Source organism: Aythya marila, assembly GCF_965140915.1.
Source record: "Aythya marila genome assembly, chromosome: 5".
Taxonomy (NCBI): domain Eukaryota; kingdom Metazoa; phylum Chordata; class Aves; order Anseriformes; family Anatidae; genus Aythya; species Aythya marila.
In genome coordinates this window covers 5,969,315-6,257,672 of record NC_139046.1, presented here as the reverse complement: position 1 = coordinate 6,257,672, position 288,358 = coordinate 5,969,315, and the positions used below count along the sequence as shown (strand labels likewise).

The 288,358-nt window shown below is 44.6% G+C and overlaps 5 protein-coding genes across 9 annotated transcripts; 3 read left to right on the top strand and 2 right to left on the bottom strand.

The window, feature by feature from the left end:
• Positions 1 to 62,235: 62,235 nt before the first annotated feature.
• SLC38A6 (solute carrier family 38 member 6) lies at positions 62,236 to 107,057 on the bottom strand. 3 transcript variants are annotated; one of them, XM_082761402.1, is made up of 16 exons: positions 106,936 to 107,057; positions 106,700 to 106,815; positions 105,967 to 106,040; positions 101,782 to 101,834; positions 98,690 to 98,729; positions 87,654 to 87,732; positions 82,657 to 82,739; positions 82,128 to 82,186; positions 77,315 to 77,380; positions 77,036 to 77,089; positions 75,233 to 75,312; positions 74,429 to 74,529; positions 69,997 to 70,121; positions 68,988 to 69,132; positions 68,782 to 68,876; positions 62,236 to 67,601 (listed from the first exon to the last, which is right to left on the bottom strand). In XM_082761402.1, the coding sequence occupies exons 2-16, from the start codon at positions 106,771 to 106,773 to the stop codon at positions 67,521 to 67,523; spliced, it is 1,209 nt and encodes a 402-aa protein (XP_082617528.1). In that variant the 5' UTR covers positions 106,774 to 106,815; positions 106,936 to 107,057; the 3' UTR covers positions 62,236 to 67,520. The 3 variants fall into 3 exon arrangements, with proteins under 3 accessions (XP_082617528.1, XP_082617526.1, XP_082617527.1); XM_082761400.1 differs by having other exon boundaries at positions 106,940 to 107,056; XM_082761401.1 differs by lacking the exons at positions 105,967 to 106,040; positions 106,700 to 106,815; positions 106,936 to 107,057 and adding an exon at positions 105,024 to 105,115.
• Positions 107,058 to 107,289: 232 nt separating this feature from the next.
• Positions 107,290 to 111,840, top strand: TRMT5 (tRNA methyltransferase 5). 3 transcript variants are annotated; one of them, XM_082760434.1, is made up of 5 exons: positions 107,290 to 107,361; positions 107,924 to 108,573; positions 108,965 to 109,089; positions 110,582 to 111,236; positions 111,536 to 111,840. In XM_082760434.1, exons 1-5 carry the CDS (start codon positions 107,357 to 107,359, stop codon positions 111,598 to 111,600), a joined length of 1,500 nt encoding a protein of 499 aa, XP_082616560.1. In that variant the 5' UTR covers positions 107,290 to 107,356; the 3' UTR covers positions 111,601 to 111,840. The 3 variants fall into 3 exon arrangements, with proteins under 3 accessions (XP_082616560.1, XP_082616562.1, XP_082616561.1); XM_082760436.1 differs by having other exon boundaries at positions 107,304 to 107,354; XM_082760435.1 differs by lacking the exon at positions 107,290 to 107,361 and adding an exon at positions 107,460 to 107,591.
• A 1,060-nt stretch (positions 111,841 to 112,900) lies between these two features.
• On the bottom strand, positions 112,901 to 233,190 carry MNAT1 (MNAT1 component of CDK activating kinase). Its single transcript, XM_082760437.1, has 8 exons — positions 233,064 to 233,190; positions 198,905 to 199,057; positions 197,156 to 197,229; positions 188,039 to 188,142; positions 183,738 to 183,878; positions 178,400 to 178,525; positions 149,185 to 149,306; positions 112,901 to 114,128 (listed from the first exon to the last, which is right to left on the bottom strand). Exons 1-8 carry the CDS (start codon positions 233,150 to 233,152, stop codon positions 114,008 to 114,010), a joined length of 930 nt encoding a protein of 309 aa, XP_082616563.1. The 5' UTR covers positions 233,153 to 233,190; the 3' UTR covers positions 112,901 to 114,007.
• A 424-nt stretch (positions 233,191 to 233,614) lies between these two features.
• LOC309878198 (homeobox protein SIX4-like) lies at positions 233,615 to 242,610 on the top strand. The gene is made up of 3 exons (XM_082760433.1): positions 233,615 to 235,081; positions 236,599 to 237,290; positions 239,814 to 242,610. Exons 1-3 carry the CDS (start codon positions 234,183 to 234,185, stop codon positions 240,608 to 240,610), a joined length of 2,388 nt encoding a protein of 795 aa, XP_082616559.1. The 5' UTR covers positions 233,615 to 234,182; the 3' UTR covers positions 240,611 to 242,610.
• Positions 242,611 to 262,848: 20,238 nt separating this feature from the next.
• SIX1 (SIX homeobox 1) lies at positions 262,849 to 266,209 on the top strand. Its single transcript, XM_082762243.1, has 2 exons — positions 262,849 to 263,619; positions 264,627 to 266,209. Exons 1-2 carry the CDS (start codon positions 263,060 to 263,062, stop codon positions 264,913 to 264,915), a joined length of 849 nt encoding a protein of 282 aa, XP_082618369.1. The 5' UTR covers positions 262,849 to 263,059; the 3' UTR covers positions 264,916 to 266,209.
• Positions 266,210 to 288,358: the final 22,149 nt, after the last annotated feature.

Sequence of the window (288,358 nt, the reverse complement as noted above, 5' to 3'; positions counted from 1 at the left end):
ATGGCTTTGCATTATCCCAGCAAAATGGGAACAGCTGGTTTGGTGGCTTTGAGCATAAAATATTTCCTTAAGAATTTTCAAGCCATATTGTAAGGTGTCCAGGCATTTTCAGCTCTCAGCTAGGAAAAAAATTGTCAATATACATGGATTTGAGTACTAGGTATTTCCCCTCAGCATTTAATCTCACAAATAGGACAAACCAAACCACATAGGCTATGTAGCTTCGGTATTCTGAGGGAGCAACCCATGTCTCACAACCAGAAAGGATTATTATGAGCTGGACATTTTGACAGACATTGTTATTACTACTTAGTTTCACAACCTGGATGTTCTACAGAGGCACGACCACAGCCAAAACGCGAAGCTGTGCAATGGCTCGTCTTGTCAGCAGGTAGGGCCTTCTGTGGCAGCAACCTGACGCAGCTCTCCTAGACAGGAGAGAAGCAGAAATGGGCATTCTGTTGTCCAGTCATGAAACCAGCTTGACTGACTGCTCAGCAAAATGGTCATTGATTAAACAAATGTCTTCAGCTGAAGAGGTTACCAGCATAAAGTCATCTGAAAAAAAGAAGATCTCTGATGAGCGGCACTGCAGATGGAGAAACTTTCCATTGGTATAGAACTAAATAAATACTCCTCTCTCAATGTCAGCAAAATGCCTCCGCCAGCACAGCCAAGAAAAAGAAGGAAAACAGCGTGGGAGCCAGCACACAACCTTGTTTGGGGCTGCTTGAGACAGGAATGGAGTCTGATATGTTGCCATTTTCCATACACTGGCCATCACGGAAAAATAAAGTGACAGAAATAAACTTCAGAGACTTCAGAAAGATGAACAAAATTTTCCAGACCCCCTCATGATTTTATGCTGTTAAAAGCTCCTGCTAGACCAACCAGCAAATCTGCTCCCAAGCCCTTTTCCTGAAGTTGACAGAGATCCCATCAACAGAGCATGGCCAGACCTAAATCCACCAAAACTCAGGAAAATATTGAGAACATTCAGGAAGACTATGGGAGGATCTTTCCAGTAACAGAGGCTAGGAACATGCCTGGAGAATTGTGATAGTTCGCTTTGTCACCTTTGTGTTTAGAGAAGATTATACGAATTGCAAGCCTGTGTCGTTGACTTTTGCTTTCAGATAATCCTAAATATTCAAGCAAGCTTCCTTCTAGACAGGTAATCGCATGCCTCTGAAGGTGACTTGTCCGTATGTTTATTTATTAGCTGCCTATGTTTGTCATGTCCAGTACCACATAGCTATCTGTGACCTGTTTTTCAGGCCAGAAATGTCATGCAAATCCACCACATCTTATTAGTGCTGCTGCTAGTCTGCCCGTGAATGCCAGCTTTGAGATATTTCCCTGTTTATCTGAAGGCTGATCTGAAGTCTGTTCCAGTACCCGCAGGTCACAGGCACTCTCCATAGCAAGTAACACCAAGCCTGTAATACTCTCTAAACCAAATTGTCTAATTTATCCCAAATTACAAAGGTAAGTGACATAAGAACCGTAATAAAGAGGCATCAAACCTCAATGATCTTCTTTACATATGAAAGTCTCCTTTGGTAAACAGTCTGCTACTATCCAGGTCAAACTTATTATAGTTTGAATTTCAGGGTAAGAAGGAATGCTGCATGTTGCTCCATGGGGGACCCTGGCCATTTGACAGACCTGTCCAAGGGCTACCCAGCATGGGAGGCTGGAAGTTGTAAGAATCTCTTACCAGCCTTTTTAGGGAGGGACAGACATGGAATTTGTTTTCTAGAGAAGACAAGACAAGAGGGTTTATCCCAGAATTAGAAGGTTCTGAGTGAAGAGCACATGAGATGGGTGAAGAAACTTAAAAAAGCAAATATGCAACTTGTTTTTTTTTTCTTCAAAACTTGTGTATGTCTTTCAGAAGCTGAAGTAGCTCAACACTGTTTCTAATTAATAAAATTTGAAAACTTTATTTATCAGGTATCTGTGTTTCAACTACTGCATGCCTTTGAAGAGATGACCTCTAAGACTAGGGAATGTGAAAGCCTGGAGCTCTGCAGAGGATATTCATACCAGCTGGAGTGTCTCTGAGGCTCTGTGGAGGTCTCAAGTAAGATTGCAAATGGTAACAGCAAAAAGACATCTTAGGAGCATGCCAGATAGAGGAGAACGGAGGCCATGTGAGACACAATCCATACCCAGGGAAAATTAAGGATGGGCAGGCCTTGTGCGGTGAGACCCACACACAGGAGCCAGTTCTGTGTCCAGCTGGAGGAACTCTACTGGGGCCATGTGACATGCAATGCTCAGTTTTTGTTAACATCTGTGTGGTCTAATTTTCTATTACTGTCAGCAAGTTATTTCTAGGAGTGCCAGGTTATTTTGTCCATAAACATTGTCCCCATCACACATTTCTAATTTTAACCCTATTTGTCTCCGGTTGATTTACATTTGGCCAGAAGCAAATTACCTATTGGAAGCATTTATTGAAAATTAATTAGGTGGCTAAAATACCTCCAGCAGATTCTGTTGACGGTGTCTGTTCCTTGTGGCTCTCCAGAATTCAGTATTTTCCAGTTAAAACACCTAGCAATTAAAAAAAATCCATAAAGTAAATGATATAATTAGTTCCAGAATGGAACTAGTCTCTTTGAAATCAGATGCTTTCTTGTAAGGTTACAGTACCATACAATAGCAAGAGGTTTATAGTGCCAGGGGATTTTCAATAGACGAAAGAGTAAGGACTTATAATAGCTAGGTCACTGAGTGAGGCAGGATAAAGGTGTCCTTACCAGCTTAAAGTTGGTCAGGCATACAGGACAACTGTGCGGATACCAAAGCAAGGAACGGGAAAGAAGACAAGATGTATGAAGGGAGATTTAGAGGAAAAATAGAGGATTGCATCTGAGGCAATCACAGCACCCAAGAACAGGGAAAATACACACTGCATCTCTCTAAAGAAAAGCCAGGATGTTAACATGATTTACTGCAAATAGTTCCACAACATTAAAATGAGTTTTTATTTTCTGTGTGTGCTGCTTCAAAGAACAACTCTGTGGGCTCATAAAAATGCAGAGAACAAATAGGGGCCTCTAAGACCAATTTATATGCCATGCCCACTGTGCACTGAGACACATATAATCTGTAAAATGTCAGCTTCAAAGTTCCACAGAGATTGGTGTTAACCCTGACCCCCGACCTTGCCGACTCTAGCTGGGCCCTCATGCTCTCTTAACCAGCTGTTTTAGATAAATGTGCTCCATTTTTAAAGAGATTGTCTCAGAGTTTTACGTGAATAGTAGTAATATTATTAACTCTCGCTGAAAAAACCACCTTAACCGAGAGTCTTTACAGATGGGCCAATCAAAGTCTTACCCCATGCAGAGAGTGGTGGGTTAATAAATATGTCATTGGACTGAAAATATTTAAACAACACTGGGAGAAAAGAGCAAGGCATACGACAAAAGGAAAGCATATTAGTACTGTTTCCTGTCAAAATACACAGAGGAAGCACTTTACTTTGACCATTTTCCTCATAAAGAGACACGGTAGGCCAAAACAAACAAAGCTAAGGAATCTGGTTTATCCCACTGTTGGATACTGAGGACTATCAACTTAAATGAAGTAAGGCTGAGAGACCCAAACCAGGTTCTGCTCGACAAGACTGTTAATTGAACATATCAGCAGAGGCGAGACACACCGACTGTGGCCCTGTCGATCAATACCTCCATTTTATAAGGCCTTGTGCGTGTTTTTCATATTTTACTTCATGTATCTCGCCAAAATTAGGTGGGGGATTAGCCACTCATGGTCTGTCGGAAGTCCAAAAGTATGATGTAGCCTGCTGGTTTGGCAAACCGTGGACGAAGTCTAAATCATCCTTTTGAAAGGAAAATGTTGAAGTTCAAGGGCAGACAGTATATTTTAGACAACAAAGCAGCAGCTGGTGTCCACTCATAATAAATAAAAATAAGTTGGGGTCAGCAATACAAGTCAACTGGCTCCCCATTCACTGGAGGTGAGCCAAAGACAACTCGAGTCAAAGGGAAGGCTCGGTATGATTTCATGAGGTTTTGACTCAAACCCACTGCAAATGGGGTGAGAATATATCCACCGATTTCCATGGGATGTGGGTCTGGCTCTTCGGAGTTGCATTCTGAAACCACCTACCTTTCATTTTTTGCTACTGATAGGTTCAAAAACTTTCTGAGTAGATAAAAGAATAAAACGTAGCTCCTTAAAAGCCACAACAAACACAATGACACTGGATATAGGTTACAAAGATGAAAGTGAGATTTAGAAATACTGCTGTTCCTTAATAAATAAAAAAGCCTTTTGGTTTAAACCACTGTTTAAAATATTGCAGCCAAATTGTTTTCACACTATTTACTTCCAGGGACAGTGCAACCCCATCTTCCCACTGAGTTTCCAAACCTCGTTCCAGCCTTTCTGGGTTAGCAGATAACCATAATGCTAAGAAAGCAAACACACGACGGTCAGAACATGCCAAGTTACAGCTGAAAGCTCAACTTTTGCTCTTCCCGTCAGTACCTCATGACTCAGAAGATCTCCATATTGTGATCAGTCACTTGGCTGTTACTGCAATACCAACAGGAACTTTATTCACTTACAAGCACAGCACCCAGTCTGCAAAAGTGACTCAGGTCTAAGTGTCAAAATGCCATTGACAGGAAAGGTAAATTTGAAGAAGAATAACTCGTGATCATCTAAGCTTTAGCATATCTAAACATTTGCTTTCTGAGCTGTACTTCCCTTGAAGTTTGAAACTGTCCAAGTTTTTTGACAATGCCAATAAATTAGGTTTGAAAGTTACTTCCCACATTATTGGATTCATGTTTTCTAAACAGAATATAACCTCCCACTAGAAAATGCAAAACACCCACAAGAGAAGTTGGCAGAGACACAGTAAATGAAAAGGCACAGAAACAAACAGAGGCTGCAATAAATATAATAAATACAAACAAAAACATATGAACAAAAATATACAAATAAATACAAACAATAAATACAAAATAAATACTACAAAAAAAAAAAAAAAAACATAATAAATAAAACAGAGGAAATGCTGGGAAATCTGATGAAAGGACATACACAGATCTTTGCAGAGGACTGAGCTGTGGCTGCTTTGCTTTTGTCAGTCATCTTTAATACATAAATTGGCTCCCTAGAAAATCTCTTTGTTTTTGAAATGTAATCTCCTTAAACAGCATGGGAGAGAAAAGACATTTAAGTTACAGACAAAACAAGTTTGTGAAGGTAAACATTTTGTTTTTCAAATCCCCAGAATAGGTTAATAGTTTTGAGCTCTGTGAACTTTCGGAGGTTTGCCCTTCCCCACTTGAAATATTTACTTCCTGTTCCCACTTGTGTCAACAGAAATTCTGTTGACTAACAAGGAAGCAAAAAAGGACATGAACACATGAAGCAACCTAAATAAGAAACATGTTTCTCAACACTTGTTTATGGTAAAAATCCAATTACAGTTCCTCAGGATGTCTGAACAGTATGACAAAGCCCTTGGGAAGTAGTAGATTGTCTTGATTTCAATTACAGCTCTTTCTAGGAATAAGAAGCTGTTCATCCTCAAAGTTGATCCCATTTTTTTAACCAAATATTTTTTCTACTAGAACCATGAGGCTATCGTTGTCTGGCTCTCATTAGGATGCTATGAACTCTACATGGAAACCCAATAGGAAGCACAATATGGGGCAGCAGAAAAACCCTTTTACTTTGTAAAACCCCCATGGATCTACAAGCCTAACCCCACACTTCTTTCTGCACCATCTGTCCTTTGCACATCCAACCCAGAGCTTGGTCCTTCTCTCCTTCTTCCCATTTGGCACAGCTTGCTTGTTGAGAGTACTCCTGTGTTACTGGTTCCCTTTTAAAACTGTCTGTGGGGAAAAAAAATATCTCTTGGTTACCCTTAATCTGCTCACTGCCTCTCTTGTAAAAAAAAATAAAAATGAAAATAAAGTGTGTCTTACAAATAAAGACACACAGCCCTGTAATTAAGATACTGGCCTCATGTTTGGCAAGCTCAGCCTTACATTCTTGCTCTACCAAAGACCTCCTGCATGGCCTTGGGAAAATCATGAAGGGCTTAATCACAGAGCATCTCATGGTACCTCACTCACAGATACAGATCCTCAGCACACGGGCTGCAGTGCTTCTTGAGCCTGTATATCCAGATTACCACACTCAAAGCCATGAATGCATACAACTGCTCCACCACTGAGCACGTGCACGACAAGATATGTTTACCAGATCTCACACAGCACTAAACATCAATTAGAGAGAGGGGTGGAAAAGTGTTGCTTTGATATCCAGTATTGGGAACACAGGGACATTGCCCACGATGTGCTGAACTTCAAGATTTTTCCTGCCCAGTTTGAGCCTCTCACCTTCCTAAAGGTTTTCCTAATTACTGCACTATCAGATATTCTGAGGTTGGTCTTGTTCAGACTCTCATTTATACAAAATAATTAAATGCTTACTGGGGCAACTGCTGTTCCCTAAGTGACTGTGCTAACCACCAAGCCTGAATAATTCACTCTCTGACCCTTCATGCATGTGAGCATTTAGAAAAATTACTCCGTGACATTATAGAGCTGCAGTTTTCATCAGTTTTCAATTTACAAGCCCCCTAAAATTTTTACAGAAAAAGTATGGATCTTTGAATAGAGAATTTAAACCAACTGACAATAGGCTTGCTTCTGTTAGTTGTTTTTCATGGACCTCTTGGAAGTATTCTACAGACTCCCAGAGGTACAGAGACCACAGGTTGAAAAACACTGTTGCAAAAAGAAAAAAGCACAGGTTTAATAACATAGGCTCATTCTCCCAAGGCCTTAAGACTGCTGCCTTCATAATGTGTGTTCTGCAAGCTTTGGCTCTGAGAAGATGGAATATGAGACACGATCTAGACGTTCACCTGCCAAGTGAGGAAAATCCTTTCCCTTCCCAATGAGACACAAGTACTGGCACAGGGGGTCACTAAAACCAAGTGTTTGCTGTTGTGGTGATGTGGGTTCGAAAAAGACAGATGTGTGTGAAACAAGATCCCCTGTTCCTTAAGATCCCAGCGTACTATAAGGAACTCATACGGGAACTCTGGCAGTCTTGAATTGCAGAAGATATGGTTTGCTCCCCTGCCCCCTCCCTGCAAACAGAAAGGAAAAGAAAGAGACATGTCCTTACCTGATATTGATGGGGAGCACATTTCAAGTAGTCTGGAGGAATTTCTGAGCTGCAGCTTATGGTAACAATGTCACAGCTGCGATACCTGATTGTTGGAATCACCCTAAGATACTCACGTCTAGTAGGTGCTTGCCTAAACATGTCGAAAAAAAATGCATTACCCGAATCAACAAATTTGCAGACATTCTCACATCTTATTTCTCTAAGGAGCTGGAGTGAATTTTCCAGTTAGAGGTCTGTTTTGTAATCACTTACGCTCCATTTAGCCACTGGAGGGAATGAAGCAATTCCAGGCCTGGTTCATCTGAAGTTTTTTTGGAGGTCTGTAATAAGATAAATCACACACGGTGTGCCTCTCTCTCAGCGGACTAAAAAGAAATGTGCAATATTAACACTGCATAAAGGACTACGCTGTAGGCATTTCCACTTGAACGAATGAAACCCACTCCTCATGTTTAACTAGGGCTGGTTCACATTTTCTGGTGGAATAGCAATAACGAAACGTCCTCAAGAAAGAAAACATCAATTTCTGTAATCAACTTTGCAGACACTTATTTATTTCCCTATTGGGAGCCTGGGATATTTATCTTCGGTCAATATTCACATCTGTATACACGTGAGTCGCCAAAATAGGGGCTGCAGGCCAAGCACCGCAGGGCCCTGTAGGCTGTGATGCATAGCTGAACTATGTTTCCTCTGATGGACTGTGGCAGCTTGGCAAACAGGACAGAAAAATCCAGCTCCTACTCATCTGGAGCTGGAACAAACTCCTGTAATCTGTGCTTGTGTGTGAAGAGGATTGGGATGAAAATGCTGGTAGCCAAATAGTTGAGGAGCAGAAATTGAGTTTATTCAAAAAGAAAGCTTCATGGAGGCAAGAAGCGAGTTTTTTACTTCCAGATTATTCAATATGTAAATAGGAACCATTACAGGAAGAGATTTTCAGGGGAAGAAAGCAGAATAAAACTGTTTTCCCATTCCAGTACGAGTAACACTCACTTGTGTGAGTTGTGGAGCCAGGAGCTGGACTCAGTGATGCTTGTGGGTCCCTTCCAACTCAGCATATTCCATCATTCTGTGATTCTAAGAAGGGAACTGATGCAGCTCACGAGCCCAGTGACTGTGGTATAGTCTAAACAAAACCCTGCTTCAAATCAATTACTTCAGTACTCTGCCTTGGGCAAAAAAAATATAGGCATTTTAATCAGCTCCAGTGTATTGCTGCAGCACATAGACTACAGAAGAGTAATTAAGGCCATAATTAAATTTTCAGTAAAAGGCTGAAGTGGGAATATGGGAAATAACGTAGGTATTGCTGGACGTAGCATTGCTGTTTTTCCACTGCATTGGTTATGGTAGGTGTTTGCCAGCTGGCAGCAAGCAGAAAAGGGGTCAGTTGTCGGATGATTATCAACCGTGACACTGTTGGTTGGGTTTCCTGATGTGCAATTCCAAAACAGCTAGCCCAACAGTCATCAGTTATACTCACCGTGGAAGGGGAAACCCGTGTGCTCAGAGCTTGTCACTTCTTGCCACCTGAAGTAATGTTTCTTCCCAAAATAGTATTTTGAGAATAAGTTCCTCCTTAGCTGCTTCCTTCTGAATAGTACAGGGCTAGGTGAATGAAAGCAGTACACTGGTGGCCGTAACAAGAATGCAATGTGTAGTGAAAACAGTCGGTTCTTTGGGGGTGGGAGCTCATTCTGCTCTTCTGGGTTTGTTTCCACACTGTGGAAATAAGGACAGACAGCAACAGTGAACAATAAATAATTGCAGGGACTTAGAATATTCCTAGACATGCATGATGCAAATCCCGAAACTCTGTCAAGGTCCAAAAATGTGACATGCAAACCAGAATCAGAGTGTCTTTGTTGCCAGCTGTGGCTCTGGAAAACTATTAGTGGTAACAGAATTCAACAGCACATCTCAAAAGGAACAGGAACCAAGGCTCGGCTTCTCAGTGCCAAAGTGCAAGAACTTCATACAAAGCACATCAGAAAACCAAGAACATTCCAGCACTTTGAAACCAGGTCTCAAATCTATATTTCTGTAATAACCTGTTGTGTTTTTTTTCAGTAGCCAAAGCCTAAGCGCTGATATCAAAAAAGATTTTTAGGCCATAAGAAATCATTGTGATAACCAAACGTGATCTCCAGCATAACACAACCCCGACATTCCTGTACCCAGAACAATGACTTGCACTTGTCATCGTTGTCCATCACGGTGTCTGTGCCTCCTTACCCCCTCCTGGCCACCCACTTCTGCCTCTGCAGGAGGTGTTCGTGCAGCCTTGCAGCAAATCACATGAGGTGCTAGCTGAAAAAAAAAAAAAAAAAAAAAAAAAGAAAAGAAAAAAAAAAGATAAGCCAAGCAGCCTTATTAACACAAACCTAACATCCCGACCCAATTATTCACACATTTCTAAGTGTGATCAGTTCACCACCCAGCTATGTACGTGCCTGTGCCAAGCACACTCAGAAAAGCACCGGGCAGCCTGCAGTGAGCGTGGAGGGAGCGAGGCGCTGCGTTTCGCAGTGGCCAGCTGAAAGGGTCACCAAACTGCCTGTGTGTGGGCGTGCACACGTGTTCATTGGTCTTTGCTGTTCATTCCCTCTCCCTCTATAACTCTTAAAACTGTCTGGTAACTTCAACCAAATGCGACAGCAGGGCTGAGGACTCAGATACACTGAGTTCCTACCTCTTACGTAGACGTTGGACGAGGGGAGAGATCCAAGTTAGAAAGTCCTCAGGGGAAAAAAGCCACAGTGTGAGCTCACCTCTTATCAGCCACCCGAGAATACACATGTGCAACCACTTCAGAGACACTGATGTTATTAGACACCGGAGAATCCACGCTGAAGAGGCACAGGAAGCCTGACTTCACAAGTTCCACTGCTCACCGAGCAACTTGTGAGATTTACTAGGTTTTACTCAACTGATTTGGGGTCTCTGAAGAATCTGCAGTGCTGACTGTACAAGAACAACTCACTCTGGCACTGGCAAGTAATTAAAGGGAAAAGAACCAGAACAGCCATTAAAAGAGTTGAGGCAACTTTTTGATCCAGGACTCTTTAAAAAAGTTAAACTAAAAATCAGCATGTAGGAGGAGAAACACTTCCAATCTGCCACACATGCTCTGTCCCCATCTCAGGTTTGGTTCTAGGGGGCTTGCAAAAGTGTTAATACCCTTTGCAGTGTCAGCCTGAGTTTCACCATCATGTGAACGTCCAAATTCATAGGAAAGCATACCCTGACTTAGGGCCTGAGAACCACTCTGGAAGCAGTTTATCACCCTGAACAAATCTAGTGGCTGGGGTTTAATACCCTTCACAACCTTTCCATGTATCAGCTGGAGCAAAGGAAGCCCTCTCTCAGGAGGGCTGGAGCTCAAACGAAACTTTCACCTACCCCATTCTGTAAACTTTGAGTTTGGCTCAAGAAAATAAGGAAGGACTTCCTCCAAAAGATGGGTGAACACTTGATTTGTATTGGTGCTACAGTTTCATGCTCTAATTTTCCTTATACTTGTTCACTTTGTCCTGCAGAGGTCGGTCTTGCCTGCAACACTTTGCAAAATAGCAAGCCCTCTTGCTCCGCAAACGGTCGGTGTATTCCACTTTCCTAAAACTCTTCTGGGATTAGGAAGGTTTCTTTCCCAAAATGAACTTTACCTATACAACAGAGATGCAATGTTTTTATAATAATTTTTTTTTTTTTTTTTTGAACATAAAAAGTGATCATGACACTCCTAAATTATATAATTTATCCTAAGAAAAAAGCAAATAATAAATCTTATTTCCCAAAAAACTCTAGTAATTGAGAATAAACTGGTCACATGAGTGAGTTTTGATATAAATATGCTAAATCAAGTCTTTTTATTGCCTTTTTATGTCCAACATTTGCACTTGCACTAACCAAGGTTTCTGGCCACAAGATGGGCAACAGAGCAAACTAAACAATAATTACACTGCTGTAAATGAACACGCATTTGGATGCAGCCTTGCTCCTGAAGCTGTACCAGAACACAATCTCGGAGACTACAGCCGGCCTGAAATCCCTCTCTACCTCCACAGTTCTCAAATATATGAACGTAGAGATCTTTTCCTGACACTGCAACCCTTGGTTGTACTGCAAAAAAAATCGACTGTCATCTTCCGAGAAGAAAATCTATCTCCAGAGCAATGAAGCACTGCAGCTTTGCTTATTTACCCTAAACACGATTTGACTTATCAAGTGCTAAAAGCTCCTTGCCTCTGAGCTGTGAGGGGGGTTTCTTATCTGCTCTAAGCCACTGAAACATGAGCTGAGTGGCAGCTCTTTGCTAAGCTGGTTTCGACAGCAATTTCACTAACATTTTCCAAACCAGTTCAACTTTCCCACCATCTCAGGACCGATCCCCAACTAGAAGTATTTAGCGTGGCAGCTGCTTCCTGAGACACTTGGCCTTCCGAATGCATTCCTCTGGGGCTAGGAGGAGGTTTCGAAGGAAGCCGGAGGTAGCTCACTTCTCAGCATTTTGTGGTCAGCCTCTTTTCCTCGCTGCAGCCCGGTCAGTGCGGATAGCCAGATAAGAAGGAAAGACAAAACCCTGTCAGCTTAAGTAACCTGGAGAGAAGCAGGGGATCAGAACAGAGACAGATTTTCAGCTTGCACTTGTGTGAGGGTCAATTAAGCCAGGACTCTTGTTAAGACCAAGAGCAAACACAGCTAAAACAGTGGAAATAAGACCCAATTGCTGGCAGAGAGGATAACGTCTGTGCTTTTTAGTAGGAAGATTAAGAATTCATGAGTAGGAACGAAGGCAAAAGTTCACCTGAGGAAACAAGGAGTTTGTCTGGAAGGCGACAGGGTCCTTTATTTAGACTTTATCCTGCCTTGTGCATTCCTGACTGTTGCTTCATATTGTCATGTGCTGGTTTGGATGAGCAGCTAATAGCAGCTGGCCCGCTTTAACTGACAGCTTGAAATTACCTTCAAAGCAAGCAGCATAAACTTGTGCTACTGTAGATGTGGAGGAGCTGACTCCTACCTATGCCTTCTATTAACAGGCAGGATTTCCTTACAACCTCTCAATACTTTCCAGGTGAAATCACCGAATCCCTACTGGGCTTTACGTACAGGATGGCTCACAGAAAAGTGGATTTTTGTCCATAGCGATTACGTCTCGTTATTCTTGTCTGGCAAATGTATACTCTCACCTTTATTTGTCACCTTTCCTGCTCTTACACTTGTAAATGCTCCCCATGAGTTGAAAATATTTCTGAAGTGACTAGTCAGATATATAAAACAGATGCATGATTGCATCTTGGGATGAATTAATTCTGTCTGTGTGCGAGCAAAAGAATAAATGTGTAGGCAGATCAGGGAATACATTGGACTAAGCACAGCAGCTGATTTTTAAATCTCTAGATCTTGATCATTGTTTCTTTGTGTCTGTTCCCTCCACTTCTCATTTAGAGGGGGAATCAAACCAGGAGGTTTTAAGAAGTAGTCCCACGTCAAGTATCACATATTAATTTAAATCAAACTATTTTAAGGCCAAAATGTATCCAACACTCTTAATTTCTGGTTTTCTGTCATCTGAAGTGTGACCTAAAAGCAGTCAAGCCAGCAAGAATCTTCCTCTAAACTAATAAGGCAAGGAGCCAATTCTGTAGGCCTTCTCTCAGATCCGTTTGTGTAATGTTTACTACCAGCAAACAGAACAAATACTCCCTGGGATTTGTAGGCGTAAATTAGGCTACCACATACACTGTGGCAGATATTCACATGTGCGGGTTCCCTCAGTGTATTTGGAACAACTGTTCTTTGTCTGAGAGCTTGACAACCTGGCCCTATATCTCAAGTGTCAGGGCTACAGTGAATTTTATGGCTAGGCTCAGATCTTCTGAATTACATATATCATCCTGTACCGAGAGAGACCATGGGCATTGCTCTTTTGAGAGAGCAAGCAATACTTGTGTAATTAAATCCTCACCTCCGAAAATCTGCATTATATTTCCACATCCTCCACAGTCAGTATTTCATGATAGAAATATTAACGTTGCAACCAACAAAGCTGTAACAATGGCAAAGGTATGGCTAGGGAAGATCCTGAACAACCATACGACCAGCCAGGAACCTGGAAGAGGCATTTGAATCACCGAACCTAAGATGGGACACCATAAACAAACCTATTACCAGCATTTCCACAAATGTAAAGCTTTGTGCCCGTGACAACAGCCTCTTGCCACTTCCATTAACTATGGACCATGGCTTGCTTTCACATCATCTGCTTTGTTACCTTCAGCAGGACAAGTGTTAAAACAAATGATGGTTTGAGTACACGGTATTGGTTGGGCTCTCAGGAGAAACTGAGTCATTACCTGATGCCTTCTTACATGGCCCTGGGCATGGGAAGCCCAGATCCATCAAATACAGTTCGTTATTGCATCTGTGTCAACAGAAATCATGCACTGAACTATTTTGAGATGTCTGGTCTTGGTGATTCAGTTTTCTGCCTATAAAATCCCTGTTCATTAACTGTGATCTGTTTGAAGGGAATATTGTGAGGATGTATATATGTTTTGACATCTTTTATGAGTGTATTTTTGTCCTTATAACACTGATGAGGCCAGAACACACCTAGAAAAGTAACAACGGTCACAGAATGACTTGGGTTGGAAGGGACATTAAAAATCATCTAATTCCAGCCTCTCTGCCATAGTCACACTGAACAGGAAAGATTTGGTCCTCTTTGTTTACACTGTCTCCACTCTCATTTAGAAAGGATATGTGAAGTGGCCAAATCCAGCTTATTTTCTTATCAGCTTATTATATATTTGTGTGTAAAAATCCAGACTCGTGTAATTTAAAATAATGCATTAATGCCCTTGTAAAAATTCAGCCCTTTTACTTTTCTAAGAAGCCTGCTAACAGAAACAGCTACAGGGTCAATCTCAGGTATAATAGATTTTTCTTTTAGCCTTCAACAATAAAATAGTTGGTGGTCTCTAGTGCTACTGCCTTTAAAACATTCCTGGGTTTTATTAGGATAACCCATAAGTCTGGAAAGTCCCACCCTAAGAGCAGCAGCAGCTTTTGTTCAACAAACACAAGTTTCTTCTTGTACATTGTTGGACTCAAGGGTATCTGAACTATGAATGGGTGGCTAAGGGCATAATAGGCAACAGGTTTCAGACTTTTATGAGGGGAGGGAGAAAGGCAGCCCTGCATTTGGTGCTAATGTATAACACCACCTGAAACATGAAAGGATTTCACCCAGCTCCTGTTATACACGGTCAGATCCTCAACTGGTATAACACGGTGAAGCTCCACTCAGTGCTGATTTACAATCCCTTCCCTGGCCATATATCTAAACGCCACATATTGTCCTTGAGAAACCAGAGAATGTGAAGATCTCTTCAGCAAACTTTTCTAGGAAACCACATGCAAATGAGAGTGGTTTCTGAAGTGCATGAAACATACTTGTGCAGAGCTAAAAGACCCACTGCAAATGACAATCTTGATCCTTTTCTTTCTAAAATGCCCGGAAAATAATGCCATGGCTCACCATCTTTATAAAATTACGTTTCTTCTTGGTTTATTATTGCTGCCTGACCTCATGAGCTAACTTTTCAGAGGAGCACATGTGAATTTACTTACATACGTGCCAATTATATTAATAGAAGCTGCAATGACTCATCACTGCACATTGCTAAAAATCCTCCCTCATCTCATCTTCACAGTAAGGCTTCTGCTCTATGTGAATTTACCTTGCTAGAAGTTCAGGCATCCTCAGGGAAGAGAAGTCCCCTTTTTTCCTTCCATCACAGTGGACAGGCCTGCAGCACCTTGACTTTGTTAACGGGCAATCCTATTTGGGATTCAAATCCCATCTATCTTCCTGGCAGGGAACTGCTGCTTGCTCTGCCACCTCTCAGCCCCTGCTCAGTGAAGCTCTGAGATCACACACATACACAAGCAGTAAGAACAAATCATAAAAATTTAAAACTCTTTCACAGTATCATAACATTTGTGTAAGATAAGGCACATCTCGTGAGGCTGGAGCTGACTGGACTGTTAAATACTTGATATAGATAATATTTGTTTTTTAATATCTTTTCTCTATTCCCTTCCTAGTCTTTCAAATAGCTCCCACATCTTTACTTTCTCCCATCTTTCTGCCTTTCTTTTTCTCAATTCCACTTTTTTTTTTTCTCGTTTTTCTTATTCTGATGGTTTCAATGTTACAAAATACAAATCCAGCCACACCTTTCCGTGTTAGCCAGACACACGAGATAGAGCAAAATGCTCAACAATACATAAAACCTGCATAAAAAAACCTACATAAAATACCTGCAGCTAAGTGGCAGCATAACTATGGCAGGTGTTTCAAAACTGCTCTGTGTTGGCCCAACACAGCTTCTAAAGAGAGCTTTTGAAAATCCCATGGCAGTATTTTAAACTCCTGAACTGAAGTTCAGAAATGATTCCTAAGGAATACCGTGTTTCCCTTGAAAAACCTAAGTGATGGTGGTTTATAGGCCAGAGTCCAGGTAGGGGGTTCTTCCTCGTGAGGACTATGAACGTGTTCACAATTTAGACTGTCAGTCTGTCCAAGTGAAAGGCAGAACTGCACCAGCTGAGGTGTTCTGCATAAAACTGTCATGGTACACATATTTTAGATACGCACCCACGTGGGCAGCTATTTTGCAGAATTTCAGTGCCTGCTTTTCAGTCACGTATCTGCAGGTAACCTTAGAGGGTAAAAGCAGTATTTCCCAAGCGAGTTTTGGCAAGGATTACTTGATTAGAGCTAATAAATGTTAAATGTATGGTACATCGATAATCAGATTTGCTGATGGTGCTGCTATTAACAGATCATTTCAGACAATTTTACTTGCTAGTAGAAAGGAGAAAAAAAAAGAAAAAAAAAAAAGCAGTCCTTGCCCTGAAGAACTGGCATCCAGGGCAGACCAAAATATCCATCATTTCCCCTTCTGCAGTGCTGCAAGGGGACAGGTGAGGGTACAAATTTTTAGCATAAAGCCAGAGGAAAGAAAGAGTTGCAATTCGGGCCCATTGTGGAGCACAGCCATGGAGCTTAGAAGAGTGGAAGCAACTTCCCCCAAGAGCTCATGGGTCACATCACAGAGCTGAGCTGAACTGAGCTGAACTCAAGGCTTTCAAGTCCCCAGCCAGTGCTTTAACCATCCCTCCACTTAGGCAGCTTTACCCAGGTAGCCTCAGAGGTCCAAACTCTGCCCTGGGGTATGTATTGGCCTCATTAACTTACTGTAAATAAAAGCTGTGAGCAGAAGTTGGCCCACAGCAAGCAAGATTTATGGACTGAAAATGCCACATACTTTGCTTTTTATTCAGTGAGAAAAAGAAGAAAAAAAAAAAGCCTGAAACAAGCCGAGCAAAGTAAATGAATCAAGACTGCATATCTTTCATTCTACAAACATGAAAATATATACATGTGAACATAAAAAACACAGGTGCCTAAATACTGCAGTGGCCTCCTAAATCTGCTATAAAGCACCAATGGCTAGTTACACTTTTCTCTAGACAGATACGTAAATTACTTTTTTTTTTTTTCCTTCTTTTAAGGGGGGAAAAATCATCTTAAATATTTTTTTTCCATCTTTTCCCCTGAAGCCCTGTGGCCCTTTCACTTAAATTAAGTCTATATAGGTGCCATTTTCTTTGAACATAAACTGCACAACAATTTATTCTCAACAGGAAAAGGCAAAGCTTTGGTTATGCTGCATTCCTAATATTTTTTGCAGTTTATGGAAAACTCCCATAAACAGAGTACAACACAGTAAGCCTCCTCTGCTAATATGCTGTCTAGACTGCTTAAAATACGAGTTCTCCTTGCCTACCGTGTACCATAGCTTAAACTTTTGACCTTGTTTCTTTTCCCTTTGACCACTTCATAAGCTTTGACCTTTTTCAAGTATTTAACATCCAAATGGCATGTCACCCAAGCTGCTGGGGATATAAGACCAAGCACTCTTAAAAAGTCTCCTTTATCATGAAGTTGAGAAAGCTGGCTGGAGTCTAATATTAAAAAAATGTTAAAAAATGTCTTCTGCCTTCATACAGCCTCCAACATACTGCACCCTCCCAGGCTGGGTGACATTGATGCATTATAGAAGTGACAGCAGACAATTCTGTAACACCATCACATACGTGCTGGAAGGGGCAGAGGGTTCCTCGTGGAACCATACAAACACTGGGGCATTGCTAATGCATGCCTTTGATTTCTGTTTATGGCCCCCAAGTCGAGTGATCTGTCTTGTTGGCACCAACCTAACTATTTTTAAATGATGTAGCAGCTGGCTCAACACATACTTTGAAGATTTATGTTCGTGTCGCGAAGCCCTCTTACTGAAAAGGAAACTGTGGAGTAGTTTCTGTAGCTTATTCCACATGCAGATATGGCCTACATACTTCATCCTGGGCCATCATAGCATACATTTTAACAACCAAAAGGAAGAAGCAGTGAGATATACAAGGGAAGGCAAACACAGAATAACAAGCACAGCAATGAAACCATTGAGGGGTTACAGACCTTGAAGTGTCTGAAGTACATACAAGGCATTACTCCAGAGTGTGCATGCTACAGTCAAACTCTTGTTATGAATAAAGTGCAAGAAATCATCCCTTCTTGTAAAAACCAATACAGACACAGAGTTAATTCCCACACTTGCAGAAGCACATGGATAGATACACACCCATGTGAACTGGGATGTGCTCACATTTCAGTAATAGAGCAGAACAGCAACAGCCGAGAGCACTGTGCTGATTGCCATCACTAGGCAGCAGTTTGTGGAGGATACCTAGTGACACTCATGCCTGATGCTGAACCACAGAACATTTTATCTAAGCTTTTCACATGCTAACACTAACAATTAGTAAAGACACTCTTTTGCACAGAGTCACCAAATATGATACTTGGCCTACAACGCCTCTCCATTACAAATAGTTTGGGTGAAGTTCTGTGGTTAACTGTTCCAGCAGCGCTGATCAGCCTCGTCTTAGCAGAGGTCTAGAAATCTGAGGGTCCATGAGGGAATATGTTTCACTACTGAGTAGAAATATACACGTAATTCCTGGCACTATTTTCCTAGCTAGCTCCATGTGGATACTCGTCCAAAGCAGAGATCTGCAGAAGTGCAACAGACACGGGAGGCTGCCATGTACAATCGGGACATTTTGGCCCATTATGACAGAACAGGCCTTCACCACACAAGCTTGAGATGTGAGCCCCATCACAAGACACCGAGGCAAAGCGTACACAAAGCAACAAGTTCTCTGTCCGGTTTACCACGAGGACGCTGCAGTCCTTCAGAGCCCAGCATTGCCTTGCCTCCTGCCTGAGGATCCTAAGGGATCCTCCACACCCCCACACCCCAGTCCCTACCAGCGTTGCCCACCCCACAGGCCCAGCTCGCTCTCCTCAGCTTTACCTCCCCTCAGTGCGGGTGAGCTCGCCTCATGGCAGCCCTAGCACAAAGCATGAAGTCTCCTCAGCCCCAGGAGCAAGCAGGACGGCAGTGATGGGTTGTGACTTTTCACTTTGTGTAAAACCCATGCCACAGCTGCACAACTGCCATTAGAAGAACTGGCTACACCTGCATGCACAGAGGAGAAGGGCCCCTACCCATGGCTAGGGACAGATCACCAGGAGTCTCCTCATGGGGGAGTCTCCTCCTTGCCCCCAAAGCCTGTCCGCCCCCAAATCCTGTCCTCCCCCAAAGCTGACAAGCTGTAGAAGGCCTTTTTCTCCCTTAACCTCTGCAGGTCCCAACACATGAGGATATTCAGAAACCCCTTCTTCACTGAGACCCCCATGAAGGTAGCACTATAACTGCATCTCATTTTGCTCCTCCAGCTGCTCTGTAGCTGTTTCCTATGCTGTCTGGTTTACCATCCTAAAATAAATCACCTTTAAAGACAGATTTCATAGAGGTGTCCAAAATCAACTGATTTTCAAGCACTTGGATTATGGAAAAATTTTAATGGCATAAAAATGTAAACCACAGGGACCATATACTAGGAGATTTTCCTCCCACTCTCTGTCTTATTTTAAGGTTGATACCAGACCCATCTAGACTGTCAGGGAGATTTCTCACCAAAGCCATCCCCAGAACTGCTCAGGCACCCGTGCTGTTGATCACAGACCAGAATCACCTGAAGTGTAACCACATCCAGCTGTAGTCTTACTTGCAGGCTCTTCCCCTGCTCCAACAGCATTCCTGTTTTCTCACAGGAGGTTTCTGTCAGCAGGGTTAATACTGAGAGGTTCCTACACACCTGAGCTGAGCCCTCAGCCTCCTGGTCAGCTGTAGCTTTCTTTCTTTAATGCCTATTATTTCTCCAATATCTAGTATCTCACTACTTAATGGCCATGTTTAGCTTCCAATCTTTGATGATATGAACAAATAAAAATTTAATTTTTGCTCTTCTCTGGCCCCACAGTCTGCAGCAGACTTTTTCTACGGTGTAAAGGGAAACCCAGCTCCTCCCAAGAGAGGATTTTTTTAATTTTTTTTCTTTTTTAATTCTTTCTTCTACAGATTAGGAGGTTCCACATCTGAGAAGCCAAAACAAGCTGGAGCTCCTCACTGTAGCACCAGCACATCAGGTAGCTTTCCTCCTCTGTGCCTACAAGGACATTTAGCTCCTTGTTGGTAGCCTGGGGACCAGAAGCACACCTAGCCCATCACTCTTTCTTAGGGCTGGCCTCTGATGGGGCTGGAACACGTTCCTCCCAGGCCTCATTTCTTCTGGTTTATATAAAATGAAAGTCTTTTGGTTATATAAAATTAGATCTGAAAAATCAGGCAATGGCAGTTTGTTGGAAGGGATGGTAAGGTGACTGACAGAAAATGAACTTCATCCAAACCGGAAAAGCCAGAGAGTAATTCCATAAAACCCACACTAAGCATATACACACATACATACTCACACCCGCATTTATCATCCATATGTTTGTCTCTCAGCCTCATTCAGGCTTAAGCCAAAGTCCTTGTAATCTTTATGAGGCGCTGTGGCTGCCATCCCTGCGCCTCACTACCTTTAATGTTTTTTAGGAAATACTAGCCCAAAGCCTTTGAGAACAATAGGAATCCTTCCATCAGCCCTGTTGGGTTTCAGATCAGGACCTGAATGCCTGCTCTATGCCAAGATCTGTGTGTTGTCCTCTCTTTTCACTCTGATTTTCATGTCTGCCACAATTCCCTGTCTTCCTTATAACATCTGGCTGAGTTTTTTATGCATCTATATCTGAGGGCTGAGTTAGACACATGACTTTTAAACTGCTTAAAATATTGTGACATCTTTCAACCTACTCCTAAATCCTACAGATGGGTCAAATTATCTGCTAAGATCTGCTCAGTGGGTCTCACCCTAGTGTTTTCTTGTCTCGAAATGTGCAAAACAATTATGTGAAAAAGAGTTCCTCCTACTTCAGCTGAAATTTATGGCGCTGAGCTGAGGAGATAAGTTCAGCTAAACATTTTGTCGGCATGTAGCAAACCAAATGTGAATAAGGAATTGATATTCTCTGCGTGTCTTCTTGGCAGTCTTGTATGCATTTATACTCATGCATCTCGAGAACGAACATTGTAACAATACAGATTTCAGACATGTATTGAATATTCACACACCATAATATTGATACATTTATAATGGTCTTCACATGGAAAATTCTAGCAATTTCAAATGATTCACTAAGATTTTGCTTAGGTATTCACGTCTGAACCAGAAACTCTCCAGAGGGTCATTTGCTTGTTTGATAAATCAGAGAAGAACACATTTTTATACAAGTATTTTAATACAGGAAATATGAGTCTAGTCAGTATCTTTCCAAATACATGTCTGAGTGGTTTTTGATGTGAAATGCTGCTTAATGTCTTTTAAAGTACTATTTAAACAACTTCACATGAGCAACTACCAATCAGTATGTCTCCCATTTTCTAATACTAAAAGACTGATGCTAAATAAATACTTTTTAGGCTCACATATAATGAATAAAACAGAAACAAAGGAGAAGAGGGGGGAAAAGACAACAGCAACAAGGTGTTATTTAGAATATGTATGACCCAAAAAATGTAAACGGTCACCCCCGGTTTGGCTCCCTAATGGAAAAGAAATGACACAAAATTGGGCAATTACAAACCTTTTGCTGAGGTATGACTCAGCCTGCTGCATTTTGTGAGGGCTGGCAGGAGTGGCACTGCTCCTGAGCAGTGTCCAGGCCAGAAACAACTGATTTATGACATGAAGAAGGGTGTAGCCAGAGAATAGCTTGTAATAAATGTATCTGAAAATGAGCTGTAAAGAAATGATGGATTGATAGCAAAGAGCAGGCCCCCAGGAAATGTTGGGGTTTGAAAGCTCCCATTTAACTCTGGGTTAGTTGTTTTGAATGGAACCAGCAGAGGGAAAGGAGGCTTTTTCCACAAGCCATATTTTTATATTGTAAAGTGTAGAGCAACTCAGAAGAGAGTCCCAAGCATCCCAGCAGAGGAAATGGAAGACAAAGCTGCTTGCCAAACAGACACTAGCCATGATTGCAGAGCTTTCCTTTCAGAGGAAAAAAAAAAAAAAAATCTAAGCATTTTGGTAATATGGCTCATCAAGAGGATTACTGAACAAGAGTCCAGTGCTGTCACATGTGGGGTGGGAAGGAAGGTCTAAAATACAGTAAGCCACATGAATGGGAGCGGTCACCGAATGTTTTGGATGTTGAGTTTTTATGCGCCAAAAATGCTGATCAAGGGCTGGAGAAAATGACAGATAGACACTTAAAAAGCCGTGTCTGTTTGGCTCACCAAAAACAAACAAGCCTGAGAAGTGACTTAATAACAGTATGCAAGTCTCTCCATAAAAATGCAAAGTACTAAAGGCCCAGCAAGGAACAGCATCACAAAATCAATAGATGGAAACAAGATTTTTAACTCTTGGAAGGAAGCATTGAACAGATAGAGTAGTGAACCACAGGGACTCATCCACAAGGAAAGTGAGCAGCTTTCTGTCTGTGCTCAAATCAGGACAAGATGCCTTCCTGGAGGTTTCAGCCAAACCCATTTTTTCTTGTGCCAAACACAAATTGTTGGTCTCAAAAGAGAGTTACCCTTGGTAAGTGAATTATTCTCTGCTAAACCAGACTAGATAATCTGATGGTCCACTCTGACTCTATATTTTCTCAGTCTACCTACCCACTTCAATGAGTATGGATATGAACGGTAATGTTTAATTAACGTGCCTATCAAAACTTGTATTAATGTATGATATCTGGGTTGGAAAAGCCTCAATCCAATTTAAGTGAACACTTAAGCATATATAAAAGTTTTTCTGAATCCACCAGGACCAATCTCATGTTCCTTAACATGCAATCATGAAACACACTGCAGACAATAAAGATATCAATGTAATCCATATCTGTTGGTATAGCATCTACATTTTCCACATTTCTTTTCCAGTATTCTTAGCATATTCTCATTATTTTAGAATGTCTCTCTTCCCAAGTACAGGTAGTTCCAAAATAAGAAGACTGCATAATTATAGCGATATTGATTGCATTACACGTATGACCAATTGTACTGACCAATTACAATTACTCAGTATTTTCCACTATAATATTATCCTGATTGCTTATAATTTATGAAAATGCAATTGCATGCACTGAGATTTTCTACATATTCTAGGAGCTTTAACTCGAATATATTAATATATGTAGTAAAGATGTATTTGTTCAAATCAGAAGTTGTCTCTAAAAAAAAAAATAAGATTGGGAGAAATTGTTTATGTATGTTAAAACAGTTCTAGTGCCTTTTCAGTGAATAGCTGTAGTGCTTCTTACCTTCTGAGAGAAGAACTCAAAAGCTGGCAAGTATTGGAAGGTGACTTTTGCTGTGCCTATAAAATCTTCCCTAACAACACATTTAAGAAGCTCCTCAAAACTCACAGTTCCCACAAGCTCAGAAAAGATATTTTAAGTCTTAAAAGAAAAAATGTCCACTTTTACTGAGCACATTCAGCTACCTCACTGCTCCTAGTGCTGCTCTGGCTGGGCTGGGACTTCCCCACAGGGCAATTATGGGTGCCTGTGGGGACTCAGGAGGACTTTCTCTGTAATTATTGCTCTGTCATTTGGGTATGAGGACATGGACACTGGGAAGTCCTTGTCTCTTCTGTAGCATCTCCCCTAGCACTCAACCAGCACAAAGTAGAGAGCAGACTTACCCAAATGTAGAGGGGATAAAAGCTGCTCAGGACAAGGACAGAGGAAATGAGGTGTATAGGTTGACTGTGACTAGGTTGTATTTGTGTAGTTAGACTATACTGTAAAGAACAATAGGGCCAATTTAAGATTGCACAGGCAGCCTTAGTTTGGGTACTTTCTGAGTTTTGTGGACCCCATTTTGCATCCATGATGTTCCTGCAATTTATTTTTACTGGAGATGTGTAATGCCTCACGCGACCAGTATGAAGGAATGAGCTGCCCCAAACGTCATTCTGCCATACCCAGCGTGCAGCTCCATCTCCTTGGCAGACTTACTTCCTCGAGTATTTCTCCTATTTCACTTTTTCTTCTCTCCAATCTCTTTAAGCTCCCCATTCTATTCCTCTCCTCTAAGTTATATTGAAAATGCTAAACTTCTTGCATCCAGAACATCTGCTGACAGGGATTTCCAGTTCTGTTACCACCGTATGGTAGTTACTGTGTGAGAAACACTAACTTTTGTTTTTAACCTGGCTCTTATTAGCTCCATGTCATGCCCACTAGTGCTTGTACCAAAAAAGACCACGGACAGTTGATCCCAGCTCAACCTCTCCTTCCATCTGTGGTGTTGCAGACCTCTGTCTTGCCCAATACGCCCCCCAAGCTGTTTCTTTTCCAGATTCAATCATTTCTCACAAAGAAGTTATTCAACCATCAGATAATTCTTTTTTGAACCTTTTCCAGTTTACTATATCCTTTTCTATAGATGAGGGGAGAGCAACACATATCGTTTTTAGGTATGGGTGAACCACGGCCACACAGAGTGGTGAAGTGACTTTTGTTTCGCTTTCTACTCCTTTCCTAATCATTCCTAATTTGCTTTTTTGATGGCTTGTGAACCCTGAGCTGATGTTTTCATTCAACATTCACTTCTTAGTGTTAATAGGCAGCACAGAGCCCATCATTTTATAGTGAAACTAGGATTGTTGTTCCCCCACATGCATTGCTTTATGTTTATATACACTGAATCTCATCTGTCATTTTATTGCCAAGTCACTCGGCCTCATGAGGACCTTCTGCAATGCTTCACCCTTCACAATCCTCACCATTAAAAGCCAACAGGAGACCTGTGGCTCTTTTTTTCTCAGGGAAGGCGAGCAGAGCCTGGGCACTGCAGAGAGACTCATCTTTGTGCAAAGCCGTCTGGCTGAGCTGCAGCCGTGCTCTTCTCAGGACAAGCTGGGCACTCTCAGAAAGGCTGGGAGAGAGCCCACAAGCAAACCAGAAGACTGTCTAGCACACCTCTCCAAATAAACTTCAGTCTTTGCCTAAATGGGGCCTGAAAGCACGGGTGTATGAGCATGGGGAGGAGCAAGGGAGGCTTTCCCTGTGCAGCTGCACATGTTGCTTGGGAGTTAGACTGGCTATGGTACAGCCACACGTCTGCTAATGTCAGCTCATAAAAGACAAAAAAAAAAAGAAATCGCCTTTGGTTTAAAGTTTGCCCCCTCTGTGCCCCCCCCTTTTTCCCCCCTTCTCTGCTTCAAAAGAAAGACAGGTTTGAGTCTGACTCTGAAGCACCCTCTGCTACAGTATGTGCCATTTACTTTAGTAAGGCTGATTAAGTCATGCATTTACAAGTAGACCTTCCATCAGAGCTAATTTAAAGCAGATGTTCTGGGTTCCACAGCCAGGGAGGCATCAATCTGAGAATTGCAAGGGTCTCTGTAAGAGCACTGTTTTTACTGCACTTTATAGCGCACTGGGAGGAGGTTAATTGGTGTAAAAGTTTAATTTCAAATAAGGATCCCCTTTTAAAGTTGCATATATGCATATACTTTTTATGGAGCGTTATATTACAAAGTCAAAGTGGGGGAGAAAAATCATCCAAAAACATTTCAGGATCAAAGACACCCAACCTGTCAAACGCTAAGATATTTTTATGAGGAAATAGGACTCACATTTTCTCCAGAAGACGCAGAGAGAAGCAAGGAGTGGAAAAATATTTAACTAGATTCCATGGTATATTAGGAGAAGGAGAAAAAAACCACCCATGCCAATATGTTGGTTTCAGAACCTTCTGGCTTGGCTTCCGCTGCTGAAAATATTGGCAAGAAAATGCTCTATGCTGGGATTATTTATTAGAAAAGCAATAGATTTGTACAGCTCAACAATAGAGGGAGGATTCAGAATCGTCCATTTGCTCTGTCTTCTAACTTTCAACTACTTTTGTTTTTTATTTGTGAGCCAGAATAATTATGCTTATCCCTTGAAATTATCATCAGCACTGGCTTAAGCATAATTTTATTATTTGAGTAATTGTATTGCCTATGGAGGGGTTACGGCCTGCCTGTTACAGTGAGAACTGCATGGGCTACTCCCAGATGGGAGACTGGTTTTCTTATGAATCTGATGTAATTTAGATATAAATTTAATATTTTTTAGAACTTATCATTGGTTTTGCCTTTAGTAAACATGACAAGAGAAGAAAATATATTTACCTTGAACTTCAATCTAGTTTTGCAGGCAATGCAGACTACAGTAGTTTTCAGCTCTAGAAAGGCTCTCCCTCCTGAGGGAGGGAGACTCTCATTAAATTTTTCTGCCCTTCCTGCCTTGCATTACAGCAGCACCTAAGGGTCTCAGCTGGATTTGCCTAACAGATTTGAAACTCTGGTCTTGACAAAGCACCTTCAAGTCTACCAAGGCAAGACAGAAGAGCACAGGCCTACAATCTCTTTCTGCAAATAAGAAATGAGTGATTTACTTGAGACTGTAGGAAAACTACGTCCCAAGTCTTCACAAATGCTTCTATATCCCAGCCTAGAGCCCCAAATATAGCAAGTTCAGTTTCTGTTCCTGGTCAAGACATCTCATCAAACAGCAGCAAGACATGACAGCTCAGCTCTTCTCTTACTACTTCTTTCCCAGCTGTGCAATGCACAGAGGCACTTGCATAGCTGAGGGAGATTGTTGTGTGAGATTGTTCAGTTGTGGGAGATTGTTCAGTGCAGAAGGTCATTTTAGTTTTCTTGTGCACCCCTGGCCCTACATCATGCTCCCTTTCTCCTCCTTTGACTGTATTTCATTTTTCTGTAGTGCTGTGCTACAGTAAGAGCTACATGGTGATGTGCAGATGTACATGTAAGAAGCTGCTACAAGGCATCCACATAACATTCACCAAAGTGCCCGCTGAGTTCCTCACCTCTGTCCGTCTGTCCATACGTGGCACAGTTTGCTGCTGTGGAAAGGGCACCATCTGAGCTCTGTGCAGCTCAGGAGCAAGGAATGTGGGGCACCTGGGAAGGGGAAGGGAGCAGTTTACTTTGGAGATTTCCCAACTGGAGCTGAAGGCTGGAGGTCTAGGCATGCAGGACATTTCCCAGACAGCAGAACAGCCCAGGTGCTACAACTGCAAAAGCTGAATAGGCGCTTTTGTTATAGGTGATGTTTTGAAGGGGTTGGCAGGATTTTATCCTTTTTGCTAAATTCTTTTTCAAAATTCAGGGTAGCTGTGCAGAGCAACTCAGACCCTTCACATCCGGGTAGGATGCACCAAGCCCAATGCTAAGTTATTTCAAAGTGTTTCCTAAAAAGGTATTGACATGATCGGTAAAGGTCCTAGGCAGTGTTCACACCTATCCCTTATAGCCTAATTTAGGGGTGCACAGAGACAAGAATGGGCTTTGTGCCCAAGGAGGAATATTATCCTTCGGGGGATATGGAACTAATATAATCTCATATAGCACTGGAGCCAAAAGAGGCAGAGCACCCTGGACCAAATGAATACGTACATATTGGAAATCCCATGATTTGAGAAGGACACAACAAGGATGAATTAACCCAATGTGCTTTGAATTTAAAATAGGTGCCAAATGGTAACCATTCTCACTTGAAAATAGCTAACATCTCTCTTGGAGACCAGCATGTTCCAATGAAGTGCATAAAGATTTTTTTTTTTTTCTTTCCAGCTGAATAATGTAAGAATAAATTAAAAGCAGGAAACCCTGGTAAGTGCTACAAGGATGTCCATGCTAAAAACCCATCAATCCCCAACTTCCCTGGCGCGCTTTCTCAACACCTTCTTCTTCATTAGTCTTGCTTTCAAAGTTCTGAAACAAGTTGCTGCCAAGTCTGCTATCTGGGGGAGCCAGGTGAAAATTTTAATACTATAGATGGTTGGAATATGCATTGCAACTTTGTTAAAATGCAGGGAGATTGCCCCAAAAAGCAGTTATTACCCATTTCATACAAGACAACATTGAGCTTCAGATTCTTTACTTCTGTTTTGTCTTTGAAGAATTCATTTCTGAAAAGATTGCTTCCAAATTCCATGCAGTTATTTTCAGCCCCCCAAACACAAACCGTGAGGCCTTCCAGTTAGCAAATGCTAAAATCTGGAGTCAGCTTCTGGAATTGGTTTTTCTGGAGCACATTACAGTCCTTCTGACTTTAATAGGGCCTTTTGTTTTAGCTCTTACTGATATCAGTAGGAGCTTTTCAATGTTTAAGCCCCTGAACCCAAAATACCATTATTTCCAGATAAAATATGAATCCTTACCGCAGCCTGTGAGAGATTTAGGAGTTGCATTTAAAACCAAATTTGATCCTCAAACTCCTAACTTTTATTCAGAAACTTGTTAACCTGCAAGCACCTAGGAACCCTAGTGCCCACCAGAAAAGCTTGTTGGACACCTAAATTCATGCCTCAGACCAGGTGGCAGCTTCTTCCAGATGGTTTTAGATATGACCACAATCACCAAACTGAGAATGGCAGAGGAAGGTGCTTCCCTGAAATCCAGCCCTAGGGGCCTATTTACCAAAGCTGAGAAGAGGTTACTGCTACAACCTCATCTCAGTTTCTCCTACTGACCTGTTTATGCAGCTTCCAGCTCAATAACCATGCCTCGTACATGCCATTTGCGTGTGCATATGTTTCCTCCTGAGCTGTCAAGGAAGCCTGAGTAACTAACTTAGCTTTGTGGCTTTTTCCATGTACTTAAAAGCATTGTAATGTCAACCTAAGCTTCATTGCCTTCCCAAGATTTAGGAGGAAAAGTGACATCTGTTGATCCATCTTTCAAACTTAATACCATGCTGATAGAGGAATTATTGGCTTTGGCCTTTATTAGATAGATGCCTTTGATAAGGGACTATCCTGCAGAGGATATAGATGAGGATAAGCTAGTTCTCTGATTTTCCTAAAAGCATGGAAAGCTGAAGATGAGCGTAGGCCAGATGTACTTTTCTCTTTACGCTGAAGTGAGGGCTCTGAATTGCTACGAGTTGGTAGAATCTGTCCAGCTGGAAGATTTCTCCAGCAGGGATGAAAGCTAGTGTCCCGAACCAGTGTTCAGGCATGACATTCACTGCTCATTTCGGACACTTTGTTTTATCCTAATTTTCAGCTGCTCTAATGTCCATGGGAGACTGAAAAAATCTGAACTAGTTATGTCCAAGCCAAAATGTTAAGATCTGAACACAGGAGTGGTGCTGACCCTGGAGGTATTAACATGATAATTTCCACCAGCTACATCTTTTTCTGCTTCTCACATACCTGTTACTTGCTTCTAACACCAGCAAGGAGCTGACTGCCTAGGAAGTGCTTACCAGCACAGGTAGGAAATGGATAGGACTTCACCGGCAATGAGATAATTCTTAAATCACTTGACTTTTATAGTGAAACATGCTACAGATGTATGTTTACATCAGTATTTCCTCTTCCTTCATTTCAAATGCACAGAGCAGTTTGATGTTCATAAAAACAGGAGACAAAATGCAAGGTCATATCCTTGGATGCATCTCCATGGATCCTAGTGTCTGGCTGCTAGTGCCAAACTGCCTCTGTGCACAGCACCCCATTCAGCTCTGCCAACACATTTCTTGCTCCCCACTAACTTATGATGTCACTTGGAGCAAAGCTTCTCAATATCTTACTTTTATTACAGTAACTGAGCTGCAAAGCTGGAAATAAAAGCAGCAGTACTCTGGCTTCTCAGCTGGTATAAAAAGGAGAGCTGCATCATTTTATGCCAGCTGAGGATGTGGTTCAAGCTGTTCAGGGAGCTTGGGTGTCATCCCCCCACGCCCCCCACAAGCTGTTTGCCATAATCTCAAAGACATTAGAAAAACGTTAATATCAGCCAGTTGGGGGCGGGAGTGAAAAAAAAAAAAACTGAAAATTTAATATAGTTGCAGAGCACTTTTTGTTTTTTCCATTAGCTGATATTCTCAGGTTACCAGAAAGGAATTTGGTGTACTTCTCCACATTCACTGCTAGTGAAACAAGAGATCGAAAGATCTTAGAATAAAATGACCAGGCCAAGAACTAGCAGTGCTTGTGCTGGGGTTTAGGTTAGGGCCTTTACAAATTCAAGGCTGATTAGGCATCTATTTCCTGGTCCTTGGCAAAAAGACTAGGAAGTGCAGGAAATTCATTGTCTTCAGCTTGCCACTGCTGGCTTGCTGCAATAGCTATACATCACGCAAAGGACTGACAGGCTCAAAATGTCCATGTCAATCTGCAGCTGCCTTTAATCATACACAGATTTATGAGACACTCCCCCACACCCCCTGTGGAGATCTAGAAATTGCGCTTTGTTTTGACTTGACATACATTTTTCCATTTAAGATTAAGAAGTATGAGCCCTATTAGACTGCAGCTATGAAGCAGAAGGGGTAAAGCTCTGTCTGAAATGGAGGAAATGATGATGTAATTTTGAACCGTTAAGGACTGAAGGGATTAAAAGATTTGGAGTAGGATTTGGAAAGTCTCTGGTGTTGCATACGGTAGGGCTATGTTGCCTGCCTCACCATCTGGACAGAGAAGGCCTTTTTCCTATTTACTGGTTTGAGGTTGTTGTTATAGCTGTGCCGCTCACGAGCGCCACTGTACTTAATACTCCATCATCATTTCCATCATAAACCCTTTTTTCCCCACCGAGGGACTACAACGTCACAGTAAATACTTGCTGCAGGGTAGAGCTTGCCACTAGAGCCTGGTCTCAGGCCGAAGAGCAGCAGGGACACATGGCAGGATCCGGCTTGGAAGCTTTCCACCTTATAGTAACTTTACACTTACCTCATTTGCTAAAATGAACGTTTCTAGCCATTATCAACAACCATAGACCGAAGGCTGATGCTCCTTTTCCATGGGTTTGGACAGCCCGCTGTCCAGTCTGCGTGAGGATTTATAACCCAACCAGTTTGGTGGTAGGACATGTGCCCATGGTGACCACGGCCAACCACCCCTCACACATGGGGGGTTTGTAAAACCTCAGCAGGCTCAGCAGCATGCTGGTGACTCCAGGCAGCTGGCTTCTCGGTTGTGTTTTGTGCTTTCTGATGCACCAAGCAGGATCTGCATGAGAAGGGAAGTGGCTGTACTTCTCAGCCTCCCCTAGGCCATTCTGCTCTTACAAAAGAGGTCCAAAAGAACAAGGATGAAGTCATCCTGTGCTATTGCACTATTGTTCTGTACTGCTCGAGCGCTATAGTTGGTCCTTGCCATGGTATCTTCCAGCAGCTCAGTAGCATGCAGGATCTCAAGATTTTTTTCATGTATTAAAAAATGAATTTCTTATTCATCTCACTAATTAAAACCTCTTTATGAATTCAAATCCTCCTTATCAACCATATTTAGTTTCTCTGAACAGAGGGGCAATCAAATAACAGGTGGGACATCACCTGGTCCTATTGCAGACACCTACTCACTATTATTCTTTCTCCCTTCTGTGTTCTTTTCTCAGTGTCAGTCTCTGACCATGTCTGGCTGCAGCTCAGGGCCCTTGTTGCCTTTTCTGTTTGCTCCCTTGCTCAGTCTGCTGTTTTAATATACAAACACAAAATTTCGATCAGAGCTGTGCACTGTCCTGCTTGTACAGTGCCTTTAAGATTTTCACAGAAAATTAAGTTTTCCAGTTACAGATACATTCATATCAAGTACATGATAGGGATTTCAAGCTCAGAATGTTAACAAATGGCAAGACAATGAATTATCTATGAGTCTCTAAGAGCAGAAGTGATAGTTTGACAAGCATTTCTTGCCAGACATTGAAGTATGAATAAACCCTATAAGCTTTCTAAAAACACGGAAATTAAGTATATATGCAAAGAAGCGGGCATATCTCCTACTAAAAAATAATAATTAAAAAAATGAGAAACTGCATTGCAAATATACTTTCAGAGTAATTACAAAGAAAGCTTTGCTATAAAAAAACAGAGCGTGAATTTGTGGTCTGTCCCCAGTAGTTTTAATCACAAAGCAAGCAAATAAAATCAGCTATTCAGACATGCTGAAATAAATTCAAGGGCCTGATAAGTTTGCAGGAATGATCACAGATGCAAATCAGTTTTGGTTTTTTAAAATATTTAGAAAAAAAAAAGCCAAAGTACATCAGTCTAATTCAAGAGGCTTGCAAAGATCTGCTTCATCTTCCTCTAAAGTCAGAAAAAAATGAGTGCAATATGTTCTGATAACAACTTCCATGAGCTTCTCATCTGAATAGAAATAGCACAGGGACTGTCTCACCAAGGCAATTGTAAATCAAAAATGAAACAGTTTTAGTGTAACCTCTGGGAGCTGAAGAGTGGGCCATACCATTATGGCACAAAAGCTAGCCATAAAAACAGAGCTAAATGAATCTTAAATGTCTTTAAAAAAAAAAAAAAAAAAAAAAAAAGATTAATTTTACTTTCAGATGTGGGCAGTGATTTACAGGATTCATATTCCGGTATTATTTTTATTATTACTTTATTACATGGCTGATCCAGAGTCAATTGAGACTCCAAAACGCTCTGAATCTGTGCTGCTTATTGCAGGGATTAATATAGCAACTAACACCAAGAAAGCAAAGCCATTTCTTTCATATTTCTAGACGTACATTTGTGCTGGGGAGTGGGGTACTGCTTTGTAGGGAAGAGGGTATAGCACTGTGCCATAGGCGGGCAGGTCTGGGTTTAATTTCTCCTGAGCACAACAGCCTTCATGGGTCCCAGCAGGATCATGGTGAGGTTGCCCAAACAACAGCACTGCAGCACAAAATACACTTAAATACATTCCTGAAGTACTTCTCTGATGGGTAAGAAGGTGGTAAGGGAACATAGTAAGCCCTAAGTAAGCCAGAGGAGAACTTGTGGATGCTGTCCCACATTTCTGCTTTGGTTCATATGAATCCAGTGATCATCTTAATTAAAAAAAGGACTGGGCGACAAGTACACACACATGGATATAGTATTCTTATTTAGAAAGGCCAGAAAACCATAATTCCCCAGATGAAAAATATTGGGCCAAATCCAGAAGTCCTTTTTGCTTAAAAATATTCCACAAAGAATAAGAGTGTCTATCGAGGGATTCCAAGCCTTATGCTTTAGCAAAGCTGAAACAGTATGGCAAAATAATTTTACAAGTCTGTCCTTATTAACGCAGTTAAGGAATAAAAGTATAGGACCAAAGCCACTATTGCTCACCAGTGCCTGAGAACCAAGTTTTATTATTATTATTTTTTTTAATTCTCCCTCTGTGCCATGCTCAGATATAGACAACCAGAAGCAAATTTCAATGCTCAGATAGTTCTGCAGATCTGCTGTGCTCATTAGGAAAAATAGCGGAAGAGTACCTCAAGATAAAACCTTGCCACAGGTTACGCTTTCAAGATTACAATTTGCAACTGACTTCTGGGCTGAAAACAACCCACCTCACCCATACTATATTTTCAACCCAGATCGATGTGCTGCACCATCACTTTGTCCTTATGCCTGGAAGGACTTTGGTCCCTCCTTCCCTGAGCCCTGATGAACAGGTGGAAACTTGCCATCAACCTGGGGGAAAGCTCCCCTTCAATTCCAGATGCATGAAATTATATCTGTAAATTCTGGTCAGTATTGCCATTGCTGGCTTTCACAGGGTTGTTTAAAAGGGTTTTTTCCCATTGTTTTTCCAAGGACCTGCCCAAAAATGTTTCCATCCAAACCACCATCACGCAAAACTCCAGCAGAGGAGCAAAGAACAATAGCACACAAGGTTCCAAGTTCAATAGCAATTTCAAGGATTTCAGCTGTCAAAGTTAATTAGTGGCAGTTTCTCTCAGGCCTCCTTTGCTTAACTCCTGAAGGACAACATTTGGAAAACTGCTGGTTGAGAGGGCAAGAGAAGTCAAAAAGATCAGTTTTAGAGCAGCCAGGAATTATTAAGAAAGCAAAACTAAAATATGGAATGTGTAGTGAAGTAAAAATTTTAGACAAAAGAAAAAAAAAAAGAAAATTAACTTTTATTTCCCTTTTTTTAAAGAAAGAGGCATGAGCCTAGAGGGTGGGGTTCAGAGTCTGGATTTTGGGCAGAGTTATTTTAGAAAGCTGAACACAGTCCAACTGTTGTTCTAGGGCAAGCACTTCCCAACTTCAGGGTATTTTAAAAAAGTCTGGATCCTGATCTGAAATCTGTGGCTTGGGCTTGTTTCTGAACATTTCTTTTTTTTACAGAGAAGAGGAGCCATCATATGGTAAGTCACTGCAGAAAACCCCTGGAGCTCTGCTTGCTTACAGGAATCTACCTTGGCATGCCCTCCCTTAAAAAGGTGTGGTTGCTAGATAAAGGACCAAAAGCCAGATGAATTGGGAAATCCAATGTTCCCAAACACTGATACACAAACCATTTTTGGATGATACACCAGAGCAGCTCCTGACCCTCCAGCACAAAGCCCCCTGACACCCTGAGCAAGGCCCTGCACACACACATCAGGAGCCACCATCTTGGTGCAGTCTCCTCCCTCGCAGCTCAGGGGAGCTTTTCTTCCCCAGCAGCTATCAGTCTGCATCACGGGGACTGTGGGTCTGCTGCCATCGCCACCTTGAGAATAATAAGGCCCAGGACACAACACCCTTGGCCTAGCCCACAGTAATCCTCGTGACAAGGGGCATCCCCACCACATGAGCTGATGCAGGACATGCATCCCTTGAGCCAAATGAGGCCTCACAAGAGGGCACACATCAGTCCCCTTAGAGGGGTCAAATGGAGGAAAACACATCACAGGAAAGGAAGTTGGATTTCAACCCCCAACACGAGAAAGGCTGTATTCTGCAAGAGGTTAGCAGCCCAGCCAGGCATTGCTCACTATGTGCAACCCTCAGAGTCAGTTTTTTTTACCCCTGCAACAGACAAAGTGAAATGGATTAAGCCTGTGGTACAGAAGGAACAGCTGAATGAGCGGGACACAGCAAGACCTCATGCTTCTGCCTCTCCCAGTGCTGAGCTCAGCATCTCTCAACATTTAGCACACACACGCTGCTGCCCCTGACCACAGGCTTGTCCTCAGGCCTGCCCCACAGGAGCACCCTCCACAGCTGCCCCTTTGCTCCCCACACTCACCCACACCGTGCAGCACGTAGCACAGCAGGACAGGAGGCCTGAGCACTAGTTTGCCACCAGTTCCCAAGGCTGACCTATACAACATAGTACTTCACTCTTTCTGCCTTCATTTTAGTGCATTCATGTCCTGTGAATGGCATCACAGATGGAAACAGACCAAAATGAGGGTCCATGCTGCAGAACACAGCAAAGGTAGCTTGGTGGAAATCAGGGGAATATTCAGAATATCAGCACTTTTGTGTTACCTGAGATAGAGCATTCTCTGTTGCTGGTAGTATTCCTAAGGCCTCTGTCCACCTTACAAACAACAACAGCTGAAACACAGCTAAATCCCCCAGTACCTCTAGCAGAGGAAACATGAGGCCCTTGTTTTCAAATAAAATACTCACCACAGCCTCTCTGTCAGAGCTCAGGGTCTTATATAAATGAGGAGGGTAAGCTGACAGCAGGTGGAGATCTTCAGGCTAATTACCTCTGATAATTTGCCTGCAGGTGCTGTGCAGGTGGTCTGAGCCCTGAGGCACTGACCTAGGAAAAGTGATGGCAATTCTGCATCCGCCACTGCTCCTGTCTGGGCTGTAGGCCTGGGATGCTGAAAAAAAAATGAAATATCTAGATTCCACATTTTAATCCCTGGATAACAGTTTGGGGTTGTTTTTCTGAATGTCTTGAAAGAGGAAAAAAAAGTTTGATCCCATGGAAAAGTTTAACTGTTCACTTTAGTAGCTTGCTACGTGTCAGCTTTGGAAGAGCCCCAAAGTGGAGCCCTTGCTCACAGATTAGAAGGGCATTCAGCAGCTAAACCCAGTGGCATTTAAAAAACAAAACCAAACACAACACACATTCTTTCCTGAGGCTGGCAAGGCAGCTAGTGGGAGTCGCACCCGCTTGAATAACTGCCATGTGATGTTTTAAGATGTTCTTGGGTTTTAGTTAGTGACAAACCCTCTGGTTCCTCCTGAAATGTGCTCCAATTCTGCTCCAGTCTGCTGACTTGGGGACTACTGTGGCTGCATTAAGGTTTACAGCTGTTTAACAGCTCTTTGTTCTAAGCCAAATTCTCAAGACATATGAACCTTAAGAGTCACAGTAATTTCTGAAGTGAAGTAGTAATTTATACGGGTGAGAACTAGATTTTGCATTATCAGCAAATCTCATTTCTGGAAACAAAAACGCTACACCACTATTCTATGCTTTGAAGTACAGGAATATGTTAGGAAATAAGGTTATTTATTTATACTACATGCTCTACTGGCTTCTAAAATCAGATACATGCCTGTGATCAAGTGAGAGGTTTATCATGCATTTTTTAATGCTTTATGCGCATGGGTTATATCCCAACAAGCAATAACAATCCCTTCCACAACCAGGGAACACACTGGTCAGGACTCAGTGTAGACTGATCCCAACTCTACTTAGAAACTAAAGGCTTTGCTCATCTGCTCAAGGCCCACTTCTGGAAGGGGGTAGAAGAATGACTGCAGGGGAGTTCTTATACACAGAGAACACACATTGTCTTAGCATAGACTGAGGACGTGAATGTCCTCCTATTAATGTTAGGATGAGGAAATGCAAAGCATTCAGAGTCCACTTCAAAATTCACTTTTTTTTTTTTTTTTTTTCCCACAAAAGGTGTCCCCTGATATCAAAAGCTGAGATGCAATAAGGAGGTACAGGCAGGGATCAAAAGAAATGACTGTTCAAAGAATGAGAGAGCAGGAGTATTGGAACCAAAGCAAATCCAGGCTGTTCTGCGTGTCTGAAATTCATGTTCCTCTTTTACAACTGGGAACCCGCCTTCCCATAAAAGAAACAGTTATTTTAGCACCTTCTTTGTGCACACAGCAGGCTAGATCAGACTCAAGAGGCGAGGGATTTTTATGTTCTTTGGAGGGGAGAGGAGCTGAAAGCAAATGGGTGTTGCTTTTGGTGCAGTTGTTGGGCAATTCTGTAGCATGTCACATTTTAAATAATCAATATACGGACCCTGTAACTGCTGGTATGTCAGTACAACACACGTGTACACACGTGGATGTCTGGTCACCTCCCTCGACCCGGATGGTTTCAGATATGCATTCAGAGAATACATACGCTGAGTTGTAGTCAGATGCCACTTCACTGCTGTACTCAATTTATTTTTAGGAAATGCAAACTGTTCCCCCTTTGCCAGGGCCTGGTGGGATCACATAGCAGGAGGCTGCTGCTTTGTCCACCCATCGGGCTTCATGCTGGAAGGGACCACACTGCCCCAGAGCCAGTGCTCTTTGTTCTGCTTCAGGGTGTGCTCTGTTTGCTTTCTCCCTTGCTGTTCTTGCCCATTCTGCTCAATTAAATAGCTTCAGCCCCTTTATTAAAGGAAATATAAATGTCTTGGGAATGTCTTGATATACTTCTGTCCTTGCAGCTCAGTTTCTAACTATTTGCCCTATGTTCTGCTCTATGGTTGTTATTATTATTATTTTACTGTTATTTTTTTTTCAGCTGCTGCTAAATAAAGGAGCCATTTTAGAGGAGACAGGAAGACAGCAGCTCTGCCACCACCACTGACATACACCAAACGCTTGGGAGCCTGCTTTCCCGGGAACAGCATGCACTGCCCATCTTCCCCTGCCTCTTGCTGCGTCCGCACCAAGCAGAGAAAAGGAGCATGGACAGATTACAAATGGTGCAAGCATAACCAGGCAGCCACTATTTTTTGTCATGACGTTTTCATACTGCGAGTCCAGTCTGAGGTCTCTCCTATACAAACCTCCTGGGGGATTTTTAATCTTCCTGCTTATTTTTGCTCCATCTGTCTTTTCAGAGAGTCCCCAAGGAATATTTATTCTTTCTTTGGAATCTGCTGTCTCTTCCATAAACTCTTTCTCACTTTTGCTATAAAAACATATCCAGGACAGAACTCCTTTCAGTTTCCAATTTAATTTTATTCTTGGGCAGTTTATACCTAGTTGTTTCCATGCTGTGGTTGTGTTTTAACTTGAGTTGCTCTTTTCCAGCTCTGGTGTGCTCCCCCACAATGTGTGAAAAGCAAATTATTTCTTTTCGGGGCACCTCACATTTCTTTATGATTCAGATGGGCTGCCTTGAGCTTATCACAGCCCACTTATAAAGAGTTTATGAGTTTCCCTTCAAAGACTTTGGTATGCATCAGGGCATCAGCTAGATACAACAGGCTGGACAAAAGACACGCACCCCACTGCAGCCTCTTTATTAGTGGATGGTGCATTTTCAGTCTGAAAGTCACCTCTTGAAATGAGTACAAGCCTTGTCCTGCAATAAGGGCAGGGCTTTTCTCTTCCTGTCTTTTGTATCCACCACTATTTTCCAACACCCATTTTCCAGAGCTCATAAGGAAACCCGAAATGAATCTGCTAGAGCACCCCAAGCACTTCACAAAAGCAATAGCCTCCTTTAAAGGGGTTGAATTTAGCTTTCCAACAGTCACTCAGGACCTGGTGTCACCATCTTGTTTCACAGGAAGAACTGGATGAGGGTCAGGGCTTGACTGCAGGTTAATCCATTTTCTCAGTGGTCTGTAAAGTCTCTTCTCCTTTTGTTACTAGTAAATGGCAGAGTGATTGCTTAATGAGCCTACTGCCAGTACCTATTTTCTTCTGGACCATTTCACCAACACCTATACCTTTTCAGAAAATGTCTCAGACTGTTGTTTTCCCCATTTAGAGGTACAGATGGCACCAGTCCATGGACAGTCCTGGGAATTTACTTACGCTCCATCTTCCTCTTCAACCCACTGCCCCTCCACACACACACAGGAGTTATGTTTTGCAGTCGTTCCTCATTTTATACAATTCTGCTCTTTATCAGATATGCTCTGTAGGCAAGCGGGAATCCATTCGTGCTCTGCAAAAGGCCAGATTCCCCGAACCTCTATGCAGGTCTCAACCATGCTGCTCTGTTCCTCTCTTGGAAACCCACCACAGGAGGAAGTTGTTATGATTGCTTCTGTCCCTGGGGGTGAAAGGAGTCACGCACTGCAAATGAGATACACGTACTGCCATCCCCCAGCCCCGCACCACATGCTAAAAAGGGAATTTCTACCAGATTGCTGTGAACACCTTTCCTCACTGTAACCTATTCAGAGAGGGCAGTAATTCCTCTGCTACTTTGGCTAATCAGTCTGTGGGCTCACCCCAGAGAGAGAGCTTCTAATCCCTGTTTAAACCCTTTTTTTTGGACGGATTCACCCATCACTGACACCGATCAGAGGCTCAGTTTTGGATCCCTTGTTCTCTGCCTGCTCTCACGTGCCCATGTCCACCACCTGTGCGTGCTCCCAGCAGTTGCCAGCTCACCCCCTCTGACTGCCGTGACCGCCAAACTGCCCATAGTTTGGCTCTCCAGCTTTCTGTCACCTCCTGCTCTAGCCCATGCATAGGGAAACAGCTATATTAGGCACTCCTGAAATTCCTTTTTGTATTGTTTCATGTGGCTAAGGGCTTTTTCCTGCAGCCAGGGATTTGTGTTTTGTTTGGTTTTGTTTTGTTTGATTTGGTTGTTTGTTTTTTCTTTAATTGCGGAGTGACAGATTGTAAAAGAACTGCTCCTCCTTTCTGTGGCAATGCACTTTTTCTTGTTTTACAAGGCTTGAACAGTGTTTCAAGTCACAAGCCACCAAGTATCCCCACTCAGCACTACATCAGGATGCTCTGCCTGCATGCTCCTCTGCAAAAGCTGCTGCTTGGAATGAACAGCTGCAAAGACCAAGCCACGTCCTGTAAACCATTTCCACAGTCTCTTGGAGTGCCTTTTTTTTTTTTTTTAAATCTCTCTTTTGCCCATACTGAATGTCAAAGCCCACTTGTGACTGTATAAATAGATCCATTGCCAATTCATCCTGGACAACCTCACGGTGCCAGGAACACACATTTCCTCTGCTTCTATACACTTTCAAGCAGGGCATCTCCTCTCTCTCCAGTTCAAGCTTTTGACTCTTCCCAGGCCAGCTCAGGTTAGTAGCTAGTGCCAGAATATGTACTAAAGACTTGTACAAAGTCTGTATTATTCAGCTTTAAAAAAAAAAAAAAAGGCATTTTTGCACCACTGTCAAAGCTGCTCTAATAAAATAGAGTTCATGCTTGCAAACCCATATGTGTTCTTCCTCCCTAGTTAGCCTTTTAGACTAATATTCAGCTAAACTGAAAAACCTTTGAAGATTTTTCCCTTTCCAGTACAATTTTGCATTATTTGAGAAAGTAAAACCCCCCTTATTTGCACTTCTGAGTTACTGATGGGTACAGAAAAATGCCACAAACATCCTGCTTTAGCCAAATTCTCTAGCTGGCTCAGTTCCCACATCAAGGAAGCTGACTTTCATCGTCCTTTGTGACCCCTCTCTCATCTCAGTTAGGCAATTTTTCAGCTCCTGGAGAGCAATTGCAGGATCAGGAATTAATTTGCTGCATCATCTTCTGCATTGTCAAGCACTATGTAGCTGAAGGAATATAAGAAAATACACTGGTGTTTTTTTTTTTAGACTACATTTTTAGATTTGTCAGGTTAAACCAATCTATTTTTAGACTAAATAACTATAACCTCTTCGCTCACCTTCTTCTGGTTAGTTCTGACAGCAGGAGGACTGATGAAAGACGTCTGCAGCCTGTATTGAGAAATGAGTGCACGGGGCAGCCTCTCATCCTCCCATCCACCTCCCAGTGCTCTTTGTGCTGAAGCAGTGCATGGGGAAAGGCATGATGAAGAAGGTGGATCTGGCCCCAGCATAGGGAAGAGAGGACCAGCTAACCAGATTTCCTTCAATGTCAAATAAAAGTCAGAAATGTAGAGGATAGGTGAGCCCAAGTGTGTGCTGCCACTTGTTTGCCAGGAAACTTCAGAGTTTTTCACATGAAATGGTAGTTTCATAATAATAGGTCATAATACATGAATGAGCTTTGGTTCAAAGTTTGAGTTTGTTTTTAACAGGAAAAAAAAAAAAAAGAAAGAAAGAAAAAAAAACAAACTCAGTGTCTCACTCTGGGTTTCTCTGATGCCATACACCTCTACAGCCCCTCTGCTCTTCTTTCTCTCTTAGAAGTCTTTAAAGTCTTTTATCCCTTTTGGGACATGACCCAAACACTGCTTGCCCAAACTTGTCCACCTTGCTCTTTCCTTGTTGAGAACCTAGTTGGAAATATGTGACACTAAAAACATTGCAGGGCTTCCCCCTGTTCATGCCACAGATAGCCTAGCAGGATATCACCTGCATTAAAAAAACTAATAATAATAAAAAAATAAATCTGTGCAAAGGGAGATGTGCTTTATATTTAAGACCCCTTCAATAGTTTTCCTGGCTCCATTTTACAAACTCTGAGTCACCCTGGCTCAAGTTGGGAGGAATCAGTGTTTGAACCTGCAGAGATATTATCTGCCTCTGAAATATTTAGGAAAACTCTGAGCCTTATTTGGAAAAGTGAAATCTGCTGTGATAACCAAGGCTTTGATTAGCTGGAAGGAGAGAGGGATCCTAAACACCTCCCCCCTCCTGATTAACTCCTGCTCTGTCCGTGTGGCACCCTGTGGGGCTGCTGGCATGTCAGACATCTCGTAATTGTTTCTAGGGCATCCCACAAGGTCCCAGGTGACCTCCCCAAGGGCTAAAACCTTCTTTCCCCCCTTAATGGAAGACCACGTAGCACAGAGTCCTACATCAGTAGCATAGTCATGGATGTAGAACCCTTCTCCCACACCTCCCCTCAGGGACCAGGGCCACAGTGTGGGGCTCAGGCTGTGGTTGTGAGAGAAGGAACACAGATATTCCCCTACCATGGGGTAGGACACACATCTCACCCCATATCCAGATTTCTATGATGCCTTGGTCTCCATCTCCCAGGATGGCACAATGGCAGGGTCTTCTAGCAGGACTGGAGTGGGGACACCTCTGTCCTGGGACAGCATTGCCTTGTCCAGGGACACCTTTGACCACAGGGGTTTTGTTGGTGGCAAGACCCCATCCTGCCAAGCAGCACAGTGCCACAAACCCTGCTCTTTGCTGGGGACCCCCAGCAGCTGGGCACAGCAGGAGGTGCCAGCAGGATTATGGCCATGGGGCAGGCCCTGTGTCACTGTGCTGTGACAGCAGAAAAGCCACCACTGGCTCTGGCTGCGCTCACCAGGACTGGTGGCTGTGCTCGGTTCTGCTTCCAGGAGGCCAGCAGCGTATCGCTTACATCTACACAGTCACCAGTAACACAAGACCTGGCAGCTTCTCAAAGATGAGCAGAGGTTTGGAAGTCAAAGATATTTTTCATTCCCAAGCATTTCCTTCATGCCACTGGGAGTATATGATTGTACTCTGCAAGCAGGATAAGGCAAGCAGGAGTGTGTAAAAGTGGTGGAAAAACACCCTCCCCAATTTGACACGGCTTTTTTACCATGTAATAGAGGATGGCCACACTCCCCCTTAAAATGTGCATTTCTCTCATAATAGAAATACTTCATTTCTTTCCTTTAAAAGCCAATGGAATGTGGACAATGAACAATTTCACATTTAGAAGCCAATTTTTCATCAGGGTTTATCCTTTTGATTTGGAAACTGGCTCATTTACACTGGAAAATTCTGTGAAATGTTGCAATAAAAGAGGCTCTATTTTTGCATTAGCTGAAATATGCACACAGAGAAACCCAAGCAATACAAAAGCAAGCAAACAAAGAAGTGCCCAGCCCGTAAGCTCCAAGCTGCCTAAAATTTCTTACTTCAAGTACAAATGCCACAAAGACCCTCGCCATCTCTAATAATAAAGCAAGCTGCCACCCAACAACAACAGAACATTTCCACTAGGCAGTGTGTTTTTCCCTGCGAAACATAACTTAGCAAATGTGGCTTCAGCTGCCTAAATGTCAGCTCAATCTGTTGCAATCTGTTGTAAACGTTCGAGATACTAATCGTATGTCATATACTCACAGCAGTTTCTGGATTTGCTTTGGGACTAAAATGTTCCTGAGCAAAACAATTCACTAAGGGAGAAATCCTACCCTCTCTTTTTTTTCCCCTCCTTCCCTAGAAGTAGCTTTTCACTGATTTTTCCCCTTCCCGGCCTACTTCTGTACATGCTGTTTTACTTTATAAATCAGATCCATCCCAGTTCCAGCAGTCAGAACCGAGGGTATCTTGCTTTTCTGTGTTGCATAGCAGAGCAGTAACTTCACATACTGTTTGAGAGAAAAGGAGAATCCAGATCCAGGATAGGCTTCTGGCCAAACCAGCTCAGATTTTCCATCCCTTCTGTAACTGAGACATGAAAAGTGCAGGTTAGGACTGGGCAGCAGCCACTGACATCAGAAGCCCTATGTCTGGCAGTCTTCTTTCCCAGATTTGTGTCTGATTCATGTTATGGCTTTCAGACCAAATGCAGGAAAACTAGGTACCAAGATACATTCAGACACTGAATCAAAGTTTGAGGGAAAACAAGGGTTTTCTACTTTCATATTAAGCCCACATATACTTGCTGGCAGATATTTATAGAGCATGACAGTATTAACTCTCATCTACAGTCAAGAAGTGGGATAAGTTACATGAATTCAGTGCTGCCAGTCCAACATAATTTCCTTTCAACACCACGACCAAATTGCTGCACGTCATTGCCTTGATTTTCACACCTGTAAAATGGGGATAATACTTATGCCTTTTACAGGGGATAACGCTATAAACATTAGCTAAACTATTTGTGAAAGCGCTTTGGAGAAGCATCGACCCCTTACTGTACAATAACTTTATCTGTACTGGCTGATGTTAGACAGGAGGAGCTGAAATCTAAACCAGGAAAGTGAGGGAGAAAGGAAGCATAATTTCCTGTTTGCATGATCTACTCTGCAAGTGCAACGGAGAGTATAAGGCTGAGGGATCTTGCGAGAAAAGGCCTTTTCAGCCAGCTCCCCCAGCTTTCTCCAGCCTGTGCTCATGCAATGCCACGGTCTTCATTGAAGACATTCCTAATTTGCCCAGCGTGAGAGGAGGATCCAGCCCTTTCACATCAAATCGATTTTCTTTAGATTCCAGAGCAGATATGGTGCTGCGTGCCAGTGACCCCTCCGATCTCGCACGCCCGTGCTGCATGCGGTGGTACCCTCTGGTTGAGGAATAAACCCAAGTAACCACCGCAGTGCAGCTGAGAAAGCAATGGAAAATCCAGCCAGGCAGGAAGCTTTTTCTTCTTGATTTCTGTGAAGTTCTCCAAGTTTGGCAAGCTTTGTAAACTCAGTAGCGGGAACAGAAAAGGAAAAACCATCACGTACAATTTTTCTGTGGCTTGCAGAAGTGAAATAAATCAAAAGATAAAACGGCAAGGCATCTGTGATACAAGATTTATTTTGTGAATGCTTAAAGTATTTAATCACTGTCCCTGTGGCTTACAATTCTGTTTGCGAGGGCTACATTATTTTGCCTATTTTTTAAGGTATAAGCACGTATATCTCAAGTGCTTTCTGGCTGCATTCCATATTCTCCACTTCCCCGTTGCTGTTAGTGCTTTCCCTTTTGCATGGCTTGGATAACTCTCCATAGTGCTCCCCATCTGTCCCTCTTTGCTGCCTTCTGATTTAGCATCTGAAAACTTTCCACGTGACACCAGTGAAGTCCTTGTTGCCATCGGTGGGACCAGCTGTGCCCCCTTGTTCCTTCCAGCTGCTGTGGTGCCTCATCACAGCTATGCCACAGGTCTCTGTCAGAGCCACTGTGCCTCTGTTGGGACAGATGGATGTCCCCAAGCCCACCCCCATCCATGGGTCAGGCATGAGGTGAGCTTACCATTGCCATCATGGTCCCATCCATCCATCTGCTGTGCCATGGTATATCCCCTTTTCCATCTCTTCACCCAAAGCAATGACAAGTAGAGGGGCTTAGATTAGCACAGGAGATCTGTGAGCCACCAAAACTCGAGCACGAAGTTGAGATGCCCGCAGTGGCCCCCGGCCCTGGGGTCTGCTAAGACAGAATGAGCAATGGGGCAAAGAGCCCAGCATGTGTTTGCAAATTGGAAAACCTGAAAACGGCCCCATCTGTCTCGCCTGGTTCAGTCCCACAGGGACCCCCTGTGTCCCACCGCATGTGCAGATCCAAGCGCTGTGGGGTGACAGCGGGCCCCCTGCCTCAGCAGGGCTCTGTGATGCCCGTTGTTAGCTCTGTGCCACGGCTGATGAATTCCTATTAAACAGCCAAGTCTCCTTTAAATTTCATCCAGAACAAGGAGCTTAAGCCTTACGGCAGCATTTCCTAGGAACTCTCAGCTCTCCTTTGGGGACATATTTCTTTCTGTTGAAGGGAAAATTTCACAATACCTCTCTTCTGCTTCCAGGCACCGTGGTGCTGCTCTCCTGCCATCTCCTAAGAGACTCATGCTCTCGACTTTCAGATCTCCTCTCTCATTCCAGCCCGTCTGCTAGGATTCATTCAAAGGTGTAGGAAAAAAAAACCTCCTGGGACAGCCTGTCCCGCGCCGCACCCACCCCTGTAAAACCCCAGCCGGAGCACCACTGGTTCTTATCAGCCATCACACCTTAAAGTATAAAAGGTGTGCCTAATATTAGCCAGGAAACGTCGTGGTGAAGACCTGGACTTTTTCAGCTAATCGGTATTAATAACTTCCTATGCTTGAAGACAGCCCATAGGAAATACAGCCTGACTCATCTACCCTGTAATTAGATGAACTCCTCGAAAAAGTGCAGGTGGCTGCACCGCAAAGGCACATTAGCCAAGGTGCAGAATATGCTTCTGACCAAAGGGCAGATAATAGCAGCAATAATTTCCTCCACTGATATAATACAAAAAAGCAGTATTTCTGACAGATTTGGCATCTGGCTGAGGCTGGAAAGTCGAGCAGTCATTTTCTTTCTTTCCCTCTCCCTTTTATCTCACTCAAGGGAAATCTGTAATATGCACAAAGCCTTGATTTATTTTTTACACTCTCAAAAATTACTGGAATAATTATGCAGAGAAATTTCACAAAAAAAACAGAAGATATTCAGGCGTATTTGCTACTTTGGTTATACGTAGACTGCGATCCTTACCAAAGATATTTGCTTCCTGTGTTCTCTTTTTCTGCCAAGTTCAGCCGTATATCACTTTTATGTATCTGAAGGCCGCAGCGTAATGCAATATGAAGCTATGAATGGGATAAGGTTACATATTCTCCATTGATTTTCCATTGTACCCATTATCTTTAATGCTGGAACGCGGGATAGTGCGAGGGCCGGAAGCCTCCGCACCTCCGCGCTGCATGGTGCCATATGAAAACCAACCCCTGGGGGCAGATAAAACCAGCTGCGAGCTGCAGAGAGGAGACAGGCATCCCCCGAAGCAGCCGGCGTGATGGGGGAAGTGGGTTGCTCGCCCGCCAGCAGGGGAGAGAAAGGGAGAAGCCAGGAGCAGGGAAGGGATTAGGGCATGCAAGAGGCCAGAAGGCAAGAGAAGGGCTGGCAGCGGGGAGAGGGAGCCAAAGGAAGGGCCCATGACAGATCTGCCTCAAGCCTTTTTGGCAGTGGACAAATACTTTTTGCTTCACAAAAGAGAAAGTGGGAAAAAAAATAAGAAAAATAAAAAAGTTTTGTGGTCCGTGATGCTGCCGCTGCCCAGGAGCACAGGGATGCTCAAAAGCCTTTGCCCCCCTGGTTTGGGGCCTTGTGGAAAGCAAGCTGAGGGCTCGCTGCTGTGGCTGCCCAGACCCATGGCTGTGGGTGTGTGGGGAGAACTCAAAGGCTGAGCATTGGTGCTGGGGGATGAGGAAGATGAGGGGGCTGGGAGGATGCAGCCGCATGGGGAGAGTGGGGCGCATGGGTGGCCTGCAGCCCAGGCGGGCCTAGTCCCCCTTCTGGGACTAGAAGTTAACACTGGCTCTCTAACAAGCTTCTCCAATCACTTTTTTTTTAAGGCCCTGTGTTAACAGAAAGCAACTGTGCAAATGCAGCGAGTTCCAGCACTGCTTCCACCCTCGTTATGACAGACACCACTGCAATGTGGTTGTTGTTCCTCTCACTAAGGGTCAGAGCAGGGAGCTGGGCAGGTGATCGCCACACGCAGTCCCACTCGGGTCACCCCAGTGGGACCTCTCCCTGCCCCTCCTGGGCAGCCAGGGCTGAGGGTCCCCATCCTAGCAGCAGAGCCCTCTGCCACCTCCACTCTGCGGTCACCACTGGTGCCCCTGTCATGTATTTTTCAGGTCAGAATACTTCTGAAGGACGAGCGACCCACTCATCTTCGCCTGACCTTTACTGCTCTGGATACTTGTGCTGACATCTGTGACTCATTTGTGATCTACGAAACCAAACTGTGACCAATACAAAAAATCTTTATGAGAGCCTTGCCATGTTCACCAGCAGCCTTCCTGACCTTGCTGCTCCAGAGCTGCTGCTCTGGGGAACTCCATGGGCAACATCTCCACCTCCAGCATCCCACCCCAACCACCCCTCCACCACGCCAGCTCTCAGCCATGGGCACGGAGCGTGGGGACCCTTGGGGTGAATTTTCCTGTGGTCACTGAAGAGCAAAGCCCCTGATGAGATCCCCCCAGTGCAAGAGAAATCCAGTGCCTCCTTTTGCTGCCCCAGTGGGGTGAGGCCACGAGCCAGGCTCCTTTGGGGCTGCCCCACTGCTGCATGCGTGTGCACGTGCATGTGCTGCGCAGCGGGGCCCCGCTTCTCGTTTAAACAGCCAATTAAAGCCTACTTTGGCACTTAGCACATGGCATCAGCTTGCAGTACTTAAGCTGCCTAGCACAGTGTGAATTTAATTTGATAAAGGGGCAACTAATAAAGATCTTGGAAGGCTGGTTAAAGTTCATTAAGCCCTTCCTTTCAAGGTACACTTCTCTCCCCTGCAAAAGCTTGCGTCTATTTTTTTTTAAAGCTGTGTTATATCCTGCCACCAGAAAAAGGTGCCTGTGTCACACTCTGACAGGGTATATTTAAAGTCTCGCTGTCAAAGTCATGTCAGATCTTGATTCCTTGCCCAGAAATGTGCAGAAAGAAAAACTAAAGCCCCCTTCCCCAAGTGCGGGGAGAGGAGTGCACGGCGGGTTCGTGCAGCTTCTGCGAGGGGAGCTCAGCTTCTGTCACACTGCGCTACATCCATCCTACTTCTTTTGAGTGATCCGGAATTCCAGATGGCTTTCATAAACAGATGAGGAGGCTCCTCCGAGTTCACTGGTTTAATGAAGCCCGTATGGCTGACTCATGTAATAAGTATTTAATCATGCTGATGAAAATCATTTTAAAAACTTCCACCACACACAGTGCTGTTCCCCGCACAGCCGCCGAGCTGATAACACAACATCACAGCCAAGGAGCCTCCGTTCTCCAGAGCCTCTCCAGGTGCCTGCCTCGACTTTCATTAAGGAGTTATAAATGTGTGCACGTCTGTGCGTTGCCACCCTCTAACGAGGACCGGTTCATCTTTGCTAATGCTCATCAAATCACCTACGTGAGTGCCACAGGAAGATTTTTGGTAAGCTCCACATTCCCCGTGCAGCTGTTTTCAGAGGTCACCCATGGGTTAACACTTGGGTGTTTATATCTTCTCATTAGTTTCAGTTTGTGCTCTCAAATGCCCATACTTGCTAGTGTAAGTGGTCTCCGTTTGTAAACAGAGGAATGCCAATACCTTGTAAGTACTGAGTCATCTTAGGTGGAAATCTGTCCTCTGGTCAGCAGAAGTCCTGGACAATGCCACAAAAAATGTGAACTTTCGTCATTTCCAGAGCATGGACCTAAAGGAATGCATGGAAGCGCATCATGTGGCCAGTGGTCGCCCACGCAATCTCAGTGCATTTCAAGCTAGCTCCAGTCTGCTCGTCTCCTCCAGAGCAAACCCAGAGCTGGAGGCCGCCCTGGAGCTGCTTGCACACCAAGGGTGGCAGTGGCCTCCCCAGGGCAGCTCTGGGGGGCTCGGACATATCCTGGTGTTCTGTGGTCACCCAGACAATGCCCTGTGAGGGCTAGAAGATTTGTTTTCAAGATCTGAATGTATTCCTTGAGGGGAAAGGGTCCAGAAATCACTGCCTTGCAGGGTCTGGGTGGGCTGGAAAAGCCCATGGAGTTCTGAGAACAAGCAGGGCTCCTTGCGTGGGTTGGAGCACTGAGGAAGTTGGAGACACTCTACCAGATGCTCCTTGCTTGTGTGAAAGGCTGAAACAAGGCACATTGACTCCTAGGTCTGGATTCTCATCATCATGTTTGTGCTTACCTTTACAGCAGGCTCATTGCTGCAGGCCCAAGCACTTCTGGGAGCTCTGGCAAAAGGAAGAAAACCGATAACATATTATTCTGCACATGCTCCCAGCCACACATAGAGAGGAGTCCCTGTTTTTTCTACAGGGAGTTTTGTGGATTGGTTCAAATTTTGATAGTCAGATATTTTTTATCATCAGATGAATTAGTTTTACATGTTGAGGACAAGGCCACTTAAAGTTTCCAAATACTATAAATGTTGAAAGCTCAAGGCACTTTTGCACTATTATCAGTTACAAAATTGCTTATATCCTGATGGGGAAAAGACTTGTTTTCTGACATGAGACCAAACACAATCTCCACTTTGTGTCATTACAGCTAGTTCCCTTTGGTAAGCAGTTCAATCTACTGACATGTAACACAGTGTTCATGGCTTTAGAAACTGGATTTATTTTAACTTCCCTCGTTTGATTTTACAGTAGACTTTTTTCACTTCTATACATGTGCATATGTTGAAAAGCTACTGCTACAGGCTGAACAGAAAGCTGAGTGTGATCCTGTCTCTTACACTTGTAAATGGTGTGCCCAGGAATTACCCCATGCTTTCTGAACGACTTAAATGCCCTTAGTGCAGCGTAGGTGCTGCTTTAAATAGTTGCTCCTTGGTGGCTAGCAGTTAAATCTTCAAGACTGGGAAGTCTTCTGGTTAACTTTGAATCATATTGCTGCAGCACCTAGACATATGCAGCTGCAAATAACTGGGGCATTATGGTCTTTACAGGCTCAATAATGAGATCCAGAGTTCACTTTACACAAGTGCTGCATCCTCCCGTGTGTGGGCTTAAGAAGTTTGGAGCAGCAGGATCAAACTCTGCAGGGATTCTGCATCCTTTCTGCATCTTTTCTTGTACCCCACTTCAGAGCGCCCAATTAAGATGTCACCATGACTTTTCAGAAGAGCACCTTAAATAGAAAAACACTGGGACAGAGGAGAGGTCTCAATTGCCGTGGTTACGACTTCAGACTCCGGAGCTAAAGGATACCAAGAGGAGAGCTTAATACCTATAAATCTTCCAGGGTGACCTGATTCATGACTCAGCCAAAGCGCCCAAATCCCTGAGAGCCAGGAGAACAACAGCTTTAAAATACAGTTCACTACTCTTGCTGGAATCTGTAACCCGCTGGTTTCACACTCAGAAGGTTTAAGCCGCAAAAGGCAGGAGAGGATTTATGTGTTCCTCTGAACAAAATACGTAAGGGTAGGAAAACTTGACCCGACAATTCTGAGACATGCCTGCCGTAAATAACCGATTGATTGGCTGACTAGCAAAGCCATTAGCGGGCGTGAGGTGCCTGCTGAGATTCAGACACCGCATAAAATGCTGGAGGTGCCTGCAAAATGGACACAGCAATTGGCCACGCAGTCATCTGCTCACAAGCCACTCACAAGAGCTCATGAAAAATGGGGTGGCTTTCATCTCACCCACTTGACACCAGGGCTCTGGGAGGGGACCATGCGTGGGATCCAGTCTGTCACGGGCAAAGCGGGAAGAACACAGAGGTAAAATGACTACCTTGTGCCTGAGCAGTAAATCATCCGGAGGAGTAAAAGTATTTCATATTAAGTTGGAGAACCTGCCTTGACAGTTGCAGACAATGAGTCTTTTCTGCTGTAAATCACTGCAGCTGCCAAATGGCACTGGTAGGGTGAGCTAATGGGGCTTTCCACCCCATGAAAAGTGGCTGCAGCAGGTATAGGAGGAGGGAATTCAATGTCTCTGCTGATCACAGTCTGCCGGGTGAAAGGACCAGAGGTTACATTTTACTATCTGAGAATGGGTCATTTTTAGCTTTTCCTTCCATCCCATTCCCTCCCAGTGAATTTATGTGGCACACCCATCTTCACTCTCACTGCTGTGACCAGTTCCTGGATTTGGGTTGTCTTTTTGTCCCATCCCACCCAATGGCAGAGGAACAAGCCAGAGCAGTGGAAGGCCCCTGAAGCTCTGCCAAAAAAATCTTTCACTGAGAAGGGCAGGCCCTAGGAAGCTGAGCAGACAGAATGCTGGGCAACTCCAGACACCCCTTTATACCAGCTTGAGACATATGCACCATGCAATTGGGTAGGGATCTGGGTCTGAACGGCTAAATAAACAGCAGTGTGATGACGAACCAGAGCCAGCTCCTCAGAGAGGCCGTCACTTCAGGCATGAGCCTTGAGCAAGCAAAGACGTGGCCTTGTTCCAGTATCAAATGTAAGATGAAAACTGACATCTGGGAGATAAAAGGCAGGTAGGAGAATGTAGATATGTGAAATTACATTCAGTTTGATTCCACTCACAGTTTCAGATCTTTCCAACCTTTCCTACCCAAGAAGATAGTGGTTGGCTCTCAAGGACCAGCCCCCTGAGCAGGTATCACTCCCTGTGCTAGATCGCCTCTTGCACTGTTTGTTATGGGAGTGAGAAAGTCCTTGGCCCTGCCCCTGCCTCCACTCAACCAAACCAAGCTGCCTGTTCACAAGCAGAGGATTCCTCCACTGCGTAGCACTCAGTTCCCCAGACAGTTTTTCATTTTATGGATTAGACTAAACAGTTGCGTCATTTTCTTTTTGCAGAGAGTGAAGGGCCGCAAGATAAGGGTTGGTTCCAAATAGCTGAATTTACACAGTATGCAAAAAGACACTGGCCAAGTATTGATATGCTTCTGCCCAGGTTGTTCCTGGTGTCTCCAAACCCATCAGATACGGTGAGTACCAGCAGAGGATTCATCTGCTTGCAGGAATCTGGCCCTATTCCTACAGACCACAAGATTGTACAAGCATGACTATGTCTAACGTCTCACCAGCTAACCTCAGGTTTTATTATAGCACCCTGCTGCTATCCCAGCAATGTCTTTTGAACAGGCAAAAATATCTCAATCTCCCCACCCAGCCCTAGTCCCCCCAATTTAATGCCACCCTGATAGTTATCTGTACACAGTGCCGTCAGAAGTAGCATCTGCTCCAACAAATTTTCCAGTGGAGCAACCTGCAGGACAATGAACATCATAGGAGTGAGGGCCTCATCCATGCTCAGAGCACACCCCCAGAACTCATGGCACTGCTTTAGTCAACACATTCAAAATGCTGAGGGTTGGTGTTGCTGGAGACCAGTCTCCAGCACCCCAGTATTCGGGACTCCTCTTCATGCTGGTTTAGCCTGCAGTCTCTAACACTGGACACAAAGTAAAAGACACAGGAAAAAAGAAATCAGCTAAACATTTCCCAGCCCTGCAATATTGAAAGATGGGGGGTTCTCTCCCTGTGACAGTTTTAGGCACCACAACATCCACCCACTAGGAGGTGTTCTGCAGTGCCTTGAAGCCTGTTGGAACGGGGTTTTCCTCTTGCTTGCTCTGAGCTTGCCGCTGGGCAGTTTCGTTAGGCAACATCTAGTTCTGCTTTTATGAGATGATAGTGAATAATGGCTCCGTGCTCACTTCTCAGCTACGGAGGGATCAATCCATATCCTCTCCATGGAAGCTTCTTTCCAAGAAGCGCATTAGTGGGCTGTCCATTTTTTTTTTTTTTTTGGAAACCTAACGCTGCATTCTGTACAAACATTTTGCTACAGGAGAGAAAGTTCTTGATTTTGGAAGTGTCATTTTAGTACACCCAGCGCAAATGTTTATAAATACATACCTGCACACAGACACAGTGCTTGTCCAAACACATTCAAAGGATACCTAGGTTCTTTCGTGTATTACATACTCAGAGTGAAAATAACCAGCTATATTTAACCCAGATCCAAGCCTAGACTAAATTATTTTAAAGGTCAATTAAAGAACAAAAAATCATGGTAGTGAAGAGATAAAAAGCTCCCATTCATTTGCCATTCCAAGAGCTTTAACAGAACCAAAGCACAGAATGAGAAATTGCAATTAAGTAGGGTTTTATATAAAAATTGGTGACAACTCCAAGTTCCTGTACCTGCCAAGACCTGAATGCAGATGACTGAATTTGGCCTACAGCAGTTGATGGAAACTCCATCACTCACTGCGCTGATGTAGTTGTTTGGAAACCAACGGCTCTTGGCAGAGAAAACACATTTCAGCTTCTGTTGAATGACTGCACATATGATGAGCAGAAGATGAGATAGGCCAATAGCCGGTGTTCAAATCTGGATTATGTTTTGGCTAGGACTTAAAGTTCAGGTCTGGGGCCAAATGAAGGCTAGAATTTAGCCTGAAATATAATCCTGAAATCACATGGACTCTTCTCCTCAGGTATTGGACTTGGCGGCAGGATCCTGGGGATATTTTCTCCCTTGCAATTGCTGGTCTGCCTGTTTGGCAGGCGCGGCTGCGCTTGCTGCATTCCTGTTCTTTGGCCCTGTGTGAGTCAGTTCTGGAAAACTCTTATTAGACCACAACTGGAAAAGAAAAACTAAAAGAAAAAAAATACATATACACACAAAAACCCCAAGCCCAAACCCACAGATCAAATTTGCAAGATGGGTCGGAACCACAAAGCCCAGATTTCCACGCCAGCAGCCTGCATGAGTTCAGCTGGGAGATCCCAGAGCAGATCCCATGAGGGCCACCAGCAGCTGGGGGGGCCATGCAAGGCCAGGACCCGTCCCGAGCCAGAGGGGCCACAGGCGTCCCACAGGGAGAGCAAGCAGGGCCAGCCAAATCCCCCGAGCAGCACCAGGGTTTGTTCTCTGGCTGCCTCCGAAAGCTATTTCCAGAGCTTAACTCAACACCTTCCCTCAACCTCAGAGCACCTCCCAGAGCAAACATAATCACCTCCCAGGTTTGGGCCTTACGCAGAAAGAGATCCATCTGCACAGGAATGATATTTAGCACGGGTCACAGTTTAAAATGCCATCAAAAATACCTGGAAGGGCAGTCATGGTTCGGCTCTGCCATCAGCAGTGAGGTGAGGACACCTCGGTGTGTCTGCTGAGGTAGGGGTGTGATGTGCACCAGAAGATTTGTGCAATAAGCAGGAACAACAGCCTGGCTGCACTCCTCGCCATTTCTTAACGTCTGCACTCCTTGCCATTTCCACACACTGGGAACCCGTTTGAAAAGCAGCGATGGAAATCTTGGAAAGCGAATCGAAGCGAAGAAAAGCCCTTGGTGTAATTTTACAGCGTGTGAAAGACTTAAAGCAAGAAACACAACCAGATGCCACAAGGAAACTACTTCCAATTAGTTCTGCTTTGTGTTATACCTACTGATGAAAAATAAAAACAAATTCATTCTGTCAACAGCTCTATCTATAGCATAATCCTTAAATGAACTCATCCGTCAAACTGGTCTCCTCTGGCAAAACACATTACAATCCCTGTTTCTCAGCTGTGTGAATCAATCATCTGTTTCCCAAACCCATTGGTCAACATCTTAGAAACCCAATATATTTTTATTGCGCTAAACAAGCCAGTTGCAGGGCACCAACCTCACCACACCACCGATGTACAAAGTGTCCGTCTACTAGCAAACTTGGCGATTTCGGGGGAGCTGTTTCCCTGTCAAGGTTATAGGGTGAACGCACTGACCCAAAACGAACAAACCTCGGCCGTCCTGCCCCAGCAGTGTGGTCAGGCTGTGCTGCTGCTCACGGCTGGATGAGGTGAGAGATCACCAAAGAACAGACTGGATTTTCTTCTGGGTGGAGAGATCAGATAGTGGTGTTTGAAAGGGCATGGTTAGACTCTTTAGAAGATAAAGATTTTAAGACAAAGCTAATGGTTCACATTGAAGTGTAAGAAGTTACAGCTACAGTCGTGTACCTCAAAGAAGTCCTGTTTCCCACCAAGACTCACTCGTGCTGCAAGCAGAGGTGTGCAGTTGATGCTTTGGGCTTCACTGCATCAGCTGATAGAAAATCTACCAAAAGTGTGATGCCAACCTGGGAGTTTCTTGCAGATGTGTTAGCTCAGACAGGCAAACTACAGCAGCAGTTTTACCTGAGGCCACTTCATAGAAGTTTATTACTTAGTTGTATTTTAACTGTTAAATTGACAACCATTATGAGTTTCATTAGGGAATCCCTCAAAATAATCTACAACACAGTTACCAGGACCTGGCTGATCTCAGTGCTAGGCCTGGGAGCCAGAGAAGGAGGGAGAGAGGAATTCATCTGAGCTGAAACCAAGGTCAGCTTCCCTGAGGACCTAAGCCATGGCTCCTGGACACTCATGTACTGGGGACATGGGGAATTCTGTCAGTTTAATGGCTCCAGCACCAACATCCTTGGGAGGAATGAAAAGTTGCCAGCAGAACTGGCTAAAAAAAACAAAGCAAATGAGACACCTTTCACTGAAGGGTCAAATAATCCCAGTGCAGTTCACAAACACACTGTGAAATCCACCCATGGAAAACCATCTGGTGTTCATCTTCCCTAAACCCAAACATGGCCACCCCAAATCCCCAGGCATCCCAAGGGGAAACAGCCTCAGCCAGAAGAACCACAGGGATGGACACACAGACATGGACACAGCCCTGTGCGCAGCAGGAGGGATGCATCTAGCTCTGCTCAGAGCTCACTCCCTTCTTCATCGAAGGACCTGCTGCAATCCCCTGCCCCGTACCATGGATTGAGGCCATCCTCCCCTCTTGCTTTCACCAGCTCATCATTCAAATGCTTGTCTTTAAATGAAGCTGAAAGAGGCACTACAGCATGGCCAAATCCAAGCACTCGAACCCATGAGTCAGCCCCACACCCTGTTCATGAGCTGGCGTTGAACACCACGGGGGTTTTCACGATGCACTGAACACGCCTTTGCTTTGCTTTTGTATGTCCAAGGTCTGCTCTACAGCAACAAAAAGTAGAAGAATTTTTCTTTTCAAAGGTGTCCACCAGCATGAGGTACTGCTCATTCATACTGTGCCACTAATTAATATTGAGCAGGTACTTGAATTTTGAATGGACAACAATCTGTTGCACTCAAAGAAAAGACAAGAGGACGTCTTCTGAGCACACAGCTGTGCTCCTGGCTAGGAGTAGAGCTCTGCAGTGCCTGCCCAAGCCAGGGCATGGCTTTGGGGAGCACCCACCGGGGCCTGGAGCTGTGCCCCACACATTTCCCCCTGCTCAGCTCCCTAAACACCAATGGAGGGCTCAGGGCTCACCCCAGCAGGACGTGGGCCACCCCGCTGCAGACCCCTGACCCCACCATTGGGATATTTGCACTCCTGCTTGTTACACACCACCACCTCGGGGAGCTGCCCCAAACACTCATGCCCTTCACCTCACCGGAGCCGCTGCTCACCCCCAGCACCACACCACGCTATAAATATCCCTCCCAACCCCTCCTCATCTACTGAGCCCCTGGCACCCCGGGGCAGGGAGCAGCCTTGGGGCCACCACCTGCTTCGCCCACCCCGTGGGACGGCGCGGCCGCCCTGATCCTCGGGAGCCGGGACATCCCGGCCGGCTCTCCCCGAGGCACCGGCAGATTAGCGGCTCTATTTTTCAAGCTGCCCCTCTCTCACCCCCTCCAGCTTTCATTCAACTCGCAGGAATTTAAGGCAACTTGGCAGGGCAGGCAGGGTCTATATATAAACCCTGGTGGCCATCTCATCAAGCAAAACCCGATGAGCAAATGGCCTCTGTACCTGGAATGTGGTTTTGTGCAAGTGACAGGTCAGCAAAGCAGCTGACATCTTTCCTTGCAGCACAATGGGGATAGCAGGGATGCCATCAGCACTATTTTTTTCCTACCCTGCTGTGCACTAAAAAATTTATTCTAAGAACATTAGGGAGCAGGGCAGTAAAAATAGATCTGCAGGTTCAGCAAATGGCTCTCTCCACTCCTTGCGCTTCAACCTTTTTTGCAGAGAACAGGAGCAAAAAGGGTTGCGCTGCTCTGTTGAACTCTGTGTTTGCTCGGCAGTTCCCGGTAATGACACCGCTGTTTTCTGGGCTCATTTAAAAATGCTTCCAGCAACCTGGGCATTCTTGTGGTTCCAATTAAAACACTGTTGGCATTAGCCACATGGTAAGGAAAGTTGGAAATAAGGGTGACCTCGATTCAAACCCTCTTGCCAGGCTGGGAGCAGCCTGCAGAGCCGTTCTGTGTGCACGCAACATGAATGTCTCAGGGGGCTGCCGTAGCCAAATTTGCCTGGCCCCCAGAGACATGGCAGTGGTCAGATCATCTCAGAGTTAAGGCTGGTGGAGACATTTCCACGGAGCAGCCTGGGAAGTGCCCCGACAGCACTGGGAGGCAGCTCCTGCTTGTCCCAGCTCTGCGGGTGAGTTGCCTGTGGAGAGGTGAGCGTGTTTACAGCCAAATCATAAGCTGCTGAGTGCAGGCTTTGACTTTGGGCTCTCCTCTGGTTTCCTTGTAGGCAGAGGATGAGGACACGAGATGGACCACCACAGCAGGACCATCTCTGGGGTGAGGGCAGAGCAGGCAACCATGCATGTGGGGAGGCGCAGGCTGCCAAGCCTCGGGGCAGCAGGGCTGATGTCCCCATCCTCACCCCACAGCCCCCCTGCACAGCAGGGCTGGTGCCTTGTGCTTTCAAACACATCCCCCAAAGCTAACGACGGCCTGGGGTTGGGCCATGGGATCTCTCTAAGGAGCTGTTTTGGGGGTAGATGATGCCAGTTTGACTAAGCTGAAACATCTGGCGTCAGCACACTCGGTGTCCCCTCCAGGCACCCAGCGGGGAGCGGCACGGAGCTGTGCACCATGCTCCCATCGAGCACAGCCTGAGCCCTCGAGCAGGGCGCTCCGGTCCCCGTCCCCACAGCAGGGACACCCAGCACAGCATGGGGGGGCACTGTCCCCAGCTTCCCACCACAGATGTCACTCCAGGACCAGCCCGGCTGTGCTAAAGACCAGCAAAGGGAGCCCCTGTGAACCTCTCTGGCTCCAGCTAAACCCAGCTTGGCTTCAGCTAGCTCTTGGGTCTTAATTAAGGTTTCCAAGCTACAGCAGCCACAAGGCTGGAAGACAAACATGCAGATGGCCTCCTACTTGCCCCCTCACCAGCTGGCGTTAAAGGCTTGAGGGATGATGCACTTCTTTGGTGGATTTACACTAGTGAGACCCCATGTGTTGGTGGCTCATGGCCAGGGGCAGTCCAGGGCAGAAATTCCTGCTAAAAGAACCACCCCACCACCCTACTCCCAACCCCTGAAATTTGCAGGCACATCCAAGTGATTAAAGGGATGGATCCTGAAGATTCAGCTTTCATTAAAGCCCTTGGTATTTAGGCTCCTGACCGTAACAGAACAGGGGACTGACCCATGGGTATACCTGTCACCCTCTGGTGCTGGGCAGCATGGGACAACCACGGGCTGTCAACTCCTCAGGGTCCCCAGCAAAACCTCACCTGTTTGTAGAGGCAGCGTCCATGGGGCTCTGCTTTTCAGATCTTCCCGGTTAAGCGAGATCCTTCTGCAACACAAGAAGTGACTTCAGCGCTCTGCTTCTCAAGAGCTCGTTTAACAGCATGCTGTGGGGATTAGGGGGACGACAAGGAATTTTAATAGAAGGGAAGCACTTTATAACTCACTTCCAAGTTGATTTGTACAGCCAAAGCTGCTTTGTTATTCTTTCACAGGGGAAAGATCCCAAGAGCAAACACCTTCAAAGGAGCAATCCAATTCTCCTTGAAGGCAGGAGAGGCAAACCCTGCAAGTCAAAGCAAGGGCTGAAACGTGCCCAGAATCCCCAAGCCCCTCGAGATCTCCATTTGGCAGATTGCTGCAGCATCCCCTGAGTCTCAGAAGCTGAAGCCTCATGGGTGACGCTGAGTTATCAAAACACCGATGTAGGTGAAATTTTTTAAGCCTAGAGCAACACTGTGCTTAGGATCACATCTTTAAAAGACTCTTTTCTTGGTGCTAAGGTTCATTTCAAAAGGGGAGATTTCTCTCCTGGGACTTCTAAAGCCCTTGTGTTTGCACTGCACCCTCACACAGGGACCAGGGGTGGTGGGGAAGCACCCAAACTAGGACTTGGCTTGGGTTTGGACAAATATAGACAAGAAATGGCAAATGTGAGGCCCCTGCCCCAGCAGGCTGGCCTGGGTGGCTGAAGGGAAGTCGAATATCAACCTTCAGAATACCAAAATTTGGCGGCAGAGGGATCCATTTGTGATTTCCATGTATTTCCAGCCTGAGGCTTTGCATCCCTCAGGCAAGCGTCATTCCTTGGCTTTCAACCCACCGAACTGAACCATCAGATTAAGGAATGACAAGACAGACGACATTTACTAACATTTGGCAGCCAGGCTGAGACAACGTCTCTCCACCATCATTCGAGTAATCTCCCCTTGGAAAAGGCCCAGATGAGTGTTCCCGCTGCTCAGATGGTTCCAGAAGAAACGACTTGTAAACAGCGGTAGAAACCGTGCCAGGAAATACCAAAAGAAAAAACCATGCCGATTCAACAACGATTTCGGAGCCGGCTCCAGCAGTGATGTTCTGACGAGCATTAAACACAGCCATCACTGCGCAGCTCCTGGGGACAGCCTCATGCAAGGGGCCTGCTCGCCTCAGCGGCCATTTGCAGTCGCCTCCACCCTTGGCCCCTTCCAGTACTGATGAAACCCACAGTGCCATGGCAATGCCTCGGTCCTCAGCACCCAACAAATGTGCCAGGGCCTGATTTTGAGAACCACAGCCCATGGGCGGGTATCTACCTCTGCCTTTCCTCATTGTCAGTGCCCTGCACATGGCGGTCTGTGAGCAGGGCCTGGCTGTGCTGCAGCACTCCTGGGGAAAGGCAGACGGATCAACATCCTGGGGATAAATACCACGTAAACTCATTGAGAGAAATCTGCCCTGTGGCCCTGTACCCCAACATATATGCAGCATCAAAAAGGCAGGAAAGGCCACAATTCCCCCCAGAGCCTGGGTGGAGGAAGGCACTTAGGGAAGTGTTGCAGCTCAGGTGCTTTCTAGCAGCCACAGCTCCCTCTCTTTGAGACAAGTGGCTTCCAGAAAGATCTCACATCGTCAACCATCACCTCCCACAGGGGACTTCTGCAGTCCTACAGCTCTCCATACATCTGAGCTCCAAGCCTGAAGGACTTGGCCAGCACCTGGCTAGGGAGCAATAGAGGAGATTCCCCTGCATCTCTACCTAAAACTTGGGGTTGAGGAGCCCCCCCAGACAGGCTCCTGTGACTGCACAACAACCGGCAATTAAAGAAGTTAGCCTCCACACCACCAAGATGGGGCTTAAGAGGGACACTTCGCACAGATGTTGTCCAGACTGCCTCTGTCTCCGTGCTCGGTGTTCACCGACACGAGGCCGGACTGCTGAGTCTGTCATATAGGCCAGGCCTTTCAAATGTTAGATCTGAAGGATCAAATAACAATTTATGCATTTGGAAAAAGAGAGGTGAACTGCAGACAATAAAAAGCATGGATTCAGTCATTTCTCTCTTTGAAAGCGGTGGAAGTTGTTCATCAAAATCCCCAAGCAAAAATCTCACTACACGTCCTGTGAGCTATCCCCACTGCCAGATCCATACAAAGCTGTAAAATACACAGGCTACTTGTGTATTTTCCTGCAGGGAGATCCACAGCCACAGGCTGCACAAACCCAGCTGGAGAAACACTGCGTTAAAGCCCCGCTTCTGGACCAAGGTTCAAAATGAAACAGCAGAGCAGAGCTTGAGGAGGTGAGAATAGGGCCCGAGGTTTTCCTGGTCATCTGCTCCAGGTTCTGTGCTGTGATCAGCACGTCCTAGGTCCCTTATAGGTCCCCACGTGTAAATCCTGTAACCAAGCAGAGCTGCCTGGGAGGATGGCTGGCAGCTCTCCCTGCACGCCTGGAAGGAGCAGCCTCCAGCAACCACCCAGCTTCCAGACCTCTCAGCTCTCCTCCAGCCAGACCCACGATTTGCTGCATGACAAAACGGAGCGATCATTTCCACCCTGGTCTCCAGAAAGGTAGTTCTGCAACCCAGGCTGATTAGCTACCACACCAACCTCCTGTTCTTCGTATAAATCTAGTGCCTTTGATTACATCATGGCAGAAAACTGAAATATAACTCAGATGGTTAAGGCATTAATGGCTGCACTGTAAAGACTCAACAATGCAAACCTTCCCAAAATGAACTGTCTTGACCTTCACCATGCTGACAATAAAAGTGTGACATCATGTGCAAACGAGCTTTAAATTTAAACCAGGTGCAGCGAGCTGCCTGGCGTCTTAGGGCTGCTGTGTAAACCACTAACATGCGAGCAGCTATGCTGGAGGCAAGTGAAATGCCAAGCCCGGACAGGACCCACTCAGCAACAGAAACAGGTATAAGCAGCTGTTGTGGTGCAGGACAAAATAAAGCATTGCACTTGAAAAACGCAGCTCTGGGGCTATTTGGTACCAATTCTAGTTGGGGCAAATGTTATTAAGTTAACACAAATTTGCTGATGCTCATTTCCATGTGACGAGCACAGTCACATTCATACAGCTCTGGAATTGAGCCAGTAGTACAGTGATGAGGTTTGTCCATTTTTCTCTCCTATTCAGTTCAGGACTCCCTTAGACTTTGCAGGGTGCTTGGGGTTGTGCTCGCAGCTTGTCAGCCTGGACAGCAATCAGAGAGCTCTGTGATTTACAGCCCCAAAGCAGGGCCCTGCCCCAGAGCCCTTCCAGCACAGCCACCACCCCTCTTGCTACCGCTCCTTAGAGAAATGTTCTGCCTTTGCCAACCACCCCTCACCTTGCCACACAAAAAGGCTTTTCCAGTGCAGGTTTCCACGAGCAGTTTTCCAGTTTTCCACCTGCTTTGCCCTGCCCAGCTCCCACCATCCACGCCTGGAGGCAGTGCTGGCACAGGGCACACTGTATGGCTGTGGCTGCTCACATCTTTTCTGCTGGTTCTCATTTCACAGGAGCAAAGCAGGGTCAGGGTTGCTATGGCTGAAACCAATACCTGTGAGGAAGCCTACTGCATTTCTCTCACCCTTTACATTTTGGAGAGCATAGCTCAAACTCTGCTGAGAGCTGACAGGTCCTGGAGGATCAATGAGCAGCAGCCTCCTGGAGCATGTCTCACATTCATTGCAAGCTGGGTGCTGCAAGATATCAGCACTCAGAGAGGGGATCACACAAGATTACACGGGAGAACACACCAAACGAGGCACTGCTGGAATGATTTTAAGGAAATCTCCCTGCCCTGGCTAGAGAAATGTTACAGCCTGAGCTGGGGCTAACAGCAACACTTCAGGAACCGAGGGCAGAGAACCCAGCACTGGGTTTGCTTTGCTAAGTGGGCAGGCTACACACATGGCACGGGGAAGGAAAGATGACAAACAAATGAGTTATGCAAATACTGTTCTTTATTTTCTGCTTTTTCGGAACATACCCCAGCTGTTCCACAGGGAATTCAGAATAGGAAACATGTTGCACAACACACAGGTCAGACATCAGCTAGGCATTTTTTACATACAGATGATTATTTTCTATTTTCAACAGAATTTCAGCTCCACATTAAGCACGGTTGAATGAGCACAACTGAAAAAACAAACACAAAAAACATCACCACAAACTGTGGAAGTTAGGCAGCTCTTTTTTAACACTGAAAACTTTCTGCCACTGGCAGTCATTAGGCAGTGATGTGCCGCAAGGTTTTTCAGTACGCAGAACAACTATAATGAATGCTTTCAACATTGAAGTCAACTGTAAAACAACAATTTTGGGCTAAGTGTTAAATCTAATTAGGAAAGGAGTTCTGCAGCAATCAATGTTACTTTAGCTCCTGGTCTGATTGAAAGTTGAATCTCTGAGAGCACATTAGGATGCCCACTACAGAGGTAACACTAATCTCCATCTCCGTAGGGACATTTGGAAACAACTTGATTATCTTCAAGCATTTGCAAGCGATGCAGTGGTAAAACATCCATCCCTTTCTATTGTTTATACAATTATCAATGTAAGCCAAATAAAGATCCCAGGCTGCTGAATTAGCAGGATTCAGAATTTTGAACCTCACTTTGGCTCAGTAAGAGCTGAGGAGCTGGCTTACGAGAAAGGTACACATCTGCATTGATGGCGAAGCAATTAATTGTACCCAAAACAGGCACGATTCTGTCCTCATGTATCCTATGTAATACTGAAAGAGCACCAGCAGATGCTAATGAAAATACTTCATGTTCTTTACAATTAATCCTAAAATTAATTTTAGGAATTTATTTTAAATGAGACTGGAACACGTTTGGAGTACTGACTTCCAGATCCACACCAAAGTGATAATTTGTGCAGCACCAGTAACACAGTAATGAAGTACAAGCCCATATCCTCTCTCGTGGAAACAATGTGTTTACAAGCTGGGTAGGATTTAGCACTTGCCCTAGCAGCTCACTTGGACCATCACGTTTTCGTCCTCATTAGGAGGATTGCAGGGCCAGGAAATACAGCACCTTGAGTACGCTCCGTATGACAAAAATGATTTAAGAACTCCAGATCAGCACAGGCTTCCCATTACAAAGTTAAGATGTCTCCATGTTCCAAAAAAAGAAATTCTTACAAGGACAGACATGACGGGCACACACCAAAAAGCCCTGCCTGCATCTAGTCCTGGCCTTTGGCAATGACCCCCTGTGGACACCTAGTGAAAACCAGAGCCACAAGGCATGACTAAAGGCAGACCTTTCACCCACACTGCACTCCCCGTAATAACCATGTGGAGTGCTCAACTAATGGCACGTTCCTGCCCAGTGCCACAGAACTGGCATTAATGCAAAACTGAAATGGAGGGGAAGGGGAAAGGAGCGACGGAGAGAGGGCAGGATGGCTTCAGTGTCTCAGTTTTCACTACACAGGGCCATGAGAGAATTTTAAACAAACTTGCTGCAATGAAAACGAGCATGAAGATGCAAACTGCTTAGAAACATGGGAGTAAAACACAAGTGTTTGTCACAATACAAAGACAGGTTAAGAACACTCTTGTTTAGCAGCGCTCATTTCTGTAATACTGTTGACACACCTTCCACATCCAGCTTATAACAGTCTATCTGAAGTGTGAGCAGCTTTTAAACTGGCAAGGTATCGAAATAGGAGAGCGAGTGAAAACAAATCAAAGGCTACCAAATAATTTTCATCTCTACATTGTTCTTCTTGTTCAGCTGGGGAAAGGCAACTTTGCCAAGTGAGTTCAGAAATGGTAGCTACAGATAATAAAGTAGAACCACTAAAATTTAGAAATGTGGAAATATAGCCAAAAAAAGTCCGTACACAAGAAGAAAAATATATTTAGCAGCACATAAGTTAGCAGAAAGCTCCAGAGTGGGTATACATTTAGCTCAAAAAACCTCATGCTTGTGTACAACTGTAGTGAAAGCCTTACACAGCCATAATGAACAGAAGACAGAGAGAGATTCAGAGGTTAAAAATAGTTACTCTGTTTTTTCATAGCGGAAAACGCTTGCACCTTTTTCGAAGTCCTTTCTCTTTCTGCCCCTCTCCCCACATTTTAAGTTACATATCATCCAAGCTTCTTAAAAGCAGCAGTATTTCCAGCTCTTTTCAAGTAGAAGATAACACGCATTCTGCACAGCAATGTGCTCCTATCCTTCCTGCACTGCAGTCAAAATGTAATAACAGAGCTCCAGCAGAGGTGCAAATTGCTTCCCTTCATCCTCACGGTGTATTAACTTCACACACTGGTATTCATCATTCCAGAGCCTACCTACCAGGACAGTTAGTTAATAGCCAGGCTTGCGTACCCATGGATTAAAAACAATCATGTAGTGATTTCCATAGCGTTACAGGGATCAACTGTAAAACTGACACCTTATTTCAGGTATTCTGTGAGTCCCCGTTTTTTAACAAGATGCACACAAACCCAGCTGTCTATGTATGAGCAGAGGATTGCAGTGCAGGGCAAGACTCAGCTTTTTCAGGGGCAGAAAGTAAGAGCAAAGGCTTAACAAAACTTTGTCAACTTTCAGCACCTTCACAGATGATATAAATCTTCTTTGTTAAGTCCTGCTGTTTAGTTTAAAATAAAGTGACTGCAATGATGTCTAACAACTTCCACTTGCTACATGAGCATATAATAAATGAGAAACAATTTCCATAAAACCTCCCAATTCTAAGAAATATTCCTCCTAATTCCTAGTGTCTGGAAAAAAAAAAAAGTAATCTATACTTCATTGACACGTCTCCTGTTTCCTAAAAAGTTTTGGTTCAGTCAGAAAATAATTTCTTGATCTACTGCTATCATTGATTTCTCAAGATACACTTTAATAAAGTAGATTTTTAGCTTCTTACACTGCTGCCAGGGATACCCAGCGTGGCTGAACCCCTATAGTTCACCCCTATAGTGAACCCCAAAGCCTGTCATCAGCAATTACAGGGTAGCCACAGCCAGTAAGGTGGCTATACCTGGTTATGCAGAGTTGAAAAAGAATTGCAAGAACAAAGGCGAGCTGTAGAGCCTCTGTCCCTAATACTCACACAACGTTGAGAAGCTGTCTGACTGACCCCTAGATCCCAGGAGGCCAGAGACCTCTCAAGTTGGAGGCATGCTCTGCATACACAGCTTGCTTCAGGAGGTCAAGTATGAGATTTCTGAGAAAAATATTCTCATCTAACAGCTGCTGCTGCTCAAAAAGGCAGTCCCACTCCCTCTACCCACTTGAGCCACCACCAGTGCTGATGCTGTAGAAGTAGCTGTGACCTTCTGGCCAAGAGTGAACACGCTGTTTCTGGTAGTGACAAACTCTTCGATGGCTCACCTTGCATCGTGAGACCTCTTCTAGAAGCTCTGTGATAAAAATGACTGCAATCTTTTCCAGAATATAGCGTACCAATTCCTACAGAATGGGGATTCTAACAAAACTTCTGAGTTAGTGCCTGTGCCTCACCACTCAAGTCTATTTCTGTATTAAACTCCTAAGTAGAAGAAAATTCCCCAGGCACAAAGGATTCCTGAAGCAGTACCAAGCTGCACAACCAACACCACCTGGGTGCCTTCAGGCCATCTATCAGAAGTGAAATCCTGAGAGCTGAGTGATCTGTTTGCACTGCGGCTCAATAGCACAGACCCGCTGCTAAGAAGTTAGGAATGCCATTTTACTGGGGCATCTTCCCTATTCCAAATGATAAAACATACATCAACATATAAACAGAATTGTTTCAGCAGGATTTTCTAGCTAGAGAAAGGTGCACTAGCTGTGCACTTTACGGACAGAAAAAAAAAATATATAAATAGCACTTACTAGCTGCTTCCAAATGACATAGATAAATTACTTTGCTATGTTTTGTTTGTGTCTTATACCAATTCTCAGATGTAGAAGTGCTAACCTAAATTAAAAGAAATACTGCATCTGGAAATAATGAAGAACTTTCCCACTCTCTAAATCAAGCCATTCGAGTCTGAGGTCTAATTTCTTAACTTTACACAAGCCATTCCTGTGGAGGCTTAACTTCTTTAGGGCACACAGTCTCTAAAGAGATTAGGGTATTTTAAAGCCATCCTATTCCATCTGATAGTAACAAATTTAAGAAGGTTTACCATGATGTTAGTAGAATGAAAGCAGTGGAAGATATGAGGAACTTTTGTGGTGGGCACCCAATACCACACATGACAGAGCCCAGTTGGTGTTGAAAATTGCAGTCACATTCCATTTAGGCCAAGAAAGAATTACAGAAGGCTACATTAAAGTTTAGAGATCTGGGGTAAAACTAAGGTTCCATAAACGTAAAATTTCCTTTGACTTTGACACAGGCAGAATTTCACATTTCAAGCCCAAACCTCCTCTGACACACAGCAGTAAATAACATTTAGATATGCTCTATTTCAAACATGAAACACTAGTAGAAATGGGAGTAAGAGAGAAAAAGAAACATTTTCCACCATCAGGAATACTGAGGTAAATTGAATAACATTCAAAAGCAGACATTAATTGAAAGATATCTATTTTTAACTTGAAAATTGAGACTTTTGAGACTTCCTAATGCTACTAAAACCTATTAAGCTAGACGGGAAAAAGCATCTAATTTAAAAATTACTTCAATAAGATTCAAGTACACAGAGGTATAAAACTGTATTCAAGAAAACAATTACCACGATGTGCCCATTAAACTGGGCTAAGGTTCTTGGGTTTCTGAATCCATATTTGGATAAATTAGGGTAAACATTTGGAATCAGGAAGTTCTTAATATGAACTGGCTGAAGTTTTGGAAATTATTCAAGCAACAGAAGTCTTTCACTGTTAGGATAATGTGTGGCATGTACATCATGATTGATATAAAATCTGTCCATATCATTCTCTCTAAAAGAAAAGTTATTTCAAGGTTCTGCTTTTGTTCACCATGTGCGCTAAACTGTTTTTGCATTGCAGAAATTCTCAAGAGATCTTTTTACCTGTCATGATTGCATCATTAAAAACTAATATTTTAGAATGGCAAAGACTTATTGTGCAATAACTGGAGAGTTCCTTCTCAAGATTAAAGAAGGAACATTACTAATGGACTAAAAAAAGAGGATTATTTCTTCGACAGTGATTTCTTTGGGATGTTCAACATTCATTTCAGTAGTTTTGACATATCTCTGGTTCTTGATGTCCTCCTGAAGCCCACTTCAGACAGTAACAATATGCTGTTACTGATTAATCCAATTGAAAATTATTAGAACTAAACTGAGAAGACCAACACAAATGCCAAAAATAACCAGTGCACATGCCTGTGAAGAAAGAAAGAGAAAAATTAATGTTTTACTGAAGAAAGCATTTTACATTTCTAAAGCATTTTACATTTCTAAAGCTTATGACTGATGATGAAAAAACCTGTAAGGACAGGTCTTTCCAAATAATTTTTTTATGCTGCAATCATTCAGTCTTCAAATACAAGGTTTCTGCTTAGGGTAAAATGGAACTAAGTCTGCTCTGAGACAGTTTCACTTGAAACTCCCAGAACAGTTTAGTTTGCTCACAGTATCAGTATGAAAACTGCATAGATGGACCTGTTTGCAAACAAAACAAAACAAACAAACAAACAAAACAAACAAACAAACATATTTAGCCCTTTAGAGCTCTGAATGAGTTAAGAAACTGAATTTGTATTTTACCAAAATTTAAATGACAATGGATTCTTTATTTCTGAACAGCCAGTTCACCATAAGAAAACCACAGTTCAAAACAGATTGTGAATTTCTAACAAGGCCCCAGTTTTTTTGTAACTAATCAAGACTTTAAATGGTCAGAAGAGCCTCATCACAAGATTTTCTTCCAGGTTCTCTATTTTATCAACAAAAGAGCAGCCCTGTGAATCATAGGAGTATCAGATAGTCTACATATAAGCAGTTTGTTGGCATTTTAGACACTGTCACAGAGTTGTTCTGCTGATCAGTGGTTAAAAAGAAGAGAAGCAGAGTAACAGCACAAAAAGCAGGCTGCTGCACAAATTCCAACTTGAGCTTAACATACTGTGCCAAAAGAGAAACCATAAAGAAAAAAAAAAATCACCATGTTTTCCAGAAGGCTTACACTGAAAACAAGCATAAACACTGTTTCACTTAAATGCAGTTTGGCTTTGTCTCAGCTGCCCAAATAACATCAGAGTAATGCGTAAAAAACAAGGAGAAACTGGATTAAAAGTTGACATCTGAAAACTACAGGGAAAAGCATGTATTTGGATCAGTGGTCCAGCCCACAGACATACTGCTACTCTAAGAGGTCTTGTAAAAAATGGAGTTTCAGAAACAGCAGAGCTAACATGAAAGATAAAAGAAAACGCTCACAGATTTTGCGAACTGCAATGAAAACAGGAACTTTGCCCCTTGGATTACATGCTCTACAGTGCATTAAGATGTATCTAGAATAAGCCTCTTTAAATATAATTAACACAAGTGGAATAAAGCATACCCCAAGTTTCTGTGGAGATAGAAAGTCCTCTCTGCTAAGCTTCAGATAAAATAGTCCAGGATATACAAAAAGCAAACATGTTGATGTGGTTGAACCTTTAAAAAACAGAAAGTAAGATTTTACTTGGAGCAAGATTCAAATATACTAGCTCATCATAATACTGAATTTCTTGAATAAAAATAATTAAAAAAAACAACACAACTTACCAACTACTCCAAACATATTTTTAATGTCTGGCACATACATTGCAAACAACACAACGATTGTATTCAGTGCTAAAGTGACAAAGATATGGCAAATCCATGACACAGGAAGATGAGAGAAAAATAGCATCAATACTGCTTTCCTTGCCTGCATAAAAGGAAGAGAAACATTGCATCTGTAAATAAATGCATATATTTTAATCTTATTTCAATTTCATAAACAAGAGTTTTATCATTTCAGATGTGAAAGAACATTTAAAATCAAAATGCAAAAATAATTTGCTAAGAGTTAAATGAAGTTTTGTCTTTCTGTAGCATGGAAATAACTGAAGTATTAAGGCAATATTTATCATGTGGGCCCTTAGTCTTAAGGAACAATTCCTTATTTGCATGGACAATAAAAGGTTTGGGGGATAATCTTTTGTCTCTCTTTGAGCATGCCTGTTAGAAAGTAACACAGCTGCCAACTTGTATGTAATCTACACATCAATTATATATACATAGTTTTAACTGTTGTTTTTTGGTTTTATTTTTTGTCATAACTGAATGAATTCTCTCAAACCTACCATGGTATTGATAAGCTAAAGTATTTTTTTCCAGTGGTGAAATAAGTCAATATGTGTTTTCAATTTACAATGAAATTGAGTTTTCAAGTGTAAGTATGTTTGTGTGCGTGCATGTAGAAAGGAAAATCCAAGTCAGCAAAACTCAATTTAAGAGGAAAAAAAAAAAAATCAAACTAAATAAACTTTAGAAGTTCTGAATTCTCTAAATTAAAAACAATGCTGTGGGCTAGTTTTAATCTGAAATCTGTCTCAAGAGCACAAATTAGCTTAGTGGTTAGTTGTTATTTTGGAGCTCTCATGGAACATATGCAAATATGTGGTCTTTGATCAATCACTTGACAAGTGAATAAGATACACAAGACTAGATGTGACTCAAATATTGCAGTCTGCAAAGCATTAGTGTTACCATTGCTTATGCCAGCTTAAAAATTTTTAGGAGTACTTACAGGGAAGTGGATTAGAGGGACTGTCAAAAGCACAGCAAACAGTATGGCTAATTTAACAGTCAGGATGACAGTATCATGTGGCAGGTACTTGTTGTAACTTTGCAGCAATTCAGAGTCCACTTTGTCTGAAAAACAGAAAAATGAATTATTTTCTTAATTGGCTGAGATCTAACAGTGAAATAATTAGCAACGCATATTAAGCTTACGTTCAAATTGATCATTTTGCATGAAAGTAATGCAGAGCGGGAGGGGGTACACAGAAGCTTCGCTGATATACCAGCTCTAATTGATACATAACCCAGAGAAAACTTAAAAATAATAATAATAAAACCTTCAAAACGCAAGACCCTACAAGACCCTATAGAACCTTTGCTGAAACCAAAGCCATCTAAGAGAAGATACAAATATGGAGGAGGAAGGATTAAAAAGATATTCCAACCTTGTAGATACATTTTCTGAAACTTGCAGTCCACTCACTATTCACACAATGTTTAAACTTACCTGAATTTTGCCACATTAGCTAGGCTTAAAATAAAAGACAAGTTTTAGTGAGCTAACAACACAGGTTAAGTCTAGAAAACTCCTGAAAATATCTCACATAGAACTGAAGAAAATGTACAGATACTGGTATCCACAAGTCTTAAATCTTTTCAATAGGAATATTTTGAACAGATAACAAAAAGCACCATTCATAAATTAAAATGTGGGTTTAGTCTAAGTCTGGACTACCAGATACACTGACACTCGACAAAGGGCCTGAAACTTAAGCAGGGGCTTCATTTCACTAATAAACAAAGAAAATGCAACTTGACTGATTAAGTCGTCACACAACTCTTCCAATCCTAACACGTCAGCAATACTGTAACATCTAGATTTACTTTTCTAGGCTGCAAATACCTGCATGGAGGCTGCTACAGTTCAATTTGCAGACTCGTTTCGGTTAGGATCTAGTTTGGTACAGATGCTGTACAAACCTGTTCACAAATACCTTTTGAAAAGTAAAAAATCTTCAGTAGTGTGAAATACAAATTGTATTAGTTTTGCTCAGTCTGCTGTCTTGCTGAGTAAAGAAAAGGGATATGTGAAATGAAGCCAAGCATACAGTACTGTAAAACTTGTTCTATCTGTATGAAACAGACAACACCAGATTCCTTTTCTTCTACTAGAAACCAGGAACAAATTCACTTTGCTAAACTGACTGAAATGCATTTTCCCTTTTTTATTTTTCCAGAAACATTAAGTGATATGTGAGGTAAAATTTCACGATTTGAAATAAAAGCTGCAATTTAATTTAAAGGAAGAAATGTTAAGAACTATACTAGGGTATGTGCTTTTCTTATCCGCTGCCTCTCTCTCTCTCTATACACACACACACACACACATATATATACACATACACCAGAACACTGGTGTACTGCTGCATGACATGGAGAAGAATATTTAGCGTCAGGTATACTTTTAAATGGAATTTCTAACAACAAAAATATATATATATATTGACACTTGAGACTGATTTTCCTTCACGCCAAACAGAGGCAAAGTGCAAAATAATGACACCTAAAGGCTGACAGTTTGGTTTCCTATAGCACTCAAAGAACAACAGAGGACTGTGTTGTTAACAACCGACACCAAAAGCTTTCATATCACAGCTCTACTTTCTTCAGAGTGTGAATCTTCTGTGATCTCCATCATGTGCATATTTAACTTTGCAACACCAGTCTACTGCAGAATTACTACAGTATCATGCACTACCTGCATCCTTCACCTTTTGTCATACATTTGCCCTTTTAACCTGAAAAGCTTCACTACTGCTAAACTGACAGCAAAAGTCAGAGTCCATAAAGCAGCCTGCTCCTTTGACCACGTATGCACTTTTGGAGTTCAGAATGGACCACGTTTTCACCAATGTCCAGTCAGTGTATGAAATTTCAAAGCTGCAGAAAACACTATAAAACTTCTGAACCACAAAAAAATGAAATATGTCTCATTTCAAAGACTTTTTTTTGTTGTTGTTGTTATTGTTTTCAATTTAAAATAAAATGGTTTGCATTTTCTTGGACTAGTGTTTTAGGAACAGAGAACAGATTCTCTCTATTTAAAGAAGTAAGTTAATTAAACAAGACAACCAGAAAGTTAAAAAAGGAGCAGAAGCTTGCAAGGGAAAAAAGTAATATCTTACAGACATTTACTATTGGTTCTGGTGTTTTAGGCTCTTGAGTCAGTTACTAAAACAAATCAGGCTTGCAGAAAACCAGAAATGGTCACAGTGAGACAGACTAGAAATCTGCAGTCAAAAGGCCTTGCCCCAGAGAAACCATGACACTGAAGGTGATGGGAATTGGGACCGTCTCTAGGACACTATTTTTTCTTTGATCTTCTTGTTGAGATCTCATCCGGAGACAGATGGTTATCCTGCACTGACTCCTGAATCACAGTGGCACTTAAAATTATATTTTCCTACAAATCATATGGAGACAGTTAATTAAATAAGGAAATGTTAACAGTGGCCTATACGCTTTTAGGGGTTTCAAGACTCCTCATGTAATTTTTCTGAGGATGTAAGGATTCTGAGTATCAGGGGAACATTTTTAGACAGTTAAGGTCAGACATACACTAATACTTGGAAAACAAGGTGCAAAACTTCCTAGAAATTTGGAATTGCTAGCTGCTGAAAGCCAACATTCTTGCTGCTTTGTCAAGCACTATCTCAAAGCCATGACCAAGAAATGTAAAACACTCTGAAAAGGAGAGGGGAATCCTCATCAGAATACTTCAGTGTAATTGTCTTACTGTCCTTATAAGAATTTTTATTCATTCCAATCCAGACAGGCTAGCATGTGATCATCCCATATAAAGGGTGAGTTTTCAGAACAGATTAGAAGAATCCATATAGGTGACTGTGATGCACTTACATGATGTCATTTGCATGATACAACTGCAGAAGACAGATCACTAAGCAGAGGCAACCCAATCTGAAAACGTGTACTACATTAAGCAAAACACAGCATAACAAATTTAAAGCAGGATGCTTGGGAGATAAATGACATTTCCTAGAAATGGCACCACTGTGACATTATATGACAATGAAAACACTCTCAAACTGCTAACCGTTCAGAAGATGACAAAACAGCTGCTAGCTCTGTTACATAAGACTGCTAAAATTGCTTTATGAAACAGACGCACACCTACTTCTGCCAAGATTCTGACGGACCTTAAAAAAAAAAAAGTCACCATGTAGATAGGAGTTTGGAAATCTGAGTATTTGCAAAACACAAGAATAGCAGTCACCTGTCTTTTAACTCAACTGAAAAACTATGCCCAGAAGTATACAAGAGTCCAAACACAGGGTTATTAAATTGGTACTCAAGTACATTGTCATGTAAGCTCTATATAGCAAATGGAACTGGAAGATATCCGTAGAATTTAGCAGGGACAGTTTCATTGCCACTTTTCTGTTTGATAATAAAAAGGTATATTTACTTTGTCAGGTATTATGTCGAAAACATCTCTAAGAAATGCGTGTTTCTTGGTTCAGAACACCTATCAAACAGATACCACCTCCAGCTCAGGACCCACATGGAACACAAATTATTGAAGATGGGAAGCATGTACGAGGAAGACCAACTCAAATCTTACGCTTAACATTTTTTTAATTCTTCCCTAGCCTTTCATCATTGCCCTCCACTGAAGTCAAGCCACAAAATTAGATGGACCTTTCGTCTGATTCAGCCCTTTTAATTTTCTCATCTTCCTTGCTTATTTTTTCTGGAGTCCTCTGGGTTATCTTTACCTTGTGCATGAAGAAAAGGTAACACAAAGAAGTCGCTTTGTGCAATCCTTTAAAATAAAACTTCCTGTTATTTTAGGAAAGGAACTAAACTTCCAGCAGATTCTGAGTGAAATAGCTAGTGCTAGTTCTGATAAATTTGTAAAAAGACAAAAACAAAACAAGGAAGCAATACATGCTTTGTACCCAAGCTGTATCAGACAAGGCAAACATGACTACAAACCTTGACGTCTCCCTGACATCAGGGCTAGCTTGCTGAAGGTCACAACCCTTACATAAAAGGCAGCAGCCTCAGCACTTCTTAGAGACCACAAAACAAGTGGGGATATCACAGGGTTAATAGACATTTTGAATTTTGCTTGAAGATACAGCCTTAGAAAAGAGGTTTCAAACTTGCTGGACCAGCAGACTCTGCCACCAGATCTCAAAATTTCTCTCACAGTCCATGACTTTCACTTACACTCTGAGAAGTCAGTAAGATTGTAGCACTTTGCAGTATTAGACATATCCTTAAGTCTTCACAGGACCAAGATTTCTGAGGATTTAAGTGTATCAATGCATAAACAAGTCTGAAGTTCTCCAGACAATGCATGCATCATTTATTATTAGCCTGCATTCTAGAGAATACTTGGAGAACATACTTACCATAAAATGTCAGATACCCAAACAAAGCAGACATAAAGTAAATTAGGAAACTCAGGCCAATTCCTGTGACAGTTACATTCTGCATTCTACTTTTGGATGGACTAAAATGAAAAAAAAAAAGAAAATGAGTGTTGTTTAATGTGAACCATTGACAACATGCAATCTACATTATTAAAAAAAACATAGTATTTAGCCTTTCATAAGAAACCATATTCTTAATTTATGGCCACGGTTATTTGCTGAGTCTATGTTCTTAGTAACACTTGTTTTTCTTAAAGTACTTTTAATCTCGCAATTAAAGTGCACTTTCCATGCAGACAACAAACACTGTCCCCCTGTGGTAGGGAATTTAGACATGCCAGAGTGATATATGTGAGTGTATATATACATATTTATATATAATTGATTCTATTTTTTTAAATCAAAGTTTTGATTTATAAAGGATGATATATATCCACAGACAGGAAGGGAATTTGGGCCAAAATCCACTGAATCTGGTGAAATGCAGATTCAGTTACAGCAATAAAAACTAACTAGTAAGTACTTTAGCAAATGACCTTTTTTCTCCAGATGTCCAGGACAATGTACTGACATTGCTGATGGAACCATATTTGCTACTTTTCTCTCCTGTAAGAGAGGAAAAGCCAGTACAGACTAGAGCTGTACACCTCCCAAAAACATGAAGGCTACTGAATTTGCATTGCTTGACAACACTGACTCTAAAACATTCAGGATTAATTTAGGGAAAACATAGCAGGAAAGCTACCATTATATTTTAATGTTGCCTGTGTTTTCATATATTACCTCTGGAGCTCACAGTAAATCGGCAAGACGGAGGTATGGCAGAGAAAAGAGAAGGCCATTGTTGGTATTGCATAAGCACTCTAAAATAGAAGAAGAACATACTTTAGGTTGTTTGTTATTACGGATGGTTGGAAAATTATCTGAATTAATTCAGAGTTCAGTGCAAGTCTTGGAAGACAAAATCTTTCCATATTAATGCTTCAAGATAAATCTTCACAATGCAGAATGGTGCCTCTGAATCATTCCACAGAACTGGACCTTTTCAACTGGTATTTCTTCAGGTACTGTTCCCAGCTTACTATTTCATGATCAGGAGAGGTCATCAGACAGCATGTCAACAAGCTAACAACTGAGAGGCCAAGACCTTACGTAAGAGTAGGATTTGCCCCCGAGTCAGTGTATCAACCATGAAATTTTCTAAGTTTTCTAAATTTCAATATCCATAGCTACCTATCAAATTATTGACTCCCTTAACCCTGACTTCACTATTTTCTTATCATTTCATTAAAAAATGGATACAGCATCCAGCAAACATAACGTGGTTTAGCATCTGAAGTTTTAAAAGAGTTACATAATTAAAGTTGTAACCACACAATTAGTGGTATGTTATTTCAAAAACTTGTACTTGCAGAGATGAATCATCTCCTGTAGCTTACTTTAATTGCCAAGTAGCAATTAAAGTATAAAATAACCTGAACTACAACAAGGTCCATACTGGTAAAAAATATGCCACTTTCAATTGATAAAATTAAAAAGGCAAAACCCAGTATAGATTCTACAAAGTACAAAAGGCCAGACCAAAAGCTGTAACATCATGGTAGATGCTTCTGGTCAAAACAGAATTTCTTCTTTGTTCTACATTTACATTTGTCTGATGTTTGCATTGCCCAAGCTTTCTTTTTTTTTTTTTTTTTTTTTTTTTTTGGGGTGGGGGGCAGATTTTGTTCTTTCAGACAAATGCAACCAACTGCAGCCCTCTTGAGTTCCAATACGCTACAGGCCTTTCCCAAACTTAGTCTTCTCTTTTCCCCTTCCTCTTCAACCAGCAGAGATCAGAGTGCCAAGGGAAAGGTTTAGGTTGGATATTATGAAAAAATTCTTCATTGAAAGCGTGGTGAATTGTTGGAACAGGCTGCCCAGGCTGAGTCACCGACCCTTGGAGGTATTTAGAAGACGTGCAGATGTGGTGCTTAGGGACGTGGTTTAATGGTAGGCTTGGCAGTGCCAGGTGAACGGTTGGACTTGATGATCTTAGAGGTATTTTCCAACCTAAATGATTCCATGATCCTATAATACTTCCTCTCCTGCAAGACATAGTGGGTGGTGACACAATTTAAATGCCAGATTAATTAACAAATACCCAAGCTGGCATCCAATGAAATGCACAAGATTGCATTAGGCCTGAAGAATTAGCTTCAGGAAGGCAAAAACAAAGATTAGGTCCAGGCAGTTTCAGTAAACCTGTTCTTCAAGGAACTAAAACTGCGCATACAGTCAAGCAGCGCTGACTTCCAGCACATGAAGTTGGCTTGATCTGACTGCATCATGAGGCTGACCACCGCTGAATCTGTTATACTTAATACTTCAGTCACATTTGCAAAATGTTTTCATTAAACACTAACTTGGACACCCAGCCTTCATATAAAAAAAGAAAGAGACTGGATAACGCTTGGCAGTAGGTATAGGAAATATTTCAGCAGCCTATAACTAGTTTTACAGAAGTTTAGCTTACCCTGGATAGAGATTAAAACCCAATTCTTTAACACCCTCCCCTTTAGTTAGCTTATTGTTAGTAGAGATTACCTCCTTTGAAAGATGAAAGAGCTTTGCTTTACAATCCGCAGTAGAATTTGAAACCTGTAAGACATACATGCAAAAAACATGACATAATGAAAGAACGAGCCCAAGCCACAGACGTGAAACTTTTTGGTTTCTCGACAGTAAAACTGCGATGGCTAAGAAAAGAAGGAATTTAAATCACAAGTAATTCTGAAAGTGTTAATGTAAAAAAAAAAAAAAATAAAAATAAGTATTCCAGTTATTAATAAAATTAGAAGAACTTCAAAACAGCATGTACCTTACCTGTAAAGGTTCTATTGCACTCTTCAGAGGTAGAGGACAAGGGATGGACCACTTTTTTATCATAACCTGCAAAACACCATATTTAACATACAAATGATATCCTAAAAATCAGGTTATGTTTAGATATACATAGAGATAATAATGGACAGTTGGTGTACAAAGCAGGCAGCTACACCCACAGTAAATCAACTAGTTTGACTAGTGGATAGTTGGGCTACAGAAAGGGGGGCTCGAAGGAAAAGCCTGTCCGTGCCATTCCATCCAGCTGCTCACTGAGCACAGCTGGCAGCCTTATGGCTTGCCTGTCTGGAGGTGCTGTACCGAAATGAGCTATGACATTAACAGAAATACAGCCAGTGCTCCGCATTCACTCTCTGTGCTCCACACTAACTGCCTCCCATACAGAATAGCTGCTGTGTTAGCTATCCCAGGCTCTTTCGCTAAGTAGACAAGCCCTTAACAGAGATAGAGCAGAGCCTAGGGCTAATCTTAAAAGGCAGAAACATATGGTTTGGACTAGAAAGCAAAGGAAAAACAATAAATGCAATTATTGTCCCAGAATGTCATTGGGGCTTTAGCTACACCCTGCTGGTTTAGGGACTGCCAAGTAACAGTGCTGAAAATCAAAGGGAAATTAAAGTAAGAAACGTTACCTCTTTTTTCAGGAGGCTAGTTTGAAATGATAGTTATATTGCTCTCGTCACCCTAATTAATTTCCTATTGTAGTTGCCTGGCTTTAGAGGTTATAATTCTTTTGAAGCCTAGAGCAAATAATTAAAAACTTAATTAAAGACTCAGATTCACAAGAAGAATAACATGGAAGGCAGTGTTTCTTCTGGCTCAATCTGCTTTTTGCTTGCAGCCAAGTGGTGCTTCCCAGAGAGCGAGGATTAGGTGCTCTCTCTTGCCACCAGTGCCAAGAGAAGCAAGGGAATGCTACCTCGGGAGAAACTGGGGGGGCAAGGAAATAGCAGGTACACAACATGCCGAGTGTTGTGGCAATAACACACAACTTAAATTGCATGGATTCAAACAAATTGCAACTCAAGGAACGGAACCAGGAAGCAGCTTGCACAACAGCACTCCGTAAACTTTGTGAAAAAGGATTAAAAGTAAAAATGAGATTCCTCCAAGCATGTTTCTGACACTAAACTGGCAGTGCTTCATATCAGGTCTGTTCTTCTTTGCTTCCTGACCGGCCAAACTGCCTCCCTGTGTGCAATGTCAACTGCAATGCCACCCGAGGAAAGGTGGAAGAAGGGAGATGATGCTGCTGGTACATCCAGAAGTTCAACCAAAGAGTGAGCACAGGAAAAAGAAAAGGACCTAACACCAAAACACGACTTGGGCCTTTACATACACGGATGCCTCTGTGATGTGGGCCACCCCTGCTCCATCTCTTCCTTTCAGGCAGTGAGCAGAAGCGATGAGCTCGGACACAGATGCAGACTGCTGCACCACAGCCCTGGATACTTCCCCAGGATGCCCAAGGCTCTTGGCTAGCTGAAGGCATTTATGAGACTGAATGAGACAGCAAAATAGTTTTTCAAGGAGATCTGTATATTTAAAAGGTACCCAGATAGGGAAAATAAGGGAGAGATTTTGAAGGCTCCAAAGTAAAAGGCTTTGTCAGAGCTCTGGCTAGGGGTTGAATAGGCTTCCTAAGCAATGAAAAGCTGCATGGAGCTGAGGGGGGAAATAAGCTGTGCTTGGCAGTGGTGGGTGTGGGTGCAGGGCTTCCAGCAAGCCAACGAGCAACCTTACATATAAATATTGCAGAGGTCAGAGGGTGACGAGAAAAGCCAACCATAAAAGCTGGAGCACATTCCTCTAAAATGAAATGGATACGGATTAAGAACAAACTGAAATGGAAACAAAAGACGACAATGCACTAGATGCATTTCAAATCTGTAACTTTATTTGCCTACCTGCTTAATTATTCAAATCTGTTTGGATTCCTGATTGCAGTATGCTCCTTATTTCTAATGAAGTTGCCAACAGGAAGAGGTTGTTAAGCTGGCAGCACAGCTCAGTGAGCTGAGCAGGCGTGCAGGCAGCACAGACAATCCTCCTCTGGAACTTTAAGCCTATTCCATATAAACATTGTCTTTTGAGTATAACAAACATTTGGTTTTAACTTAAAAAGAGGCAAAACCTAAAGACAGATTCTAATGGAAATAGGGTATTTTCAACCCACACCAAAACCACTGCTAAAAATAAAGTCAGAGGTCTCAAAATGTTCTAACGTTCTCAGGGGATGTTGCTTTTTTGTATCATATGGAGGGAGAACAGGAACCCCTTTATTTCAGCAGTGCTAACAGCATTCAGCAAAGAGGAGCTCTCTGTGTATAACATCATTCGTTACATATGGCAGGTTCCCAGTCTGCCTCACTTTTTGTTCTGGGAACGTAAACAACAGATTTAGGAAAATACCACCAGGAATCATTAACACCTTTGTTGAACAAGCTACCAATAGGGCTGTCTCCATAAAATAAATAAATAAATAAATCTGTCTTTACTCTTCACCAATATTCAATGCAGCAAGGGGGAAGGCATTAAAAAAAAGTGCAATGCTCACATTTCATTCCTCTTCAGTTAGGATTCACATCAGGAAGGTATTCAACAATCAGAAACAAGAGAAAGTGCTCAGGACCTCACAGAATCTGGCTTTCAATTAATAGTTACATACATACGTGTTTTTTCTTCCTCATCAGTTCATCTCAGTGTTTTCATTTTTTTCCAAATGACGACTATAAACAGTGTATTAACTTTACAGAAAAAGATGCTGAAGCCCAGACAGGAGATGTGTGACTTGCCAAAGTCCCATAGCAGAGCACAAGAACAGTCTCCAGCCCTTTGACTCAGTGCACTCACCAGACCATAGGAACCAAGACATGCTGTCTATAGCACCTACCTTTTCTGCATGCTGTATTAAAACTGTGGCTTGCTGGCAAAAAGCTTAACAGATGGTATGCACTTGAAAATGCATAGAATTATTGTATATGCAAAATATGATTGTATTACTTCCATATGACTAACCCGGCTTTCTTCTGGAATAAGTTAAAGCATATCTGCCGTACAGAAATTAACATTGTGCAAACTAAAACACCATTTCAACAGCACGTATCACCCACTTCAAAGCAATTAGATATGAAAACTAAACCACAGTTAATTCCTTTGAGTTTCAGTATCTGAAGAAGTCAGATAAAATATTCTGAAGAGCATTAGTTTTCGTTAAATATCTGTAATAGCTTTTAATTATTATTATTTTATTTTTTTTACCTCAGTTAGATTTTCGGTGGCTCTTTCTTTGTCATTTGACAACAAAGATCAACCATACAATTTTTACCATTTCATAAGAAATGTGCCCTCCTTTGTTAGAACTCCCTGCATGCTTTTCTGTTACGGAGAATCAAGTCTAAACCCTAGCTCGAATCATCACGGCTTGTCATGTCTACATGCAAGCCTTGTTTACAGACATGCTTTCTCTGAGCCCAAAATTACTTTCAAATGCATCCATGAACTAGAACAGCTTTCTTCAGACATCTGTGCAAATTCACAAAGAAATATAAGAATTGGACTCGTTTAAAAACTCTTGCAAATAGCTTCAGCCCAAGACTTATTTCAACATTACAGTTAGAACTCTGTTGTTGCTGTTGGTGATGTTTTTGTGTATTTTTTTTTAAGATAAATTTTAGGAAAGAGGTCAAAAGTTAAAGTAATTTATAAATATTACAAATGAATTTCCATTAGCTCTGGAGAGGTTGTGGCTGCTCCTCAATGCTAAACTTCGGAAGAATACTTCCCAAGGTCCTGCAAACACTGCAGCTCTCCAGGGATACCCTAGGGAGATGTTTTGACAGCTTTGAAGTTTGGTTTTATCACATGGTTTAGTTCCTAATGGATTGCCTTGGTCTCCTGGATGGCATGTTTGTTCAACTTGCCTTCAACTCTGTTTATCCCTTTGTAAAACAGGTATTAAATGCAAGTCAATGCAGGCCAGAATGACAGGCGAGAGGGGGAACATTTTTCCAGGCTCCCAAAAAGATTCTTGATTCTCTACCTTGATGACAGTGTGAGTTGCATGGTCGTACTACATATAACACACGTGCATTAACATACTCCTTCCCTGTAAAAAGCAGAAAGGGTGCAATATTTTTCCTCTTAGATCTGCCTAGTAGGTCTCACTTCAGATATTTGGAAACATCTACCTCACAGGGGCCTTGAGAAGGTGAACATCAGGGTCAAAAATCCCATATGGCTCAGAGAAAAGAACTTTTCCTTTCAGCAGGAAAGAAGAATAAGGTCATTGATGTATTAATGAATCTTGTAAACTGCCTTAATGAAGTTCTAGTTTTCCTTGCCTTTTTTTGAACTCTGTCACTCCATTGTACATGTAAATTTAATTTATTTGGAGTATATTAAATTTTCTTCTACGCTAGTTGAAGTAAGTAATAGTTAGAAGCTAAGAAAACAGAACTCTATTCCATTACTAGTAGGGAAACAAAAGTACGTGTGCCAGCTCCCTTCACTGCACTGTCAGCAAAACAAAAATATTGTTACATTTACCAGTCCAAAATATAATTATTTTAAATCTTTTCACATGCTTGAAAGTTCATACACATTTCCATGCCTCAGCAAAACAAATGTAATCTGTCCAAGCAGGCACATACTGAACTCAAAGAAAACTCTGAATTCTACATAAAATGTAACGGGGGGAAGGGAAGACAATTCATTTCAAAACAGACTTATGAAAACATTTAAACAATAAGAGAAAAAAAATAGATAAGCTGTGCACTGATTTTTAACTTACCACAAGAGCAAAGTACACCATAAAGAAAAATGATAAACTACTTGTGTAGCCAAGAAAGCCTGTAAAATAACAGTAAAAATAAAAGAGAATTTATAAGGAAAGTGATCCTAATGTACAGCTAAAGCTTTACATTTTAGGCATGTTTTCTATTACAGTGCTTGGTATCTGGGGCTTAGGACTCAGAATAACAACATTCCAACTGCCTGTCACAGATCATTTATGTAGTTTTGTAGGGCAGAATTAGAACTGGCTTACCACTAATGGCATGCTGTAAGTAAATGCAGCTCTTTAATGTTCTGCTGTAAAGATTTTATTTTAGTATTGCAGACAAAATACTACTGCAACCCAAGTAATAGGTTAACTAGGCAGGGCTGGAAGGCAGAACATACTACAACAACTTAAGTAGTCCCCGCCATCACCAGCCCCCTGCCAGTTAAAATAAATAAATAACCCATTAAGGTTTTAAAGTCTTCAATTGTAATTGCTACTAAAGTAGAATAATATTCGCTTCTCTCCTTTAATTACTCACCAATTTTAGGAAGAAGTGCAAGGGGAAAAACAATGCAGACCGAAGTAATGAGTAGCAGCAGTCTCCCATCAAGGTACCAGGACCTGTTGGAAAAGCTACTTAGGACTGATCAGAAGTTCATGAGTCCTAAAAAGCATGTTTTCTTTAAAACTGTGAACTTGGACAAAATATTTTCTAGGATAAAAATAAATAATTTCCAGTTTCAGGGTTTTTACCCCCAGTGTCTGTACTGTGATATAAAATAGAGCTCCCAGACAGTAAGGAAGCGGAGCACCATCCCATAACGAAGCGGCACGGCAGGCCATGTTCTGTGGGCAAGGGTCTGCATGGAGCAGGGCTCTGATGTGTGCAAATTATTTCTCAGCAGCACAGTATGTGAATCCCTGCCTTTATTCAAAGCAATGATCAGACTGCCATGAGTATTGCATGCTCTACGGATTTCCAAAAGAAGCGATTAAACAACATGCTACACGTATCTCAAGTTGGATTACATCAAGTTGTCTACTTCCACTCCTAGAAGAAGTGTCAACTTTAAATACCACTCACTGCAAAACCTCCCTTCAGTTTATCACTCCTGCATGACTTAGTTCCTCAACATTTCCAAGAGGTATGAAGTATAAAGCTAACAAACCAAAAGTCAACCCATTGGTTTAAAAATTCCATTACATTTTCTAAACACGGCAACTTTCCGTTCTGCCCAAGTTTCATTATTCCTATCCCTACAGGGTTCAAATAATAGAGGAAAACTACAAGAAAATCAGCTTTAAGTTAATTCAAAATGTTTCCTGTCCAGAGGTAAAATGAGAAAGAGCAGCAATAAAAAAAAAGACTTCCTTATTTTTAATTTTGCACAGTGATCCTTCATTTTTTGCAACAACTGGGAGACAAAAGAGATGGAAATTATTATAATGAGATTTGCTACAATGCTTATACATAAAGACATACATATAAAAAGCACCATAGAGGCATGTGAAGTCTTAATGCAGTGGAAATCTCATCTTCAGACAGAGGAAAGTACAGATGTGTAAGCTGTTAAGAAACAGAAACATCTTGAGGGTGGCTCCCCCAAACTTGGTAACCACCATATCCTGTACTGATAAACATCTTGCACATCAGCCTCCGACTTTACTACCTATAAACACCTTGGCCTTTGACCTTCAAGTTTATTTAGTCCAGGATATGGTTAGCACCTAATAAACAGGCAGCACCTCAAGTTATCATAAGGAGAGTAGTGTAACACCTGTGTTAAAGGAAAATTACCATTTACACATATGAACGACTGTCATACACGGTGGCCAACCACTTGTGTCACTTGTTTAAAAAAATACATGTAACGTAAATGAACAGAGGAATTTCAAGGCTGGAGAAATCTTGCCCCTCTCTATATCAAAGTAACTCTTAAGTGACAATATCTGTATTAAAAATAATTCAAAATACATCACTCTTCAAAAAATGTATTACTAGTCTACATGTGCTACTGCTACAGTTAAAAAGCAGCTTTGCCAAGATCAACTGCTTGCTGTAGTATTGTTAATATTGTTGAAAGTAATACTGTTGACACTTACAGGTCACAGTTTTAAACTTTTTCTTTCTTCCTAGTACGGTGGATGTGCACATTAGGAGCAACAGGAGAGCAGGCAAAGTATAAAGAATTATGCTTAAAGGTAACAAAAAATTATGCTTAATGGTAACTAAAATGCCTCAGATATGTACACATCGGGCTTCTATTTTAAGTCACCCAATTCAAGACATGCAGCAGATCCATACTTGCTCACAAGCTCAACAGGCCCATGGAAAAAAAATGATTTGGGTTACTTTATGGTAAATGAAAACAAAAGCACTTATGGTGGAAGGGAAAGAAGAAAGAGTAAAATTTCAGTGAGGTGATGTGAAGGAGAAAAAAAAATTTTGTGTTTACTTTTCAAATATCCAATTCTTTTATTTATAAGAGCTCAACCTACTCCTCTACCCCCCACCCCCCAAAAAAAACAATGACAAAAAATCCACACAGAACAGCGGGCCAGCTATTGGTTATCAAAAAATGTGTCTATTTTCTCCCAAAATACCATTGTAGAAATATATTTATTTTCCAAAGGCAGAATAAATGTGTTTATATTTCCTTTAAAATCAGTTTAATCTGCAGATATAATCCTACATGATAAACGCATTCCAAGTATGAAATTCAGAATATAAATCCTTGCCTCTACTGAAAATACTTTGGCATGCAGATGTTCCTTCTCCCTCCCCCATATTTTAACTAAAAGCAGACATTTATAAATTGCTTTAATTTCATTCCTGAATGCAACAGGACAAGAGATTCATATGTTCTAAATTAGAATCTTACTCTCAGTCCATATCAATTATATAACACACAAGCAAGACAACTTAATTGCATCAATCATATCCCCCTGACGGGGTCATTAAATGTTAACAGAGGGCTCACAAATTACAACTTTTTAACACAATCCTCATTTGAAACTATGTTCATGTCATTAAAACTACGCACAATTCTTGTTATGCAGACAGAGTGAAACATCTCAGCTTCAATTAACAAGTGTTTAAATTGTGTGTTTTTGTTTTTTAATTAAGACATAAAGGTATATTACACACTGGGTCTGATCCTTTCAAACACATGCACACCTGCTTACCTTTAGCTAGAGAAGTAATTCAATTTGCAAAATATTATTTAGGTGACTTTCCTCAAAGTATGCTTTGGGATGGCATATGAGTATGAAACATTTTTCACAGATAGTTTAACTGACGCATCTGATAAATTCTAACTATGGTTAAAGACAAATTCTGCACCCAAATGAATGCCTATCAGATGCCACACTGACTTAAAACCAGAGCAGTTGTGTAACCACATCTGGAAACAAGTAGGCCAGCTAAAACAGTTTAATCAAAGCAGGCAATTTTTAATGCCCTTTGCATACATAAGCTGCTGCTTTGGCTTGCTGATTACCTATTTGTGTTGGAAAATTTTGTACAATTTAAGATCTCTTAGCGAATAGATACTCTAATATCATGAAAGTGATATTAGAATTGATATTCCATATCTGATATTAGAATTGATATTCCATATTAAGAAACGCATGGAGACAAAAGATTATGATTCATCATGACAACAAATGTGGCAACATAATATATGAAATATGGACGTGGGCATACACAGACAGTCAGCTATGTCCTTGTGGCTGGAATACCAACTGACCACTGCATTTGAATTATTTGCTAGGGCAAAGAATAGAGGAGTCAAAATGTGTCCAAAGAACATCAATCAATGGAATAACTCCTAGTAACAGACGCAGAAACAGTACAAGACCTTGGCTGAAAATTAACTTACCATTTGAGCTGTGGTTAGTATTCCTATGGACAATCTCAGCTCTTTCTAAATGCAAAATTGAAGTTCATTCCCAAACTGTAATTTCAGCTAAGGAAGAAGTATGGGTGGTGGTAGTGCTGACAGCGCAGTGAGAATTACTGTGGCTCACATCATTTGTAGTAACTGGCTCAGTCACTGCAACCTGTCTGCGTGTTCACCAGTGCTCTCCTCTCAAAGATCTGCATCAGGACCCTCATAACATCAAACGCTGGTGGGAGCATTATCTAATAGGTAGTTTAATAAAAGAGTCTTTTACACTGCCTTTTTTAGACTGAACAGTATTTTGGCCAATATGTATGCATGTGGGACCTCCAAATTCTACCTGTTTAGAGTGCTCATAAGCTGTTTAAAGGTGTATTTTTGTTGGGAAAAGTCACTTTGCATTAACAAGGCTGACAGCAAATTCAAAGGAAGAGCAGTAAGTGATGTTTTATGCTAAAAGTACAGAAATGGTCAGATGGGAACACACAGCCAGCAGATACAGTAGCTGGCTCAACACCACTGTGTATGAACAAGGGAGCTGAAAGCGCAATTTTGAAGGAGTAGGTGATAAAACCCAAATGAAATGCTAATGACTATCACAGCTGGAAAAGATCCATTAACAGACGAAAAATGACATTTACACATGAAACATAATCGTTTATTAAAGCCCTCTACTAAATATATATTATTGTGAGGGTATAAGGAGGGCAGGAAGATTACCACCACATGATTTTTCAAAGCATACCTTATAAAATTGAAAAAATATAAATGAAACATATAATTTGAACTAAAGTAACTTTTAAAAACGAATTTCAACTTAAAAATTCAAACAAAACATTCAAGTACAGTACAAACATCACACAACCGTTACAGAACTTCAGCAAATTTCAATCCAGGGAAAGTTTTGAGTTCAAAACATCTGAAAATAGCAGCTTGGAAAAACTGCAGTGACACAGTGCAAGATACACTGTTATGAGTGACAGCAGCACTGGAACAACTTGAACAAGATATTTCAGTGCTGAAGCTGCAATGTTTGTTTTAGCGCAGGCACAGATTCCTTGCAACAGCTCTAATAGAAATCTGAGGGACGCACTCATTACATACAGCTTTATAGCTCAGTTGCGAAGAATAATTTCTTTACTGAGAGCCAAGTTAAGGAATTATAAACCGAGTCTGGAAACCTGGCATTTTTCCCAAGGCAAGTCCAATTACTGGAGCAAGACAACAAAATATTTAAATTTAAATGTCTGCTGGATTTTGTACTGTGGTTTTGAAATATTTTAAGTGATAACATGACAGCAGTTTAAATGTTTCTCCTCCTCTCCCTCCTGTCCCCCTCTGCTTCCCCTTTTAAATTTTTACAGAAGGGAGATTTCTTTAGATGGAGTTTTGCCACTGACTTTAAGGTCGTCTGATGGGAAATCACTACGAGGAAAGAAATAGGCTCTCTGTGTGCGCGCGGCAGAAGGTTTACACATGCCAAATACATTTCTTATTCCAAGAACTCCTGTAAACGACTAATTTTTTTGGCATGTGAGATCAGAGGGAAGTGTCAGTACCCATCTCCTTCAGCAGTCCTGAACCACTTTCTTCTTCAAGATAAATACATAAGGTTTGAAGCACTTTTCCTTACCCGCTCTCGTCTCCACTTAAGAAGCCCGCGACAGCACCAGGAAGTTCAGTCTTAACAATTAAAAGATAAGATGACATAGCTGCAAACAGAAGCAGAGCAGATTTAGTAGAGGAATACCAGTATCTCTGTTTGTAACAATTAGCATGGCTTAACCAGCATGGTCACGACTGGAACATCTCAGCCACATATTAGACACCATGGCACCAGGGTCAAAATTTATTTTCTCTTGTGCTTCCTTTAAAAATAGCTGCAAATCCCCGAGTATTGTACTGATGATAGCTAATGCCTCCAAAGAGGCTGTTACGATGTGAGTCTTGAAACAAGGAAAATAGAAGACAAGGGACTAACAAAACAACACAACACACGACAGGCCCTTTACCTAGGGGTACGGATCTACAAGCCAGAGACAGACTTGAAGGCTGCAGCACTTCTCCTTCCCTACTCTTTATTAGATGTTAACAATGATGAGAGTAAATCGTGAGATTTGTTTATCAATAAAATAGATTTTTCATGAAGACTCGGTTTTTATTGTTGTTCAGTTCATGCTGCACTGAAAAAATATATGACAAGGTTAAACACAAGAATGGGACTTGAAAGGTTTTTCTTATACTGCATGCATAGATTTGCAGGAACTGTGAACACGAATAGAAATTGTTAGCTACTCTTAAGGGAATGACGATTGCTGATATTTCTACTCATAAGAAAGCAATGATGCATATAAATAAATCCAAAAGCTAATTCACAGTATCAATTTTCTCTTTTACTCCATAAAATGATCTAAGGCCTAAGTAAGAGTTCTTATACTTTTATTACGACTGATACTAACCTGATACCTTCACATACTGCTCATGTCACTTTTTGCTTTTACATAAACATCAAGCATTTATATGACCCAGAAACCAGCAAAGAAACACTCAAAGCATCAAGTTTTACAAACAGATTCAACAAATATCAAAGCCTCCTTGAAACTTCCATCTGTCAAAAGCAAGCAATTTTAGTAACGTGCCTACAAATGCCTTCAGTTATGTTTAAAGCTTGACAAAAATTAATCTGTTGCACTCAAATTTTACTGTTTTGCATTCAGTAATTCTTAAGAATTTTACTGTGTTGCATTTACTAACGCATTAAAATAATAACATAAATTTTTAAGAGGTAAGACAGTAAACTTCCATAAACTAATTTTTTAAGAGTGCTTTTTTTTTTTTTTTAAACGAGTGTTTTGAACCCTGGAAAATATGTGGACTCTGACATTGCTGTACCACAGCAGTTAACATTAAATCTGAAGAAAGGGACTGCAGTCCCCATAAAGTAAGGGAACTGTATTAATACAGAGTGACATCTACCTACCGCAAGGTTAAATTAAAAACAGTTGCTAGGTCACTAAATAAGGAAATATTCACTTCTTTATAATTAAAAGCTCTGATTTTTCTCGTATTTGAGTATATCCCCCTGTTGACATGTAGCTGTTGCTTGGTGGTGGTGAGGTATTTATCTGCTGTCCCGATTTTACTCTGCTATTTGCATACTGGAGAATGAAGATTCAACCACACCGATCTTTGCAGCGTGTGCATTTCTACATCACCAGAATTTGTAAGAAAATCAGCACACTTTTTCACGCTACGATAGAGACAGAAGCATATTTCACCCTAAGCAAAGATGTATTTTCATAATACTGTGTGTGAAAAAGAGAAAAAATCCTCTACATTTTAATTCAACTTTAGCCTTCTTTCTTGCATTCTACAATGCTTTTACACAAGCAGTTCAGAACTTTGATATATTTATGTACTTCAGGAAGATTTTAAAATTAGTTCTTTTGCAGGCTCAGCTGCAGAAAGCTTCAATTTAATTTCCAGATCAGATTTCCTCCTAATATGCAATCTGTCACTCTTCCCTTGCATTCCTATTAGCCTCTGGCTAATCATTTGATCACTTATCCTTTGTTGTGCACTTACTCTTTGTTTTTAAAAGAGGAGTCCTATTTCACTGAATTCCACTCCGAAGTAGGGAACCAATCATGCACTAAGAAACTTGCACATGCTAAACATTTGTATGCATCTTTCTTCCTCTCTCTGTGCATATGGGAAACAATCTCACATAGTAGGATTTTTTTTTGTTGCCAGTTTATCTTCTCCTGTTTGTTCTATAAGACGAAGACAATAAATAAAAAAGTAATTTATAGCTTGATGCTCAGATAAGACACGAATCTCTTAAATAAACTGGGGCAGGATGCCCTCACTAAATACAGTTGAAAAAGTCAAATCCTGCTTTTTTTTTCTTTTTAATTTACAAATGCAGCTGTACCTCTCATGAGAAACAGATCCTTGAAATTTTGCTCAGCATGAAAGAAGTAAAAGACACTAACCACTTTATGACACTCTATAAACTATGAATAAATAATACATAATAAATTATACATTATAAATTATACATTTCACTACAAAGTGAGTGCAGAACATTGATTGTTTTTAAAGTTGAAACCAAAACAGAGAAGTATCTTGAAAAAGGACGCAGCAACTGAAATATTATCTCCAGTAGGAATAAAGTGCTTACAATATGCGAGATAAAAAAATCATTTCTTCCACTGCAAAAAATAAACTTTACGTAACTTCCCAGATGCCCACCATGACCAAAAGCATGTCAAGTTATATCGTAAAAATTAAATGTCAACTACCCTTGGCAGTCCTGATGTAAAACGGAAGGAAGAGATTACACAGTCACAAGGCTAAACTGTGGCACAAGTGAACACAACAAAAAACCTATCTTGGGCTTTGATTTATTCCACTTTTGAAATACTGATTTCCTGTCACTTGCAAAATAGCTGTAACATTTTAAAGGCTAACTTTTAAGGCACCTTTTATCACGTTTAAAAACAAACAAGCAAACAAAAACTATATTAGATGTATATTGTTCTTTAGAAGCGTTCAAAGAAATTAGCAAATATCAGGAGTAACATTCCCTTCAGTTTGCTCTCCTTTCACATACGTAACGTGAGAGCAAAACTTACTGCTTTTGCATTCCATTTCATCCCCTAAACTCAAAAACGATAGCTTTTCTTCATGTCACCTACTCTTTCCAAGATGAGACACCTATCTTTACCACTGAATGAGATAGGTTTCCTGCAAAATGAAAGGCGTACAGTGATGTAACTTGAGATTTTAGCAACATGCAGATGCAACGAGTGCAGACTCCAACTACGCGAGCAACTTTAATACGGTTGCTTTCTAATTTTTCCATCCTGACTTTACATATCAACAGCACGCACCAAGAGCTATTTGATGGAAAACTTTGCAGGTCTAAACTTCTGCATTTAGTAGAAGCCAATATTCAGATACTAAAACAGTATTCAGCAGAAATCCAAATATTACTACTACTTTATTACTAAATAGAGGTTTACCACTGTCTTGAAAGCAGTGAGAAATTACATTCTTAAAACAGTTATCACCTTACTATGTTCCAAAAACATAGTGTTAACTCTAATGAGAAAAAAAAAGTGAAATATAAAATAGGGTACTTGCATTAAACTTTTATAACTTGTTTTTGCCATCGGCAGATATGGCTCTCTATAAATATATGTACCTTGCATGCATTATTCAAAATGTCCTTTTTGTACTATAAAATTGTTTCACACTAACTATATGGGCCCCCACCTGGATAAATAAAAAACAAAACAAAACAAAACAAACACACCTTTAGCTGCTAGAGAAAAGAGAAGCCAGGGTTGTTTTTAAATTACTCCCCAAAACACCTCTTATAACATAGCCCCAATCTTAAATCAAACATGTGATTGTCTTTTTTGTTACCAGGAAAATAATTGCAGTTTTTCCTTACTATCCTGCCCCAAAAATAATCAGTTGCTGAAATCCACAGTAATGATATAAGAGAATGTCTATATCAAACTTATGCATAAAGATGTAAGCTATTCCTTTCTTAGAAAACAGCTGGTGATAAATCCCTTCATTTCATTAGAGGGACTGAATCTAACTCTTCTGGTTATTTTTTCCTAATCTACCTCTCTAGCTGATCTTGTTAAATCACTGCAGATACGTCTCCTGCTATTAAGCACTGTGCAAAAATGGAACCAGGCTGCCCTCCAAACGCAGGAGAAGAAGGCAAGGGGCTGGGTAAAAATAGGCTTTATCAATACAACTACACTGCCTCTCCAGCTTCTACTAAAAAAAAGGTGCGCTGATCTGGGAGTCGGGACAAGTAGACTGAGCAATCTTGGTTTTTACCTTGGGGGAGCACTGGGTAAGACAGAGATTCTTCACAAATGCCTACAGATCATTAAGATAAATTAAAATGCTCACCGTCTAACTCTCTGAAGAGTTCTGGCAATAACATCCGTGCTTTTCCCCCAAATACTGAAAAGACTAGAGGCCGAGAGACAGAAATAGCACTAGAATAAACATTATCGGTCACAGCACGCTCGAGCCAAGGAGAGCTGGATCCTTCATAGCAACCGCTTGTGACAAATCCATTTGGGCTTGTGCCTCCCTTTGTTGGTAACGGAGGCTGTTTAAACTTGAATATGCCCTGATCCAGACAGGGTGACAAAAAGGACAACAGGAAAGGATTTCAAGAAAGAAAGTGAAACTAGAGAGCAAAATACTGGATTCTGGGCAAGTTGTTGATTTTTTTTCCCTCCAGTCAAAGAATGAGAACAGAATAGCAAGGTCAGAGGCATTTGAATATTGCATCAAGCTCCTTGTAAGTAATTCAAACTACAACAACATCAGGAATGATGCATGGATGCCGTTTAAAACCATCAATTATTTTGGCCCCCACATCATATATCCTTAGGAGCATGCTCTTCTGTTTTTGTTTCGCAATGAATCCCCCACATATTCAATTTTAAGAAGTTTCCCAATTACTTTATGCATTGTTCTTAGGATTTCCTCTTAGCGGAAGCTTAACATTTGTCTTTTTTTTTTTTTTTTTTTTTTAATATAGAAGGGAAATGCAGATTTCAATGTGTGAAAAAAAGACGGAATGCTTGTTCATATAGCAAGTTCTGACAACAGAAAGAGGTCATCAACTTTGCTGATCTGTACTTTATGACACCCATCCTGCTGAATTTTTTCTCCCCTACTTCCCTCTTCCTTTTAAGTTTAGCTTTCATCTGAATTATACTGGAAATTATACTGGCTTAAAAAAAAAAAAAAAAAAAAAAAAAAAGAAAAAAAAGAAAAATGAAAGAAAAAGTTATTCTTATTCCCCAGGGAACTCATAGACAGCAGATTTATTTTAGTAAAATTTCACTAGTTTAATTGTATTTGCACAGTTATGCTAATTTAGCTGCCACTTAGCTCTTCATATTTCAAAGTGTAGCTTCAGGTTGGGATTTTTGTTATTATTTTGTTTGTTTTGTTTTTAAAGCAGGGTTAATATTCTCTACAATACCAAGCCTTTCCAACAACTATTCACTGCAATATGGAAATGTAACAGCACGGGTCATTAATTGTTAAATTAGTACGGGAGCAGACAAACCTGCCCTTAATTAAGGCAGCTCTGCACTGGAAATCCTCACTGTGAAACAGCAAGGATAATTAGGCTTTCAGGTTAAAAGCAAACTGCATTGTGAAAACAAACACTGAGTTTGTTTGAAAACAGAATTAGACTTTCCATACTTAATGGAAGCTCAGTAATTTCTTAAGGTATTAATGATACAGTTCTCAGCATGTAACAAGCTGTATTTTATTCTTTCATAATTTGCACTTTCCAATTATTTTCAAAGTCCATAGAGTACTGTACTCTGGTTAGAAAAAGAAGGGTTTTCCAACATAGCCCTCATTCCCTCAAAATATTTGCTCCGGTTACATTTGGGACAAATCTTGTAAATACATTTAAAATTGAATTGCAGAACTGAGGAACGCTGAGGGGAAAAAAAAAAAAAAAGCTGGCAAAACAAAAATGCCCAGTTAACTTGGTAAAACAAGGTCACTGGTTACATTTGATTTTGTTTGTTTTGGTGTTGTTTTTAAATATGTGCAGAGCATTTGCAAGTACTGACACAGGGAGCACACACACACACACCCGTGAAGCAAATTCAGGAGTCAAACACTTCAATGTCCACCTCCAAAACAGAAAAAGCAAGAAAAAACAGCAAAAAGCAGCCCGCAGGGTCGGAGGCACCGGGCAAGGCCAGCAGGTGGTGGTGCGGGAGCGCTGCAGGCACCCAGCGAGGCCCCATGCGATGGGTATGAGCTCGCCAGACTTAAGGATGCAATATAGATAGGATTGATTACGTTCGGAGCAGGGTTTCCATGTGCTGTCCGTCGTGTTGAGTGTATTAATGGGCCGTAAAATCCAGCTTAAGAACTGCGTCTCCCATCAGGGCTAATCCCAGAGCTTCTATTACTGCCTGCAGAGCTCAGGCAGAGCCACGGCACAGCAGTGCTTGAGGGGTACAGCACAAGCATTTCTCCTCACGACTGACTATTACGAAGAAGAAAATCGTGTACCTTCGAGTACATGCTAATAGCTGAATATTGAAAGGAAATCTGGAAGCACCAGTTAGAGAAATTACACTTAATTGAACCCTATTTATACTAGAAACCCTACAATTCTTTGTAAAATTAGGGCTGCTATCTGGAAAGTGTGGATCCAAAGAGAGGCTGTAAGGCTCATTTGGGTACAGGCCAAAGCAGGCTGGTTACGCGCACTGATCCTCAGCAGAAGAGCTCTGTGTACCTCAGCCTACTGCTAGAAATTGAAAAAAGAAAGCCCCGTGCAAAAAAAAATAATCCTACTACAGACCACCTATGCTACATGGCTGCACCACATGTTCTGCTGTTGCACTCAATCCCACTGCTAATAAATTTTAAATAATTAAACTCATGTTCTCAGCAGTTTCAATTTATGTTTCCGTGCATCACCAGTACCCAGCGCTCTGTGACGAGCCGCATCTCCCGACAGCAGCGACCTTCAGCTAATACCAGCCCGCAGCCCAGAGAACTATGCTGTAAAAACTCTCCACAGACTTCCTGCTAGACCTCGGTGCTGAAGATTTGTTAGTGTTGGCAATAGATTGTGAGCTGCTCTTGTGCAACGCTTTATTGTGTTTGTCTCCGTTTTCCACCAGCCTCGCTGAAATAATTCCTGCTCCAACTTCATTACATCGCGTTTTGAGATTCCTAATGATTTTCTCCAGGGTACGGCGGTGCAGACTGCCCTGCTTCTCAGTCAGATCAGCAGTGACAGCTCTAGGAGGAAAAACTCCCCTCCTTGCTCCTTAGGAGAGCATCCACCGAGCTCCCAGATCCTCCCTGACCAGGCCAGGGGAAGGCCTGCATGGTGCCAGGCCAGGGCTTTGGCCCGCTGAGCCTCATCCATCACTTCCTAGAAGCACAGCGCTGTTAGGACAATAGCAGGGACGTGGTCCAAATCCGGTTGCTCCTGGGAAGGATTACATAAAAGAGGCGCAGAGCCATGGACCGGAGTGTTTTCCATAGCAGCCTCCCTCGCTCCTTCTACGCTTCCAGGCGTGCAGCTGCACCAAGGGCCCTCTCTGAGCTCAGGAGCCGCATGACAAGATCCAAAATCCTGCAAGATCTTCTGCATGGCAGGCAACAAGTGGACATTTAGAAGATCACTCCACTTACAGAGCAGTTTGGCAGTAATCCTTTTAGTGTCCTATTTGTAATCCCACAGTCACACTAACCAGCTCATAGGAGAAAAAGACAGGTCACGGAACTCATCACTAGTTATTTAGACAAATGGGCTGCTGGCCTGGGCCAAAATACTGACAAATAGAACAATATAAAACGAGTAATTTTGGCCATCCCATTCAACCTTTCCCCTTATTAACAAATATCCATACTGCAAGAACAAGTACATATGGACATAAGGAGAGTTAGACAATTATTCTCAAAGTTTAATCTCTCTAAACTCTAAGCTAAGAATCTTTATGAATTCTGTGAAGTCTTTAAATCACAGTATTTTTGAAGATGACCTCAGTTCACATTTGGATATTGCAAAGTCAACACATTCTCTGGATACATCCTCAGTTAACCTTTGGTACTTAAATAGATTTTGGTATGTGTTATGTTTATCTAAGTAACACAAATTAAAAAGTGTTCCAGCACAGCTGAAAATCTGCATGAAAGTTGAGTGATCATATGAGACATACACGTTGAAATTTCCAGGCAATTAACTTGAATTATTTAAAAAACAAAACAAAAACCACAGAGGTATTTTACAATTTATTCTAAGTTTGGACAACTACTGCTTTCCTGTAGCTGTACAAAATCAATGTGTTTTTTTTCCCCCCTTTGGGTATCCTGCTAGTAGAAAAATCAGCTTCCCTATCTACACAAAGCTGTAAGTGTGGGCAATTAGGATGTCAAATGCAAAGCTGCAATTCAAGTTTTCTTTTTAAGAAAGCAAAGATGACAAATTAGAAAGCATAACCGTATTAAAGAGATTGTTAAAAAGCTCTCTCCGGCACAAATAAATGCAAATCACTTCCACACAAAAATTTTAGAAGTGATCAGACCAAACTTTAAAACTGCCAAGACTAGATGCTGCTAGTGACAATAACCCTAGTAAAGTCGTTTATTTTAATCATAAATCATCATTCATTATTTCATGTTCTCCAATCACTTTTGAAATAAGATACTATATGATGCAATGTACCCAGGTCTGATGATGGAGGAGGTAACAGAAAACAATTTTATTTTTAGCCTTACTCTGAAATTAAAGATGTTGACAGAGTCTGGAAGTCTGCCCAACAGACACGGTGCTGCTAGTTCCTTCAAACAGACATAAAACAACAACAAAAAAAGAGGTGAATGCCTAACTGTGCTACGGAAAAAGCAAAGAACATAAGTTTTATACTTAATTCCAGCACAGCTTCCATTCAGGACAAACTACACTCCATGATTTCACCATTCCCATTTAAAATCTGTAGAAGGAGCCAGAAGAACAAGAAAAATTTCCTTTCTTTCTATGCGTTTCTTCTACAGCCCAGGCTCACTGTGAGATGAGCTCTTCATCTCTCCTATCTTTAAGAGCCTGTGACGCTGAAAATGACTATTCTGCAATGATCATTCCTGCCATCGTGCTGCTCTGCTAACTTGGGACTCTGCTGAAGTGAAAATGGAAATTGTTAAGGAGAGAAACACCATAGCTGGGTGCTCTGACCCCAGACAGAAACCTAAATACCAAACAGAAGCTGTGACAGCTCCCTGCAATGATAGCACAATTGATCTCCTGTATGGAGAATGGTGCCAAGGAAGCTGAAGTTGCCTGTGAAAACCCATGTTTTCACTGAGTATGCTTCATGATAGATGTGGGCATGGTTTTGTTTTACCAACTCTAACCAGTTCAAAGAAGGAAAGTCACCTTTCTCATTTCAGCGCATTTGAAACCAAGTGATTCTGCAAATGAGCATAGAGGATGCATAAAGTGCTACCATTCCCTTACATGGAAGACACTGCCCTTAGAAACAAAAGAAGCAAAAGAGTTTTGAATGCTTCCATCAAAATGAGGTCACTTAAAAATATCTGAAAGAGAAGTTTCAACTTGCAGAAACCTCCTCCTTAACTAGTTAAACAGAAAACCACTGGTTGGCAAAACAGGCTCTACTTGTTGGCAGAGAAGCCTGCTGTAGAAGACAGAGTAAGTAGTTTGATAATATCCAGCAGACACTAGCTTGGGCCTCTGCATTTAGTGAATTTTATTAAAAATGACACCAAGAAGGTTATGAACTGCTATGAAGAAGAAATGAGAGTCATATTTCCTTTGACCACAGAGTCTTGTGCACGATCCCAGAGTCTCCAGAACCTGCACTGTGTATCCCTCCTTGTCTAGTACTGTTTATTTAGAGGTCCACTCAAACAGGAAAGGAAATGAAAAAATTTGTTCTTGCTACAGAACAACCTCTAAAACCCATATGAATAAATAATCCTTAACCTTGGAATTAGTCTGTTCACTCCTGCCTGAAGTTAACGCTAGGGTTTTTAACAGCCATTTAAAGTAAGCAGTTTTTATTGCTGTATAACAAAGGATTCCAATTTTATCCTACAAGCAGCAACTTGGTCTAGTTGTAGGTCGCTATGTAGTGACAACAAATAGTGATTGCTGAATTGTCTGGACTTGATAGGTAATGCTGAAGGAAAGAACAATTCTGGAAGGCTGTTTCCTTTTGGCATCGTAGGTGAATATGTGTATCTTGGGGGTGGTGGCGGGGAATGGAAAAGGGATTTTTCACACAGCTTCCTCATCTGAAGAAAGAATCCAAGAGATCAGAAGGAAATAGCCAAAGGAATTATAAATTGTCCTGTTAAACATCGTCTGCTTACAGACAATTAATTTCTAAGGACACTACTATGCAGTAACTCAAGCATTCTGTGCAAACATACCTGAGTAACAGTTCAAATGCTTGGATGATTGTTTTAATGAACACACAGCTGGTGTTATTTTATTGTTATGCACAAAGGAAGACAATATAAGAGTAGAGTTGGAGAACCTGACATATGATGTTGTAGATTATCAGCCCACATGACAAAAGTGAGCAAACCAAAGCACACACCTCCCTGCCTCAAAAGCCCAAGGTATTGAGCTAAACCAAAAAGGAAAGCCACTATAATAAAGCAGATTTGGAATTCCACAGCTAAGCACTCTGTTATTACTCAAATCACTAAAACAAATTAGTGCTTTACAAAAGAAACAAACAAAACAGATGACACGAAGAAATGCAGCTATGAGATTCAAATGTACAGAAGAGCGGGGAGGAGATTATGCCTCATCAACCCCCTCCGATTAGCAACACCAGCTCTGATGGATATGCTCCATGTCACGCGATGCAGTCAGCACCAGGCATACAAACCAGCCCCCACCAAGTTCCCCGTCTACCCCATGACTGCAGTGCTTGAGCTTAGCATGATCACATAAGCCTTTTCTGCAAGCCTTCCATCTTCTTAATCAAACTCTTAAAAACACTTGAATTTAATTAGCACCTTGGACGTTTGTGGAGTTTTGCAGACTGCGGAAATTATATTCCATTCAGTTAAAATTGAGAGTATGAAGTTTCTTACCTCCTATATTCTGGATAATTATTGTAACTGCAACAAGGACCTATAAAAAAAACAAGTTTTCTTTAGAAAAGGTAAGGATAACTGAAGTCATATGTCTACCGCAGTCATAAAACACATGTATCATCTTGAACAGCCCAGATGTAGAAGTGATAACTGGTATTGAAAGGAAAGGCATCTTCTGTTTAATGAAGAGTTTATAACACACATAAAGCAATGCAATCTAAAATGAATATAAAAGCAAAAAAAAACCTTCCTGAAATACCACATTTGCATTCCAACATGACAAAACAACAGTAGCCACAGGGTGAAGCTTGTTTTGCAAATGAGGTTTGAAATCACTGAAAACACACAAGTGCATTCTAATTGATGTTCACCTCTGAAATGGCAATCAGCAGAGATTTATACAAACTACTTCCTCACTGAGAAACTATGAATATTTAACTATCATGAATGTTATGAATTTTTCTTTTATTCTATCATGAATTATTCTTTTAAAGTTGTGAACTAGATAGACATTGCTTTTTCTTTGGTGTTTGCGATTATTCATATTGGACTGATAGGAAAGTAGAAGTGACCATAGGCCATTAAAGATATTTGTCTGAATCTCTGCAATTGTCAACTCCCAACTGAAAACCCTAGAAGTGGTGTCTAAAGTTTTCCCAGTGTTGTTTTCATTTCAGTTCTAAAATAGCAGCATCATCTAGAATAGCAGAGTTTTTCTTTCTGTACGCACTGTTCTTCATTATGTAACAGGACCTTCCTACAAGAGCGCTACCAGAAGGCAGCTTGGAAGAAATCAAGCCACAGCTATGAGAAGAAAAACAAAATTGTTACTTTTGAATAAAATCTGAAGGGAGAATTGCCATTTTTTCAATTGATCAGTTAGAAAAACATATCAGATTTGTAATGAATTGAAAGCTCACAAATCAGAAAAAAATATATATATAATCTTGTTATTTGCCATAGATGGAAAGAAATACTTCATGCCTTTGGAGAAGGAGAATCAGCAATATTCCAGTGACAGAAAATCTCTAGTCTCACAAATCACAGAGAAATATTTTTGACATTAAATCACCATAAGGTTGAATAACTGCTTTACTTCAAGAGCAGTTACCAGGAGTTTGCTGTCAATCTAGGATGCCAGCTCAAGCAAGGTCCTGTAGCGGTCTGGCTGTATTATTAGCAAATGACTTGGATGAGAGAATAAGAACAATTTTTATTTATTTATTTATTTATTTTAAATGCCATCTGTACCTAACTAAGCTGAAGAAAGTTCAGGGTCAGGACTGTAATTCAGAATTATTGTGATAAACTAGGAGAGTAAAAAAAAAAAAAAATTAAAAAAAAAAAATCAATAGAGCCAGTTAAAAGCAATGCATTCGGGAAGCAGAGATCACATATGTGACTTACAGTTATTAGATTGCAAGTAGAGAAAATAGGCTGAGATAAAACTATCAGCAGCAGCCACAGTAATGACAAATCTTGTTTTAGGATGCAGTAACGGGCATGCTTGATCTAAAATATAGGTAATTGCATTTGCTGTTGCTGTCAAGTTGTTAGCCAGCTAACTGCGTTCCCTTTTGCAGACATGTTTTAAGATAAATGTATAAAAATGAAAGATATTTCAAGAGAGAAAAAACATCAGTTCATCGGGAAAGCTTGGCGAGCTTTGTTTTATTATTTAATCGAAACAACTTCTCAACCTAGATATATTCCAGTGATGGACTGCTCTCCGTAGACACAGAAAATAGAAAACCAGCCGATATTTTTAGAAGAAACGACTTGGTAGTTCTTAAAACAGAACTACTAGCAGTAATATTGGTGAGAATAATCTTCAACTTCGTCTACACGGTAAAGCTGTGAAACCTCTTTCATTGAATAACATTGAATATTCACTGAGTAACAGATTCAACAAATGCCTGCCAAGAACAGCTTATATATGTTTAGCCCTACTTCAGAGAAGGGGCAGACTTGGTCACATTTTAATACTTCCTTAAGCTCTACATTTCTATGGCTTCTGCATCAAGTGGCTTGTGGTTGCCATGTACAGAACAGACCCTCAAAAAAAAAAAAAAAAAAAATTCAATACGTTGCTAATATCAAGATTTATCTTCTCTTGATGTTGATCACATCTTAACTCTGATCGATAAATATTGATCCACACAGAGTAAGCTCATTATCTGCTTATTAATGCTAATGGAAGTCTTACACCTAGTAGCTTAGATTTAATTCTCAGTTACATTAAAATAGAATAAACTGGTCTGTTAAGCAGAACTCATTTTTATTTTTTTATTTATTTTTTTTTTTAGAAAACCACTAAAATCGCATTTCTGCATGGTAAGCCTACTTTTAGGATCGTTCAGCTGAAACAGAGAGCATAGTAGTTTTATTATTATATGCATTGTATTCACTATCAGTATTTCCTGCGTACCCACTATTAGTGAATAACGTTGTCTATTAAGAATAACAGATCAAGTAAAACTATTAAAAAGGCTTGGCTTACATGCTCTTATACCAAAAATGGTTCATAATTTTTTTTAATCATAAGATAAAGTAACAAGAAATGTTCATCTGTTTGTTAACAAAAGAAAAAATAAACATGCATAAAATATATTCTTATTTATTTTGTAACAAGTACACGAAAGGCAAACACTAATCTTAGATCTCTATTAAACACTAAAACAACACCAGTAAATCACTTAAGTGTCTCTTAACAACTTATAACAACAGTACAACGGGACTACAACCAACTTGAAATGGATCGCTGAGCCAACTTGATGATAAAGCCAGTGGGCACGCATTTATGAATACAATTAAAAAGTGAACACACCAACAGGAAAGTAGCACAAAACCTTGCATTCAAGAAACGTCTATTTTACAGTTAACTAATCTTCAGGCTTCCATAGACCACAAACACTAACTGAATGGTAACAAAGAGTTGTTTTCAGGAACTAATGGATTTTTTTTAAATTATATTAGGACTAATTGTACTACATATTTCACCTGTATATCTTGACTGTGCAATGAACAGTTGTATATATTGGAAGTACGGGAATGATAAGAAAAATACACAGATAAAACCAGACACTTACCTTTCCAGTTGATCCAAATGCAAACAGGCCAAGGTCTTCATAAGACATGACAGCTGTTAACGAGAAAAAAAAACAAAACAAAACCAAAAATATTTCTAACTCCAAAATCACCTAAGAGCTCCAGTTTTGCCTTTTTTTCCTTTTTAAATTAACACAGTTCAGGATAAAATTTAGAGAGTATTTTATATTATTCACTGAATAGTTTTTATATACACCTGTATTCCAACTAAAAAAATACAACTAGATGTTAAATCATTCACAGATTTTCCAGAAATTCAATTTAATATTAGAAATAGTATTATTTTTTTACTACTACTATGCTGGCAGCAAATTACCTTCTCCCAACAACTTTTGCAAGTGATACTACAGATGAAGAATTTTGAAATTAGTCTCAACAATTAGTTGTAAGCTATCATTTGTTAAGTATGCACTTGCTTTTAAATGAAGACGATAACAGAAAATCCGTTTTCATCTCTCTGTGAATACAAACATCAATTATCACGTTGCCAGCTTTTAAAAACTCTACTCATTTCCAAGGCAGCTGAAGGTAAACACCTTCCTGCCTTGAAATCAGTTAGAGAAAACAAACAAAACACAGCACACCATAGCAAAGACAAAAACAGAAGAAAACAAAATGCCTGCCCTTACTTGCACCTCACTTAAATAATTACATGGAAATAAGCTGTGGTTTCCTGTACTCTTTTGTTGAGCTTTAGCTGAAGCTCACTTCTAATATTGTTGGTAACTCAAAACAATCCCTCCTCAGAAGGGAGGAAGTCCTGTTAAAGCCCTCCATTGTTGTGCTGCGTTTTGTTATGAGGAGCTCCAGCGATAGCAAGAAGATGAAAGCTCCCCGAGAAACACCCCTCCCTTTCTGTATATATAATAAAGCGGTCCAGAATTGTAAATGCCTCACAGGGTAAAATTAATCCCCAAACCACATAGTTGTATTGTCATAACGTTTGCTTTCCCTCCCTGGTTTCTACCTGGTACACGACCGTTCCTGCTCCCATCGCGTCCTAACTGAGGGCGCAGCCCTGCAACTCGAGCTGCTCGGGGCAGACCTTCACACCTGAGCGAAGCTGCTCTGAAATAAATGAAATGAGACCTGGGAGAGCTAGGCAAGGACCAGGATCAGATGGCAGGACTGGAGCCTTGCACTGCCAGCCGTTGCATTGTCCCTTCGTTAGGTACTGCACACATCGGCTCAATGCAGTACCGAAAAAATAAAACTTCATCTTCTCACACGGCTTTGTCAAGGACGACGTTCCACATTCTGCTCTACGACTGACATTAATACGCTATGAAACAGCAAATTAAGTGACAAAATTAAATAAGCCAGAGTCTGCTCACAGCAAAAACCTGGAAAATTCTCGTATGTCTGCTGTTACACTAAGTTAGTTATATACAGATACAATGAAACAACGGATGTGTTACCAGATTTTACCGTGTCTTTCTTTGTTTATATTTACAAAGCAGTTGATCACAAGAAAAAATAAAAATAGCATTTTAGAAGGCCATTCCCAATGGCATCAAGTATCAGCAAACTTTTAAATGTGTTTAGAAAAGAGCTGCTTTTACCGCATAGGAACAAATACAGACAAACAGGGAGTTACCAATAAAGAGAGAACAAAGTTTCCACGCGATTCCACAAGAGCAAAATGAAACCTTAGGAGAGAATTTTCTGTAGTTACTGTTTTTGTAATCAATTTAGTTCTGTGAACACTGAGGAAGCCTTAATCACATTACTTTTGTAACTTCAAAAACACATGGAACAAAATATTAGGCACTATGGACAGAAACACACTCTGCCTGATTGGCTTAATTCCTAATATGTTATTAACGCCATAAAGAAATTATCCATTTAATCCCAAAGTGAAATTGGAAAGGATAGCACTAACAATACTCATTACTAACTCCAAAATGGAAAAAACAAAGCCACAAAACTTCGAAGTATATCCACTTAAATTCCCAATTCCTCTACTTTACTGAATGGGTTTAGCTTTTGTCAGCCCAAACCCTAAAACAATTTATGTAGGACTGAATTAACACTGGGAGAAAACACTGACTAATCCAAACCCAACACTTTACACATGGCAATATCAGCTTTCTAATTCTTTTGGTCTACACAAATCATTTGACTTTGACAAAGTCACTCTAGATCAACATCACTTTCAAACTGAAGGCACTTCTTTGTTTTTAAACTACAGCTAAAATGCTTGAGCTTAATAAATTTCGGTCTCTGTTTAAAATGGAATTAAGGCTTCCGTTTTGGAAGGTATTTTATATGTCAACTCTTTCCTAGGATTACTTTTATGACTTGAATACCTGAATGAATAGCTTACAAACTCCCCAAACTGTTTTTATTTTTTTTACCTTCCACCCATCAAATTTTCCAAGCTCATTTTTGAAAGAAAACTACTAAAATCCCTAATTCCTTGCCATGAATTAGGCTCAATATTGTAATACTGTTCACAAACATCTGCATATTTTACATATTAAAAAAAATGCTCAGTTATCTACTTTGGAAGTAAGCATTTATACTGATTTTACTTTGCAAAGGCACAACCGGTCATAATTCTGGAATGGTATTTAACATGAAATTAGTTCAATAATTTACAATAAAATCTCTCCCCTCCAAAAAAAAAGAACAAAGGAAAAAAAAAAAAAAAAAAGCACAGAGAGAGCCATAAAGCCAGCAGATATCTAGAAATAATTCTAGTGCTAGTATGACCTGTCAACGTTAACTGATAACCAATTATTAACCATAAAATGCTAGTTTCAGACAAGAAAAATACTTTACCCTGTTGTTCACCATTATTCTTTGCTTTTGGATATATGCATTTCAAAAATTCTTCCTGGAGGCAGAATTTTGCCTTTAGACAATAAATGAAGAGTTAAACCATTCTTGTGTATTAGCTCTCAAAGTTCAGTTTTTCCCCCTCTCCTTCCTTTGCACCATCCCCCGCAGTTCTTTTGCAAGGATATCTTCTTATTTTACCAGATAACAACGCAATACCATCAAGGGCTTAAGTAATACAGAACCTCCGATCATTTTTTGTGATATTTGTTCACCTCTTATCTCAAACTCCCTTTTTTTAAACGTATCTTTCTAGCTATTTATTTCAGATCTTCAGTCCTTTCTAACAAGCAGAGCTCCAAGCAGGGAAAAAAAAGAATGCCAGAGACTTGGTCCCAAATCATCAAACAGCCAACAGTACCACACATAAAAGCAGCCCTACCTCTGAAGACTTTTTTAAAGAACGTATGAAGAAGATCACTCAACAGGTGAAGACAGGAGCAGCAGATCTAAGAAGAATCAGGAAGCAATCATCTCAGAGACCAAAGCTAGCTACAGAAAGCACAGCCAAGAAGGAAGAAATGGAAGCTTTCTCCCACCACCTTTGAAAAGAGGGGAAAACAGATGAGATGAAACAATAACCAGGTGACTGGAAGAGATGAAGACATCTTCCTGTAACATCTCTGTATACTAGAACTCAAGAAACCAGCCAGTTATTTCAGTAATAATTTTTAAAAAGCAAGAATTAAAACATTAGCAGCAGATTAGAAATCAGATGTTAGAATCTACTCTCTAGACATTCTCAAAGCAGTATAATTTCTAACTAAGAGCTGCAACGTGACTTCACGCTCAGTATCAAAAATGCTGTAATAACACACATCCGTAGAGTGCCATGGGAATTGTAACAACTCAGTTTGATTACAAAACCTGACAGGTATCCATTCTGAACAGTGAATAAGTCTATACAAGTAGGGTAGTGAAAGTTGGCTGTTTGTGGTTCTTAAGCCTTTACTGAAAGCAACAGTGAGACTACGTATGGAGGCAACCACACACTAAAGTGGTGTGGTCCAACTGGCACCAAAACAATTTTGCTACAGACACACAGGATCTCTCTTTTTGGAAAGATGAGAGATGCATTCTGAGAAACAGTAAAACTGAAAATCTAGAAACCAGATCGTTTTGCACTTCCTTTTTATAATGCATTTTGAATTGACAATTCTACGGCAATTAGCAATCATTAAAAGATCTAACATATTTCAACAGCAATGAAACATGGCAATACGTTAACATGTTGTTAATTAAAATAATTATATGGGTTCATGTCTTTTTACTACAGGCAAGGAAAAGTTTCAGAGATCAGTGTTAGATAAATCCTTTCCACTTACCAGTCTGAATGCACATACTGAGCAGAAGAAACACAGAGTAAGAGGCAAGGCTGGCAACAATCAGCAGCAAGATGCTAAAAATACAAGAGGTTGAAATTTAAGGCATTTTTACAGGTCAATGCAGTTTCTTTCTTAAACAACAAAAAAAAAGATTCCATTGCACACAGCGTATCACAGGACCCAATTTCCTCATTTTATGGCTTTTCTTTGCTGACTGTGGTTCACTTGGTCACTGACTGTCCCAACCCCTGCTAAAACCACAGCTTCTCGTATCACGCACCGCTGTGTGGGGTGAAGACATGAATCACAGCAAGGCCATAACACAGAAACACAAAGATTAATGTGAAATAAATCCGGGTTTGTGGCCAGAGAGCAGTACGAGCTGGCAGCCTTGGCCCAGTCCCAGCTCGGTGCACACACCCGGTGGGTTCATGCATTGGGGATGTGCAGGCACCCCGCTCCCAAAGGCCCATTTCTGCAGCAAAGCAGCACTCAGACATAAATATATGGGCGCAGGGGGGTGTAAATATATGGGTGCAATGGGAGAAATGCCCCAAAATCACCACCGAGCAGCAATATCAGTGCTCACATGTGAGCAACCACAGCAGAGGTGGCAGCGCTCACCAAGGATGCCCACAGCATGCAGCACTCACTGCTCCTTGGCTCCCCGTCCCCTGTAATTAATCACACCCCCAGTAATTAATTGTAATTAATTAATTCCCCTCTCGCTCACCTGAAGCCCAGGACGCCGGTGCTGGCCATGGCGAAGGACAAGCCCAGCGCCCCGCTGCCCATGATCGCGTTCATCAGGTTGAGCACCGCGCAGCCGAACGAGGAGCCGGGGGGCGGCTGTGGGGACGGAAGGGCGGGCAGGGCCAAGTGAGGCGAGACCCCAAACCCCAGACCCCAAACCCCGACCCCAAACCCCAAACCCCTGCCCCGAGCCCCCTCCCGGCGCCCCCCTCTCACGCACGCTGCTGGGCGGCGGCGGCGGCAGCAGCGGGGCGGACTCGTCCCAGTCCCGGTCCTGATCCTGATCCCGGTCCCATTCCCAATCCCGGTCCCGGTCCCGATCCCGGTTCCCGTCCCCGGGCCCCGCGCCCCCCTCCCAGCCCCGCGCCCCCCGCGGCTCCTCCATGGCCCCGCCCGCGCCGCGGCTCCGGGAGGGGCGGGGCCGAGCCGCACAGAGGGGGCGTGGCTATAGGAGGAGGGCGTGGCTATAGGAGGAGGGCGTGGCTATAATCGGAGGGGGCGTGGTTATAGACAGAGGGGGCGTGGTCTCCACGTAAACCACGCCCCCTCTCACCGCCAGGCGGAGCGGCTTCAACGTCACGGCGCGCGCGGCGGCGATGACGTCACGGGGGCGCCGGCGTGCGCGGCGCGGCTCGGTATGAGGTGAGGGCGGGGGTGGGGGGGGTGGCGCGCGCGCGGTTGCCATGGCTACCGCTTCCCCCCCCGGTTGCCATGGCAACCGCGCGGCCTACCCGCGGGGCTGCCCCGCGCCCGCCTGGGCCTAGGCCGCGGCCGGGCCCGGGCCCTGTCTGGGGGTCGCAGCCCCCCCGTGGGGCCTCGCCAGGCCCTCCCCGGGCACCCCCGGTGCTCCACGGGGAATGTGGAGTGTGGTGGTGAGCCGGCGGGCAGGGATTTTTATTATTATTTCTTTTATTTGGCTTGCTGGGATTAATATTGCGTTTATTGGAATAGAGAGAGGCCGCGGAGTTTTGGCAGGAGAGGCTTATCTCGCTGCTTCGAGTTAGTTAAAAGTTTAAAAACGCGTTTGCAGAGGGACAGAAATTCGTAGGGTATAATTCGTAATAAAGGGCTTTTACAAAACTATTGTGGGTTCTTCGGTACAAATGGAAATTCTGGTTTAAGAGACCAGCAAATCCATGTGATTTGCAGCCTTTTTAATGGAATGATTACATAATGTCTATAAAATGAATGATTTCTCTTCTAGGACGCTATGGAGATTTGGATGCTCTGCCAGACTACTGAAAACTAATCATTCCAGGACAGCTGCACCAAATACATCATTTCCAGCAGTTTGGATGCTGTTGGCGCAACATTCTGGCAGAATACCTGGCCTCTTTGTAGCGGCTCAGAAAGCCAATTTCTGTACAATGCGTGAAACCGTGGAGGAGAACGGCAGCCCAGAACTGTACTCGCCGCATCCCGAAGTGCGAGGGATGACCCTGCTCAACAGAGAAGCTTTCAAAAGGACGGTCGTTGTTCCGGTTCTTAAAGTAAAGAAAGAAATCGTCCACGCGTTGCTGAAGGCCCTGAAGCACACGGTACTGCAGCGTCCTGGGCTAAAGCGAGTGATTGAGGATCCAGAAGATGAGGGCAGTAAACTTGTTATACTGGATCCTCATCAAGTACCTGAATTCTCACTGGGACAGGCAGAGCAGGAGGTATTAAAGCAGCTTAACATTCCTCCTGAGGTGTACAGGTATAACTTGGAGCTGACTTACGAGAATTTCAAGTCAGAGGAGATCCTCCGAGCGGTCCTTCCCGAAGGCCAGGATGTCACCTCTGGTTTTAGCCGCGTCGGTCACATAGCTCACTTCAATCTTAGGGACCATCAGCTCCCTTACAAACATTTGATTGGTAGGTAAAAAACTCTGATCATAAAAGTAATTCTTCGCTTCCAAAGATATTTTTAGAATTATTCTACCTATAAGTTATTCCCTGTACAAAGAAAACTTCAAAGCACTCTTCATTGCTTTACGTTTTGGCTTTAAATAGCTTTGTGCAGACCCTTACCTGTACACAAAGGGCAGCTTTTTCCTCTTATGCAGTCACACTTCGCCAAGCACTGGATCAGGGTAAAGTATGTGCTTTAGTAAGATCCCATAACATCTGCAATCGTTGGAGGGAGGTTGTTCTATTATACACACTTACTTTTATTAATGTGACTGTAGGCTGTCGAGTTTGTATCTCTTAGAACATTAAGAGGCTGCAGTCCCTCAACCAGCATATCTTCTGCCCTTTCTTTCAGGACAGGTTATAATCGACAAGAATCCAGGCATCACCTGTGTGGTGAATAAAACCAGCATTATTGACAGCACGTACAGAAACTTTGAAATGGAAGTGCTCGCTGGAGAGAGCAACCTGGTCACTAAGGTACAGGATTTTTTCCCCTTTTATTTTAAATTTAATGTGCTAAAACCCAAAGGTGTACCAAAAAGCGGTGAGGAAGAGACACTGATAACACCATTCATTTGCACGGTGCCCCTCACACCTCTTTTGGAGTGTGAGAGTTGGCAGTTACTGCTGTCTCGTTTTGTCCTGCTCTGCCACAAGCAAACTCACAGCTATAGGGATCAGGCAGGTAAGGGTTCTCCCCAGCTCACAGCCTATTTCCAATAACATGTAAAAGAAGCTGAAGTAGGGGTTTCTTACCAAGATACTAGTTACAAACTTGGGGGTATTTCTCACTGTGAGGCCAAAACATTTAGTGGATTTGATCAAAAAAAAAAAAAGTTTCTTAATTTGACCAGTCCTTGTACTTAAATCTCTCTGTCTTTGCAGCTTAGGCAAGAGTTTGCCTGATCTTAATTCTTTTTCTGACAGCTAGAGGACAAGCCTCATCTCATTTATTTTGAGATCTTTCATGTGAAAAGCATTATTAAACTGCTAAGTATTCTTCCCTTGGGGTTCTTGTCTTTAGCTGGAACCTTGGCGGCTGGCTTGACCAAAAAATATCTTTCATAGCTGTTGGCAGTTTTATTCTTTTAGGAGAGAAAATACGAGGTTAGCAAAGTAAGAAGTTGAATAGCTCAGTGGCAAAGAACAGCCTGCACATGGACGCCGAAGGCATTTGAAACGTCAGGTCAGAAGGGACGATCAAATATTTTGCAGATGATATTGGCTCGTTACGCACACATCTGGCACACCGCTGGGCTGCCAGGTCCACCTCAGCGTGTTCCCTGCTGGCAGAGCAAACGCTGCGGTGATCTGGGTCACAAGTTACTGCAGTTACACCGTGCGGGTGTGGTAGAGCAAAGTGGGTGTTATCCTGCATCCCTCTCATCTGAACAGGCACCATTTCTCTGTAGGTCTGTTCATAGGGCAGCAGCCATCGCAAAGCCTGGGTTTGGCTCTGTTTCCAGACTCCATCACCCCGGGAGAAAGCGCAGCATTTTTTCAGGCTGCACAATTGGCTCCCAGCGGCTTTGAGTTTGGCTGAGTGCTGCCGTTCTCGTGCTGCAGCGCTCTCAGGCACTTACTGACTGTGTAGACGCTGTGCTAAGGTTTGAGGCATCTTCCCAAGATCTGCTTTCAATAAAGGAGTTTTCAGACAGCCACAAAGCATTTGAAAAGCCTCAGATTTTTATTTTATGGCCATTCGAAGTTGCTGCTTTATTTCCACCTGGTGATTAAGACGTGCGTAAGCCAGTCATGTGGATTGACAGTTGGAACGTTCCTGATGGCTATTTGTGAGGAGCAGGGCTGTTTATCCAAGATTTCTGTACACTGCTAATGGGACAAATGTCAATGTACACATCACTTTTTGATAAAGCTCCTTGGTTTTTAGCTGTCTTAATTACTGGGATTACTTTAACCTGTCTGGAATTTGAACGCAGAGACTTAACCGAATGTTTTGGACTTTCAGGTCAAAGAAAATAATATCTCATATGAGTTGGACTTTGCTAAGGTCTACTGGAACCCCCGCCTTTCCACAGAGCACGGCCGTATCGTTGAGCTTTTAAAGCCCGGTGATGTCCTTTTCGATGTCTTTGCTGGGATCGGACCTTTCGCTATCCCAGCAGCAAAGAAGAAGTGCGTCGTATTTGCAAACGATCTCAACCCTGAATCCTATAAATGGCTTCTGCACAACTGCAAGCTAAACAAAGTAGACAACAAAATCAAAGCATTCAACCTGGATGGCAGAGACTTCCTCCTGGGGCCAGTAAGAGAGGAACTTAGGAAAGCGCTCGCGCTTGAAAAAGAGGCGCAGAAACCCGCTGTCCATATAGTCATGAATTTGCCAGCATCAGCTCTCGAATTTCTGGATGTTTTCAGGCATCTCTTGGTCGGAGAGCCCTGCAGCACTGCTGTCCTTCCCATGGTGCACTGCTACGGCTTCTCCAAGCACGAAAATCCAGCCAAAGAGATTCAAGAACGGGCCGAGGCTTCGCTGGGAGCCTCCCTGGACGGGCGCTGTGCTACGTACCTGGTGAGGAATGTTGCCCCCAACAAGGAGATGCTGTGCATTAGCTTCCAGGTTCCAGCGGATGTGCTGTACAAGAGGCCCTGCCCTGCTGAAGGTGAGGAGCAGCCCTCCCGCTGCACCTTTTCCTCTTTCAGGCCGCTCCTGCTGTGTATCAATGCTGTTACTGTGTGGCACTGAGGTCAAAATGTCGCTTGGTGCAGGTCTTTTGCAAGTCCTCTTTGGCACTTGGTAAAGAAAAGACCTCCCTTACTGCTCTAACAGTTTTCTTTGTGGCCATTAATGCTGATCTTAAGGCTGATCACTTGTTAAATCCCTCAAGCGTTGCGTGGCTTGTGGTTCAGGTCCGTCTGTTTACCGTATGTAACTAACTGAATGTTTCTAACTTTCTTCCAGAAAAACCAGCCTCTAAGCGGCTGTGTACCGGCAAAGATTTCACTGAAGAAAACGTCGTGAGTTGAAGACCAGAGTTTGGGTAACAACCGTACTGGTTTGTGTAAGGTACACCTACGTTACGCCTGGTCTACCCCTTGAATTGTTTGACGACCCCCTGTGTTACCTGCCTGAGGTGCAGCGATGCACAGCGCGTGTCGCACCTCGCCTTGGTGAGCGTGGCTTCCTGCATTTACTGTTTGTAATCGTGGGACCAGTAACCAGATCGATATTGTTCAAAAAAATAAAACAGCGTTTCTTCAACAGTGTTTTGGTACTCCCCCGTTTCACACTCTGTGGCAATTCAGTGACACTGACTGGGATCGTTTTTAGCAGTGCTAGTTTGAAAAAGCGCAGTTTGTCGTGCAAACAGGTATTTATATTTCATAGGGCCTGGCAAGATGACTTACGTGGGCTCTGCATTTACAGTTGAGAAGAGGATTCTCTTTGACAAGCAGTTTTGGTGGTTAAGGGTATTGGGTTACCGTTGGCAGATGCACAAACAGCTCTTGTGTAAGCCAGGTAACCTCTCAAAAACTTGACCTCAGGTAGAAAGAGGCACAGATAACTGCATATGCTCAGCCCTGGGCTTTTGGAGCAATAACTGGTTCTTACCACGAAGGGATTGAGCTGGGGATTAGTTGGCTCCTAGCTTAGTGCTTGCCCACAGGTAGCGCAGGAAAGGCTCTGATGCCATTTGCACACTTGCAGGGTAGGCACACACCCGTTAAAGCACCAGACTGAAAACCAGCAGGTGGCTGATGGGGCCTCTCACCCTCAGACCTTTTCCTCCTTTGACTTTTGAGCCTCTCTCCGAGCTCTGCCCCACCTCTGGCTGCTCCTCTGATCGGTCCCCGCATGATCTCGCTGCCTGGCTGCTTGCGTTCCGCCGGGAGTTGAAAAGCCTCTGCCTTTGATTTGGTTTTCTTCCCCATCCAAGCTATTGTTGGGCAACGTCAACCACAAAGAATTGATGTGGCCGGAGAGCTCCCATCGCCCTCGCTTTCAGATATTTTCCTTCAGCCCCAGCTCAGCGCTCCCGCCTAGCAACATCACCACGTGCCCACCTCCCTCCCCGGCCCTGCTGCTGCATCCCAGCAGCTTTAACCTGCGTGGCCTTCCTGGTGTCTCCAGGTCAGGGTGTCTCCCCAGCAGGGAGCTGTGCTCCGCAGGCTACGCACGGCATTTTCAACACCTCTCAGCCTTGGGTGCAGCAATTCCTGTCAGCAGCTGCTCTGGGCACAACACAACAGGATTTCAGAGAAAGGAAAATGCAAAGTTTGGCACCTCTCTCCCCCTTCCTTAATAAAAGAAGCACCGAGTCTGGAATAGAGCTCATTCTTCTCTTTATTACAACAGAGCAAAAAATACATTCATTTAGTACACTCCTCAGCAGTATTCAACAACCATTAATGGATGACCTACAAAATGTGGCCCAGGCTTTACTCTAGCAGTGCTCGTTGTCCTGAGTGGTTTCCAGTCTCCTGCAATTTATACATATTCATGGAAAAAACATCCCGAGACAGGAACCCCGCTTCTGCTGCCATCAGGATTCGTTCCGCCACAAAGTGAGGCGAGGGGATGTACAAAAACAGCAGCTCAAGTGGGAAGGATTATCCCAAACACCAGACAAAGGGATGCTCCTGCCAAAGGAAGATCCCAAACACTTGACAGCAAAGTAGCCAACGGGGCTAAGCAGGGAAAAAATAAACCAATTCTGACTACTTTAATGAACTAGCCTTATTTAAGGCCTCTTAGATTGCTTTGGAGGAACACAGCTGAAAGGCTTGCAGCTAAAGGTTTTGCTCGTTTTCCAGTCAAAGGTAACAACCAAGTGACATCAGGAGGGATCCTACATAACACTTGTGTCAGCACAGTTCCAGGGTTTCTCGTCTCATCCAGCTGGCAGGAGGAAAAACCCACTTGCCTGAACTGGGGAAACGAGTTTTATGGGAAGAAAATGCAGGCTTGAATATTGACACTAAATGTTATAATCAAAATGGCATTTAAATGCTTGTGCAAATAAAACCCTGCAATAAGAATAAAACCACGAACTTTAATAAAAAAGTCTGGCTTTATTTAAAAAAAATTTACAAGTGTGTTTTTTCAAACCTCAAACATACACAGCTGAGTTATTCACATCTTCCATTAGATGTGGCTTATTGCCTCAGCCTCCCTCAGCAAAGTGCCACATGACTAACGAGCTTCCCCCTCCGCAAAAATGTATCTACCATTTTACAAAGCTCTCGCGTGGACTTTTTTTTTTTTTTTTTTTTTTTTTTTGCCTTTAACACTTAAAACACAGCCGGTTTTACACAGAAAAGTGACTGCAGCTTAGCCATTGTGCAGATGGCAGCAATTTTACCCAACTTTTGCTGGCTTGACTTGCTTCCCACTCCGTTCAGTGTCCCTTCCTCGCAGGCTGGCGGACGCTGGCTAACTGGGGTGCCAGAAGAGGCCACTGAAAGCATCCTGTAGGGCTCGGTGACACGCCAGAGAAGAAGTGTAGCCCCCGGCAAGATCCTGCGGAGAGGCGGCTCGTACGTGGTTGAGGTATCTAAAAAAAATAAAGAGAAGCTTTACTTTAGCACAGCAATAAATACACCAGACACCTGCATGGTTCCAGTGCGGCGAGGCTGAGGCTGTTTTTTGGGAGAAAGCACGGAGACAGAAGCTGCGAGGCACCTCTGGACGTGTCAGTACTGAGCTTTCCTTAGTCCCACAGAAGTGCTGGGGCTGACAGCTGACTTTTGGGCGAGCTGCACGGCCATGGCACTGAAAAAAATGGGGCCAAACTTTCTGCTCCCAGACCCATCGGTATCTGCAGTAAGTCCGCCAACACCAGGCAATTACATCAGTACGAGTTTGTCGTCAACATTTTGGCTATAAAACCCCTCCAAACCCCATCATTAACTCATTTAGCATCAGGACCAGCTCTCAGAGCTGTCTGAATTCCCCCAACCCAGCCAGAACAACGATGTGAGCTGGAACACGGCACCCACACTGCTGCTCCCCCAGGCCCTGGGCTCCCTGGGCCCAAATGCAGTCGCTTCACGCTGAGAGCTCCCTTTAAAGGTGTCTGCTCAGTGGGGCTTCAGTGTTGTCATCCTACAGTTCTTGCATCCCACATAAGACAAGTGTCAAAACGGATTCTCAGCTAGTTTTGCACCAAAACTCCAGCAAAAATGGTTAAACCCCAAAAAGCACAGGCTGTGCTTAGCACTACCAACGCGATGCCTCGAGCTTCGAGCACCAGAGAAAATGCCACAAACACGAACTGCCTGTCACAGTTGCAGTGCAAGGCACCGAGCTTCAGCTGGCTGTTTTGATTCATCACTTGGTACATGTTGCTCCTGGGAAGGTTGAGTCATTCCACCTCTGGCTTGGCAATTCAAGCATAAACTTGCAAAATGCATACAGCCTTTTATAATGTTATCCCAAGAAACCTAAACCAGCTGCACTTCTGGCAGGAAAATACAGGACCACCAGTAAAATATCCAAAACAGTTGCATCTTTTAATTTATGACTATACATTGTTTCCATAAAGAGTATATAAACCAGGTCAGATTTTATAGGTAAGACATAATAAACAGTCATACCTATTGATGCCATAAATGTGTAGAGAAAGAGGTTACTTAAAAATGATTAATTACACTTTCAAAACTATTTCATGAACCTAATAACCGCAATGTGCAGACATGAGCAGCGTTTCTGAGTTCCTGTGAGGAGGATGCTGAAGCTCAGACACAATTTGCCTCCTGTGGCTGAGCGTATGTGAGCCCCGCTGCCCGGCCCCACCTGGGGATGGAGCAGGGTCCTTACCAGAGCACTGCTTCTCCTCCATGTGGACACAGACACCAGGGGAAGAAACCCTCTTCTGACAGCGTTGAGAGCAAAGGGAGCTACAAACCTAACAGCAAAGCTGTCGGCATCTCAGTCTGTAAGGACAGACAGCCTGCAGGGAGCTCCCATTCTGTGGGAGAATGCATTTAATAGATTTTTTTTAAAAAAGAACATTCCGCATTCCTGTTACTTGTCCTCTAGTATTTTAGGAGGAAAATCTCACCCTTCCCAACAGCCTTTTACAACTGCTGTGGGAAATGGGAGCTTTTTCCCCCAGCCAGGAACGATGCAGGGATACTGACTATAACAAATAATTTCCTTCCAAACACTGGTGTGAAATTACCTCCACCCTCCAAGCCATAGAGCCTTATAAAATCAATTCCCATCACAGCCCGATCTTACTGCTATCATGTTTATTTCATCGTACAAGCTTCGTTTTCCACTCACGCGTGGAATAGCCCAGAGAAAACAGGGGATTAGTTTGTGTTCCTATATTAACTAAGGCTGGTTGTGTGGTTTTTGCTGTTTTTCTTATATATCACTAAAAGGAGAAGAACGGCAGAGCCTATTATTTACCCTTTTGAGGTCATCTGAAAGGATGGAGGCATTAGGTTTGTAGCAAGGCCTGATGTGCAGATATTACAGCACCTCTGGTTACTTCACATGTGATCTCTGAAGCAGCACAAAGTCCTTATGGCCAAAAAGGCTCCGACCAACTTCTACTACGACGACGCGCGTTAATTCTCCTTGCTCCTGCCCAACAAGCACGATGCGCCGCTGGCTGTCAAGTGAGCTCTTCTTGTTAAATATCCTTAATTAATGCTCCCAGCTCATTTAATGACCGTGGCACACCAGGCAATGGCAAGAATCCACGAGGCTGAAGCCACACAACGAGAAGGGAATGGATTTTTCGGCGGCTTCTCCACGCAGCTCCCCGCCTGCGCTGCCCGGCGCCTGCCGTGCCAGGGCTGCAGCATCTCGGAGCTGGATTCCTGGGGTTTCTGGCAGAGGTCAGCACGGCTTTTCATGCTCACCTTCAGAGCAGCCCCAGGAAGAAGCTCGTGCCAAGGCCTCCTTCCAAAAGGCAGGCTCGGTTAGGTCTCGGGACCTGGAGGTAATTGCTCTGACTAGTTAGCAAATTCCAGCACACTGGGTCTGTTTTTCATAGGTTTATTTTAAGTACCTGTAAATCTTATAAGCAGAAACCAGGAAAAAGAGGTTTGCTTTTCTGGTGCACGCTTTTTTTTTTCTTTTTTTTTTTAACGTGACTTGTTTTTACTGAGGGCAGACTAAACTGCAGCTCAGAAAAGCCTGCACTATTATTTTTGAACCAGGCTGAAGAGCTGTGTGTTCCCTGCCCCACGGCTTCACGCTCCCCGACCGGCGCGGAGCCTGCCCCTCTCCCTCGCTGCAGCCACTCCGTGTTGATCTTCCCCATTAACCTTTCACGTGGCTGAAAACACGTCGTATTTTTGTTCTTCATGAGCCTTCAGGGGGTTCACTCCGGACCTTTGGCTTCTCATCGCCGTGCAAAAGAAAGCCTCCTGTTTTCAAGGGAAGAGAGGTGTAATTTACCCTGGGTGCAGAGCCTCAGAACCGAGCCGGCCGTTCCTGGGGGTGGGTTTCCTTCACCTTTTCCCTTTTCCAAGGGCCGTGTCACCGGCACTTCATCAGGAATGACTGGAACTGCTGGAGAGCTCCGTGGAGCTGCAATCCCTACGACTCCACCGCCGCACAGGCGGCCTCGGCACCGCTCAGCGCGGCCGTGTCGGGAAGCCGGGGCCCCAAAGCCACACAGCAACACCTGAGATCACCGGTGTCCTCCCTGCTCCTTTGGGGGTCTCTCCTCTTCCTCGCCATCTCCTCCGGCCTCGCTGTGCTCCCAGATGCTTTAAGCCATGCAGGGATGCCCGGGGTTCACCTGGAACATGCCATGTGCCGAGGGAAGGAAAGGGATGGCTGCGCTCTGCCGGCACCGCTCTCTGTGGGGCTGCACTTTTCTGCTCTCCTTCCTCCACCCTGGTGGCACCTTCCCCAGAGGGAGTCCTCGGGCACATCTCCAGGGCTCTTCCATTTGCCAGTCTTACTGAAACTCAGGAAAGGCTCCCAAAATCACCAAAGGAGGACGGAGACAGCGCAATCAAGTAAGAAAACCGAGCTAAAAAACATCCAAAGGACAAGCCCAAACCCCCAGCGTACTTCCCTCCACCCACACACCCAAACCCCTTTAGTGGATCAGTATTTGGGACCATTTCACACAATCATCCCCAATCTTTCCAAGACAAATGCACTCCCAGTGGTGTATCTGCTGATGCGTTGCTGAAGGTACACACAGAGCACTGTGTTTGGCACCCAGATTTCACTTTTTTTTGATCTGTTAGGCACTTCAAGGAGGTGAAGAAAAGAAAAATCGCCGACAAGTTGTTTGAGGAAGAAACAATAATGTAATTCTGTTCCACGGAGCAGATTTACTGTTCATCTGATTATCTGCAGCATCCAAGAGAGAAAGCGCTGGGGCAGACATGAGATCTGGGCTGTTTTCCAGACGGAGCATTTGCATAATGCACACTGGGTGCATGAAAGCAAGCAGAATACCTCCAGCCTGGAAAAGTGTGGAGCATTAACACGGCAGCAGCACATGCTGCACTCCTGCCTCTTTCTGAAGGCAGAGTTTTCGTTCCCTTTACCTGGTCTCTGCGATGAGCTGCTGATGCATTACTCACAGAATCCTTGCAGACGCTGGTTTTATCGGGTGGGGGATGCACACCAGAAGCCGGATTTTCTCTGTGGGATGTTTGTTGGTGAGGAATGCACGGCCTGGGTTACTCAGCAGCCCCTGAGCAGGTAAGAACCAGGCTCTCCGCTCACCTCCGCTTTGGTTTGAACCAGTCCTGTGGCACGGTCAGTCCACGCAGCCCAAACAAAGCGTGTTGATAAAACAAACAGAGTTCATTGTTGTTCTTCATTTAATAACCCTGGGAAATCCACTCTGGAACGGGCCCTTTGCTAGGTGCTATTCAAATGCACCTCTGCCTCAGAGGCTGAAGTGCCTGAGCACAAAACCATGACGCACAAAGCTGCTGCTCCAAGCAGCAGCCCACAATAGCAACTCATCCCTCCACAGACTCACTGCAGACCTGATCCCAAACCCTCCCAAGTCAAAAAGCAGTCCTGGAGGCACCCCCATCGGCTGCTCCTCTCCTGGGTCTCCTGGGACAACAAGGACCGAAGGGCAGCAGTGTGGGGTACAGCCGAACTGGGAGATCGTGCTCTGGAGAGTAGGTCCGGGGCTGTCTCAAGGAACCCAGATGCCATTTGGTTGATGAATGCGGCATAACAGTTTTCATTGCTTCGGTTTGAATGTGGCTAGGAAGTCAACAAAATGGACAACAAATTTCCATGGCGTGGGGTTTGCTGCAAGCAGCAGCAAACAGGCAGAGCTGACGGCTTTTTCTTCCTTTTTAATGCCCCTGGATAGCTCTGCGCACACAACTGCAGCCAGCAGAGTGAACGTCAAAAAACTGCTGAGCACGAGGAGGTCCCAGTATGACAGATCTCAGATCATTAAAAATATGTGTTTTTAACCAGGTTATGTCACCTGCTAGTCTTGCAACAGGACAGGACCAAATAGAGCCCATAAGACAGGGCTGCAAGGAAAAGTCCATGTAAATATCCCAGCACGGTTTGGGCTACAGAAAAAATCTGCTGAAGACAATAACACAGGGCTACCATAAACACCCCCCTCGCAGCCTGGAAACCCCAGCAAGATTTCAATCCCATTTGCAGGCAGCAGCTCCACCAGCTCAGATTCAGCTCGGTAAGCCAGCCTGGGTTTTGATTATTAATAATATTGTTTACCTAAGCTAGTTTTCTGCAGGCTCGGGGAGCTGAAATTGCTTACCTAGGTGTCAGCTGAGTGGCAGACCCAGCACAAAGGGTGCTGAATTCACTGCTGAATGCCCTGCTCAAATTGCGGGCAAGACAGCCGGCTCCAGCAGAGGTTACCTTTGATGACATTTCAAGGGGCTCCTCTGAATTGCTTTGAAATAAACAGATCCATAGCTAGGCGATGATTTTTTTTTATCCCCTTTACTTAGAGGGAAACTTCAAACAACTGGAACAAGGAGAAGTTGGAGACCTCACCTTGCAACAAACCCTTCAGAGTCAGATGCCTGCTGACCCGAGTGTCTCCCCATTTGTTGTAAGGAAGGTTTAAGAAAAAATCCTCTCAGTTGGGAGTTTGAGTTCTTGGCTCCTCGAACTTTTATTCCTCAGTTTTTGGTCTTCAAAGAGAAGAACTCCCTCCTACCTGAAATAATTCTTCCCAGTAGAGATGCCAAAAAACCACCTACCAAATCAATAAAAGAAATCTGGGTCCTCAAGTTGTGTGTTTATTTTTTTCCCCTCTTCCATCTGCTTTTTCTGAATATCAAATTGCTACAAATGCTGTCGGTGTTTCTGGACAGGAGCTGCACCTCAGCAGCGTGTGGTGAAACACAGTTCTTTAAAATTAAAATCACACAGCCCTGCCACAGCTAATGTGGAGCAGCGCAGGGGTCTGCTACCGGACACAAGCAGGGAAGGCAAAGCCTAGAGAAAAGTAATATTAGCCGTGGAACAGCTGCCTATGATAAAGGCGGTTCTGATCCCAAAGGTAGAAATCTTCCCTCTCTTCCTCCACTCCCTTACATCAAAGGGCAGACGTTTCGGGTGCTGGCAGCCCCGTGCAGGCTCTCGGAGCTCCCGGCTCTACTGTCCTTCCCGGTCAGCTGCTGCAGCGGCCCATAAAGGGATCTCTGGAGTGTTTAACATCAGAAGTGAGGCACTTTTATTTGATGTTTCGCATAAACTGTTTCCTCTTTTAATGGCAAAGCACGTATATAAGCTGTAAGAGATAGCTAATTACCTCTATCTGAGGTTTTATTACAAATTACCTATGACATTGGTGAGTGTAACTGTGAACTTGGCAGTAGAAGTATCTTTAAATTCAAAGACAAAGTCAAAGAAGCCATCCTCTTTTAGACATTGAGACACGAAAGCCTGGGGGGGGGGAGGGAGAAGAGAACAGAATCAAATTTTCCTGTATTGCTTTCCCTGAAAACTTCCTCTTTTTGTGATGAAATCCAGGCTCCCGAGACCAAACATTTCCACTGAAAAGCTAATGTATGGGGGGATGGGATGGAGGAAACATCTTCCTGGGACAGCTATCTCAGAAGAAATCTGCAGTACTCATAACAGAGTGCATCCTGATAAGAAAAAAAAAAAAATAAATCACTTCTACTAGGAGAGGTTTAAAAAGAACAATTTCAGAGAGCACCTGGGTCTCCTGCATTTTCAGAGCACTGCAATTGTAGCGGTGCTCTGGGTTTTAAACAGATACAGGACCATAATCAGGTACTCCCATTTATTTAACACGCAGATAAACATTTGCCTTTGGAGTAACTGAGAAGCCAATGCTCTTGCCTGGAGGTACGATGAAAAACCAGGGAGAAACGAAGATCAAAGAAACGGGGAGAAATGCCTCCTGACCCACAGAAACTATCTGATGTAATTTTAAAAGAAGTGGATGCTTTCAAGTAGAAAGACAGGAAACTAACGATGAAAACGGGTTTATTGAATAAAGCAAGCTCTGCATTACTCTGCCCTAATATGCATTTTCTACGCTGCCAGCTGAACGGCAGCCCTGGGATAGCTGCGCACGGAGGTTTGTGCAGGTGCTGCCCTTGCTGCTGGTTTTAGGCACCTCCAGTCCCACTGCAGGGTCCTACCAAGAAGGCAGCAGCCTCGGTGCCATTATTTCATGCAGACACTGTGGACATGAAGCACTATGGACCATAGGCTGAAAGACTATGAACTCTATTTCCTAACGTAAGGAAACTGGGAAGCACTTTCAGAAGTTAAAGGTATGACTGAAGCCATACTGCGCTTGTGGTTTTTTAAAGCAAACAATGAGAGAACTGGAAGCAGCCAGAGTACACCGCAATCACCGATTATCAGATTTTAGAGAAAGGAGCCATATCAGCAGCTCACCTGGAGCCATTTCACCAGCTCACCTGGTGAAAGTTGGCATTGTGTACAGATACCTGTGCTGTTACGGGGCAAATTCAAGGCAATTATTGAAGTTCTCCCATTTTAGCATGCAGCTACATGCTTTAAAATAAAAATGGGAAATGGAAAGCAGAACCTGCAAACCATTACAGCCTTTGCAAAGAGAAAAACCAAAGCTCTCCCAGTTTCTGTTTGTCCACATGCTTTGACTCCGTAAAGGATATTTTATAGATGTTGTATGCTAACCTTTTCTTCTGTAATTGTTGGGGGGCTTCCTCACATCCCACATTCTTCTCTATAATGTATTTAGTTGTTTTTAAAGGCTCTAGATGTGCTGGTCAAGAGCCTGCACTGATTACACCGTGTAAGCAGTTTGCTCCTTGTTGCTCACCACCCATCCCTTGCCAGCACCCAACGCCGCCTCCAAATAACGCACAACCACGGCCATTTGGATGATCATTTTTCCCCTTCAAACTGAAGGGACTCGTGCTAAAATTCCCTCCCGAACAGCCACCTGAGTTAATTATCCCCGCAGACTTCGCCGGCAACAAAAGGTTGGCGTTTCTTTCTAGAAAGGGCGGCTCTGCTCGCCGGGAGCCTTCCCCTCGCATGAATTACTTCCGTAACTTCTGCCTGGGCGAGGAGCGCCCCGGGATGAGCGGGGCACCTGGTGCCCCATTTGTCATCCCCCCGAGGTCACCCGCCAGCTGTCTGTCCTCTCAACACCCAGCCTCGCCACCGCCGCCGAGGCATTCTCCCTCGCTCGGGTTTCCAGGGCTGAACTTCCAGATCCAGTAAATCACTCGGCCGGCGCAGAAACTCCTCAGACAACTGCAAGCAAGCGTTTGGACACCCTTGAGCAGCCCCGCTGCGTAACAAGGACACTGCAGCCCTCGCTGGAATCCAGCGAAGCGCTCGCTCTGCATGGCTGGTGTGGATTACACGCGGGGACTGCAGGGCTGCAGCTACATTTAGGCTATGACTAAATCAGGCTCCGCTCATGCTTGACCCTGAGAAGAATGTCATTGAACGCAGGGGACTCTGCTCAGCTAGCATTTCAGATTTTCCTCTTCGAAGGCTAAAAACACCGATGCGCCGTCGTTTCTGTGATTGCAAAGCCACTCGTTTTAATGCCTTGTGGAAATGTTTCGGCACGGCTCGGGCTGCAGATTTTTCATTCCCCTCCCCTGCCCATCAACTCCGCTTTTTCTCCTGCAGACTACGTGTAGGACAAAGGGCACCAGAAGAACATGGATATATTTAAATAATAATTATTGCTCTGAGGAAGCTAACCATTGTTTTCAAACTTGCTGCCCGAGTCAGCATCGTTTCCACAGACTTATCTTGTTTTTAAGGACAGGGTATGTTCAGCCCAAAATCCATCACCGTGTCTTCCCCAGGACCACCTCCGTGGGTTCACCTCCTGGCAGCTCCTCTGCAGGCAAGGACAGAGATGGCAGCTTTTATTCTGAAAGAAAGTTCTTTCTGGACACACGAGTTCTCCTTCCAGGATCAAAACTCCCCGCTGTTCCTCCCTCTCTGCCTTTTTCTCTGACTTCCTCACACCCCACCGCGTGCCATAAATCCCCCCGTGCCCGACGAGCAATCCATATTGATGAACCGGGGCTTTGAGTAAGTGACATGAAAGAGATTCCTCCCGAACCAGCCCCGTGCAAATTATGCAGCTATGAAGCAGACGGAGCCCTTTCCAAACAGAGCGCTCAGTCAGGAACACCTCCAGAAAGAGGATGGGGATGTATGGAAACCTTTTTTCCTCTGCTTTTGGTGCCTTTTGCTTGCTGCATGGTTCTGTAAGGATGCAAGGATGGTCGTGGCTCTGCCACACTGCAAAGGACAGCCTGCCACAAGCAGAAGGGACAAGATTTTGCCAAGGATTGGAAAACGGACTGGCTGGCACACTTCTAGAGCCCCTTTTCATGTTGAAGGACTCAGTTGAGTCCTTTCATGTTGAGTCCCAGCAGGGTGGGACAGAGCCCCTGGGTGACACGTGCCAGCTTTGCAAGAGGAGGGAAGGAAGCGAGCTGGAGAGTAACAGGGGCCAGCAGCCTCCTCGCCCTGAGCCCTCCTCCTGTTTGCCTCCTCCACCAACTTGTCCTGAGATGGTGCTGCAGGACACTGATCCAGTATAAGAAAGAGGAGGCTGGGCTTCAGCAGATAAGAACCATCACCTTCTTCCCCTCATCAACATAAAGGATGGAGTGAACGAAAATGACACAGGAAATGCATTTACCCCAGCAACAAGATTTGCCCCCAGATCACTTCTGATGGAAAATAAAATCATCTGAACAAAGACAAAAATGTGTATGAGCTCAACTTTGAAAATATTGCCTCCCTGGGTCAGCTGGTTTATTCTGTCTTCGCTGCGATGCGGCATCCTCTGCCCTAGCAGAGCAGCAGTGAATTCATGTAGCATGGTATTTCCAGCTCAATATGACTCAGAAACAAAACAGCACAAGATGCGCAAGAATTTCTAGACGTTTTTCTAACCTCTGATACTGATCAGATAAGTAAGCAGCCAAACCTAATAATTATCTGGAATGAGTAACTACAAGCATAGAACAAGCTAAAGGAGAACCCAATGTTATTTTCTTTAGGCAGTATTTAAAAAGCATAGATGTCAAAAGCAAACAGACTGTACTTTGAATGACACTATTTAAAGAAGTTCAGACCGTTCAGGTCAAAACAAGGTGAGAAAGAAGAGCCTGCCTGGTATTGCAGCTGACTGGAGCTCTACTGCATCAGACCCTCTGCTTCTTGTTCTCTTTGCTGTGATCACGTCACAGTTTCAAACTGATGGTGAGGATCGAGTTTACAGCTCCCTGCCATGCCAGCATTTGCTCCTCAGGAAGGCCTGGAAGATGAGGGAGAGAGAAAAGAGGAGAGCAGGAGCTAGGAGTGAGGGCTTATCCTCCAAGCTATGCCTGGAGCAAGGATTAGAAGCATCTGCGTAAGCCACGTGCACCCTTTTGACTGAGCTCCCTGAAACGACAACCTGCAAAAGGAGCTCCCAGCCCCAGCCTGCATCACACAGCACTCAAACACAGCTCGCAGAGGTGCAGGGGAGAAGGGGAAGGAGCTGCTCTGTTCTCTTGGGAAGATTTTTACAGGGGAATGAAGGAGAAAAAAACCCACACCCCTTCAATCCTAAGCAGTTTCTTTCTATCTGTCAACATAGGGTAGGAGCCATTAGTCTTTGGCTTAAATATAAAACTTCATTAAGCCTATTTTTCTATTTTAAGTTTGACATTTCAATTGTGAAATCTGGGTGCAATTCTCTGGATTTTATTGTCCTTCTTTATTGTGCCCTGGTGGAATTTCTAGAGGGGAAAGAGCTGTGATGATGGGAGATTTTCATTTTACTCTTCTAAAAGACAATGAGTTAAGTGTCTAAACGAAACCGTTCTTTATTTTATATAATTTCTGTTGAATTATTTTTTTATTCTCCGCTGCTATTTTCAGTCTAATACAATTTCCTGAACCAGCAGGAGCACGGACATCAAAGCAGGAGTGTGCTGAGTTAGGCAGAACCCATCAGCTTCACCTGGGGGAGAAAAGTGCTAGCGCAGTTGTTACACAGGAGTGACATTCAGAGTTACTGAAATACTCTGTGGATTATTTGTGTAACAGTTTGACCTACCTTGCCAACTGCATCCCCCATAAACATATCAAAAGAAGCTGTGCACGGTGATCGGATTGATTCCGAAACCCTCTGGTGAAGAAACTGCACTGCTAAATGTTTGCAGGGAGCGCTTAGTAATTGTGGGGGGGATTATCATTAATAAATAATGGTAGTTAATAAATTAGCTAGTGATACCCTACTGAGGAAAGAACTCACATTAACACTAGGTGGCAGAAGGCTCTGTCACATTGTAGACACCTGCAAGCACATACACTCATGGACCTAGACTTAAACTTGATAGCAGATTTTAGAAAAGCCACGTGAAAAACAGTTGAAAACAAAACACCTAAATAAGACACTGTTTTCCATCCACTCTTTTAGTTCTAATTATGGCTCTGACATCTTTACTGCATATCATTTCACTGTTTAAAAGATTACTGGTTATCCCTGAATCTGAAAACCCTTTCTGAACTTGAAGCTTGGATCACATCTTATTCAATTCAGGTGAAATTCTGTACATGACAGACAAGCTTCAATTTAAGTAAAAGAAGAATTCAAGTTTAAAGACAAATGGCCTCAAGAAGAACTGGACAATAAAACTATATGGCTAGTTACCTTGAAAGACAACTTGAAGCCAAGCTTGATGTATAGCAAAATACACTTCTGCAGCTGAAAGAAAACCAACAACCTACAAAATCCTTTCAAACTGCTCAAGACTCACTGCAAAGGGGCTCTCCTAAAAATACAGTTGCTCATTCACGGAGAAACATTTTCAGGAGATACTTCTGTAATTACATATAATCTTCCATGGTGTAACTGGTTTATTCTATTTTTATGTATTTGTCCCTTTGAAAAATGCTTATGCTTGATTTTCTTCTGCTCTGGCCACTTTCTTTTCATCTACTCTAAGTTTCTCTCTCTTCTAGCCTAAATCAATTTAAAGTATGGAAACAAAAAGTTAAATTTCTAGTACTAAAAAAAAAAAAGGTCAAGAAGCATCAGCAATCACAACTCAAAGGCAGTACATAAAGAAGAAATTACTTTGGCAACCTGGATAGAAAAGAAAGCAAACATCAATATGAGATATGAGGAGGAAGCTGTGAACACAGCAAGGCAAAGTAGAAGACTGGCAACGTCTAGATGTTCAAAACCAAAAAGAGATGGGGAAAAAACGTTAGAAAAGTTAGAGTTGATAGCAAAGATTTGTTCCAGATCACCGTGGCTCCACTGCTTTTACATTTGCCAACCAGTAACTTCCCAGATTTACAGTGCTTTTGAGGAGCGGGTTCGGCAAACGCAGCTGGTGCCAGTGAAGAGCTCGGTAGCGTTGCAGTGGGTTCTTCTGCACCTCTAGGCATGGAGGCTCTTTGTGCTTAAATATAGTGCAAATATAGTTAAACATCATTTGCAGTTGTCAGCAGTGGAAACTGTCATCTAAGCAGTAAAAGATGCTGTTGAAGAAACAGGAGGGGTTGGTTAGAAAGTAAAAATGGTTTTGGCTGTGACGACTCATCTGACTGCCCATTGCGAGGGTAAAGGATCAAGCCACCCATGGCAAATTGCTGTCTGATAGTCAGAAAAATCAATAGTAGGTAGGAAAGCCTACTTGCCAAGGCTACAGCCACTGCCAGCAGATTATTAATGCATCTGTCTGCATTCTTTAATGTTTCCTAAGAAGCAACTATGTTAACTGAAAAGGTGCGATGTGTCACCAGCCCTTCTCTTCTCTCCTCTTCATTTTCTTTCTATATTAAAACCTTGGCTACCAAAGAAAACAATCATGTTTCACCTCATCTTTTCCCAGCTTTTCTGAAGTTCAGTTCCTGCTCTATAGCAATATATACAGTCTAAGTACTATCCCTGACAAGCTGTTTGACAACCCTAAGTTGCACATCTATTTTACTCCCGGTGCTTTGGAGTTGGTAGGGCTTAGATGGGAAATGGAGGCCAATTAAAATAAACACAGACAATATCAATGAATTCTTCAGAAACACACAAGACAAGCAAAATGAAACACTACTAGCTTTTGCCCACAATTAGAGTTCAGCACATCTTGCCTGCCGAATGCTCTGGCTGAGATCCAGGAAGACACTTAAGCACATGTCTTATTTTAAGCATGTGAGCAGTCTCATTGATTTTTCACTCATGCCAGTAAGAATATTCAATGCGCTTAAAGTTAAGCACATTGTTAAGTGCCTTCCTGGATCAAGGCCAGGCTATTTAGCCCTTGCACGAGTTAGTCTACAGAATATTTACCATTATTTTAACTTCTCGAGTCTTTCTTTCAGATAAAGTTTTATGGTGTATGGAAATACTTCATTCATCGAGGATCATACAAGCAATGACTGTTTTAGAGCAACCTTCAGGGAACAAGTGTTGTTCTCCTTCCCACATCTTCTTAAGTAGTAACTGGAAGGGTAATCAAGACACGTGGGCAAATACACCAATAAAGAGAATTAGTTTTGAAAAGGAAGCCAGTGGTCTATATTACTGATCTGGAAAGCAAAACTTGCCCCATACTGAAAAGCTGACAGACATCAACTTTCAGTGAAAACTAATGAAGTAATTCATCGATATCTCATTGCAATACCGAGTCCTGTTAAGGATCTTTGAAGAACAAGCTAATTGTTGACTGAAATTCACTATCACAATAATCAAATATTCAATTTTGGTTTTCCTTCCTTTTACATCAAGTTGAACACAAAGTTCAAGGGAAGACCAGCCAGTGCTTCATCAGCGTGATCTCATCACATCAGACCACTTTGTATAGATCAAAGGCACAACAAACTCTTGCTTTTTGCTACAAAGACCGTTTACTTTGCTACAGACAGCACAACTGGATTAATTGCCTGGTATGCATTATCCAAGTTCAGTACTGTACCCGGAACATGAACTAGAGAAAGGTGCTTCAGACACAAAGAGCTGTACTGGCTGACACCAGGGCTCCCTCCACCCCAGCAGTCCCTGTCCAGGAGCAGAGACAGGGGACGGGGACACTAGCAGGACAATTTGAATCCTGAGCCATTTATAACACTCCCATTTTACAAGCAGATGTATCTTTTTAGGTCAGCACTTTTTTCTCCCTGGAATGTTCAAACTCAATAGAGAAAATATAAAACTGACCGTGTGGTAAACGAACAGAAAGCCAATTCAAAACTGCATTATCTCTGAAACCTCAGGTTGACTCAGCTGCATTACTCATTATGCACAACTCCACCAGCTTCACGTCAGCAAGGCCACACCTGATGGCGACTCATGCCTTATAGCATCCAAAACACCACTTTAGAAACTTGTAGACTTCCATGGACGATCACTGAGTCCTCTGCAAAAATTAACTAAGAAGCTGAAGCTTCTCTGCTGACAGACACTTTCTGGAAGATTCCAACTTAGAAGTCCTTGATGTGAAAGAACCTGAACAGGCCCAGCTCCCTTATCCTCTCCTCATAGCGCCCTAAGTCCTTGATGGCTCCAGTGTTTGTTTCCATGTCCCTCTTGAGGAGAAGGACCACCTTCCTCATCCTGCTCTGCCCAACTCAGCCCAGGAGGCTGCTGGCCCACAAGGACACGTTACCAGCTCACAGTCAGCTTGGCGTGCTCCGAGGCCTTCTCTGCAAAGCTGTTGTTCCTCCCCGGGTGCAGGACTTTGCATTTCTCTTGGCTGAACTTCACGAGATGGCTGCTGGCCCGTTTCTCCAACCTGGTGCAGTCCCTTTGAAGGGCAGCACAGCCTCCTGGTGATGAGCTGCTCCCCTGAATTTCACATCACCTGCAAATTTGCTGTGGGCGCCCTCGCTCCCATCAGCCAGGCAGCACTGGAGAGGCTGAGTCGTGTGGGTGCTGGTATGTCCCCTGGGTACACCTCTAGGTCCTGTTTTGAAATCCATGCCACAGCAGGTACATTAACTTTTATATATTGTCTTGGTTTCTTTAGCTCCTGTTTAAGATAGTTAAATGAGAGCGGTACTTTAATGAAGCCAAGAACCAAGACTATTTCTAAACAAACGTCTGCTGGCTTATATAATTCTTAAAGCAAATTTTCTTTAAAAAAAAATAAAAAATTGTGACTTCAGAGGGAAAAATAAACTTTTCTTTTTGAACTGCTTTGATATGTAACTAACCCAAATGACGGACTTTATTATCAAACCATTTCTGCGGACAAAATTCCAGCTTCACTTGAGATGAGAGCAACGAGAAAGCTGTACTCCAGAACTGGGATTACAGCCAGTTTATGATGGAAAAATATTGAATGCTTATGGCATAATTATAATGTTACAACATTTGCTGTCATAATTAGAAAAATTCTTAAAATTATGCCCTAAATAGAATGTTTAGCTAAAGTGAAAGCACATTCCAAGAAATGTGAAAAAATAAACTTACCATTATTTCAAATGTAAATTATGCATACTAAGGGGCTTGTTTTAATAAAAACACATTTAGTGGCAGAATAAAGTTCGCAAAAAATGATTTTAAAGATAATGAATGCCTGATGTTCAAAAGAGTGCCACATTAAATTTCATTGCTGACTTGTGTAAACTAACCTCAAATTTAAACAAATACAACTGTGATCAATATTGTGTCAATCTGAAAATATCTGTACTTTTAAGGCAAGAAAACCAGATGAAAGGATGAGTAAAAAGTTGGAATCCACAGAGTGCATGGAGATCTTTGCCACTGAAAGGGCTGGAACCATTATACTGACAGGGAGAAACCAAAACAATGAAAAGCTGTGATAGTGTTGCCACAGTTAGCAAGAAGAGAGTCAAGTGCAGAAGAAAAAAATAAGCCAGTTTGAGCAGCTTGTTGCTTTTACGTCTTATTTATTTTTTTTTCTTTTTAAAGATGTCATCCTCCACTTCTAGGCAGTTTGCAGTATGGACTTTTCTGCCACACACCTTTCAATCACCATACAGAGTCTGGTATGAAAAAAAAAACAACCTCATAAAATATAAACAGATTTACCAGCATACTCAGAAAAATGCTGATCACCTTGCAACTTTAATAAATGCAACCACCCTCAGCCCTGATGACTTCAGGGGCTCACGCAGTCAGAAAGAAATCTACCCAGTGGACAGAAACCTAACACAAAGCAGACAGTCATGTATCTTCCTAGCCTGTAAGAACTTCAATTCCTGCAACAGTTTTATCTTTGTTCTGCTGCAACATGCAGCCACCTGTAGTACTAACTGGAGAGAGGGAATGCAGTCTGGTCACCCAGTGACTACCCACGAGCTTTATATCATAGAGACATAGACAGTTTTAATTGCACTGCAGATACCTTTTCGGATGTGCCATGTGTTTGTACATAAAAACGTGCATTGGCTTCATCACTTCTGGGCAACACCACTTATCATGAGTTGCAGTGGTAAAACCTGCCACTGGTTTCCTCCCTCAAAAACTGAATTGAGGGAGGAAAAGGTGTCAGAGTGGAGAGAATTGAGTTTTATCCTTCAAACAATAACCCCTACCGTGGCAGCCTTTCTGGCTCCTCCTCCATTGACAGGAAACTTCTGTTAAAGAATCATGTGGTGCTGGAACAGAAAAACTGTAGAGTTTCATATATGAGACAAACTATAGTCCTGAGCAGGGATTAAAGAGCAAAATAAGCAGCCCAGTCCTTTCCTTTGCCTTTCAAATACTAAAAGCTCAGACTGTGACAGAAATCTGTAGCATCTGAAGGGGTTTAAATCATACCAATGTGAAGTCAAAGAAGCAGAAGAACAACTAAAACCAGAAGAAAAACAAGAAGTTCAGGACTTCGTTGCCTCACAGTGTCCTGAAGTTCATATCTTCACACACACAGGCAGAAAGTCCTAGAGGACCACAGACGGGTGAGGGGTACATGAAGCCAGGGACTCCCAAAGCAAAGATGCAGCTGAGCTAGCTCCTTTTATTGTTTGATCCCTGAAAGCTTAAATTCAAAAAGAAGTAAATAAAAAGCACAGAAAGCACCTACTGGAAAAGCACTATGTCAGTATTGTCCTTAAGGCATGTTTCTCTCCCCACCTCTGAAAGGCTGTCTGGCATTTGACATAATTGGGAGGAAGAATTTTCTCCCCTGGCTAAGTCAATTACCTTCACTGTATTTGTATAATCTGTCAGAGCCGAATCTGCTATCTTTTTAGCGCCTGACACAAGCTTCTACACCTACTTGACAGATCAAACAGGTTTTAAAGAAATTGCTGTGCTTTAAAGGGAAGTTCCATGGCTACATTAACCCAAAAAGCTACAAGACTTTTGCAAGTGGTTATTATATTAGTATGGCACATCCCCCTGGAATATTAAAATGCATCTTACTACTTGAGATCGTTTCAACTTTTTAATGCAATTTGCTATTTCATTATGAAAATCATTTTGTCTTCAATCATCATAAACATCTGTATAAAATTAAGTAAGGTAGTTTTAAATAAGGTGATTTCCCTACTTCATGTTCTCAAAGTGCTTAATTTCTCAGTAATATGAGATATAAAAACTTATAGGGAGGAATATAAGAAAAGGTGTGGCTCACTGCTTTGACATGCAGCCATAAACAGATATATCCATGCTTTCACATAAATAGGCACTGGATGGTACACCAAGCTTTTTAAAAAAAGAACACAAAATATTAGTGCTTTATGCAGCACCATACAACACGATGTCATTAGATTACAGATCATGCCACCCTTTGGCATTCTTAAACCAAGTGCCAGATCACTTCACATTTTATGGCCACTATTCCTCAAGTCCAGACTCACTTCCCGTTAGCCCCAACCTAATGTTTGCGTTTGTCATACAGCAATGTATAACCCTCCTAATTAAAGGCAGCAGAGCAGGGAAAGGTAACACATACAGTGTGCTTACTGCATTTCTTCAGTTAAAACACCAATGAATAGATGGCAGCACGGTAGGTAGATACAGGTGTTGAAAAAACTTAACGAGGAAACAAATTTCCACTGAGAATGGGCTGTTAAAAGCTGAGCTCTCCCCAGCAGCAACTGGGAGCTCTCACTGGATATGTAACTGGGAACAGCATCAGGGGCTCTGCAGACCCATGCCTCACGGTTCTGAAGTCCCTGAGCAGAAGAAGAGCGCCTCATCAGAGAAAAATGGTCACTTCTCTTTGAGCACACGTCTATTCTGAAATTAGAAGCTGTATTCTACTCACCAAAACCCCTCTGAAGTTCTGGAGGAAAAAAAGGGGTTGAATAAAGTCAGTTTACTAGAGAAAGAAAACAAATAATTTCTAGTGGGTGGGTCAAGGTAGCGCAGACCATCACATCTAACAGTTTGCTAATGTGGTTTAAGGGAAGGGAGCAAAGGACAGCAATGATTTACCTCATCGGGAGAATGAGCCCGCTAGTAAGTTTACTTAAAGCAGCTACATAGAAGTACTGCATTATCTGCCACACAACTGCTATGGAGGTTTTCTAAGACTTAAGTAATAGTTTGGCGCACAAACCTGCTGTAGACTAATGTGATGCTGGCACTCAATCCCACCCGTGACGAAGAACTTCTCGTGCTGCATTGGTTCTGTGAGCTGGAGCCACAGAAGAACAAAAAAACACAGCCGAGCTGGCTCTGCCAGACCACCTCTGCGTTATTCCAACATATGCAGGAGCTCAGACAAGTCCAAGCTGCCCTGGAAGCTGTCTCGAACACAGCCCCACACTCTACCATGAGTAAGACTATTTAGACTATTTCCTTGTAACTCTTTACAAGAGGGTTTAAACATGAATCTAAGCAAATTCCACACTTTTGCAAAAAAAAATTCTTTTTTTTTTCCAAGAAAAACAATATTTAGTAAGATTTCAATAGGAATGCTGTTATGTCTTCTTCCTGATTTAGATATCTTTTCTGAGTTATTGTCCTTTAACCCCACTAGAGTGCCAAAGCTCCCACTCCATGCCCTGTCCATTTAATGCACTGCTGGCGAATCTGTTCCACGCTGCCCCACACATTTGTTTAGCCAACACCAGTCTCAAATTTCTTCCTCCCAAGACCCAACATATCTCTGTGACACACCTCAACGAAAACGAAAGATAAAGCTCACCTTTAGGTTTGTACCAAAAACAGGTCAGCTTTTGTTTTTTTTCCTGAACATGCCATATTCAGAATTACTTCATAGGTGCTACTCAAATATATTTAAGCACATTTTGCACTGATAGATCACAAAAAATAAGCATAAATGGACATTTGTTACCCGATGAGCTATTTTCCCTGCAGGGATCTCATTTTATCTCAGTGATACTCAACAACTTTCATCTACTATTTGAAAGAAGATATAAAAATTGCTGCTTGTAAAGCGTGCAGCTGTCACAAAATCTGAGGGGGCTGGCAAAACAGATAAATTATTCAGACTAATCCGTAGCACTTACCAACACTGACTTCTTCCTACTACAGACAGCTTAATAGCAAAGGTCATGCAGCCAGGAGCAAAGAACAGAGGTCACACAAGACACAGCTCTACATAAATGAATTAATAATGGAAACAACAGAGATGACAGTGGCCAACTTACAAAACGAGCTCCAGTTGCTTCTGCAGCCTGGGAGGTGGGTATGTACACAAAATAGTGCCAAGCGGGGGAACGGGGAGTAGAGAAAGAAGGATTTACTTATGGACTGATGCCAAATTCCAAAGGTATTTGGTACTTAGCTGCCTTTGAGGATTTTAGCTTACCTGATTTAACAGAAGTTATATAGGAATTGTGATAGGAACAGATCTGATCCCCCACCCTGCATGTTCCATCTATTCTGCCTACCGTGCCTTTGCTGCTGTGCCCCATGCACTGATGTATCCTTTTATACACCACGTTCCCAACACCTTTCCTCCTCTGCTCTTATTATCCTTAGCTAGTATGTTTTTCAAATCAAGTTAGGGCCTAAATTTCATTAAAATCAGCAAGACAAACTCCTCATTCAACTAGCTGCCCCAGAAAGTGTCACTTTCATCTGTTCAGTGCTCAAACCGTTTTTCTGTAGTAAGTTCTCCGAGCAGCCCCTTCTGTCTTCTGGGGCAAAACACCTATCTTAATCTGTAGCTGCTAAAACAGTCAACGCGTTGACATGCCTACAGGAACACCTAATAACACAACAGCAATAATAGCAATGAGTTATTTCGTAAATGTAAAATGATATACAGATGTACATGTATGCATGCACACGCACACAAGTAATTCCAGCAGGAATTACAGCTTTTCTGGGTGCACGGAGCATGCCTCCAGGGCAGTTGTTCTTCATCACCCTCTTCTTGAGGGAAACCAACAGTGCCACTGCAGTGCCTTCAGCACTTTGCAGGGAAGCATCAAGTTTTGGGGGGCTCTCATTCCCCCCCAGCACGTGGTAGCTATTCCATTGGGAGCATCCAAGCCCTTTGCCAGAGGAAAAGCAAAATTTTTAGAAACAGTTCATTAAAAGAAAATGTAAACTATTAATTCGGATGCGGGTTGGGAAAAAGGAGGGAGGAAAGAAGGTGAAGGTGAAGGTAGGTGTACACACACTTATTTAGATGACATTTGCTCATTACTTTAAAAACGCACTAAATTTAGCATGTTTTCGGAACCCTTTTTGTTTAGCTTGTTTATTTTTTTGTTTTGTTTCAAACATCAAAAGTATTTTAAAGCCTCTCCTTTATTTGTATTTCTTGCTTTACATATTGTTTTTGCTTTCTTAAGGAAACTGGCAGCTCAAACGCTGTTTTAAAAACAAGTCCCAAACATTTAGCAGTGTTGCCATTTCAAACACCAGACTCAGCTGAAACCGCTGTGTGGCAAGACTGTGCTGTTTCAGCTGCTGGAGCCCTCAGAAAGGGCAAAAAATGCTGAATAAAAACAAAATATAAGTCATGAATCAACAAAACGCTGGGGTTTGTCGCATATAACCATCCCTCAAAGCAGGCCAAAATACAGCATGTGCTATTCTTCGAAAACACCAGTAGCCTGTTACCACCTCCACCCAGCCATGGCAGCTTACGTGATCCCCTCCTCTGGACTGAGCAGGCACTTCCCTGTGCCAAACGGTGGCATTGCAAAGCAGACATTCCCTGTCATTTTACAGACAATGAACCAAAGCACCAAGGTCCCTAAGGAGCTCAGACGTGTAATTTGGTGAAGATTTGACCGCACCTTGAGTACTGTGTTCAGTTTTGGGCCCTCACTACAAGAAGGACATGGAGGCCCTGGGGCATGTCCAGAGAAGGGCTGCGGAGCTGGGGAAGGGCCTGGAGCACAAGTCCTGTGAGAGGCAGCTGAGGGGTTGTTTGGGCTGGGGAAGAGGAGGCTCAGGGCAGAGCTCAGTGCTCTCTGCAGGTACCTGAAATGTGTGGGGAGCTGGGGGTCGGCCTCTGCTCACAGGTAACCGGTGATGGGACCAGGGAATGGCCTCAAGTTGTGCCAGGGGAGGTTGAGGTGGGAAATGAGGAGACATTTCTGCTCAGAGAGCAGGCAGGCGTTGGGACGGGTTGCCCAGGGAGGTGGGGGAGTCCCCGTCCCTGGGGGTGTTCAAGGGAAGGTTGGGCCTGGTGCTTGGGGACAGGGTTTAGGGGGTGACATTGGTGGTAGGGGGATGGTTGGACCAGATGATCTTGAAGGTCTTTTCCAACCTTAATGATTCTGCTCCTTATGGTAGCCTTCTCACGCTTACAGCACCTGCTGCCTCTCCTGAGGTCTGCACCACAGCTTCTTGCCGCAAAAATGCCATTTCCATTACCATATCCCCCCCATCGCTCCCACTGAAACAAGAGGTGTGCACGTGCACGAGGAAGGTATGAAATAGTACTGGCATCTCCACATACTTTACCCTCATTCACAGATTATTTTTCTAAGGGGATAAAAATAGCATTAAGAGCCACTGATTTTCTTCTTAGGGACAGATTCTGATCTAAATATCTCAGGGCAAACAGCCTGTAAATCCTGTTACCACAGTACATGCGGGCAGTTGATCTTACCAGATAGCTCCAGATGATTTTTCAGCATTTCTGTTTTGAAACGCAGGAAAGTCAACTAGCAACAGCTCCCAGAAAAGCCCCGTCCCTGGTAACTTGGCCAGCCTCTTACCCCGATGATCAGCCTAATTGCTCCCCCCGACACCACTACAAATGCCCTCTGCCAGACCCATGTCAGACTTTTATTCATACACTTATTTTTAAACCTCTCACCCTCAGCACACAAGGAAGTTCAGTGTAAATTTTTCAAACCCATGGAATAAGGAAAAAAAAAAAAAAAAAAAAAAAAAAAAGAAGGCAAGATTTTCTTTGCCTATTTCAGATTTGTTTGCAGGCTCGGTATCTGCAGGACTTTTCATTCCAAAATTAACTGCGCTCTGAAGAGTCTGGAACAGCAAAGCCTTTATGTTTCCAAGTTTTGAGATGGCCTCAGAATCCAGATCTCCCCTTCTCTCTCATTTCTGGAATACTTTTTGACAACTAACGGAATCAGTGACCACAGAGCAAAGAAGTCTGCCCAATCGATCACGGCCTCGATGTGAAAAGAGGAGGAGGAGACAGGGAACCTTCTATCGACAGGAAGGGGAGAAGAGGTGTAGATTTTTTTTGGCTTTATGCACAAGCATTTCCTCATGAATTCTGGAAAAGCGTCAGGGAATAAAGATAGCAGCCAGCACTCACCTTCTGAATCGTTTTAAGGGAGAGCTAAAACACAGTGGTAGCAAATAAAGGAAATACAAATACTTGGTGCAAGGCAGATGCTACCCCAGTACACGGAGCTGGCATAAAACCAAGGTATAGAGGTTCTTTGGGAAATTCCCGGTAAGTACAAAAAATGTGAATATGGTAATATCCACTATTTTTTTCCAAAGCTGATAGAAAAATTAAAGCATAGGTTGATGCCTCTGAGAACAGAGGGATCAGTAAGATTCCCATGTCTGTGGGGTGAAAGAATGAAGAGATGGAGGAACTCCCTTATGAATCTCAATTAATGTTAACAGACTGCAGAGCAAAGAGAAGAGTCACTGCACTAGAGTCAGGACCACAGCTCCACTTCTATCCCTCCAGAAAGGCTCACTTGCTATTTTGAAACAGGAGCAGAGGTGCCTGGAGTGGTGCCTACGGGACCAATGCCAGCAGTACCCAAGAGATGGGACCTCCTCTTTCCACAGAGTTCACAGAATGGCTCACACTGGAAGGCAGCTCTGGAGGCTGCCTGGTCGAACCATGCTGCTCAAGCAGGGCCACCCGGCGCAGGTTGCCCAGGACCGTGCCCAGATGGCTTCTGAAGATCTCCAAGGATGCTCCTGACTCCTCACCACTGGTACGTTTGTACCTCTCTCTCTGCTGTGAGCATTTCTCAGCCCCGTTCCCAGGAGGGAAAGTCACCGGCCCTTTTCCCTTAGCACGTCCCTGCACAGCTCTCTGCAGCCCGGCCCCAGGGCTGCCTTGCCCAAGCATCTGTACTTGGGAAGCTGGAGAGGAGTCAGGAGGCAAGGAGCAAGGAATGAGCATCCCTGCTGCCAGCCTGACACCACAACATGCTGCCCACGACCCTGCTCACCTTGCGAGCAGCAGCCACGCTGTGATTTAGGACAGAAGCTATTCGGGGCTGTCAACAGAGGCAGCCCGACGTGGCTGCCCTCTGTGTAGCTAACATAAATCTTAGTTAGCTGCCCTATGCCTCTCAAAGAGCTGTCTGTCGTGTCAGCAGCTACCTGCAAGGGCAGAGAAGGAAAGAACTGAGACTGCTTCGTTTCCAACAGAAGGTAATTACAAATGGGAAGAGCAGACAGAAGTGAGCAACCACCCCCCGACATCAAGAAGAGCCCAGAGGATGTGCTCACCCGATGCAGCATCTTAGGAGCAGCACCGCCTCTCCACCAGGACAGCTGCATATCGGATCCCTGAGCACAACACCCTGTCCAGGCAAACAAATCTGAACTGCTGGGTCATTAAAAGAATGTCCAAAATAGACTTTTTTTTTTTCAGAAATATTTAAAATACAGAGAAACACAACTCATTCCAGTGCAAAAGTAACCAAGAATGAAGCAAGCGCGTTACATCAACTGAAATAATAAATCTAACCTGCTAATATTTTCAACACCATACTCTGTTCTCACACGCTTTTGAATTACTCTAACACTATTTCTAAATAAATCCATTCAGTGAAGAAAATATCAATATATCAAAACTATTTTTTAAACTAATGAGCTTCCTCTTTTGCAAAGCAATTATTTCAAGCACTGAAAAGGTTTCCAAGGCACCCTCCGCTTCCAGAAGACAAATATCAGCAATAGCTGGATCTAAAATAAACAAACTGCAAAACCCAAATCAGCGGCGTTTGACTCAAGGAAAAACATTAAATATTTTCAAGGCGAAGAATTGAAAAACTTATTCTTTCTTAAAGAAAAAAAAAGTACGCACACCTGCTGTTCTATCAATCTAAGCAGGAAACCATTTCACTGCTGCATCATAAGTAGAAGAAAAGTGCTTATTAAAACATTAATCACAGTCCATTATATTCTGACTCCATGCCAGAAGTTCCCATTACATCACTGAAAATATCTATTAACCAAAACCTGATTCTGACAAGTTACAGAAGTGTAGTGTTTAGGATTTAGTAATGTAAAAGTCAGTTTTAAAAGAACAGTTACACAATTGATTTTGCAGTGGCAAGCAAGTATAATTAATTGTTTTTGTGACATTTATTACTGCAATGGGGTTGATTTAACTGGTGTTTCTACTGTAAAATTATTCAAAAATTATTTCAAACTTCATCTACTTTTATTAAACACATTTATTGTGAAGGTATTTAATACCCAGGGCTGGCTAAACAATTTTAAAGTGTGCTGGATATCCCAGTACATGTAAAACCGTATTGTCTTGTGTAAATATGGGCCTTGTTTAGAACCACGTCTCACAGGAAATTATGCCAAATGAAAACCATCTCCCCCTCTCCTCTCGCTGGAAAGGATTTATGTTTTTACATTTAATACCAGTTAGGCAAAGAAACAAAAACATGGTGGCGTTGCCTTGAAGCCCGAGCAATAGCTCATCTGTGAAGCACGATTATGCTCAAGCTGCTGTTGCGTTATTACAGACACGGCCTAACACGAATGCCTCAGTTTTGAAGAGAGAGAAGCGAACAACTCAGCCCTTTCTGGAAGCCTGGCACAACGCGGTTTGTTTACCTAGAACAGTTTTCAGCTTACCATTACCAAAGCTTTTAAAAAACAAAATGATGAAGATCAGTTCCTAAATGTGTATACACAAACTGCAGCCAACCGACTTAATTGCGGGTACTTTCCTCAACCCACTGCAAGTAGCCCCACTCCAAAAAAAAAAAAAAAAAAAAAAAAAAAAAAGAAAAGGGTAAACAAAAATCAAAGCCACAGAGCATGACACAAAACACATAGCCCTAGAGAGAAAAAGAAAAGGTGGATTTTCAAAAATGCTGAGGTAATGATCGCTTCTGTAGTGGATGTTTAGTGGCACCAATCTTCTGCTGTGCACTCAGGGGTCAATCCTCCCTTTTTCAGCTCGAGTGGGTGCTGCTGAATGCCCCGGGATGGCAGCAGGCACCTTCACTGCCTGTGCTGTGGGGTTTGCTGGCCAAGGCAAAGCGCTGCAACTGCACCACGAGGCAGCTTCGGCATCCCGGTGAGCTTTCTGCATAACACTGCATACAAATGGGTGTCGAGTAACCCAGTGACATCTCACTCATTTAATGTAATACCGATTTGAAATGAAAGCAGAAGGTGCTTAGAAACGACTAATATGTAAAGTTCCCAATGATCAGACACCCATCCTGCAAGCACTGGCTCTGAATTCAAAGCACCTCATGTCATTAGCGTCCGTGATGAATAAAAGGTCTCTGGGACACACGAAGCTACGAACAGCTGTGAGGTCTGTGTTTGGGTGGGTGGTTTTTCAAAGCCTCAGGTGCCTCTCTTTTGTCCCCTTGCCCCCAACACACTCGAATCTCTAAATACAAAACACGCCTGAGCTATTAACCTTCTACCTGTCCTTGGACAGCTTCCAATTTCAAAGATCCAAAGAGCTTCAGTTTTCCTCTCCTTTCTTTTTAAGTGGTGCCATACACAACTAATTTGGCCTGGCTTCCGACAGCTTGGTCCTGTGGGTGCTTGCAAGCTCGGACTGAAGCTTTTCTTCGTCAGGCAGGACATTTAGGAGGTATCTCACTCCCATGCAGCTTCTCTGGCAGTCAGTAGGTTCTACACTTGCCGTCCAGCCTTTTTGTCAGCCAAGGCACTTTTAGGGTCCCCCTCCAGACCCAACCACTCCTCTTCACGCAGCATCTACAGGCTTATGGCCCTGAAATTTCTGCTGCTGCACTGTGACCGAAATCAGTGAACAGATGCAAAAACTGCTGAATGGAGGGAGACACAAACTGCGTCCCCCATCTCAGATAGATTTTTAAGACTTGGTTTAATTTTTTTTTATTTTTTTTTAAGGTAATCAGAAAAAAAATAAAGACGTGAACAGATGTGGTCAGATACCATTAACTCTCAGGAAAGTCCTCCAGTTCCACTTTTCCAAAATGTTTCTCTGGTGTGATCTACTCTGGGGATCATCAGGGTGGTTTCTAAGAAGCTGAGCCTACCAACCCAGCCCTTAAAAATCTTGCCTTCCATCGTATCGGGTGTGAAATCAGTTACATACACAGAATCGAATTTATGAATGAGGTTACTGAATTGTTGAATGGCATCCTCCTCTGGGAGGATCCCCCTCACTCCAACCACTTTGTGCTCTTCAGGCAAACTTTAAACATTGTTGACTTGTGATCGCTGTGAGAAACTGCACCCGCTAGGAATAAAGCTGAACAAAGCTATCTGAAGGGGGTTGAAGAAGAATCACGAGCAACAGCTTGAAAAGCTGTTTGAAGCTTTATGCAAGGCTCTCCCGTGTTTCTGCCATTTCAGGAAGCTTGTAATTAATCATCTTTTTAGCCATTTAGTACATGAACGCGGAAGGCTGCATTACGGCTCTGTTTATCAGCGTCAGCGTCAAGAAGATGCATCATTTCTGGCTTTCTTTTCCTCGTTTAGGGGTCTGTTTTGCTGGCTGTCCCATTCAGTCCAACTGTTTCCATTATATATTACTCACCCCTCTTGAAACAAAAATGTTTGCATTTTTACCACTCAATGGCTTTTCACAAATGCCTTAGGAGGGCAAATTCAAAACAGGACGTTCCTCGCCTTTGTAGTTCAATTACATCTGAGAGTAAATAATTAATTAAAAAAAAATCAGGCTATCCAAACAGGCCCTTCAGAAAGCTGGACAGTGTTTGCCTAGGCTGCCCCACAGCAGCTCCTTGACATGACATCTCTGCAGCCCCTTACTGTGGAGTACAAAGCAAGGGTGATTCTCAGATATCGATCAAGAGGAGAAGCTTTTCCTCTCGCCAGCAGTCCTCCACCAGCTTTCAAGCCCTGCCCTCCCATGCTCTCCATCACTCAATTGACTTTGCTCTTCTTGCTCCTCATCCCGAGGCGTTCTTCCCTCTGTAGGCTGCCTATCACTGGGCTTTGAGAAAGCATTTTGTGGCTCTGGCCTGGGAAGTGCCACAAAAGCTGAGGACACTGAAGCCATCCTGTTGTTGGAGTGAGGGATAAGCAGGAAAGATCGCTTGCCTGTGCAAAATGTACCATTTTCCTTGTAGTAACTGCACTGTTCCCAATGCACAGGAGTCAGAGAAAGACTCAAAAAGGCAACACAGTGAAGGGCAGGAGAAGCAAAGAAGGAAAAACAAAGTAAAGAAGATCACGGAGCACAAAAATTACTGGCCTCAAACTTACCACAACTTCAGAGAAGCACTGGGAGATCTAAACCTTAACTTCCACAAAAAATCTACTTCTCGAAGCAGATGGAGAACAGGGAAGGAGTGAAGTCTGCGGATTTATGAAGTCATGGGAGAAGCGTACGTAAGAAGTGATACCAATGTAGGGGTTGAAGGGAAGGATAAAAGCAGAGGAAGGCTTTCAGATAAGATCTATCACAGATCACAGACCATCAGGTATGCTTAAGCAGCTAGCAGTAAAAAGACATTGATTTGGTGAGACACGAGAGTGCAAAACTCAGGGCTTTTGGCCCACACACTCGCAGGATGCCTCCTGCCGCATTGCAATCCATCATCAGGCAGTTTTGCCTGCCGCTGTTTCAGCTGCCTGCGTTGCAGCACTGCCTCTACACCTGCAGAGAGGGCTCTGGGTTTGCCTCCTACCAACCTTCAGCAATAAAACCAAGGTTACCATCCCGATTTTTTGCGAGCAGTTTTACATAGTTTCTAGTTAATCCTGCAGTAGTTTGCCAGACAATTATTATTTCTTCCTTAGGTTAAGGCTCTGAGATACTTATATTTAATATTGCACGTACTTTAATAAACAGCATGATTTAGTATTCTGCAAGCCCACACTACAAAAAGACTATTCTGGAATAAATGGTATAATTACATTTCCTACAGCGACCTTGTAATCTCTTGAGTATTTATTCTAGACTAAACAGCCTTACTCAGCTGCCCTGTGTCTGATTGTCGATGAAAGAAGCTTGTTTGACAACTGCTTCGAGCAGAAACATATTTTTTCCATGATTGCATGAAAAAGTAAAAAAACATTACCAGGCCAGTATTCCGAGCACAGAGCCTCATGTTAGATCGATGAGTTAATTTTGAAGCCAAACGCCAACAAAAACAATCACCATGGACATTCTGCTGTCATGGCCAGCTTTTGAGGTTAATTTAGTGGTACATATACAGCTACGGCCAACTTTAAATATAAGAAACGACATGGTGTGTGCAGGCTTCCTTCTTTGTTTCTTTATATATTTTCCATATTCTCTGCTTTTATAACCCTCCCGAGACCTTTTACAGTTACAGAACCCACACTATACCCACAGGTGGGCGGGCAGGAAGTGAAACTCTCCGTTTCATAAGCAGTCCACTTTTAATATATTCAATTGCTAATGACCTTGACAGAAGAGCTCCATGCAAAACACCATATACTTTAGGGTGTCGTTTGAAATGTTCATAGACATTTTTGCCAGAAAGCTGATTTCTTAAACAGTAAGATCTCAGACTTACTAGAGGCTGTGCTCCTTTGCTCAATTTCCATTCGGTTGGAAAAAAATCAGTGCTAATCTACCTACTCCATGTAAAATTTGCATCCTTCCAAAATCTTACGGTGAAGCCTGCAGGATTGCTGTATGCAAAAACAATACAAGGCAGTTTCTACATCAAAGCACATTAAGATTAGAGACACAGGTCTATTTCCTTGTTCCATCCTCCCTTGAAAAAGACAACACATTCATCCGTATTCATTATTCAAAAAAAATGTACCCACAGAGTGCTATTACCACCATTCATAAGTCTTTATTCAATTACTTATGGTATAATCAACAAATAAGAATTGACTTTAACAGGCTATATGCAAATGGCATCGTGTCAGTAAAGCAATAACCACTTCTTACCTGCCAATTCTCATTCATTAAGTGTCTTTTTCAAAAGTCAACGAAGCCAATAGAAATCTTTCTACTGACTTCAAAGAAGAGAGGATCAGGCCCTGCAACAGAAGGCACTGGGAAATTCAGACCATATGCCTTGGTAGCCAAGAGAATTCCTGTAAGAACGAGCACAGCCTTCTTGGTGCTCTCCAAAGCAAGACAAGCTTTCCTTGCTCTTACTCAATCTTTTGATTCTGACTGCTGAGCTTATTGAGAAACTATATTCTATTTAAAGGAGCAGAATGAATTCAGTGTTCAGAATCAATGGGCCAAGACGGACCAAATAAGTCCTTCATTTGTGGCTTTTCTCCTTTTCCAAGATTCAAGAAATACCAGCATACCCCAATCACAAAGTGAGCTGACGTGAAAAATCACCTGCTACAACTTTAAAAGCCCGGTGTTCCTGTCACCCATTCAAAAATCAATTCTCGGTTATTTTACCGTATCGTCTGCAACACAGAAACTGACAGGGGTTCATCAAAAACTAATCCAGCCAAAGACCTGATCAGCAGTGGTTCAATAGTTCGGAGAGCATCCTCACTATTCCTCATTTTAAAAAAATGCCACAGTGATTGACAGCGAAGAAGTTGCACTAGTCGTTTCTGGATTAAGTGCCAGCACACTACATGTGGTTCGAATTACACTACAACACTGTACAACAAAGAAATATGCAGAAATTTTCCACTTGAAATGAAGGTTAAAAATTAAATGCTAACAAAGCTGTAACAGATATGAAATCCAGCCTCCTCATCTTGACTCAGAAGTTAAAACGACTGAGCTGTCCTACGCTAGGGAAAAAAGGAACTGATCAATCCAGTTGCTCCTTATAACATGCACAGTGGGCTAAAACATGCTCATTCTATGTAGAAACTTCCTACAGAGCTCTGATTTTCCTCCAGAACTTAACTCTCAAAATGGCATTTTGCTTCGGTTTAACTTTTAAATTAACAAAGAAGGTACTTTACCGACCCTCCTTAGTGTTTGGTGCTGACGTTTACTTTTGCATCATTCTTAAACAACATGCTAAATAACTGGGGTGCTCCTAACAATGTGGTGAGAGATGAAAACAAGCCAATACATCAAAGGGAAGTCCCATTCTTCCCTACAGAAAAGCAGATATTTTTGGAGCAAACTCAACTGTCATATGCAGATGTATATAGTGGGGAGGCATCTCTGCAGACAAAGCTAAGTAGGCAAACATTATTTTATTTTAAACGGAGCAGGCTTGACTTGTTTACAAGGTCTGCACAAAAGCTCTCTGTTAAGGCTGAGGATTTTTATGCTGAGTGCTAACAGAAATTTTAACTCATACCTGTGAATTACCTCTAGGCTGTGAGAATGGCGCGAGCAGGACGGGCGCTGTGCCGAAGAGGTCTTTGGATTACAAGGACCGCTGCTAAACTTTAAGGCATGAAATTCACCCATCTTTTCCCAAAATGTTCATCACATAGGCAGGTTTTTGATTCACAGTAAGCACTCGGTGAGAATGCTTTGCGGCAGCTCCCGCTGGCTCTACATGCGTCCCAATAATCCCAAGAATGCCTTTACATTTTTCAGGACCTCAAACAAACATCACTTTGAACTTCTGGGTTTTTTTTTGTTTGTTTGTTTGAAATCAAAACTACATAACAAGCATATATTTTTAAATCAACAAAGCTATTCACAGGATAAAGGCAACTCATTTCCACCCCCATCCTGTTTTGCTCTTTCACTACTTGGCATGACGGGGTTTGTTTTATTTTTCATTTCTTCTGTTTTGCAGTAAGAAAAATCCTATCTATTCCAGACCTCTAACCACACAAATTCAGTGTGCTCAGCTAAAACATTAGCAAAAACAAAAAAGGGGGAGAAAAAAAAACAGAAGACAGACCTTCTTTGTTTCCTTTTACGAAAACCTGAGGTAAAGCAATGGCAGTGAGTGCCTGAGCATCCCGGTGCTCTTGGTCTTTCTCGGCCACACAATTCCTCTCCCTGGCAAGTTGTGGTAGGTCAAACAGCCTTGCAATGACTTGGGCAGTTCAACAGACTTGGGACTGATTAGGACTAAAAGATGTTCCCCAGTTTAGTCAAATGACACTGATCTAACAGCTTCTGGTGACCACAGAAGCGCCAGCAGTGCTTTTAATCAGACAGGCTCTCCAAACACAACCCCCTCAGCAAGTTGCCTTCAACCCCACCCAGAAGCCTGGGACTTCCCAATGTGTCACCAAATATTTGGGTAATTTGGGACAGCAACAAAAGTCACACAGACACAGGGCTATTGGGCATCATAGGCCACAGAGCAGCTGTAGAGCCTCCCTGCAGGATGGGTAAAAGACCACGATCCCAGACCCAGTTTTTCTCAAAGGACATCACCACAGGTTTGGGTGCTCGTAGCCATCTTCTCCGCTTCTTCCTTTCAAGCCCTGTTTCCATCTGAGAAGTGCAGGCGGGCACGAGCTGGCCTCATAGGCTGCACGCCTGACGTGCTCTTTGCCACCAAGAGCAAATCGTCACCAACCTGGATGTAGAGCACCCGGTGGTGTTCGCGGGACCATCGCGGGACTTCCTTGCCAAAACCCCACAGACACAGGCAAGGGAACCTCTGTCACACTGATGAAGTCTCACTCCCCCTGCCAGAAGGTTAAATACTGGCTTTAGTAAGCTAGGAGCAACGTGTGTTGCACTAAAAAGCAGTGCAATTGTGGATTGTTACATATTTTTTTCAAAAAATATGAAACAAATAAAAAAGAAGAAAAAATGAAGGGGGGCACAAGAATGGGACGGGACACAAACGATACAAAACCCTACACACAGTACATCTCATTTGTATTGGAGAAAAAAAGGAAAAAAGATTATTCTTCATTATCATCAAACTTGCAACACAACAGCAAGAAAAAAATCATATGGCTATTAATGTTTTTCTGCAGCGCACAGAATAAAATAAAATGTACAGCCCCAGGAGAAACTGAAAACAAGCTTCTAAAAACATTTTGAATGTAATTTCCTTATTTGCAAAACATGCAAAATCCATATAGAAGAGCAGTGGGAGGACCCAGAATCAGCTTATTGGACTGCACACAGTGTCTTTTAAAAAATATTCTCATGGACAAATAACACAAGTCAACTTATAAAGCTAGTTTTTTAATTAAAAAAAAAATCCTAGCAAATGTTCTTGATGATCCCCTAAGGATTCACCCTTTTTCTTGCTCTTGCCAGCTGTCTCCTCCGTTGCAGCAGTTTACCAAGAAAGGAATAGCAACGTTCATGCTGCAACCTAAAGTAAGTCTTGCAGAAGGTAAGAGGTTAAGATCTGAATATTCAGAAAGCTCATTCTGTTGGGTGTTTTAAAGATAAACTGTATCTTACCAAAAATGTCAATAAATTATGCTGCCAGATGAGAATTCAAAGTCTCCAGATTACTGAAAGTCTCCAGGTTGGCATTGTCTTTGCAACAGTCTGGCTCCAGAAGCTCAGATGATAGCAGCCTGCGCATTTGAGGGAACTATTTAGCAGTAATAAATGGCCAAACTTGCCTCTGCAAAATTGGTAACAAGAACACGAAATGTTGCTGTACTTTATAACTAACGACAGCATGGTCAAACTGAGCAAAAACTCACAAATTTGGAGGGACTATGGAAAACTTCTTCCTTTCTTACAGAAAGATGATGGAAGCGGGGATGATGAAGAAGAAGGAATGAAAACTACAAAGTCTTTTAGATTTAACCTGTCTTTATGAGTCCAAAGTAAGAGGAAACTAAAAATCCAGCGGGAGTGGTTAACGTTGTGCCCAGCTCTTCTGCCTCTCTCAGGCAGCTGTATGCAGCTGCCTGCAAAAACCCCAAACCAGGGACCAAAGCACATTAGTTAAGCATTCATCAACAGGAAATGCGCATGAGTTCATATAAACACAGAAACACAAATATATATATAAATGAATAGCCTTGCATGGTCTAAGGTATTTCAGACACCCAATGGAATAGGGTTAGAGTCGTACCAGCTGGGAACCCACAGCGTCGATGTGTTTGTGTTGGAATTGCAAACAGCCTCAGGACTCGGCAGAACTCTTCCGCTGGGCACCGCGTGCCTCCCCTCACCGAATGCCTCCCCTCGCCGCCACAGCCACCCAGCTGCTCTTAACTCTTTCACCACCTGCAGGGTCGGAGCAGACAACCGGGGCTGTTCGGGCTCAGAGAGGTAAAACGAGGCACGTGAACCTCCAGGAACAGGCTGAGTGCTGTTTGCAAACCCTGCTCCGAAGACGCTGGCACGCAGACAGGGCGATGGCACAGCGCTGTGTAAGGCTGCCTCCGAGGCAGAGCCACGGGTCGGATGGATGGCAGGGTTCCTGCCTGATCCTGGTGCCAGCACTCACCTTACGGGGCCACGTACAAAGGGACAGAGGCTGGGAACTCTCCTGGTACAAGCCATCTTCCTCCCCTCAAGCTGTTTCACTTGCGATAAGGCTGAGAGGGCCCCAAGGCTCCCATCGCCCCGGAGGTCCCTCACAGCTGTGCTCCATCCAAACAGGTGGTGAAGGCTGAATCTGGCTCTGCCCAAGTTTAAACTGCTAATTAATATTTGGTCTCAGAAGCCTGATATCAGATAATAAAAATTACAGGCACCAGGAGGACAAAGAAACAATAAAAATGGAGACAATCTAAATTCCAGACAGCCTTCAATTTTCTAAAGCACCATTAGGTTGCTTGTTTGTTTTAAGAAGTCCATCTACCTCTAGCATTTTCTGCGTGAGATGCAGTTCTGCCTGTGCCACCAAACTAAACAGGATTCCTGTTTGGATTTCAGTGGTCTCTGAATCTGCATCCTCCAAGTGTCTCAACTTTCTTCAGTACTTTCTGGCTTCAGTTTTCCCCACAGGGGCAAAGATACACATTTATTATTATTTTTAAACTCTTTCTTGCCTTGCCAATCTGCATGTTCACTCTGCCCCATCATTTTTCCAGCCGCTGTAGGTGCTTGTGACCTTGGAAGCCCAACCACAACCGGTTTAGGGACACTCCCTATCCCAGCGGCTGGGCATTTTCAGGTGGCTTTTCAGCTGTGAACACCCTCCAGCAAGCAGACGTGTCACTTTTGGCCTTCCCAGCCTCCATTTTTCAGGCACGGCAGGCTCCCTTCCAAACACGGCTGCGCACCGTGATGCCACCAAGCTGCTGGACCAGCCCTGCATTATGCTTTTTGACAACGTTAAGCTCTGTGCTTCATTTCTCACAAACGCAGTTTGACCGTCGACAGCAGTTGACAAGTAAATCTACCCTTTTCCGTGGCAAAAGGCCCAACTTTAATATTTTTACTGGCTTACAGCTGGGTAAATTAGGCCCCAGATTTTTATTTATTTATTTTTTAATACCGTGCAACTGAAAATGAACAGCTACTTCACTGCGACTGCCAAGGACAACCTTAAAAACACTAATGCAATCCAGTCCAGCTCTCAATAGATCTATAAAGGCTTGAGGACCAAAAATTTTAGCTTATCCACCCAAACAAAATGTTGGTTGGTTGGGCAGGAAGTCTAATATTTCATTAAGATCCTTTAAAACAAAACACACACACAAAAAAAACCCCTACATCCTGGCAAAGTGAAGATGGTAACAGTCCCAGCTACAGCCCTGTGAAATGGGAATTAAAACTTGCAGCGTTACTTACCCCAGCCTTCCCAGCATTTCCAGCTCTGGAACTTGTGGTCCATATGTCTCCACTTGCAGAGGCTGATACTCGTACAAAGCTTCCTCTAGCTTTTGGATGGGAGCTAACGAAATATGCTGACCCTGTTAAAGAAAAGAAAATATATGGTAAAAATTGCTACAGAGCAGGTCAAGGTTTTGTTTAGACTTCTTTTTTAGATGCTCTGCTAGAACAAGTGTACACCATAAAGCTGGTCTGGACAAAGACCATTCCCATTAAGGACATGCTGTCTACCACACCACTCATTTCTTTAAAGATTTAAACTTTTTACTGTGATCTACAGTTCAGAATTAATGTTTCATTAGCTGTAACTATTTGGACATGGTAGGAAAAAAAAAAAGGAAAGTTTTACTGAAGGCAAGCTTAGTGTTAGAGAAAGCAGCTGCTTCCAGTGCCACTAGTAAAATTATTATTAGGTAAAAATTTCATTTATCAGAAGTAATATCAAACAAATGTCTCTGAGCAAGGCTATTAGATTCTGTAATCAATGATTTCCTGAAAGCCCTAATTAGAAAGAGAAGCCACTTTCATTTCTCTCTGCAGGCTTTGTAAACTCCCATATATAATGGCCCTCAAGATACGACTTTTACAGTGCAATACAATTAATTCATTCAGTAAATTCCCATTTGTTTCATAACTAAAAATATAGAAACACACAAACATAAGATTTTAATTCCAGATGGTACTTTTGCAAGCCCTTCAGACCACTGAGAAACAGCGAGGCTTTTTTCACCCCCCCTCTCCAAGTCCCTATCACTCCGAGCTCTCACAAAACAGGAGACTTGTGGCTGGAAAGGAGGGGTCAGGAGGATATGAGATAGAGCCAAAGTTAACAGATGTTGCTGCATGACATTCTACACTGATTTGTTGATCTTTCACACAGTTTCAATTTTCTACTGTGTTCTATGGTGCTCACAAAAATTAGCAGCAGCAGCAAAAAAGACAGACCACGATGATCTCCCCCAAAACAGCCTGGCTTCCCCTCCAGCAACTGACCTTCACATCTGCGACACGCGGGAATTTGGGAAAGTAGCAGGATTGTTTGCATAGACATTTTGTCTGCAGCGGGAGATCGGAAGCTTTCCATGGTGTAATGCTCCCACTGGTGAGCACTTGCTCAGCTTCAGGTCCCGGGGGCCACTCGAAGTCTTTATCTACTCCCTCAACTGGGAGCTGAAGGCTCCTAGTGTGGGACACTGGGTTAAAATTAACTAAACGGGGGGAGAAATAGTCAGCAGAAAGGGAAAGCTGCTAATTAAATTTCTGGGTGAGGACAATGACCTTCCTGAAGCAGTAGCGTGGCTATTTTTGTTTAGAGAGCTGCAGAAAGTGGGTAAGAAAATTGAAGATGCAAGTCCTTGAGAAGTGCTATCACGGGGCTAGGCTGAAAAAGAAGCAGCTCAAGTCCTCCATTGAAAAGGCTTTGTGTTTGTGATGAGAAGAGAGAGTCGTGGCCTTTTTCTGTGCTACTGATGAGCCCGGAGGGGCTGCTGCTAGCGGTGGCTCCAGTGACAGTGCCTCAAAAGCAAAACGCGGTGGAGAAAGTTCCCAAGTCAGCCGTGAGTCACTCCAACTTCCAAAGCTACAGCACGCAGCTGCTTCTACGCCCCAAGCTGTTGCTGCAACATTAAAACCAGGCGACCACTCTTTTAAAAAGTAGGGAAAGAAAGGATAAAAATTCAGCATTGATACTGCTCCGTGATATTTTAAAGGTCTCTTTATATTGCTAGACATTGTAGCTTTACAATCTATTCACGCTCACGAAAATATTAAACTTTGTAGCTACCCTGATGTGGGCACGCAACAGCCAGTGTTAAGAGATGAATGCTTGAATAAGACTTTTAGATTTACTTAAATAAGATTTAAAGCTTTGACCAACTTCGCATCTCTGACCGAACCGAAGGGAAAAGATGCCTCATCATTTTATATGCGAACACCCTCATCTGGTGAGTGAAAAGCCTCAGTCTTTCCAAATCCAGAGGAATTTTGTTCCAGCCATAGAAAAGAAAATTCAGTTTCAGGCAAAGATCAAAACCATGATAAATATTTTTGGAAATTACTTGTGTGTGGAAAAAGGGAGCAGCTCAGATTGCAGGAGCCACATCTCTGGAGGGCATCACCAGAACAGCTGCTCGCTGTTAGCGGAGTTGCCATTGATGCATTCCTCACACTTTTTTAACGAGAGCAACTTCTGCTGACATTGGCCAAGGGACGCAGGAGGGCTCCCGACAAACGCACGGGGCTCATCGCCAGCCTCTTGCCCCGCCACCGCCTCTGTTGCTGCAGATGCCCGGCTCCGTCTGCGGACTCCTGGTAGGAGAGGATGAAAATATTTCGTTTGTCTTCCTCTGGGGCGTTCCCGAGGTGCCAGAGGCCAGAAGGGATGGTGATGGTTATTTACTTTCATGATGCCCAACTGGTAAACGCATGTGAGCTGCGTTTGGATGCTGGGAGGCTGGCTGGTCAGCGTGCCAACCGCACGGCAGGCACTGGGGTGTGCATTACAGGGAAAATTTAACATTTACCACTCCGTGAGGATGCCCCAGGACTGTCAGCTCAGGCAAAGCACCTTCTGCTGAAAGAAATCCAATCCAGACTGGGAGATTTCAGATCAGAAAGGTCCAGGCACATCCCCTGGGTTGGTTATTCCAACAGAGAATGATTTTTGCCATTAAACACTGGCAGCTCGTTTCTGGCTTATGGAGCTCAGTCTCAAGCAGGGTCTCTCTCCTTTGGCTCTGTTACACCCTGGACCAGGGTACAAGCATTAGGATCACTCTGTGCTTCTGCACGGCAAAACCACGGTGGTGCTTTGGGCCCAGCAGCAGATCCACACCTCAAGGAGGCCGCGCAGCTGGGACACAGCTCATTTGTTTTCTTTTCCCCAAATCACAGCTTCAGCTGATGGGCTTTGGCAAGGCGGATTAGATTCCACTTAGCAACGGGGGAAAAAAAACACGACTGGCTGCTGCTCCTGCCCTAGAGCTGTCTGGCCCTTAGGTGAAGGCTTTTTCCTACGAGCTGGCCTTTAGTCTTCCTTCAGCTGGGAGAGGGCTAGGTGGAAGCAGAGGAATTACAACACACGCTGCCAGATGAATGGGGCTGCATCTTGGTCAAACCCCGCGAGCACAGCAGCTCTGTCGATGCTCTGGGTAGGAGCTGGCCGTATGGAGGGCTAAGGTGCGTTTCCAGCAAACCTTGGTGAAGCTAAAAGGTTCAGTCTGAGCAATTTGTCCAGCTAAAAGCCATCTGACCAGCAGCATCTCCCTTCTGTGTCTGTGCTGTGGTCCCCAGCCACTTCAGAAGCGGCTGCTATACGGGGGAAGCTGTTGTGTAATTCGGAGACATCACATGAGACAATAACTATTACTTCGGCCTTACACAGCACTTTTCCACATCCAAAAAACATTTCACATCTATGAGGTAAGACTTATAAATTTTCTGTATTCCACCTAGACAGCCGGCCTTATCTCTTAGCCAGCCCTACCTCCTTCCAGCATTAGGAGACGTTTATTAGCACACTCAAACCGAGATGAAGGCGGCGGGTCCAAGCTCCTGCTTTTGCATTACTTTCTCCTGACAACCCTAAGATCTGACGCTGTGGTCACGGGTAAGTATTTCTAATTCCCCTCGGATGCTGTAATGTTTGTGTAAAAGAAACTGACAGCATCCAAATGGAGACAGAAAAGGTTTCCAAGAACACAGACAACAGATTTTCCTGCCCCTTCTCCCTCCCACTCCCTATCTTCATGGCATACAAGTGTTTTCTCTGGGATTATTTTAGGCACTGTAGCTGCCTATTGCATTTGGGAATGTATGGAACCACAAAAAAAAACACTGCTAATTAGAATGAAGGCATTTGCTTACCCGTAGAACTTTGTTTATTTAAAAGACTGCAGAGCAGTGGATTTGCGAGCAACTGATTTTCCATTCATGTACTGCATGGTTTTAGATTAAAGGAGTACAGGATTAAATTGGGGGGAGAGGAGGATGTCTTTGCATTACAAATAAAAGGGACGGAATAAAACGGACTGATTTACTTCTCCCTGAGATGCATCATTTGAGCTATCTCTCAGTGTAAATAGTAAGAAGTAGCCAATTTTTGTTTCAGACTGTGATGCAACATGGCATTAACTAAAAAAAAAAAAAAAAAAAAAAAAAAAAAAAAAAAGGATTATATGCACAGATGCGAAGAGCTGCCCTTGCAGTGACACTGAGCTTATTTTAAACAAAAAAGCAGTAAAATCCAATCAGGTCCTTTTAGGAAACATCTGAGCCACTTCAGGCTATTGGAGCACCAGAGCTGGTGTATCTGCACCTCTCACACAGAGGCTTGGTGAATGCCAGGTGTACCAGTGCTGGCTCACTAGCAGAAGGTTATTTTAGCACAGAGTGCAGAAATCCCAGCTCGAGGTGAAGCTTTGAGGCTTCCTCCCATCCTTTCGTCTCTCACTTTCCCTGCCTCCAAGACTACACAGCCTTCCTTCACCCCCGTCCCTCTGCAGCAAGAAGAAAAACAACCAGCAGCCTTCTCAGAAATCTCCAGTGCCAAGGAGGAGGGGAAAGGAGAATGACACCACCAAAAATGCACTAGTAGGGGAAAGAGGAGGAACAGCTATGCCACAAAAACATCCCCAGGCAAGAGACAGAAGCCAGAGATTGGGGTCATTAAAACATGCCCAGACAATGCCTGTTTCTGTGCTGGAGGTGGCTGGACCAGACGATGCAGCTGATCTTTTTGCTTTTTTCATTTCTCTGCGCTCAGGAACTTACCCAGGTCTGCTATCACCGCACCGAGAGATCACACCACATGCTGGATAACAGAAGTAGTATTTACGTGCTACGTCTCCCGAAGTCAGTTTGCAGCAGTGCTGTCTCTGGGGGTAATGCTTTTCACCTTCAGGTCGCACTCCCTGCACAGCCAGAAAAGAAGAAACTGCGCCCAGCACAGTGCCAGGACATAGCCCTGCTAAAACACATCCCAAACGTCAGCTCTATTGCTGCGGGGAGGGTAACGAAGGCCCTTCTTCATACACTGTCACTCGGGTTTGCAATTACCCAGTGTTTACCAGTGGATGTTAGAACAACACTACAGATGCCTTGTATTTTTTTACTATAATCCCTCTTAGAAAACCATCTTACTTCTAAGTTCACAACAGAACTCAGGTGTTGGAAAGATATCTTCGTGGTAACAGAATTTCTTAGAGAACAATCTTGATGCAAATGCCCCAAGCACTCGGAGCCAAAAGCTGTTTCCTCAGTTCCCACCCTCCCCACTCACTATTGACAAACCCGTGTCAGCGGTGCTAATATGGCTATCTGATTCTGATTAACTACTTTGTTTGACTACAGTAATACTCAGGAAAAGGAGAAGGAAACTGATAGATTTGGAGGGCTTGGTTAATATTATTTTAACCTTTACCCTCCCTGTCTTCCACAGCTTTTTTAAATAAACAAGAAAAATGTCAAACTAAAATGCATAATTCCATTCCCTAGCCTAAAATTCCTGTGCCACTGAGGTTTTTTCCAAGCACTTAAATATCTGAAACCAACTGCTCTTACTTCTGCTTTTGAAAACCAACAACAAATCTGATTTCTTTACACAATTACTAAAAGTACTGCGGGAATATCCCAGTAACTAAGCAGAAAAAGAACAAACGATCTGACGCAGAAACCATCAGGATCAATTTCAGCCTGCCTATCGATCTCAATGACAGAATCCGACCACATGTGGCAGGGCGAAGATAAAAGATTCACACCCCACTTCTCCTGGGGGTAGATGATTTCAGATGCTTCTTACCACCCTCACTAGGTTTAGGGTTTTTCCCCCCACAGTAAATTGAATTTTCAAAGCCAAAATGGATTTAAAAAATGTGTTTTCTTTATGAATGGCAAAAATATAGCAAGAGATCAACAGCACCGAAGAAGTTGTTAACAAAGAGACGGTCACATATGTGGTCTGTTACACGAAAACCTGTATCTGGGAAATTAACCACATCTAGGCATGTGCTCAGCAATACTTGCCTCCAAAATTTTCCTTTTACAACTTTCTGACATAAATAATTACCTGACCAGACTTATCTTTAAGCTCCTGCCAAAAAGCCGCATTTCTCTAATCTCTCAGCAGAAAGCCTACGTCCATCAGACACACTGAAAGAGAATTCAGCTGGTTTGGTGCCAGTAGCAGGATTTAGTGACTGCTCTTTACAGAAAAGTCTTTTGCCCTTTCTTCACATCAGTGGATGACACTGCCTGTTTGCCTCTGTCGTCTCCCAGCGAGCTGTCGAAGCGCGGTTATGATTCAGGGCATAGTCTGGATGTTTGCAGGGCCGAGTCACACGCTCGTTTTCGGCAGAGACTCCAGAGCTCTGCCAAGCTTTCCTCAAAATCTCCGGCACCGTTCAAAGGACGGCACCGTACACAAGACAGCACCGTTTCTGAAAACAGAGAATTAAAACACAGCAGCATTTTCACACAAGTAATGAGCCCACATGCCATCCCCTGGTTTTCAGGGCTCATTTCACAATCTTGCTCCCAACTCGGCCTCAGCTCCTGCACACTTACTCCGTGGTTTGCAGTGCAGTGTGCTGCAAGCAGAAGCTCAGCCTCCTCTGAGCCTTCTGCCCTGGCCCTCAGAGCCCTGCCTTGCACGATTCCTCTGCCTTGCACCATTCCTCGTTGGCTCTCCCAGCTGGACCGAAGAGCCATGCCCAAACCAGCTGCTGTGAGGGACACAGGTACCTGGCAGATGTGAGTGCAAACCTCACCATCAGCTCATCTCTTTTTTTTCCTACAGTGGCTTCGGTGCTCAACATGGCCCTTTTCAGGGTACACCTGCATCTTCTTTCTATTTTTTGTCGAGCGGCTTCACTAAGGGTGACTCAGAGTCCACGTTCAGCTCAGTTTGTTGTGCTGTTTCCCAGCGTGCTCTGTCAGTATTACAGCATTAGGCAGAATTAAGGAAACTTTTGTTGCATTGCTACCATCAGACTTCTGGAGCCTTGATCATTTTGATTTGGCTCTCAACGAAGCATAAGCTCTGCAGCAGCCAGTCTTATTACAGGATTATAGGCCTTAATATAATACGGTTTTAAATGCCCACATTAGGGGCCTAATTTTTCAAGGGATGTGAAACAGAAATCAATTTGACAAATGCCACTTCGTGTATCACAACAAACAACATTTAGAGAGTGACAGGCATCCCAGCAGAGATCAGAGCACAGCAATAGCCGTGCATCGCTCACCAACCAGCAGCAATTGTTTGAGTCTTCATACAGCTGAACCTGCTGGTGCTCCTGTCGTGGTGCAGGAAAGCCGGGTGTTATGCTGATACGACTCCTCGATTATGCAAGAAAATAATTTAGGAATTCCTGGAGAACAATGGAACTTGCAAAACTTCACTGCTTTATTGGTGAACCTGGCAGGAGCTGACAAACAATGATGCATCGTTGTACCCACTGCCTGCTCTTCCCTAGGATTCCCTAAAGCAGCTCCCCCCAACCCAAATATCCACAGCTAGACAATATCATTCTTAAGGAATGTAGAGTCTGATGGATGATTTAAAAAAGAAAGACTGCTTAAACTAACAAAACCGAACAGCAAGCTGACCTCAGTCTACAGAGGATGAGAAATTCCGTGTGTGAAAATCAGAGACATATTCCCTATTTCACTGAGCATACAGCCTAGACCCAGATAAATGTTGATAAAGATGCAGAACACCCCAACCAGAATGGCTTGTCTGACTGATAAAGAAATAAAGTGAGATTCCTTGAATAGCTAGATTTTAAGGAGGGACTGCTAAAATGTGATAAAACTCTGGCAGTAGGAAGCATGGAAGTTTTTAAAGCCATGGGGACAAAATAAAGGAATAAAATATGAAACGGACAACAAAGGCAAATGAAAAGAAAAATGTGAAAATAGGAAAAACAGAAGGAGAGAAAGTCAGAATGAATTATCAGGAATAGGCAAAGAGATAAAAAGGAGGCATTTAGAATAACTCTAGTCCAGAAAAACGAAGAGAGCATCACCAGGCACTTGCAGTACATGAGACTTCTTGCATAGTATTTGTGGACTGTTTACTATAAATTTAAATGCAACCTGAAACCTGTTAGCAACATATTTGGAAATTATCACTTCTAGAATAAGGTGGAAAGTAGTTTATTTCTAGCCTTTTTTTCCTCATTTGCATGCAGAGAGAACAAGTAAACGTGAGCTGATTATCGTGGTGACAGGAAGAGACACTGCAAATCTAACACAGCTCGTGCACTGCTTTGAAAATACACGTTAATTTTGTCAAACTAAATGAAACACTCCCTGGGGTAGAAGCAACTGTGTTTTTCACAGATCCTCACAAAACATGCTTTTTGTCCTTCCAGAGAGGTTTAGTTTTTTTTTTTTCCATGCAAGTTTTCTCTCTGTTTTAATTGCCTACATCAAAACGATGCTCACACCTGAATTGTAGACACATGACAGCTTTCCAAGTGGTGCACCCTTCCAACAGCACCTGAATTTTAGCAGTACAGGACAGGATATCCGGAAATTCAGAGGATCAAATTCTGTTTGCAGATCCCCAGGGAGCTGAAGAAAGACCCCTCCGTGCACCCAAGCCCTGCCACGGCCCCACCGCATCGCTGTGCTTACAGGGTCTGCGGCTGCATCGCCCCTTGAAGCACAATAACCAGAAACATCTAAAGCATCCATAGCACAAGCAAAAAAGGAACGGTTCCTGCTGGGAAAAATCTACAATCTCACTTCAGAGAAAAATAGAAGCTGGCAGCAAAACTGCAATATAATCGCACATTTTTTTCCACTTAGTCCCAGAAAAAATCCTATTTATCTGTTTAGAATATAAGGAGATGCTTCATCTGTTTTACCTCATTCGCTGGCTCCTTCATGAGCCCTTTTGCTAAAACACTTGTATTCGAGTACAAAAAAAAAAAGGCAAGTGTCGCCACACATTCTGAAAGAGGAGACTGCTGTGAAAGCAACTGCAGCACAAACATCAGGTTTCGAGCAAGTTACAGAGAGGCTGCATGAGTATTTCCTGCTACAGGCTTGTAAAAAGACAGCTCTGCCTTAAAAACAACACTTCCATTGTAGAAAGGGAGATAAGCTCGGACAAATACTGGATGAACCCACATCAGCAGAATGCCCTGAAATGTAGTGATATACCATGCAGAAGGAAATGGCCCAAAAGCACTGTAGTTTTTTGCTGCAATCATAGTTACTGTTTTGCTGCTGTAGTTACTTCTTACTTCTCGGTGAAAAAACACAAACGAGCTGTAATCCAAGAAAAAGGAAGCCCCAAGAACAGGCATTAAAAGCATTTGTTAATCAAAGGACTAAACATATAGGAAAGTTTTCATTTCTTTGACTTTCATATGTCATTTCCATACAGGAAAATAAACATGAAGCTCTCCACAGATGATGCAAATGCCTTACCCTGGCTCAGGACAGCTGCTTTTCTGAGAAACAAACCAAACCAAGCTGATAATTTGAATTCCCTTAAAACTCTAAATATTAGGTCAAGTAAAGCAAAGTAGAGCTTACAGTACGGTTTAGCAAGCCATGCCTAATAGCTTTATGCACTTAAAAATTTTAATATAATTAACTTTACCTGTTAAGCATACAGAAGAGAAAAAAATACAAACTTATTTTCTCCTAAACCCTGAATTATCAAGTCCAAATCCCTATACAAGAAGTAATAAAAATAGTTTGGTTTCTGGTAGCAATAACAAAAATGAGGGCAAGATTAATTCTTACACTTTTATGGCAAACAATCTAAAGCAGATGTTTGAGAATAAAAGCGAGATGTCAAAGTAGTTAATAAGAGTTTTTCAAAACCAAACACAACAAGACAACTTGCAGCTTTATGTGCTTACATAAAACTCTAAATCATCTCAGCCAGCTTCCACCGTTAGCCCTTCTCTATTCTCTGGAGCATCACAATACCCCAAAAATGCTATATTCAAGTCTAAATCACTACAGATCTACACCTTCCTAAGGTACAAGGCTGCAACTGAGCTTTGCTGATTAGAGATCAACTGCTGAATCAGGGCCTCTGTGAGCAGGAATACACTTCCATCATTTGAATCATCACAATATCCAGAATAACATTCCTAAAGTTTAAGAGAACAGATTTTAAATAGATCTTTCAAAGTCCAGCTCGTATTTACATTTCCTCTAGAATACTCAGTTTTAAGACAGAGATCAAACTTCACATTGTAAGGTCAAAAATCAACATAAGCGTTCCTTAGAATCAGACTTCAAATATCTATTTGAAGTTATCCACACTTTGTTTGCGAGTTCAAAGAATTGCTGATCATAAAGCAAACTTGAAGATATTAAATCTTCTAAGTACAAATTTCACAAAAGACAATGCGTGCATGCAGGAGAATTGAGCCCTTCCACATTTAATATGGCAAAAGTTTGTGTAAGGTAACCATAAGCACACCCTTTTCAAATGAAACTAGCTTTTATTGTGAACACGAAAGACACTGTGTTAACTTAAAACACCGTTCACTTAGATGTGCTTTCCAAAACGCCTTAAGCGGGATTATATTGATTTAAATAAAGTAAATTAGGCAAGTTTTTGCACTCCAGCTTCCCACACAAATAGGATTTGCCAAGCCTTTTGAGTCTAATCAGTGGTACAATCACACAGGTACACAAGAGACTGACTAAGCACGCGCACACACTCCTGGACTCACCAGCACGAGCTGCTTTTGGGCCAACTACGAAGAGCTGCCTCGTAAAGCGGTCAGCCTAAATCCTCCATCTACCTGGAAGCCATCCATCCAGCAACACTGGGCTACTGCGCATCTGCATCGCCGTTCCACTTCATTACATGAAACACTAACCCCTTCTTGCAGGCATGGGGGTAACTGATACCGTATCAGTGAAGTCCATGGGAGCAGATCAGAAAGCATAGAGTTCATATGAACAATAATATTTTGTTGCATTTCCTTTCCCAAGTGCAGGCAGTCAGGGGGGTATTCTCCTCCTTCTCCCCAGCCACCTTCACTGCTGGGCTATAACTACGTTAATTCTCTCATGCCAAGGCAAGCTGTTCAAGAAGCTTTCAGCACGTTGGGCTTGATAATACAGGGTGGGATTTTTCTTATTTTTTTTTTTTTTTTTTATTTAAGCGGCCAAGATTTAACAAAAGAGAGAAAGGTAAGACGTGCAACTCTCACAAAAATTATATTTTCAGCAAGAGATGGCAAGTCCGTACCTAAAAGCTTTTAAAAGAACCCAAACAGCTTAAATCACCACCAGCCTAAACAGCTTTGTCCTAGAGCTCTGGACGTAAACTTTTACCAACCAATAATAAAGTGAAAACCATGGTTTTGCCTTCGGTTTCACATTAATCCCGGGTCACAGTTAAACCACAACACCGCGTCAACTTTTCTCTCCTGTCTCCTTTTCACAGCCGTCGCTGTGTTGTAGAAACACTCATTGCTAGGATGGAGCATTGGCACCTGGCATGTTAGAGGTCTAGAAGGAAAAAAAGACTGCCAGAGCTTAAAAGCAGCTCACCTTACGCAGCTGCCTAATCCCCAGCCTCAGCTACACGAGCGGCCGTGCCAGCCAGCTCCAGGCCATTAGCAGAAGCAGGGAGTTGCAGCGGCTGTTTGTGCTATTGAGAGGAGGAAATTCAGACTTTGTTCACTCTTTCCTATCTTAGATTTAAACCAATACCAAAAGGCAAGCGTTCAGTGATACAAAGCGCACCCTATAACTCATACAGCCAGCTGACTCACAGCAAATCGGCAGTCCAGCCAGGATAATGCATCACAGAATGTACCTACATTTGTTTCTGTCAAGGGTTACAGTTTGCTTTTAATCATTTGCAATGCCTCGCAATGTACTTGGATGTGTATACTGTACATACACACAGAAGGTTTAGTTTAAAAAAACGAGTCTCAGTAATTAGGGACCTGATTGCAGTGCTCAGATACGGCATTTTCAAGTGAGATGCTTTTTTGCTCACGGGTGTTTGTTACATATGTATTCACACACAAATAATCAAGCACGAGAGTTGAACGGCTCTTAACAAATGCCATCACTGCACGTTTTGCAAGACTAACACCCGATCGTGTGTGGATTTACGTGCAGGTTTCATTTACAGGCACACCGAGCCAACAAATCTATTTGCTATAAGGGAATTTCATCAGACACCTATTTGGCGCTTAGGCACGGGCTCAGCAGCGTTGGATCCAGCTCCGAAAACCACCCAGCTTTAAGCACCGGGGCAGCCTCTCGAGGCGAAAGGAGCAGCCCCACAGCGGTCTCTTTGTCTGGATGGCGGCCGGCGAGTCCGGTCCGACAACGCCCAGCAAGCCCAAACGTGACTGCGCAAACCGAGCCCATCCGTTTCGCTGCAATTACCTGTGGCAATAAACACAATGGCCTAGGAAGCTGAGGCTTGCAGAAACAGGCCTCGGGAGAAGCAGCCGGCGCCCTGACAACCCCGACCTCGGCTCCGTGTCCTCCGGCAGCTCGCAGTCGGGGCCCGGCCACCGGCACCTGCCGCGGCCCAGCCCATGGCGGAGCCGCCATCGTCCCTCAGCACACCATGGGGACTAGGCCGTGGCGAGGACGAGTACAGGAGCAGGGAGCACACACTTGCCTCGTTTTACAACATATACTTAAGGGATTTCTGGGTCAGGGCCAGGATGAGCCCTATATTCTATGTGATCAAGCGCCTCTTTCAGTTTGGGGTCATAATTTTAACATGGCTATCTCGGTGATAACGGTAGCTAGTCCACGAGGGCAGGCTTTTGTTCAGTACTCAGGAAATGCATAGTAAGATGAATTTTACCAGATTACTGAGCCATTTTTGAAGCAAACACCCATTGGCCTAAGGATTTAAAAAGACAATATTTAAATGAATGCTTGACCATGCCTCTAACTGAAGGCAGGCATCAAGAGACTAATACAACGTAAGAGATTTAAAGAAGTATACAGGGCTTCCAAGTACTCTTTTCAAGAGTCGTTTTTTAAAAAATACTATATTTATTTATTTACATAAAACATCTTAATTTTTATTATCTAAGCCCCAATTCCCTGGCCTGCACAAACTGAGAAAATAGTCCCACCAGGGACTACGGATAATTGGGCCCATTACTCATAACAAATAGATTGAGCATCCTCAAGAAGCTAATTTACAGAGATAGTTTCCAAATTTCTCTAATCACGTCTTTAAAACGTTAAAAGGAAGACAAACAGTTATAAATCATGCAAACACACAGCCTCAGTGATCCATACCATTTTAAGAAGTAGACCATAGAAGCCGTTCACTGTCATAGCCACTGAAGTAATTGTATTTACTTCAGTGTCTTATTTGAATAAATCATATCTCAGCATTTGGCAGTACACTTGACATTTGCCTTTACAGTAAAAGAAAAAATTGCAAAATGCAATGCAGACAAACCACAATCCTCTGTAAATTGGTGTTTGGGGGCATCAATATGGGATGCATCTAATCACATGAAAACAATAGAAGAAAACTTGCTTTCTTTCAAAATCCACCTCAGATTTCTTTAATTTCTGTATTTACTAAACTGTATAAACAGAAAAACAGTGGCTCAATGCAATCAGTACAGTTCCATTTAAAGAATAACACATCACAGCACTCTTAAGTCTTTTTGGAAATACCTCTGCTGCTCAGAAGCACTGGCCTTCCACCAGTTGCTGCTCCACATGCTATTGCCAATCAGCTGCATTTGCTGTAGCGCATTCCAAAGTTTACTAATTAATCTCTGCACTAAACCCCACCAATGGCTGGTTGCCATTTGAAATGATCATCATCTTTTATTTAAAGACATAGTGACCCTATGGGCTAACTCAGACCTTATTTGAAAGCAAGGTGCTGCAAGTTTCAGGTAACTGGATCCACTTCAGTATCAATATCAAATATGATGTTTTTTCTACTGGACAGAGAAAACCTCTTGATATGATTGTTACTAGTTTGACTGCCTATACTAGACATACTATGTTATTTCAACATTAACTGAATTGAGAAAAATCTCATACTTTCATCTAGGAGTGACATTCAGCAGAGGGTACGAGATGCAAACTCCTGGAAGAGAGCACTCCTCTCTTGCAAAACAATCTATGTGTTTTGAAGTCATGTGTTTTAATGATTTCAGCTTATTGCTACATTTCATATGAGGTTTTAAATATTGATTTCACACAGTCCAACCACTCGCACTATTGTTGTAGGCTGCTCTCATTCAGCAGTGCATGCGAGCTCTGTGACCTTCACAATGACCTCTGCAAAAGCAGTTGTGCATTTTAGTGTGGTGTAAATCCTCACAGACAAGTCGAACCTGTTCTTTTTGGCATCCAGCCCTTTAGATGAATACTCTGCTGAGATTTATTATGAAAGGGGAATGAAGGGGCATTATTGCACAACAGCCATCCCTCTCATACAGAGAAGTTCTATCTTTTACAACTTCTAAAGGCTTTTAAATAAGCAGATCCTCTTAATTACACAAATCCTTCTTTCTTCTCACCAATTTTCTGCAATTAAAATTCACTGTGATTTACAAAAATGTAGACGTGCCCAGAAAAAGCATGTGTGCTAAGGTGTTTTATATTATCATTAATAAGTAATATTCATACTTCCTGTTACTATACACGAGGGATTAGTGTTTCCTAGCACGCCATTCAGTTACAACACTGAAGTATTATTCCACATTGTAGCAACATACACTGCCCTAAAAGGGTCCATTAATTATTTTTGTAATGCCATGAAGTTGCTGCAGGATATTAGACTGTCTCCCTAAGAAATACACTCCAATAGTAAAATGATGAATGACAACATTTGCAGATTTTTAATTAGATTCCAGAGGAGTAAGAAAACTTTGTCAAAGTTATTTTCCATGGCCTTAGTTTAATACTTTGCATGTCCTTATGCAAAATAAAAATAAAAATAATAAAAAAAATAATCAAGATTAATTGAATTAAAAATACAAAAGTATATAACGAGCGGCAGATTTTATCAATTCAATCAATTTGCTGTAACGGTCAGAGTATTAACCATATCATCCACATTATCCACATTCCTTATGGTTTCCTAATTAATTCTTCAACAAAAGTTGTCGTAATAGGGAAGCTAGGGAAACCAAAACAAAAAACACTCAAATAAACTTCTATTCATACTCTAGTCCAAAAATTCAAGTTCAGACCGGCTTTATCTGACAGTCGGTTGGTATCAACTGGAAATGAAGAACTTTGATCGAAACAAACGCCCCCTGATCTAAATCTCTCAGTTCCCCTGAAAAGCTCCTTTCCTCTGCCAAGTGACAATGCACACAGACATACCTCAGACTGGAAAAACAGGGAACTGCTGTATCCCTCTCCCGGTCTCACACACACATTAACCCATGGGCTATGTCAGGTATAGGATCTCTCTTCCATTCCTCTAGTCTCAGCTGGCCATTCCTTAGCTTTCTTGCTCCTCCTTTTCTGCCAGCAAAATCAATGACAATGCATGATAGCGAAGACTTCCCGATATAAGTAAAAAGTACATTGTCACCCCACCTTTCCCAGGTCCATATTGCATTTTCACTGTTGCAGAGCTACAGACAGAGGTTTCCCTAACAGAAAATACAGCAACAATTTTTACCATCTAAATTCACTTCCTATCTGTAGGACCTCAGCTGCTACCTCAAGCACAGTCCACTCAGTGGTTTCTAAACCTGATACTGCCACTAAGACGGATCAGAGATGGCCTGAAAATAAAAGATGACAAACCAACGTGATCATGAGGTGTTGTATTTAACAATTACATATCCTGAGTTCTAACAAGACTTCTTCCTAATGAAGGAATTTCACATTTTGAAAAGCTGCAGTTGCCAGGTACTCTTCATAAATAAAAACAAAAATGCAGCTATGTTTATACCTTGTTCTTCACGACCAACAGAACAGGACAGATACCACCACCATTTTATTTCTGGCCATTAAAAATAAATAAATAAATAAATAAATCCCAAGGTTTTCGATCAGGTGATTAACAGACTTATGAATGACAAGGTTGTACCTGGCAAACCAGCTACAAAGAAAGTTGCTTACGTGGAGCTTAAAAGCAACCTACAGCTAAATGGATACAACACTCGTCAGGAATACTTTTGATGCTCTAAGAGTGAAGTATTTGTTTAATTTTGTATATCAAATTCAATTAACTAACCACATACAAGTTAGGTTAAAAATTAGCATTAAACAAATGCTATACACAATGCTATCAGTAAAACTGAACTAATACAACACTGTGCTTTAGTATATATTGCACCTTCAAGGTGTTTTTTATCCCTTATTCCAAACAGATTTTAGAATTGCTTAATTTGAGAGAAATTCTTGGCCTAATCCTGTCTAGGCTTCAGAACCTACATAGGATAAAATGGGTATTCAAGCTCAAAGTATCATCCCACAAAGAGATACATACGGTGAACAAATGAAAACTGAATGGTTGAAGATAAAGGAGGCAGACAGTTTCCACTGTAATCCCCTGAACATCATCAAACCAGCTCTCAAACCAAGCCATCTTCCTCTCCCCACACAATGAATAAAACCCTAATAATGCTCCAGTGGGAACAAATGCAAAAGGGAATCCTTGGTATGCAGGCACAGCCAACACAGTGCCAACAGACACTAAGCACCAGGATATAGATGTTGAAGATCTATGCCAAGTTCTCTTCTATCAAGCAGACAACAAAGTAGCCCTCCAACTCTGTGTTACAGCGTCCATGTGGCTGGTGGGAAATCCTTACAACAAAGCTCCTCAGCTTATCCCTTTTCTGGATTGTAGTCATGAGCTGGCTCAAATCCTGCTCCAAATGAAAGCAGACTGCCAGCATCCAGTGCATGCCACTTCCAGCATCCTTACCACCAACCTCTTGAAACTGCTTACTCGGTGGAAAGACAGAAGCTTCTTTGAACATTTACTAATTGATTATTCACCAAACTTCACTTGTCTAAACTCAAAGGGCCTAGTGCATGGCAGCACTACAAGCTGGGCATCTTTACATACACCCTTGGGACACACGTGGCTTTTCTTTTTATGCTAGCCACGTTCACGTGCCCACAGGTACACAAACACGGGCAGCCCCGAGCCCTGGCGCCAAAGACCGCCTAAGGATGGCGAGGCTCAGATGCCTGCATCGATCCCGGTTAGATCTGTCAGCGAGTCTACGCAGCACAGAGCACGAGGTCTTGTTTACTTGAGTACTGCTTATGACAGTCTCACAGAGGATCACATTTCTGTGGTTCTCGTTCTGTGCTTTGGAGAAGAGAGTGCCACTGCATTTATTGATGCCTCTCTTTCAAGAGATGAAACAGGAGAGCAGACCTCAGACCTAACAATGCGTGGTTCTTTGTTCCTGTCGGCAGCCCGCCATTCTAAACTCTTTCTCCCTCCATCCTACTCACCTGTGCTTCCTTTTTCCATCGTTTTCCAACAATTCCCAATGCCCAACCTTTAAACGTACTGTCTGCCTTGTCCAGGATCTACTTTACCGTCCCACAATAACACCCGAATCATTCTACTTACACAAACCCATCATTTCATTTCCTCGTAATCCTGGCAAATGTTGCAAGTCCCAGTGTCCTGGCCTCCATCCAGCTAATTTAGATGGATGGTTCCACATGTGCTCTCTGTCCCTCCGCTTCCTGCCCATACCACTGCGCGCATTTGTCTGAGGGAGTCAGAGCAGGTTTCTTTGTTTCCACGACATTTCCAATGATTTTATATTCTAAAGGAGAGCCTGTATAAAGGACAACATTTACACAGTGATAGTATCCTCTTGGCACGAGGCAGGGGATGTTACTGCTCTGCTACACATCCTGCTGGAGTTATAATGCGTGCCACAAGGCATGCCTGGCCCTCCTGTTTCCCCAAAATACCAAGTTACCTGTGAGGCAACTGGAACAATAAACTCCAATAGTCAATTCTCCACTCTGATATACTCCGTATCTACATTTTTCTTCTTTAGAAGAAGTTAAGAAGAATAAAGACAAGCCATGCTTTCAGAGATCAGTGCACTTCTTCATGAGGATGACTTCTTCCATTAGTGTCCGCTGCTGACAATATTCCTTTCCAGCAACACCCGACTGACACACTGAATCCAGACTAGGTATGTATGGGGAAATTCACCTTTTCATGCCCAACACTGATTGCCTAAAACAATATTCCCTTCTCCCACCCTCTGCACCTGAACAAACATTCTTCGGGAAGTTCTTATTGAAGTCTTCTTGGTAGAGAACGTTGTCTCTTTGATCCAAAATATCTTTCACTGCAAGTGCCCTAGTACAATGAGTGCACCTTGGATGACTACCGACTATTGAAAACTAACACCCTCAACGCACCTTTGAAACACGGCTTTATTTTTAAATGTACTTTTAATTTGCGTAAATTTGCTATTTTAAAGCTTAAAAGTTGACTCCTTCGAGACCTTGTAGCAAGCACTCATCTGTCCGCTGCGTTCATTTAGGTCCAAGTATGGATGTGGAGAGAAGGTGGTTAACACACACGCACACCCAGCATGACCTTAATCAACACGCTGAACGTTTTTCCTTCTTGTAGAGGATTAATATATTAATAACAGTGGGGTATCTCGTAACAGGGATTTAATCAAAACAGAAGATGCTGTGGGGAATAGAGGTCCTGCACATCCGCCCCTGCCCACAGCCAGAACCCTTGGTAAGAAGTACATGGGGCGTCACGTTCAAAACCATCTACGCGTGCCCACAATCCTGCTGCTCTTGGAGACCACACTTCTCACACGGGAACTCATCCAGCCAGAGGACTGCCAAAACGCTTGTTGTCCTGGTTTCGGCTGAGAATTAATTTCCTTCATAGTAGCTGGTGTGAGGCTATGGTTTGGATTTGGGATGAAAATAATGTTGATACCACACTGTTTTAGCTGTCACAGAGCAGTGCTTACACACTGCTGAGGGCTTTTCTGCTTGTCATACTGCCTGCCAGGGGTGCACAAGGAGCTGGGAGGGGACACAGCCAGGACAGCTGACACAGACTGGCCAAAGGGATGTCCCACACCATATGGCTTTTTTTTTTTGTGCTCAGCAATAAAACTTTGGGGGATTGGCCGGGGGGGGCTTCTGTTTCTCAAGGACAGGCTGAGCATTGGTCAGCTGGTGGCGAGCAATTGCACTGTGCATCACTTGTTTGGGTTTGTTTTGCTTTCTTTGCCCTTCTTTCTTATTAACCTGTCCTTATCTCAACACATGAGTTCTCACACTTCTTGTTTTTTCAGTTCTCTGCTGAAGAGGACTCTCCAGTTCTCAGAATTACTGCACCAGGACTGAGTTGTGAACTACCCACCACATCTCCTCTGGTGACCTTCTCCCACTGCAATCACTACTCTTGGCCCTCCTTGCATGATGTTTTAACTCTGGCAAGAATTTCAAAGCCAGATGGAGGCTGTACTTACCCAAAACTTGTCTGAAGAAGACCCTGAGAAGAGGTAAAGAAGAAAATATAGGCTTACAGGAGATCTTCTAACCATGCTGCAAGGCAAATAGGCTTCATGACAGTTCTGGTTCACTAAGAAATGGAGTAGCCAAGAATAAAAGTGATCTGTGAGATAAGTCTGCACACACGTGCCTACCAGGCGAGCGTCTCAAAACCAGACACAATCCAACTGACAGCTGACTCGGAGGAATCTGCAAGCCCATTAGCCCAGCTCTGCCATCCCAGACCACCAGCCCCCCATCAGGTAAACAACAGAGAGGATCAAGGAGCGACACAAGACTGCTTTGATCAGCAGCAACAGAAGGCAAGATTAAAAGCAAACCTGTAGTGTTTTCACAAATGCAGACAAGCGCTAAGAAAATGGGATCATGGCAGGAAGATCACACGTTCTGTGCACAAACACCAATTCACTCCTCTAGCTTGCCTAAATGGCTCCAAATCCTTCTTTGCTCTTACGACAGTTCCTTAAATACTCGGATTTCTCTCTTTAAATGAATTTTCCTCTCTAGGAAAAAAGGACTCCAACGAGTCCTTTTATCAGTTGAATATATTCCACATCTAGTCTGTGGACTGGAGACAGACTATCAAAGATTTGCAGAAGAAATCAATTCTTTCATTGTTAAGCAACAATTAGGGCGTCTGGACTATTTCTCTAGATCTAAATCCTAAAATACTTCGTTCTGTGAAGTCCTCTTACCTAGTCATCTCCAAGAACATAACAAGTTTCTACAAGGAGGCAGAGAACAACCTGCTTTCTGCATCTATGGACTGCCATCACATCAAGGAAGCACACGGTTACAAAGCTCTCCCTAAAATGTAAAAGCAAAGGCAGTGAGGCACTGTCAGAGACTGCTGGGGAGCCTCCATCTTAGGAAGCCTCTAGGAAAGGATCAGCCAAGTCCCTGGCAGGACGAGCTGAAGCCTCACTGATGCTGCCTCAGAGCAGGGGCAAGGCCTCGTGACCTTGAGCCCCCCACCCAACACTATGATTATCCAATTCCCCAAATAACCACTGCAATTTTGGCAAACTTGCTTATTTTATTCATTTTTGCTTCCCTGATCTAGAAGTCCACTCTTTCAGAGGAACTTTGGCCTTTCTTGACTTTCAGTATCACATCTACCAAGATACAACAGGACAGGTTATGCTCATGCTTTGAGACAAGGAAGGTATTTACTTCTGTTCCTGCCTATCCCTACCTTCTGGGATGTTGACTTTTAAACAGTGCACCAAGCACCACTATTTAACAATTTTTTTGCTTCAAAAAATGTAGTTCGGTAACTTTGCACCATTCTCTTAGCACAAACTTTAATATTGAACATTCGTGATGTATGCAACTCTCTCGGCCAAAGCAGAGCATCAAGAGGGCATATATGTACTAAATTGTATCTTGTTAAAAAGAACAGCAGCACCAAAAAAGTTATATTGGAACAATCTATAAATGTGTTTACATTATATGAATGATTTGCTGTTCCTTCACAAGGCATGTAGGAAGTCAGCACTTCTCAAACGTGTAAAGTATTTCCATGTGCTTAAAGCATGATCTTTCCAAAACAAACAATGATTGAGAAATTTTTTATTATTCTTTATTTCCCTGCCAGCTGTTTTTTTGGACTCTCCTCTCAGCCACCTTCTTTCTTTCAGTCAGATCTCTCCTTATTGCTCACAGTAACACCTACTCAAGCAATAGCATTTTCAGAGCTATGTACAGCTCAGAAATGGGAAGATCTCCGCCTGATTTAAATGACACTTGCCTTAGATCAGTTTACAACGTGTCTTTGTGCTATTGTAGCAAGTGGCAGGTCTGGCCGCTGGTGGGGATGGAATTTGGGCACCTACAGGAGGAGCTGGAGGCCAGTTCTCGCTGCCCTTTCCTGGTCCCTGCTCCAGGACAGGCAGGGGAATGGAGCTGGCAGCCTCCTCCCTGCGAGCCTCTTGCTAAATAACCTTCCTCATGCAACCACGACATCGTGCTGCGTGACACACAGACGTGCTTCTGCAACTTGATGGCAAAGAGGCAAGCAAGCCCATGAGCAACTACATAAATCAAACAGGGGAGGAGAAAAAAAAGAATAAAAGGAAGACCAGTTCCATTGCAAGGAGTAGCAGATAAAGGGTAGATGTGCTCTGCTGCTGGCTACAGCCACCAACTTTACTAACATACACACTTGTCTCGTTGCTCACTCCTGTGCAATTAACAGCTTTGGCACTATTTCATTTACTGAATTCCAGTCATTACAGCTGTGCAAACTTATGGGCCCAATTCCTATTTATACTATATGCATATATAAACATGTGCTGCCTTCGCCATGTAAAGGAGCCTTAAAGCAAATGTACAAATATTTATTCTAAAGGAGCAGTATAAAAGGGTCCTGCCATAAAACAGAATCGGGACAAGTGGTTCTGATTATGTCTGTGCACCAAACTGTTTAATTTTGACTATGGCATCTTTCCTAAGGCATTCCAAACAGTAATCCTGTAAAGAGATACAGGGAGATGCAGAACCGCATTTCCAAAATCCAGTCTCCTTTTGCAAGGTCAGCACTGTATAAATGACGGGAAATGACAATTAATATCATTTGTCTTGCTTTTTTTTTTCCCAAAAAAATTCTTACCTACGTTAGGGAAAACATTAAGTGAATATAACTTGCTTAATGTTTACACACTTTGATATAATAGTAATTACACAGTAAGCCCAGAACCCAATTAAATGTTTTAGACTTGAGTCTGCAGGTTGGAGTGCACAGGAAGCGTTCTGATGATAGATCACTTTTAAATGCAGTGTATCTGGCATACACTTCAAAAACAAAGTTCAAATATTTAAGCACGGTTCTGCATGTATATGCTCGAATCTTAACACAACATCCTTAAATAGCAGGCTAGAGATTTAGTGAAGCTAATATATTTGCTGTTGCTAATCATTCTCCATCATGCCACTCAGACGTCGCAGCAATATTGTGTACATAATCCTGTGAGCTTTAAGTGAGCAGCATGTGGTCACAGGACTCTACATCACTGCTAAACCCAGGTTGTTACCTCTAACCTGAATTCTGCCATTCAGCAGTTTTGGTGTCCTTTTACCCGTATCTGTATCTGTGTTGTCAGAGATGTTTGAGATCCAGCAGCCACAATTTCTTCTCCCTTTTTGCTCTTCAGAAATAGCTATCCTTCTCATCAGATCAATGCAATTCTCATTGCTGAAAACAAGCTACTGTTAATGATGACAAAAATTCAAAGCTAAAGCAACATGCAATATTCTCACTGGGAGACAAAGTGCTCAGACCTGCAGAATCCCACCAGCAGAGCTGGTGTCACAGAGCTGTACACGTGCACCTGCCCTCCAAATGTACAATCCCCCTAAAATCTCCACTCCGAGGAAGCAGCTTCCAGGGTTTGGCCAGCAGCGCTGTTTCTCTCCGCGTAGTTGAGCGCCACAAATCCCCTCACCAGCACATCTGCATTTCCTCTGCAGTGGGATGCTGCTTCGTGGGACTGCTGCCCAGCCCCGTGCGTCCGAGCACTGAGCTGCGATACAGCTATCACGCACACAGGCACCGCGACTGCAAGGGGAATGCAGCAGCCTCGCAGTATAGATTCAGCCACTGACTCCTGCTGGAGGTCTAGATAATGCTCAGTGTCACTGAAAATTTTACCTTTACAAGCACGCTCTAAGTGAGCATGTCTCTTCTGAGCGAATCCATGCATCTAAACACTTCACTCTTCTTGAAAATCCACGTTGTGATTCTAAACTCTACAATCTTGTGAAAAGGGATTCATTCCACCCAGCTGCAAAAAGGACAAGCATAGTAGGAGCCTGATGAAGATTAAAAACAAAACAGCAATTAAAGTCAGGCTGGCATAGATTGCAAAGAAATCGATTCCATCTGAAGGTTTTCAGCCTAAAGATATACCAGCTGAGCTAACAGCGAGGGAAGGAAATGGGATGGATTTTATTTTATCTCTTAAACTTTAGGCTAATTCTAAAAGCGCTTTAGTAAAACCAGCAAAACAACAAACAGATACCCAAAACAAAACAGAGCAGCGAAAACTGGGAAGGCAAGGCTGGGAGGCTGAAACAGCTCCGCTCCCCGTCACACGGATGGGGCAGCAAAGCACTCGCTGGGGCTGCCGAACAGTCGCAGCCTCAACAGCAGTGCTGCGCTCACTTCACTTACCTCCGAGTACCTGGCATATGTCTAGGCAACTCTGAAGGAGCCCAACTGATTAAAAAAGTATTTTGAAAGACTTTTTTTGTGTGTGTGTGTGTGTTTGGAACAGGATTTTGGATAATTGCTCCACAAGCTATAAAAGAAACAGACTGAAAACCAGGAGCCGCCGCTGAAGAGTTGTTTGCACAGGAAGCAATATTGTAGGGAAAGGCAATAACAAAGAACAGTTAATTTGACCTGAGCTGATGAGGTCAATGTTTTAAAAGAAAGAGCTTCACATAATGTAAAATAAGAACGCTCTTTCCCATTAGAATAATACTGCAAGTGTAACGCTGCAAAAAATCTATTCCCTAACACGTGTTCTGCTCAGCTCAGTAGTAACGCGCATTCCTGAGGTGTCCTAGACATCCTGTGTCTGACACAGATTCATTCCGGTGAAATATTGATTTGACTGCTCCCTCCTGCAAGCTTCGGCTGCTTCAGGCTGCAAGTTGCTCTCACCGGCTTCCAGCTCCCACTAGCCTCAGCCTACAAGAGCTGGAACAAAACCCTGACGACGCTCAGACACACGCAAAGTTAAACGCAACGGCGCTGCTGTGATTTAGACAGGGAAGAAGCCGAAGCAGATATTTCACTCTTAATTTGCTGCCATTCAGGGGTGCTGTTGACAGGAGACGGAGCCCGGCTCGGCGGAAGAGACAGCAGGTTAGGAATTCAGCAGGGCTGGATCCTATTCCTCCTTCCGCCGCTGGTCTGCTGTCTAATCCTGGGCGAGCACATCGCCTCCGGGCATCTGCTTCCCCTCCCTCCCCAACGCATCTATTTAAGCTGCAAATTCACAGGGTAATGACCATCTTGGTAATGACGAAGCATGCCCTACATGCGCTAATACTTCTATTAATAAGTACTCCCACTGCTGTTAAGTAATAAAACAAAACCCACGGCAGGGACTGAACAGCCAATGATGCATTAGATTAATTTTGAGGTGTTTGGATACAAAATGCAAAAGGAAAGCTCTCCCAAGTGGTAGCAGACCAGAGGACACCTATGATCTTTTCCTGCACATTTGGGCAATCCAATTAGAGGTAATTGAGTTTTGAACTGCATGAAATTACTTCAAGAATACCATCACTAGAGGCTAAGCCCCCTGGGAGACAAGAGGAGGAAGGGAGCAAAAGTGCAAAATAAAACTGGAAGCGACAGGGTATCCAGCCTGAAAGAGACTGAAGATAGCATGCAATCGAGCCAGTCTCAGGGATTCAGATTTTCACAAATGTGTAAATAACTGAGTCAAAAGTGTGCACGTTCCCCATTTCCAATGAATTAAAGAGGAGCTGAATACTTCACACTTCCACTAATTTTTAACTACAAGGGTAATGTAAAGCACTGAACTACAAGCACCAAAAGGCTCCGATAGTCCTGCGAACACCAGGGGCACAAAAAGAAAACCAGACTTACTGTAACGTAATGGATTCTTGCTTGCATTTGCAAGCTGCCATTAGCGTGCAATGCATAAGAGCACCTCTTAGCTTCAAAATTCACTTCCAGTTAAAGCCATCTCCCAACCAGAACTGGCCACAATGCTCACCAGAAACGGAGGAACAGTTCTATTCCCAGACATTACATTTGTTTTACGCACCCCAATAAGCCATAGAAACACTAAAAATGGCATTCATTTCCTATAACCCCTGCTCTTTTTGACTAGTACTAAAATGTAAAGTAGGTGCATTGACAGGAAGCATTTTCAGCACCATTGCAATAAGTATAATTAAGGTTATTATAATTTCTTTTGTAGCTTTACCCTGATCTCAGATTAGATATAATAAGACTAATATTTTAAATATTCAAATATGCTGAAAGCCTGTTCCTTAATATGATGAGCGGAAAACTCTGAAGTGCTTTCTCCCCCACTTAGAGAGGCTAAATCAAACTGACTGATTAGGTGGGTACGCTTCATGCATGGAAGACATAATTTATTGAAATAAATTTCAGAAGTTAATGAGATCCAGTAGAACGCAAAGACAAAGCAGCTCCTGTTGGAAGGGAGCAAAACAACAGTTTAACAAAAGGAAAAGCGAAGATGGAAACCCTACCTCCCTGATCTAATTGTCTCTCCCATGCTATAGGGGATGCTCTTGCTTAGCTTACCAGTTGCAGACGTTCCCTCCTCCCCCTGTAAGCACAGGAACTCCACAGCACTCACACGGCACCTCAGATGAGCCAACTTCCTTGAGCTTTGCCGGGGAGACTAGAATGGGCATGCCTCTTAATCCAGAAACGGAGAAACTTGTCCAATTATCAGTCAGGCAGAAGAGCACCTCTGACCAAGACCATCCCAGGAAAACCACTCGTGTTCAAGCTGAAAAAAAACAAGGACTGCCACAACTGGCATGTAAAGCCTTTGTGTAAACACGAGCTCCGGATCTGCCAGCATCTCGGCTAACTTTATCTGGATTCCCTTCTTCTGAACACAATTAAGGACAACATCCACCAGAAAAGGTCAGCAGCCAAACTACTAGGAAAAAATAAACACACTGGAGAAGAATGTACGTGGTTGTGTACCATCTGCATGATGCCAAAACTCTTTACTGGTGAGCCCAGAAGGGAATTCGCACAGAAACAATACTTTGTTTGCACAACTGTAGAGCCAAACAGAGCATTAATTAGAACTTTATATATATACATATATCACAATACTACCCTAAAGCTGCCCCACCAATAAGCAGCGCAAACCCCATGGCTTGGAGGAACAAAGCTAGAGCACCACGAGGTGCTGCCCATGACGAGCAGCACAATAAAAGCTCTACCAGCTCCACCTATTTCATGTATACAATTAAACAACGCAGAGGGACCGTGCATCTCAGCATTTTAGAAAAAAAAATCAATTGGAACATATTAAGTATTTCATAAGGTGAGCCTCAAGGTAGGAATTCATCCAACACTGTCACTAGGTCAGGAACCGCACTAAATCTTACATGATGAGCACTGGTGATTTTCACAAAACCCCGTTCTGAGCTGAACAACTTGCATTCAACTACAGTAACTTTCCAAAAGGCATCCCAGTCCTGATCTGAAACCATCAAGAATTAGAGATTTCATCACATTCCACTGTCAATTCTAACAGTGGGGCCAGCTAACCACTGGAACATTGTGAACTTTAAGGTCTCGTTTGTTCCCTCAGTTCCTATTTGTTTAGCTAAGGTTGCTGGTTCTTGCTCCATTTGCTGTTGTGCTGCTCAGACCTGGCATTTTCTGCATTGAGGAGGTACTTAATGTACATTGAGTCATATCTTAACCTTCTCATGAACCAGAGGCAGAACGCAGTACAAAGCCTATCCTACCACCTTTGGATGAACCTTCATTGCTTTTAGTTGTCTTTACGTTTTTCCCTTTCGAAATGCAGTCAGCAGAGCGCTTCAGTGCATGAGTCTCTCCAACGCTGCCTTCAGCAGTCCCTTCCTATTTGCTGCACTACTATTTATATATCCAAGACTTACACACATGCTGTGGTTGAGGGTCAAATTCATTTACGTGCTTAGCTAAAATTCCAAATCCTTCTCACGGAGCCCATTATTTATTATTCTATTTATAATTTTGCATTTAGCCATATTAAAACATTTCATTCAAAGGAGGCCAGCCTTTCAGAAACGGCCTGTAAAGCGCCAGCTTCCATGTCATCCACAGAAATTCAGCATCTGCTTCCAAACACTGAACCGTGTCCTTCCGTGTCCCTTCTGTACTTACCCACAGAAGTATTCCCATGCCGTGGTAACCAGTCACTACTTTAGGAATTACAATGTAGCCAGGTAATTAATATATAATGTCATTTCTATAAAATTCTAAAAAACAATGTCAGGTGATAATTAAATCAAGCACCCTATAAAGAAAATATGGAGAGAGTCGTCATTCTCAACCAAACCTGTAAGTTTATCTCTGCAAAATCAATTTTGCTCATCCATCTTCCTTAAGACACTTGTCACAATCTTCAAATAGTCCTAACCTTAAATGTTCAAGCTTTCTTTTTTTTTGTCATTTTAATCCAAGACAGTGGTCAGTAGAAGAGGGTTGTTTGTTCATCTGGGACAGAATAAATAAACTTGGTCTTCTACTCACACCTTCTGAACACCAATAAAGCAATGATCAGTTACCTGGAGTACCTCCACTTATTCCAAATACTAAGATTTAAATGTCATGATGCTAGAGATCTCCTCGTCCAAGTCTTTCATGTTTTTTGAATGAAGTTTATTCCAGTCTGCAGATTTAAAATATTTGCTACTACACAATGCTATTGAAAATCCATTTACAAATGCAATGGAAAGTATTTCCACTGTCCTCATTGTGCAGCATAAGCTACATGGAAGCTTAACTTAGCCCTCCAAACTAAGCTAGAAAGACCAAAAGCTTTAAAAAAAAATCTAAGAATATATTCTAACAGCTAGATAAATTGGAGGCATTCAGTTAGAATACTTTTTAAGCTGAACACCTAACACTTTCTGTCTAGTAAATGTCACAGAAAAAAAAAAAAAAAGAAAGAAAAAGTAAGAAGATATGATTTGTAATACAGAATCGTAAGAGAAAAATCTGCACAAGTTTGCAAGAGCTGACACTACTTTTGGAAAAGCAAGCTGCAAATGCTATTATATTGTAAACTCTTTGGAGGAAACAGACACAATGAACACAGCACAGATATTCCTGACAAATCAAATTGATTAATTGATGGGAGACTGGTTTGATACAGAGGTTTTTGCTTCGTTTACTTTCTGGTTTGTTAGGGGAGGTAGGGAATGTTGGTCGTTTTCAAGACACCATTTAGCATTATCAAGTCTAACATATAAAGTCTACGAAAAGTACGGGGATTTTTAAAAAAGCAGGGGACAAGTAAGGTGCAAAAAAAGATTAGTAATTCCCACTCCCAGCCCCAGCTTCCCACACAGAACTTGAATTTTATTATTATTTTTATTTTTAAACATTTCCACACACCAGCTGATGTGTACTTGTACCATGTCACAATAAAAAAACAGGAAAGCTGACAGATCTTTAGCTGTCGCTACAGAAGTAACACATTTGAAAAAAATACTTGTTGCTTCCTAGATTCCAACGGCAATGAAAACAGCATCCTTAACCATTTCCACGCTGTTTGTCTCACACTCGGACTATTTCAGTGCTCAAAGTAAACGTAAAAAGAGTGCAGTCTTGTCCTGAGCTACCAAAATTTCAGCTTCCAAAGATGTAATACAAATGATAGACAAAAGCATTCAAAGTACAGCACCACTTTGCTGGGAAAGAGGTATAGCTTGTTTTGGGGCAAAAAAAAGGTTTCATACATTCTAAGTAGCAGAATGATGAAATATTTTGACTGTTCTCTTTCAATTATATAATTAGAAATTCATCTGTTTCACATAATATGCAACTCAGGTTTAAATAACCTCTAAGTTTCGTGTTAGGAAATCTTGGCTCTTTTGAAAGACGTTCAAAAAAAAAAAAAAAAAAAAAAAAGAAAGAAGCAGGTCTTACCATTTTGATGCCAGTGGAAAACGTGACTGGTTTGACAGGTTTGGGTTTTTCCAGTTGCATTTCTAGCTGAGTAGATCTGTCCTTATGCTGAGCTAAAAGCAGCGAAGCAGGAAGGCTGGAGCTCTCCTGTAAGCACACGAATAACAAAGCTGAATGCTAAAACAAACTAAACACAAATTAATGCTGCATCTACTTGAAAACCGTAAGTTGTGTCTGAAAGGCCATCACTAGCAGCGAAGTGTAATACTGAGTATCCTCTGTATGAAAAACAGTTTACAGAAAGCGATCATTTTCAGTAATAAGAAAAAGCTGCAGTAACCCCATAAATCAGAGTAACCTGCAAACAACCATTTTTATAGAATCCACATTAGAGACGATATAACAGGCTCCTTATTCCAACTAGCCAACGCAACTATATTTATTAAAATTATAAAAAGAAATTAAAAGTTAATCAGAGAAGGAATAATACAAAGTAGTATAACTTGGATCAGATGTTTATCTAAGACACATTCTTTCTACCAATGAACTCAGACCAGTTTGAAATTGTTTCCCATTAGATTTCACCTGAGGCCGTTTGGAAATGATCCTTGCTCTGCTTTGCACAATGGCACTATTGTAAGTGCAACCAACAGCATATTTATTTTCTCCTTCACCAACTTATTTTTAGGGAAGCCAGCCAATTTTTTAAAAATATATAAAAGTAATAAAATGAATAGTTAAGCAAATTAACTGCTAAAACTCCCGTGTTTAGGCTACAACAGAATGATTATTAACATACATCTACGTCCTACATTCTTGAGAGAGTCAGAAAATTATTGGCCAGGTAGTTTGCTAATAAACTAACATGACTGTCCACATGCATGCTGAATTCCTCTAGATTTCCTAGCTAGAACAAAAGTAAAGTTGAGAGCAAAGAAGTTCAGCATGGTTATGCCCGGAGATCTGTAGCGCAGAGTTTGTCATAAGGCACTCAAACCAAGCAAATACTGAACTATGAATCATATTTGCTACTCACCAAAACCAACCACACTGTAATCTACTGCACTGGGATTTATTTATTAACTTAAAACAGTTTGGAGGAAGGAGTTAGGGGTTTTGATGCCATGAGATACCTTGCTGTTCTCATAGTATCCTGGAAAAATCTCCCAGAGTCATCACAAAGCTTGGTTATGCTTTACACCTACTTTGCCCAACACTCTCACTCCTCTTTCCATGTTATTGTTGTGTGTTTTTTTTTCACTCATTTTGTCTTACGACTAGATTGAAACACTAAAAAGCAGAAAAATCTCATGGGTTTTGATCCAGAATGACCAATAATGCAAGATAAGGGATCCTACTGAAACTTATGCAGTTCCCATGTGAAGGGTGTTTAAAAACCTAAAATTACTGATCTGATTACTGCACAACAGAGAGAAAGTTTGGACCACAAACACGTTAGTTGACAGTCTGTGTCTTCACAACACTGTACACATCCATAAGCACCAGGCAGACCCTATGTGCTGCCTGCTGGCAGCACAGTTTAAGGATGCTGGTTTCTTTGAAATTTCAGATTTAATACTCTGAAGAGTGGGAATTATTCTCTGGTTTATTTGACCCTCTCATATCCCTTAAACATTCACTGCATTTCCAGCACAATAACTAAAGGAAGCCGGTTTTAGTACAAACTTCTCAACAGTTTTGCATTAACACAATGGTCGGCAACCAGATTACACAACTGTGGGAAATCAACACCGTGCCAGCAAGCCACCACATTCACGATTGTTTGTCCTTTCTAATATGCACATAGTCCTTCTGTTAACTATTAACACAGAAACAGAAATCAAAGATCCAATCCTGTAAGCATTTATCCATACCGGCAGTTTTCGGTATGGGAAAACAAACCGTGTAACGGCACGAACAAAGCCACTTACACACAAACATTTCTGAAAGATTTCTCTCAAGAACCCTGAGGTTCTGGCAAAAATGGGGACACTTGACATCTTTAAGGCACCCTGCCCTTTGTTTGTTCCCAAGCTAAGCCACGGCCCAGGGAAAAGCTGCCTCTCTGTCAAGTGCTGCAGTGCCATTTTGCTCCTACCTGGGAAGCAGAGGCTCTCACAGAGGTTAGTCCCACAGCACAGAAGACACCTAAGAGCAGTTCTGTAACCCTTTGTATACAGATGAGTTTATACAGTAAATAAAGGAAGTGCTTTAATGTTTTACTAAGCCCTTATTGCCCACCTTTAGAGAGTTACAAAATAAAATAAACCACACATCCCTTGCAATAAAACGTAAAATACATTTGAGACTGCGAGTCTAAATTACAAAAAGGTGCCGGGCTTTTCAAGTGGGAGGTTATATTGTAAAAGGGGTCACTTATAATGAAGGCAACATAAAATCTGCTTAACTGAGCAGCGGGAGGCAAAACGGACAAGAGGTAACAGGGTAGGACTGGGAGCAAAAGCACCTGATCGCTCTTCCAGTAGCCTGAAAGCCTTGCTCACCTTTCCAGCACGTCCCACTGGCCTTCCCCTTCCTTCCCAGCCAAGCTCTTGGAGCCTGGGCCTCGAGGCCAAGCCTTTCTGCAAGTCCTACTGAGCTCCTTCTCTAGGCTGACCATTATCCATCCACAGCCTGCTGCACGACATCCTAAACACCAAACATTTCTGCACCTTTTCCCCTCTCTTTTCTCTTAATGCCCAATATGGGGGGAAAAAAACATTGAAAAAAATCATCAAAGAGCTGGTCACAATGGCTGCAGGTTCCAAACACCAGGTGATGCATGCAAAAGAGATGATTTCAAATCTAAAGGTGAAACGTTGGCTTTCCCACCTTCTTCTGTACCCATAACCCTGCCAAGCCACTGCTTTTGCCCCTGGTATCATGGTACCACTGCAGCCAGAACTTAGTCCTTGTGGTTTTGGTACAGTACCAGCAGGCAGAGATGGGAGATTTTTAAACTGTAATTCCTTCCATTGCTCCCTCTCGCACTTGCTTTTGCTGCGTTTCTCAAAGAGAGCACACATTTCAGCTTTACTTACAATCAGCTTCATTTTCAGATTTGTAGCACAGCATTAGAGGGATTTAAGAGACCATAGGAAATGTTTATTTGTTTAACAACTGCTGGTTTTCCAGAGACTTTGTAAGTCATTGTACAAACACTTCAGTGCTGGTTTTATAAACCTTTAGTATTACAAAACAAGTTTAGGCCCAAATCTAAGGTGACAGTGCTCCTTCATAAACAGAAACATAACTTAAAATTGCCCAGTTTCCTTCCTCAGCCTTTAAAATCACCTTTCTGTAGATTTTTAGAATATTAAGACATGTTTTAATAGCAATACATATGCAATCACAGTTCAAACTACCTATTTTGGTCATGTTTTAAGGATTATTTATAACCATTCTTTCCCCAAGCCATCTGGTGAAGCAGGTTTCCAGTAACACCAACTGCTGTGTCAAAGAACAACACTGATGTCTAGTAAATTAAGAGTGTGTTTTAGAGCAGGATTGAAGTTAGTCAGAAACCAGTTCAAAATCCCTTTTCTGAGACATTAAATACGTGTTCATAGGGCAGCTTTTATGAATTGATCCATTACTTAAACTATTCCTAATTATGTGGGTTGTAAGCACCTTGAAAGTGAAAAGAGACTGCTGGATAAAAAGTTACAGACTTGAAAGATTCTCAAGGAACCCTTCTACTTATCTCTGCTTCTGTCTACAAAGTATGTAACACCAGCTCCTTTCAACAAAACCAATGAAATGTTGCCAAGTCTCCTGGCTTTGAAAGTGACAGCTCTTCAGGAGAGCTCCAGAAACTCCTGAACTGCACATCAATGCTCTCTCTTCAAGTCAGTGCCTTCTGCTGTGGTTCAAAGAGGAACTCTGCTTTTTCTGGGAAAGTAAGAGAGCATCTACAAACTGAATGAGAACTGAGAATACAAAGTAGGAATTAATGTTATGAGGTAAACTGCAATAGGAGAAATTCTGAATTAACATCTGCCATGCAGCTTTAAACCACATACTGACAAAACTGCACACTGTGTAACTACATGCACACATAATTTGTTCTGATTTGCCTCAGTGTTATACACCAACTGCTATCGCGGGTGTTAGAACATGTGTGCATGTGTATGTCGATACACACACAAAAAAAGCCTGAGATGCGAGTCTTGTTTAAAGAACAAGTCTTCACTGGGCTTCTCTATAGCCACACATCATTGCACTTCAAATGCAGAATCAGTAGCAAATTAAGCCAAAAACAAGATTAAGACCGTTTCCAGAAGTAGCTAAGTTCCATACCCAACCTATTATTTAGGTCCTCTGACTGAAAGAGTTGATTAATGTCCAATTAACTGAGAATCCTGTCCCTTTTTTTTTTTTATTGTGCTCCCATGAGCTCAATCACTGCAGAGGTGATTGAGCTCATGGAGCAGCTCCTGATTACTGCTTTGCTTCACAGACACACCAGACTGTCGGCCACAGCAATTCAGGGCTGCTTAACAAGCAAACAGTGCTCGAACTTCACATTATGCCTGAAGCAACTTCGGAGCTCCTCTCTACCCCCTCAAACTCCATGATCAGACATTCACCACAGCAGATGCAACTGTCATCAGCTGAAGGCAACAGAAGTAGGCAGTTGCAAGGGCTAACACATGGCAGAACTCATTCATTATATATCAGGCTGGAGGTAGAGTAGTAAAAGTATCAGCTATGCTAGGGCAAAGCCATCCTGGATCACAGTCAAAGCCTGGGGCTTTCATATTGGCAAACTCGGTAGAAATCTAGACTGTTATACTAGCTCTTCTTCAGATATTCAGTGAAATATCAACTCTTAAGTAAACTGTAGGGTGGTTACACTCACTAAAGACACTTCAGAAATACACCTCTGCATCTAAAACAGCAACAAGTAAAGAGCCTTCAGTGGAAGCTGAAGAAAAGAAAGAAACAAAAAAATAAATAAAACTGGTAGAACCATGAAATAAACCTTCTAAATATCCAAACAAGCCTTTCGGCACCTTACCCTGGATTAATTTTGTATTGAAACAGCCAAGAATGTTTTTTCCCTATAATTTCCAACCACCATTGGACATTCTGGACAATGATTCCATTCAGCCAAAGAACTAGTTGTGGTATCCCAGAAGCAGTCTCACACCAGTTCTTGGCTTACCAAAATCATTCAGGGTTCTTTGTAGCACTGAAATAAGTGATAGGTGACAAATAGTAGCACAAAATGGGCAAGACAGGGAAACAGAAAGGGGCAGATGTGTTAACTACACAGTTAACTGGAAGAAATGAATATAAATACACCTGCTATTTGCTCTGCTACAGAGCATTCAAAGCCTCCAGTTTTGTTACTCACCAGTTCATCCAAGAGTGCCTGTTTATTCTTCCTTTTTATCATCTGTTGTAGTTGTTCTTCTTTCTGTACGAGCAGTCGCCTTTGTTCATTTTCTTGTCGTTCTACCTCTAAAGCTTCCTCCAGCTCTTCCTGCTCCCGCGTCTGAAACGGAAACATTAGAAATTCACTCACAGCAGCCTTCCTCCTTGAGCAGACAGAGCTCTACTTATCCACAGCTCTACTGCCCATCAAAGGACCTAGGGCAGCCCAAGTGATGGGAAAGCAGCCAAATTCTACCTTTTAAAGGTCATTATGGATGATGATTACACTGGACAATAAAAGGAGTTAGAAAGTTGTTTTTTTTCCTTGCTGCAATAGAAAAAGCATCCATCTAGATCTTGATTTCTTTAAACATTAGAGAATGACAATGGATTTTCCTTATCTCAGCTCACTGCTCCCACATATCCTACTTCCCAAGAGCTGCGAGTAAGTGACAGAAAATATAATTCTGCTACAGTCCCTGATCAGCCCTCCCAGATCAGTTGCATCTTGTATGCAAAACACACAGCGTGGTTATCACTGGTGTAGAAGAAAATATCTTTCAATATTGAGAAGCTTATGAACTACAACATGTTTAAGCATGAACTGTGAATGTGTCACATTCCCCAAAAATCAGGTATTTTTCCTACGACTTGGATAATACTTGTGTGCTAACAGAAGTAGAAAAGAAACAATTTACTAGGACAAGGCGACTGAGGTTTCGTTTCAGGATTTACTTCTGAAGTCTTTTTTAACCTGTAAACTATCAGGTCAACTGTATTTGGAGCTCTGAGTAGAATAAAAAAGAGGAGGGCTCAAAGACCACAGAAGCACAGATGGGGAAAAAAAAAAGCATTAAAGCTGAACAACTTTGTACTGGAGAGAGAACCAAAAGAATGCTAGTTTGCAGGTAAGATGGGACAGGACAATAACATACAAAAACATTTTCCCAAATCATCCTTTCCAAAAACACTGAAACAAAGGGAAATCCAAAATAAGAAAGCAGAGTGTTAAGACTTCACAAAATGTAAATGGATGATTAATCTATAGACATAGCTTAAGCAAAATAATATTGCAGCCAAGAGCTTAATAAAATCTTTCTCTCGTTAATAGAAGACCCCAAGTTATGTCAGAAAGCACAGTGATGTGATATAAGCCAGAATATGCTGAGAAACATCCCTTTAACAGGCAGATCAAGCTGGTGGGTCCCAGGGAGGCCCAGTTATTCCTGGATGCAAGAGCTGACAGATCTCATCACTTGCCCCTGAGTCAACCAAAGATGCCTGTACCCTGTGAGTAGCAGTGACACTGGTGAACAGGTCACCAACCAGTGACTAACTGAAACTGCACTGTCTTTGCATTTAACCAAAGGAAACAAACAAAAATCTTCAAGCTGTTAACCGAGGTTATTTCTAAGAATTAAGGGATCTAGTTAGTTCAGTCATCAGAACAAAGAGCTCAGAGTTTATAAGACATTCAAGTCTCTTCCATGATTATGTATAAAAGAACTTTGCACTAAAACAAAAGAAAACATGTAGGAAAGTGCTAACATGTCTAGCATGAAAAAAAGAGTCCAGAAGAACTGTAGTCAGGAATAAGTAAACGGATATACAAACCTAAGCCAGATCAGACCACAGCAATAACAGAAGAATTATCAGAAGTCAGATCAAATTCTTTCTGAACAGAAGACCAAATAAACCAGTGAAAAACAAGCAAGCTCAATAGGCAGCAAGGGTTGCGTCAAGCCTAAAGGTAACCTAGGCAGTTTCAAGATCTAAAGAAATGAAGGTAATCTTGGTGAAGCATGGAACAAAGTCAAAATAGCAAATGAGAAAAAATAAATAGAAAAAAATGCCACATTCAATAATGTGAAATCAATAAAATTTATACACATTCGCACCACAGTGTCTGGACAAAGCTATTTCAAGATTGAACAAAGCAGCAGGTGAAATTAAAGATCTAGTGCAAAAGCCAAAAGCAAAGTTACGCTGTGAGGGGACAACAGCAGTCATTTAAGGGAAAAGACAAGTTTGGAAAAACTGTAGCCAAGCTGGGCTTCAAACTCAGTGTGCAAGGCTTTTTTTAAAATATACACAATACCTAGTCATCATTTTGTTACAATAACATTTTCTATTTATATATAAATACAAAAGAATGACAAGAACCCTTTCTCCAAGAGTTCTGCAGCTTTTTACATTAACCTGTGTACTTAAACTTTTTCTCCACGTGGTCTGGCACCAAACCCAGAGATCTAACAGATGGGTTAGCACACAAGTAGCAAGATCACGAAGGCTTGTATTGAAAGAGCAACAAGCAGTCGTTCAAGTCCTGAAGTGGCTGGTTCAATAGCTTTGTATTTGGATTTGTAAGAACGAACGACACTCATGACAGCAGGAGTGATAGAACAGAGGTGAAAATAACTTACAGGCAATGGGTTTGGTGACATTAATTCACTAGTTAGAAACAAAAGAGGAGACGATGTGATGCACTTCTTGATCACTATTGATTTTGAATCTCTTGTATGGCAGTGCTACAAGAGACCAACCACCTTAGGGTAACACGTGTCAACCAGTTTCTAGCAGAGATGGGAAAATGATCTTACTTCATAAGAGGCAGTTAAGGTCTCAGCTATAATGCTGCTTTCAACTCTGCTCCCTTCTGCCGGCCAAATTCAAACTGGAACAGACAAATTATTAAAAAATAATAACAGCACCAAGAGCAACAGAGAATATCTGTTTCCCCTCAGGAGCAAACCACTACGGCGGACACAATTACTTGTCAGTCCGAGAATGAAGGGATAATGACTGACCATAAGAAGTTTAGGCTAGGAATTAGGACACCTTTTACTATTCAAGGAGTAAAGACAGTCCAGAACCTGACAAAAAGAGCTTCAGCTTTTGGGACAGGGGTAAATTTATGGGGAAGATCATGCAGTTTTTGAAATATCCACTGTGGCAAGCCTATTATTATGTTTCAATTGTTCAAAAAGAAATTAATCCAGATTTACTGGAGATCTGGAGACATGCAGGCTTGCCCAGCTTCCACAAGTCAGCCTCTAGCACAACAAGACAGTACAGAAAACAAAGACCCAGGGGCCTTGGGTGGGCACGGCGTACTGCTGTGCTGCTTGGTATGATCATGCTGTGAGTGCGACTGCCTGCAAGTCAGGTAGATGAATGGAAGGTGGGCTGCAGGCAAAGCACCCTGTTATTACGGTGACCCTGGAGGTTGTGCCTACATCATAAAACAAGACAAAACCAAAGATTTGGAAGGTCTCTTCAAGCTCTGAAGCGCAGGACATTGCACAGTGTCAGACACGGAATAACAGATCAGAGATGGACCCCTAGGGAAATTTCCTTGCCTTTAAAAGGAAGAGGTTCAAACAAACATTTTTCAGATTCCGATCTCCTCCTGTGAAATCCTAGTGCTAAAGAAATCACTGGGAGTTTTGCCACAGACTTCAGGGGAGTGAGGACTTCACCCCTACTGATTTGAAAGCAAGTCCTTAGTGCAACTGGAATACAAACACAAAACCTTGTTATGTCACACTCTGGGCAGACATTTTCCTTCAAGAACCGATAACAATGTGTATTTTTATACTGAAAAAATACTTAACAGATTAAACTTTTCTTACAGAAAGAAATGCTTGCAAGTTTATTTTTAAAGACCAAAATGATAACTGAGCCATATTGTAATGAATATATCTTCAAAGAACCATGTGTTTTGCATACAGATCATGTACACAGTACTCCTGATGTTATTGTTACCAGCTCTTGAACAAAAATTTGAATGTTTGTTTCAACATCTTTCATTTTAAATTTTGCATAAACCAGACCTGTGCTTTCCTTCAGTTTTACAGCTCTCTCTTGGGAGCTTCCTAATGTCTGCGTCTGGATTCCCTTTTCCCTTTGGATGAGAAAGGAATGATTGTCCTGGTGTAGGAATGAACTTGGTCTCTCCTGGATATTATCCAACGACACTGCCAGCACGCGTGCAGTAGTGATGTATTAGATGCAGGCTTTACTGCCCAGCCCTCTTTCTAAGCCCTTTCCAAAACAAAGGATAATTGCATTTCAACTATGAATTTCATCTCTTTAAGCAGCACTAAGTATCAGTATCACAGAATATTAGCATATTATATATTTTTTGAATACAAAGCGAAGCATGCGTAGTGCCTTCAGCTTTGACTTGCTTTTAAGATACTTCAGAAGTGCTCCACACTGAACATCCTTTAATTCTTTAGCTAATGAACAAAAATTGTAAGGGAGAGAAGTTAAACTAACCAGTTTTATCTTGTTTTTCTGAATGACTTCTTTGTTATCCTTTTGGTACAGCTCCATTTTCTTTTTGGTGTTCTCCAAATCCACATTGTTAGTCAAGTTAAATACTGCATAAATATTAGAAAGACAGAAAACAACAGTATTAGGTCGGCATGCACTACTACAACAAAGAAATACAGCTCATGTTCTCTATCACTTTCAGAAACAGACATGAACATCACGATAATAGAATTTACTTAAATGTGCCTTGTAAAGCAAGATACAATCTGCTAAATCTCCGCAAACTTCAACAGAAGCCAGTGACATTCCCTTAGATTTATACATCTCTAGCAGATGAAAATTTAAGCTTTGCATCCTATTTTGTGAAACTGGTAAGGATATACATGAATGATCATGATATTCTCAGTAAAACTCTGACCTTTTTGAGACCTAAGAACACAGTTATTCCTGTAAAATGAAGTTAGATTAAAAGACATACATTGTAAAACAAGGTTAGAAATTAAGCCATTCTACTTCACAAGATTATCTAGTGCACAAAGAACACAGAGACTGAATTTTCAGGTATACAAAAAATTCCTGTAATTTGATGACTTAAAAGGCACCAACGTACAATTACCTTTATTATGAAGAATCTGTAAATGCATCCAGATTAATAGGTTAAATGGCATTCCTTTGATACCTCTTGGTAGTGACAGACTGTATCTCACATGATTACGAGCCAGCAGGGTCAGCCAGCAGGCTCCATAGTTTAGCAGAACATTCCCAATTATCTACATATGGCATGGCATATACCTCAAGAAATTGAACAGTTTCTATAACCAACAGCTTGAAAGATGTAGAAGGTTTGGATGACTCGTAATTCGATACAGTGCCTGAGCCTTTCACCTCCCGGTCACTGGTTCAATTGTGGGTCAAGTGAATTCCAACTGAAAGCCATTATCACTGCGAGGGCGCTTGGTGTTTGCCATCCAGAGAGGATGCCGGGCTCACACCCACATCCCTAAAGCTACTGCAGACCACGAACATACAGCATTCTCCCCCAAAACCTCAACGAGCTTTGGTTACGTGCCTACAGTAAGGTTACAGGAGCAGCAGAGAAATTTGCAGTGCCGTTGATAAATCCCTTGCAAGAGAACGATCGCACAGGGATTGTGAGAAGCCAAACCCTCAGCAAGAGAAAGGGGTTCTCAATAGAAAGGGGTTCTAGTGAAAACATCAGCACAGGGCCTGGAAAACTTTTATTTAGTTCTCTATTTCTGGTTTCTCAAGTGACTAGGGCCAAATGAACCTTAGATATAGGAGTAACTTTGCAGCACTACAAGACCAATAAAGAGAAATAGAAGGAATATCCATGAAGTCTGTGTCATTACCCATGAGAACAGCCCACATCCCAGTTTGGTAAAGATTGACATCCCTTATTCTTTTCTCCTCTCCGCAGGTAACACGGCAGAAATTAACTTTCAGGAGGGTTCTAAGTAAGAAACCTCAAAGAGCCTGGACAAAGCAGCTGAGAGGAATTAAACAAAGAGTAAGAAATCAAAGCAGAGATCAATTACTGGGGATGAAAAGGGAAGGCTGAAAATGCAAGAGCCGTGAGGTACAGCTCAGAGCAACGCAGCCACACAGCACCTCAGTACTGCCCAGCAGTGGTGGTCCTGCTCCCACGTCCATCCCAGGCGCAGGTCTCGCCTCTGCTCCGACTGCAGGACTCTGGGTGCTCTGCGGTGTCAACAGAAACCTCTCAGTAACCTGAACTGGCTCAGCAGAGGGGATGGACGAGTGCCAGAGATGGTGCAAGGGAAGTAATAGAAGCGTACAGATGGGAAATAGGAACGCTCTCTTTCCAGGAGTACAGATGCAGCATTATCTTATTTCTATCGAAAAGCATTCAGCCTTTCCTTGAACCCCAGCAAAAGGGTTAGGCGGGATATAGCTGAGAAATTCCTAACCTTAAAACAAACAAACAAATGGCTGTATTTATTATTTTTCCTCTTTTCCAAATAATGAGCAATATCGAAAGGACTGACATTTTAATTCAGCCTGGCAAAACAGCTCAGCTCCTCCAACCCCTACCCCACTGCCCTGAATTCAGAAGGGAGCCGAGAAGCAGGTTGGTTTTGTGCTGTAAGCATTTGACTGAGGGATCAAAACCTGCAGCGCCTATCTCAGTGTCTTGATCTCAGGTGGAGCCCCTTGGCATCACTATAACCCCAAGACATCGTGCTGAGAGCCCTGTGACTTTCAGAGTTGAACTCCTTGGTTTTTGGAAGCAAGTTACCCATTTCGATTTTTTTTTTTTGTCTCTCTCCAGAAGGCATACAAACATTTTCCAATTTAATATTACAATACACATACACTTTCTGGATATGGCAGCATTTCCTTTAATAAAACACATTATTTCAGCCTAAATCTGTTGTATTTTAGCAGAGATTTGACCTCCAACTTTCCAGCCTACAGTCTCCAGCTGACAATCAGCTTCATATTTGAGTATGATGGCAGAGAAGAATTGTCATGTGAAAATGCTGGCATACAACCAGGGCTCTGCAATGACAGCAGCTGCATGGGAATGTCAGCACTTCCTACAACTTAAATCCACACACCAGCTCCCTAAACTCTTCAATGACGACACAAGAAAGAAATAGCATATGAGACATGCTGTGCTAAGCAGGATGTCCAGATGCCACCTTCAGGTGCAAGAGGAGGAACAAGATGAGATGCCAAATGCCTTTGGGCTGCTGAATATCATGGGTATTTCTCTAAAAATAATCCGGCATTAAAAAATAAGCTGATGATCTAAGTTTTTGCAACTACTGCTGCTTGAAACCAGTCGTGGCTTTTTGTTTGTTCCTTTCTCAGTTATCATTAATTACTCAACAAGACACAACCTCGGTTTGTAAAACACCAAGCATAAGCCTTAAAACTTAAACTAGGGAAAGCAGGCAAGTTTTAGAGACAGGCAGATGCCTGCCTTTATTCAGAACTACTTACAAAAGTGAGTATATCTCGCTACTTGATATAGCAAGTGTTTATTTCTTAAATGGTGTTTAAGAAATCTTCAACATCCACCCGCATAGGCAGTGCTTAAATGCTCTGCTCAGGGCAAGGTGAAAGGTTCCCTTCTCCTTCTGTTCCCCTGCTGTGGCTGGAAACCCCAGATAAAATCCTCCCAGCAACTGGATCTCCTTGCACCATGCTGGTCCTGCCCTGTCACTTGAGGAGATTGCAGGACAGCAGCAGGCAGAAAGATTCAAGTTTCCTACACCCTCGAAGCCCAGAGCAGATTTCTCCCATTGAATGTTGACCTGCAGCCATGGAAGAGGAGGAAAGAGGAGGAACATCATCTCGGTCCTAAACATCCTTAGCTGTTGTTCTTCAGCAAACACTAAGTGGTTCATGTTTCAAGAGTTAACATACCAAAAAACTATGTTTTGTGGCAACAGTGTTAGGACCTGGATGTCTCTATCCCAAGATCAGTGTCAGCAGCTGTCCCTGAATAAATGCAAAGAATATCTTCCCTCCTACAATAAACATCCTAGCAGCAAAACGAACCCTGTTCTTTGACGCTGCACCAGTTATCACTGGCCACCGACCCAGCCAAAATACCTGCCAACGTGTTTTCTAATTTATTTTTCATGAGTTTCAAATGTCTCTCCATCAATATTTAGTGAATACAGATTCTTGCCATTCTATTCTCACAATTACAATTGTCAAGTCCATTTTGTAAGGGGGAGAAGCCATAAAAGATAACTGAAAAATTATTTTCTCTTGTGTCCCCTCCACAATTTACCTGGCATTTGATTTGGTTTCATCTGGGTTTTGCCAGAAATTTATTTTTAATACAATTCTTAGAGATAAACATATTTAAAAAAGAGAACATAAACTAGCAGAACCAGAAAGAGTTAAAAAAAAAAAAAAAAAGAAAACTCACATGCTCTACCTACCCTGAAAAAACATTGGTATAGGTCTGAATATGACTGGCAAAGCAGATGGCTAGTTTGAAAAGGTTTCAAAGAGAAGACAGACTTATTTTTGTCCATGTTGAAATATAGCATAAGCTGATATAAGAGGCCTGAAACCCTTCAGGGAAAAGAAACAGAAGCTGTTTTGTATGCAACAATTATTTATCTACTTATCCATCTCACACTGGTTGGTTTATAAATTGACTTGCCTTGAGACATCTGTTGAAGTACAACAGGAAGACTATTGTGTTTTCCTGAAACATTTCATTCTGTTTAGGTAAAACTCCCTACTGCTGAAATTCAGCCTTTACAGGGAGTCCTTTTGCTGCTTTAAAAAAATAAACTTTTATTGTGCGCTCCCATTATAAACGGAAAAGCATTTTCCTAATTATTATAAAGGAAACAAGAACATTTGAGGCAAAAGTTTGGATAACGTGGGATAATAAGTTGTGCAGAGAGGCAGCAGTATGTGTGCACGTCACTCTGCTGCACAACTGCAAATTAAATCCACCCAAACCTCCTCTGAGATACTTCAAGTTTTCTGAGATTTCTCCTCCTAGCTCCTTAAGAGACAGCGATGTTACTATGTTAAAATATTCCCTCTTCAAATATTAGGCACACTGCCTCTCTGCCAAGATAGATGATTAATCCAGTGACCTCGAAAGCCCGCTCCTATGTTGATCCTTTCTCCTCTCAGGCACAATCCACTTAAAGCCTCCACCTTTCACTCTCTCTACTTCTGGCTGAATCCAGCTGGTGGGAGACACAGACCGGGCACGAGGAATGGCCACTCCACTCATCAAACACTCCTATAAGGGAAATTAATGAATTATGGATGCCTACAATTGCAAACAGAGGAACAAAGAGAACAGTAAATCATAATGTATGTGCCAGTGTATGGATGACACTACTGTGACAGTCAAATTATTGTAAGCTTTATGAAATTTGTTATTCGACTGGGATGGAGTCAAGATCATTTTTTATTTCTTCAGGAGAAAAAAATGAATGCGTGCTACTTAAGCAATAAACCACAGTAAGTTAATCAGCTCTCTTCCAACCACAAACACTTCTCTAACCTCCTCCCCTTCGCCTTGTCTACAGAGCACCTAACTGGAAAAAAAAGAACAAAATTGCCTGTGATTACCTTGCAAAACACAGTGTTTGATCCACATTGTTGGTATGAACCAGCCCTGAATTTAACAGATACTCAGTATTTTTTATCAACAGCACTCCTCCCACCCTACCACAAACAACCCAGCCATTACCATCTCCATAAATAGCCAGCTGGAGACTGGGACTGGCAGAAGGGCGACTGCTTTGGGCAGAGCACTATGAAAGGAGACAACCACGTCCCCAGTCCATGCAGGGAGTCCAAAGCTACCATGGCACCTTCGGTTGGTGCTTTCCATGTCTGGCCCTACCTGCGACCCCATACTTTTAAGGAGTGGTCTGGAGGGAGAAGAGATGGACTAGATCTTAAGAGGTCCCTTCCAACCAACATTTCTGGGATTACTACAAAAGTAATTGTGAGGAAAAAATAAAACCCAAAACTAAGCCAGGAAAAACCTCATTAGGCATTATTAGTTATTTCTGTTTATCCTCAGTTGTCTTTTATTGCAACAATTTTCCAGAAAAACACCCTGGCATGCTACTGACTGATTCAAATCCCTCATCCCCACCAGGTCTAAGACAAATCATTTTGGCTGGAACAGCACGGCACTGAAATCTTTGGTCAGATGAGATGGCTGAAACGGACCTTTGATAAAGCTGCCCTTTTTCCTACTGAGTTACTCCCATTGTTAGCAGCAGCAATACCACCCTTGTGCACACACACGGAGGAAAAAGACCACAAAGAATAAACAACATAACCCACAAGCGATCATAGATAATAAAATCCTGCCTATCCGAGGATCGCTTGTAAGACAAATGGTCTGAGCAAGACGAGCCACCAGGCAGCTGGGATTGCACAGGCCCAGAGAAGCGATGAGATACGGGAATCCAAAGGGCACAAACACGGTAGCCTCCTTCCAAGTTGAATGTACTGAATGTTTTAAAAAGCAATAATTACTATTAGGAATCGTGTTGCGGTAATGCCTAGAGGCCTCACTCAGGTATCAGGAGAACGGTGCCAAGCAGTGTGTGTACACAGGCGAGGAGGCGGGCCCCGCTCTGGAAAGCTTTCACACCAGGTTTTGAAAAACTGGCTGAGGAGATACCCTGGGGAAGAAGAAAACCTCGTGGAAAACACAAGCAAAGTTTGCAGGATGTCCAGAGACTGCAACCTGTAGTACCACCTGAAGGTTTAACCTCATCCCTCTCAGGGACACAGACCTGCCTTACTCCAGTAGATGTTGCATGTACCTTTCCCAAAAAACAGGTTTTAACCTTTTCACTTTATTTTTCTTCCTAGTGTTAATGACAACAAACTGTTTACAATGTTCTCAAATTGTCCAACTGATTTTTCTTCTGGGGAAAACCTGCTTTAAAATGTGGTTTCTATTTAAAGCCTTGTATAACACATTTTTGCCCAAAGCATTATTTAGTGGCTACATTCTAAACCACTTAAAAATGTGTTCTTTATAATAGAAATCTTAAGAGGTGACTACCCTAATGTTTGACCTTTTCCCCCTACCTCTTTTGCTGTACCACCCAACACTTTCCTTTAAACAGAAAAGTCTGTAGATGTAATACACCTGATTTGAAGGGGGAAAGTGTGTTTCAAGCGAGCCCATACATCAATCGAACGAGACGCTGCAGTCGCTGCAAACACTGGAGCTGATCTACCTGAAACATTTGGAAAAACTATCAGAACGGTGCCAGGGTCACGTGCAGTATACGAATACAGGATGTTTACATTTTGTCTCTGCCAAGCAATCACTTGATTCTGATCCCCCTCCGCCCCCACACCCCAACAACGAGATAAGAAAACTTACAAGCCAGGAGAAAACGGGGTAACGCTGCACTTTTTTTTTTTTTATCACTTTGACCTTCTCAAAGGAAAACTGGAAATTTGCAGCAGGGGGAAGCAAGGGGAAATCTGGTTCTCCACTGCCCGGCTTCCTGAGCTGGCAGCTCCACCAACCACCACCAGCCACTGCCAACCTGCTGCACGTTGGCCCCACGAGGCGAAGCTTTGCTCCGCATGACTACCCTCTTTCTTTCCCTTCTCACAGCACAGTTTCCCATGTGCGCAAACGAGCAGGGAATTCACACACACAAAGAAAAGGAAATTACTAGTCTTACTAGCAAAATCCGGAATACCCACAGAGTGGAAGATGCCTCCAACGCGTTGGTCAGCTGTGCCGCACGCACCACGCACAGCAAAGATGCTGGAAGAAGTCTGGTATGTAGCAGTAGTGTGACAACTGTCAGGTGGAGAAGAGTTCAGGGAAACAGGAACAATCTCCAAAGGTTGAAAGAAAAATATGTGTAAGGACCTTTATCACCAGAGAAAGAAGAACAGGGCTTAAATTCTTATCAGAGGTGTTGTTCTTGAATCTAGCCAGCCCTCCGGCTCCTGGATCTACCTAAGCAGTAGATCATAAAGTTAGGAGATCATAAATAACTCCTTAGACTGTGAAAATTTAAAGCCTTCTGACTGCACCTCTTCCTTCCTTTCATCACCCTGGCCGATGCATGAAGAAATGAGGAGGTACTTGGCCTTCCTAGTCCTTTTAGTATTTTAGATGTCACTTTCCAGCAACTAATTTCAATTCCTGATGACTCCATTTATTGAGCTTCTATGTTCTGCATTTGCAGGACCAGCACAATCACAGATACATTCACTCTTCTTCACAAGGTTATGAAGACCAGCTGTGAGCTCTGCTGCTTCGAAACCAAGTTGCCATCAGAGGCTCTGGAACCATTTGAAATTTAACAGCCTAATCCCAAGAGCAGGAGAATCGTAACATTCTGCACGAACTGATGAGGTTCAGGCAATTTCAGGCAAAACTTCAACTCCCTCGTTGCAGATACCAAAAGCCCATGTAAGAGCAGTAAGTGGGAAACCTATATTTAATGCTACATAAATAAAAAGCAGTTTTCCTTTCCATGAGCACACAGCCTCTTCCAGGATCGTCTGGCTAAGCTGCAACCATTCTTTCTGCTCCCTCCCTCCTTCCCTTACACCATCCAAAAAAGTATACAAACAGAACTACACCCACTCTCCTCCAGATATTTGGACCCGTATGAGTGTGCCTGGTGTTTCCCAGCCACACGATTTAGCTCTCCAGCCTCAGCCTTCCGATGCCAACAAAAACACGACACATTACTCACAGCAGTAAGCGTACTGGATACACTGCTACAAAACAGCACAGTGCAAAAATGAGCAAGGGCTTCTTTGAGAAGCTGAAAGGGAGTGGCATCTCCATGTTTTCCTTCAAATCGCATTCACTGCCTCTTTTGCACTTTCTAAGCCACCCCTTCTTCCTCCAGGACTAAAAAAAAAGAAAAGCCTCAGAAGCTTATATAAATCAAGAAAAAAAAAAAGCTTTAGGAGTCACCCGCTTGAACACATCCATGTTTTCCTAAGCAAGATCCATCACTCCACCATAAATCACAAGTCACCCTAACGAAGAAGAAGAAAGTAAACTCTGTTGACAACATAGTCCCTTTCCAAAGGGCAAAGTTCTACTTCAACTAATCTGAAGAGAAAGAAATCAATGTCTCTTCCTAAACCTCCTTCTTCTACACAGCAACAGAAAATGCTACCACACTGGTATGTAAGGTCATCAGCTTCAAAGCAGCTCCAACTACTGTAACATGCAGAAGCAAAAATGACAAAAGACACCATATGGCTTCTGTCATGGTAGATAAAGCTAATGGAAGCATATAATGAAAATTTGAATTTCTCTTCTGTTTAATCTTTCACAGTGTAGCACTGACAATGGCCTGCAAGCCTTTCTTTTCCAGCTATAAAGCACTACTTCCTCTCTGAATCATGTTCGTCCTCTGGCAGATAAAACGTTTTACTTAACGATGTCCTACAGTTCAGCAAATAGGACTGAAATGTACAGAAAAAAAAATAATTAGATAAACATCTGACACTATGATAAATCCTTTTACGGAAACTCAACTTAGACATGCTCATAGGCAGGCAAGTCAGAAGATAAAAGCCTCTCATGAGCACAGCACTTCAAAAAATGCAAGCATAAATACTTACCAATTTCTTCTATTTCTTCCAGGAAATCATTATATTCACTTAGACTGGGAAAGTCATCCTCTCTTTTATTGTATCTTTGAGAAAAGAGAAACAAGCATTTATATAACACACACAGATGAAATTTCAATTCAACAAGGCTCTTGCTGCAAGCATATTAAGTATTGACCTAGTTTTATCAACAATGTGCTTTGTGACTCCCACAGCTGACCAGCGCACGGTCTTTAACAGCAGGCAGAAGTGCTTGTTATAAAGGAAAGGAGCTGGTCGGGTATAAATCAGTGCTATCTGTGCCTACTGTTTGCAGATCCTTTTTCTGGTGTTGCAGGTAAACAGGAGCATTGAGACTATCAAGACGTAGTAATTCCCAGCCAGCCCTTCATCATGAAAAACCTGTTAAAGGCAGAGACAACAGTAACACCCACGAGAAAAGCTTTTTCTGCAAGTATCAGAAAAGGGAGTTTGGCTCCTTGCCAACCACAGAAAGCTTATGTCAGCAGCAAACTGAAATGCTATGTGATTATCTTACTCCCTATCAATAGATCATTCCAGAACTCATTTATCCAGCTCCTGATAGCTGGAAGAAGGAAAGAAATGAAGGGACAACAAGTCTGGCGAGAACACGGACAGGCTCTGAAAGTCAAGACACACAAGTTTTCTTCCCAAGAAAACATAAAGCTGAGATTCTCCCTCCTCTGCAAACCAAGATACATGACACCCAGGAGTATAAAAATCCAATTCTGAGAAGTCAAGCAAAGTTCCAATTTGGAGGATTTTTTTGCCTACAAAAAATTAATCTGGAAATCCAAATGGGTCAAATATTTTACATTTTCTGTTTTAAATATACTTCTTGTTTAGTCAACTGAGTTGACTTCATTCCAGCTTGACTTTTGTTAACTTCAGTAGACTTTATAATCAAACCTGAAAATTATTACTTTCTGCATCAGCGTCTTGGTATCCAAGAAAACAATTTCCCTACACCTCAGCAATATCGTAAGATTCATTTAGCATCATGCTAAGTCTCAGACAAAGGCTGCCAAGCTTACAGTTTACCTGTATGCTTAGTTTTGTACAAGCAACTCTCTAAGGTTGCTACATTCCATTAGGTTTTCTTTTAACAATGCACCAACTGGCCTGCTTAGTTTCCTCATAAAACGTTGTTTCATGGCCACAAGGAGCGAGATGTAATTTTAGATGTAATTTATCTCAATTGCGAGAGCTCTTAAATCTGCCTGACACAAGGCTTGTAAGCAAGCATTTCCACTAACAATTGCTGTGTGAAGTAGGAAACAATGTGAACATGGCTTCTCTTTTGTCCATTTTCAGTCGGAAGGGCGCTAGCCTTCAATTCTCAGAACAGGTCCCCAGGCAAGAAAACAATTGCGGTCCTGCTTCTCGCCCTACTCCCATGTTCACCCCCTCCAAGGGAAAGCAGCTGTAGCCCTCCACACGTAACCATCTCCACTTGGGAGGCAGGTCTTTGTGAAAAGTACACCACACAGAAACACCCAACGTTTTCTACTCCTAAGCAAGAACTCCTGTAGTCTACGTTGAGACTTCATTCCTCAGTTGTTGCATAAAGTCAGATTCTCTGAAATCCCTCCATATTAAATGGAGTCAAGCTACATGGTGATGTTTTTTGGGGGGAGAAGTGGGGAGTTTTTTAAATAACTACTGGAGGAATAAGTCAATTCTTGGAAACGATGATCCCCGAAATATCCATGTTCCGTTCTTCGAACTGGCGACACTCACATTTTCAGCACCTTCTTCCGGATTTCCACCTCCTTGTCAACAGCCGGATCCTCAAAGAGCTGTACCCTGAAGTTGCTTTTCCGCAGGGGGGTGTCGCACTCGTGGCAGTTCCCAGCCCCTCTGACAAACAGCAGCTCCACGCAGCTCTCGCATCTGAGGGAGAAACAAAGAGTAAGAAGGCAGACACGTGTTAAACAGGAGCTGACACAGAGGATTGTCCCCCCCTTTTTTGTTGCACCCAACAACTGCAACAGCAGGGGCTGTCCCCCAGGGCAGGAAGGAAACGACCAACCTGAGCAGCACCACGGCTTTATTCACCCTGCCCAAACAGCTGGCCTCTTTGCTCAGGCTGAAAGTTAATCCATGGACAATGACGTTCCTTGCGTCAGGGGGAAGTTTGTTCACGGACACCGCCAAATTCATCGCACACGGACCAGACGGCGATATCCTTATTTGCACTACCTGGCTGCACAGAAAGCCCCAGTGATGTTCTCGGTGCCATCCTCAGTGCAAGCAGGGGTACCAGCTCTTGCTTCTCAAGATCTTCAGATCTTCCAAGCACCCACTGCTACCACCACCTTACAACTTACAGCAAACCTGAGCTAAACTCTAGCCCAACACAACCAAGGGAATCAAAAATATTCTCAATACTATTTTTTACCAGTGCCCAGCTCTTCGATGCCTTCTGCAAAGACTTTTAAGATGGCACATAAATGTGCTTCTTACCCATTCTGCACAGAAATAAGGCAATGCCGCCTTTTTGGCTTTATTTCTTCTGTCTTAATAAAGATTGCAGACTTTAAGACAACGCTTGTAGCAAGTCAGCTGGCGTTAAATAAAGGGAGAACGCACAAGAAAGCTAGTTATTTTAAATAAAAAGAGAGCATTTGGGTACTAATAAGCACAAATTTCCAGCAGAGGACAACACCTGCTGCAGTCATTTCCTGCTGCTAGGGGGGCAAGAGGGTGTCTATTTATAACTTCGGTACATCGAAGCCAAGTCAGCCCTACATTAAGGGCTAGGCTGCATTGCACCTTCACAAACTCAGCACAAAACTAAACAAGTTAAGAGAAACAATACTGACAGGGCTGCAAGGGATCTCAAACAAAACCCTCGCCCCGCCGACCTCCTCCCAACTCCACTGGTTCCAGTGGGCGCAGAGCGGAGCTGGCCAGAGCCAGCGAGTTCTGCCCAGCTTCTGTTTTCAAGATTAGAAAGTGCAAGGCAAATTCAATTGTATCTTACAATTAGAAAAAAAAAAAGAAAAAAAGTGCTTTTTTTTTTTTTTTTTGTCAACAGAAGCAGAACCGCAGTTTCGTAATGCATCTCGCAGCTGACCGAAGAGCGAACCTGGGATTTACTTAGACATTTTCCAGCCCCAGAATTCCTCCAGTGAGAGGAACAAACACATTGAAATACGATTTATCTGCGAAGGGAGAGATCAAACCTTTTGGCACGCTACATCTGAAAGCCAGAAGACGTTGGGACATCAACCTGGGAGCTGCCCTTCTCTAGGAAAACTTTAATTCGCTATCGTGGCGGAAGGAAAACCTTGTGAGAGGGAGAAAAGAAGGGAAAGGAAGGGAAAAGAAGAGAAAGGAAGGGAAAGGCTCTCATCTGCTTCCCCCAACCAGTCTGTGCATGCAGCAGCCCTGTACCTAAGGACAGTTTCGCCGTCTCCTTCGTTTTGGCAGCCAGCACTCTTTGTACCTCTCTCAACACAGTAACTGAAGTACTGGGGGGAAAAAAAAAGCCCATCTCCTCCTTCCTATTTTTAAGTTATAGAGAAGGGAGTGCAAGGCTCCAGAACTTGGCAGGTGGATCCAAGCGCAGGTGTTTGTATTGTTTTTTAGCGTGGTGTTGCCTCAGGAGCAACAGAGCCAGGGCTCCGTGTGCGAGACATCAGTGCAGACAGAAGCACCTGAAACTGTTTCGCTTTTTTTCCCCCTTTTCCCTCAATCAAAGACATTTCAAGTTTACACAGGACTTGACTAAGGACAACACCCCTCCTTGCAAAAGCACTCCCAAAAGCACTGCGGTGTTTTGCTGCCTTCCCAGACAGGGCCTGGTGTTTTTAAGGCTAGAGAATAGCCTGCCATGCACAGAATATAAAATTAAAATCTCTCTAAATATCACTAAAATATCTCATTACCTTTTAGGTTTAGCTTTTTATTCTGGGTGAAGATAACAAAAAAAATTCCCCAGGAGTTACTCACACACAGACAGCAGAGGAAGCCTATCAGCAATGTCACCAACAAAAGCCATCACATCATCTCCAGGAATAAAGTCTCCTGGTCTTCCACAGCAGGATGATAAATAGCAGTACACTCACTTCCATTTCCGTGGACGTTGGCTTGATCTGTCTTTTTCTTCTTTTTCACCCACATGAAATATTTAATGAATGGCTCTGCCTAAGCGGTCTACAACGACGCCACGTTTTTGAGGAAAACAAGTAATAAAGCCTCTAGATGGTCGGCAGCACCAATGCTCAAATAGCCCTACAGGCTATATTTGCACTTCAATGGTCAAGGACTTCAGGATCCTACTAAAAATGCTTCTGATGCGTTACAGAAAAGAAGCATTAGTTCTAAAGTTCATAAAAAAAATAAGATATTTAACAACTAAATTACATTTACGGGAACTTCGTGTGTGTTTTGGACAAAGTGCTTCCAAAGGGTAAAAGATTTGTGCCCAAATCTGCATTCCCTCACCCCCCACACACACGCAGACTTCACGTAGGAAGGATGGGAGACAAGGAATGCTCTCGGAGGAAGAGGAAGCCTCTTGGACATCTGAAGGGATGAAAACATCACACAACATTAGCGTAGCCTGATGGCCCCACTCACTTTTCTAGCTTGGCTGGCAACAGAGCAAACAAAACAAAAGAAGGTTTTCACAGGCAGGAGCACTAGATAACCTTTTTTCTTAAATTTTAGATTCTGCTGAGCATAGCACAAAATTGCAGGACTTAGATATGCAGCCATTCATCATTCCAGAAAAAAAAATCTTTATGGCTTCTGCTGTTGACTAGGATTATTACAGAATGAGTTACTACCCTTCTTTCCAAAGGTTATTTTTAGTAGATACAATTATTAAACAGAGTCAAGCATTTAGAATCCCTAAGACCCTCTTTTCCAGATTTTATAACCAAGATGTTTCTGTTACTTAAAGTAACAGGCAAAACAAATGATCCTCTCTACTGTGGAAAAGTTTAGATTAAAAACATAATACAGACTTTCAACATATAGCCCAGACTCGAACTACAAACAAAAGCAAGGGAAGGAATCGGCAAGAGAGATCTGTTTGCACTTGTTCCTCAGTTCTGATGTCAGAGGGAAATTCACTTACAGAATCGGAACAATCCTTGATTTATAGATAGGGAACATGAAAAACAAACAGAAAAAAAACACACACAAGAAAGTTTACTGTAGAAAGACAACTTGGCTTTTAAATCAGAGATGCTTCTAAGAACACCTGCAGGCTTTTTGCTTAGCTTGGGCTAGACAACTGCTCTGGCACAAAGATTCTTCAGCTGGGATATGAATGGCCCAACGTGGAGCAAGCAGCTGTCAGACCTGTTTATTTCACAACCCTCAGTACATTTAGCAAGTACTCAGAACCCACCGTGGTTTCTGCTGCATAGCCAAGAGTTCATCTACTATTTGCAATTGGCCATCACTGGTTTATTTTCCAACACCAGGCTGAGGGATTAACTGGTACATCCTAGAAGGCAGGTTCTTCCTCGAGCATGCAGCAGTGATGAACTCTCCCTGATCCAAGAAGCTATGGGATCTGAGTGAAAGCAATTGTTTTGTTCCACATTACAGGACAGGGAGCACAAACAGGGGAAAAAGAAGCGTGACTGCAATGATGCCAAACACTTCTGAGAGCCTCAGAACAAAGGACATTATGAGACCAGTAGCTCTCAGATGAGGAGGGAGCTGTCTCTTTTCACAGCTCAACGTCAGGAATTTAGAAATCCTCATTTAAGTACTTGCTGAAGAAGCTGCCCAGTCTTTTGGGTCATCTCTGCCCTTCCCCACCTGCAAAACTCAAGAGGGTGCCTGGAAGAGATGCTCATTGCTCCTTCCTTCCTCTGCTGTTCAGATTCTGTGCAGTCTTAAGGATGAGGATTTTGCTGTTCTCACCTTGTAAGGAGACAACTCCCAAATGCTCTCAAAACCTTATTTGGCCGAAAAATCCATGATGGCTCTGTCCTCAACCAGCACACGAGCAGCTCTCACAAGCAGTTTACGTGCCATCTAGAGATTACAGCTCGTTACAGCAGCGAGGCATTTCAGGTTTCAGGCAGAAATCACAATTCTAGCCACCAACAAATGAGCTTTTTCACAACACTGCTTATAAGCTATCTTCAGTCTGCAGCTCCTCTCTGCTCAGCCCACAGTAACATGCACTGCAAGACAAAGCCTCAGAGATCACTTTGCTAACATTTACATTCTTTTTTTCAGAAATACCGAGACTCCAGAGAGCTGATCTTAGCTTCTCCTTTAAACAATAAAGCATAACCAAAAAAAGGCTCCGGTACTCTGTCTATATCTGTATTATGTCAGTTCTCAGCATCATCTGCCAAGCTGCTAAGCATACAATCTTTCCTTTAGACTATTTATATCTTTTGGGAAAAGGATGCACGCGCACACTTTTGTTTCATTTCTGTTCTGTCAGACGAGTCCTGCTCCATATTGCAGAAAGGAGGAGGTTAAATGAACCCAGACATCCCCAAAATTCAGAAGACACTCAGCCACGGTTAACCCTGGTTTCCAAACACCCGTATACATGCCCTGACCATTGTGCAAACGCTACAGACCAGTACATCTCAACCGCACTTACCAGAAAGCAAGCAGACCAGGTAGTGGTTGAACTACAGTCTTGAATGACTGGCATTTAAAGCAAAAAAAGACATACTGAGTGAATTAATAATAAACAGAAACATTCCCACCACCCATTGTGTTTCAACATCTCCATTACAAAACCATTTCAAGTGTCTTGGACCTGACAAGAGGATTTTGCAGCAAGCTGAAACTTAACTCACTCCGTACACGAGCCTTTTCTTTATCCACAATGCCCCTTCAAAAAATTAGAAAAAAAAAACTTTTACGATATTAACTCAGGATAGTATATAGAAAATATTTTAGAGATATTTAATTAAAGTGGTTCTTCACGAGGTACTAATGCATACTCAATTAAGCACACAATAATAAAAACATATCTTGTGGCACATTTATCTCAATTGAGTCGAAGTGACAGGCCAATGCTTGACAGGCCAATTCTTGACGACTCAAGAGCAGCTGTGTGGAATTGAGAAATCAGTTTTCACAATGACTAGGCATACCAAAATCGATAGAGAATTTACCCAATGTACCAGAATAACTACTTCAAGTCCATTACAGTCTACTGGGCAAACACATGCGCTAAAATAATAATCCAGCTATGTCAATAACCCTTTTATTCTGTTTTATTCTCTTTCAGTAAGAACCTTTGCAAGTTTTTCAGGTTCTCAACGACCATCAAGCTTGGTAGCTTCCAGGATTTGTACCTGCCTACAGCACACCTGAACCTAGGAGGCAATTACAAAATTCTCCACGTCTGCCTTAAATCAAGGAACTGCACATTTTTCAGATGTGGTCCAGCTCAGTGCTGGTCATCGGCTCCCAACACCCAGGACAAACATACTTTTCCTTAACAAGTTTAAGATCTCACACCAAACTCCATATAGGACACGTTGCCCCATTCTAGTCCCATATCCATTTGTGACCTTGCAAAGCGTGCACCACTGTGTGGGTTGACTTGCCCCCAGAGCCTGCAGACCTTGTCAACTTGTCAAGTATTTTGAGCATTCGCTTGCTCGGTTTTATGAAACACCTGCAAATACGAGAAATCACACGTGAAAAGAAAATAAAACACAGATAACAGAAAAATAAACGCTTTAGGGACCCGAAATAGTCAAGACAAATCTTTCACTTGAGGCTTCTACCTTCTGTTCTGTCCCTTCAATGCATTTTGCAATGCAACAACGGCGTGTGGAATCAAGACAAGGAAATAAGGCTGTATGGTAAAAAGGGAAAAAAATTAAACAGTATTTATGACACGACGGGATATCCTGACCACAATACTGAGGGCTTGTCACAAAACACTCCCCACATTTCACATCTAATCTCAGAAATAAGAAGATAAAGTTGATAAAACACACATCTGGAAACGAACCAGGCACATGACCACAGTTTTCGATAAAGACAGCAGTGGTTTGGGGTCTCAGTGGGAAGCATGTAAGCTTTTTTTAAAGCTCAAAATCAAGATGACCTCTCAAAATCAAAACCTTTACCAATCTCTTGTAGACATACCTGTTGAATGATCTGTGTACGTTGGCTCATCTCTCTCAGCCTTCAGGAGGAATCAAGCCAAATTTCTGCCAAGAGCACTGCCTTCTATTTCACCCTAAGCATAAAACTACACAGTCCAGTTTCCTTAATCCATTCAAGCACAGAGAGACACTGTGGGGGCATGTACACACACTTAAAAAGTTAAAAAGAGCAGTCTAATGGAACAATAGCTGCATCGTCCATGTTCCAGACAGCACTGGAAACACTGGCAGTGCACAAAGGGCTGTACGTAAGGAAGAACCATGAAGTTTGCTTGGTTTGAAAAGGCTGTGAAAGCACAACCTGCCCTGAAAAGTGCTGCATGCTGGCTCCAGCACACATCGTGTTTTATGATACAAGGAAGTCAACTATTTCCTTGCAGGTAAATAATTTTAGGTAAACAGCATTGTTTCTCTTAGAAATGAGTGACCAAACAAGAGGTCAGACACCAGCTCCCATTCTCACAAGTAGCAAAAGTCTTAGAGACCTCGGGCTTGTGTATTCAGCCTAGGAAAACCAAAATTGTATTTGTACAGGTTAAAGCCAGCACCAGTGCCAAAGCTGCTGCTGCTGCTCTCATCTCCCTTCACGCCGTTGTACGACCTCCTTCCCCTGCTGTCGTCTCCTGCGGGGCAGAAACAAACATTTGTGCAGCCACATGGTTAGTCGCTGGGTTCTTTTCCTGCCAGATGAACTCTCCCATTTGGTTCACCACATAGCTCGCAAATGCTTACACCAGCACACAGCAAAGGGCAAAGTGAACGTAGGAACGAGCGACGAGGGTGAGAACGCTTGAGCAGCGTGTTGCCAAATATAAAACCCCAGTCAGGGCAGGGAGCACATCACGCTGCTGCCACCGAGCCCTGAGAGCCAGACACGTTTAAGGATCACTCGTGCTGGAAGCTGAAGCTTGAAGAGAAGAGGGGCTGTGTGCAGCACCAGGCAATGCAGTGAGGTGCCCAGCAGCACGGGCAGGTGCTGTGAGCAGTGCCATGGACCTCAGCAGCTTTGCAGATCCCGTCTGGAAGCAGAACCAGGAGAGCCCTTGAGCGAACTGCAGGCCTCAGCAAGCCCGGCAGCCAGACTTCCTGCAGCCTTCAGCAAAGGCATCCTGCAAACAACGCTCCCATTCAGGCAGCTTCTGCCACAGCAGTGACACGGGGGTGGTTTTGACGTGGTTTTGACTACAGCGGGTCCCCTGACTGTGGACGTTCCCGTGACAGGAGCACCAGCTCCAGAGAGAGGGCAGCACCACAGCAGGCAGCCATCAGGGGTGTAGGCCGACATGGGATCGCATCCTATGGGAATAAAAGACCCTCCCCAGCATCCAGCACAGGATCATGGGCTGCTTGGGGTTGACAGGGACCTCTGGGTCCACCTGGTCTGACCCCAGCTCCAGCAGGGCCACCCAGAGCAGGGAGCACAGGCCCACAGCCAGGCAGCTTCAGAAGCTCTCCAAGGAGACCCCACCACCTCTCTGGGCACCATGAACACCATGTGAGGAAAGACAATTCAACCCTTAGAGAAATACTTCCCCTAGAAGAAGGCTCCTTCATGGGTAACCACAGCAAATCAAACTTGTGGAGGTGCTCAGCAGAGCCGGGGCCCTAGGGAGGCCCTTTCAAGCTGAACAAGACCCCAGAACTGAGTTACAGGGAGAGCCTCTGGGTGGGACAGCACCAAGAGCTGGTCCTCTCTTCCCAAACTCTGAACTCAAGAACAAACAACACTGTTTATTAAATTTTGTCCTGCTCTTCATTCTTACAAAGCTTTTATGACATTATTTCAGCTCGATCCAAAAGTGTAAGGAGAGAGAACATGACCCAGAAGTGTCCTTCATGATTTCAGGGTACCCTAAGCCACCTGATCACCCCACCTCCAAAGCACGGTTACGCCAAGCAATACAAGAAGAACAGGTGCAGTAGCAGACAAAGGATTAGAACTATTCTTCAGAATCGCTAAAAATAAAAGAGCCAAAAAGCATGTAATTATTTCAAAATCTTTTAAACAATGGCTACCAGATCACTTTACAGGAAAGCACTGCCACAGCAGAAACGGAAGGCAACGCAACCAAACAAAAAATTCACGCATGTGAAAAAGTCTCAAAGCTACTGGGAGCTCATCATTTAGAAAGTACCAAGGAGCAGGCAAGGCACCCCAGTACAATAATTATTAAAAATTAACTCATGGTCCCTCTGCAGCACAAAGCAGCCAGGAAAAGGCACATGCAACCCAGGGATGCATCAGAACAACTACTGCTGTCGGACAGACCACGAGGATCTGATGAGACTTCAGCTGAAATCACATTTGCAGGTTTGGTCACTCACACTCAAGACAGATGAGCTTAGCCTAGAAATGCAGAAAAGAGCAACCAGGATGGTCACAAGATCGGGAAGATAGGCTTGTCAAAGCAGAAAGCGCAAAAAAGGTACTTAAACTAAAACTAACCAGTAGCATAAAAATTCATACTGGAAATTGTACATTTAACTAGCCACTATAGTAAGTGTGGAACCACTTCCAATAGGAGCAGCAGGGCAAAAATCAGTTTCAAAATAAAGTTTAGTAAGCTCATGAGGAAAATTTTATGATCTGGATGTCTTCAAAAGGTAACTAGATAGCCAAGAAGGGGTCTTCCACTCCTATCTATCTTCCTAGCAGCTTGTTCTGAATCCTGAAAGCCAGAGAGAAAAATGACTGAAGAAGAAAAATCAAAAAAATAAAAATAAAAAGCTAATTTTGGTGAAGATAGATATACTGCATGCATCTTTGCATATTGAATTTATTTCTCTTCCAAAACAACGACGTGCATGGCACAGATGTTTTAGCATCTGCTCCTTCTGCTCATAACAGAAATAACTCCTAACCCTCAATCTTAAAGCGCTCTTTCTTAAATTACACAGATTCATATTCTTCTACTGAAAACCAGTTAATTTATCTTATCTAGCATAAAACATGATACGTGTGTCTCAGAGATCCAAATTCAACTCACTTGGGTCAACTTTTTCATCTTTTCATCATACCATTCTGTTTGTCTGACCTTAACAGCTGATGCAATAGCACAGAAGGAAAAGAGAGAATAAACCTTCCCTGTTTGTCTTAGTTCAGATAGCATGTGCAATTTAATATGTACATAATACAGATAATCAACTCTACTAGCATGTTATAAAGAAGCTGGTAGAAAGTATGTCTGAGCTGATGCATATTTCTGTACACCTTGTGCGATGACATGGCTTAGCTCGCAAGTAAACCAGGTTTAGAGGGATGACTTCTCTTCAGCAAAACGTAGTTGTCATGACTCAACAAGTTGTCATTCCCTCCTTACCATCAGTCCAACACGGCCTTAGTGAGCAAACTGCTTCCCATACTGCTGGCAGTGAGGCAGCCCGAAGGCCCCAGCAGCCTTTGAATAGCAAGGACTCAGTAGTATTTTTGTTGTAGACAGCACTCAGGTTTCCCTGACAGGTGTAGGTAGCTTTACATCATGTCCCAATTCCCTACTGGAATTTCAATTGATTCAGCCATTCTTAATTTCCTGACCTAAAGCACTGCACAGAACAGCTTGCTAAATCTCTGTTGCCTTTACTAAAACAGTGTGAACAGCTGAACGTCAGAGAAGGAAGAATGATCTCTGCACAGTCCTTAAATACCTTGCAGAGCTGACTCTAAATTATTGTTAACATTAAGCAGTGGAAAAACTCATCAAAAGAAAGACTCAAGAACATTTTTATTGCTATCTTGCACCCACATTCAGATTTAATCCTTGAAGACAGAAGCATGGGCAAGTATCTTTTAAAATAAAAGACAAGCAGTAAAAAGAAAAAAAAAAAAAAAAACACTTGCAAACAGTGAAAAGTTTATTTCCATTTTTTAAAATGTAGACATACAGTGAAAGAGGTAATCTGTGACATGCCAGATTCATATCAAAAAAATAAATCTAACAATTCACAGCTTGCTGAACAAATTCACTTCAAAATAACCACACAGACAAACAGGGCTGAAAGGGACCGCTGGGGTCGCTGCCTGCACTTCCACACAGCCAGGCACTTGACTGTCCAGAGAAACCTGCACATCGTCTGCCTTGAAAGGGCCACAGGCCACACAGAGAGCTCTGCAACCCTGCACCAGGCTTTTGGCAAATCTTTTTTTTTTTTTTAAATCTAAAATAGTTGAAGGAGATGTAAAGTGTGAACCCCAAACCAAGCCAGGCATCTCCTGTCGCAACAGGTCACCGATTTAGGAGAGGTGGCACTGCCGGAGCTCCTGGTGTTAGCATCCCAAGGCCCTACGAAGTTACTAGTTACAGGCTTGCTTATACTTTCTGTAACCAAACAGATCTTACTGTGTTTTTTTCACAAAGCTTCTTTATCTCACCGATCTTCATTTCCCTCAGTATACCTGCAAAGGAAATACTCTTGAGAAAATCCCCGCAGTAGCAATTCCAACAGCTCCCCCCCTCCCCAGTCTCATCTGGGAATCTCCTACTTCCTACCGATTTTTAAGGGTCATTCCTCACTCCATTTTCACATAATCCCTAAACAACCATTATCACATCTCGACTCAGCATGAGATAAAATATAGACTGTGCTTCATAAACAGTGGAGACCTTAAGATTACATTCTTAGTGGGACGCAGCACGATAAATATTTCAGGGATGTCTTGAAATACCCTACAAAATACAACATGTGGCCAGTGGAACAAGTCTCAAAACCAAATATATTTTGACTTATTAAAGAAAAAGGAGAAAGGGAAGCCCACCAAAACCTCCTCCCCCACATCCCACACTGGCCATTGAGCAGGTCAGGCTGCAATTGATCCTGACCTACTTAAAGCCTGGGAGGAAGCATTTTTTTGCATTGTAAATTTAATCACTCAAAAAAGCCCTTTTTTTCCTTGAGCTTAAAAATAAACAGCAACTGCTATTTTAAAACATATCGCATATTGCTATTTTAATATAAGTTGGTGACCATTACTCAAACTTTCTGAAATTAAGTTTTACGGTCACACTCAGTGCAACTACTTCTAGAGGAAGGTATTGAACAAAAATAAGGAGGATGTGTCAGAGCTTTGTTAGCTACGTTGGCATCTCAACCATTTCCTACAGATTATAGGGAATAAAAACCCAGCCCTATTCCAGTGAAGCTGGAGGTAACTTCAAAAGGTTATCCAACAGGACCCCAAGTAAGCAAATACGTTGCTTGCCAAAGCGGTAACACAAACTGTTCTTCCGAAGTGGCAGCACGTTTCAGACTATTTGCTCATGGTTAAAAGTTGTGCCATGCATCTATCCCCTTCCTGGAGGGGCAGAGATGAGGAGAGTTGGTTGCACAATGTGGGAAGGAGAAGCAAGACAACATATGGATGATCAAAGAGGCAAAAGCAAAAAATAATAATAATAATCTATTTTATCAAGATATATTATATTCTTGTTTGTATTTATATCTGCACCCGTTATGCCACGAGCCACACAGATCAGAACAGCCTGGTGTTATTCAGCAGTGGATGCAGGCACTTGGACAAGAGACGCAGGGTACAGGGAGTAAGACACACAGCTGAATCATCCCTACATTCGTAAACTGATCGTGTTTGAATTACCATTAACAATCTGAAGTAAGATAAATATCCACAGATCTGTTCTTCATTACGCAGAGCTCCTGCCACGCACAGGCACCAAGCTCAGAGCATGGATCCATCGGGCACTTGTGTGTGGCTCTTATTAGGATGCACAGAAATAGCTTGGAAGAAATATTTTTAGGCGTTTGTTTTAGCATCAACCCCACCTGCCACCCTCTGTAGAGCTGGCCCATTTTGCAAAAATACTCATTTTGCACAATATTTTTGTGCGTTCCAATCTCTGTAACATCAACTGAAAAAAAAAAAAAAAAAAGGTCTCAAAGTTTCCATTCACACTTCACATGGCACCATTTTCTAAGGCAGCTGAAACACACGGCCAACCCCAACCCACCGTTATCCCAGGCCACAGCCGCGAACAAGGAAACAAAACTCCCAAGGTACAGCTGATCAGTTCTGGACAACATTTGAGCCTACCTGTTTTACCCAAACAGCAGCTGAGAAGCACTCGCCAATGCTGCTGGTTCTCTCATAAACACCACGCTGCTCTGTAATGACACGGGACCTGTGCACCTACTCAAAAGTGCTGTTGTGTTAGGGTCACCACAGCTGTGTTAAAAACATTGTTCCTGGTCCAACAAGCAGGGACAGAATTTCCTTACCCATATAAAACGCACAATAATAGCCTGGTATTACCTAGCACTACTAAAAGCAAATTGAAAACAAATCAGGGGAGTATACCCTTGTGCATGCACCCCTAAAAAGACTGAAAGCCTCTGAACTCAGAAATTTGTGGGTTTTGTTTGTTATTTTGTTTTTTTTGTATGCTCCTGGACACATTTAAATAATAATCTTACATAGAAGTTGGTAAGTTTATTTCTTCCACTTCCCCATCCCCAAATCAAAGTTACTACTTCACCAGGGAATTTTTGATCCTGCAGATCCTCCAAGAAAGCAACAGCCACCTTAAATTCCAGGGTGACTATCAGCCTGGGTGACCCAGTACAGAAACCCCAAAACCCAAAGGGTAAATTGTTCAGAAAACATAGGATCCCTCCAGTTTCTAACACTACAGAGGTGACCACTTAACACCGACCGCCTTTACCCTTCTTGGCCAAAGCAGACTTCGTACACACAAAACAAAGTTTTCTTGACTATTAAATCTCTAAGGAGATCCCAGACAGAATTATTCACTATCATCATTTCAGGGAATTAGATATTACTGCGAGTTTTTAGGCTCAATCCTGCCAGCTTTACGCACCAACAGCCATTGATGTCCCACAGGGATGAGCTGGGCAAACAAAGCTCCTTCCACAAGGACTTTGGGCCTGGTTTTCAGAACAGCAGGGTGAGGTTGTCCCTCTATATCATATTCCTGCCCCTGAAATGATCCCCTTGAAACTGAGCCACGTCCATAACATCACAACATTCATCTAAATGCCCATCCAAGCTGCTTCCACCCCTCAAAACCCCAGGCACCACAGTGGGTAGAGCCATAAGGCCTTCTACCCTTCACCAGCATTTCCCCCAAGAAACACTTTGACGCTCCCCGCAGAGCGATCACCTTACCTACTTCCACAAAGGATGTAAGCCAAAGGGATCCAAACGTGAGAAAGCTGGAGGCTGTGGACACCGAAGGTGACACGTGGGCTACGAGCCATGGTGCAGCCAGCAGCCAAGAGCTGAGGAGAAGCCAAGAGCCTGGGGCTGCAGCTGGTGACCGCCGGTGCCATTGCGCAAGGGCAGGATTGGAAAAGCAACCGCCAGCAGCCTCCTGCCTCCCTACGGAGGGCAGGAAACACCACCCTGGATGTTTTTGTTGGAAAACCCTGTAAAACAAGTCCGGTGACACCCACTGCAGCGTGCCCTGAATCCGAACATACGGATGAACCAGTCGAGCAAAATTCCCCAGTGAAAAACACGCTACGGTTGGTCGTGGAAATTCAGAGAGCAGGCCACGTTGCCAGAGAGACTGACCTCGAAACGGGAAGCTACACACCTCTGCTCGTACCGGAGAAGCATAACCATCGCCCTCTGTCCTCCACTACCACCTTCCCTTTGTCATCTACCCACCTGGGAGGCTGGAGGGGGGTGCCCCAAAACTGCAACCCTGCCGTCAGGGATTGATGTGGTCATTAGGAAAAAATACATGTGTAAGTGAATTCAGTGATCCTACAGCGTACACAGAGTTGTCCCCTCTTTCCCCCCCCTTTTAGGAGGCCTTCACGTGTCACCTTATGCCTCCTGCCCTATCACCGCCGTCCTGACACGCTGAGTCTTCAAAACGACGTTGTATTAAAAATAGAACGCATGACTCAGGTGGTTTAAGGAGCTATATACTTACTCATAAAAAATACTCCCTCCCAAAAATATCACCTGGTAGCAATTTGTGTGACAGTTCTGCAGAACTGCCAAGCAGTTGGCTGCAAAACTTTCAAACGATGGAACTGAGGCACCTGCGAAATATGATGTTTTCTTTAATGCTGATTTTCTGTAGTTCTTCTTAAAATATGGGGCAGGGAGGGAATATCCTTGATGACCAGTCCTTATGTAAATGTAATGTACCCGAACACCAAGACGATCAATCTCCACCTTTGATCTGAACGTGCTCACATGGAAGAAGGACCTTATCCAACAAGAAGCGCAGAAAGGGCATTTCCTGGCAGCCTCTCCACCTGCTCCAAGAGCTGACAATACCGATTCTCACCCTCATTTCTCAGGCCAGTCCCCCAAAATCACTCGGATGCAATCACGCTGAACTCTTATCAAGACTCCTCAGGTGGAATTAAGCCTCGCTCCTAGGCTTTAAACGATAAAGTGTTAAAACTGTGGGAATGCGCATAATAAAGGTAGCTTAAGCGTAATGCGGGTTAATTGCCTAAAGAAGTGAATGCACTAATAAGATAATGGCATGTTTTGGTCCTGCTAGCGAGGCAGTCACTTCTCGCTCTGGGCACAGAGTCAAACAGAGCAAACTGTCACCAGCACCTGCAGCGTGCCCCCACCTACACAGCAAACAGTTGACACCGAAAGGCAAACCCGTGTGACTCCTGCACGGCAGCTTTTAGCAAAACCAGTTTCAAGTGAAGCTAAATGGTCCATTAAATGACCCCACCAAAAGTTGCTCTTTGTTTTTGACAATATACAATTAAGTCACTTTTTCCATCCCCAGGGTACCCACTGGAGAGAGGCATGGTATAACTCAATGCCTCACCACTGGCTGCGCAACCATTTACAGCCTATACACACATTTTAGCTTACTTTTTTTCAGACATAACATGTCAAAAGTTGAATGTGTTCAGGTCTTTTTTTTACTATAGGGAAAAAAAAAAAGGTCCAGTCCTTCAGGCAACTACTCCTGGAGAGGAGAGCTTGCTTCACGGCCCGCTGGGAATGGAGGAGGTGAAGGAAGGCGGGGAAGCAAAACCTCAGTGTCTGGTGGGCTTCAAGGATGTTTTGGACTCAGCTCCACACTTCTCACTGGAGCAGTCCCACGGGCATCATCAGCGCACAAAACCACTCTGTTCATTACCATTCACAAGATCAGGCCCTTCAAGACAAGGGCCTACTGACAACACACAAACACCCACCCAGAAAGGAGAAAAATCAAAAAAAAAAACAGATCCAAACACCTGAGAAGATTCTTGTTATGTGCATTGAATAATTTCCCACGTCAGTGTGGAGGTTTTGTTTTCCTCAGGAACACAATGTGGACTGTCCTCTTCACGTACTTACATTGAATATTGTGGAAAACTGACCAGGAACTACTTCTCACTGCTTCTTTGCTACAGAAATAAATATTCCTGAGTTCTTGTTCAAAAAGAAAGACTCTAAAGGAGTAAAAGATTATTAAAGGGAAATTGAACACTCTTTCAGAGACATGAGAACCCCAACTTGACATAAAACCCAGCACAAAAGGCTTCAGCTCTGCTCTGTTCCACTAGCAGGGGTCTTTCCACCACTAGGGAAAGAAAAGGTATCATCTGTCTGCTGTGCTGGAGGAATGACTTCCTGACCATTAAATTCACAGAGAGCAGAAAAAGGAACAGAACCGCGTGGCCCAAAGGCCTGGTTGGAGACATTGAGCCTTTCGTTCCCTGTCCTGGGGCCTCAAGGGTGCATATTTGTGTTTTTGGTACCCTGCCCAAAGACGCTCACCCTTGCCTGCCCTACCTGAGGCTCACCCTGCTGCAGAAAGCTCCCTGTGCATTTCACAGGCTGCTGATGCCACCTGGGGAAAATGCGTCAAGCCAGTCACTCCCAGAGCATTAAGGAAAACCGGTTACAAGACAAAAGCCTTCCTCAGCTCGCGGGAGTGTTTACAAACGCGCTGAATGCCAGAGTGTGTCCGAGCATGCCAACTTGAAAATAAGTCAAGCACCTGGACCTCAGCACAAAAGGCTGACTCACCTGCACGGCATCTGTTATCCTCTGAAGAGACCCCAAGTTTGGCACTCCGGGGACACAAAGTGCTTTCAGGAGGCCGATGGGAGCCTGACTTCTCCACGTCCTTCTCTCCACCTGCGTGCAGGGCAGACAAAAGCTGCGGGCTGGCTGCCCAGGCCGGGGCACAGAGGGACCTACAGAGCTTCGATACGGCACAAACGTTCCCCGGCACCAGCCCACCTACTCTAGTCCAAGGGCGAAAAAGAACAGCACCGAGATTCAGAACCACAAATGCAATTGCTTAAACTCACACTCCAGGAAGCTCTAACACCAGTTTTCCTCCCCATCCCACGCTGCAACTCCTGAAAAAACAACGCATTAAACAGAGCAGCCACTTTAGCGTGGGACAGTGTTAAGCAAGTCATGATGAAACCGCGCTTTTCTTGTTCATGTTTCATCCCCAAAGTTGTTTGCTTTTCAGGCTACAGCTAATTCCAGGACATTTCCTTTCCCTGTGCAGAACTATCATGAGCTGGGGCTGCAAAGTTTTTTTTGGCTACTACCAACGTGAAAGCTGCTTTAGAAAAGCAAGCAAAAATAATGCTCGGTGATGACAGTTACGATGCACCAAACACCAAGCTTGCTTCGTGGCCATTCCCAGCATAACCAAAACAGATTTGGCTTTGCATCGTCTTCACTGCCGTTTACATATAGAAGAAAAATTCACAAAATGAAAATCATCACTCACATGAAGTATGGATTGTGCAGTGACCATCCTCCTGAGCAGCACCTCCTGCCAAGCACCTCATTCACACCAGTGACAATCCTACAACGCCAGGGTAAACCAAATCTCCCTGCCCAAGCTTTGAAATGACTACAGAGAGACCTGAAAATTCGCGTCCCACCTCAAGGAGAACAAGTTGTATCCTCCCCAGCACAGCTCTTTTCAAATTGCAGCACTTCTAGTAATCCACAAGTGATCCTTTTATTCTCAGGAACATAAACTTTACATAATACGAAGAGACAGTTCCTTGTGATTTGTTTAAGCTAAATCCAAATCCAAGCTATACGGTGTTTGAGCAAAAGAAAAACGGAGCCTCTGCGTGCTCAGGCTGTCAAGTAAAGCAAACACATTAACTCCCTCACTATGTATTGGGGAAATTGCGTGGGATCATCCAAGATAAAAGGTTTTTTCTGCATGGCTGCCACATACCTCCGTGGCTACTTCAAGCTGTACGACTGCTACGAGGACAGCCGTTCTCCTGGCACAGCGCTGAAACCAGCGACTATGAACCACGTGAGCATTGCATATAGAGACGTATTTATTTATTTTTGCCAGCATTGCATGTGGCTACACAATTGCAAGGTATGATCTAGCCCCACTGTAGCTTATTTTCCTTTTAAATCTGTGCTCCCAAAACAGCCCAGCTGTCCAGGAGCAGCACAAGAAGCTAATCCAGTTGAAAACAGTTGAAGATCCTAAACTGGATCACCGCTCAATGGCGAAAAAAGGGGTGAGATCATGTGGATAGGACAGCTGTGTGACACTGGGGACATCTGGACTGCAATTAGCTGGGGCTACCACGAAGGCTCAGCTGGAAGTCACCACATGTGGCCAGTCATTTTTTAACAAGCTGCTGCTCATCTTTCTTTCTCCCTGTCACCTTCACACATGGCACGGCCAATGACGTCTTCATGCACAAAGTATAAAAATATTTTACAGTAACGAGGCCAGTCACAAAGCTCGTACCTTCTAGAAGCCGAGGGCAAGCAGGGACAACACCACTCAAAAGACACGATCGCAGACGCTTGGCAAGGCGCAACCTTTCTGTTTGGGATTCAGCTTAAAAATGCCGAGACAAAACCTGCACACAAAGGAGCAGGCCTGCCAAAGCGTCTCAGAAAACACAGAGGACCCACAGAAAAGATACCCGGAGGGGTGGCCACGTTGCAGGTTTTTTCTGGTACCAACCTCGATGCTGTTTAACCCCATTTCCTCCCTGTACCTGCACTGGCATCACAGCTTGCTGCCTGTCGGACGTGCTGATACAGCTGTTTGGGGAACTGGGACATAAAGCACAACAGAAAAATGAAACGGGTGAAAAAAAGAGATACCATGCCCCCGGTAACCTCATTCTTTTTCAAACTCTGCTCTTTCTTTTTATACCTAGTTTCCCTTCCCCCGGGACCAAACCTTCAGTTTTGATATCGTGCAGTAGCACTGAGATGATTCTGTGGGTTGGCTGCCCAAACACTGGGTTATTCAACTTCCCCGTCATCTGAGCGCAAGGCTGTAACCCAAAATAAAACCTTTAAAAAACTCCGAAACTATACTGCAGGGCAAAGGTGAAATATAATTACCTTACCAAACGCAAATACCTTTTCTGGAATGCCTGATCGCTGCTCAGAGGATCGGCGCAGGCTAAGTTTAACGCTTTTCATTACAAGGCTCTCAGATGGCTATTTTTGGTTTGCTGTGGAAGCAGGTTGTTTGAAAACAAAGGGTAGCTGGCAAAAGTTCTGACATTACCCTTATAGCACACTTCTGAAATGTAGAGATCCCTGTAAAATCTTGATTACTCTTCTCATCAGATATGTACGCTTCTACATCACAGGAGAAATAGATGGGCAGAGAAGGGTTTGTATTCAGAGTCCTTTAGCACCATAAAAAAGGAAGAAATTAATGAGTCTGTTATTCATTACAGCTGCTCGATAATGTCCAGTAAGTAACTGGTTCATCAAATAAAGATTAAAATGTTCTCTGAATACAGTACAAGACAAGTCCTTGCAAGATGAAAAATAGCATTGTACGCAAATAATCGTGTTATTGTACATACAGGGGAGCCAAGCTAAAACTGAACAAGGAAACCTTTTCTGGCATTTTCTAACTTCTGAGAGCAAAACTCGGTAACAAATCGTGGAATGTAGCTTTTGTGTACAGTTTTTATATACCTCAAGATACTCCAGGCAAAAGCACTCAAATCAACCTTAAAGCACCTGAAAAAAAAAAAACCTGCAGAAATTAGGAAAGTAAATATTAGTTTTACTAAAGACATTCTTCCAAATTTGGAAAAAAAAAAAAAAAAAAAACTTTTCTCATTATGAAGTTAAGCTGCATCAGTGCATTTGTTACAGACCCTAGTAAAAAGTTGACCCAGACAAAAGAGATCATGCTTCAGACTGGCAACTAAAATATCTGGTGTCACTCAAGTGGAGATGAGAGAGAGTCATTTAAGACCTTTGAGCTGGTAATGTATTTTTTTAAAATAAAAACCAACCCATCTATCTCAAGCACCTTCGGTCTCCACTCTTAATAGTCCAAGCCAAACACAAAAAGTGACTCTATTAAGATAAATTCCTTATTTAAGAGAAGATGATAGCAGTAAACTGCATTATGTTCATTTAACAGGAGTGTGACCATCAGAAAAACTGATGCACACTTTTAAAAAGTGAAAATAAATAGTATGGTTTTGATCACGAAAGTCATTGTCACATGAGGAGTGCCACTCTTCCTATGGACTACCTGCACAAGCGAGACTGTGCTGGCATTCAAGCCCCTGATGATCTGAGCCCATCTTCTGAAACAAGTCTTGTTATGCAGTTCTTTCCTCTGTCCTACTGTTTTCTGCATGGCTAGGAAACAAGAATTTTCACCTGGAATTTGTATTTATTTTAAATTAGTCATGATAAATTCAAGAAACACACAAATCTATACTCAGTGGGAGTGCCCATCATTGATACATATGTGACGTTGCCCAGCAGCTCCATCAAATGCCCAAAGCAGACGAGGTACAGCGAGTGATTTCACTTTCCTGCTTCAGTAGACATCAGATTTACCCGCCCACACCAGACCTCTTTATTAAGGGCAGAACCTCAAAGCCTTAAAAATCAGGTAGGGCAGAATTCAGAAGGTGAAAAAGCCCAAATCCTTGCAGGGATGTGCTCGAGGGACGGGGAAACCACCAGGGACAGGTACTGCAGAGACTGCGGGCTGCAATGCATTTGCTGCAGCTTCCCCTTACAGCACAGCACAACAGAGCTGGCTGAGGAGCCAAAAACCATCCTCACTGGCTGCAGGTGACTGCTCAGAGGCTCCTGGCAAGCCCGTGCTCTAGCAGCTGTGAGGACGCCGGCCTCAGAGCTACACCTACCAAGACACACCAGTCTGACAACCCTTCTTGGTCTTCTCTGTGGGGAAGCCATGAAGGTCAGGTGTGAAGCCTTGCTAAAGGCTGAAGAGAATCCTGGGGCTGCTGCACGTACCTGACACACAGAACATCCATGTAACACACTCAGCAGACACTGTCCTGTTCCACCTGCGAGGCCACTAAAACACGCGTTAAACGTTGATTAAAGAAAATGCAGGAGAACATCCTAATTAGCCCTGATAGTGTAATGCACCCAGGAAATTAATGCAGGAAAATAAGAACAGCCAAAAGCAACCAGGACACTAATATATGCTACGCAAGCATGAATCTATCTTGGTATTAAAATAAGATTCGTTAAAATAAAACAAAACACTTTACTAGATTAAATATAAAATTACATACCGCTGGGAAAGGGGTGGAGCAAATACCATTCTCTACGCTGCCTTTCGTATTATTATACGTACTATATGTAGTGGAGGATGGTTCTGGTTATTAAATTTTATGTTTCTATATTCGATGGCATCACGTTATATATGGCCTTTTTCTGCAATTAACCTCCAAAACACAAATTAAATATTAATGGATAAATGTCAATTATGATTATGGGAACCAATAAAGGGACCATAAATTAAATAATGCGGATAGACCAATGAAGTATTAGCACGTCATCAGAACAGCGCTCTAGTGTTACTGCTTTCCTATTCTAATTAAAAACGGAATTATGCATTCATAGGTGTTATTGCATAAAATTCGGTAAACAATACCATCTTTTCTACATTATGATCCACTCCCAGCGAGCAAAACAAGCCCTGTTGTGCTTCTAGGCTGGGCTGGGCGAAGCAGAAATCTTCTCTGAGACTGTCCAGAGGGCAGTAGGATATTTTCACAGTTATTCCTAGGCTATTTCCATCTTCTGTAATTAATTATACCCAATCCTATATTTTGCTCTGCATTACCAGCTCTCCCACACATACAAGAAGATTTTCCCACTATTGTACTTTTTAAACTAAGGAACTAACCAACCTTAGGCTGGCTAAGGAAAAAAAAAGCCACCACGAAGCAGAAATACTTAGAAATGTCACTCAGACAACAGCCTCATTGCTTTAAGGTCACTGCTTCTGTTTCCTCGGGCTGGTTTTTATGGAAAAAAAAAATAGAAGTCTGAAACAAAACATTTTTAGCCAGCTACCAAACGTAGCCAAAAGCCAACTGGAACAGCAGCTGTTTGACACGGAGACGTACGCCAGCTCCCATGGTTTACCACGCCGGTCATCAATGGCTACCTGACAAACTGGAAGTGACACGGGACGTGCTGTTCGCAAGCAAATCGGATTTATTGTTATATTCAGCTGTTCCTGTTACCTGAAATTAGAATTAGAAGCTCATTAAATATGAATAGGTTTCAGAGAAAGGGGAGGCACTGCGCCGTATCGATGAAAGCTTCATTAAATTTTCAATGGTGGAGCTGCTGCTATATTTGTGAAGGAAGGACGCGGGTTGAAGAGAACCACGTTGGGGCAATTCTCCTCCAGGCAACTTTGCATCTTTTTACTATCAGTGAGAACCACGTGATTTTCAAATAAAATACCTGACTAATTAGGTGTCAGACAAAGTGATTGTGGTCCATTACGTTCAATGAGTGATTACTTTCAGATCAGCATTGACCTCGTAGATGTTTGCAATTATATCAGTGATGCTCAAGAACAAGAGAATGTGTAGAACACCAGGGAGGGGATCTGAATGATCCAGCTCGTAGAAAATACGGACTGTGTGTGGGTTCTCACCTAATGATGCAGTTATCTTTTTGAACTCTCCACTTGAAGATATAACGGGAGTGTGGGACGTGAAGTCTTACCTAGGAAATCACAACTGCTTTGCAAGGAGAGAGGTAAGGCTGTACCAAAGTAACACAGCCTTAGCTTGCTGCAGAGACTGAAACCAAGAGAAAGGTCAGTGACAGAGAACATAAACTAGACACCAGCCGACCTATTTAACTCTACTGTAAATAGGTCAGACAATTAAAATCTCCCTGTCTTGCCCATAACCAAGCCACACGAATCCCATTTCAGCAGCGAGAACTGAAGCCTGATCCCTCTGGTGGTCGGCGCTCCGAGATGAGCTTCTCCCTTCGGAAAAAGGAGGTGGGCACCCGGGCTGTGGCCCTGCTCCCCAGCTCTGCTCACTTCCACTCACCTTTCCAACCCCTCCAGGCCTCGGTGCTGTTCCTCCAACACGCCTGGGCACCGCCTTTCTTCCCTCGGAGCTACACACTCGGCCTTGCCAGGAGCTGGGGTTCAGGGCTGCTCTCCCCCGTTTGGCAGGACCTCTTTCAGCCCTCTGGGGAGGCGACTTTGTGCACAGACATTGCCATTTTATCCTCGGCCCTTGTTTATTCTGCCCCGTTCAAATCCTGCTTCGACAAGTTTACTTTTTCCCTTCTCTCCAGTTTTGCTTGGCGTGCTGAGCGAGCGTTAAGTAACCGACCTCCTCCAAAATCGCCGTGAGGCAGCGTTATCCCCGCATTACCAGATAAGGAAACTAAGCCACAATAACGCCTGAAGCATGCCCAAATTTCACATTCCTGATTTGAGAGTGATCAGCGTTAGCGCTCCGTCGGATTTCCTCTGCCTGAAGCCCAGCTCCCGAGGAGCTCAGGAGCCTTTTGCACAGCCCACGCTGCTGCGGGGCAGCCTGACCAGCAGAGCCCCTGGAAACACCGGGCTGCAGGAATTTGGCCAACTTTGGGGCTCTGCAGAGCACCTCTCAAACCCCAGCTGTGCTCCAACCCCAAGTGGGAAAGCCAACATCACTGCCAACCCCTCCCGTGTGCTTCCTTTTTTTCCTCCCCCATGACTTCTCGATCCAGGCACAGCACCCAACCCTACACCTATCCCCCTCCCACAAATGCACGTCCCCTCTGTCCTTACCTCTGGTCTTCCCGTAGCCCCCCCACTGCATCTGTCCTCCCAGAGCCTCGCTGCTCCTTCCTCCATGGACCTGCAGCTCCAGTTCTTCCTCAGTCCTCCTCTTCCTCAATCCTTCCCCAGCCACCTCAGGTCCCCGTGCAGTCATTCCCCAATCTCCAGCCAGGTTCCCCTATATCTTTGCTGTTTTTTTTACTGCCACGAGGTAGGAGGGGGGTCAGCCTCCCCTTTCTGCTCCACTACAAATTTTCCACTTTCCCCAGAGCCATGAGGTGTTTCCCAGCCGCATGCTCCTTGCAAGAGAGAAGGATCCTTTCCAAAATCTGTCTGGTGGCAGCAAAGGTTCCTAAATGGACCCTAAATGTCCTCTCATCATCTCCGCAGCCCTCCTCTGGACTCGCTCCAGTAGCTCCATGTCCCTCCTGTACTGGGGAGCCCCGAGCTGGACACAATGCTCCAGGTGAGGCCCCAGCAGGGCTGAGCAGAGGGGGAGGATCACCTCCCTTCACCAACATCCCCAAACTCTCGGTAGATCCCCCAAAACCAGGGGACCTTGGGGATTTAAGGGCAGCCTCTCACCTCCAGGTCACAGCAGATCAGTCCCACAACTGCCACTGATGCCAGCCCGGGTGAGTAAGGACTAATTTATTGATTTTTGGTCTCCTTAAACCTGTAGACAGCTTCTCTAAGAAGAACCTGAACTCTTCCAGGTCTGCCTGGACTTGCTGGTGCCAAAAAGAGGTCGTCCTCCTCGCCCCAGCACCGCCAGCAGCTCCGTGATGCAGCCTCCTGCCCAAGAGACCCAACGCCTTCCACGTGGCTCAGAAACCTCAAGGTGACTCCACCACCAAACCTCTCCCTCACCTTTTTTTTTGCTGTCTAGGAAAGACAGCAAATCTCTGCAACCCCAGCAGACGGACTCAGCCCTGGCATTAATAAAAACCAGGGAGCAGCACGCTCTTTGGGCTTGGGAAGCCGGGCCTGGGGAATTTTAAAGAAGCCCACGAGCTCCAATTAAGCCCAGGCTTCTGCAAATGCTTCGAGGTGTATTTAACCTCCATGCCATTGATTGGAGCAGGAGTGTGGTAACGGCAAAAATCATCATCTGCGTTGTTTCCCGACTCGGAGCCAAAATATTTATCAGAGCAGATGACTTGCTCATCATTCAAAACCAAGTAGCTGTCATTACGGAGGCCAGTCCGCTCCCAGGACGAGTATTTATGACTTTTATTAGGGCCCGAGTGGCCTTCTTGTGAGCAGCACCCACTGCCTCCAGCGTGTCAATGAGCCCACGAGGGAGCTGGCAGCGAGAGATGTGCCCACAGCACCAGCTTGTCCCACGGCCTGTTACTCTCAGGGAAGGTTTCTCCTTTTTATTTCTTAATTCCCTAACCAGATTTGAACACTGGAGCGCTCGATTCAATTTCCAAATCGCTGACCCAGCTTTACTCCGAACTTTACCTTCAGCCGTCCTTGGGACAAAAAAAAAAAAAAAACAACAGCAAAAAACCCAACCAATGCCTCAAACAAAGAGCCCACGGACACAGCTTCTGAGGGTGGCACTGTCGGTTCTGTTCCGCTAAGAAGTCGCGATTATCTGAGACAGCCTTTTGCAAGGACTCAGGAAGATATTTGCTTAATTTCATAAATGTTAAACCCACGTGTACCACTTATTAGCGCTTTAGAGCTAATGCAACCACACAGAAGTCAAACGTCCTCCTTGCTCACAACCCCACAGGATCATTAGCTTGAATGATAATGCAGTAGGTGCAATTAAAAAAAAAACAAAGTTCCTAATATCTAATTGTTTAAAAAGCTATCGTGCTTGCCTTCTTTTTCGAGAAGTAATTTTCCCATGGGGATTTCCCGTGTCTCTGTGTCAGCCCCCTACCACGCTGGACATTTCTCATCTCTAACCCACCACGGCACGCACCTACCCAGGGGGGTAAAAGGGTTAAGCGTGGCTGCAGACGCTTCGAGCTGGGCATCAAATCCATTAGCCTGCTTCAGATCTCAAGCAGCAGGCTGAGCCAGACCAAATTATCAGAATCAAGGAAAAAAAAAAAAAAAAAGGACTTTTCAATGGACTCGCTGGAGATCCAGGACACAAACAATAGCTTGCCTTTTGCCAAGGTTGCCTTGCAGAGCAGAACCACAATTCAAATTTCCAGAAATGCTTATGAGGAACGAAGATTGGAGCTCTGCAAGCCTTGCTGCGCGGAGAAAAAGTGGTACAGAGCAGACATCCCAGTTGTGAACATGATAGAAAAAAAATATATAAAATTTTCTAAATATTTAAGTTTTAAAACAAAAGGAAGAATCTAACCAAAACACTGATGCCATTGCAACAGGAGAATTAAGGCCGTGATCTAGAGCCAAAATTAAAAGCAAATATTCACTGTCAAAGCTGGATGGCCGAAGGAAATAACCTCTTGGGTATTTCAGCAATGATTTAATTACCTCCCATGACTAAGCTGGAGAGACTTGGGAAGAGTAATGGGATGGATCAGAGTCCAAAGACCATCTAATCCCAATTAATAAAAACAGGAATAACTCCAAAAAGATGAAGAACGATGACCTAGATCTGTATACCCTAAGAATTCAGGGGAAAAGAGCCTGCTTTCTGAGGGAATACATCCAGCTAAAAAAAATAAAAGTCATTTGCTGCTTCCTTTGAGGATAAATGGACCACGATCGTGCAACTATTTCAAACCAGCGCCAGTTAACCTCATTTCCCATGGCAGGTCTGACGAACATGAGTTAAAAACTCCCTGATGCGTCTCCCAGCTCGCCCATAACACTTGGAACAAAGCACTGCACCTAGTTTTTACTGCTGAATTCCTGAAAGCAAAGCAAGCATTTTTAGGACCACACAAAGTTCCTGCTCTGGGGCTACGCACAGCTAAAAATCTCAATTCCTGAGATGTTTTTGAGATTTTGGGGGGCTTTAGCCCACCAAGACCACTTACGTTTGTTCATGCAGGCGAGGATCCACGCCCAGGAACCTCACTTGAGATGTGATAGAGCAAGTCACAAGAAAACAAGCAGACTGAGGGAGACAAAGCAGAGCACCTGCTCTCCGAGATAAGGCAGCTATTCGGGCAGGCAGCTTCAGGCCGTGGTGCGAGCCCAGCCGACGCTGCGGGACCTTGCTCAGCCCCGTCCCGCCTTGCCTGTGGACGCCTTTTCCTCCAGGTTACCTCGTGCCACCTCCGATGCCTGTCTAACCTTCCGTAAGCCACTGCAGCTCACTAATCCTTGGCAAACATCACCGCAGGAACCTAACAAAAGAGCTGCTCGCTTTGTGCCAGGTTAGCAAACCGGATCCCGGGGGCAGCAGAGCCTGCAGCCACACGCACGTCGCTAAGGTTCAGCCAGTGCTACTCACGCTGCTAATGCTCCCCAGCCCGAAGCTCCGCTTCTGAACGACCCAGACAGGCAGTTTGCTGCTACGGTAACAAGTTCGAGTGCTCCAAGAGATGCTGGCCAGGGCCAGCACCAGGCAAAGCAGAAGGCAGGTGGCCAGGAGCAGAACTCCCTGGGCCTTGCAGAAGAACAGCGCTGGCGTGTCTGCCAGGAACGGGAACCTGGTGGCCTTAAAAAATCATCATCATCTTCATCACCATCATCAACGCAGCAAACTTTTAGGTTACAGCTGGCAGTCCCGAATACAACATCACTGTGCTTGTGTATCTTGATTTAAGGTGCATTGTTCAGAAAAAAGCTTGCTGAATAAGAACCCAACACGTATTTAAACGTTTAATTCCCACATACTGGAGTTAAAACTACAGGTTAAAAATTGACAGATCCTCACTGCCTACGTCTAATTAGACTTCTTCAAACTCGGTTGGCTTAAACACAGCTTTATGTTCTTTTCCACGATCTCCAGGGCTCCCCCCCATCCTAAAAGAACGGCATTTTCTTGAACCACACTACAGGGAAGAATGCAGCGGGAGGCCAAGAGATCCTTTCGCTTGGAAGGAGATTAAGCACTAAGACTCCAAACTTTTTTCCAACGACTCCAGCCCCACGTGCTGGCAGGAGACCCCACGGCGCTGAACTCACTGGGGATGCTCCTACTTCCAACTCCAGGAGAGTCTGACAGCTACAAGACTCTGAATGCTCCTAACATTAAAATAAATAAGCAAATAATGAAACCTCTGTTTCTTCATTTTAGCAGCCGTTAGCACCGCAATTAGAGTTCTCCAAGGACGCTCTCACCCCCTAATGAATCCCTGGAAGAGCCGTAACGGGGTGCAGGGCAGATTACAATCCCCACGGCACAACCTGGTGAATTGATGTCTCCCCTGAGCGGCACAAAGCCGGGCCTAGAGATCGTAAGCACTGTTGTGCCGTCTTCATTTTGGAGCCTTATTAAAAAATTAAATGAGAAATAAACACATCTCCCTCTGGGAAAAGGAGAAAAAGAATTAAATTTTCATAAGGAGCCCAGACAACTTATTCTGAGCCTCTTGTGGACAGGAAGACGACACAACAGGAAAGTTTATCATCGAGCAAGTTCATTAACCACCACCTACAATTGCAGCAGTACACGAACAAAGCCAAACACACCGCAGGGGCCAAAGCAGCAGAAATCGAGCAGCAGTTCCGTGCAGAGGCTGCTCGGGTGCTGTGCCCCTGCCCCCCCGAGATGGCGAGCACTGGGAACACTCTGCAGAGACAGCACAACAGCTGGCTGCCACCAGGGAGGGAAGGGAGTGCCTCTGCCTTTGGCAGCCTGCAGGCATCAACCACATTTTCTCCCTCAAGCTGGGATGGGCCACAGGTAGCTGGAGCAGCCCCCAAGCCCGAGGAAGGAGCTTTACACACAGCTTCCCTCCTCCTCCTCCCCAGAGCGGGCAGTGGGACAACAAAGCTGAGCCAGGAGCCCCAATTAACTCCTTTTTTACCTACGCCTTTTGTGTCTGATTGTTGGGGACCATATGGTCCAAGTTTACAGCCAACAGTAAATTTCTTTACCCAGCCCTGTTTGCAGCAACTGCCTTAACATTCTTTTAATGCAGTTTTGGGTGGGTGCAATTCCTTCCCTCTTTCTGTAAGTAAATCACCGGGATATGCTTACCCTGCCTCCTAAGGCTCTGCACAGGCAATGAAAATCCAAGCAAAAAGATAATTCATGGTCTCAGACGAAGCCAGGTGGATTACAACTCCATCAGCAAGCACGCCCCCAGCATCTGCACACTCAGAAGAGACACTGGGAACCATCTGAATTACCAGAAATCGTGCACAAAGGCTCTGGAATACAACTTTTAAACGAAGGCAAAGCCGTGGCTGCACCTTAGGAACAAACGTGCTGCAAAACTGTAATCAAGCGCTGCTCCATAATTGGACACACCTTCCCCCACGCAAAAGCTTCTTTAAAGCCAAGGATCTGATGACTTGAACCTCTGTTAGACTTAAGAAAATAAACTCAAAAAGACATTCATTATTCTTGAGCCGAGCATTTCCATACTAAGTCCCATCTTAGCACAACTTTTAACTGCTAATTTATCATCCTCCCTCCCGGTGACAGGGAAGATTTATAGTGGAAAAGGCTTATTTAACGTTGCTCTAATGCCAAAAACACATGGTCTTACACTTCTCATGATATTGGACAAGAAACAAAAACTAGGAAAAATACTAAAATACACCCACCCCCCAAAAACCACTCCCGTAGTTGCACGGCTTGGCAGGGGTCTGTTGGAATAAACTGCGGCGGGGGCCCAGCTCGAAGGATGTTTACAGCAGAGACCCCACGTCCGATCTCATCCTCCTGCACTCATCTGCTTCCCCCTTATCTCCACCGTGCTGCTTATCAGCACACCGGCCCCTGCTCCGCCACCAGCGGCCACATTCCTCAGCCCCTCCGGCCACTGGGAACTCATCAGGGAGGAGGAAGGCTCCGAGCTGCTCCGACACAGAGTAAAGCTTCCTGAATGTATGCAAAGAATGGAAAAGAAGAAATGCTGATTGCATATATAGGTCCTGAGATGCAGAATGAATTTGTTGGCAGGGTTTAGGGTACAGTAAAAGAGAGATGGGAAGCCAAAACAGGTCCTGTAACACATCGTACCTACTCCACAGCCCCAGATCTGAGAGATTTAAATGGACAAAGCGGGGAAGGGGAGAAGAATGAGGAGCAGGATCGCCAAAGCACAGCACTTCAGAACAGCAGGGACCTTCACTGCAGGCATCTGTCAAAAAAAAAAAAGAAGGAACAAACAGGACACACATTGCCCAACAAGTTCTCAAACACTTTGAGATTAACTTTGTTTATACAAGAGGTGGGAAAAGAAAGCTATAGAAGGAAGGCTCTTGTAGCGTTATTCCAACCAAAGGGGGGGAGTTGGCTAAGAACATGAAAGCAGAAACAACTTGGTGACAGAAAGCATAAAAAGGCACCACTCGCCATTCTTCAGGAGGGCAAAATAAAGCAAATTAACTAAAGGTAAAACAACAAGCTATCTGAAACCCAAAGGAAAGATCTGAGGTGTACTGACAAGCCATCTCAGCCAAGCATAAGCCCTTTAATGACTCGAAATTCAACAGATTTTGCACTTTCTCCGTTTTGTACTACTCCAAGTATCTGAAGGTGATGAAGTGAACAGCATAAACAACAAAATCATTAGGAAAAAAAAAAAAAAAACAACAAAGCATTAGGAAAAAAACTAACGGAGGCAAGACTGTAGGTAATAGGAAAGTATTCCTCCAGGATGCACGTGGCGAAAGAGGGAGCAGTTAAAGCAGGAGCGCGTTAACCCACAGCTCTACAGGAAGGAAACCTCCAACAGATAATGCCAAAGGACTCGGGGTGTTTTCTGCATCAGTGAGATGAGCTGGAGCTGGCTAACGAAGCTGCTACCAGCACAGAAGGAGCAGGAACACAAGCTAGAACTGGGAGACGCGTTCGAGCAAGCGCTTCACACCTCCCAAGCCAAGAGAGCAGAGCCAGGACCCAATATCTCGCGCGTATTTATCAGTAAACTTCAACTCGAAAACACAATAAAGGCACTACAGTCCTGCAGGCTCCTTGTGAAACTTCACCTCTGGACTACATTCAGGGGTTACCGCATTAAAAAAAATCCTTGAAGGTTCTCAAAGCTGGCAGACAAAACACTAAATACCCTTTGAAAGCTGAGAAAGGCAGTTATCAAAGATCAGCTCGGCTCTCCACATCAAGTCTGAAGAAGGGCAGAAGCACCTACCTGTACACAGCAGGAACAGAGAGCAGAGCAGCCCGGCTTGCCGCCGGTCCCCGGGATGAGGCTGGAATAGGATCAGACAAGCAGCTATCTCCCGCGTGCCTCAGATAACGCAGCACTTAGGAGCCAACACGCCGTTCGAGAACGAGCCGTACCAAAGGAATATAACTTCCTGCAGTGACAGAGCAGCAATGTAGATAGGGAAATGCCAACTCGAGGCAATATAGTTTTGATTTAGTGGGACTTTTGACACTTGAATTGACAGTCATATAAACTGAACAAATACAGGACATGCTGGAGTCCTGAGAGATTGCTAGGAGCCCTGCCCAGAGATAAGTTATCGTTATTTCAGTCAGAGAAAATAGGTAGCAAGTGTATTAATGTGGCTCTAATCTTTTTTAAGTCTCCACTACTATAAAAAGTAACTCGAGGAAATAAAGATTATTTAACAAGGAACTTTCTGCTGGCAACTCTGTGTTCTCCTCCGCCTCAGTTTGATTTCTTATGGCTCCAAGAAACAACTCGAACATCTCCCAGACAACACCTTGTCAACAAATTGCGTGTTATAAAACACCAGGACAGAAAGGGTTTGTTTGCTTAAGTTAACAGACGGTATAAAGCTGGGACAACTGCAAGCACTTTGATGGACGGGCTCAGAACCTAAAGTCACGTGAAGCAAGTGCAAAAACTCATGTGAAATAATGTACAGTTTGATAAAGCAAACAGGTAGGAGCAGTCAGCTGCTTACCAACTTGGAAAGCAAGGTTAAACGCTGCTCTGCACGGAGATAAGCTGTGTGGTAAGGTGCTAAGGAATCTGGGGTTTAAGCCAAACATAAATCAACACATATCAGCGAAAAAAATAAGGACATGCATAGATTCATCTGTCCTAGCGAGATGCATGAAATGCAAGTACCAGATGCAAAGCACATGAAATAATTTTACTCTGCCTGTGGTTCTAAGGACTCTGAGGATTATGTCCATTTCCGAGCACTCCAAGAAAAACACAAACCAAGTGGAAAAAGCCTCGAGAAAAGAAATAAGCTGAGGCCGCAGATGTAAGTGAAATATCACTGAAGGAACAGGACTTCTTCAGTGTGGAAAATGCCAAAGAGAAAAGCCCCAAAGCACACAAAATGTTCCTGTAACAGAGGCATAACAAACACTTCGCAAGGTAAAATGCATGTTAGGATTCTTACATGCTTAAGTTATAGCAAAGAAATTTAGATTAAGAATTGGGAGGAGTATTTTCAACAGTAAGAAGAGCAAACTATTAATAAAAAGGATAAGTTCCCATCAGAAATTTATGTTGGCTCATTTGCTTTGAAAATAAGTTAGACATTCTTTCCCTGTGGCAGAAACGTGGTAAATTTATGAAAGGACAAATGCCAATTGCCTCCTTTTTCCCCTCATACTTCACTTGCAGATGTCTCCGCTGAGCTTCCAGCTTCGAGATCGGTTATTATGAGAACACACTGGCCGTTACCAAGAAATGACTTCCAGTATGGAGGCTTTGTAAGATCATATGGAAGTAATAATAAAAACACGTTAAAGGCGTTATTAAAAGGATATTTCAGAGGGAAAGCGACCCACTTGAACCACATCAAGACGGACAGCCCTTGATTTCAAAGAAGGTAAAGAAATACAGAAATCCTACTCACACAGTGACTTCAACGCTACCCTCAAGGGTAAAGTGGAGCTTTAAAGCTGTGGTTCCCTGCTGCAGAGCCCCCCTTTGCTGGGAGGTGAGGGTGGGACTGAGAAACCTCATCCGATCCAGGCAGGGTCTGTCTGGCCCTGCACAGACCTCTCCTGGCGAGCACCCTGCAGAGATACCTGGGCTGGCCCAAGCCAGGGCCGCACAGATTCAGGCCAGCTCTGGCCTTGGACAAAACACTTCCGAACACCGCAGTGCTAACAACAAGAGCTGGGGGGAGCAGAGGCAGCCCTTGAGCAGCTGGGAAGAAACAAGGAGAGCAAGGCAGGGACATCAGTCCCTAAGAAAATGTCAGCAGCTGGACCCAGAAAAGCACAAAACATGACTCATTTTCTCAAGCAAAGCTCAGCTACAAAAGAAAACACTGAGAACCACAGAAGGAGAGCAAACTGAAACATGCTGTCCTCTGCTGGAAGTGGCTCTGGAGGAGCTTGAAAGCAGAAGATCATGAAGACCACTAGTCCTTTGATCTTCGCTGGAACAGAAGATAGAAACAGCATTTTAAAACTGCACAGCCTTGCCCCAACGCGGTTGTTAGCTTTTGAAGTCCAGCTAACGCTGCACTTCCACACAGCCAGCACCGCTGCCACCAAAGGGGCACTCCTGCTGCTCCCCTCCTACAACAGCACGGCCCGGGGAGCATCTGCTGCTCTCCCGCGTGCCTTCCCTGGCGGCAGTGCAAGTGCTTCGTGGCCACAGAGGACAGGATTGGGGAACTGCATTAAAGCTAACCCTTTATTTCACAACTATATATACATACGCATGTCCTCTGTTGCAATCCAGTTCCTTCATGCTTACAGTGGATGGGAGCATAAGATTAAGTAAAGGTTTCAGGCTGGCTTTTAAATGTAATTCACGCGTGGTTTAAAAACAAGCATCTCAACGTAAATGTCATGGGAAAGACGAAGAGACAACAAAAAGAAAGGGCTGCTACTGCAGGGGGAGGCTTCTATCACATAAACCTAGAAAGAACTTGAACAGCACCTTTACAATTTACATGGAAAAGCAGAAATATCTCCAGATCCAAAGGTGAATGAGTGCAGGCACGTTACTGAGCTAATTCCTGCTGCTGGCTGCAGCTGATACAAGCGCTCATCTTTGGGGAAAAGCAAAAAGAAGCGCTCCCAACCCTGCTACTACAAGATAAGGTAAGGAGCAAACAACGCAGGCGGCACCGGCTCAGAGGAGGCTTCTCCAGTATTTAAAGCTGCACCAACCCTTCAGAGAGAGCACCGTTCGTTAGGAGAACTGATGCACCAGTAAAGACACAGGTGGGTAGATTAGGATTAGGCTTTCTTAATTATTCAAGCACAGCACCGAACATGTAAGATGTTTAACCATGAAGCTTTTCCCTTCCTTTCTCGATCCTGCACCCTCACACTCTGCAGTGTTTCCTGAGTCTCACAGTCCCTCACAAACCCCTCACAGCACCTCAACGCCCCCCACAAACCTCTCATGGCTCCTCAATGCTCTTCAACGCCCCCCACAGCCCCTCAATACCCCCCACAGATGCCTCACAGCCCCTCACAGACCCCCAATGCTCCTCACAGCTCCTCAACGCCCCCCACAGACCCCTCACTGCCCCCTCAGCCCCTCAACGCCCCTCACAGCCCCCCAACGCCCCTCACAGCACCTCACCGTCCCCCACAAACCCTTCACAAACCCCACAGCTCCTTAACGCCCTCCACAGCCCCTCACAGCTCCCCACAGCCCCCTCAGCCCCTCACAAACCCCTCACAACTCCCCCCCCCCCCCCCAGGCCCGGCGGCGGCTCCCAGCCGGACCCCATACGGGCTGTGCCCCGCTCCGAGAGGCAGCCCCGCGGCCGGGCACTCACAGCGTGTGTCCGCAGACGTTGACCATGAGCTTCAGGGACGGGTTGCGGTACTTGGTGGTTTTACACCGCGGGCAGCCCTGGTCGTCCATGGCCGCCGCCGCCTCCCCCTCCTACCCCCCCCCCCTCCCCACACACCCCCTCAGCTCCTTCCCTTCCGCCTTCCGCCGCCCGGTGCCGCTACCAAAGGGCCCCGCCGGCCCCTCCCGCCTCCCTAGCGCGTTCCGCCCGGCTCGGCCCGGCTCGGCCCGGCTCTGCCTCGCCTTCCCCGGCCCCCAGCAGCCCCGCCGGGCCGGGACGAGCAGGTACGAGCCGCCGCGGGCAGCGCCTGCCCCGCACGGCTGGGACGGGGCAAGGCGGGGCAGCTCCGGGTGTAACGGGGGGGTGGGGGGTGAAGCGGGAGGGGAATAATAGGGGATAACGGGGGGTGAAAGGAGGGTGAAGGGGGTGAAGGGGGCTCGGGGCATCACCGCCCTGCAGCCAGCAGCGGGCTGAGGCGAGCCCCAGCCCGGCGGGGCAGCGCCGCCTGAGGCGCCCTCGCTTTTCGTCTCCGTGAGCGGTTCCACATCTTTATTATTTTGTATTTTTTTTAATTTCATTTCTCATTTTTTCCACTCATTTATTATTATTACGCTTCTTCTCCCTTTTCGCTCCTTTTTAATGCCTTCTCCCTCGCTCCGCCCGCGGGGCTCCAGGTGGAGGTGCCCGTGAGGAGGAGGAGGAGGAGGGAGGGGGGAGGAGGGGGGAGGGGGGAGCGGGGCCGTTTGATTGACGGTTGCCATGGGGACGCGGGAGGCCCCGCCCCCTGGCCGCGGCTCAGCCAATGGGCGGGCGCGGCCGGGGCAGCGGGCGGCGGGGCCATATAGTGTTGCGGCGGGGCCGGGAGTCACGCTGGGGGGAGCGGCGGAGCGGAGCCCGATTGCACGGCTTGGCCACGGCAGCGGTCGTTAATGGTCGGTGCGTGGCCGGGAGGAAACCTGATCGGCTAGCAGCCGGCCGAAAGGAGGAGGAGGAGGAGGAGGTGGAGGAGGAGGAGGAGGAGTGGACTTTGCAAAGAGGAAAAAAAAAAAAAAAAAAAAGGGGAGAGGAGAAAAAAAAAAAAAAAAACAAGGAAAACAAACCATGTCTTCTGCCTCCCCCACGGCCGAGATCACGAGCGCGGTGGAGATCAAGCAGGAAAATGTGATGGAAATGCTCTCCGAAGCCGTGCCCCCCGACGGGGCGGCGGCGGGAGCCCTGAACCCCGCGGCGCCGCCGCCCCCCCCCGCCGCCGCCGCCCCGTTCCCCATGGAGCACGGCGGGGAGGAGGCGGCCGCCGAGCAGGTCCTGCTCCACACCGAGCTCCTGGCCAGGAACCACCACGCTGCGGCCGCCGCCTCGCCTTCCTCGTCCTCCTCCTCCTCCTCCTCCTCGTCGTCGTCCTCCTCCTCGTCCTCCTCGTCCTCGTCGTCGTCGTCTTCCTCGCAGACCCCCCTGGCTTTCTCCCCGGACCACGTCGCCTGCGTGTGCGAGGCGCTGCAGCAAGGTGGGAACCTGGACCGCCTGGCCAGGTTCCTGTGGTCTTTGCCCCCAAGCGATCTGCTACGTGGCAACGAGAGCCTGATGAAAGCCCGGGCGCTGGTGGCTTTCCACCAGGGCATCTACGCCGAGCTCTACAGCATCCTGGAGAGCCACAACTTCGACTCGTCCAACCACCCGCTGCTGCAGGAGCTCTGGTACAAAGCTCGCTACACCGAGGCGGAGCGAGCCCGGGGCAGACCCCTGGGGGCGGTGGACAAGTACAGGCTGCGGAGGAAATACCCTCTGCCCAGGACGATCTGGGACGGCGAGGAGACGGTGTACTGCTTCAAGGAGAAGTCCCGCAACGCGCTCAAGGAGCTCTACAAGCAGAACCGCTACCCCTCGCCGGCCGAGAAGCGCAACCTGGCCAAGATCACCGGGCTGTCCCTCACCCAGGTCAGCAACTGGTTCAAGAACCGCCGGCAGCGGGACCGCAACCCTTCGGAGACGCAGTCCAAGAGGTGAGCGCAAACTTTTTTTTTTCTTTTTTTTTTTCCCTTTATTTTTTTTTTCTTTTTTTTTTTTCCCCCTTCACTTCCCCGCCCCCCATCTCGCCGCCTTCCCTTTTCCCGGCTCTTTCTTCCCTTCGCAAACATGGCGCTTACCTTCGCCGTGCCCCGGCCTCCCCTCCTTCCCCCCTCCCCGTTCCCCCCCACGCCCGCCCAGCCCCAAGGGGAGGCGGCCACAAGGAGAACTTCTCCTCCGGGCCCCCCCCCCCCTCCAGCCCCTTGGGGGGGGGGGGTGTGGAAGGACGAGGAGAAGAGGGACACACACACACATATAAACACACACACTATTTGTTTCCTCGTTGTTTTTATTTAAGGATTGCGCCTGACAGAGTTAATCATTGACGCGCGGGGGTGTGGGGTCCCGCTCTGTTTTGAAACCTGACTCGGGAGCGGGCCGGGCTCGGGTTTCAAGAGCCGGGGGTTGGGGGGGGGGAAAAACGGGGCCGGGCCCGGTCTGAGAGAAGCCGAAATGGGCCTCGGGGCCTCCGAGCAGCCCCCCCTGGGGAACGGGAGCTTCTCCCGGTTCGGCTCGGGGAAGGGGAAACTTTTATCCCGGTGCCCCCCCCCCCCCCCCCGCTCCCCGGTGTCGGTGTCGGAGTGGCCGGGGCTGAGGCGGGCAGGTGGAGGTGACCTCCGGGGCTCTGCCCTCCCTCGGAGGGGAGGGAGAAAGAGCAAGAAAGAGCGGGGAAAGGAGGAGGAAAGAGAAGGGAGAGAGAAAAAAAAAAGGCAAAAAAAAAAAAAAAAGGCAGCGGCAGCAGCGAGAAGGGCCCCAAGGCATTTCTCAACCAAGGGCGCGATTGTGCAGCCGCGGCCCCCTCTCCTCGGGACACATCAAAGGGCGGAGGGGGAAGGGAGGGAGCAGCCAAAAAAATGCGAGCCCGGGCGGACAAGTCAGTAGAAAAAAAAAAAAATAAAAAAAAAATAGGCGCTGCTCCGGCAGGAGGGGCTCTGCGGGTCCCCCTCAGCTCCCCCCCTTGGCTGAGGCAGGGCCTCCCCCGCCGCCCGTGGGCCTCCGGCGCTGCCTGCGGAGCTCGGGAGGGTCGGGCTGGAGCTTCCTGGCCTGCCTCTACCTCCCCAGGCTGCCACGGAGCAAGTTCCCAAATGGCTGCTCCCGGGGCCGCCGGGTTGCTCTCACACGTGCAGCCCCCTTTCTTGGGGTGGTGGGCCCGAGGCGGTCGCCCCCAGGTTGTTTGGGGTAGCTGGCGGCCGAGGGGGGGTCTGTTTACGAGGCTGTAATCAGTCTGTAAAGTTTCACGCCGGCCGGTGGGCGGTTTTGGTGTGTTCTGGTCTAAGAAATCCTTGCCTCGATCTCAGACTGCCTTTAAAACATGCTTTGAGGCAAAGCATAGAAATTAAAAGCGGTTTGGACAAACTCCCCCGACCCATATCGAAGCAAGGCATCTCCTGTGGTCCAGAGCTCACTGGTGTGCCCTGGTAATGCAATGTCATCTCTCCATCTCTTCCCCTAGCGAGTCAGACGGCAACCCTAGCACGGAAGATGAATCCAGTAAGGGGCAGGAGGATTTATCTCCACATCCGCTCTCCAGCTCGTCCGATGGAGTTACCAGCCTCAGCCTTCCCAGCCACATGGAGCCTGTGTACATGCAGCAGCTTGGAAACACTAAAATAGCCTTGAGCTCATCTGGTGTCTTGTTGAATGGAAACCTTGTGCCTGCCAGTACTTCTCCTGTCTTTCTCAATGGTAGCTCTTTTCTTCAGGGACCCAATGGTGTAATTCTCAATGGACTCAGCGTGGGGGCTTCCCAGACAGTAACTTTAAATTCACCCAAAACCACTTCGAGCGTTGTGAGCAACGGGGTATCCATTACTGACATATTGTCGTCATCTTCAGAAGATGTTAAGGACTTCAAACTCCTTCAGGCTTCAGTCCCTAACACAGCAGCAGCCGCCACGTTCAGCCCCAGCAACATACCGGTCTCATTCCCAGGATTGATACCAAGCTCAGAAGTGAAAAGGGAAAGCGTAGAAACTGTTGCTTCCCAAGATGGAGGCTCTGTAGTTACTTTTACTGCTCCTGTCCAAATAAACCAGTATGGCATTGTCCAGATCCCTAATTCAGGAACAAATGGCCAGCTGCTGAACGGAAGCATCGGTTTTTCTTCTCTGCAGCTGCCTCCTGTTTCTGTGGCAGCTTCACAAGGTAAAAGTTTTGTTTGTTACAGGGAAAGCTACAAGAGAAAATGGGGGTTGGGCACACCTCGTATTTCAGGACCTATAATACTCAGGACCTATAATACTTTTCCTCTGATGTACCATCATTGTACCTTGGCCCCAGCTGCGCACAGTACATCAAGTACTGTTTTGCGTTCCTTTATAATGTGTCCTGCATCCTTCTCTGTGGATTATGCTCCTGGGTAGGAGCATAATTACATATTACATGAGAACCAAGCTTCTTTACCAAGAGCAGGGAAGGAAATCTGGTATTTTACACTCTTTTTATCTCGTAGTGTTCTCTGAAGCCCATGGTATTAATCTTTACAAATGTTTGTCAATTTTACACGTTTCAGTAATTCAAAATATTCCCCATTTGCTGTTGAATTTTTTTTAATGAGAAAGTTTATGAAAATGAAAACTGCTGCAGCTGGAAGCTGTTACCGTTGTTGTTCTTGTGGTGGTTGTCTTGCGTGCTGTTTTTTTTAACCAAACCATTTCATAAATAAATTTTAAATGACTATAGACACAACAAGACCAAGCAGTTACACTCATACGCTTTCTGTCCTATAATTAAGAACGATTAAACTGCAGGGAAACAATAGGAGTATGTAATAGCTTGTAGATACAAAATGCAAGGGTATTTGGATAGAACTGCCCTCAGTCCAAGGGAAATATGTCATCGCAGGTTCACATGCCAAGTGTGCAGGCTCCTCCCCGAGTTTGCCTTAGAGTTTGTCTTAACATACCATAGAGTGAAGCTTCTGGCCAGGGAGGAAGAATCCTAGGGAATGCAACTCCAGCTCTGGATTGTTATTTTGAAGCAGGTCAGTTATAAAGCAGAACTGGAAAACGTTGTTACTTATTAACCACTGTATCTTTGGTTATGAAAATGATTAAACTTGAATGAATTGCTGTAGTTCCAGGAGCACTACAAGGAAAATCAAGTGGTGCTCTCATTAGCTTGTTTCAGTCAAATGTGTGCAGGGAGTTAATTGCTGTTGCTGTTAAAATAACATAGGAATGCTGAAGCTGTACAGGCACACTTTAAATGGGTACAAAATTACAAAATCCTAAAATGTGGCACTTATAGTCACTGGAAATTACTGGTAATTAGTTTAACCAAGATTAGAAAGCATCAGACATTTGGTCTGAATACCACCTGTAATTACAAAAGCTGTTTAATCCACATGCTCCAAGGTATAAGCTGACAGCCAGCAGAGCTGAGAAAGAAAGTTCTGTCCCTTAATATGGGACAATCAGGGCATAATAAGCCATGCACTGAAGATTTTTTTCCCCAGTGTTGAAAATACCAATTCCCACCGGAGACTGATCCACCATATGTCTAGTCTGGTGCAGAGAAAAGTCAAGAGAGCTGGTTTGCTGCTTTGATTTCTCTCTTTTTTTTTTTTAACATGAGAAGCACGGATAGCTTGCTGCATGTTCCAAGTGAAGTGCATTGCGGACTGTTTTAAGTAAGGTGCAGTAAATGATACGTTATTGCCAGGTAACCTTCAGTTGCCTCACTTTATTCTCCTGGTTTACACATATGAGTAAATCTTTCAAAAAATCATCACGATTGAATAATGGAAATAAACAAGGACCTAAACTATTCCCCTGGTGAGATGCGCCTTCAGTGCTGTTAAAAAAAACTGAGGTATCTTCAATTGTACTCTCTTAAATATAACTCTTAAAGAGCTTTTGAGAAAGAGAGGTGTTTAAAGTGAAGCCCTGTCCCAAGAGCCAGCATATCTTATTTTAGGAATGGTCCTAACGACAACCAAGAAGGCATGCTCAGTGAAACCAGCTTCAGGTCTTGGCTGGCCACCTGTTCTTGCCCTGGTTAGCTGGGACATCGTGTGAGCAGTCCCATGGCTTTCTGACAGGGTAGCTGCTCGCTGGGTGGCTTTACGCTGTTTGGTGGCTAGAGTGGGGCGAGGCTTCTAGAAATAGGCGATGAAGCGAGGTGAACGGCACCGCATCTAAATGCCTGACTGACTACAGAGGCAGCCTGGTAGGAGCTGTTGTTTGAACTTTTCCCTGCAGGTTACTCAGGTAGATTCTGCCCAGCAATAGCGTGTTTTATGTGACGTGTCTACGGTTTCCCACACACAAGTTGGAGTCTGTCACCGAACTATCTTTAATAGCTTTCCATGCTGCTATTCTTAGATAGAAATTGAGTGGTGGCAACTAGTGAGGGCCAAAGCACGTTCATTTTAATCACGTGGCTAGGGACTGTTTGCCCCTTAATGAGAGCCTGAAAGAGACCTAATATACCAGAACCTATTTTTTTTTTTCTTTCTAGAAGCGGTTTCTATTAACAGAAGCTTTTATTTCTTCATACCAAATTTTCTCTCACCTGTTATAAGCAATGCTGTTCTGTGTTGCATGAAATATTGGTATATGTACATACCTCAAAGATAAGAGGACCAAAGTGTCTTAAGAAAATGACTGCAGAGCTCCCTGCCATCTGTAATCTGTATTTTCCTCTCTTTTGCTTCCCTTTCCCTAGGTAACGTTTCAGTAAATCCCAGCACATCTGATGGGGGAACTTTTACGAGCGACTCTTCAACAGTGCAACAAGGAAAGGTTTTCTTCAGCCCCCTCACTCCGAGCGCGGTCGTTTATACAGTTCCCAATTCAGGTCAGACGGTAGGATCTGCTAAGCAAGAAGGACTGGAGAGAAGCCTTGTGTTTTCTCAGTTAATGCCAGTCAGTCAGAACACGCAACTAAACGTAAACATGTCTTCTGAAAATATATCCAGCGGAGGGCTCCAGTACCTGGCCTCCTCGTTAGTGAATGTAACGCCCTCACATAATTTTTCCCTCACACCACCCACTCTTTTAAATGCTGCAGAACTGAACTCTGGTATCTCAGAGAGCCAGTCCATGTCATCGCCTGTAACCAGTACCTCCACCGTGATATCTATCAGCAACACTAACTATGCAACCCTTCAGAACTGTTCGCTCATTACCAGTCAAGATCTCTTGTCCATTTCTACAGCACAGCCCGCACTTGGAGAAATAGTTTCTGCAACCGGAGACCGTGTCAGCCACCCGTCTGCACAAGTACATCAAGATTTTGTCAGAGAGCACAGGTTGGTTCTGCAAGCTGTACCCGATGTCAAGGAGAATTTCTTGCCTAATTCGGAAAGTAAGTCAACCGGCAACTTAATGATGCTGGATTCAAAATCCAAATATGTTATGAGTAACATGGTTGACACGGTTTGTGAAGAACTGGAAACGGACAAAAAGGAGCTTGCCAAACTGCAGACAGTTCAGATGGATGAAGATATGCAAGACTTGTAATTTTTTTTTTGCTTTCTGTTTCACTAGATAAGTCTCCTGTTGAGGCCCTAACAAGCACCAAGAGGGGTGTTTGGTTGTGTTGTTTTGTTTTGTTTTTTTTTTTTCATTTAAAGAAAATAGAAGAACATTTACATGGTCTGAATTAATGTACAGAGGAATCTCCGGCAATGGAATTAGGTTGCCGCACTTGGTTTGCATGCAGTATTCTCTTTTAAGCAGATTAAAGGAGAAAGGAAACGCCAGGGGAAGTACCAAACGAATGGGTACAGGTTTGGCTAACTGCTACTCCGCTGATAATTTAAGTAGACTCTCCATAGTACAACATGCTCTCAACAGTAAGTATACACTCCTAACGTTAGGTAGAAAACAAAAATCTCGCTCTGAAAAGGTAGAAACGATGCAGTCATTTTCGCTGTTTACTTCTAGTCCATGGGCATTGAAAAATTTTTAAGGACTCTAGACGATACCTCACAGGCCACTTTTTTGTTGTCTGAGGTTAAGAAACGAAACAAAATCATGAATAATCTTGTAACTGGTGTGTTTGCTTTTTTCCAGCAGACTTGTGTTCATACCAAAAATCTCGCATCAAACACTTACAGGTTTCTAAATGCTACAGCTAGCATTTTGTCAGTGCACCAGAAAAGCATCATCTGAAACTCTTAATTATGCAACTCAGAAGCTTTCTCTCCAGTATGAATGTAAATATTGTTTCAGTTCTTATAAAGGAGACTTTTTTTTTTAAATTAGTACAATGGATTTTATTTATGGTTTATGTTCCCTTTTACTTTAGACACAGTGCATTGAAAAGGAAAACGTTTTCTGGCTGTTTAATTTATTTTTATTGTTTGAGCAGGAAGTAAACGTAGTTATTTCTGACAAGGTTTTACTTTTTTTGTAGTTTTTCAAGCAATAGACTGTAAAAGTAAAATGTTAATCACACTGAAGCTAGAAGATGAGCTCCCAGTCTCACAAACCCAGGAGGTCCTTGTCTCTACCCCCTCTGTCTTTGTGTTCAGGGGTTTTTTGTTTGTTTTGTTAGTAATTTGCAAATTAGTTGAACCTTTTTTTTTGTGTGTATTTTTTACAGAATTCCATGTGCCTTTCTTCCTAGTGGCCTTATCTTTGTTACTAAAGCACAGTAGCAGGAGGAATACAAACACTGACTTGCAAATATCCGTCCTCAGGGCCAAATCCTGATGCCTTACTTTTGCAAGTAGACCTGCTGACTTCAGTGCCCCTACTTGCACGAGTAAGAAGAAAGAGTTAAAGTCTTTTGGTCGTGGTGGGTGACATTTACCAGCGGTGCAGGGAGCCAAAGATAGGTTCTCTGCGCCGCGTAAGCCGGGCAGGAGGAGTCGGTGGAGGGCCCACGGGCAGCACAGCCATGCGGAGGGAAAGATCTTGGCTCCTGCCTGGGGCAGATGAGTGTGAAAGGTTGGCTGGGAGGGCCAGGGAGGGGAGTCCCGTGTTTACACGGCCCCCTTGGCCAACCAGCCCGTGTGGGAGAGCTTCAGCTGCTCTTCAGCAAGCAGGCCCCCATCCAGGAGTGCACTTAAGCGTGTATTTATGTATCCTTCCAGAATAAGCAGCACGGGGGCTGACGGTGGGGGCTGCAGCTGCCCGACAGGTCCCTCCCTCTTCGCCCCTCGGCCGGGGCAGCAGGAGCAGGCAGGCTCGAGGCAGGTGGAACACATTTCGCCTTTCCTCCAGAGGAATTTTTGTAGCATGGAAAAGCACATCCTTAAGCTTTAAGAGAATAATAATAATACTACAGGTGTATAAAAATGACATGCTGTTAGTCTTTGTGTTTCTGTTTTATTTGTATCTCTTATTCTAATGTGAATATATACAGTAGCTAAGGCATGTATTCATCCTCACCGGGGGCCTGGTCCGGAGCCTTTGGAAGGCAATGGGAACGTTTTTCATACACTTCCGTGGGCTCCGCATCAGGCCCAAGACAAAAAAACACTCGTAAAGGACAAAAAAAAAAAAAAACAAAACTGAAAGGAAAGAGAACAGAGGTAGCACATCCCAGTCTGTTTCTGTCTTGGTTTTTACCTGGTTCCGTGGAAAGACTTTAAGGACCGAAGGTTTTTCCTGCGCGCCACGAGCGTGGCATGGACATCCTGGCTGTTGTTTTGCACTATATCGAAAGCAGCATGTTTTGCAAGGTATTTTGTGAAATCTCCAAGCTGAGCTCTGCTGGTGAGCGCTGTAGTTTTACACCGCGAGCCAGAGAGTTGGGGGTTGCAGGGAAAAGTGCAGAGAAAGGGAGGAGCAAGCGTGCAAGGCATGCACTGTGCAGCTCTAAGGAGTCAGCGGTGCCTTGCAAACAGCAGCAGCCCGTAAGCAGTTGGCTGTCCCCACGTGCACCCAAGCAAAAAGGGTGTCCAAGGCAGGCACTTTAAAGCGGAGATTATCACAAGCAGAACATGGAGCTGTATGTTCCCCTGGCACAACTTCCTTGACGCTCAGGGGATCTCTGCGTGAGCAGGGAATTGGATAGTCCAGAGCTCTCCTCTCTGCTCTGGGGGTTTATCTGAGTACCTTGCTGGGCTCCAGCACGGACACTGTGCTCCCCCCCTCTTCTTCACCTGTAAAACCAAGATGATGATGGTCACGGTAGCCATATCTGTGTTGCATTAATTGATCAACTGTTTGGAAAATTGGAAGGACCCTGTGTTGTCGCGTTAATGGAGAACGTGTGCATGGAGCGAGAGCTGTGCTTGGCTCTGAAGGGGTTGTTCAGGGCTTGACATTTGGTCTGCAAAGCTCAGATTATGTTTAAAGGCAAGCTAGAGAATATTTCAGAGCACTCTGTCAGTTGTTGAAGCAATCAGGTCCCATAAATGAAAAGACTGTGGTGTTACGCCAGTACATGTTACTTTTTTTTTTTCCTCCTTTGCATTCATTGTGTTACTGAGGCTCTGAATCCCATGGCTTTGCAGCACAGTTGATGTAAAAACTGTGCGTGTTGTTACAGTGGTGCGTATCTTGGAGTGTCTGGTACTTCAAATAGGAAACCTCCCATTCCTTTGGGGGAGCGGAGGATGTACGTAAAAGCAGCGGTTTGGGACAAAGTAAGATTAATCTATTTGTCTTCCAGATATCGAGTAACTTATTTTGTTATTAGGTTTTACTCTTTCTTTCTCCCACTGAAAATAAGGGTCATTCCCTCCAGATGATGTAGGTGTAACCTCATGTTTTCTGCAGGTACATATGCACAATATAAAGACTCATTGCACGGTACAGTGTTTCTAAAATAGATATTTAAATGGTAGTTTTCCTCCTACTGTAAATTAAGGGTTGGGTTTTGTGGCCCTCAAGCAAGAAAGCTAACAGCCCTACCTAGACAGTACACAAAGCCCCGAGCAGCATCTGGGGCCAGATCTTCAGCTGCTGTAAATAAGGCATTGCTCCACTGTTTCCTGACTGAGGATTTTACGTGGTGTTTAGGAGATATGGATGCTCATCTCCCACGTGCATTAATGGCAGTGAGCATCCTGAATCTCACAGACAGTCCCTATTACCCCGTTCTGTTGTTTAAATGAAAACTGTCTATCCTGCGTAAATACTTCTCCTCCCTCCCTGTTACAGATGAGAATAAAGGATCATTTCAACTTCACGTATGTTTGTAACTTGTAAGTCCACTGGAAATCTTACAGGAAACGTTGCCAAATTCTACTACTTTTCTGGTCCCAGACTCAGCTTGGAAAAATATGCTTAAAGTTTAAGCAAATTCCTAAAAAGCATGAACGTTAAAAAAAAAAATCTTTGTTCTTTACTACTTTTAATTAAAGCTGCCTCTATTTCACCCAGACTTTCGCAGAGAACCAGAAATGTACCGAATCACATGCTCTGTCTGGACTATTTGCAGCATTATTCCTGTGGTCTTACCTAAAAGGACATTTCAGCCACATAAACGGTGGGCATCTATCGGCCAGGTCCTCGGCTGGGACAAACGAGCACAGTTCCACTGACTAATGTCATTTCACCCCAGCTGAGAATGTGGTCCATGCATTTCACTGGAGTTGGATCAGGGACGGATTTGGCCCGGTACGCAGTGGCAGCACGAAGCGGTTCACTAGGCTGATACTCAGACAGTTATAACTGAACAGCAACCATCTATCCAAGCGTATACCTCTTTCCCTTTATTGCTTTACCCTGCCTGTGGATTCAGGAAGACGCGTTCAGAAAGCTATTTTCCCCAGAAGTAAGGCTGGAAGCATCTTTAGAGTTGTCATTATCAAGATTAATGACAATAATGGGGAGATTCACTGCAATAACCGTGGTCAGTTAAATTAAGCGAGGCAGAATTTGGCCCCATGTGCACAGGAATTTTTCCTGTATGTAGATTTCCAGTGCCCGTGCACTTTTCTTACCAAGGACAGACAAACAGCCAACAGGGTGCATCCCTCCAGTTTCATGTGAAACAAATGTGCAGAACTCCCAGGGGCATGAATCCTGTAGTGTTTGTGGTCAAGCAGCATCTCAAATCATAAAAAATAATAATTCTAGTAAGTCCAGAAACAAAATCAATGACATTTTACAAGCAAGGAGACCTGAAGTCTTCCTGTATCTCCTAGCAGTTATTATCTTGAAGGATTTTATATCTTACTTGTATGTTTCATATAATTTAAAACTAGCTTCTTACATTTCTGAACTCAAGGAGGAGGGTGAATCTCCTGACTTTCAGGATTCACGTTCAGAGGATGTTTGTTCTTTTGCTGCATGTACTGTTTGTCCAGAACTAACCAGTTATTTCTGTGATATGGGTTTATTGTGCCTTACAACAAATAAGAAATTTAAGCGGAATGTACGCATTAGAGGAGGGAATAATCAGAAGTCTTTACTGCACTGTTAGATGATGCCGACCCAGAGTGTATCATCAAACGTAGCTGTGCTTAATTACCCAACCAAAGAGATCTAAAGTATGTATGTTTGTTGTACTGTAATAGGGGTTTGTGCCTGGACAATTAAGTGTTTTATTTGTATTCTGAGATGATGTGAACTTATTTTTCTAAACACTATACTGAATAAACTTTATATTTATACACATCTTGTGTAAGTATTTCTCTTTAGATACAATATCTGAGGGCTTTGAATTGTGTGTTAAAAGAGCAATCTAAAGTAGCAACTTTGCTGTTGGTGACTCACTGTGGGGGTGATGGCAACTGTGAACACTTGTGCTGATCACAGAGTTGATCTGAAGCCTCCCTAAGCTAGAATGAGGGTTTCTGTTGACTTGAATGTTGTTTTTTTCAGACCCTAACTGCTTCTAAAATATTACATTAAAAAGCAAATGTATTTCTAGGCATTAAATCTGTGTCTCAAACCAAATTTATACTGTAATTAAGAAAATACTACTGCAATAAATTCCACACGCTGCTTAGGACTGGTCAGTATTTACTCACAGCTTCCTTGGCAGTGGGTCACTTTCTATATCAGGGTTTCTTTCTGGATAGGTAAATCCCTATTTACTAAATTTGTTGAAAATGTTCTAAAGAACATTGCACTTAGTACCAGACCTGGCTTGGGCAGACTTTAGAGAACAGCCTGAAATTTATTTTTTACCCTCAACACTTAAGGATTTAAATGAAGCATCTTAAAAATAATTTAAAAAATAATAATCCCTGCACCAAGAGCTAGGATTGCCCAGATGCTGTTTTGATGCCAAAGCGAGCAGCACAAAGTTCAAGCTAACTAAGTTGTACGTCCTTATTGTTTCCCTCACTGAATCCGTATACCCATTACAGATCCATTACACATTTCCACCCCTTAAATTGCATTTGACCCCAAGAAGCAAGATGAGGTCTGCAAGATTCTTATATTTTTTCCTCCAAGAGTTCAGATCCAGTTGGGCGTAGCTATCACATTTTCGGTCACCAAGCCGTTACCTTTCCTCCCCTTAATTCACGATTCCTCCGTCTTTCCCATTTATCCAGCAGTGGCACATGTCTTGCTCACTCCACAAGCACCGCTGGTTGCAGTCAGGTGGTGAAAGGCAGCGAGCAGCCTCCCAAACTCGAGAGCATCACCGTCCTTTGCTGGCCTGTGGTTCAGCCCACTCACACTGCAGCTGCTGAGATAAAGCCACTTACCTGGGAGCAGCCCAAAGGTAGAAAGAGACAACTGTGCTGTTGCCCAACTCCTTTTCCTTCCCAGACACAGCATGTGTGACTCAGTCCTGTCCGTATCACTTACCTTTGGCATGGCACAGGTTTTCCCTGAGCGGTAGGACTGTAATAATATTTTCCTGCCCGCGGGGGCTGGCTGCAGTTCCCAAATACCTGATCAATCCCTGGACAGCAGCTCCGGACAGCTTTGCTTGGACCTAAGGGGCTGAAGCCATCCTTCAGAGAGCAGCTTCTTGCTTTAAGCTTGCCCCTGGAGCTCACTGTTGTCCTTTTAGGTGGTGGGACAGAACCACTGCTGCCGGGTCGGCTCCAGCTTGGGGAAATCCCTTCTGGCTCTGCAGCCCCCCTGCTCGAGCAGGCAGAGCGCAGGAGTTGGAGGGCAAGCGAGAAGCGGAAAGTCTCTGCCTATGCAAATGTCAAAATTCTCCCTGAGCAGCCACCCATGCGGTATGCAGGATGAATCATGTCCTAACGGAGCACATTCCTACTACTTTGGAGGGCTTTGCAGATGTGTTCCAGGTCACCCTAGGCGAGAAAACCACACACAGCCATGGTTACTTGTTCCCTGGCAGCTTGTGCGCAGATGGAGAAAGGGGGACAGCACCTTCCGAAGGGTGGGCAGCCTGCTCCCCGAGCCAGACCCTTTTACATGGGGCTGGGGGATGCTGGAGGGAGGACCAGGAGCTGCCAAGGCAGGAGGGAGCTCAGCTGGGAGAAAGCTGTGCTGGGGCTGACGGTAGGGCTCGGCGAGACGGGCTCTGATCTAGCAGGGAGAGTAGCTGGGAAGGGAGGCAACGCTGAAAGACAGTGCTTTTTATCCTCCCTTTCTGGCTGGGTTTTCCCTCCTGCGAGATCAGAGAGGAATTTTTGCTGCTCTGAGACAGAGAGTGGGTCAGTAAAACAAGACCTTAACAGAAGTGCTTGTGGCTTGGACCGCGGAGGTCTCCCCGCGAGGCTGCATCCCCCTGCCTTGGCGACCTCTGGCTGCAGAAGTCTTTGGGCTGGAGGTGCAGGACAGTATATCTCACTTATGGATACAGATCACATTTTTAATATAGAAATACATTTTAGAAGGAAAATGATTCCCAGAAATAGAAATTCATCTGCCAAACAATGTGCACATAACTGACTTTACACTTGGAGGTGCCAGAAAGTTCAGGAATGAGACCAACAATAAAAACCAACACACGTGTGAAAAATCTACTACATTAAAGCCAGATTCAATAAAAATAGCACCTACTTTATATGCTGCAGAAGCTGGCACGAGCCTGCGAAAGCAGAAGGAAAAAGATAAAATGTTCAGAAGTTGCACACAGTCCAGAGAAATCGAGCAGCGCTGGCGCAGGGCTGATGGTTACTCAATAACTCATGTACAATATTCTCCTGTGTAAGTACTTTAATTCTTCATCCTGCTACTTCTCGGGCAGAAAGTCTCAATTTGGAATGCTCTGGGCTGATCAATAAGCCTTGTTGTTGCAGCCAAAGTGCTTTACGATATATCTTACATTACCCAAAAGGACTCAAGAATGCTACAGCACCATTTTCTTTCCTGCTCTGCAGACTGACATCCAATTATTTCGGCGTGGTAGCCGTGTCCCTTACACCGCTCGCAGCTGTAAAACGCAGCCCCTCCTCTGAGGAGCTCACAGCACGCAGAAACAAAAGAAACGCAAGCTGGGGAGGAGGGGAGACGAGGGCAGAGAGAAGAAATAACTTGCCCAAGGTGATGCTGGAAGTCAGTGGCAGAGGCGGGTTGCAAACCCAGGTCTCTGCCTCCCCCTGTTGCTTTGCCCACTGGCTCACGCCGCCTCCCGAGGAGCCAAATCCAGCTCTGATGCAATGCCCCCTGAAAGCAGCAGGAGGACTTGCTGCTTATGCCAGAGCGGAGCCTGCTCCATTCATTTATTCACTATTTACAGCCGCCTGCCCATGCCAACCGACAGCAAGCCTCGAGCGAAGCCCTCGCGATAAATTGGCTGGCCCTGATCTTCCCAAATCGCTGAAACCGCTCGGAGACGGAGCCTGCAAACTGCTCCTGAGCAACTGCTCCTGCGTGGATCATCCCGTGGAGGTGAGGCGTGCTCCAGAGCTCCCTGCTTCCACGTCAGGGTGGCCTGGGAAAGGCTTCCTTCATCTCCCACCTAGCCCGAGGAGCAGAGAGAGAGATGCTCTCGGGAGATGAGGTGGGTTAGGCCAGGGTCCCAGCTGCGCCTGCTCTTGCAGTGGTTGCTGAAATAATAAATCAAGAAGAAATGACCGCTAAGAGCCTACCCACATCCTGGGAAGGTGCAGGGATTTTGCTATTCACCACTCTCGGAGCAAACAAGGGCAGGCAGGGGAATCGTAGGCAGTTGTGGAAAGCAACACAACACATACCAACCTAAAGACATTTGCAAGGGACATACAAATCCAAGGGACATACAAATGCACAGCTCATCTGTGGCAAAAAGCAGTGCTTGTTGTGCTGTATGCATGCAGTCAGCATTCACCAGATTAAGACTTAAATATATATATATATATATATCCACTTTAATTTCTCCTGTATGCTAGGAATGACATTAGCTTCCTAAAGACTTCTACAACCTTTTTTCTTCTCTTGGATATAATAATGTTCTTCCCAGAGCTTCTAAACTAGTTGTGTGCAGTCAGCCTTGCTGCATCCTGCATCACTTGTAGGTTTTTATCTCCCCCTGATTTGTCCCAAAGGCAGCCCACACCAAGCTGTAGAAATACAGCACACTTAAGTGTGTCCAGGAGGACAAGGACTGGGCAAGAGACCCAGCAGTTCCAAAAACAAGGGTACCTGGAAGCCGGATGCCGACAGCAGCCTATTTCCAGGTATTGCTTTATCAAGACCACTCCGGCTGTCCTGGAAGCACTCCCAGGAGCAGGGCGTGCTGTGCATACCGGGCACGGGCTCCTTGCACCCGCTGGAGAACAGCCCCTGCCTCACTGCAGCTGCAATTTATGGGGTAGAGCAGTGCCAGGCTCAAATCTGGATGGCTTCTGCTTCTAGGAATAGCTCCTTAGAGCCACTGGGTTTTGTGCTTGCGGGTTTTTTGGTGATTTTTTGCCCCCTTTCCGCCCCCTCTTTTTTTTTTCATGCAATCTAAAGGCAGGGCTAGCCCGAATATCAAGGCAGAATAGCTTCACCCCATTTCTGCAAAACCTCCATCCCAGAACATGAGACTCCTCAAACGGTTGCTCTTGGTTTACATTTGCTGTCTGGTTATAGCAGCAATTATTACCAGTGTATACATAGCTCAGCAGTGCTCTTATGTCTTTCAAATTTCTTCCCAAAGATCTGGACTTTTACAGTTCAGGCTACAAAAGCAACACTTGTTCAGGTGAACAATGCTCATACAGACAAGGAATTATCATTACAGATGGACAGAAATATAGTACAAAGCACATTTCATGTCTTAACTGTTTTCAATTCTCAGAATCTTTTTAAAAAGCTATGATAAACTCAATATGGCTGGGATAAAAGCAGCTGCTATAAACAGAGATTCACAAGACTAGAAGGCAATAGAAAAGCCATACCTACGCACAAAATGAGACAGCACGCCAGCTTAGGCTTTGCCAGAGCTGAATCCAGAAGTGCCTCCTGCCCAGTGAGCTCAGCAGTTAGGAACAGCAGAACAGCATAGACCTCCTTCTCAAGAGCCTAATATCACTTGTTATTACAGGCCACCACCTTTAAGAACCCATTGCTCCACCTCTGCAGCCAGCTGTTCCCCATTTGCAATTTGGGTGACCAACTGTTGCTGCCTAGGTGCCCACTGCATGTCCCCAACAAGTGCCAGGGTCCTCAACCAGTGACACTGGTGCCTCCTAGGTTTTCCTCAGCTGGGTGTGTTTCCTGTATTTAACACACACACCCTCTTTCAAAGTCTGGGGTGTTCCTGAAAATACTGATTATATATACATATACATATATATACACACAGATCCTGGTGTTTTGACCTGGAACCAAGAGATCATCACAGCTTCAGAACAATTTCCCACCCATCCTATAGTGGCTTTGCCCAGACTGCATTTCCACAGTGCATTTAGGCATGGAGCAGTATAAAAACGCTGATGAGTGACAAGCCGTAGCACCCCTAACAGCTCTTCCTTTCCCAAATAGCATGGCATGCCATCAAGAACAGTGAGAGTGGCAAGACAGAATATGAGAAACCCACTTGGTACCTGCTAGAAACCAAATCCCAGCAGCTCGTTCAGTGATGATGCTCCATGGTACTGATGTACCGGGTACTGATGAACCAGGTAATATCATTTTCCAATCTCCTGGCCCTCAGCCTCAAACCTAAGCCATGTTTTGATTTGCCAACTTTCACAGTTTATGAGATTTGCAATATTTAGTAACTGGTGAGAGAGAGGAAGTAGGAAGGGGGGTTTTACAGCCACAGCTTCCTGCTCAACTTAAGAATTATGTTCCTGGTTTTTAAAAAATAAAAATTGGAGGTGTTGAAGGCCTCCAAACCATATTACACATACATGTTGGTTTATTACATTTATTCACCTAGCTATGTGTAGGCATTTTATCTCAAAGCTGTTGTCATGTTTTTAGGGCCAGCCTCATGCTTTCTGAACCTTTGAGTTGTTAACAAGACACAAGGCACTTCAACAGAATAAACAAGGATATCAAACAGTTACTTTACAAATAAAATGAAAAAACATAAACTTAAAAATAAACTTCTGGGTTAATTTCCTTGACAATTGTAGTCTGATCAGTAAAGGTACCAGATGAGTTTTGACAAAACTCTGTATAACTCAAATATTTCACCGGCTTAAAAACAAATTTAAAAAAAATACAAATGTATTTCTTCAAATCAGCACCTCTGATACAAGCTTTGTTTTTAAGGAACTCAAGCAAATTCCTATTTACATCCCTGTATAAAGCAGGCAGGATTTCCAGAGCATCCTGTGCCTGTCCTTAAACCAGTTCATCATGAGCAAATGGCTCCCAGTTGTAACAAATGGTTCTCAGCTGAGTTACCACTGATAATGAAGACAAGACTAACCTCAGGGGTTGTGGGAAAGGAGAGAGACATTCATCATGTGCCTTGTATTAGCAAACACCTTAAACCCTGTTCTAGGAGAACTCTGAAGCGTTTGTTCTCCCAGGTAGAGACCTGAAGATGAATTTAATCGACTCCAGGATTTCTATTTGCTGCAACATAACAACGTGCTGCAAGAAGAAAAATTGCTGAGCTGCTCAGCTCACTCTCAGTTTTAAAGCTTTGGCCAAAAACAGTAGTTTGAACCTGGCTGAAAGGGTAGCAATGTTTTTCTTCTGGCCCTGACTACAATGGGGATTGAAATCTTCCAAATGCTTATATTTTTTACAAAATAAGAGGGAGCAGGGATGGAAAGACGGATTATTCCGTATTTTCAGTCTGACTCTGAGGTGGTCTGAACTGTAGCTATCTCCCAAGCTGCTGTTAACCATTAGGAACCCAAACCCCAGTTCCAAAACACCTGGATTTCCATTTCCCCACCTGTACAAGGGAAGTCACAGCACTTCTCACCTTGAGGGGAGAGGCACAGCCAGGCTGCGACTCACCCAGCCGTGACAGCACAGCTCCAACGCTGCGGGTACGTCCTGCTGATGGAATAGGCGTGTTTTTTGGATAACACAACATTAGGATACCATTGAACTTGCTCCTCACATCGATAAATTCTCAAAATCGGCCTGGCTGCAGGAGGGGGTGGTAACAGTGCTCTGCCTCAGCTCTTCCAGCAGCCGCTTCCCATGGCAAATAAATTGCACTCGCACAGCACTGCCTGGAAAGTCTGCATGGTATGTGGCTTAATTTTCTTTTCCATAATATGAAATCCAATCTGAAATGCACAGATTAGTTTACTAATCGGTGCAAATCCTATTAATAGCCCTTACGCTGCTGCGCTCCCATTCACATTCGAACAAATCTGTTGTGTTTGGTTTGGTTTCCCCCCATGTCCGGCCAGACCGTCACCACCTGGTTGTGGTCGTGTCTTCACGAAATGGCTGGCCACAAATGGAAACTTCTGCTTTACGATCTTCTCTCGTAGTTTTCCTCCTGTCCCATGGTCCAACGTGCTCTGGATCAAAGCATTAGCTCTGTAAATCACCGCAGTGCCATCGAAGCTAAAGGGATTACGGGAAGGATCGCTCGGCTTTCGCGGGGAAGGGCAGAGCCTGGGCCCTCCTTCCCTGCAGCATCGCTGCCTTCCTCGCCAGCTGGGCCCCAGGCACCTTGCTCAGAACCGAGCTGTGCATGAACCACCTAATCCTTCTGTACCTCATGTCACTGTTACCCCAGTGTCCAAATGCTTTTTGTGTCCGCCAGTGGCAAAAGGACAGCACCACACCATTATTTTGGGTAATGGAAACCCTCACACCAGTGTTCTGCCTGCTGGAAGTGGTCTGTGGCCCTCAGGCCAGGGTGCTGGGTGATTGAAGAAGCCCATGACCCTCAGGCCAGGGTTCTGGCTGCTGGAAGTGGTCTGTGGCCCTCATGATAGCCTTCTGGCTAATGGAAGAGGCCCATGGCCCTCACACCAGGGCTCTGGCTGCTGGGAACAGCCTGTGGTGAGGGCCGGCCGGGCTGACCACCCTGGCCTTGCCTTGCACCTATGGTCTGCACGGCAATTTGGGCCCCTGAGGGCCTCACTGACAGCATTAAGGGTTTTTGGCCCCTCTCAGCCACCACCAAGCTGCCCCCACTCCCCTTCCAGGCATGGGGAGATTTTCTCTCGTCGCTGTAGAATCTGCTCAAGATACAGCTTCACCGCCTCATAGTTTCTCCTAAGTTGTTTTTAATGACCCGCATAATTCCTGCTGTTTTGCATGAAGATTAGCTCAGGAATTGTTTATAATTCCTCAGCGTAGTGGAAGAAACGTTTTAAAAGCGTTGCCCGCACAAGAATTTCTCCCCAAATTCTTCTTAGAAGGGGGTTGTGGTTGTTCCCTATGTTAAAGCCTGCCTGCGAAGCAGGCATTTGTCTTTGTATCTTCAATCTCTTTCTGTAGGTGCCTGTTGTGCCATGTTGTGTCTGTTAAAATGCCACGGAGGATAAAAAGAAAAAAAAAAAAAAAAAAAAAAAAAAAAGTGGAATTTTTAGAGGGAGCCGACCAGCCAAATACAATATGTGGCCAGACAGAATCAGAAGCGCTGGCTGCAGTACAAACCCAAGAGGCTTCAGACAAGCCAGCCCAGCCACAACGGTAACGGTTCACCAGCAGAAGGAATGCAGTAAACAAAATGGGGGGAAGCCCCCCGCGAGCCCCCTCCTTCATTCCTTTCCCCCAGAAAGCTGCCTGGCACGGCAGAGGCTAACCTCACGGAAAGTGGTGGCTTAGATGCTGAGGCAGCACAGGAGTGCCCTGTGTCAGTCCCTCTGCACATGCACTGCGCTCTTGTGAAATCAGTGAGGTTTTCCAGGCTGGCTGCAGCTTGCTGCAGCCTTTTTTTGCTTCTCGCAGCATGCACCACTGGTGCACAGGTACAGGGCCCTGTCCTGAGTGGTACCTCCGTGTCTCACGGTGATAAAACTCACTTTCAAATGAATTTTAAAAGGAGAATTTGAAATTGGCTGCCGTGTAAAGGACCACAAGTCCCACACCTTGGTACATCCCCGTCCTCTGTGCATAAATACCAGCAAGGTGCCAGCTCACCCCCCAAGCACAGCCCGCAGCTCCAGCATCCTGCTGAGGTTTGCAGACTTGGGAAGAAGCAATGGGGGTGCCAGCAGCTGCCGTGGCCACCTTGCCTTCACAGCCAGGATGCTTTGGAATGTGATTTGTACAAAAAAATAAAAATAAAAATAAAACCCAAACCCCAAATCTTTCACACTTCATCCTCCTGTTCAGCCAAGCAGCTCCTTCAGGGATCTGTCTGTTGCATTTAGTAATAAAGTTCTGCCATTGCCACCCCACCTCAAGAAGTGTAACAGCAGAGAGAAGGGCTTACAGATATGTTTTGGGAGACACTGGCATTGCCAAAATGCTTCAGAATTAAAGAGGCTTCAGCTGGTATGAAAAGAGATGAAAAAAAGGGGAAGAGAGAGAACTACAGCCATTGGATGGATGCTGGGATCTGGTCCACTTGTGGCATGAAGGATATTAAATGAAACGAAACCAAAACTCAGTGGAACTGAAATTTAATGAAACCAAGAGACAGCAGACCTCTCTATAATTAGCCTACAGGATTCACAGCCAGAAAATACCATAGGAGCCAAAAGCTTTTCACAGTAAGACTGGAAATATACATGTACTTGCATGGCCAGACGTATATGTATGTATAATATAACTGTGGTGTCTTGGGGCTGGAGAGGACTGACATCTCCATTCAGCCTTTTCCTCAACTCCAAGACAGGATCAAATGCATGGCGGTATTTTCTGACAGATGTTTGTCTAGACCTGTTTTTAAATGCGAATCTCCCACCTCCTCAGGCAGTTTATTCCAATGCTTCCTTTTCTTCTTCAGCTTTGTGCACACACACATGCACGCACGCACACACGTGTATCTGTCTCAGAAGGTGAGCTGGGCTGTCTCTGATGACTTGCACATCAAAAGGCTTGTAAAGTCATTTCTTGTGGCAAGATCTTTATTGTGAATGATGTATGAGCCCAAAAGATCCCATCTTGACCTGACTTTACAGGCTGAGCTTGGGGGACCAGCAGATGGGATAAGGGGGGCAAATGGGGAAGGAGGGGGAAATTCATTCCTTTCCTTATTAACTGGCCAGATTTGGTCTCCTGATAAGAGACCCACATGCTGCTTTTGTATACTCAGGTTTTAGACTCGAGCATTCAGTTCCTCCGATTTGGGTAAAATAAACACACTTTTGGCTTCTTCAGCAGCCACCTTGGAAGAGCTGCTGTCCTGTCAAACTCCGGGAACAAAAAGGACGGGTGAGGAAGGAGGCTGTGCATCTGGATGTGCAAATGGCCCGATGGAGAGCAGCACTTTTCCAGCACACCCTGGGTATCTATTACCCCGACTTTCGGACTGACAATGCACCAAATGTTTCAGTGCCTGGGGCCTTACAAAGCTGACTGGCTTTTTTAGCTGAAAGCACTAATGTAGAAAGGCAATTGGGGATTAATTATTTAATGCGATCCTCATTGGTAGAAAGCTTCTTACCCCTCCTGCATCTCGGCTACCATTATACATATGTTGCTTTCTTCAGACTACAGTGATTAGACAGCAGCAGAAAATTATGGCTAAATCCAGTCCCCTCTTACGACGAACTCCATTTAAATCTGCAGAATTGCACTCAAGTAAGTAAGAGCACAATTCAGCCCCATGCTATGAAAACGTCGGTCGTGACAAAACCCGTAGGCAGGTCTCAGCATCTCCATTTCTGAAAATCAGCTGGCTCATACCTCCGCTCCTGACACTCCCTTTGACAGGCAGTGGAAGACTATTCCTGTTTAAAAATTAAAATACGTGCAAGAAGCACTAGTATCAGTAGGAAATCAGGATGAGATCCCTTCAGTGCGGGTGCCCGGATGCCTTGCTGTGCGTGGCGGAGCCAAAAGAGCAGGCAGGAAGGTGAATTTCTGAATCTGCGCCGCACGCTGCTTCAGCTCCCGTTTCTCAGGGATCCTAAAGATAAGCATCTATTTCATTTGGAGTGTTTTTAGTGATGACCTGTGTAAAAGCAAACGTCCTTTTGAAGATTGCTGAGCAACAGCTGCATGCCAGAAACTCCCATTCAAGTTACTTTAAGAGCATAAGAATCAGGCCCTGTGTATTTAAAAACAAACGTTTGCAAACCAAGATGCTGCAGGAGGGCTGATAAGGGGCACGGACTTACGGTGTCAGCTGTCATGGATGGCAAAACAGTAACTTCCCCGCAGCCACTGCCTCTGAGATGTTCTGGACGAAGCCTTGACAGGATCCTACCAAAATTCAATGCAGTGAATTACGCCAGGCATTGATTTAACGTAAGGTGTGGTATATTCCCAAACACAAACGTATTAGTTTTGCTTTTTTCGTCTCTTCAGATGAAAGAAATACGACTGTACAGATGTGTTTTTCTAAAATCCAGTGCCATGAAACCTGAAATACCCCAGCAAGATTCAGGAGTGAGAAGTTTTAATCACCATGGAAGCGAGGCACTTTTGAAGGTCTATGAAATTATATACCCGGCTCTGAGAACGGTAAACTTATCCATCCGGACAGATCTGCTGATAAACAGATACAACTCATTTTCTCCTGGAAAGCTGCTTTATACGTTGCTTGAAAAAATAATCAGTCATGCAAGACAGGTTTATGCTGGGAAGAGAAAGGAGCAAAAAAAAAAATAACACAGTGCTCGAAGAGAAGGAAAAGGCGAGGCGGTACGAAAGTAACTGCTTGGTTTCAGCGGCTCCCTGCGAATTTAGGGGGCGGAAGAGAAAAGGGGCTGAGCATCTCTCAGGGCCAGACGGAGCGAGGCCGGCGACGACGGAGGCATATGGACGCCCACCCCGTGTGCAGACAGAGCGGGGACCCCCAGACCCGGCTTACGCAAGGTGACCTTTCCCCTCTCTAAAATTTCAAAGCTGGCGTTGCCGGCGCTGAACAGACTGCGTGCCATATGTAACGTGACCTCAGCTCCGCTCTGCCAAGCCACTGATGGCATCACTAATGAGAGGTGAAAGGTCCCTTTCTCGCAGCGCTCTCGGAAACCCACCGAGGCGGCGGGTGCGGGACGGGCCCCCCCGGGCTCCCAGATGCCCTCCCAAAATTGTGCCTGCGCCCAACCCCGCAGCCTGAGCTGTATCGGGCACGGTCCCCGGGCAGGGAAAATATTTGCTCAGTGCCCAGATGCAAAAAGTGCAGGTAAACAGAGCCATTTATGTAAATCTTGTACCCATTCTGCCCCGTGTGAACCCCGTGTGTACAGAACAGATTATGTGCTTTGCATCGCCCGGGCGGGGAATATGGGTTTGTGCTTTCAGACGGCCAAAAGGGAGGGGAGTGCGGGCCCGGGCAGCTGTAGGTGCCAGCAGGTAAATAAAGCACCCTGGGAGAGAGAAATACTGAGAAGGGATGGGTTTGCCCCCCCCCCCCCCCATCAAACTGCTGAGGCCCTTACGGGTGGGACTGGGGGTCCCAACGGCATGGGCATGCCCAGGTGACCCCAAAGGGAGCAGTGGGAAAAGTGGCAGTGCCCATCCAAATTGGCTTTTTTTTTTTTTTTTTTCAGTTTTCATTATTTTTCTTTCTGCAGGATATTTTTTTTTTTTTGCATTTTTTTAAATATTTTTTCACCTTTTTTTTTTTTTTTTTTTTTTTGCATATTTTTACGTTTCTTGCACAAAAAATATTGTCATGTCTTGCAGAAAGAAAGAAAGAAAAAAGAAGCCACATACCTCTTTCGGGCAAGTACTGAATTTTTGCTTTTTCTTCTCACCATTTCCCCAGCGCCCCCCTGCCCCCAGCCACCCCATCAGCAATGCCTGCTCAGGGCTCACCTCTCCCAAGCACCCAGCTCCTTGCCCCGGACACGCGTGGGGTGACCCAGACACGTGCACGAGTGGGTGGCTCTGCGTGGAGACACGCGTGGGGTGCGCACACGGGTGGGGATGGGGTGCGTGCACAAGGTGTGCGTGTGCCCCAGTGGGTGTGTGCACACGGGTGTGCAAAGTGCACATGCGAGGAGCTCTGCCCACACGCACACGGCTGCAGGTGCACCCGTTCGTGGGTGCACACGGGTGGACAGTGGGGGCGTGCAGGTGGGAGGCGTGGGTGGCTCAGGGGGGACACCCAGAGCTTTCCGTGGGGCAAATTGGGGGCTCCTTCCCAGGGCTGGGTACCCGGGGCTTGTGCCAGACACGTCCCCACGGCCACGCGTGTCGCGGTGCGGGAGGTGCGGGGCGGCTTCGGCGCAGCGGAGGAGTTAAACCCCGCCGCTGTCCTTGGGTTTTAGGAAACTGCTCATCCAATTCGGTTCCAGATTATTCAGGGGCAGGCTGACTCGCTCGCTCCCCACACCAGCCCAAACATCTTGAAGTAATCAGCAGCTGAGAACGGAGACGTCCCCCTGGCATCTCAGGTTAAAGAAGGAGGTCCAGGAAAATGTGGTAGAGCCATTACAAGAAACCTGAGATGCATTCATCAGAGACTCCAATTGCCATCGCATTAGGATTGATTAGAGACCAGCAGTACCGTAATGACCCGGAAAGAGGGGCATACGGGGATTATTAATATCAGACTTAAAGAAAAAAAAAAAAAAAAAAAAAAAGAAAAAAAAAAAAAAAGGAGGAGAAAAAAAAAAGAAGGGAGGAGGAAGGAGAAGAAAAGAAATCGCATTGCAGGGCTGCTGCTGCTGCTGCTCGTATACAAACTTACCTGGGGAGTGCGGGCACCGGAGAGCCACCCGGGCGGCCACCTCGCTGCTGGGGGAACAAGCGGGTGGCACAGGAGCCTGGGGCCCCCCAAAATCGCCCGAGGGGGTGCAGGCTGCGGGGGGCGGCTCGGGGAAGGGGTCCCCGCGCCCCCGGGCCGGCGGCAGCAAGGACAAGTTAAGGAGGCTCCGAGAGGAGCAAGGAGACCTCGGCGGCTCGTCTCCTTCTCGGTTCCCTGCGCCAAAACAAATCAGCCCCTCCTGGTCTGGGTTTAAATGCAGCTCACTGGATAATTAACTCCATCTTTCCAGCCCTGCTTTAACTGTTTATTTAGTGTCACCCCGTATTACCATCACTAGCACTTTCCTCTGAACAGGAGGAGCTGGAGGGTTTCACCTCCCAAAAGGAAATTCTTCCTAGCTTAAAAAGAATCAGCATCCCGGAGGTACACGAGCGAGCAAAAAGGGGCTGCGGGGGGGGTCCCAGGACGGGGAGGGGGGACGGGAACACCGGGTCCGGGTCAACCCACGGAGAAAAAACCCACTCGTGGCCACCTCCCGTCCTGCGGACAGCGTGCCGGTAAGTGCGCGGAGAAAGGGCCCGCTGCGCCCCGCTTGCGCGCTGCTTGCGCCCCGCTTGCGCCCTCCGCGGGGTCCCGGCTGGGCCGGGCCGGGCCGGAGCCGGGTCCCCGTCCCCTCCCCGGGGTCCCCTCCCCGAGGTCCCCTTCCCTCGGCCCCCGGCGTTGTTTTTACAGGTGTCCGGAGGGCGATTTACCAACACGTAATTAAAGGTTGCGCCGGTTTGCAGGCGCTCGGGGCCAAAGGCTCCTGCGAGACAAGAGGGATGCATATGGAGAGGGGCTTGTCCCTCCCTCATTAAAAAAAATAGAATAATAAAGGGGGAGAGAGGGAGAGAAAGCAAATACAAATCCTTTATTGTTTAGAAATACGCCAAGGAAGCTGGCTGTCTCCCCTGCGCCTCGCATTCGGCAGGGAAGGCAACACGGATCCGGTATCACGTTGCAGATTCTCACTGAAGATAACGAAATGTGATCTATTTTTCAGAACAGCAAGTGGATGGGAAAGGAGCCCTCTACAACACAAACCTCATTGACTAATGGGCCGGTTTTGGGTTTCGCCTTCGAAAGGTTCGGAAATGGGCAGCGTTGTGTTACTGCCCTGCCGGCTCCCAGCCTCCGAGGCAGCACACGGCTTATTAGCACCGCCGAGACGCGGCTCCGAGGAGGGGGGAAAAAAAAAAAAAAAAAAAAAAAAAGCGCTCCCGCTTTTATTTCGTCGCGATGCTTCCTTCCCCAGGCCCCCACACTTCGAGACGAAAACAAAACAAAAAAAATGAGAAAGCAACAAAATTGAATTTCTTTTAGGAAGAGGGTTATTTCTAAGGGGAGAGGGGACGCGCGTTCTGCCTGTTTTCTCCATTGTTTTGCTGTTTGTTTTTCCGGCGAAATCGATGAAAAGCCGCCGAGTGCCTTTGCACGAGCCCCGTCTTCCCCCCCAGTTCCTCGCCGCATCGAAAAATCACGAAAAATAGGAAAATTTCCAGCGCAAACACCGCGGATCCGCGCCCCGGCGGCGGCGGAGGCAAAGCCGGCGGGGAGAGGCTCCGGAGGCTGCAAAGCCCGGGCTGTGCCCAGCCTGCGGGCTGCTGCCCCTCGCCTCCCGAGAAATAAAGGGGCTGGCGGCTCCTCCGAGCCGCCTCGTTGTTGTTTGGGTGTTTGCACCCACTTCTGTTTTATTTCTTCATTTTTTTTCATTATTACTGTTTTTATTTTTTTGCGGCTCGAAACCGTTTCTGCGTGATTTTGAAGCGGGGTGAATGGCACGGCGTGCTGCGCGAATCCGTGCCATTTTACCCCATTCCCGTGGTTTAAAGCGAAAGGTTTCCATTTTTAGGAAAAAAAAAAAAAAAAAAAAAAAAACAAGCCCTGCGATAATTAACATCCCCCACGAGCGGCTCTGGGCTGAGCACTCAGCCCCCAGGTGGAGCCCACCAGCGGACCGCCGCCGGCCCCTCCTCGGGCCAGTTTCGGGGAGCCTGGAGGAATTAAACCTCCCTCCCCAAAATCTCGGGGAAGCCTCTCTCCGGCCGCCAAGGGACTTTTTGCTTCTTCCCAGCCACCGCGGTGTTTATTTTGGTCGGCCTTTTAAAGGAAAGAGAGGAGAAAGGCGAGTGGGAATAGAAACCAAGCTAGGGGCTTCCCCAGCCTCTTTTTTTGCGTTTTCCTCACCCTCAGCCCGAGGGTACGAACCCGTGGCTCGGCTCTTTCCTATTTTATTCGAGACTAGTGATAAAAATAAAGGGAAATAAGGCAAAAGGAGGGCGCGGAGCCCGTCCCCGGGGTCGCAGCTGGACATGGCACCGCTCGTCCAGGAAGCGGCCGCGGGAGGCTGCGAGCCCATGCGCTGTAATTCTGCGCACTTGCTCCAGACTTTAGGGTATTAGTTGATTTTAGAGCCGGGTTTTAAGGCTCCGTTCCGGTCCCCACACAGCTGCCTTGTCAATAAGGATCTGTTCCAAGCAGACATTCCTTCTGGGAGGACATTGCAGCTCTTTAAGACTTCATCTGAAACATCATAAGTACTAAAATAAAATGGCAAGGGAAAATTACCAGACACATGCTCATGGGCACTGCGCAGACGGGGTGGCAGGGGCTTATTTTAAACGGCCCCGAGACGCGAAATACACGGGGAAAACAAGCTCCGGGGCTTGGAGAAAATATCTTAGGGCACGGGCCTTTCCCCTGCACGGCCAGGAGGGTGGAGAGGTCCCGGGGGTCCCCCTGGATAGGGACAGGGACAGAGGCAAACTGCGGCCCCAAACTGCTCTTAAAAGCGAATAAATGAAGCCGGAGCGCTTCAAACCGAAGAAATCAGCCCGGCTTTAGCGGGGACAATCTGGTTTTAAAGAGCCCCGTGAAGCGGTTCCTTATCCAGAAGCGGTCTGAAGTGTGCTTAAAACGCCGCAGATCGCGGAGAAATAGGGGCAGGAGGACCCCCCCCTCCCCACCGCTCCCCTGCCCTTATCTCAGCGCATTGTCCTCCTCTCCCAACCCGTCCCGGCTCCTGACAATAGCTTATCTTTGTTTAGGGAGCCTAATTGTTTTCTAATTTTTCCTAAATAATTGCTTTGGAGCGAGGTGTGCAAATGAGGATTAGGGTAATTAAAGCGCCGCCGGTCGGTGCAGTTTGCGCTCCCGCTTTGCCCGAGGGGGGGTGCGGGCAGGGGCTGCTCTCTCCGGACCCCCCCGGACTCTTATGGGTAAAACTGGGGGGGCAAAGGGTGGGTAAAAGGACGGGATAAAAGGGGAGGGTAAAGGGGAAGGGGGTAAAAGGGGAAGGGATAAAAGGGGAGAGGGGTAAAAGGGGAGGGTGCGGCGCGGGGAGGTTCACTGCGCATTATTTATTCATCCCCGGCATTAAGGTAATTAAAGACGGGCTGGATGCACGGGGACGGCGAGCGGGCGAGGAGGAGGAAGGGAGGGGGGTGAAAAAAAAATAAATAAATAAAATAAAACGATCAAAATAAAGGGGAAGGAAGGCAGGAAAACCCAAGCTCCTTTTCCGAGGAGGGGGGGCTGAAATCCCCACCCCGCACCCGCGCAGAGGCGGCGGAGGGAAGCGCAGCCGGGGCCGCCAGGCTCCGCCCGCCCGTGCCGAGGCTCTGCCCGCCGGGCCGGGCTGGGCTGGGCCGGGCTGGGCCGTGCCGGGCCGTGCCGTGCCGGGGGCCGAGCCGCGGGCGCCCAATCAGCGCGGCGCGGGGGCTCGGGCGCTTTAAGCGCGGCGGCGGCGGAGCGGGGACAAAGTCCCCCCGGCACCGCACCGAGCATCCCCGCTCCGGGGACCGGGCCGGGATCGGTAACCGGGACCCCCCCCACACACACTTTTCTTTCCTTCTTTCCTTCCTTCCTCTACCGTCTGCCCTTCGCAGCCCCTCCGGCCGTGCCACCGCCGCCCAGCCCCGGCCATGTCGATGCTGCCGTCGTTTGGGTTCACGCAGGAGCAGGTCGCCTGCGTGTGCGAGGTGCTGCAGCAAGGGGGGAACCTGGAGAGGCTGGGCCGGTTCCTGTGGTCCCTGCCGGCCTGCGACCACCTGCACAAGAACGAGAGCGTCCTCAAGGCCAAGGCGGTGGTGGCTTTCCACCGGGGCAACTTTCGCGAGCTCTACAAGATCCTGGAGAGCCACCAGTTCTCGCCCCACAACCACCCCAAGCTGCAGCAGCTCTGGCTCAAGGCGCACTACGTGGAAGCCGAGAAGCTGCGGGGCAGACCCCTGGGAGCCGTGGGCAAGTACCGAGTCCGCCGAAAATTCCCCTTGCCCCGCACCATTTGGGACGGCGAGGAGACCAGCTACTGCTTCAAGGAGAAGTCCCGGGGCGTGCTGCGGGAGTGGTACGCGCACAACCCCTACCCCTCTCCGCGGGAGAAGCGGGAGCTGGCCGAAGCCACCGGCCTCACCACCACCCAGGTCAGCAACTGGTTCAAGAACCGGAGGCAGCGGGACCGAGCGGCCGAAGCGAAGGAAAGGTACTTGAGACCCCCCCCGCGCCCCCGGCCCTCCCCGCTCCCGGCCCTACGGAGGCGGCCGCCGATCGCTGCCCGGCTCCCGGCGCCCCCGGCCGGGCCTGGGGCTGGGAGAGGAGCCCGCGACCCCCCTCACCCCCGACCCTCTTCACCCCCTGCCCCCCTCACCCCCGATCCCTCTCTCTCACAGCCCCCTCGCCCTTTTTGCAGCCCCCCCCCCCCGCAGCCGCGCTGCTTCCCCCCTGCAAGCCATTCGGCTCCAGCAGCCGGCTGGAGCTGGGGATCCCGCATCCCCCCCCCCCACCCAAGGGATTAGGGGGGGCTGCAAGCCGGTTCCCACCCGGCCCCGGTGCCGATCCCACCTGCCCGGGGGGCAGCGAGCCCCTCGGCCGCCTCCCCAGGCCGCCCCCGCCTTTGTTCGGTGCCTTCCGCCCCCACCCGCCCGGGGTGGCCTCGGTGCGAGGCGGTGGCTCGGCTCGGCACGGCTCGGCACGGCTCGGGCTGGAGGCCGCCGGCACGGCCAAAAAGGGGGGAAGGCTCGGGGCCGGTTCTCATCGCCCCCCGGCTTTGGGGCGGCCGCCGGCGGCCCTAAAGAGGCCCGGGGAGGAAATAGGGCCGGCCGGCCCCTCCGAGCCTTCCCGGGCCGCGGGGCCGCGCTTCGATTTTTGTAATGAAAAAGACGGGGAAATAATAATAAAAAAAAGCTCGGGAACCCCAACTCCTCCTCCCCACCTAACTCACCGGGCTCTCGGGGGTATGCGGGGCAGCTGTCTTACCAGGGGGGCAGCTGCGGGGCCGCTCCGTTAGGAAAATACGAGGCGCTCGCTTGCTTGTTTCTTTTCTTTCTTTTTTTTTTTTTTTTTTTTTTCCTTCTTTCTTTCTATTTTTTTTTTTTGTTTGCTTGTTTGTTTTACCGGGGGCGGCCGCGGGGCCCCGTCGGGGCTGGCATCCCGGCTTTCTCCCCCCTTTTTCCCCCGGTAACTTCCCCGCTCTGCTTGTGCCCTCCGCAGGGAGAACACGGAGAACTCCAACGCCGCCACCAACAAACCCAACCAGCTCTCGCCCCTGGACGGGAGCAAACCCCTCCTGTCCAGCTCCGAGGAAGAGTTTTCTCCGCCGCAGAGCCCCGATCAGAACTCGGTCCTGCTCTTGCAGGGGAACCTCGGGCACGCCAGGAGCTCCAGCTACCCCCTGAGCGGCTTGGCCGCCCCCCAGAGCGCTCACAGCCTGCCGGGCCACCAGCTCCAGGACTCGCTGCTGGGACCCCTCACGTCCAGCCTGGTGGACCTGGGCTCCTAAAGGGCCGCCACGGGACAGGAGGCTTTGCCCGGGGACACGGACTCTCGGTCGTACTCAGCGGACAGCCTCCGGTTTCGCAGCTCGCCCTCTTAACGTGACTCTCGGCTCTTTTCACTCGACCCCACATCGGTCCAGTTCTCCCCCCTCCCCAGCGTCTCCCACTATCATCATTATTGTTATTTTATTATTATTATTAATTTTTTTTCCACGTAGCCAAACGCAGAGAGCAGCAGAAACCCGCGTCCCTTCGAGTTCAAACGAGCTGGTCCCAGCGGGAATTACAAAAAAATATATATTAAAAAAAAAAAAAAAAGCAGCTGGATCCGATTCCACCCGAATAAATCCCAGCCCCGCAGGCGTGCTGGGGCAGGGGCGGCCGGGGGCTTCCCGTCCTTATCCCTTGTCCCTGTCCCCGTCCCCGCGGAGCTCGCACGGAGGCAGAGGGAGCGGAGCGCTGTGCCCTAGCGGGAGGAGGGAGGGGAAGTTTCGTTTACATTTTTCATATTTAGCGTTACCAGGAAAGATTTCGATGTAGTTGAAATTTAAAAAGAGGAGAAAAAAAAAAAAAAAAAAGCAAAAAAAAAAGCAAAAAAAAAAAAGCTGCAGTATTAGAGTTTTACCAAGTGCCTATGTCTTAACGCGGCGGTGCGGGGCTAGCGAGTTCCCGTGGGCCCGTGCCCCCCGGGCATCCTTCTCCTCGGCGGGGCAATGCATCGACGTGGCTAAAAACGAGGAGAACAGAGCTAAGAATAACGCGAGGTGCCGGCCCTTTCCTCCTGAGCGAGTATTTTCTCGGGCTGCTCCGCCAGCCCCACGCTGCCTTCTCCTGTCCGTCCCCGCTCGCCGCCCTCCCGGTTCGGCTTGCGAGGAGCCCGCGGCCGAAGCTGTCTGTCTCGAGTATTTGTTCCCAGAACTAGCATGTGCTTTCAGGTTTCTTTTCTATTGTACCTAAAGAGGCTAAATTAAAACCGCGCTGATGGCAGAACTGCGAGGCTGCGCTCTTCTTTGCGGGGCTGAGCCCCCCGACGTGCCTCGGAGGCGCTGGGGGCTTGGGGGGAGCCTCTCTCCTTCCACGCAGCCCCTTTTTGCTTTGCAACCGAAGGATGGAGGGATGGAAGGAGGGCTCGGGGAGGGCACCCCGGGGTGCCTGGCCGTGGGGTGGGCTCCGTCGGAGCGCGGAGCCCGGCCGGGGGGAGCCGCTCGCCGCCCGCCCCGTCGGGGCCTCCGCCGCTGGCGGTGCCGAGCTCCCCCGTTAGCGTTTTGCATCATTAAATCCGTGTTTATTTAAGTCGCTGCCGTGTTTGTTCTCGAGGTCCCGGGCCGTGGAGAAATGTCACCCTCTGCAGGAGGGTCTTCCCAGCTCCGCCGTCCTCCCCGCAGCATCCCGGGGGCTCTTCGCAGCTCCCTCCGGTCCCCCGGCCCTGCCCGTGGTCCCGGGAGGACAAAAACCCTCGGGGCTCTCCCTGCTCCTTGCCGAGGCCCGGCACCGGCCGCCCCGTCGGGGAACCCAGCCCAGACCCCGCCCGGCTTCGTGCGCCCCCCCGAGCCTGGGTCCTGGGGGGGTGCGACACGGGCGGGACAGGGCGAGATCCTTGTCCCCACGGCAGGACGCGCTGTGGGTTGGGAAGGGCACGGCTGAGCCCCGATTTTCAGCGGGACAGTGGCCGGGAGCAGAGGGGAGCAGGGTGAAAGGCGCAAATCCTGCGCTTTGTGTTGGATTTATGCCCCGACGGGTCCTGGTGGGACGGGATGTGCGCCCAGGTCCTCGTCCCAAGGTCCCCCACCGCCCTTCCCAGGGGACCGATCCGCCAAGAAGCAGCGCAGCCTCCCCGTCCCCCCAAAAAAAGCCCCGCGGGCAGAACGTGGAGAGCCCACGGGGAAATGGGGGAGGCTTTTGGGGTGAGCAACCGCCGGGCTCTGCGCTCCGAGAACGGCTGAGCTCCAGCTCCTGTTTTTCCCAAGCCACGGGCTCGGTGGAGAGGAAAGATAAAAATTGCCCGGGGCTCCAGCCCGGTGCTGCGCAGCTTAGAGCGGGGACTCGCAAGCCGGAGGCTATTTTCAAAGCAAAGAGCGCAGAGACGCTTCCTGCGCGCAGGCATCGTCAGGGCTGGCTTCCAGAGGGGTGGCCGGGGGGGTCCTGCTCCCCCAAAGCCCCCCTCCCCATCTCGGTCCTGCTTCCAGGCCCGACGGCAGCCGAGCGGGGCCGCGCAAAGAGCGCGCAAGCAGCGCGCACGCTGCGCCCCCGGCCGCAGAGCCCTGCCCGCGCCCCGAGCCTCCGCTTCCCTTGGCAGGGAGAGGGATGAGGCTGCAAACGGGCGGGCGGTGGCCGGCGGAGGGGGAAGGAGGGATGGAGGGAGGGAGGGATGGAGGATGCTGAGGGAAGCCCCTGGAAGAGGAGGGAGGGGAGGCCGGCGGGCAGGTGGGAGCGGGGACACCCTGGAGCGGAGCCAGGCGCAGGTCGCTCGGCTCTCCTCGGGGCAGGCTTGACCTCGCAGCAAGCTTTTCACAGCAAAGGCAGCCTGGGGAGGCAGCCCCCGGGTCGGTTCTCACCTCCCTCCGCTGTATTTTCATCGGCAGGAAGGAGTTAATCCCCCCTCCCTCCCCGCTCCCCCCTCCTCCTTCCCCCTCCCCAGGACAGATTTCACACTGTGTCCAGGTCAGCCAAAAAGGGGAGGAAATGGAGAACAGCAGAATGATTAATTCTACCTGCTTTTCCCATGAGTGATCACCTGCTTTCGGGGTCATGAATAGCAGGTAGCTCTCCCCGTCTCCAGCTCTGAGAGGCTCATTTGTTTGGTGACAGCTGAGTGACAAGACCTGAAATCTGAGCCCTCAACTTTGCCTGATGTGTGGATAAAACCCTGGATGTTCCCTCAAACATTTCAGGAAATGAAAGTTGTAACGCGATCCCTTGTGCGCCCACATCTCCCCCAGCAACACACAAAAGCTCAAAGGAACCTTCTCGGATTAAATTCAGCCTGGAGAGGATGGAAGGAAAATGGAGAGCAGGCTGAGAAAGCTGGAGCTGGCAGGCTTTTCTTCGGCACTTATTGGAAATGTCTGTCCAAAGCAGGGATTTAGAAAGGTCACCTCTACCGTAAGCGCCTCGTCCCCCCGCGGAGCGGGACTGGCAGCCCGCTTCTCCCCAGCCCACCTCCGCCTGAGAAGTGCTGGGGGTTTCGCTGAGATTCCCCGAGCAGGAAATTCGGTGCAGGAAAACAAACGCTGGGCAGGAAAGCCAGCCCCCTCCTCTCTCCTCGTTCCATTTCCTGGGTCACGTTCAGCGAGCGCTGTCCCGTGGCAGCGCACACGAGCCGCACGCCTGCTCTGCCCCTGCCCTGCTGCCAGCTCCTGCCCGGCTCCTCGCCCCCAGCCCCATCCCCGTCCCAAAAGAGGGGCAGGAATGGCCACAGGCGAGCAGATCCCCGTGAGGCCCACGGCACAATCTCATATCCGACATGATTTCAAGGCACCAATTTGAGGCCCTGCTACCAAACCTCCCCACCTCGCTGCAGCGCGTGGGTGGCAGGGCTTGGTGCTTGCCGTCCTTGCAGCCCCACGTCCGGGCAGCCAGACAGGGCCAAGGCATCCAGAGTGCCTTCCCCAGGCAGCGGGGTTTTATTGTGCTGCCTGTCACCCAGCAGCCAGTCCTCGCTTGCTCCCTTATCCGGCCCGAAGATAAAGTCCCATTTAACAGTTGTTTAACTGTTACTGAAGAGCTTAGGGCTCTGCGGGCCTGTAAAGAAAACTTGGCACTTGCAGCACGATAACGCTTCACCTTTGCACTTTCCTCTTGCTCCTGCTTCCCCGCAGCGAGCACGGAGTGGAGACCAGGTGGGAAGCCTCACGGGCTGCCTGCTGCCCCCCTGCTCCCGGGGGGTTTGCAGCCAGGGAAGAGCTGGAGCTGCTCGAGTTATCCCCGCACACGCTGCCCTCGGGGAGCCCCTGAGCCTGACCGCTGCAGCTGGGCGTTGTTAACAGCAGGAGCAGTGAAGGAGCAGACACTGCAAGGTTTATCCAACTGGGATGTACAAATCCATCTCCATTTTGCTGTTCCTACTGGGGCCAAACCTGTCGGGATCCTGGAGGGCTCCGGGTGCTGTGCGAGCAGAGCGGAGGGGGCAGAGGCTGCACCTGCAGGGGCTTTGGTTCATCCTGAATGTGCAGAGGGACCCGTCACGCTGTCATCTGTCCCACCTTGACATGGACACGGTGTGAAACATGGAAGCTGAGCAGACCTGGGTTTAACCAAAGAGGGAGGGAGCACACTGCCAGGCTGCCTATGGATCAGCCACCAGCCTCATGGCTCTGCCTGGAAGGCAGGGACACGGCTGCACCTCCCCGGCTCACCTCTCTCTTTGTCGGTGCCTTGGTGCAGGAACGTTTCCTCACCCTGGCCCTACACGGAGGCTGAACTTTCCCCAAAGCATATAATCCCAATCCTAATAATAAGGTTAAAGAGACGGATTTAGTTCAATTACAGTTTCCTGTTTTCACTTGTCTGCAGCTCCCAGAAAGCGTCCCCATGGGCAGAGGCTCCTTCCCGTGCCCACAGCAGCTTTTTACCTACAGCTCAGTTCTGCAGGGCGCTGGGCTGTAGGTAAATCCCCACATTTGGTTTCCTCAGGAGGGAAGAAAAAGGGGAAAATGCACCTTTTCTGGCTTTGGGATGGAAAAGCTTGTAAAGCCAGTAGTTGGAGCGTGCACGAGCCCTGCCTCGCAGCAGGGGAAACTGAGCCCCGTGGCCACAGAGCTGCTGACGGGCAGGGTGAGGGCAGGGGACGGAGCCGGAGCGCACCCACGCTGCCTCCCGGTGCAGTCCCCATAATAAGTCACCACGGCTTATCATTATGTAATGCAATATTCCTAATAACGCAGCACAAAAACAATTGAATAAAAAACAATGCCAAATGAGGCTTGTGGCTAACACTCCCTGAAGAAATTGTCCCTTTTCTGGAACTGAAAAGAAGAAAAAAAAAAAAAAACACAACCCAAACTCAAGCAAATTAGAAACAATTGAAAATGAAATCACATCTGCAAGCCATCAGCGTGTTCCTCCTGAGCCCTGGAGGATGCTGCTGCCCCTCTGCTGCTCTGGATGCTGGGTGCCAGCAGGACCCGAGGCCGTGCCCATGTGGGCACAGGAGGGGTTTGGGCAGCACCGTACTGCCTTTGGTTCAGCAGAAGGGCCATGTCCTGCTAGAACAGATCAGAGATTTATTTAGGGAATTAAGATCTTCCCGTGCCTGATATCCTGGAGCTGGTGGAGAAGGAGAGAGTGCACGCGAGAGAGGGAGCACCCAGCTCAGCGCTGCTCTCCCCATCCTCAGCCCTCAAGGGCTGGGCAGAGGCTCGGGCATGGGGAAACCGCAGAGCTTGCCCAAGCTCTTGGCCCCTGGCTGCTTCGCTTCCCATAGCTGGGGCTCCTGCTGTGCTGCAGGGACAGGGCCTGGCAGCCATCCTACAGAGCAGGGGTTATTTTCCGGGGGGAATAGTGCAGGTAAAGGATTTGGGGACATCAGTGAGAGTGGTGCTGTCCTTAACACAGGGACAGGCGCGCTTGGTGCACTGAGCTGGCCAAGATGCTGAGGCCATTCTGGGCCACACCACCCGTATCCATTACCCCGTGTGTGGGATCTGCTTCCGAGGCCCCCAGGTCCAACAGGTGACTTGGATGAGGTTCAAAGAGGCCCCGGCAGTGCCTGGGGAGGGAGCTGCAGGAGGCTTGCTGGGCTCTGCGGTCCCTCCTGGTTTCCTGGTGTGTGGGGTTTGGAAAAGAGGTGATGTTACATGGTCTGAGTGCATCAGTACAAGGGAGAGCTCTTAAAATCCTTTAAATCAGGAGGAGAGGAGGCAAAAATGAGCACTAGCACCTGAAAGCTGTGGATGGGACTGAGATATTAGGTGTTCCTGCAACAAATGTTCAAATCCAGGGAGCTCAGCGTGCACATGTAGGCCGAACACAAACCCCAAGCATTTTCCAAGAGGCCAACGCTGTGGGTATGCACCCACCGATGCTCCCCGGTGCTTTGCCTTCACTCAGGCCCTCTCCATCCTCGCGGCCCTGCCCTGCTGGCTCTACGTGGCCGCAGCTCCTTGCCGATGGCCTCCGGGGAAACCGTATATCCTGCCCCTGCAACCGGAGACAAGGTGCCCACGCAGCCGCCCCGGCGCTGAAAGAGGAGCCCGCGGGAGGGGACGAGGCCAAAACGGGGGCACCGAGGGAGCGGGGAACGTGCCCAGCTCCCGCCCTCACCCCAGGGAGAGCTGCTGTGGGATGGGGGAGAAAAATCCAGCCCCATGTGCGGGACCCCCCCCTGAGGAGACGTGCTTGAGGCCAGGCCTAACCGGGGCGCCCTGCCCAGCGATCCATGAGGAAGGCTCGAACAATGAGCGGGGAAAGAAAGCTGTGGTGATGGTCACCAGGAGAACCTGACACCCGCGGCGGGGAAAACAAATAAATACGGGGCGGGAGCCTCCTCCCGATGGCGAGCTGAGGCAATCTGTGCTTACGCAACCCTACCCCAGCGGGTATCTGCGCCTCCGATCTGCGCTGATAAGATTGTTCTCCCCTGGAAATCCAAACCGCAGGGATTCCAGGCGGCTCCGCCAGAGTCAGGTTGTCCACCTGAGCGCCGGGGCACTTTCATGTGGAAAAATAATCGCGGGGTTATTTTTCTGAAATCACGAGAGAGGGAGGGAGAGACAGCCCTCGACTGTTTCAGGGTAAAGGAACAAATGGTGCTGGCTCCGTGCAGGGTGGCAGGGGACACGCCGGCCACCACCCCGTGGCTGAGGTGTCCCCATGGGGTGACAATTGCCACCTGGCATGGAAAAGCAGTGAGCTGTTGCAAAAAGCTGGCTGTTTTGCAGTGAAAGCTCCTTCTTTTAGGGCTCAGGGTCTTGCAGCTGGCAGCTGGCGTGCGAGAAGCCTGCAAGGATCACGCAAGGGGTCTCGGAAGTGGTCATCGCCACTGAGATGTAGGGTGCTTTTAAAAGTTTTAAAGCAGCATATGATTAATGTCTACGCTGAACGGGAGGCAGAATACATAAACAGATCATAGACGTATACATAGATACGTAGAGATAGATGCACTAGATAGGGCTGCTCACCAGAACAACCCATCTGATAAGGCATTCCCACGAGCAAGAAGTGCAGGATGAGATCCGTGCTTGCAGTTACGAAGCAGACGTTGTGGTTTTGTGTCTGGTGTAGTTCAGAAAGCGTGCTGCTGGGCATGTGCCTCGGTGCTTGGCTGGTCACGTCCCCTCTGCCCTGGACACCAGACCTGGCCTCCTCTCGAGACAAAGCTTGCAATCAAACCCTGGCTGGAAAAAGCCTTTATCTGGGGAAAATCACAGCAAGTTCTGCTTGGTGATGCTGGAGGGGGAACCTGCTTCCACCAAGGTGTCAATGGGAGGGCTGGGTCCTGCACCCTGCAGCAGAAAAAGAGCACAAGAACCTGCCCAAAATGATGTGTGAGTTTGTTTTGTGCACTGAGCACTGAGCTCTGACTGCTCCCGAGGTTGAAATGGGTCTGGGTGGGCACCCAGAGTGAAATGTCCACTAGGAAGCTGGGTGGGACAGACTGGGAGACCGGGGTCCCATCCCCTGCTGGATCCCTGAACTGGTAGCAGCAACCCTGATTAAAAAATAAAACGAAAAATAAATCCTTATGAAGCTGTGTTTGCGGGTGGAACGTCTCCCTTCAGTCTCACGGAGGGACACGGCCTGCTGGGCAGGCAGAGCTGTGGCTGTGCACACACACAGACACACAGCACACAAATATAACACACCACACGGACACACGGAGTCGTTGGGGCGACAGCGATGGGTGACAAAGCCCTTCAGTCCTGCCCACGGCCAACGCAGCTTGCAGTGGCCTTCCTTCTCCAGGGCTTGGTGCTTCTGGCAAAGCTCATGCGAAACGAAAATGCCTGTAATTTTCTGAAATTCCTTAATCCTGCTCATTTTCTCCCTTTTCCCCGGGAGATCAGAAGCCGCAGTGGTCTCCTCAAGCCCACCCACTAATTACAAGACATGAGCTCAACCAACTGCTGGCCAGAAACAACATCACGGGACCGCGCGCGGCTAACCAGCCCCGCTCGGGTTTTGACTCCTCGGTGCTGCAGCTCGCAGCAAGCTGCTTGAAAGCAAATCACAAAGAGCTGAACAGCGCCGTGCCAGCCAAATCAAAGGCAGAAGGACATAAAATAGCCTTTCCTCCTTACTCCTGCAGCGATCCCCGCTTGCCATGATCCCGACTAGCAGCAAAATGTCCGCGTGCTGCTCGTCCGCCTCGCCCCGGGACACTCCTTGGGGTCTCGCTCCTCTGCTCGGCTGCCACTTCTCTCCAAACTTGAACCAATTATCTTCCAAATTTGCTTGAAAAGGTCAACCACTCGGGCAGCGCTGGGGAGAACGGGAGCTTCTAGCAGGAGGATGGCATTTAGCAGAAAATCTCCTCTCCAGAGGAATCAGATCAGACAGAGCCCCGAGGAAGCCGGGCTAAAAATAAAGCCTGAGCTGGCCAAGCAGTTGTGCGATGGGAACTGAGGCTGTGATGCAGCCCGCGTTATATTCTTAGCAGGCACAACTGGAAGTGTCGGTAGCCAGAGCCTTCACCGGCATAAATCAGTGCAGCTCATGGAAGGGTGACTTTAAAAAAAAAATAAAATAAATTCAGTGTTCAGATTCCCAGATTTACAGTAACTCAGGTCCCTCCCCAGTATTGCCCTGGTTTGTGGTGGCTGGTGGTCGTGTTGTGGCTGGCTGGGTACCCCGATTTCTCGGGCTGCGTTTCTCACCCTGCTTCCCCCACTAGCAGCAGGCATGGCCGGACCCCCACCACCCAGAAAGCGAGGGGCAAATCCCTGTGTGCCCCCTTGGGGAGCATCCCTGCACCCAAACCGAGTGCACGATTCGAGCCCTGGCCGCCCAATGAAATCCAGTGTGAGTGTGAGTGTGAGTGCGGGTGTGAGTGTGAGTATGAGTGTGAGTGAGGGTGTGAGTGTGAGTGTGAGTGCACACACACGAGCACAGCTCGCCGGGCGGCAGCGGCGTTTCTGGGGCTGCAGTGCCACCTGCTGTCACCGCTGCCCTTCGCCGGGGACCCCGCTGGCTCCTTGCGCAAGGGGAACGCGGCGGGGAGAAGCCTGGGCTCTGCCCCTTCCCCAGCCCCTTTCCCCAGCGCAGATTTGCCTGCCGGGCTTGGGAAATATCAAAAAGACAGAAAAAGGGCGCGGGGGGAAAGCTGGGGTTGGGCTGGAGGGATGGAGCCAGGAGCAGCCACCCCCCAGTGTCACACCCAAGGACGCTGCAGATGTGGGCTCTGATTTCCTTCTGGACAGTCCCTGTGCTTAAGTGGGCCCCGCAGGACTTTAGGCAGTGTTACCCTGAGTTATCTCTGCTCCTCGCTGCAGGAATAATCTATTTTTCCTTCCCTGTGGTTGTGCTGACGTGGCCCAGAGCAGGTAGCACAGTCCCACGTCCCTCGCTCAAGCTCGTTTCAACCTAAAAAGCCAAAATCCCTTCTTGGATCACCCATCACTTCCAGCAGCCTCTCAGCTAGGAGAGGGAAGGAAATGCCAGCTCCTTCATTTATATTTAAAAAAGGATGAAAACCTAAAGGAAGAAAAAAAAAAAAAAAAAAAGAGTCGGGAGGTTGTAGCTGCTGAAAATTAAACACCGAGGGAAAAAAAAGGCAAGCGAAAGCCAGCTCCAGACTGGGCGAGCAGCTTTCAGAAACAACAACAAGAAAGTTGGGAGGAAACCGGATACTCGCCATGAAAATTTGCAATTTTTTGTTGACCAAATGTTTCCATGGAAGAGCTGTGTTGGCCAGGCCCTCGCGCCGACTGACCCGACGCCACGCAGCTGGGCAGGCGGTGCCGAGGGGAGCGGCCGCAGCCGGAGCGGGGCCGGAGGCAGCCAGCAGAGCTCGGTCACCCTGCCCGTGCCTATTTTGTTTTTCTACCTGTATGAATTATGGCATGAAACGCACTGATTTTGCAAGGGAAAAATGGGAAAGCTGCTGTCTTGGAGAGCTGAGAGGTGCCCGATGAACCAAGGGACCCTTTTTCCCCCCCAAAGGAGATGTGCGGCAGCGGGGCATCACCACCAGCTCTCCAACCCGGCACCCAGCCTGATGTGTTTTAGGTCCCGCTGGGACTGGCTGGATGTGAACCCCCCCATGTTTGGACTCAGCCAAAATGAAACAGGGAAAGTAAAAACAAGGGGAAACTTGGCCATGGCTTGCTCCTTTCGCAGGCTCCTCGCGTTGGGTCACAGGAAAGCAGCCCACGGAGAGGCGGGCGCGTTACCGGCTGCTGCTCTGTGTCCTGGGGAGCTGGGGAAGTGGGCCAGGGAGAGGCCGGATCCTGGAAATCTGCCCGTGCTGCGTGCCAGAGGTCTCTGCCAGAGGTGCGAGGATGGTGCCGGCCCCTTCCCCACCTCCCCGTCCCCCCAAACACACCAAGCGGCTCTTCAGCGCGCCCCGCTCTGGCGTCTCATCTCCATGGCCAAGCATTCACTCCGTGCCAAACTGGCAGGCGGCTCGCTTTCCTGGCACGTGGCCTCCTTGGCTCCCTGCTCAGCCCGATGTCTTTTTTTTATATATATATATATATTATTATTATTTTACTTCCCCCCTCTTTAAAATCCACCATTGGTTTTAATTAGGTGCCCACAGACTCACAGCCTTGGTGAGGCCAGCGCGCATCCAAGAGCAGAAAGCAGAAGTCCGGGTGCGGGGCCGGTGTCGGCAGCACTGGCACACAGCACGGAGCTCCAAAAATCATCTTTCTTTCAAGAAAACCAAGCCAGGAGATGTTCAGAGTATTTTCTTAAAGCATTTTATTTCATTCCAGTGTGCTCCTGGACTCCCTGCAGCTCCGAGGAGACTCCCTGCCACCTCAAGGAGAGCATGGGAGGACAGTGCCAGGGTGAGGGGGGCATTGGAAGGGGGGTCTCACTGGGGCCAAAAAGCTCATGGGGGTCCCAGCCCACTCCCTTCATCCTCCCCAAAATATGGGAGAGTGAAAGGAGAGGCCGGTGGTGGGACCGAGCCTTGAAACCCCACGTGCCCCTCTTGCCTCGCCAGTTCCCCCAGACACCTCCCTGCCTCCCCCCCCGATGTTGTTCTTTCATTTTATTTTTAGACCTGCTGCTCCCGTTAGCTCTTTTCTATTTGTTTTTGGTTCGTATTATTCCTGGCTTCCCCCAGTGTTTTGGTTTCCCTCCTTAGCCCTCATCCGGATGTTTATTCTCCCTGCTTGTTTTTGTACTTTCCCAAGGTGCCTCCCGGTCCAGAGCCGGGCAGAGTCCACACTTGGGTTGGGTCAGAGCTCACAGCTCCGGGCTCCCAGCACAATTCCCTTGCTGTGCCCGTGGTCAGGGGCTGCAGAGGGGCTGGAAGGATGCTGGGTGTCCACACATGCTTTGTTGTGAAATCTTACTTTTGCTCAATAGCATCATTTTTTATTTATTTATTTATTTTTTTTCTCAGCAGAAGTCAATTGGGAGCTTTTGGGGAGGTCCTTTTTGTAGGAAAAGCGGCAGAAATGGGCACTGAGTGCAAACGGGCACCCCCTGGAGCACCAGTCCCCATCCCCTGCTTTTCCCCTCTCTCCCTATGACCTGGTTGCCAGTGTGGCACCCAGAAAATGCAGCACTGCCATGCATTGCTCCCACCGACAAAAAAAAAAATTGCAAAGTTTCCTCTTTGCCTCATTTTAGGACAAACACACCCAGGTTCACCCCTGCTCCTTCCATGCCTGGCTGGCTCTGGCTGTATGGCACCCGCACGCACCTCGCTTCCCCCCGCACGGCTGCTGGACTCCAGCTAAACACGAGCACATTCCTGCGCTTGCTGCCCCGGGTTCCCCTGTTAAATTATTCATTCCAGTCCAAGGGCGCAGATTTTTTATTTATTTTTATTCTTTCGGCGTTCATCTGCGTTCCTCTTCCCGTGAAATTTGCATTTGAGACTTTAAAGGGCTGGCAGGGAGCTCTGCGCCTGTATATAGGGGATTTTTATTGCTCGACTTCAAAGGGGTGCAATAACGGGAGTGAGCGCGCAGGTAGGGAAAAGCTCTTTCTTCTTTCCATCTGCGAAAGCGTGCCAGAGGACACAAAGGCATCCCCACACACACAGCGTTACAGGAGTCTGGGGAGATTTAAAACAGAGCAGGCCGAGGATTTTGCATCAAAATATTATTGTTTTTGGATGGAGAAGGCAGCTTACACAACTGCCCAAACTGTCAGGCTCCTTTAGGCTTAGAGGGGGGAAAAGTCAGAAGAAAAAGCACTTTGGTTTGCCGAAAGGAAGCAAAACACAGTGATTTTGGGTCAGTTTGAAGCCAAAATCCTACAGGGCTTCATGAGAGCTGTGAACATTGGCTCTGCAAGAGCAGGACCCCAGGTCCCAAGCCTATCTTGGTGCAGGTCTGTGCCAGTGCTGGAGGTCCTGAGCACCACACTCCCATCTGAATTTCATCCATCAGAAGAAACAGGAATGTTTTGCTCTGCAGGCACCGAGTCATGTCCCTCCTGACCAGGAACCTGGCAACAAACTGGAGTTTTCTGCTTGTGTGTTTTTTATGGATTTTTCATTCCACGGGGAGGATGGATGTTTTGGTGCCTACTCATGGCTTGGGATGAAAGCGAAGGTTGCAAAATCACAGGAAAAATGTCATTCATCGCTTAATGTGGAGAAATTTGGTTCTTTTGCACTCGGAAATGGAGCTCAGCCTCCTCTGGGAAATCACATAGAGCATAGGACATTGCCCTAAATGTGCTCACAGACATCCCACTGTCCTTCCTCGTGGCAAAAAATGCCCATGTGCCTGACTCCCCTGTTTCTCTGCCTTCCCTTTAGATACCCTTACATATGGATCCACGTACCTATGCATATGTGCATACCAGGGGTATGACTTTGCCTCTATCCCTGGGTAAAGAAGGAATTGGTTGCTGTCATTCAGAGCTGGGCTTTGGTTTCCTGAAGCTGAAGCCTGCATGAAAGCTCAGAGGCACAAAGACATCAGCCATCTGCCCTTGAAAACCAGCCCCCAAAAGCAGGGAATGGTTTGACCAGGAAGGATGCTGCTGCTGAAGAAAAGGTCCGTGCCTACAATTCGGTGCAAAACAAAGCTTGAGGAGATGCAGGCATAGAAACTGCAGTGGAGTTTGAGTGGGGTGAAATGGGAACTGACAGGATCTGAGGACAAATTGCTGAGCTAAGCCAACACCACCAGGGCAGACGGTGACAGAAGTGGCACCTGGAGCAGGGACAGCAGCGTGTGTTTCTACCAGCAGAGGGGCTCTGGGTACAGGATTCAGCACAAGCAGCCAGCGCTGGCAAGTGGGAGGATGCTGCAAATCCCAAACAACTTGTCCGCTGCCAAAGCCAAGCCAAAAATGAGAACAAGTGTGGAAAAGTGCTCCTCACAGGGCAGGCAGCTCCGATTTCACTGCCTACACTGCTGGCAGCCAGCGGGGCACACACTGTGTGGGTGTACATGTGGCCAGACATCCCCAGGGGTATCTCTCAGAGCTCCTCTTACACTTTAGGCTCCCACCTCTGATTTCCTCATCACCACTGCAAGGGAAGTCCCCAGAAGGGCACCCCCATACCCCATCTCCTCCATCCACTGCCTTAATTGCAAAGGGGAAGGTGGGGGATTTACTGCCCCTTATTTACATCCCCCTCCATCTCACAGCTGATGCTTTCCCTGTACGTTTCCCCATTTCTTCTCCCACTAGCAGCTGTTTGCTGAGCTCCCATCCCACTCACAGCCCACCACTCCTGTTTTACACATTTGGCCCTTCCTGCAAAGCCCTGGCTGGCTCAGGCTTTGCTCTTGGTCCCAGGCAGGGGCTTTAGACAAGGAGCTGTCTGAAGGATGTCTGTGTGGGCATGGATGTAAACGTGCATTTGGGCTGCAACATCCCATGACACCTCCTGAATCTGTTCTTCCGTCATTTTCTCTAGTTACAAACTATTTTTTGGAAAGTCTTTTTTTTTTTTTTTTTTTTTTCCCAGGCTGGAAGGATGCTCAGGTTAAATGGAGGGAAGTCCAGAGCTGGTCGGCAAAGTGTTGGCCATGGTGGTACCTGATGGCCCTAGGACCAGGGTGTTGTGGTGGTGACACCTTTATGTAAGAAGCCACAGGGCAGCAGCCAAGGCACGGACCTGCTCCCATCCTGTCCCCTTCTGGATCTGTGTCCTGGGTCAGACTGGTATAGACTGGTGCAGACTGGTGTGGTGCCATGGACCGGTCTGAGGAGCATCATGCCAAAGGGGCTCTGCAGGACATGCTGGCGAGGGGCTGGCATGCACACGGGGACATATTTCCATGGCAGGGGAATATTGCCACGCTCAGGAGGCAGCCACCATCAATGAGCACCATCAGAGGGAATGGTTGCTCTGGTTTTGCCACTGAGCAAGTGAGACAGGAGGGAGAAAATACAGTTCCCTGCATCCCTGACAAAGCCTTCTTTGACAGATGAGCTCTGACCTACTTTGCACTGGACCCAGATGTTTAAATTTATGGATGCAGACACATTTCCGCAGGCCTGGGAAGGAAAGTTTCGTTACTGCTTATGTGGTCTCTTGGTCAGAGGACCTGGATTTCATGATTTCATGAGAAAGGCCAGTTTGTGGTCCAATCCTGAAGGTTTTTAAAGGAAAGAAAAGCATGAAAACATGGCATGCCCTTTCAGTGCTGTCCCAAAGGCACAGGACAAGGGGTATTCGAGTGATGATGTTTACAACAAGCTGCGAGCTGACCACTGCTAAAAGAAATCATAGCCTGGCTTTTCAGAGGGTGAGAATTTCACAGCTTTTGGCTTGGCATTGGTTATGGCTTCTTCTGTGGGATTTCACACTCAACGGTATCCAAACTATTCCAGGTTCATGACACAGGTCAGAATTCAGTGGTTATTTCTTAATTCTCTCAACAAATCCCTTTTTTGACCACACAAATGACAGAGCAGCATCTCTCCTCCCAAAGCAGTGGTCATGCTACTGGCTTTCCAGTTCAGCATCTGGAAAACAAGGAATATTTAGTTCCTGACCTCATACGTAGTTTGTACGCCTCCAAAATACCCCAGGCAGAAACAAAAGTTTGCAAGGGTACCTTGAAAAAGCTGATTGCTGGGAATAAGACTTGGATGAAAATCAGCTGGATCCCACTGGCTTTATTCAGTGTGGACACCTGTTTTTTTTTTTGTAATTTAATTCACAGCTTTTGTTGTTCTTTAAGTTACTGTGGTTTCCAGACTGTAAGCCAGCCCACATCAGCATAAGGGGAACAGGTAGTTAGATACAGGGGAACAAACAAGAATAAACCACTTCATGTTCATTTTCCTATGTGATCAGATGTTAAGGATAGCTGTTCATACCCCATCCTTTCCAGATTCAAAATAACATAAGGATGTTTGCACCGGGTAACAAGAGATGCTGATACGAGCTGAAAACCAGCTGCAGATCATCGGGGCATACAGACTTATACCAACATATTCAGAAAGATTTTAGGCACAGACAAAACAAGGTTTGTAACCTGCGGGATGCCTGGTGCTGTGCAGAGGCAGGGATAAGCTCTGCCCATATTTCAGAGCAACACCACTCGGGCACAGCTGGCAGGTTAGCCAAAATCTTCCTGTGCTGGAGGCTGGAGGCTATATGGACTGGGACACCCATTTCTAGGGAAACTGTGAGCTTTTTATTATTTCTGGCCTGGTGATTCCTGATGTTGGTGTGGTCCAGGCTCACCAGGAGGGAAGACGTTTGCCTCCCCTCCTGTAAACCCAGTATCCCATATCCACCCTCCAGTAAACCCAGTATCCACTGGTCCCCCAGTAAGCCCAATCTCCTGGTGGCAAGGATGCTCCCCTGGGAGGCACAGTCCTGGGGCTGTCCCTGATGGCATGGAGGCACCTGGGTCTCCATCCTACCCACACACTGACAGGCTTGGGGCTCTCTCCCAGGGTGAATTCCCCTTTCCCCTTCCCTGTGGGCGAGGACAGGGCTGGGACTCGCCCCCCAGGAGCCTGGGGAGGAATTTGGGCTGAAGCAGCCTCCAGCCTTGCCAAATTTTCCCTCTTCTCTCCAGAGCCTGGAGGAGAGGCCCGGGTGCGGGCCTGCAGCTTTCCACCAGGTGGCACCACAGGACCTGGGCTTCCCCTCCCCGCAGGGCTGGTGGGGAAGGGGCTGCTCCTTTTTTATAATTTTTACTTTTTTTTTTTTTGGTGAGACACCAGGGGAAGCAGCCCCACAGCTTCTGTAACAAAGCCAAAAGAAACCCCAGAGAGCAGGGAACAGAACCTAGCTGGCCCCAGAGAGCTGTCTTCTCCTGTGGGTCCGGCACGGCCCCGTGTTTTTATTTGATGCACTTTATCCCAAAGCAGAATTTGTTTGCTTGTGATCTTGCTCAGGAGCATCCTACGTGGGTGGGAAATCCTGTCCTGCACTGCTCTGGGGCTGCCCAAGGTGGGTGCCCGCCTGGCCACACATGGCACCCAGCTGAAGGGTGGGCAGGGGTCTGGGGGGCACAGAGCAGCAAATCGTGTGTCAACCCCACACACCCCAAATCTGTAGCCTTGTGCTCCCAGAAGGAGAAAAGGGAAAACTGCAAGCATCTGTGTCCCTCTGCAAATGTTCAAACATAGGGCAAAAGAAAATAATGGAGCCCACACAGAATTACTGCAGCCTCTAACAAGCTGCAGGCTGCAGCTCTGGCAATGGTAAGCATTCGGCTGGCCAGCCCTGCGAGGGTTGTGCATCCCTGTTCCTGGAGAATCGGATAAGAAGTGGCTCTTTTAAACAGTGCTTTTTTACTTATTACCGCTCTTCTTTATTTTATTTTATTTTATTTTATTTTATTTTATTTTATTTTATTTTATTTTATTTTATTTTATTTTATTTTATTTTATTTTATTTTATTTTATTTTATTTTATTTTATTTTATTTTATTTTATTTTATTTTTTATGTTATTTTATCTTTATTTTACTTTATTTTTACTTTATTTTATTTTATTTTACTTTATTTTACTTTATTTTATTTGTATGTTGTACATCAAGGCCTAAGCCCCAGCACCCCACTCTCTGCGCAGGGGGAGCTGTTGCTCCGCGCAGGACGGGGATGCTGCTGGCAGTTTCTCTGCTTTGGCAGACCTGGATTTTTGCTGAGCTGCAGCTGAGCAGCAAAGGAAGAGGTGCAGGCAACTGTGCACAGGGTACTGGCACAAGCACAGGGGTCCCAAAAACCCCACTCAAATTTATGCTTGGGTTCAGCTGTGCCGTCACCACTGCGCCCTGAGAGCTTGGTGTCAGATAGGTGAACCCAGCCTCAAGAAGCAGAGCGAGAGACCATGTGTGGGGACAGCCAGGCAGAGCAATATTGCTGGAGACCTCCACCACCACCACCAAGCACATCCTTGCTCACGCTCCGCACCTTTCCTTTCCAGCTGGGCAATGCGTAGGCGCTCGGAGGAGGCTGGGGATCAGCCCTGCCTTTAAATAGCCCAGCCCAAAGCCTCTCTAAGCAGCTGGCTTTGCCAGGCAGCGATAAAACTGCCTTGCTGTCAGCTTCTGCCTCCAAACATTTACCAGACGAACTCTCCTCCTCCTCGCCTAGCAAAGGAGGAAGGCAATTCCCATCCCAAGGGGAACACGCTGCTGCCATCCATCCGCCAAGCCCAGCGGCCCAGGCCAGTGCTGAACATGGGCACTCGCTGAGTCCTCCCAGCCTTAATGGAGCAGCTCAACTGGGAAGCCAACGGGGCATGAGATTGTGCTTAAATGCTGTGCTGGTTTGGGGCTCGGAATTATTAATAATCATCATTAATCTCCGCCTTGTACAAGTCAGCCTCTACACCTCGTCTCGTTTAAGCTATTTAAGCGGATGGTTTGTTTACTGCACCCATCTCTGGGCCACCGTGGCAGCACAAACAGGCCATGAATTAGCAGTTACAGGTTATTAATGTTGTATAGCAATGCTCAATGACAAAGAAGAGATGCAAATCTACTGGTCTTCAAAGGAAAACCTCACATAACCCCCATACCAAACCCGAGTGCTTCCAGCTTGCAGCCCAGAGTATGAATATTGCAGATATTACACAGCTTTGTATGCTATTTGTTAAATATTTAAGATCAGAGAAGGGATTTTAGCCTAAATGGCTGCCTGAAGTTGCAGCTTTAGAGACTTGCAAAACCATAGCAGGAACACACAGAAGAACAGGGGTTTGCTTTTGTGTGGGGTAAGGAATCGCTTCCCAAAGACCTGAGGCAGGTCCCGGCCCACCCCACCTGGGCTAGGAAGAGATGGAGGAAGGAAAAGGTGTCAAAGGCTGTTTTTTAAGATGCCATCAGTGTGCATACAGGAAGCTCAATGCTTGTTTGTCCCATCCATGCCTCTCGCTGTCTCTCTGGCCAACACAGTCCCTTGTTTTTTCCTAGGAAAGCCAGGCAGGGGCTTCCCCAGAGAAGAGCTGCAGGATGGAGCCAAACCCTCAAGTTGCACCTGACAGCAGCTGGAACCACGTCCTCTGACACATTATAAAGAGGGGTCTCACCCCAGGACCTGCGGCCGGTGGAGCGTGTCACAGCTCCCCCTCACCTTCCCTCGGGGTTTCAGGTGCGATGGATCCTGCCAACACCCAGGGGATTTTCACACATGCTCAGGAAAAGCAAATTCTCCCTGGCAACCCCATATGTTTTCTTCTTTCCCATCCACAGCACCGGTGCCTCAGGGCTGGCACTGTGGCTGGGCTGGCAAGAGGGAAAAGGTGACTTTGGGTCCCCCCAAAATCTGTGTGCGGAGCCAAAACCCAGCTGCAGCCAGCCCTGGGCTCTGGCTGGAGCTGCCACCCGGCTACCTCGGGCTGTTTTCCTCCTGCAGGCACCTTTGGGCCCTGGCAGTAATCTCAAAGCATCTGCTCCGAATCATCCAGGATTACAGGAATTAAAAAAAAAAAAAAAAAAAAAAAAAAAAAAAAAGAGAGAGAGAGAGAGAGAGAGAGAGAGAAAGAAAAAGAAACAATTAGAGGCCTGGGGTCCTACAAGCACAAATCGGTTTAACCCTAATCCCATGGGGGACAGGGCTGCTGCTTCTTCCCAAAAGCTAAAGGGGTGGCTGGCACTTTGCTGGCAATTTGAATTTGGTGTGTAAATGCTCTGAGATACAGTGAAGAAAAATTGGGTATTTCTTCAGAGTGAAGCCAGAGACCGCACATTCATTAGGAGGATCTCTCCTTCCCTTTGGAAGGCACTCCTATTTCTTTCAGTGCTATTAGGCTTTCCTCCAGCTAGTTAAATCTTTCACCTGCAGCCCTAAACCCCTTAAAATTTAAATACATCATCCATGGAGAGTGTCCAATGTGAGGGCCAAAATCCATGGAAAACGTGCTTTAATCAACACTCAATCCTTCCCATGCACGGTGGCCTTTGTCTGGGTTTGCTTGTGTATTTTTCATCAAGAAGATCAAATACATTTTCATCAGATCAAATACAATTACTGCTTTAATTTTTAATAAACGAGGGAAACAATCTTTAATTATCATTCAGCTCTTCATGGGGGTTATACGGTTCTAAAAGATGGGTGGTTGTCACAGCAGGAGATAAACAAAGCTTTGTTACTTTTATTTCTTTTGCATGGTGCACAAATGGCAATCACAGCAGAGCTCCCAGGCAGGTGATGCTGCCACAATTAGCACAGTTTGACCCATTAAGACATAACGTGTGTGTGTACGAGCTAAACAAGAACTTATGGTGCTGAATATGAGCACCATGTTCAGTTACGCTGACACAAGACGCTGCGGTTGGTAGAAGTTTCCATGATTCAAAGGGAGGTTCGTGGGACAGAAATCCTCCTGTGGCTCAGAAAGTCCCTAACCAAGGGGCAGCATCGTACTACTGTGATGTTTTTCTGCATTTTCCTGGTGTTTCCTTTTGCTGCTCTCAGGTCAGACCCGCCTCCAGGCTCGGTACAGTCAGGGCAGGCAGGGAAGTGAAAAATCGGTGAGTAGCCTTAGTAGAGGCATCCATGTAGCAGAGCAAGTTGGTGTCGACTCTTTTTGAGAGTATGGGAGGGAATTAGATTTAAAAAACAAACAAACAAACAAAAATACTTTATCTCACCTTTTAAATGCATATTTTCTTAGGTCACAGGAAAGAGATGCAACCTCTCCGTGTCTTTAAACTGTTTCCAAATTCCTGTGTCATCTCTAGTTTTACAGAGATGGAAGAGTGATTTGTTTCTCTTGCATCATATGTACCCCATATTCTCTTCACTGGAAGACCTTCTGGCCTTGTCATACAGCATTTGACCACTGGCAGCATCACCAGAAGTTCTGTGGGCTTTAGCTCTTAAATCTTTGGTCATGGTTCATCTCAAGTGAGAAGAATGGAAAAGGGAGATTTATTACAAAAACTGATTATGAAGGATTTTCAGTTTCCAGTAGCATAGTAAAGCTGCCAGACTGATGTGTTAGAGTGAGCTGGGGCTTCTCTCACATCTGGCACTCAGAAGTTTTGGTTCATCCTGTAACACATCTCATATCCCGTTTCCCTGCTCAGATAGTGTTTTTTATTTTGTTTTGTTTTGGTTTGGTTTTGGTTTTGTTTTCATGGACATGTACTAGAAGCCCCTCAGCTTGTTGATGCCCTGGTGTTTTGGCAAAGCCAGGTAAGGGCTGGCTCTCAGGAGGATGAATTGAAGAAATTGGGCAGCATAGGTGCTATCTGTGAGATTCTGAGCTCCTTCAGCTCCTATGGCTAGACCAGGTGTTTGGCACACCACAAGCATTAGGAATACATTGAAAAGAAGAGAGAAGGGAAGAGAAATCCTTGCAGTGCTTTTACACCCCAAATCTTTCTACAAACCTCTATATGAAACTATACATATAAACTTTTATGTATCTCTGTAGTTTCTACAATCTAGTCAAAGCCATGTCTCCTTGTATGTCTCCACAGGTGTGCACTGCTTCCATCATTCACAAAGACAGCAACAGCTGAAAATATTCTCAAACTTCAGCCTAATGGCTAACTTTCATCTGACTTCCATACCACTAGGACTGAGAAATCTGGGTCAACATCCTTCTTTGTTGACACAGCTAAAGACCTACCTGTTTTGACACTTGGTGTGAGACAGGCTCCTTGCAGCCACTATAGGGAAGCTGCTGCCCACTTCACCCAGCTCCAGGGAAAGGAGGTGTTCTTTGGCTTTTCTTAATGCTTGGCAGCCCACAGCCTCTTCTGGAATGGTGATGTAGAATTGCAAGGGTGGAAAGAGATTTCTCATAGGCTCTGTTATGCATTGTGTTAAAAAATTTAATGTCTAGCTGATTAAACACTTGAAAATTGTAGTTTCATGTTGTTCTATCAAGGATTTGACCTAATGGCCACTAAAGTCAGCGGGAACCTCTCTGCTAATCTTAAAATAGTTTGGATGAGTTGATATCAAGATGTGATGCAGAGCTCACCATCTGTTTATGCTACAAATAAGTATTACCCTTCTATTAAATAAATAAGTGAAACACTTCATTGATGACACCCACTTTGCAATGTCACCAAGGAGTCAGTCTGCTCCATAGCTTTTAGTGACTTCTGATGCAGTGCTGGTGCTCCCAGACACTCATGAGCTGCTCTGAGCCTTGTCCCCATGGCTTTACTGGAGACATAAAATGCAAACGGGATCAGCAATGCCGGGGTGAGCACCTGGGCCAGGGCACTGGGGGCTCTCTGAGCTCTCAGACGTCTGCACTTGGAAGGTGAAACTTAAGAGACCTTGTAATGGTTGAGTCAGCCCAGTAACACAAACAAAACTGAACAGAAAAAAATTGTATCTGTGTATGTACAGTGACATATAGAGGTGACATGTGAACAGCGAGTTCCAATGCCTGGAAGGCCAGGAGAGCCTTGGCAAGGTGACTTCTTCCTAACAAAGCACAGGAAATTGTTCAGAGTAATAAAGATAACAAATGAAAGCCATTGCTGCAGCCCTGTTCAGAGCAGCCTTTCTCCCGTCGCCCTGTCTCACACAATGCAGAGGTGACCCTGCAACCCCCCCAATGCTTCTTGGCACAAAAGGCCCGCCGACTCCTGCAGGACCACTGGGGACACCGGGGACTGCTGCTCGTGAAGGTTACACACTGCAGGATCAGGGCTGCACACAGTGACAGCTCGGTCCCGCTTCCGCAGTGCGGGAGAGAAGGAAAAAAAAAAAAAAAAAGAAAAAAAAAAAAAAGGCATTTTTGATGAAATAGTTGAAGTAGTGGGGATTTACTGAAACGGTGTTCCGCTGTCCATACAGCTTGCTCAGTTTGCTGTTGCTAGCAATTCAGATATTGTCCAAGCTGTCCTGCTCATCAGTGCATGAACTCTGAAAACACTTAGCCACTACCAGCTCTGTGCATTATTTCAGCTGGAAGAACCATGGTAGGTAAAGTAACGATGATGGATCTAAACGATAATAAAGTCTCCCTGTTGAAAATTTAAAGTGCTATACAACTATTTTTAGTGACCTCTCCAGCTGAGATAATGCAGAAAGCTAACTAGATGTGAACATCCATCTTAGGTGAATTGATTCTTACAGTTTGCAAACCAAGGTGAATTGTAGGAGGTTAATGCTCATACTCCAATACAAGAGATATCAGCTATATAAAAAGGCGTATACTGCACATGTAAAGAAATAACCTATTAAATATCTAATGTGGATGCAATGTGTGTGTTTTTTTTTCCTCCTTTGTGCACTTTATATTTCTGTAATGGGCATTTATTTTAGCCTGAACACTAAGAGCTCCCTCTCTTATCTCCTCCTCCCTCTTCTCCCTCCATGTGTATGTGTGCATGATGTGCGAGAGGGGTTTTTGCCTTTTATTCAGGAAAGCAAAGGGTTCCTGAGTGCAGTGGCCTGACAGCACATTGAAAGAAAGGAATTACATATGATTTTCCAAAATAGAAGACATGAAAACAGTTCTAAAGTGATTTTTCTCTCCATTCAAACCTGCCCCAAACCTGAGTTCTTTGGTCAGCATTTTCAAATTCAGGACCTTAAAATGAAGCAACTGTGTTCATATTTTGTAGGATGAAAAGAGCTGAGCACTTGCAGCTCTCTCCGCGCAGAGATGCAGAGCTCTGGCTGCCTTTGCAAAATGTATTCCAGGACTGCTACGGCAAATTTGGTACTTCTCAGAGCTCGTTTATCTCAGAAGGGCTCCACGTCCAGCAGCTCGGCCTGTTCCCCCTCCCCTCCCAACCCTCTGATGGCAATTAGCAGCATCAATAAGTAATAGAACAAATACTTGTCTCAAAAAAAAAAAAAAAAAAAAAAAACAAGCCACAGACAGAGCAGCTCTTCGCTTTGCTCTTGGGCTGCATTACAAACCTTAATTTTTTATATTTCATCTGTTTAAAGCTCAACTCCTACAAACACTCTGTTTTGA

Bases quoted from the DNA above. Each gene is read 5' to 3' on its own strand.
- LOC309878198 (XM_082760433.1), top strand. From the start codon at position 234,183: ATGTCTTCTGCCTCCCCCACGGCCGAGATCACGAGCGCGGTGGAGATC. The intron at 235,082-236,598 runs GTGAGCGCAAAC...CTCTTCCCCTAG, and splicing joins TCGGAGACGCAGTCCAAGAG to CGAGTCAGACGGCAACCCTA. The intron at 237,291-239,813 runs GTAAAAGTTTTG...CCCTTTCCCTAG, and splicing joins TTCTGTGGCAGCTTCACAAG to GTAACGTTTCAGTAAATCCC.
- SIX1 (XM_082762243.1), top strand. From the start codon at position 263,060: ATGTCGATGCTGCCGTCGTTTGGGTTCACGCAGGAGCAGGTCGCCTGC. The intron at 263,620-264,626 runs GTACTTGAGACC...TGCCCTCCGCAG, and splicing joins GCGGCCGAAGCGAAGGAAAG to GGAGAACACGGAGAACTCCA.
- SLC38A6 (XM_082761402.1), bottom strand. From the start codon at position 106,773: ATGAACGCGATCATGGGCAGCGGGGCGCTGGGCTTGTCCTTCGCCATG. The intron at 98,730-101,781 runs GTAAGTGTCTGG...TTTTTTTTATAG, and splicing joins CATTTGGATCAACTGGAAAG to GTCCTTGTTGCAGTTACAAT. The intron at 82,187-82,656 runs GTGAGTAATTAA...GTTATTTTACAG, and splicing joins TGCACTTCTTCCTAAAATTG to GCTTTCTTGGCTACACAAGT.
- MNAT1 (XM_082760437.1), bottom strand. From the start codon at position 233,152: ATGGACGACCAGGGCTGCCCGCGGTGTAAAACCACCAAGTACCGCAAC. The intron at 199,058-233,063 runs GTGAGTGCCCGG...TTTCTCCCTCAG, and splicing joins AACGTCTGCGGACACACGCT to ATGCGAGAGCTGCGTGGAGC. The intron at 197,230-198,904 runs GTGAGTGTCGCC...CTTTTCTCAAAG, and splicing joins CGGAAGAAGGTGCTGAAAAT to ATACAATAAAAGAGAGGATG.
- TRMT5 (XM_082760434.1), top strand. The intron at 108,574-108,964 runs GTAGGTAAAAAA...CCTTTCTTTCAG, and splicing joins CCCTTACAAACATTTGATTG to GACAGGTTATAATCGACAAG. The intron at 109,090-110,581 runs GTACAGGATTTT...TTGGACTTTCAG, and splicing joins AGAGCAACCTGGTCACTAAG to GTCAAAGAAAATAATATCTC.